This window comes from Xyrauchen texanus, chromosome 40 (assembly GCF_025860055.1).
Source record: "Xyrauchen texanus isolate HMW12.3.18 chromosome 40, RBS_HiC_50CHRs, whole genome shotgun sequence".
NCBI lineage: Eukaryota > Metazoa > Chordata > Actinopteri > Cypriniformes > Catostomidae > Xyrauchen > Xyrauchen texanus.
The window spans coordinates 13,187,827-13,476,184 of record NC_068315.1 but is presented as its reverse complement, the minus strand read 5'-3'; the positions used below and the strand labels follow the sequence as shown (position 1 = coordinate 13,476,184).

Here is a 288,358-nt window from a genome sequence, read left to right as displayed (position 1 = left end):
GTTTTGAGTTCTGTTTGTTCATTGGCCCCTTTGTCCATGTATTTAAACCCTGTCTGTTTGTTCTGTCGGTGTCTATCGTTGACTGTTGTTAGCCCGGTATGTGTTCCCTACCTGTTTTCCTCAGTCTTGTGTTTATTTCCCCATCGTGGGTTTTTAGTGTGGCTAATACCAAAAGTTATGTAAAGAGAGCACTTTGCAAATATGAGTTGACTGCTTTTCCGTCACACGGAATACTGGTTGGAATACAACAGAAATACTGTTGACACCACTATCACAGGGTTGTCAAGATAAAATAATCATATCATATGATACTATACCTGCTAAAGTATAATAATACCAAGTAGTATCACAATACCAGTTTGTCATAGCAAAGGTGGCTTTTAGAAACTAGCCATTCCGCTAGTTGCTGTGGTGAAAATAACCGATGGATGAACTGGGAGAAACCTCAAATGGACTAACTTGCTACCTAATATATTCTTAGTTTGATGTTAAAAAATAAAAATAAAAAGCAAAAAAATTTACTGAAATAACAAGCAGCTACTACAACCAATAATGACATGACCCCTGAGGCATCAAAACGGAGACTGCACACCTGGACATGTACGTGTTCTATGAGACAATTGGAACAGGGACAATGAAAAGACTGTATTATAGCACATTAGATGCTTTACTTGGAGATATGGACACAAGTTTCAGTGATCGCAACAGCAAGCTGGCAAAAACACTTGCGTCTTTGTATCCAGACAATTAAACTATCAGCACTCAAATGAATGAAGAGGGAAGAAAGAGGATAACCCAGAGACCCCTTTCAGCTTATGACAAAACTTTGAAGGTGATGTCTAGTAGTTAATTTGCACTAAAATGTGCTTTAACTTTCGGTGTCACTACGGTGATGTGTGAGAATTATTTTTCAAATTTAAACAATGTTTTTTCAGATCACCGAAGGGCGATGCTCCACACTCGCAAGGTTCAGTTGGTCCTGCTGGCCTTTGAAAAGGATTTAACTGAAAATTGCAGGCGAGAGGGTAAAGATGCAGTCCTCAAGAGGTTTAACAGCAGCATTCTGCACAATCAGTTGTTCTAATTGTGAGTACAGCAGTTTACTGTCTTTTGCTATGTTTTGTAGTGAGAACATGATCTTTTCTTGAACATTATTTAGTTTAATAAATGGATAAAATGTCATGCACTCCAACAAATAAAATTCATTAAAAAAATGCCATCAAATTGAATCGAGTAAGCTTTAACTTAATATGCTTTATTCATATAATTGTGTTAAAGATTAGGCTACTCAAGTGGATTTCATGGAAATTTGTTATGAAATTGAAATGCCTAAATCTTAAAGGGGTCATGACATGGTTTTTTTATTGTATTATTATGTTCCCTTAGGTGCAATTATAGTATTAATATATTTTTTTTTAAGAAAAACTTTTAAAATCTAGTGATTTATGACCTTTTCCCACCCTGTTTCTCATCCTCTGATTCAAACAGTCTGTTTTGGGGGCGTTTTCCATTTAAGACCTCAGTGTTAACGCCCACTGTTATGATTGGCTAACGTCAGTGCCTATGTATCAATTATTGACGCCCCCAGCCAGAACAATATGCAAGTAAACTAAGTAAAAACACTGTGATTATTCATAATGAATGAAATTGCGCTTTAAAAAGTAGTTTAAAGTTTAAAATAGATTACTTACAGTTTGCGTCGTCGTTGTTCCCAGAATAGTCGGCACGGACTTATCTTTGAGCAACAGTTTTCTGGCAAAGCCAGCATCATATTGAGATTTGTTCTCAAAACAGTCATCCTTAAAATGTACAGAACAAACGCTTAAGTTAACACTGCCGTGACTGGGACGTCCTCAAAAAATAAACTGCATCCATTTTTCCCTGACGTCTGGATCTTTCGGCAGCTTATTCAGAGGTTTTGTTTGACCACAGCCAGGAACAGCACATCTGTGTGGCATCGTAATTTTCCTGTGCACAAGTAGTCTCTGTCAGAGCTCGCTGTCCATCGACTGAACACTTGTGAGGCGCACGGCGATACGAAATCAGCGTAGTTGTCTTGCGCTTAAAGCGTAGTTATCTTGTGCTGGAGGCGGCCATATGCAAACGCTGTTACGTCACTTCTAACCGACACGTCACTTCTAACCATGAATCCAGAACGAGCTGTATTTTGAGCTTGATTAAATAAATGATTCGTTTAGAATGGTGAGGACGTCTTAAAATATTAAACTTGCAGGACGTTTTAATGATACAAAGACCTCTTATATACCAAAAGATCAAGGCAAATTTGGTTTCTCATGTCATGACCCCTTTAAAAATAGGATTTTTTTGGAGGGTGCGCCACAAAGGATAATTTGATTAGACAAGTATTAAATACAAAAAAAAAAATCATAATTATTTTATTGTGTGTGTGTGTGTGTGTGTGTGTGTGTGTGTGTGTGTGTGTGTGTGTGTGTGTGTGTGTGTGTGTGTGTGTGTGTGTGTGTGTGTGTGTGAAATATTTTACAGTGCTTTCATTGCTGATTTCAGACCAATGCATACAGGGAAGGGATGAAGAAGCATCTTGCTGCAGCCGTTGCTTGGCAACAGTAACTTAGGAAGCAAACATATAGAATGTGCTACCTATAGCATAGTGCCTGGTTGTTTAAGGTTTCGGTGTTTATTGTAGTGTGATTGGCAAGCCTCAATCCATTTTTTTTTTCTCTCAATGAAAAAGTTATTGTTCTCTCATTATTAACATTACTGTTTGTTTTTTAAATAACACTTGTAGTGTGTATGTTTTTAACTAATTAATTATTAGAAAAGTGAGAAAATGGCCATACAAGATATTGTAAACGTCAAAGTTTTTCATTTTAATAAATTTGATTGAATTCAAATGTTTGGTGATGTTTTAATTAGACATCTGACTTGCGCAGTCTTTCAGACTGCAACAAAGAAGTTGGGGGGTTGTTAGGGTAAAGTGACAAATCTGTGCCCCCTTCCAAATTCCAAATGCCCCCTCAGGTAATTCATCCTGGTGCCGACCCTGATGATCTAAATAGAAAAATATCTTGTAACAGGAAAGCAAGAAAAAAATGTAGAATACTATAATAAAATATTTGCGAGTTATGTTGATTGCAAACAATTTTAGTGATAAAGAAATCTTGAGCTTAAAATTTGGAATGTAGCTGTTGGATAATCAAATACATACTTTTAATTGCCTATGAATGGAGAAAGATATTAATTATTATTATTTTTGTTTTCCAGAATGGTGTAGCTACAGTATTAGCATGTACAAACTGTGCCATGCTAACCACCCAAACCCTGACCCCTTGTCTGAAACATCAAATTCATATCAATTGTTATAGCACCTGCTAGACTTTGCAGGCATATTTAGCTACATATAAGGATATGGTTTTGATGGTGCTATTTTTCTTTCAACTGCCTTATACTACAGAACTTACCAGCCCCCATCTGACCTTCCACGTCTAAGCCTACACCAAACAAACTGTGTGTAATGGCTTCCGTTTATATATATATATATATATATATATATATATATATATATATATATATATATATATATATATATATATATATATATATATATATATATATATATATATATATATATAGAGAGAGAGAGAGAGAGAGAGAGAGAGAGCGAGAGAGCGAGAGCGAGCATGTAGGGAAACTGACTCAGAATTCAGCAAGTTTAAAGTTGTAATATGCCCAGTCTGTATTCCCCCAGATGTTGGAAGCAGACCTTTGAATTTAGACCATGCCCTTACATCTAAACACAGTGGTGGCCATATATATTGGCACCCATGGTAAATATGAGCAAAGAAGTTTGTGAAAAAAATATGCATTGAGTATCCTTTTGATCATTCGTTCAAAACATTCCCAAAAGTCTAACTAATTGAAGTAAAACAATTGAAAGAGGGGAAATATCTCATTATTAAATAAATATTTTTCTCCAAAACATGTTGGCCACAATTATTGGCACCCCTAGAAATTCTTATGAGTAAAATATATCTGACGTATATTCACATTCATATTTACATTTTAGTAAAAAATCACCTGGGTGACTAGGAGCATGAAATTGTTCAGCCATGACTTCCTTTGAAATCCCAATGGGTTAGACTAATGAATATAGTTCTGATGTGCTGCAAAAGGTTGTTGAGCTTCACAAAATGGGGAGTGGCTATTGGAAATGCCCATTTCCATCATCCAGGTCAATAATTAACAAGTAAAGTTCCAATCTACTGGAGATCTTGAGAATCGGCCTGGAAAAGGACGTGTGTCATATTGTCTCCATGCACAGCAAGGACATTTTGCAGCAATTAGTTGGTTCTTGGGGTCAGAAAATCAAAACATTTAAAAAAATAAATAAATCTGACATCACCTATATCACAACAAGTTGTTTGGGAGAGTTTCAAGAAAAAAGCCTCTGCTCTCAACCAACAACAATCTCAAGCATCTTCAGTTTGCCAGACACTACTGGAAACCCCCATCTTATTCGTGTACATGACATCAAAGACTCAACAGATAACTCATAAAATACCAACAGATAAAAAAAATCAAAACCTGGTTGCCTCCGCCAGAAAGCTTACAATGAGCCCTGGTTGGATTTTCCAGCAGGACAATGATCCAAAACAAAAATCAAAATTTATCAAAACAAAATTGGTTCACTGACCACAAAATCAAGGTTCTGCCATGGCCATCCCTGACACCTGACCTGAACCCATAAAAAATGTGTGGGGTGAACTGAAGAGGAGAGTCCACCAACATGGACCTCTGAATTTGAAGGATCTGTAGAGATTCTGTATGGAGGATTTTCTCAGATCCCTTGTCAGGTGTTCTCCATTCTCATTAGGCATTATAAGAGAAGACTCAGAGCTATTATCTTGGCAAATGGAGGTTGCAAAAAGTATTGAATAAAAGGGTGCCAATGATTATGGCCAATGCGTTTTGGAGAAAAATATTAATTTAATAATTAGATATTTCCACTGTTTCAATTTTTTTACTTCAATTAAAGGTTAGATTGTTGTGATTTATTTTAATGAAACATCAAAAGGATAAGCAATGCAGTTTTTTTTTCAATATTCAATATTGAATATTTTTGTGTCAATATTATTGGCCACAAATGTAAGAGCCCCAATGGACCCAACACCCTCATACAATTGACAAAACACAGCACTAATTCACTCCCTCTATAATTTAAACCTGAACTGTTCCTTTTGCTCTCCTTAGTTTCCACCAGAATTGACACTATACTGTTTAATGTTTAATCTGTGAGGGGTTCTATTTTCCCATAATGAATTATATTACTGGCATAACAATTTCAGTAAAACATTAAATTGAAAAAGTTAACATGATCTTCAGACTTTCTTATGCACCCTTTTGCTTTAATAACAGCATGCACTTGAGGTGGAAATCTAACCTTTTGGAAAATGAGTTAACACATTTGTGACATAAGGTGTTTTTATTTGATCAGTGGCCTAGAATTATAACCATTCAGAACAGTCCTTTTTATTTAAAAAGTCATTTTATGTACAATGTATTTTTTTGTTGAAGTTTTTTGTTTTAGATCTTTCTGTTCATTTACTGAATTGGTATTGAAAAACAAGCCCCAGTTTACCCTTATTCATGCCGAGCCTATTACATATACATTAAAAGTCTAGTGTCAAGTCTAATGTGAAACACCATGGAAACATGTAGATTAGTTTCCATGGTGACACCATGACCTATTGTATAAACTGAGATTAATGGTGTTAAAATCAACAAAATTGTTATATAGTATCTAAATGATACAGAAGAAAATAACTGACAATGTAGTGGTAACAGAAGCTTACTCAGGTTGCTTGTGACATGTTTTTTTTAAGATTATTAAAGCTCATCTCTGTTAATTAGACTCTTACTGTCAAGTTTATTGGTTCATTGATCATGCTTTTGGGCCTTGCTCCAACACTGAAGAATTCTGTCAATAGCCTGCTTTTATATAAAAAATTACAACTTTTTATCAATTAATAAACCTTGCATCTGTGACTACAGGTGACAAAACATGCATGTTAACTAATGTGCACTTGTTAAATATATTACTTATGTTGGCTACACATTAAATCAGCCAATCCAACATTGTTTGCATTCTTTCAAAATAGAAATTGATCATTCAAAAGAAAGGCACATGACTGATACATTTAAAAATAATGAGTGAATATTTGCAGGTTCTTTGCCATTGCCACCACTGAATCAGCAACCTTTCCAACTTCTGTTATGAGTTACAAAGGACATTAACAATCTCTCTGCAGTGATTTATTGTTATTTACAACAACCTTTTTTGTCAACAATTAACCAGGTCTGGTAACATCTTGTGAATACAATTGCCACCCTAATAGGCAGTAAAATATGCATAGTAGGCCTACATTTGTTACTTGACAGACATTTAAAGGCTATGATAGATGTTTCATAGCCTTTAAAAGAAAGATGTTTCTTTTAAATGTCTTAATGCATCAGTTGTGAATTTTCTTACATCTGAGTCACAATGACCTCAATATTCAGCTCTAAGATTCACTGTGTCACATTCAGCCTTTACACTAATGGAAACAGTTAAATGGTTCAACTGAAGCCAAGTAGAGACATTTCATGTAATATAACTGGTTATAAATTGGACGCGGCCATATCCAAGTTTTGCTACACATGCTTTCTGGCACTCTCTCGTGTTAAAGACGTGAGATCTTGTATTGTGCAAAAGAGCTCCCAGTTTTGTTCATCGTTTGAGAATTCTTTGGATAAATATCAAATTTTACAGTAATTTCACCTCCCTGGTCTCCTGATCACCCACAAACTCCTCCCTGGCCACCGGATTGGCCGCCAATTCCTCTTGATCGTACTCCTGGATCCTCCCCTGTCACCTGTGTCCTCCTGCCCTCCTCCATATTTGGGTGCCAGGAAACGCCCTTTAAGGGGGTAATGTCACAGATCTACCTGACTCCCTCTCTCATGCCACACTCTGCTCCCTCTCCCTCACTCCACACAGTGCTCACTCTCCCCTAAGTTGATTACACACACCTGCACATCATCAGTACTCTAATCATGGACTGCATAAAACCCTTCTCTCACACTCAGCCACTTGTCTGTTCTCATCTATGTACACCCTAAAACTATGGATTCCTTGGCCACTTCAATACTTACCAGTTTGTTTACCTACCTAGTTCTTTGTTCCCATCATCTGAGTTTGGTGTATGATTCAACCTACATGTATTCCTCAAGCCATTTGATTCTCCCATTTTTTCATGATTCCTACAAGGTCCAAATTACTGTTGTGAGTTTTCTTATCATTTTCACTTTGTTAGTTACCTGTTCAGAGTTTACTCACCTGCTGGTCATGTCATACCTGTGTTTGGATTACCTCACCTGTTTGTTTCACCTCTCATCCCTTTTCTTGTCAATAAATCCTGTGACTGAGTCCATACCTCAGCCTCTGAGAGTTCACACTTTGACACACAAAGAGTTAAGAATAATGATAAATGCTATTGCTAAATGTGAATGTTGAAATCACCAAAGAGTAAAGCTCTATCCATGGTAACTACTAGATCTGACAGAAAATCATCAAATTCTCTAAGGAAATAAGAATAAGTTCCTGGTGGTCTATTGTTGCAAGAACAAAAGTCAACAGAGATTTTTTATTTTATTTATACCTGACAATGTCACATTAAGCATTATCAGTTCAAAAGAATCAAACTTATATTCTGACCAAATTCTGAGTAAAACCAAAAACATCACAGTAAATTGTAGCAACACCTCCTCCTCAAACTTTCAGATGAGGCTCATGTTTATAATAATATCCCGGGGGAGTAGACTCATTTAAACTACAACCCCAATTCCAAAAAGTTGGGACAATCAAATCAAATCAAATCACTTTACTGTCACACTACCATGTACACAAGTGCAACAGTAGGTGAAATTCTTGTGTGCAGTTCCGAGCAACATAGCAGTCATGACATTGACGAGACATACACCAATTACAGTAAACAACATACTTACACAACACAATTTACATATCAAATGTACACATACTTACACAACACAATAATTATATACAATGTACAGTAAACAATACACACAATATAGAATAGTATGAAAAATGCTGATTAAAAACAAAAAGTAGTGATTTGTAACTTATATTCACCCTTTGCTCAATTGAAAACACTACAAATACACAATATATGATGTTTGACATTTTGAATTTTATAGTTTTATTTTTATGTATCGTTATTTCAAATTAGATGATTGAAACACACTCCAAAAAAGTTGAGACAATTTAAACAATTTAAGACTAATAACAATTTGACGAGTTAAAATAACAAGGCAATGAGAAACAAGAGATGTTAAACAGGTGAGGTATTCATATCATAGTATATAAGGAGCCTCCAAGAACAGCCTAGTCCTTGAAAGCAAGGATCATTTGAGACTTGTTAATTTCCCAACAGATGCTTCTAAAAAAAAGTTAAAAGAGATTAAAAAAAAGTACTTTTTCACACCAAAAGCGATCATGTCACTTTAGAAGTCATTAACTTAACCGCTGGAGTCGTATCTATGACGTTTATGCTGATTGTCTGTGCTTTTTGGACCTTTAAAAGGGAAATCGCCATTCACTTGAATTTTAAGGACCCACTGAGCTAATACATTTTCTATTGTTCATCAAATATGTTCTGGTGAAGAAAGAAAGTCATACACACCTGGGATATCATGAGGGTGAGTAAATAATGAGAGAATTCTCATTTTTGGGTGAACTATCCTTTTAATGGGAGAGGTTTTAAACACAGCTTTTTCAGCTATTCTGATATCATTTAAAACCAAACAACTTCTTGTTGTAGAAGTTTTGCTTGAAATGTGTGCTTGTGCTGTCTTTTATATAAATGCTACTTGATTTGATCTTCTAATCTAATCTAATAGACATTTATACAATTTTAAGTGTCCAAATACAATTTAGGAAGACTGTATAACAAAAAGATAACATATTAAATAATCAATTGTAGCTATTTACACAATGCTTCCTCTAACTTTTATAATGTGTGTTTAGCATGCAAAGTTGACCAATAAACCAAAGTGCTTTGACATTTTTGGTTGTTTGTGTGAGACAACTGAGTTCAGTGCTTTATTCACAGGTTCTTGTCTGTTTATGTATTGAATTTACAGTCTCACACCTTTGATCTCAAAGGACCCCTCAAGTGGGTATGTTCCAGGACTTTTGTAGGAAAACATCATCTGGCAGTAAGTAGAACAAAGTGGCAACCGCTTTGAAAGAAATCTGAGCTCAACATCTCTGCCTGCTTCCATAGCCCTATTGTAAAGCAGTTATGTCACATCAAATGATACCTTTGTTCCACCATGAAGGTTTTAATGATAAATGTGTCACAGTTGATTTAAACAGTGAGCCCAACATTCAGCGTGGCATTCGTGACCATAATATTCACCTGTTACACTTTGTTATTGTAATAGCAGTATATTAAACAACATTGTGAATGGACAATTAGTCCTTTTGTAGACTAATAAAAAAAAATAAAAAAACATATGTTCTTGGAAAATCTCTCTACGTGAACTCTCATACAGATTAGAAGTGAGCAGTGAAGCTATTATCTGTATATCAAATCAAATCAAATCACTTTATTGTCACACTACCATGTACACAAGTGCAACAGTAGGTGAAATTCTAGTGTGCAGTTCCGAGCAACATAGCAGTCATGACAGTGACGAGACATATGCCAATTACAATAAACAACATATTTACACAACACAATTTACATATCAAATGTAGCCTACACACACTTACACAACACAATAATAATATACAATGCACATTAAACAATACAAACAATATAGAATACACATACAATAAAATAAAAAATAAAGAGTATATAAAAAATATATATACAGTAGTTGTATTGTGGAGAATATAATTATGACAGTCCAGTGTGAGATATAAGATTAATAAAGTGCAGTGCTGATGTATATTGATCGTGAGAGATCAAGTGTTCAAAAGTCTGACTGCTTTGGGGAAGAAGCTGTCATGTAGTCAGCTGGTGCGAGTCCTGATGCTGCGATACCACCTGTCTGATGGAAGCAGTGAGAGCAGCCCATGACCCGGGTGGCTGGAGCCTCCGAGCTGTTATATATGTCCTGGAGGGAGGGAAGCTCACCTCCGATGATGTGTCTGGCAGTTCGCACCACCCTTTGCAGGGCTTTGCGGTTGTGGGTGGTGCTATTGACGTACCAGGCAGTGATGCAACCAGTCAGGATGCTCTCTACAGTGCTGGTGTAGAACCGTGTGAGTATGTGGTGGTTCATTCCAAACTTCCTCAGCCGTCTCAGGAAGAAGAGGTGCTGGTGCGCCTTCTTCACAACGGCCTCAGTGTGGACGGACCATGTGAGATCCTCAGTAATGTGGACACTGAGGAACTTGAAGCTACTGACTCTCTCCACCAGTGCTCCATTAATGGTGATGGGGCTGTGTTCTCTGTCTTTATTCCTGAAGTCCACTTCAAGCTCCTTGGTTTTACTGACATTGAGGGAGAGGTTGTGCTCCTGACACTAGTGTGTCAGAGTGTCCACCTCCTCTCTGTAGGCTGTTTCATCATTGTCAGTGATCAGACCTACCACCGTTGTATCGTCAGCAAACTTAATGATGGCACTGGAGATATGTGTTGCCACACAGTCATGTGTATACAGGGAATACAGGAGTGGGCTGAGAACACAGCCCTGCGGGGCTCCAGTTTTGAGGGTCAGTGATGAGGAGATGTTGCTGCCCATTTTAATCACCTGACATCTGCCTGACAGAAAGTCCAGGATCCAGCTGCACAGCGAGCCGTTTAAGCCCAGTGCCCGGAGTTTCACATCAAGCTTGGAGGGCACTATGGTGTTGAATGCTGAGCTGTAGTCTACAAACAGTCCGCGCATTAAGTGCCGCGCGAACATCGAGTTAACCCATGGTTTCTGGTTGGGGTAGATCCGTATTGTTTTGGTCGGAACAACTATGCACTTCCTGATGAAACACGTTAGGCTATCAGCGTAGACCTCGATGTCGTCATCAGAGGCGGACCGGAACATCTCCCAGTCCACGTGATCAAAACAGTCATGTAGCATAGAGCTGTCACGGGCAATCAGAGAGGCAAAGCGCGCACACGCCCAGAGAATCCACAGTCACTTCCAGGACAGCGGTGACACGCGGCGCATGTGGCAGGGCATCCAGGCCATCACCAACTACAGGACAACATCAGTTGCCTGTGACAAAGATGCCTCCCTTCCAGATGCGCTGAACGACTTCTACGCTCGGTTTGAAGTGCAGAATGACGTGATGGCGAGGAAGTCCACCCCTCCTCCCAACGACCAGGTGCTCTGTCTTACCTCGGCAGATGTGAGGAAAACTCTACGTAGAGTCAACCCACGGAAGGCTGCTGGACCAGACAACATTCCTGGCAGAGTGCTCAGAGGATGTGCAGACCAGCTAGCAGATGTTCTTACCGACATCTTCAACATCTCTCTGAGCAGCGCCGTTGTTCCAACGTGCTTCAAGGCCACCACCATCATCCCCATGCCAAAGAAGTCTTCAGTGTCCTGCCTCAACGACTACCGTCCCGTCACACTTACACCCATCATCATGAAGTGCTTCGAGAGGCTCGTCATGAGGCAGATTAAGACCCAGCTGCCCCCTCACTAGACCCACTGCAGTTTGCGTATCGTTCAAACCGTTCAACGGACGATGCCATCACCACAACCCTCCATCTGGCCCTCACCCACCTAGACAATAAGGACTCATACGTTCGAATGCTGTTCATAGATTTCAGCTCAGCATTCAACACAATCATTCCCCAGCACCTGATTGGAAAGCTGAACCTGCTGGGCCTGGACACCTCCCTCTGCAACTGGATCCTGGACTTCCTGACTGGGAGACCTCAGTCAGTCCGGATCGGGAACAGCATCTCCACCACCACCACACTGAGCACTGGGGCCCCCAGGGCTGTGTGCTCAGTCCACTGCTGTTCACTCTGCTGACTCACGACTGTGCAGCAATGCACAGCTCGAATCACATCATCAAGTTCGCCGATGACACGACCGTGGTGGGTCTCATCAGCAAGAACAACGAGTCAGCATACAGAGAGGAGGTGCAGCGGCTGACGAACTGGTGTAGAGCCAACAACCTGTCCCTGAATGTCGACAAAACAAAAGAGATGGTTGTTGACTTTAGGAGAGCACAAGGTGAACACACTCCGCTGAACATCGACGGCTCCTCTGTGGAGATCGTCAAGAGCACCAAATTTCTTGGTGTTCACCTGTCGGAGAACCTCACCTGGTCCCTCAACACCAGCTCTATCACCAAGAAAGCCCAGCAGCATCTCTACTTTCTTCGAAGGCTGAGGAAAGCACATCTCCCAACCCCCATCCTCACTACATTCTATAGAGGGACTATTGAGAGCATCCTGAGCAGCTGCATCACTGCCTGGTTTGGGACTTGCACCGTTTCGGACCGCAAAGCCCTGCAGAGGATAGTGAGGACAGCTGAGAAGATCATTGGGGTCTCTCTTCCCTCCATCAAAGACATTTACAAAAAACACTGTATCCATAAAGCAACCAGCATTGTGGACGACCCCACACACCCCTCACACAAACTCTTTACCCTCCTCCCGTCTGGCAAGAGGTACCGAAGCATTCGGGCCCTCACGGCCAGACTGTGTAACAGCTTCTTCCCCAAGCCATCAGACTTCTCAATACTCAGAGACTGGTTTGACACACACGTGTCCTGAGTTGCACTTTAATAACTGTCACTTTATAACCGTCTGCTACCTCAATAACTGCTATGTGCATAGAACATTATCTCATAGTATGTTATGTTTACATTTTTAGAAACTGTCATCTTTTTGCACTACTGAGTACTGGTCGGCGCTGCACTGTCTATTGTCCTGTTCATTGTCAGTAATTTGTTGTACTGTCCCGTACTTTTTGCACATGTTTGCACGTGCACTTTATATAGGTAGTTTATATAGGTATTTTATTTCGTTGTGTAGTCTCATGTGGTCCTATGTTGGTCCTTTGTTGTTTTTATGTAGCACCATGGTCCTGGAGGAACGTTGTCTCGTTTTGCTGTGTACTGTACTAACTGTATATGGTTGAAACGACAATAAAAACCACTTGACTTGACTTCACTTGAGTCTGATTGGTCTGACCTGCACTGGATCGTTCTGTGGGTGGGTGCTTCCGGTTTCATTTTCTGCCTGTAAGCGGGCAGAAGCAGAACGTAAGAGTGGTCTGATTAGCCAAATGGTGGGCGGGGGAGGGATTTGTAGCCATACCGGAAAGGAGAATAGCAATGGTCCAAAACCCGGTCCCCTCGTGTGTTGAAGCTGATGTGTTGGTGGTATTTTGGTGCGACTGTTTTAAAATTGGCTTTGTTAAAGTCCCCGGTAACAATGAACGCAGCCTCAGGGTGCATGGTTTCCTGCTCACTGTATGCTCCGATACAGTTCCTTGAGTGCCCGATCTGTGTCAGCTTGTGGGAAGATGTAAACAGCTGTGATAATGGTTGTAATTTGTTACATTATTACATTTGTTGTAATTTTGTTTATTTGAAATGTCGATTTATCCTTGAGATCTTTGGATAATCAGTCATACATATTTTGTTGTTATTCAAATTAATCTATTAATCATTTTGAAGTCATTTTTTGTGCCATTCCGAATAAGGTATTTGGCTTTGGGCACATCCCTAGTACAGATGTAGGTAAGTTTGTACCAGCTCGCTAATAACTCTGCACACCAGTGTATTCATGCTGATAGATATAGCTCCATGTCACGCCTACTAATGATGAGGACCAATGGCAGTAAGAAGGTGTTCAGCAGCCTGTACGATGTTTTCCTAAAGTTTGAGCTAGCGAGCTGTAACGAACCACTGAAACAAACTAAAAAACATATTGTTTGTACCAGATGACATAACACCTGTTCATACACTGATTTCTTATAAATTGATGGATGGAAGGATGGATGAGTGGGTGTGTGGGTGGTTGGATGGATGGATGGAGGGGTGAATCTTATTTGATGTAAGAAATAATCCAAATTCTCACTCCACCAGAGGTCCTTTAGTCACAGACTGAATGAAGAAAATAACTATTTAAATTAAAGTCTCTAGTTAACATACCAATGTGGAAAAAATTACCATGGTATAAAAGTTCTGTAATGAGAGTCTGATTGAAGTGTTTACCTCCCTCGGTATCCAGTGTGAAAAGATTGCGTTTGATTCAAAGCAACATTAGCATTGACAAAATTGCATGCACAAAGCGTTAATAGGCTGGGTCAACTGCAATTTAATGCAGAGGTTATTCTTTGGTCATTGCACTGTATGCGTCCTATTATATATTTAATTTACTGTCAAGCGCAGCGATATAAACAAAGACAGCACATTCATAAGGAGTTTGTAGTGTAAATTAACTGTATGCAATGAATTAGAACAAAAGAAATATGGATGTACGTTCGTTTGTGCATTAACTGTGTCCTTGTTGAATGTAATGCATATTTCTATGACACGCTCCTTTAATTCCCATGGAAAACGTGATTCTCATCAGGGTTAAGATTTACACTACGTTAAATTATAGAGAATGTATCATATATTAATAATCATATAATTGAACATATAATGAGTTATACCTACCTTGGTATAACTATAACAGCATCAGGGAGTTTCAACATGGCAGTGAATGCACTAAAAGAAAAATCTCGAAGAGCCCTAAACGCAATTAAGATAATATTTTATAATCTCCAAATTCCAATTAAAATCTGGCTGAAAATATTTGATAGTGTCATCCAGCCTATTGAGCTGTATGGTAGTGAAGTATGGGGTCCACTCAGTCATCATAGCTATACATGTTGGGACAAAATTTTGAAGAATCATCATTGTGTAATTAGATAAAATACGATTGTTTATCATGTTTAAAAATAAGTAATTAAATAATAATTGTATTAATAACCCCAGTGAGCAAGCTGAAAGCGACTCATATTCCACATTCTAGTTGAATATGACACAGTGTGACTCCATATTTCCTGGGGTGGCATGCCTGAACTAGTTGATACAGGAAATCAGAAGCCTAACAAAGAGGTTGACTTGCACAAAGTATTTAAAGTATTTTGAAAATACACAAATATCAAACTTAAATGTATTTAAATTAGGGCTGCCGATTTAACGCGTTAATTCAGTGCAATTAATTTTCCAAAAAATAACGTGTTAAAAAAATGTACGCAATGAATTGCATGCCCCCGGACCATAATAAGGAAGATTCCTGAGAAATGCAAGCTTGTAGTACCACCTGTTTACTCCAGAGGGCAGTAAGTGAAATTTCAGCTGTGTGAGCATTGTTGCCAACTTAGCGACTTTGTCGCTATTTTTAGCGACTTTTCAGACCCCTTTAGCGACATTTTTTCAAAAAAGCGACTAGCGACAAATCTAGCGACTTTTTGGACAAACCTTAGCAACTTTCCAAATTCCAAATATCGCCAGTACTGCAAGCGTGAGGTCTTACTTCCCCGCTGCGTCTGCTCTGTTCAGTGAGCGGCTGAGAGGAGCAGCACATTCCGTTGACTGCACGCCAGCGGACATAGACATGAATGAGTTGCGCATGTGCACGCTGTGTTAGCAGGAACCAATCAGTGATCACATAGCAGCTGCCTTCTCCTTTGTTTTAATTCAAAACATTTAATTTGACAGTTTTTTCTTGGCATGCGCTTATATTCACTACTAATCAGAGTTTTAGTTCATTCCGGTTCGGTTTCTGAACTCTCCGACTTCAGATCGTATGTTTACAGACTGTATACATTTTACTTATCCAAACACAACAATAAACCTTCTTCAAACTCATAAACATGTAACGTTAGCTAAGTTCCGTTCCCTAACAGAAAATATGTAATTGAGAACCGTTTTACTGGACATTCGGCTATATACTTATATAAAAACAGTATGAGCACGGTTTAGGGGAGATAACCGTTATTATAAACTGAAGTAGGCTTCAGTACCGACAAATTAGGCAGAATGCAAATACGACGCGATGACGTCATTAATATGCTAATGACGCATGACGTCATCTGGCAACATTTAGCTACTTTTCGAGCAGGCGTTAGCTACTTTCCATTGAAAATAGTTGGCAACACTGTGTGTGAGCAACACGCAGTTTATACAGTGAAGAAAACACTTCAGCAGCAGCAACACAAACATGCGTTATGTTCTTGCGTTCAAAACACTCGGAGCGCAAATGTGAACTAAGGGATCTCAAGATGTGTTTAAAGATTGAGTATTAAACTATATTTAACTTGACACAGTGACCTAAACATTTTATGTTTATGACGCAACACACCCAAGACGCTACACAAGCACTCAGCCTCATAATAAATCTCGAACTGATTGACAAATTAACTTGTGAAATGGATTACTGTGAACTGTATCCCAACAATTGGATTATGATCAATAATATGGTAGTAAACAATAAATTGTATTCTAAAGCCGGTTTTTGATGGTCTTATCAATGATTAACTCTTCTGCTACAGGAATGCATTGTAATTATCTGAATATTTTTATATATATATAATTTTTAAATATTTAAAGATACCTATGTATAATTATATATTGATATAAATATATATAATCATTATATACTGAAAATTGTTATATGAGGGGCTTTCTCAGCAAATATTTGTATATGCGTTCAATCGTGATTAATTAATCGGGACACCATGTAATTAATTTGACTAAAACATTTTATACATAATTTTAAATCCCTAATTTAAATACAAATTACATTACATATTTTTAAAAGACTTTAAAATACAAAGTACAAAATAGTACTTTGTATTTGAAATACATGAATCTGAAATTCTGCCCACCCTGGCTGCATGAGACTCTAAAAGATCTGTATTGGCTATCTGTTAAGCATAGTGTTGGCTTTTGGATTCACAACAGGAGAGACAAAAGTTATGGAGACAAAGACTTTGAACTTTACATTTTTTTTAAAGTTGACTGGGTCAAACCAGGAGAAACATCTGTCAATGGGAAATCTTTTATTATTATTATTCACTTCTCACAAAGCATCTACTGAGTCTTTTATTCAACACCTTCCTTTCAGCCCTGAGACTAAAATACATACAAATATATATATATATATATATATATATATATATATATATATATATATATATATATATATATATATATATTATTTTTAAATACTGAAGTGCAACATTTAACAATATGCTTGATTAACTGAACCCCAAGAGTGAACAAATCGTATTCTGAAATATGAATGTGTTTTACAATGCTCTTAATTTGTGTTGCTGATGAAATGCAAAAAGAGTCTTAGAAGCATAGAATCAGCTAAATGTCCTTTCATCCAAACATTGCAGTAATTGAAGAAACTTTAGTGTAGTCACATAACTACAGTGCTAATTACCAGGACTGATAATGGCTAGATTGCTTAAGTAGCCAATTATACAAAATGTCCACAACCTTACCTGACATCAGCTCTCACCCATAATGGAGACTAATAATGCAGTGTAAGAACTAAGTGCAGTGTAATAAGTGCATGAATCAATGCATTATTAAATGAGGTTTGAAGAAAGATAACAGAGGGTCATTATCTAAGAACTTGTACAAATTCCCTTACCATGCATCCTATAAACATTTTCTTGAGAAAATCCCAAAGTCTGGATTATGCAGAGAACAAAAAATGCGTAAGGTTCCCAGTGTGGGAGCATTTTTCCAGAAAGTTAACTGCAGAAGCATGTTACAGTTTGCATTAACATGGTTTTAACAGAATATTTCTAAATTTCAGAAAGTACAGCTTGAACAGAAAACTGTGATTCCATTTAACACAGAACTGGCTTTAAAAATCCCCCTCCTGAAAGACTTACTGATCAGTCTATTTAACAAGAATAAGAAATGATAGAATCCTTGCAAGTTCAAGTATAGAGCATATGGACATGTCAAGAATAAAAGGCCAGATAATTATCTTCTAGACCAATTATTTTCTTTTCACTGAAATCAGTTAATCAACCCAATTGTACGCTGGAAAAAAGGCAGTTCATATTGTATCAATAGTTCATATTTTCTACATAGCTCCAAAATATATCACGATCTTGTAAACAATGGTATTTATATGTAAAGATGTAAGGGTGTGTTTGTTTTTTGTACACATGAATTCTGGAAAATCCAATAAAAGTACCTTGTAAGTGAAATAAATTCTCTCTTATGGAAATGCTTAAAGTCATAGTTCTCAACTGGGGTTTCACCAGTCACAAGACTAACCATATACAGTAATTTTGCTAAATAAATAAGCTTCTCTTAACCAAACATTTAAATAGGCTTAACTTAGCCTCATCTTTGAAAAGAAAGACTTCTCAAATCTGTTGTTGTTGAATTTAAAGTTTGTCCACTGTCCAGTCAAAACTGATAAACTATAGTGCTTTGCTGCAAAATTCATCTGTCAATTGGTAACACCTTGCCAAATTAGACAGATGCCATCATGGAAAGACTGCAGGACATGCCCTCATCCTAAAGGAAAATATTACCCAGTCTACCTTAAATACAGGTTTACTTGCAAAAACGATAAAAATAGCTTTTTCAAACCGCGGTTTGCTTTGTGCAGTGAAATAGTGGCTGCTATAAGGATAAAACTGTTCAAATTCAAGACAGATTTATATATCAATAATTTTGCATATTGTTTGGCCCATGCAATTCAAGGTAATATTAAGAAAGTTTTATTTATATGTTTATTTTAGTACAAGGAATACATTTGGTACTGTGTTGGGCCATCTCCACTTGATGTCCAGTGTAAAATCTGGCACCTGAAGCAAAATTTGAGAATCACTGCTTTGTGCTTAGAGATCGCACACACACACACACACACACACACACACACACACACACACACACACACACACACAAAATAGCAACACGTTTATAACACAGCTATGACACTGCAAATCTGTCTCGTTCTTTAGGTTACACAACAACAACAAAAAACATCAAACCGAGAACTTATAAAACATCATACCATGTGAGCCCATATGATGTTATCGCCAGAGTCCATTGCAACCACTGACGCAAACACCAGAAAGATGTTGAATCTTGTCAGTCTGTCACAGACAGGGGACAAGCGCTGAGCACTGAGCCAATACCATAAAAAATCACTAACAACAAGTCACATTGCTGCACAGCCTTGGATTTCAAATGAGAATCATCACAAATAATTCAGGACACTTGCATATTTCCACTCCTGTGTTTCTCAAATGCAAAACCAGGTAATGAAATGATCTGTTGCAACGATCAAATAATTCGCTTTAATTGCAATGGTGCTGAAAAAAGGATATTTGATGTGGCATTTCTGAACATTGATTGATTACATTGAAAGGTCAAATTCAGATAAAATTCATAGCTATTTAATTTAAATACATAAGTCATTACCATTCAAATGTAATTCATGTTTTGATTTGTATAGGTTGGGGCTCTAATTCCCTGGGATTGCTTTTACATTTATTATCATTACAAAGAGTTTCAAAGCAGACCGGTTTTCCAATTCTCTTGTGTCTTGGTGATAGCCCTTAAGGAGTGAACGATTACTGATATTTTATATATTCTTATAAAAAAAAAGTGGTCACTTACAATATAATATAGCATTTTAGCATAAGAAAAGGAGCCATTTTCTAGTATATTCTAGTTACAAAAAGGCACTATGAAAATTGTATAATGTTTTACACTCACTTGAGAGGTTTTTATAACTAATTCATAACTATAACTGGAATTATCTTCCAAATTCAGTGTTAAGAAAGATACAGTGGCTCAGGAAATTTCATGTATTTAAGTCTGAAGCATCTTCTGATATAAATATAGAGCAGAAATTACACAGTATTAACAAGACATATGTGTCTTTTCTCTTCCCTCTCCTGCCCTTTGTTCCAGCAGTACAGATTAACTTTAATTCATTTTAGATTGCATATGAAACTGAATGTACATTCACCATTCTTTCAGTGCCAGTCTACTCTATACTTCACACAAAAAATCTGGTCAATGAGGTAGATGAGCAGATAAGCCCATTTCTGAGAATTCCCCTTGATTTGGTCATCTTATTGGAAGTATGAAACCTTCATCTCATTATAAGCTTGGAAGGACATGCACACATTCTGTCTCTGCTTCCTTCCTCTCTCTCTCTCTCTCTCTCTCTCTCTCGCTTTCCGGCATAATGCCTCTGCTCACTCAGCCTCTGGGCTGATTCACATCATTTTGAGTAGCATCCCCCATTCCAACTCAACACAATACAATACAGAGCCATGTTAGAAAGATCAGCATTGCTGGTCACCAGCATATGTTGTGTTTTGGACAGGGACTAAAAGCTAAATGGTTTGAATTCGGTTCATTCGGAGCAGAAAATGTTTTTTAGCATTCCAGTTTGGGTGTTCCGCAACCTTTCCAAATTAACAGTTAATAATGTTATTTTTAAACTCACAGTACTCTTACAATACCAGTTGCAATATTGCCAGATCTCACAAGAGAAACTAGCGACTTGGTCACTTTTTCCTGTGTGGTGGACTTTCAAGCATAGAAATTGTAACAAGCATACAGTTAAGTATAATTTTAATTACAGATCTGCTTCTCAGTCAAAACCCCACAGCATCAAATGCGTATTAATGCATCATAGCTAACAATAATTCAGTGAAGACTTGGAAACAACTGGGAAACTTATACTGTACCTCTAATAATGTTTTCCTTGTCTCTGGATTAGCCGTTGCTGGATATGTAGTAATTATACAATGTTGTTAAAAAGGTCTTCATTCATAGAATGCTACATCCACAATGGGCAATTAGGCTAAGAAATGTGTGATGCAGTGTTTTTTAAAAATTAACCAGTTATGACCAGTTACCAGCATTTGATATAGCGTTTTCACTCTGGAACAATTGAAAATGACTTTGTTCCAGTTTCTAGTTACGTTCTGAAAAAAATTGTATTCAGTTTTCGTTTTTGTTTTCATTCCTTGAACCATTTGTAGTCCCTGATTTTGGATGCTGGTCCTAAGCTTAATATGCTGGTATACTGGTGTGCATTCTAAGATTTTTTTTTAACTACCTTCACCAACAACCCTCCCATTGTCAACCAGCCTTGTGTGGTTATGCTGATCCATCAGCTAGACCAGCACGAAATCAGCATAGACTTTCATGCTTTTTATACAGTCTTTCCAGCAGGGAGACACTTACACACAACAGAGCAAAAAAAAAAATACATGTGTTTCATAAGATTATTTATTTATTTGTGGAATGCTGTCTTTGCTAGCTCTTTGATGTAGTGAAGTAGAAGAGCAAAAGACTGTGTGGGGATTTTGTAGAGCTGGAGCTCAGTTCATTCTGTGTGAGACAGAATGAGGAAGTGCTCAGCAGTTATCCACCTATTATCAAAGACTTAAAGGATCCTCCATCCCTCAATTAAAGCTTATAGCATTTGAGCCCATGCAGAGAGTTCTGAGAGGTAAAGGAACAAAGAAAGGAAGTAAAATGTATTAAACACATTAGCTTGTAAATTACAAAATCCCCTATTGAAAAGACCCAGATTGATCTCTGTGAATTCGGCACCAGTAGGTTGAAAAGTCATGAGCTAAACTCGGTCAGTGCTTACCGAAATTCAGCTGCCCCCAGTGGCTGAAGCTGGAACTATTTTTGAATGTAAGATCATGTGAGAGCTCCAGTTTCTGAGTAAAATGTCCACAGAGTGGTGCCAAAAGTGAGTTGTTAAGCAAGTGTTTGTTAGTTGTAAATTTTGTAATACAGTGAAGAGGAATGCATATTTTAGATGGTTAGTTTTGAAGCGTGAAGTAGGCGCTATTCAAAATGCTTTTCTGTGCATGTACTGTTTTTCTATATACTGTTAACACATGCTGGATGGCCGTATTTGACTGTTGCATATAATCTCACTGTTTTTTCTTTCAGCGTCTCGTGCAAGATCGTCACATTTTCAGACACCATGTGAAGTAAAAAAAGAACAAACATTTTATAAAGGTATCACTAAATAACTGCATTGTTTCATTTGTTGTTCTGCGTTGTGCTGCTTTCTGAATAGAAGTTCAGGTTGCAAAGAGGACTTCATGTGTCTGTTAAACCAATATACATGATTCCAGGTTGTTTTTCACCAAGGAATGTTTCAGTGCTTGATTAATGGTAAGACGGTGCTTCCCCTTTTTCTCTGGTGTGCGTATTTTCATACAATAATTATGTTCAATGTCAATTGAGCGCCTCGAAAAGGCTATTTGACCACAGCAGTGTAACTCCACGCACATGAAAATACATGCGTTTGCTCCCTCACGGAAATGTGGCAGAGCTCATGTTCTGAGTAGTGTTTGATTATATTCCATTGCAATAAACATTCTTTATTCTTGAGTCTCAATGGAAAACTGATTAATCATTCATGGAACATTGCGGTTAACTGGATGTTAAAAATGGTAACCATGCACATTCCTAGTTGTGTTGAACGTTTCTGTAGTGTTCTTTGGTCTACCATTGTTCAGAATGCTCTCAAATAAATGGATATCCAATCTTGACTGTAGTTCAAGATGATGTTGCCCTTGTCTTTATAACATGAAGAAAATGACTATTGATTTATGGTGCACCGTGATAAATTACTTTCTTGAAAAATCCTGAACATGCTATGAACAAGATCAACAAAAATATGAGCTCTTGGGCATTGCTTTCACATAATATATTTGCACAGTATACCGAATATATACATATTATATTGTGTGATACAGACAATTTAATGCTGTTTTTTATGAAGAATGAGAGATCATTTAAAGAATATACAGCATTAATTAGGATTTAGACATGCCTCTGGGAGACACCTTAGTAATGCAGTAATCCTAATTGCTGCTGTCCAATAAGCAGACTTATTTGTTATAATATTACACAATAATCATTGGGTAATTATCTTAAAGCTGTGTGTAATTAACTGAACAAGCATACCAACTGTTGGATGAAGGCAGAGAGAGAAAGATAGAAAGTGAAAGAAAATGAGAACATAGTGCCCAGTATAAAGGGAAATCATTGTAATTGCTCGAGTAATGGATTTGTGTCCACACACTCTGTGAATGGGCTTAATGTTGCATGTCATTGCAAGTTAACACTTGGCTGATGAAGTTTGACATCAAGCTGTGTTGCTCTATCACTCTTTCTCTCTGTGCATATCTAAAATAACAATAGAGCTCTAAATTTTCCCTTCTTATATGAGGATAGAAAAAGATACGGATGATTTAATGCCAACTGCTGTAACCCGCACACACACACACAAGACGAGACAGTCACAATGTAAATCAAAACTGCTTTTTATTTTAAAGAGCAGGCGAAGGTACAGTGGGGAAAATCCAGAGGGAGAATGGTCGAGGTAAGAGTAGGGTCGAGAGCCAGGGAATCAGGATATAAGAATGACGAGACTAGTGGGAGCAAAAGACAGGGGAACAAGGGGAGCTGGCAAGCTAAGAGGAAGACAAGAGGAGTTCAAAACTAGACGAGACTAGCGGGGGGCAAAGACACGGGAAACTAAATACAATAACCAACAAGCGGGAGACGAATGTGCTGTGATATTTATAGAGACAAGTGCAGGTGTAAACAATGACAGGTGATAGGGACGAGTGCAGGTGTATACAATGAACAGGAGTGCAGATGACGCGAGTGCAGGTGTACATAATGTTCTGGCGATAGAAGTGGGCATGTGAGCCCGAGGGGGGGAGATAGTGTACGAGCATGTGAGCTCGTAGGAGTAAAATGAGCGTGCAAGCTCGAGCGAGCAAAACGAGCGTAGAAGCTCGAGGGGGCGGAGCGAGGGAGCGGGAAGCGAGCGAGTACGCTCGCGGAGTGCGTGTGTGTGCTCGGTGAAGCCGAGCGTGCGCGTGAGCTGGATCGAAGGGAGCGCGTGTGCGTGCTCGAGGAAGCGGGGATGGGGCAGAGGAGCGGGGTTCGTGACAGTACTCCCCCCTCTATAACGGACGGCTCCTGACGGCCGCGCTCGGTTGTGAGGAGCGCGACCTCTGGGAAGTGTTGCTGGACGATCCCAACAAACAAAAAACAACCCTGAACGGACAACCCACAAAACACATAAACAAAATTGAGGGCAGTCCAAGGGGCACAGAGGGAAATGAGACAGTCCATGGGGTCAATGGGCAGTTTCAAGGCAAGGTCAGGGGGAACATAGCGGACAGGCGGGTGGTTGGGAGATCTAGGGGGCATCCAAAGGGCAGAGACAGGGTCAGGGGGTCTGGAAGGTGACTGGAGGACAGGGACTGGGTCCGGGGGTCTGAAAGGTGACCACCGGACAGGAATAGGGTCCGGAGGCCAGGGAAGAGGCCACAGGACAGGGAGAGGGTCAGGAAGTCCGGGCTGAGCCGTGAAAGGCGGCACCGTAGGCGGCTCTGGAGGTGGGGTTCTGGAAGGCTCTGGAGGTGGAGCCGAAGGAGGCTTTAGGGGCGAAGGCCTGGAAGGCTCTGGAGGTGGAGCCGAAGGAGGTGGCATCGTGGGAGGTTTCCGAGGTGACGGCCTGGCAGGTTCTGTAGTCTCGGGGGGTAGAGCCGTAGGAGGCTCTGGAGGGAGAGTCGTAGGAGGCTCGGGAGGCGGAGCCCTAGAAAGCTCTGGAGTCTCTGGGAGCAGAGCCGTGGGAGGCTCGGGAGGTGGAGCCATAGGAGGCTCTGGAGGGGGAGCCGTAGGAGGCTCGGGAGGCTCTAGTGGCCGAGCCCTGGAAGGCTCGAGAGGCTTGAGGGGGGGAGCCATGAAAGACTTGAGAGACGAAGCCCTGAGAGGCTTGAGAGGAGGAGCCATGAAAGACTCGAGAGGCGAAACCCAGAGAGGCTTGTGGGGTGGAGCCATGAGAGGCTCGAGGGATGGAGCCCTGAGAGACTCGAGGGGAGGAGGAGCCCTGAAAGACTCGAGAGGAGAAGCCCTGGGAGGCTTGGAAGGAGGGGGAGCCCTGAAAGACTCGAGAGGAGAAGCCCTGAGAGGCTTTGGGGGAGGAGCCTGGGGGGGCTCGAGGGGTAGAGCTCTGGGAGGCTCGAGCAACGGAGCCCTGGGAGGCTCGAGAGAAGGAGCCCTGGGAGGCTCGAGAGACTTGAAAGGCAGAGCCCTGGGGAGCTTGGGAGGTAGAGCTCTGGGAGGCTCGAGAAATGGAGCCCTGGGAGGCTTGAGAGGAGGAGCCCTGGGAGGCTCGAGAGGAGGAGCCCTGGGAGGCTTGTGAGGCGGAGGCCACGAGGGCTCTGAGGGGCGAGCAGAGGCTGGCAGAGCCGTGGAAGACTCTGAGGGCGGAGCAGAACCCGGCAGAGCCGTGGAAGACTCTGAGGGCGGAGCAGAACCCGGCAGAGCCGTGGAAGACTCTGAGGGCAGAGCAGAGGTCAGTAGAGCCGTGGAAGACTCACAAGACGAGACTGGGGAGAAGGGGCCCTCTTCCTTCTCTTACATCTTCGGCCAACAGGGGACGTGGCCATGGGGACGGTCGAGGCTACAGGCGCTGGCTCTGGGGCGGTCGAGGCTACAGGCACTGGCTCGCTGACCGTGGCAGACATGGGCGCTGGCTCGCCGGCCATGGCGGGCATGGGCGCTGGCTCGTTGACCGTGGCGGGCATGGGTGCTGGCTCGTTGGCCGTGGCGGGCATGGGCGCTGGCTCGTCGTGGCGGCATGGCGCTGGCTCGCTGGCGTGGCATGGGCGCTGGCTCGCTGGCCGTGGCAGGCATGGGCGCTGGCTCGCTGGCCGTGGCAGGCTTCGGGACGGGGGCCGTGTCAGGCTTCGGGACTGGGGCCGTGTCAGGCTTCGGGACTGGGGCCGTGTAAGGCTTCGGGACTGGGGCCGTGACAGGCTTCGGGACTGGGGCCGTGACAGGCCTCGGGACTGGGGCCGTGTCAGGCTTCGGGGCTAGGGCCGTGTAAGGCTTCGGGGCTAGGGCCGTGGTAGGCTTCGAGACGGGGGCCATGGTAGGCTTCGAGACGGGGGCCGTGGTAGGCTTCGAGACGGGGGCCGTGGTGTGGAACGCTGGTTCAGTTTCTGCCTCCCCCACAGTAAACGAGGAACCAGCGTACAGTAGGGCGAGGTCAATAAACTGAGCCAGGTTGAGAGAGCAGCGACCACCAGGCATGAATGATGAGGCTGGCTCATTCAGTCCATATTGAAAAATGTCTTTCAGAGCCACCTCATCAAAATTCACCTGGTTAGCCAGGGCACAAAAATCCACAACATAAGCCTCCAAGGGTTGGCTCCCCTGGCGCAAAACCAAGAGTCGGGCTGCTGGCTCCATAATGTCAAGGGCGGGGTTATGAGTTACACAACCGCTGCCTTGTATGAAAAACCCTTGGCAAGCGCCCGAAGAGCCGTCAAACCTCTCAGGGGGTTGAAGGCTCACGGCGCTTAGAAATACACTGGAGGCATAAACGGGCTCAGGGGCAGACACAGGTGAAACAGGATGACATAAATCAGACAAAGAACATACCTGCTGCCCCTGGGCCGCGAGCGCTTGGTCCTGCCTCCAAACTGTAGCTCCTCGCACCGAATGTGACGTGCTTCTCCGCTCTAGTGAGCTGCGCGAATCCTCCGTGTGGCTCATTGCGACTGTCTACGGTGAGGTTGTTTATTTTGTAACCCGCACACACACACACAAGACGAGACAGTCACAATGTAAATCAAAACTGCTTTTTATTTTAAAGAGCAGGCGAAGGTACAGTGGGTAAAATCCAGAGGGAGAATGGTCGAGGTAAGCGTAGGGTCGAGAGCCGGGGAATCAGGATATAAGAATGACGAGACTAGTGGGAGCAAAAGACAGGGGAACAAGGGGAGCTGGCAAGCTAAGAGGAAGACAAGAGGAGTTCAAAACTAGACGAGACTAGCGGGGGGCAAAGACATGGGAAACTAAATACAATAACCAACAAGCGGGAGACGAATGTGCTGTGATATTTATAGAGACGAGTGCAGGTGTAAACAATGACAGGTGATAGGGACGAGTGCAGGTGTATACAATGAACAGGAGTGCAGATGACGCGAGTGCAGGTGTACATAATGTTCTGGCGATAGAAGTGGGCATGTGAGCCCGAGGGGGGGGAGATAGTGTACGAGCATGTGAGCTCGTAGGAGTAAAACGAGCGTGCAAGCTCGAGCGAGCAAAACGAGCGTAGAAGCTCGAGGGGGCGGAGCGAGGGAGCGGGAAGCGAGCGGGAAGCGAGCGAGTACGCTCGCGGAGTGCGTGTGTGTGCTCAGTGAAGCCGAGCATGCGCGTGAGCTGGACGAAGGGGAGCGCGTGTGCGTGCTCGAGGAAGCGGGGATGGGGCAGAGGAGCGGGGTTCGTGACAACTGCCACCTGTCAAATTGCTGTTTGGACAAATTATTTTAATCTAGAGGTGAATTTAATCATTTTAACGAATATTCTACTATATTCTATTGTGTCCATTCATCAGCAGTGCTTGTCATATCTGCAAAGTCAAAGTAATGAGCAATTGTGCATTTCAAGGACACATATATTTCTATCTGTCCAACCATATTTTTCAGTTTCAGTGCACTGTCTAATCACTGGTAAAACAGTCAATACATAATTAATAATTCAGATCAGAAAAGTGGACTCTGCATTCAGGTCTTAATAAATAATGATGTAAGGAAAGGAAAAACATATACTGTATTTTATATAATAATTGAAAGACAACAGAAATTCTCTATTGATATTTTTCATACTGGATACTGTTTTGGGTCAATAAGGCATCCAGAGATGCAAATGTATGGAAATTTAGAAATTAAAAGCACCAGAGGTGATGTTGCAATAAATTGTAATTTGAAGAGAATAACTGTTTTTGGAAAAGAAATTAATTCGTTACACACAGAGAGCAGCATTTGCAAATGCCATTCCCAAGGTGGTAGGCTACTTAAAGAACATGTGAGGTTGAAACACTTTGGATTTATCTATCAATCAATCTGAAAATACAACTTAGTAAAGAGACCTTGCAAACAAATTAATTGCATTATTTCATTTTTAAATTGAACTCTACATGCATGTTTAAGTAATGCAAGTGCTGTTTTATTTGTAGATAAAATAAATAATGCACTTGTCCTTGCTTACAGCAATGTTCATGAAAAGCTATACAAATTTGGTTCTGCTTTTGTATTGTGAAACAGCTGCACACTTATCATTGCTGTTATGTTAATAGTTTCACCATACCTATGTCAGGGAATGTTATGATGGCAGTCTTTTTTGGGTTTCTCATTTGAGGTTCAGAGCAGCTGTGAGTTATCAGCTATTTTATGCACGTCAATGTTTGGCATATCTGGCATTAGTGCTGTGAACTGTTAACTGACTTCTATCTCAACACCTGCAGAATTTCTACTGAAATCTATAAAGGGGTGGGAACATCTGCTTGGTGCATTGTGCTTCTTTGTACAGAAACCTTCTCATTTTGTATAAGTACTTAAGCATTGTATCAACTAAATGGAAGAGCCTCAGAAATGTATCTGAGGCAATTCCCTTGGTACCAGAAGCTGAATCTTGACTATTACTGGGGAGTGCTTTTTTAGGCAGTACTGGTGCTTCTGTTGAGTGATGGTTTCATTGAGTGAATAAGATTTTTCTTCTTTATTTAGAGGTTAACATTTTTTTGTTTACGCACAGAAACAACTATAAGTAAGCCACTTGTAAGTTGATTTCCCCATAAAATGTTAACACTCTGGCTCTGTGGCACATCAAAATATTGGTAATGGCTGGGTTTTTAAAGCACAGGAACATTAGCCATCCTTGAATGTCATCTTTATGGCGCACTTCCCAAAAGCATTGTTATCTAACAGTGCCGGAGTGGGATTTATGATCAGCCAGGGAATTTCATGTCCAAGTCAGCCCAAAGTGATTAACTGATTGAGATTGTGATACAACAGAAGAGGAGCTTTAACTACAAACAGTATTGAACTTGTGATGATCTGCTACCTGAAGCATGTTCATCCATTCAGCTAATAGTGTCAGGATCTCTGGTTGATCTGGTGGTGAGTCATTCTGTTTTGTCGTTCTTCCCGCTTTCCCCATGTGTCTTTGTTTGTTTGTTATCCCGTGCGTCAGCAGTTTGGTGGGCTCGTTATCCTGATCAGCCACACCTGTCATATAACTCCCTCGTGTTTGATGTCTTGTGCCAGATTGTATTGTGACTTACCAAGTCACTGATTGGTCTCTCGTCAGTCTGTTTCCTGCTGTTTTGTTTCCGTGCATTTTGTGTGCAGTCCTCAGTCATTCTTCATCTTCTTTGCCTTCCTTACCTGGTTCCAGCAGACTCACCCCGCTCACCTTCCAACACTGGTTCTCATGTATTCCTGTTGATGCAATCCTGCCCCTGCTCTGTGTTTAATGGCATAAAAGCCAGTGTTTCGTCTCTCACAGTCCACCAAATATGGCAGAGACTGTGTCCGTTATAACACAAAAAGCATTTCTGATCCTTTATATTGTATACCAGATATGGATGCATGACAACTATTATGCGACACATGACTTAAAGTTCATTAATCATTATGCAGACCTGCTGGATATGTAAGCGCAGCGTAGTTTTAGCTGGAAGACTAGCAGCTGTTCATCATCACACCATTAGCTGGGTAATTCCTAGCCAATCGCATGTAAGCCATTGCTTTTATAAGTCTGCTCACAATCTATCACATTGCTGTTTCAGTGAGCTAACACGGCAACCTCCACCACCCCACCACCACCAGTTGAGCCCTGTCCTGCACGGAGGAAGGCTCCTCGCCCCTGCCTCCTATCTCCGGCAGGATATGACGATTCCGAGTACAACTCCCTCGGACTGCCAGACGGGGCCTACGCCAAAGAGAGACATTACTTTTCTGTTTTACATTCATCAAATAAATGGCATCTTAAACCTCACTCATGTCTGCGTGTCTTCCCGATAGAACAATTTTTAAGCGGCCCACCTGGAATTCTGGAATTGAACAAACCATAAAGCTTAACATCACAAATTAACAACACAACGTAACACTTCAAGGACTGACAAAATAATGGGCAAAACTATAGGGTATTTATACACAAAGAACCAAATGAGGGAATTGAATACAAGTGAGGATGATGATGAGCAGGTGGGAATGATGAGTGTGAATTCTGGTAAATGTAGTGCAGGAGAAAACTTCAAATTAAGAGTCCTTGAAGAATATGAGGGAGACAGACTGTGACAGTGGCTCAGGGATGTGTCTCACCTGACTACATGTGATTGGATCACCCGAGGCGTTTTATCTGGATAATCTGGCCTCCGCAAAACAGTAGTTGAAGAGCCCTGGTATAGGAGATTTTTATTCTTTTCAACATGTAAATAATGCGAAAATACTGCCAAACATGGAAATTATTTATAATGTTGTTGAGGCACTGATACAATTTCACTCAGAATGCCCCGGATTCGAACTCGCGACTCTAGGGGTGATAGCCAGCGTTAATGCTCGCTGAGCTACCAAGGTCCCCCGAATATATCTGCTTTTTAATTTTACAGATCGTATGGTTATTTCCTTTTAAACCACTCTTAACCAGCAAAGTTTAAAATCTTGATATAACGCAGTGGTTGATTGACAGGCGAGGTGTGGTGCTTCGCTGCTGCCCGGACACATACAGGATGGGTTAGCATTTACACATCAAATGTGATGCATTCAGATGCATTTTTGAGTTTTTAGTGTTTTTTGTGATCTGATCACGAAACGTTTTAGACCCTGTTTAGACCTGTATTTAGCATTGACCACATGTGATCTGATTACTAAAAACACATAATACAAGGTGGAAATGTGGTATTTAGTTACACATATTTCTAAAATAATATTATGTAAAATGCATTTAAAACAAGAATTATGAAATTAAAACTGAACTAATAAAATGTCTCTTTGCATTTATCTGACATCTGAAGGGCTTGCTTCCTTACAACAGGTATTGTGTGTGTGTGTGTGTGTGTGTGTGTGTGTGTGTGTGTGTGTGTGTGTGTGTGTGTGTGTGTGTGTGTTTATGTGGTTTACTAGGACAATTTTTTTAGGTTACAAACTGTTAATTACAAGGGTATTACGCTATAAATGTGGTAAACATTTCTGTGAGGGTTAGGTTTAGGAGTTGTGTTAGTTTTAAGGGATACAATCTATAGTTTGTACAGTATAAAAATCATTATGTCTATGGAAAGTCCTCAAAGTGTGTGTGTGTGTGTGTGTGTGTGTGTGTGTGTGTGTGTGTGTGTGTGTGTGTGTGTGTGTGTGTGTGTGTGTGTGTGTGTATGTGTGAGCGTGTATTTATCACTTTGTGGGGACCAAATGTCCCCATAAGGATAGTAAAACCCGAAATGTTTGACCTTGTGGGGACATTTTGTCGGTCCCCATGAGGAAAACAGCTTATAAATCATACTAAATTATGTTTTTTGAAAATGTAAAAATGCAGAACGTTTTCTGTGAGGGTTAGGTTTAGGGGTAGGGTTAGGTTTAGGGGATAGAATATAAAGTTTGTACAGTATAAAAACCATTATGTCTATGGAAAGTCCCCATAAAACATGGAAACACAACATGTGTGTGTGTGTGTGTGTGTGTGTGTGAGAGAGAGAGAGAGAGAGTGTGAGAGAGAGAGAAAGAGTGGTGCTGAGTGCATGACTTGTGTGCAAATAAACAAAGAGGAAATTATTTTTAATTCGGTGTGAGTGGAAAGTGTTTAAAAAAAAAGTAGCTTTAAAGTAAAGTAATTAGTAAATGATCTGTAAAGTAGTCTGGTTATGATTTTAGAAAATAAATTTCCCACCAAAACATTTTTTTATATAAAAAATGTCAAAGCTAAAATCCTAATATCACAAAATATATTCCAGATATTCATCTCTTTTAACAAAACTCCATGGGAATCAGTCTATGGTAGATGCATAAGATACCTTGGGATGAGCTCTCCACATTTGCATCAATCAGTCAGAATATTGTCCTAAATTTGCACATTGTTTTTTCCTGATTACTGTAGATCTGAGTCAGTCATCCATGTCAGATGCATGAAAGCAGACACTGTCTGTAAGAGACATTAGTCACTTCCAGCATTACTACAATAATGCCGCAGACATATGTGCTGAGATAGGAATGATCCACCTTTTTTCCATTCAGCCAAACATGGTAAATATAGAAACTGCACATCAGTGTCACCAGTAAACAGTATGAAATATGCAATTATTCAACAGACTTTGGCGCACTGTCACAACATTTCACTACCCAGCACCAATCATCACACTGTCAAAGAAAATGGAACACTTGGCAGCCATCAGACAGATTTGGATGATCATTTTATTTCTAATTTTGTCTGATTTTTGTCTAATGAAGGGAAATTGTAACAAATGTGTGTTCATATATTTGTGTGCAGGTGATTCATCTCCATTGAGAAAAAATATCTATCTATCTATCTATCTATCTATCTATCTATCTATCTATCTATCTATCTATCTATCTATCTATCTATCTGTCTATCTGTCTGTCTGTCTGTCTGTCTGTCTGTCTGTCTGTCTGTCTGTCTGTCTGTCTGTCTCTCTCGCTCTCTCTATCTATCTATCTACAGTCTGTCTGTCTAATCTATCTATCTATCTATCTATCTATCTATCTATCTATCTATCTATCTACAGTCTGTCTATCTAATCTATATTCAAATTCAAATTCAAATTGCTTTATTGGCATGACTGTACATATTACAATATTGCCAAAGCTTGGAACACATAGAATAATTATTAAGACATCAAAATAATAAAGTATATAACTTAAATTTAAATGTACAAATTAAATTCATTGTACAACTTAACAGTGTAACAGATTACAATATCTGTGAACATTCGATACCACAGTGTTTTAACACATTTATATATACATACATACGCACACACATATACATTACTGAGGGTCACTGTGGTGGACAGTAGGGAAACACACTGAGGTCAGACACACACACACACACACACATACATTCACCTGCTGTCTCTCAGGCTGTGGCACACAGACACGTATCTGGCAGCCAGTGCTGCTGTCTGTCCCTCTCCTAGTAAGGTCTTTATCTGATCTATTTCAGTCATGGCTGTAAAGTCCTGTATTAAGTCAGTGAGTTTGTTGAAGTACAGTTCTCTGACTGAGCTGTATTTGTGACACTGAAGGAGGAAGTGTGTCTCTGTCTCGATCTCTCCTGTCCTACACTGAACACACACCCTTTGCTCTCGGGGTAACCAGCTCTTTCTGTGTCTGCCGGTCTCGATGGCTAGGCTGTGTTCACTCAGCCTGTACTTGCTCAGGATCTGTCTCTGCTTTGTGTCTCTCACACTCTGGAGATATTCTGCCAATTCATAATTTGATTTCAAAGTTCGATAGAATTGTAATTTACTTTGTGTTTTAGTTTCCTGATCCCAATGTTCCAGATATGTATTTTTAGACTGTTTGATAATTTGGTTTATTCTGATGTGTGTGTGAGAAGCAGTGCTGGTCTGAGACTGGTTAGCGTTAGTAGGGTTAGTGAGTCTCAGGACCAGCTGACTGAGGAGACTCTTTTCGGGGTTCAGTTCTTGGGTTTGTAGTGCTTTAAAATGTAGCGTTTCTGTGGGACTTGATTTTAGATGCATCCAGAATTTGAGGGATCTTTTTGCATATTAACAATCAATGGGAATCGGCCTAATTCTGCCCTACATGCATTATTGGGTGTTTTCCTTTGTAGTTTTAGAATCATTTTGCAGAACTCTGTGTGTAGGGCTTCTGTTGGATGTCTGTCCCATCTAGTGTCGCTCTGATCACTGAGTGGACCCCAAACCTCACTTCCATACAGCGCAATGGGCTGAATTACACTATCAAAGATTTTACACCAGATTGGGATCGGTAATTCAGTGTTTTGGAATTTCTTCTTAATTGCATATAGAGCTCTTCGAGCTTTATCTCTTAGAGCATTAACTGCCACACTGAAACTCCCCGATGCAGTGATGACCAGGCCGAGGTAAGTGTACTGCATCGTGTGCTCTAGGCCGGTGCTGCCTAGACTGAACTGGTATCTGTGTTCCTGACATCTGGGCTTTTTCTGAAAGACCATAATGTTGGTCTTTGTGAGGTTGACTGCCAGGGCCCAGTTCTGGCAGTAGTTCTGCAGCAGGTCCAGTGGGTTCTGCAGCAGGTCCAGTGGGTGTCTAGTCCCTGTGCAGTGGGTGACAGCAGCACCAGGTCGTCTGCGTACAGCAGGAACTTGATGCTCCTGTCCTGTAGAGTGAGTCCAGAGCCTGTAGACTGCTCCAACTGCACCGCTAGTTCATTAATGTAGATGTTGAACAGCGTTGGACTCAGGCTACAGCCCTGCCGCACTCCTCTTTTCTGGGTGAAGAATTCTGTATGTTTGTTGCCAATTCGTATTGCACATTTGTTGTTCGAATACATTGATTTTATAATGTCATAGACTTTACCCCCTACACCACTTTGTAAAAGTTTGTAATATAATCTGTTGTGCCAAATAGAATCAAATGCTTTTTTGAAATCGACAAAGCATGTTGCAAATATTTTTCCATTTTTGGTCTGTTTTACGTGTTTATCGATTAGGGTGTGTAGGGTGTAAATGTGGTCCGTAGTTCTGTGATTTGGAACGAAGCCAATCTGACTCTTGCTCAGGACATTGTGTTCGTTAAGGAAGCTTATAATTCTATTGTTTAAAATACTGCTAAATAACTTCCCCAGATTACTGCTCACACAAATGCCTCTGAAATTATTAGGGTCTAATTTATTTCCACTCTTATGAATTGGGGTAATAAGTCCTTGGCTCCAGATGTCAGGAAAACAGCCTGAACGAAGTACAATGTTGAACAGTTTGAGCACGGCCGCCTGCAGCTCCGGTGTGCTGTGTTTCAGCATCTCACTCAGAATGCTGTCAGGACCACAAGATTTATTACCTTTTAGCTTTTTGAGTTTGTTTGTCAATTCTTCATGTGTGATTTGGAAGTCAAGTGGATTTTGATTATTTTTAATTGTCTCTTCATAAGTTTGTAGATTTTGTTGGATCAGATTATAATTGTCATTGAGTTGTTTTGATGGGATTTCTTTATATAAGTTTTCAAAATGATTTGTCCAGATTTCTCCATCTTGTATTGTTAGGTCTTGTGGTTTTGCTGTGCTCAGATTATTCCACATATCCCAGAACTGATTTTGATTTATTGAATGTTCTAATTCTTGTATACTTTTGGTCAGATGGTGTTGCTTCTTCACTCTAATCGTGTCATTATATATTTTTAGTTTTGAAAAGTATTCAGTTCTTAAGTCAGTGTTGTTTGGTTCTTTATGTTTCAGATTTGATAATTTTCTAAGTTGTTTTCTTAATGTTTTGCAGTCTGAGTCAAACCATTTTTCATCTTTTGGAGTATTTTTAGTGTATTTTTTGCCTTTCTTTTTCAATTCACTTCTATGTGCTGCTTTTTTAAATATGTAATTGATTTCATTTGTGGCCAAATTAACACCATCTTTAGTTGTTTCAAATTTCTTATTAATAAATGTATTTATTAGATTTTTTAGTTCTTCAGAACTGAGGGCTTGGACAAATTTATCTGCGCTGTCCGGAGCCCATCTGTATCTCTGCTGGACCTGATACATTTGGCAGGTTTCCAGTCTGTTTTGTTCTGGTGTGTCATGTGTTTTGATATAGACGTTAGTTTGGTTATGGTCAGAAAGCGGAGTTTGCTGTTTGACAGTGAATGCATTGAAGGAGGATGGGTCCATGTCAGTGATGGCATAGTCAACTACACTAGCTCCAAGACCTGAACAACACGTGAACCTCCCTAAAGAGTCCCCTCTGATCCTGCCGTTCAGTATGTACAGGCCTGAGGCTCGGCAGAGCTGCACCAACTCTCTACCGGTTTTATTTACCGTCTGGTCAAGGTTGTTTCTCGGTGGAAGTTTTCTTGTGAGACTCGGGGGTTTCTGGCCAAAGACATATTCATTGCCCTTTGGATCTACGTCATCAGGTTCAGATCCAGTTCTTGCATTAAAGTCTCCACACAGCAGCACGTTTCCCTGGGCCTGGAAACGGCTGATTTCTGTGTGGATGTTGTTGAGATAATCCTCGTCATGGTAAGGGGAATCCGCTGGGGGAATGTAGATAGCACAGAGATATGTGTCTGTAGCAGAAATGCCAATTTGGTTTAGTTTTAACCAGCAATGAAATTTTCCAACTGAAATAGTAGAAATGTGTTTGGTCAGATCCTCCCTGTACCACACCAGAATTCCTCCCGAGTCTCGTCCACGATGAACTGTACTTATTTTAACTGAGGGTACAATTACTTCATAATAGCCTGAGGGACAGTAGGTAAGCGCATCATTTCGACACCAGGTTTCAGTGAGGATTAATATATCAACATCTTCGATATGTTTTAGAAATTCTGGGTCTGTGCTTTTATAACCAAATGTTGAAGAATTAAGACCCTGAATATTCCAGCAACTTATTTGAAATGAACGCATTCGTATTCTAAAAGATAAACCTATTTGGTGAGACAGAGAGAAAGTAACGTGAAGCTAGTGTACATGTGAAAACATACATGGCAAACAATTTACAATAGTGCACTTTTTTTTTTTTTTTTTTTGTCAGTAGAGCACTGTGTGTGTTCTTATCTGTTCAGGAGCAGGTTGCACAGTGTGTGTAGCATCTCTCTGATCTGGCTCAGTTCGCTGGCAGAGGTGGAGCTGGAGCTGGTGGGTGGAGCAGGAGGCCAGGCTAAAGCTTCAGCGCAGCTCGGTGCTCTCGGGTGGAGGGATTTATCTGGGTGTGGGGGATTTTTTGGTTTCTTCTTGCTAATGGGGGCTTGATGGCCAGCAGGTGGACGTGGAGTTGGTGACTGCAGGTTTACAGGTGTATAGTGAGCCATAGGTGGGTGTGGATGATGTGGGATGCTTGTCCAGCTGACGTCTCTCCTCGCCGGGGTCGGTGGGGTGGGTCTGGGCATGTAGGGGTGATTCGTCATCGGGGTCCGGGGGGTGTGTCTGGGCATGTAGGGGTGAATGGGCCGGTAGTGTTCTGGAGTCGGTAGCAGATGTCTCGGTGACGACGGGGTGCGGCCCAGCGCTGCGTCTTTAAGGGCCCTTGCAAAAATGCGCACTGCATCTCTGTGCAGGTGGAGCCCATCGTACAGGTGTTGGGGGCCGATGTGGTGGTGGTGGACCAGGTGCACGTTTGGAAGTGTAGAACATCTGCGGGAAATTTCAGTGTTAATGTTGTGGATGATGTGTGGTGGTGTGTCATGTCGTGGGAGAAGTGTGGAGATAACAATCCGGGATTCTGGGAACTTTTTGGTGATTTCTGCCATTTTTCTGACAGCATAAGCAGTGTTGTTGCGCAGCGAGTGAAGGTCATTGGTCCCAGTGTGGATTATGACACATGAGGGGTGTCCTGGGAAGTCTCTGATTATCTGGTGGGCGTGGCCAGTTGTGCTGCATCGTTTTGCAGAGACTTTCTGATGTGGGAAGAGTTTCTGTGGGTCCAAGAACTTTCCATTAGAGTCCATGAGGAGGAGAACATCTGGATCAGGTTCTGGAGGGTGGGCAGGGGGGGGTTGTGTTTCTGCAGGTGTCTGTGTGTTTGTGGCAGGCTCGCTGTCTGTGTTTGTGTAGTCTGTAGTAGGAGCTGTACTGTAGTGACGTGTGTTGTCTTCTGTGTTTTTCTGTAACTGCTCTCTCATTTCTTGCAGCTGTCTGGAGAAGCTCTCTTCTTTTCTCTCATTGTCCTCCTCTAGCTTGCACATCTGTATGCGGAGAGTTTGGTTTTCTCCTTGCAGTTCTCTGAGAGCTCTGTTGAGTTCAGTGATGGAGGAGTTGGTGTCTTTCTTCAGCTGTCTGAGCTCATCTTTGAGCTCTTGGATGTAAATGTTTGTGTTGCGTGTGTCTGAGAGTTTGACTTGAGTGTGTTCTCTGAATTCAGTGAAGTCCAGTTCCAGCAAAGCTAAACTGTCTCTCAGTCGCCGGTCTGATGGTGCAGGTGAAAGAATGGCTGGGCCGTCCTCCTCAGAGTCTGTGTTGTGTGCGTGAGGCTCGTCTCTCTCCTCCACTACTCTGGCCTTCAGCAGGGGGAAGATCTCCTCAAATGAGTTCAGGCTTGCCTCATTGCCTTGCAGAAGGAATGTGCCTTTAGTATAGTAGGTTATGGTGAGAATTGGGTTGTCTGTGTCCAGCATTTCATCTTTGCAAATAGTTAGTCTTCCACCTCGACCGAGTCCTTCTTTAAAAATGTACTTGTATTCCTCACAGATGGCTGATTTCCATGCAGTTATCAAAGTGGTGTAGAAAATAAGGTTGTTCTTGATTCTTCTCCCATTGAGTTGAATGTAGTCAGCATACAAAAGATCAGGGTTGTCTCTGAGAGTTTTCTCTTTGTGTTTTTTTCTGGCCTGTACACTTCTGCACTTCTCTGGGTAAAGCACCTCCCCCCGCACTCTGTCTGCGCCAGGGTTGCCATGGTGATCGGGCTGGGCACTGAGCCAAAACTGCAGCTAACTTAGCTTTTAGCTTGTAATAATGAGATTTTACCAGAATAAAGTCAAAATATACAGTTTTTGTTCAAGATTTTTGCCAGAAAAAGCTTATCTCTTTTTTTAGTAACTGAATATCAAAAATTGTGTGAATTATTTCAGCTGTAGTTCCTTTAAAAAAGCCTTTCACGTTTTGGAGGGAAAACTCCAGTTAGCTGATAGAGTGGTGAGCAGTAGCCAGATGCTATTCCACAGGTTCAAGTCTTCTTTCTTTTATTAAAATGTATTTTCTAGTAAAAAAAAATCAGTCTTTACCCGAATCCAGGTTGTTCTTCTGTTGTTTGTTCTTGTTTGTTGTCGTTTTTTCACTCTCTGTCTCACTTTTTGGCTCAATCTTTTATAATTTTTCAGGAGCTCATTTTAGAGTGGCTGAACATCTCAGCATCTCACTCATTGGCTGGCTATCTATCTATCTATCTATCTATCTATCTATCTATCTATCTATCTATCTATCTATCTATCTATCTATCTATCTATCTATCTATCTATCTATCTGTCTGTCTGTCTGTCTGTCTGTCTGTCTGTCTGTCTGTCTGTCTGTCTATCTATCTACAGTCTGTCTGTCTAATCTATCTACCTATCAATATATCTATCTGTCTGTCTGTCTGTCTGTCTCTCTCTCTCTATCTATCTATCTACAGTCTGTCTGTCTAATCTATCTATCTGTCTGTCTGTCTGTCTGTCTGTCTGTCTCTATCTCTCTCTATCTATCTATCTACAGTATGTCTGTTTGTCTAATCTATCTATCTATCTATCTATCTATCTATCTATCTATCTATCTATCTATCTATCTATCTATCTATCTATCTATCTATCTATCTATCTATCTATCTATCTATCTACAGTCTGTCTGCAGTAGGCAGTGTGCACCAGCAGGAACCACCAACAACACATGCAAATTTGTCAGGATTAAAACCAAGAATGGTAAAAAAAAAATAGACAGGCAAAAAACTAAACAAATAACTGTGGTGTCATACAGCAGCACTTAATAAACGTAATGAATCCACAGCGATAAGTGTCAGTATAAAGTCAAAGTCCAGGACAAATTTTTGCCAGCAAAACATAACCAAAACATTACTGAGTGCATATTTTAATAGGTAAAATTGAATATACACAAGTTAACTAACTAATTTAAATAAAAACGAACTTGATACTCAAACTTGACTAACCAAAACAACATTTTTCAGTAGTGTGACATTAGCTATCAGCTGTTTTCAAAATAGGGTAGCTTTTCCAGGCTATTACTTTTTCTTTTCCAGTGAGTAGCAGTGTAGCGTGACTAAAGCAGCACTGGTAAGTCAGAATCATTTCAGAAAAAAACAAACGTTTTATTACATGAACTGGTTCAAATAACGGTTCACTTATTAATTTGAGACCCTGCATAGAAGTCATTGTGCACCAAAAAAAAACTAAAAAAACCTACTGCTCTGATGGTTAAAATAAATTTCATTTCAAAGTTATATATTTAAACAGATATTGCTCCCTTAAATATCTCCTATGTAGATCTTCTCTGTTTCTGTAGCTTTTGCTAACCACTTTAAATGCAAACTTACCATGGCAAATTCTGAGAATTTAACAAACAGCCTGAATGTGTCTTGAAAGCATTAAAAAAATCACTTTGGGATGACCACTTGATCCTCAGATGTTGGTTGAGGCTGACAACAAGAGGAAGGTATGCACATAAAAGAACACAACATGTTGCCCTCTGTTCAACAAAGAAAAGTTAAGCTCTTCTCAACTTTGTCTTGTCGCACGACATGCCCACACCTTTTTGGTCATTCTTCTGCCTCAGTTTGTCTTATTTCTTCTAGATATCACTATCATTTGGGACTACCATTTCTATCACCACTGCCATTTCTATAAACACTTCCATTTCTATCACCTCTGCCAATGTGCAGTTAGGTTTGCCTGCACTTGCTTGTCTAGCTGAGAATCCCACAGGATTTTAGCCTTGTCATTTTACACAAATTTCTGTAGAACCAGAGACAGAATAAGGAGACTTGCTGAAAAAAATGAGAGAAAACGTGACACTCAACATTCTGTTGGAAAGGAAGTCTTACCTTTTCCATTAAAAGTGCCAATCACCTTTTTGGCAAAAGTTTTTGCTCTGAAATTAGCTGGACCAACCTGTTTTTTTTTTGTTTGTTTGTTTGTTTGTTTTGCCTGGTTGTCTGATCTTACCATTGTTTATTGCACCATTTCAGTGTGATTTGACCTACTGTATGTTATTGAAACAATAGCTGTAGATATTTTGGTCTTTCCTCATTCAAGGTAGTAGCCATGCATGATTTAAAAAAAATTGGGGTGTTACCAAGATGGCTTGCTCCAAAAAGGAAATCAATGTCTCTACTGATTTTTTGTTGAGTGCTTGTTTGTAACCTGTCATGATTAGTGCCTCAGTGCTTTCCCTCATTCCTTTTTTTTTTTTTTTCAAACACTGGTAGGATTTCTGAAATCTAAGAGCTCAGGCACTTCTGCTGTCTGTTCATGGTACATTTAATAGAGGAGCTTTCTAGCTATTATCTTCAAATTATCTGCTGCTCTATTTCCTCCTCATCGATTCTTCTGAAATGCTGCTATCTGATAACATGAATGATTAGGTTTTGCATCATCTTGTACAGCTCGTGCCAGCTTAAATACTGTACATGCTGTTGTTAAATCATACAAAATTCTGAAATTAAACTTTTTACTCAACTTGATATGTTGATAATATATTTTGTAATGAAATGATAACATTTTTCACAAGTGGTCTCAGACTTTTGAATCCCATTCTGGGGTTGGAAATACATATCTGGAATGGTAAATAAGAACTTTCTGAAGCTTCCAACGATTTCTTTGTTGTGAATTTCTAAATAAAGCAAACAGTATAACATGAGTACAGCACAGATGTGCAGAATAGCAAGAGGGTAACACAGAAGCTGAAGACCCAGCTCGAGATTGGAGGCACAAGTCCCACCTACCACAAATGATTAATTGTGACAAAGACCTATAATCTGGAGCTATGCAGCCCAATGTAAAGCAGCCTCCTCAATTTGGCAGTACTGCAAGTTGGTTTGCACCGGAGTTTTTGTGAAAACCATAAAAATGAGAATATTGAAACAAGCCAGTGAATATACAAACAAATAAATTAATTATCTATGAATGATACACGTGTTCTTACAAATGTGAGAGTCAGATGAGTTTAGAACATCATAGCGGGATAGTCCTTTGTGGTTTAAATGTGCCCTTACGTAACTGATATTACAGCAAAACAATGTCACTTAACAGCATTTTTCATATAAATTATTAAAAGGTTTTGACATAATGCTGAAATAAAAGCAGCACAACAGAATGCATTAAAAATGAATGGGATTACTAAAGGAATAAAAATATAAACAGAAAAAAACACAAGACGATGAATAAAATATTTAATAGTTTGCCAGTTCCATAAGGAATTCTGTTATCTACAATTGGCCAGAACATGCTACACTGAAAAAAAATCCTTAGAGATGATACTCAAAGACATTTCTTTTGTGTAAAGTTTAAAGTACACCAAAATGCAAAAACAAATAGGTGTGTCCAGTTTTATAATCAGAATGCTGTATCTAATTTTGTTTCTATATGTAGCCAAATGGAGAAATTTCAAGTAATTTCACTCTAGTCATAAATTGGACATGGCCCCTTTAATAACCAGAGTTTTACAACACCATTTTATTGCAAAACCTGCTTTCCATCACTATCTCGTGTTAACAAACATTGTGAAATAGAGCTCCCGGTTTTGTTCATTGGTTGATAATCCTTTTGGTAAATATCACATTTTACACAAAATGCTTATAAATTGCATTAAATATGTATTCAGAAGAGTTGTACAGTATGTTTAAATTTAGTGTTTGCAATGGATCAATTCTGAAGGATGCATATGGATTGCATGAGTGGAGTTTGACCTCTTTTGCTACACATGCGAGGAGTGGGTATATATGTTTTCCAATTAAGTGAACATGTGTAATGAGAATTGTATTGTTTTAAACTGGAAAACATTTCCTTAAAGCGTGGTTAAAATAAGTAAAATACTGTGAGTGATTTAAGCATGTGTTAAATGCATATAATACTGTGAATAATATGGGCATATATTGGGGTGATGTATGCTGAAGCATATGGACAGGCAAATGCCCTGTTTGTGTTTTCATTTTAAATTAGCCTCTACCATATTATATTTTGTTGTATTTGATTACCATATTTCATTTTTGCATCTTTATTTTCATTTTTTTTATACAGCCCCATCGACCGTTGTTTCTTATCTTTTATTTTTAATTAGAATAAATAATAAAAAAAAATTATCCTGTGTTGTTTCTTTACAACCACTGGCTACATTTAGATTGTATACAATACTGGTTTAAGTTACTGTATACAAGGCTTTCCATGATTGCTCAAGACCTCCTTCGCCAATATTCTACAAAGTCCTGAACTGCCTCTGCCTGTTGAAGCATTAAATAACTTTCAAAGAGATCCCTTTCCCCTAAAATGACCTGACGCCCATTCTCAGCTTCAAAGATCCAAGTACGGCCAGGCCACTGACCTACATGTGTGTACGTGCATGACATGCCTTACCAGGATACCTGATGATGAATCCCCATCTTTATCTCCCAGAAGAATAAAGGACAAATGTTCTTCATCAGCCTCTCACCATATTACCTTTACTAAAATGCCTGTCATTTGTATGCACAACCAAAAAGCAGCATTTAATTAAATGTTAACAACATTAATTCAGCTCCCGAGAAAGAAGGGAACAATCAGTGACCATCCTCTCAGAGGACATACGGCAACACTAATCTGAAGAGTAAACAATGAAAATGGCAGAACACCAGATAAAGACGTACAGGACAAACAGAGCCTCAAGTCTGCACAAATGAATAAGGAAAAGTAAGTGGAAAAAAAAACATAAATAGAAGCCTTTTTCAGGCATGACACTGTTATCAACTGATATGCTCTATAATTCAGCATTTTACATGTTTCCGGCTTCAGTTTTTCTTTGATAAATGTTGTCTTCTTTAATTTGGTTGGAATTCACTTAAATATTAAATATTATGTCAACAACAACAAAAAAAAATTAGTTTGTGTTCTGCAGAAGAAAGTCATACACATCTGCGATGGCCTAAGGGTGAGTAAATGATGAGAGTATTTTCATTTTTGGGTGAACTTTACCTTAACACAATTACTGTAGCTCAAAATTGGATGGTCTGTCCTAAAGAGTCATTAATCTAAAAATGTAAATTACATTATGTATATTTTATGTTGTTACAAACCGCATTACTTTCTTTCTTTTGTGATACAGAATTTGTGAGGGTAAATAATAATGACAGAATATAATGTTTTTTTTTTTTTGTGTGAACTATTCCTTTAAGTTAATGCATGAGTTTTGAAGGTGAAGTGAGGTAACATACGGCTAGGTCAGTGTGCTTTCAAAACAACCTTCGAAAGAAAATAACTATTGACAATGCAATAAAGTCAATGATTGGGTTCAATCTGTGTTTGTGAAATCAGTCCACTATTTAGAACACTTGAAAGTCATCTGTTAAAGCACTATTTCTCCTTAACTGCTCATCTTGTGAGGCACTCTGATAGATGGTTTTAGTAAGATGCACAAATCTGTCACATCCCTGTGCTGGGGAAGGAAGTGGGTGGACAAACTCATTTCTTCTGCTCTGCAACTCTGACTCTGGGCAGCCAGCCCGTCACCTTCCTCTCCTTTCACTGTGATGAAGGAGCGTCTAGGTTACGGATGTAACCTCCGTTCCCTGATGGAGGGAACGAGACGTTGTGTCGGAGAAGCGACACTAGGGGTCTCTCTTGAGCGCCGAATATGCCTCTGATCCATTGAAAAAAGGCCAATGAGAAGTTGGCAGTCAGTATTTGCACACCCTGCCCCCGGACATACGGGTATAAAGGCGAGGCAAATACTAGAGTTCATTCAGGATTTTTCTGAGGAGCCGGAAATGGTTCTGGCCACTACAGCGGTTCGGCTCAGCGGCGTGGCCAGGAAGACACAACGTCTCGTTCCCTCCGTCAGGGAACGGAGGTTACATCCGTAGCCTAGACGTTCCCCGTCTGTCGCTCTCTCCACGTTGTGTCGGAGAAGCGACACTAGGGGTCCAATTTAAATCCGCCATGCGCTGAGCCGTGTACGTGTTCTGCTGACACAGCAGCGGGCAGGTATTTGTTATGTGCCAAACGACCAGCTGTGCCAGGGCACGTACCCTTCCCCAATGCCCCAGAAAAGTCGTCGGGATCCTTCTGGTTACCCTAGGCAGGGGAACAAGGCGACGCTTGCCAACCTGGGAACGGGCCAAGCCTGGCTGGGCCTCATTTCTCTCTATGTTTCTCGCATAGAGCAATAGAGGGAAGGGGGTCTTACCCAATTTCCTATTCTTTCAGGGGGAAAAGACCCTGGGGAGACCACATCTACCCGGCGGGGAGCACCTATTCCAGTACAGGGTAGATTGAGTACACGCAGTGGATTGGGTCGGCAAGTTCCTCCGCTGAACAAAATAGCCCATGAGGGCTAGGGAGGAATCAATCAGGGATTTGAGGAGTGGAATCTCCTGGGAAAAAAAGACGCATAATTTTACCTCAACCGAGGGAAAGGGCGCTATATGCAAGCAATTCTGCTGGCCATCCCATCAGAGTGTTACCGAGTTCTACTGGCTCGGACCTGAGAAAACACAGGATGAAACTGACTCAACTCTGAGATTATAATATCTCGTAAAGGTGTTGGGTGTCTCCCAACCCACTGCTCTACAAATGTCTGCCAGGGAGGAACCCCTGGCCAGTGCCCACGAGGACACACCACTCATTGTCAAGTGAGCTCGGACCCGCGGGGGGGGGGGGGGGATTGCCTGGGTGTGATAAGCCAACGAAATGGCATCTACAACCCAGTGGGAAAGCCTCTGTTTGGAGACAGCGTTTCCTTTCCGCTGTCCCCCAAAGCGTACAAAGAGCTGCTCAGAGCGTCTAAAGCTCTGCGTGCGGTCCAGGTAGGTACGCAAAGCACATACCGGACACAGCAATGAAGGGGCTGGGTCTGCCTCCTCCCGGGGCAGCGCTTGCAGGTTCACTACCTGGTCTCTGAAGGGCGTGGTAGGAACCTTGGGCACATAGCCCGGTCGCGGTCTTAGGATCACATGAGTGTCTGCCAGTCCGAACTCCAGGCAAGTGTCGCTAACAGAGAACGCTTGCAGGTCCCCGACCCTCTTGATGGAGGCGAGCGTGATCAGCAGGGCGGTCTTAAGAGAGAGAGCCCTGAGTCCAACTGATTCTAGCGGCTCGAAGGGAGGTCTCTGGAGGCCCACGAGGACTACCGAGAGGTCCCAGGAGGGGAACAGGCTTGGCCGGGAGGGATTTAACCTCCGGGCGCCTCTTAGGAACCTGATGATTAAGTCGTGCTTACCAAGGGACTTGCCGTCTACTGCGTTGTGGTGAGCCGCGATAGCAGTGACATACACCTTTAGGGTGGAGGGGGACAGCCTCCCCTCCAGCCTCTCTTGCAGGAATAAGAGCACCGACCTAACTGCGCACCTCTGTGGGTCTTCCGCCCTGGAAGAACACCAATCTGCGAACAAGCGCCACTTTTGGGCGTAAAGCTGCCTGGTAGAAGGGGCTCTGGCCTGGTTGATCGTGTCTACGACGGTAGGTGGTAGACCAGCTAGATCTTCCGCGTCCCATCCAGGGACCAGACGTGGAGTTTCCAGAGGTCTGGATGCGGATGCCAGAGCGTGCCCTGCCCCTGAGAAAGTAGGTCCTTCCTCAGGGGAATTCGCCAAGGAGGGGCTGTCGCGAGAAGTACGAGGTCCGAGAACCAGGCCCGGTTGGGCCAGTAGGGAGCCACTAATGTGACTTGTTCCTCGTCCTCCCTGACCTTGCACAGCACCTGTGCAAGAAGGCTCACTGGGGGAAATGCATACTTGCGTAGCCCCGCGGGCCAGCTGTACGCCAGCGCGTCTGTCCCAAGGGGAGCCTCTGTTCGGCCGTACCAGAGCGGGCAGTGGGAGGTCTCTCGGGAGGCAAGCAGGTCTACCTGGGCTCTGCCGAACCATTCCCAACACAGCTGGACCATCTGGGGGTGGAGCCTCCACTCTCCGCTGGGTAAGCTTTGTCGTGACAGTGCGTCCGCTACCACATTGAGCTTGCCGGGAATGTGAGTGGCACGCAGCGACCTGAATCTGGCTCCAAAGGAGGAGACGACGGGCAAGTCGTGACATGTGGCGGGAGCGTACGCTGCCTTGGCGATTTATGTACGCTACCACAGTGGTGCTGTCTGACCTGATTAGGACGTGTTTGTCTCGAATTAACGGGAGAAGCCGCCGCAGGGCAAAGAAAACAGTCAACAACTCTAGGCAACTGATATGCCAGCGCAGCGGGGCCCCTCTCCAGCGGCCCGCGGCTGCGTGCCCTTTGCACACGGCGCCCCAACCCAATCTGGAGGCGTCGGTAGTGACCAGGACGCGTCGGGACACCTGCTGCATGGGCACTCCTGCCCGTAGAAAGCAGAGGTCTGTCCAGGGTTTTAGTGTTTTTCGGCAGGCAGGGGTGATTGTCACACGTTGCATGCCGTGGCGCCATGCTCGTCTCGGGACTCAAGTCTGAAGCGAGTGCTGAATCGGTCTCATATGCAACAACCCCAGCGGCGTGGTCGCGGCGGAGGATGCTATATGCCCCAGGAGCCTATGGAAGAGTTTTAGAGGGACCGTCGTGCCTGGCCTGAATTTGGCAAGGCATTTCAGCACCAACTGCGCACGCTCGTTGGTGAGTTGTGCGGACATTGAGACTGAGTCTAACTCCATACTGAGAAAGGAGATGCTCTGGACCGGGGTGAGCTTGCTCTTTTCTCGGTTGACCTGAAGCTCCAAGCAGCTGAGGTGCCTGAGCACCTGGTCTCTGTGAGCGCATAGTAACTCTCGGGAGTGGGCCAGTATGAGCCAGTCATCGAGGTAATTGAGTATGCGGATGCCGGCTTCTCGGAGCGGGGCAAGAGCTGCCTCTGCGACTTTAGTGAAGACGCGAGGGGACAGAGACATGCCGAGGGGGAGGACTTTGTACTGGAACGCCTGGCCGTCGAACGCGAACCGTAGAAAGGGTCGATGTCGCAGCAAAATTGAGACGTGGAAGTACGCGTCCTTCAAGTCTACCGCTGCAAACCAATCTAGGTGCTGGACGCTTGTCAAGATACATTTGTGCGTGAGCATTTTGAACGGGAGTTTGAGCAGTGCTCGGTTGAAAACTCGCAGGTCCAAGATTGGTCATAGGCCGCCGCTTTTCCTGGGTACAATGAAGTAAGGGCTGTAGAAACCCTTCTTCATTTCGGTTGGAGGGACAGTCTCTATCGCGTCCTTGAGTAAAAGAGTAGCGATCTCCGTGCGCAGGAGTTTAGCATGTTGGCCGTGCACTGCGGTAATGCGGACGCCCGCGAAGGGGGGCGGGGGCCTGGCAAACTCAATTGCGTAACCGAGTCGGATGGTCCGGGCCAGCCAGCGAGACGGGTTGGGAAGTGAAAGCCACGCATCCAATCTCCGTGCTAGGGGCACCAAAGGGACGGTTAACTTTGACGTACCCGGTGGGGTTTCGCAGCGGGTGGAGCAGGTAGTTCGCCGTCGGGAGGCGCGGACGCATCCCGAGGCTCTGGTGCTGAGAAAAACTCAAAGCACTTACCTTGCTCCGCACATCCAGCAGAGGGCGGGTTGGTGACTGAGGAGGAGGTCCTGTAGTGGCGTCCTCTAGACTCGTCAGAACCGGCCAGCCGGGGAACAGTCGTGGGGCTGAAGGCGGATCTGGGGCCGCGTTCGGCGTGCCGGGACTGTTGAGGCATTTGCGGGTCAGGTGACCCAGAGAAAAAAAAGGAAATAGCTCTATTATTGAGAATGTGAGTACCGCAGCCCCCGTTAGGGGGTGTGGCAAATTAAATTAATTCAACAAAAGATTCTCCTCCTGGCCCCCCACCGGGGAACGGAGTGGTCTTACCAGCTCCGGAGCTAACATATCAGTCTCTGGGTTGGTCATCTCAGGAGCGCCTGGGAGCCTTCCGGGTCCTCGAGGGGCTGAGAGCTGGGCCCATGTTTGCTGAGGCAGAGCACTGCTTTTCTTTCTTTCTTGAAAGCCGCAGGAGGACGCCCTCGGCGAGCAGACAGGGCATGGCCCCTGGCGACAAGTTTGCGGCAGGGCAGGATGTGTGAAATAGCCTCCATCTGTTTCTTCACCACTGAGGGCTGCTGGGTAGAGTCGTCAGGTGGTGTCGCCGAATGGATGGAGCTGGGAGACGGGAGCGTTTGAGAAAGTGTGCTTTGTCTACCTCCTCTACTGCGACCAGGTCCAGTCCATGTGTTGCGTTTCCGGACCACAAGGGGGCCATCGCCTGTTCGAGTGCAGTTCCTGCAGCACGTCAAGAACAGGACTACCCAAGTGCACATTTTTGGAGCCTTGGCCCGGTGGACTGCAGAAGGGGGCCATGGCGTGCAGGGGGGAGTGGTCTGGTACCGCTCTACCACCAAGGGTAGTGAGAGCGGAGGAGCGAGGAAGCTTGGCTTGCTCAGCTCGTCATGCACATCCGGGAAGAAAGGAACCGGGGGTGGGGCGTGGCTGTGAGCGGCGCACATGCCCGTGGAACCAAACAAGTAGCCGTGAGGGGGAGGGGGACGGGATTTTCCGGTCCAACCTCGCGCTCGCGGTACCCGGGGAAGCATATCGGACCTCTGTGCATCAGGCTCAGACTGGGCGCGCAGACCCGAAGGTGGCGCTGTAACGCTCTCTGATGCAGCGGTGATTATCGTCATCCAATCCCGGGAGCTCAAGGGACCGTGAATCGGGCCGCACTCATCCCGAGCAGATGGGAGCAAGCAAGCGTGCTGGGGAGGCGGGTGGTTCGTGGGGATTTACCCAGCGAACACAGTCCGTCTTTATCCCCAAATCACCTTCATCGCCCGTGGGGCCTGCCCCAATCCCGTGGGAAAGAGGCGAGGCGCGGGGGGAGGCTGAAGTGGCTTTCTCTCATGACAAAAGAAAGCCTACGACCGCAATGCTGCAACAGCTATGTTCTCGCACTGAGAACATAACCTTATTGGAGAGAAACCGCTCATCCCGAGCTCGGACGGAAGCCAGCAAGCGTACCGGGGAGGCGGGAGGCTCGCGGGGGTTTACCCAGCGAAAACAGCCCGTCTTTATCCCCAAATCACCTTCATCGCCCGCGGCGCCTGCCCCAATCCCGTGGGAAATAGGCGAGGCGCGGGGGGCGGCTGAAGTGGCTTTCTCTCATGACAAAAGAAAGCCTATGACCGCAATGCTGTCATGGCTATGTTCTCGCACTGAAAACATAGACCATTCATAAAAATGCTGCCTGCATGTAATCGCAACCCAGCTACGCAGGCAGTTTTTATGACCGTAGGAGGTGGGGAGAAATCGACCGCATCCAGAAACTACACAGAGGCGGAAACACGTCTTTAAAAAGACGCGTCCTGAAAAGGACGTTCAAGGCCACTGTACTGCTCTTTTAGAGAAAATCACTCTCTTAAACAACTCTCTTAGAGTTGGGTTTCTGCACTGTCGAAGCGCCCAGGGACAATTGCACTGCCGTGCAAGAAGGAGAAATCGCCGCTGTAATGCGCCCTCAATCCAACAGCATGCAGAGCGTCAGAGGAATACAGGAACTGGTGTGATCTCTTGTGAGCATGCACAACCATCGGCTCCGAAGAAAATTTCTGAATGAACTCTAGTATTTGCCTCGCATTTATACCCATATGTCCGGGGGCGGGGTATGCAAATACTGACTGCCAACATCTCATTGGCCTTTTTTCAATGGATCAGAGGCATATCCGGCACTCAAGAGAGACCCCTAGTGTCGCTTCTCCGACACAACGTGGAGAGAGCAACAGACGGTGAAACTCAGTTAGGGCCACCCTATCTACTTGTGCTTTCAACATCCATATGTGCTCTTTTAGAGAAACTCAGTTCCCTCCCTAACTCATAAAAAGGAAGGAGAAAGGCTCACTGTCTGTGCCCTGATTATTCCTACCATTAACCACTGCACTGTTGACTTTAACAGTCTGGAAATGGTGTGTCCATAAAAACATCACATCTGCTGCAGAACTCTGCGTAGATCGTTAAACAGACACTGGGTAGCTTCCAAAGGTGTTGCGGTTTGGCCGATGGATGAGAGACATGAGTGTGACTAATTACCAATAATTTTCATTTAAAAGCATATTTATGGGCCACTTTTATGTCATATTTGCCATGATATCTTATGGTGAAGACATTTATTTCACTGCCAAATAGAGGCTTGCTGTCCACTGTGTGTGATTCAACATTTGAAATCTTTATAGGTCGGAGAATCAGTTCAAAACCATTACTAATACAACTCCTTTGCCATTACTTTGGAACAGCCTCTGGCAAGCTATGCACACATTTGGGAGAATTTTCAGGCAGACAGATGAAATTCTGGTGTACATGTGTTAGGCCAGATGTCTTGACACAAGGGATAGCTCACCCCATAAAAACACTTAAAGGATTAAACACCCCATACATACAGAACCATAACAGGCAAAACACACATACTGAATGCTCCGCACTAACCTGAGATAAAAGAGAAGAATTTCTTGCTGCTTAAATAAATAAAAATAAACAGCTGCTAAGTAACTATTCTTAGTTGCATTTAAAAGATAAAGAAGAAGCATCAGCAGTCCCAAGTAATCAAAATGAGAGGAGATTAATGAGCTTTAGCTTTGAACTGGTGTGTTTCAACAACACCTCCCTCTGTGCTAGACGCTGTCAGTTGCAAAAGGGAAATGAGGCGAGATGACTTTCACTGCCTGCCTCTATTTCAATCAATCACAGTATGCAAGGTCTATCAACACTTATCAAAGTGGAGGTCTGTTCAAAGCACAGCTGTGTGCATTCTCCATCAATCCATTCACATTGTTTGAAACAAACATTGTTGCTCTTCCCTTGGATGCGAGTCACTGGAGGAAAGATTGCGTATAAACACTGATATGAGTCAAGAGTGTCAGCTACCACACATTATCTGTAAAAAGCGGTGCTATTCCTACTTCATATTATCCTTAAAAATGACTTTTGTTGGTGTAACCTAATGTAGACTGGTTGATTTTCTAACATTACATAATATTTTTTGACATTAAACCAGTTCATGTACTGTATACGTAAACACATTATACACATTTTTAGATGATCTAATAAAAAATAAATCCCTGTAAAATAAATAGAAACTGTTGTGAAGATAATTGTTGTTCCCCATCTGTCGCTCTCTCCACGTTGTGTCGGAGAAGCGACACTAGGGGTCTCTGTTGAGCGCCGAATATGCCTCTGATCCATTGAAAAAAGGCCAATGAGAAGTTGGCAGTCAGTATTTGCATACCCCGCCCCTGGACATACGGGTATAAAGGCGAGGCAAATACTAGAATTCATTCAGAAATTTTCTTCGGAGCCGATGGTTGTACATGCTGTTCGCAGTGAAACACACCCGTTCCTGTATTCCTCTGACGCTACTGCATGCTGTTGGATTGAGGGCGCATTACAGCGGCGATTCTTCTCCTTGCACGGTAGCGCATATTGCCCCTGGGCGCTTCGGCAGCGCAGTATAAAAAACTCAGACGACTTTTAAAAGAGTGATTTTCTTTAAAAGAGTGATTTTCTTTAAAAGAGTAATTTTCTCTAAAAGAGCAAAATACACAGCGGCGTTGAACGTCCTTTTCAGGAGGCGTCTTTTTAAAGATGACTTTCCGCCCCTGTGTAGTTCCTGGATGCGGTAGAGTGCTCTCCGCTTCAGACGGCCACAGGCGCTGTCTCGTGTGTCTGGGTAGCGATCACACCGAGGCTGCGTTTGTGGATGGTTCATGTTCTCACTGCGAGAACATGACCATGACAACGTTGCGGTCGCGGCTCGCTTTCAACCGGAAGCAAGCCACTCCAGCCGCACCTCGCATTGCTCCTTCTTCCCACAGGATTGAGGACGGTGCGAGTGGCGCTGGAAGCGATTTGGGGATGGCAGCGGGCGCGGCTCCGTCGGGTACCCCCCTCAGACCACCCGTCCCCCAGCACGCTCGTTGACTCCCGTCCGTGCTCGAGGCAACAGCAGCTCGCCTCACAGCCAGCTTGCCTATCCTCTAGAGCTAGAAGTGGATGAGCTCGCCGCTGCATCGGAGAGCGCGGCGTCTGATGCGGATGACTCCCTTGGGCTGCCGCCTTCGGGCCAGCATGCCCAAGCCGAGGCTGACGCTCAGATGTCCGACATGCTTTCCTGGGCCGCCGCCAGCGTGGGTTTGGACTGGCACCCCCCGTCCTCCCCACAGCCATCGCAGTTGGACGACAGGTTCCTAGGGTCCGGGCGCCGCTCACAGCCGCGCCCCCCCGGTTCCGTTTTTCCCAGAAGTGCACAATGAGCTGACGTCGCTGTGGAGGGCACCATTCACAACACGACATCACAAAGCCACACGCTCATCCGCTCTCGCTACCCTCGACGGCGGAGCGGCCCACGGGTACACGGCGATCCCCCCAGTGGATAGGGCTGTTGCGCTCCATCTATGCCCCGGAAACCCTACCACCTGGCGCGGTCGCCCTGTACTCCCTTCCAAGGCCTGTAGGACAACATCCTCGCTGACAGAGAAGGCCTACAGCGCCGCTGGAACTGCCGCTTCCGCCCTGCACGCCATGGCCCTCCTGCAAGTCCACCAGGCCAAGGCGCTCAAAGAACTGCACGTGGGTAGCCCTGATCCCGACGTGCTGCAGGAAATGCACTCAGCGACTGACCTCGCCCTCAGAGCCACGAAGGTCACGGCGCAGTCACTCGGGCAGGCGATGGCCACCCTCGTGGTCCAGGAACGACACCAATGGCTGAACCTGGTCGAGATGCGTGAGACCGACAAGCTTTACTTTCTCGACGCCCCAGTCTCCCAGTTCGGTCTCTTTGGCGACACCGTTGAGGACTTCACCCAGCAGTTCTCCGCGGTGAAGAAACAGACGGAGGCGATATCACATATCCTGCCCCGCCGCAAACCTGCCGCCCCAGGCCCTGCCCCGTCTGCTCGCCGAGGGCGTCCCCCTGTGAGGAAACGACAAGCTGCTCCGCCTCAACCCGGGCCCAGCTCTCAGCCCACGCGTCGAGCACCCCGCAGGAAGCAGACGCCCCCCGTCTCACGGACCCCCTCGAGGACCCGGAAGGCTCCCAGGCGCTCCTGAGACGGATGACCCAGAGCCCAAGATGTTAGCTCCGGAGGTGGTAAGACCACTCCGTCCCCCGGTGGAGGGCCGGGAGGAGAATTTTCCTTTAAAAACTTTTCTTTTGCCACTCCCCTTAACCGGGGCAGCGGTACCCAAATTCTCAATAAAAGAGCTATTTCCTTTGTCTCTGGGTCATCTGGCCCGCAAATGCCGTTCTCACGGCACTCTGCCCCCAGCCTCAAGCCTGCCTCCAGCCCCACGACTGTCCCCGGGCCGGCCGGTTCTGACGAGTCCAGAGGACGCCACTATAGGACCTCCTCCTCAGTCACCAACCCGCCCCCTGCCGGATGTGCACAGCAAGGTAAGTGCTTTGAGTTTTTTCTCAGCACCAGAGCCTCGGGACGCGGCCGCGCCTCCCGACGGCGTATTACCTGCTCCACCCCGCTGCGAAGCCCCGTCGGGTACGTCAAAAATAACCGTCCCCTTGGTGCCCCTAGCACGGAGATTGGATGCGTGGCTTTCACTTCCCAACCCGTCTCGCTGGCTGGCCCGGACCATCTGACTCGGTTATGCAATTGAGTTTGCCAGGCCCCCGCCCCCCTTCACGGGCGTCCGCTTTACCGCAGTGCACGGCCAACATGCCAAATTCCTGCGCCGGAGATCGCTACTCTTCTACTCAAAGACGCGATAGAGCCTGTCCCTCCAACCGAAATGAAGAAGGGTTTCTACAGCCCTTACTTCATTGTACCCAAGAAAGGCGGTGGCTTACGACCAATCTTGGACCTGCGAGTTTTCAATCGAGTGCTGCTCAAACTCCCATTCAAAATGCTCACGCACAAATGCATCTTGACAAACGTCCAACACCTAGATTGGTTCGCAGCGGTAGACCTGAAGGACGCGTACTTCCACGTCTCAATCTTGCCGCGACACCGACCTTTTCTACGGTTCGCGTTCGACGGCCAGGCGTTCCAGTACAAAGTCCTCCCCTTCGGCATGTCTCTGTCCCCTTGCGTCTTCACGAAAGTCGCAGAGGCAGCTCTTGCCCCGCTCCGAGAAGCCGGCATCCGCATACTCAACTACCTCGATGACTGGCTCATATTAGCCCAATCCCGAGAGTTACTATGCGCTCACAGAGACCAGGTGCTCAGGCACCTCAGCCACTTGGGGCTTCAGGTCAACCGAGAAAAGAGCAAGCTCACCCCGGTCCAGAGCATCTCCTTTCTCGGCATGGAGTTAGACTCAGTCTCAATGTCCGCACGTCTCACCAACGAGCGTGCGCAGTCGGTGCTGAAATGCCTTGCCAAATTCAGGCCAGGCACAACGGTCCCTTTAAAACTCTTCCAGAGGCTCCTGGGGCATATAGCATCCTCCGCCGCGACCACACCGCTGGGGTTGATGCATATGAGACCGATTCAGCACTGGCTTCAGACTCGAGTCCCGAGACGAGCATGGCGCCACGGCACGCACCGTGTGACGATCACCCACGCCTGCCGAAAAACACTACAACCCTGGACAGACCTCTGCTTTCTACGGGCAGGAGTGCCCCTGCAGCAGGTGTCCCGACACTTCCTGGTCACTACCGACGCCTCCAGATTGGGTTGGGGCGCCGTGTGCAAGGGGCACGCAGCCGCGGGCCGTTGGAGAGGGGCCCCGCTGTGCTGGCATATCAATTGCCTAGAGTTGTTGACTGTCTTCTTTGCCCTGCGGCGGTTTCTCCCGTTAATTCGAGACAAACACGTCCTAATCAGGTCAGACAGCACCACCGCGGTAGCGTACATAAATCGCCAAGGCGGCGTACGCTCCCGCCACATGTCACCACTCGCCCGTCGTCTCCTCCTTTGGAGCCAGCAGCGACTCCCGTCGTAGACCCGATCAACCAAGCCAGAGCCCCTTCTACCAGGCAGCTTTACGCCCAGAAGTGGCGCCTGTTCGCAGATTGGTGTTCTTCCAGGGCCGAAGACCCACAGAGGTGCGCAGTTAGGTCAGTGCTCTTATTCCTGCAGGAGAGGCTGGAGGGGAGGCTGTCCCCTTCCACCCTAAAGGTGTATGTCGCTGCTATCGCGGCTCACCACAACGCAGTAGACGGTAAGTCTCTTGGTAAGCACGACTTAATCATCAGGTTCCTAAGAGGCGCCCGGAGGTTAAATCCCTCCCGGCCAAGCCTTTTCCCCTCCTGGGACCTCTCGGTAGTCCTCGTGGGCCTCCAGAGACCTCCCTTTGAGCCGCTAGAATCAGTTGGACTCAGGGCCCTCTCCCTTAAGACGGCCCTGCTGATCGCGCTCGCTTCCATCAAGAGGGTCGGGGACCTGCAAGCGTTCTCTGTCAGCGACACTTGCCTGGAGTTTGGTCCGGCAGACACTCATGTGATGCAGGTAGTGAACCTGCAAGCGTTGCCCCGGGAGTAGGCAGACCCAGCCCCTTCGTTGCTGTGTCCGGTACCTGCTTTGCGTACCTACCTGGACCACACGCAGAGCTTCAGATGCTCTGAGCAGCTCTTTGTATGCTTTGGGGGACAGCGGAAAGGAAATGCTGTCTCCAAACAGAGGCTCTCCCACTGGGTTGTAGATGCCATTTCATTGGCTTATCACACCCAGGCCGTGCCCCCACCCTTGCAGGTCCGAGCTCACTTGACAAGGAGTGTTGCGTCCTCGTGGGCACTGGCTAAGGGTACCTCCCTGGCAGACATTTGTAGAGCAGCGGGTTGGGCGACACCCAACACATTTGCGAGATACTACAATCTCAGGGTTGATCCAGTTTCATCCCGTGTTTTCTCAGGTCCGAGCCAGTAGAACTCGGTAACACGCTGATGGGCTGGCTGGGTGAATCGCTTGCGTATACGCCCTTTCCCTCGCTTGAGGTAAAACAGTGCGTCTTTTTTCCCAGGAGACTCCACTCAACGTGAATCCCTGGTTGATTCCTCCCTAGCCCTCATGGGTCCGCAGTTCGGCGGAGGAACTTGCCGACCCAAGCCACTGCGGGTACCCTGATGGCTACCCTCTACTGGTATAGGTGCTCCACAGAGTAAGGGCCTCCTACGCGGACTCCCCCTGTGTGTATTTTCCGCGATACGGTCCCCTTACGAGCAGACCCGCGTTTTCCTTGGGTAATTTCCGGCTGTCCCCCGGTCGCCGTGTGTAGCAACTCCACCCTCACTGAGGCTGGATCTGCCACTGCGCCACTTCCACGTGTCGTCTAAGAACACATGTGACGTATTCACCACCATACCTCCCCAGTTGGGCAGGGGTGGTCTCCGCGGGTCTTCCCCCCCTGAAAATAGGGGAAACTGGGTAAGACCCCCTTCCCTCAGTGCGTGTAAGGGCCCCAGCTGTCTATTGCTCTATGCAAGAAACATAGAGAGAAAAGAGGCCCAGCCAGGCTTGGCCCGTTCCCAGGTTGGCAAGCGTCGCCTTGTTCCCCTGCCTAGGGTAACCAAAAGGATCCCGACGACTTTCTGGGGCATTGGGGAAGGGTACGTGCCCTGGCACAGCTGGTCGTTTGGCACGTAACAAATACCTGCCCGCTCCTGTGTCAGCAGAACCCGTACACGGCTCAGCGCATGGCGGATTTAAATTGGACCCCTAGTGTCGCTTCTCCGACACAACGCGGAGAGAGCGATAGACGGGGAACGTCTAGGTTACGGATGTAACCTCCGTTCCCTGATGGAGGGAACGAGACGTTGTGTCTTCCCGGCCACGTCGCTGAGCCAAACCGCTGTAGTGGCCAGAACCATTTCCGGCTCCTCAGAAAAATCCTGAATGAACTCTAGTATTTGCCTCGCCTTTATACCCGTATGTCCGGGTGGCGGGGTATGCAAATACTGACTGCCAACTTCTCATTGGCCTTTTTTCAATGGATCAGAGGCATATTCGGCGCTCAAGAGAGACCCCTAGTGTCGCTTCTCCGACACAACGTCTCGTTCCCTCCATCAAGGAACGGAGGTTACATCCGTAACATAGACGTTCATCACAACCTTAAAATTTTAAAGGTTTAAGACCAATTGCCAGATTTATTGTTTCTTAAAGGGATAGTTCACCCAAAAATGAAAATGATCTCATAATTTACTCACCTTCAAGATATCCCAGGTGTGCATGACTTTCTTTCTTCAGCAGAATACATTTGAAGAAAAATTTAAAGATGTCTTCACTAAGCAGGTCCTTAAAATGCAAGTGGATGGTGATCCAACTTTTGAAGCTACAAAAAGAACAGGCAGTCAGCATAAACATCATCCCATGACTCCAAATAACTCCAGCAGTTAAATGAACGTCTAATAAAGAGAAACGATCGCCTATGGTGCGAAAATGATCAATATTTTAGTACTTTTTAAATATAAATCTGTCAGCAACAGTATATGTGTGTGAGAAATAATCGCAAGAATGCCAAGTTTACGTGGTCTCTCGTGTGACGAATTTGAGTTGGCATGTTATGAACGTAATCTCGTGTTTTTCTCTCGGTTGAGTCATCCAGGATAAGAACACAAATGCACCATTGTGAGTAAAGAAACAGATACAAATGCAAATCTAAACCAAAAAAGGCAAAGCTTCTGTAATACTCGAGTTTGTAGGTCTGGATAAATCTGCGCTTACCGAGTATTATGCGTGGGTTCTTGGCTATTTTCCTTGTTTGTTATGGCCACTGAATAGAGGAGTCGGACCAAGACTTCTGTGCTCAAAACTCAGGGTTTATTTCAACATTTCTGTAACATTCACTCCGCCTCGTTCCATCCGATTACATCGTGCATTCTCACCTCTTCCTCCAACTCTCTTCCTCTTCTCCGTTTCCCTACGCTCGCGATATCTACCGTACAATCTAACATTATTTATACCTTTTAATTTCAGTTCTTACACTTCTATAAAGTTTTCCTCCTGCTAAGTTGTAAAATGCGTAGGTCAGTACATGCGTCAGTTTTTGCGTGAACATGCCAATACAATTACGTCACACGTGCATTCTGTTGCTAATGGATGCAATACAATATAGTTAAATATTGAACTTTTGCGCTCCAAAAGTGACCGTTTCTCTTTATAAGACATTCATTTCACCACTGGACTCATCGAGAGAATGTACATTTTTGGGTGAACTAACCCTCAAGTGATTTTGGTGAAACTTTTCTAGCACCACCACACAGAATTTACAAAAATAATGGTTGTTTTCCAATAGTTTTCCTAAATACTCTACCATTTACCATTGGATGAACAAACAGAAAGTCCCACCCCAAAATCACGCTATTGGTTGGGTCAGTGTTGCTGTGTCTAGCTGGTAAGTATACTCAAAGAAACAGAGCAATATTTGTATTGTGCAACATAGACAGTGTTTAAAGTTTTTAAGGGTTAAATGACTGAATGAATGAATTAATGAATGACTTAGCTGTTTCTGCATAATAAGCTGGGATAGCAAAAAGTATTTTGACATCGAAAAAGTTACACTTAAAATGTGCATGTAAAGTGACAAGGTTGGCAAAAGAACCATGTTAAATATCTATCAATCTTGTGGAATTAAATCTCTTAGAAATCTTGAAATATTAATACATTTACGCATTTGGAAGACACTTTTATCCAAAGTGACTTACAGTGCAATTATTACAGGGACAATCCCCCCGGAGCAACGTGCCTTGCTCAAGGACACAATGGTGGTGGCCGTGGGGTTCGAACCAGTGACCTTGCTGATTAACAGACCTGTGCTTTAGCCACTACACCACCACCACTAAAATAGAAATGTCCACTATAAAAGATAGATGTGTCATCTAAAACATATTCTCTACAAGAAACCCTTCAAATTTAATTTATCAAGTCCCTCTAAAGCATCACATATCACATTGTATTTTGCATAAGTGCTCATGACAGCTCAAATGATAGGTGAGAGCTGTCTAGCTTTGCGCAGTAGCATTGCCTTTAAATTGTTTAACTTGGATCAAATGTTTTGGGTTGCCTTCCACAAGCTTCTCACAAAAAGTTGCTGGAATTTTGGCCCATTCTAATAGATTGAACTGGAGTAACTAAGTCAGATTTGTAGGCCTCCTTGCTCACACACGCTTGCACACAAAGTTCTCAGCAGTTCACGTAACAAGGTCCAGTGTCGTGGTGTTATTGGATAGGGACCCTAGTGTCACTACATCGACACAACTTAGAGAGAGTGACAGAAGGGAAACGTCTAGGTTACTGTCATAACCACTGTTCCCTGAAGAAATGAGACGTTATGTCCCTCTTGCCACAACATCGTACCAACCGCTGTAACGGCCGAACCTTATTCTTGGCTCCTCACTGCAAAACCTGACTAAACAGATGCATGATTCCCTCCTTTTATACCCGTATGTCCGGGGGAGGGACATGCAAATTTTGTTCGCCAATTCTCATTGGCCTTTTCTCAAAGTTCAGAGGTGACCGAGGCTCTCAAGTGAGACCCCTAGTGTCACTACATCGACACAACTTCGAGTGAGTGACAGAAGGGGAACACACAGTCAGTGCTGTCAATCATGTCCAAAGTCTTAGCTAAGATGCATATACAGTCTGACATATATGATAGTTGATGTCTCACAGTATTGGGTTTCACCTACGTTATCACTACGATCCTACCAGACAACCTGACGAGCAAAACTCTTAAAGGGCAGTAAAAAGTGTGCACCGGGTTTAAGTGATTTTAGGGGCTAAGAATGATGGGTTGCCACTCAAAATGCAGAATGAGTGTGGTATATGAATGGTGCTCACCTCAAAAGAATACATTGAAGAGACTCTTGGTTGGTGACTGTGTTCTAATGACTATTCAGCTGAGCAAAAGTTAGACTGAAAGGAAAATTGACAATAGTTTTGTGAAACGGCTTTATGAGGACGCTCTCTCGATTGCTCTCTTATTCACTCTTTTTTATTTCTTCAAATCATTCAAAGTTTTCAAAAATGATTGAAAAACATTGCTCAGGGTCTCTCACTGCAGCAATCTATAGGGAAATTAGTCCAGCCATTCAAGCATAAAACAGCCTTTTTATTTTCCGTTTCTGTGCCATGGCTTTCTAAAGAACATTGTATTTTTTGACAAAACAGGCTTGTGACTTTTTGCCCATTATTTCAAATTCAGCGCACAATCTTTCGCATACAGAAATACTTACACTGCATGACCAATTATTAGGCTAGTGAGTATTCTGATCTTACAATTATTTCAATGCACATTTTCCAACTACAAACCATATAAACTTGATTGCTTATTGGAATCATTTTCAGGTGGTATGTAATTGTGTAATGAGGGAGGGTGTTGCGAAAGTGACTAAAACCTTTTATCAAAGTGTGCATAATTATTAGGCAGCTTCATTACTTCAGGTAAAATGGGCCAAAAAAGAGATTTAACTGTCACTGAAAAGTCAAATATTGTAAAATGCCTTTCAGATGGATGCAACACTCTTGAAATTGCTAAATTATTGAGGCATGACCACCGGACAATCAAACTTTTTGTTGTGAATAGTCAACTGGGGCACAAAAAACACATGGAGAAGAAAAGGCGAAAATGTACTGCAAAAGACTTGAGAAGAATTAAACGTGAAGCTACCAGGAACACATAATCCTCCAATGCTACCATATTCCAGAACTGCAACCTACCTGGTGTGTCCAGAAGTACAAGGTGTCAAGTGCTCAGAGACATGGCCAAGGTCAAAAAGATTTTTCAAATGTTTTATGGATAGATGAAATGAGAGTGACTCTTGACCAGATGGATGGGCCCGTGGCTGTATCACTAAAGGACACAGGGCACAACTTCGAGTCAGGCGCCAGCAAGGTGGAGGAGGGGTACTGGTATGCACTGCTATAAGGATGAGGTAGTTGGACCTTTTTGAGTTGCTGATGGACTGAAACTCAACTCCCAAACCTACCGCCAGTTTCTGGAAAGTACTTTCTTCAAGCAGTGGTACAGGCAGGGACGGATTAACGACCGGGCCAATACCCAGGTGACCTTGACTACCAGGGGGCACTTGACTGTCCGGGGGTGCCCTGGGCTTTAAGGCTGCGCAAACTAGTTTGGTGATCCCCCCTGCTTGAAAAACCTTTTGGGCATGAACAATGAAGGGAGGCTGTGGTTGCTGCTTCAGCAGCAATATATATGTTATATAATTGTCATTTTGTATTACTTATGAATAACAATTCAGTTGGGAGAACTTCTTTTTGTAATTTTGTTACTAATAATTGTGCACACATATATTCCCCTGAGGTAGACAAACATTTTTTTTCTTAAACATTCAGGTTTGCGGTTCAGTAACATTTTGGATTGACTGAGAGCATTGTGTTTGTTCAACAATAAAATGAATCCTAAGGAATACAAATTGCCTAATAATTTGGCACACAGTGTATGTTTCCTGATGAAATTTTAATGTGTGCCTGGCATAAGATGCTGTTGGCCCCATCTTGCAAGATAGCTGAGACCAGAAAGAAAATGTTTGCTTTCATATGTGTAATGTTGGGGTAGGCTGAAGAGGATGAAGACAAGACGATGAGGATGTGAAGAACCCAAGTGCAGTTTAATACAAATGTGAAATCCAAAAAACAGTAAATCCAAACGTGAACAAAACATATACATGAACTTGGCTAGACTTGACTTGACTTGACATGAAACAACATTCACCAAAAATGTTACATTAACAATACCTGACAAGAGAATTGGTTTGTGAGTATCTCACCAAGTTCTTTTTAACTTGACATGGTGTTTAAACAGCGCCGGTCCTGCATGTGACGCTGAAGAAAAAGCAAGACGAGGTGCAAATGTCAAAGACATTTGTCCAGAAAATGCTTAAACAATGGGAAAACAAAACAGACTTGCGCAAAAGCACATTCAGTGTGAACAGCCCTTAACTCGTCCTTTGACGTGTGTCAGTGATTGAGAGCACGTGCACAAAACAAGATCGGTAGGCCTGTTTATTTTTCATTAATTACAAACCTGAACCCTACCCAAAACCTGTTGGGTTCTCAGGTTTCATTGGGCCCGGGTCGGGTTGCAGACCTCTGAATCTGCCTAATACCCAGTTTTTGGCACAATATTCTCATAAACAGAATGGAAAATATTGTTACATGTGCTGGTATGAAGAGTGACATTGTAATGCATATTTATCAGAATTTGTTTTTAAGAAAATGTTTTCAATTACACTGTAATTTAATTAAAAACAGTGGAAACTGTGAATCAAAATCAAGGCAGACGATTGTTACAGTCACTTGAAAAGAGAAAAACCTCACTTAATAGCGATTACAAGGAGCAAACATAGATGTCTTTGCCGATGTTACATGTTCATTTGGGAATGAGAGTTGACACAATTTAGTACATTTTTGAGCTTAATGACCTTTTAAAAATAGAGACAGTGAGATTTGAGATAAGAAATCATAGAAAGAATAATAGTGGGGGTCCTGGGTTTGGAAAACATCACAAGTCGGATTTGAACACAGATCACCTGCACATTGTATGTGCTAAATGTTGGAACACATGTACTACCCTTCAGGCCAGGTCTTTCACATTACATTTTAATTTAGCTGTAGCTGGTGGTATTTACACCAGGGTGCAAATAGTAACTCAGAAAACATGTGATCAGAACCCAGTTATAATTCACTGGGATCAGGCAAAAATCACAGGTTGACTTAGGATAATTGTGTGTGATATTCAGGCCCTCTTTAGCATTGTCATACAAATGTTATTAAACAATTGCAAATGTAAGCAAAAATTTGGTTGCTCAGTGATTTTCTTAAAATTGGGCCGTGTTTTGCATGACTTTAGAATGTTAAACAACACAAAGTTTTCAAAACTTCCACAAAACCGCTCTGCTGGAGAAAGCAACTGCAACTTTCCAGCCCATGTAAATGTTGTTTTCTTTGCCCTTTAACTCAGCAGAGATTTTTAATTAATCAATCACTGAGGAATTTTGGTCATCCCTCCACATTTGACAAATGTACATGCCAGATCTCAAGTGGTTGCAAATATGCCACGTCAGTTAGAACTAAGCAATTACAGTATATTCAGAAAAAGGAATAATAAGTGACATCTGACAAATGAGCAATGATTAGTTCCTACCAGCTGCTCATATCAACTGATCTGTGTATGAATGCTGGATAAAGCACAGTCATTATTTACTCACCCTCATGTTGTTCCAAACAATGTATCTCAATCAACGTTCACTTCCGTTACAACTTTTCCATGCAAGGAAAGTGAGTGGTGACTGAGGCTGTCATTCAGTCTATCTTCTGTGTTCCATGGAATAATAAAACAAGTGTTTTTATTTTTCAGAAAAAAAAAGAAAAAAAATAGTTAAAAAACAAGATTTGCTTGAGAAGCAAAATTATGTACATTTTCAGTTTTCACTATTTTTCATAGAATATTGCACATTTGGAAATTGTTTTTCTTGTTTTAAGAGATTTACACTTGAAACTAACAGATATATATATATATATTTGTATATTACAGTATATTCACTTAATACATATTAGCATATTGTAATATATCTGTAATATAGTCATACTTCAATTACTTTCGCAAATCCTTAAATACCTGTAGCAGTATTTGTTTAGTTGTGAAGTCTTGATTCCAAATTGTTAAGGTGACACCTTTTGATTAAAGTGAGTAGTTTTTTTTTAATAAGCTAGCAGCTCCAGTTTAAAGGGGTTAAAGGCATAAAAGTTATATTACTGGTTCTCGGTATCAATATTGGCCACAATGAACTGTAAATGTTCAGTTATCGTTATCGGCCCAGAAGTGATAGTACTGTATACTGTTTTTATTTATCATTTGTTACTAAATGTATATTGCAAATAAAGCAAAATGCATTATTCAAGATGTTGGAACCAGTTTGTGCTTGAATCAAACACCACATTTATCCTTCCTTGTGCCTCTTCTGTCCAACTCTCTTTGGGGGCATCATTATTCCACCAAATCACAGGCTGGCTGTGGCTTCTAAGCAAGTCCCTTACTCTCACCAACCACTCAATCTTTTTGATAAAGGAGTAGAGTATTATGGCAGACACAGCTTGGTCCCTGTAGTCAGAACTACAAATTAATGACTCACAAATCCAACTCCCTATGATCAAAAGGACGTGTAAATAAGGTCACAGAGGGGGGCTGTCTCTATCAACAAGTACCAAAAGCACAAAGGTGTATCTCACAATTGAATGTGGAGCATCAGTGCTGCAATAACAGGACTGACTATGATCCACTGACAGCAGAAAAAGACTCTCAAAAATCAAGTGGCAGCCAGACGGTTCATTTTGTTCACAATTTAAAGTGTCAAGCAAGGGTTTTTGCTTGGGGTGTGAAATTGCCTTAGAACATCACAATTTTGTTTAAAGTTCAAACCATCATTTCCTGTCACATGGAGTGATTACATACAAAGTGTTTAAAGCTGAAGTGTAATTTTTAAAATGTTAAAACAGTTTCTCATTCTAACTAAATATTTAGAGACAACTCTAAATGTACCATTTGTTGGTTAATTACTCCAATAGTAAAAACACTGTGGCTTCCCGACCAGCACAGCGGCCGACTCAACCTGAGTTCTCAAGCATGAGTTTTGGGCGGGACTATCAGTTTGTCTAACCAATGGATATGGGGGGAGTGTTCAGGAACCTGTTTGAAATCAATAAATATTTTTGCAGTTCCATTATTGGTGCTAAAATTAGGTACATCAGTTCTTAACCTGGTTACTCAGGTATGTGGATTAATAATGAATCGATTTGTGACCCATGTATGAGGCTGACAAACAAATGACATTTTGAAATGCAAGCAACAAACAAAATGCCGCTTTGAATGTTCAATTTATTACATGTTCATGAAACTGAATATGGTTGGGTTAACGTTACAATTAATATTACAGAAGTAAGCTTTCCCTCATCCAAAAACAATTCACTGTACATTTATCACAGAGACAGTTCTCTGGGGCAAACTCAGGGCTAGTTCCCTTCCGAGGGGAACGCGAGCCTGACCGTGCTCATCAAAGCACGCCAACCGGGAGCGCAGCACTCTCATGGGTAGTGCTTCACAACTTTCACAGGCAGATCCCTCGAGAGCTGCCAGTGCAGTGCTACGCTCCCAAACAGTTCACACATAAAGCGTGCGTGTCCCTACACGTAATGAAACGAGGGCAGGGGTGCACGCACTTCTTGAACTGTTCGGTGGCCATAATATTTTTAAATCAGACAAACAACACCAAATAAGACAAACAATTTCAACATAGAGCTTGCTGAAGAGCTAAAGCTAATGTGTGTGTGTACCGGCGTCACTTTTATGCATCCGGTTATGCCGTCACATGTTACGTCATGACGCAACACCAATCAAGATTGGAATAGTTTCATTCATAATTCAGAGGCGCACGCTAAGGAGCGTTCCCCAAAGAGGCGTTTTCAACGACGCAGTGTCTCGTTCCCTTCTCAGGGAACAAGGGTTATAGTCATAACCCGAGACGTTTTCCAGTTTATGAATCACCCTTTCTATGGTTGGAACCAGTAACATTTGAAATGCTTGCCCTGATGTTTAACCATTAATCCAGCAGCACCATGACACATTGTTCCACTCGTAGAATGCTAAAATAAAAAATACAAAATACAAATGTTTTACATCCCTATAGCCTTTAAGGACTTGTTGCCTGCAGAACCAATACATCACCCTTTGTCAGTATTATAAATATCAATCTGATGCTGTACTCAACTCAATTTATGAATGGAATGAATTCAAAATTCTATAATCATTTACTCGTTGCTTTTATAATTGAATTTTTATTTTGTTTGCTGTAGAACACAAAGGGAGTTTTCAGAAGTTACTGTAAATGTTTCTGCCTTTTTCATGTTTTACATAGTTAAAAAAATTGTTTGTTTTAAGGTTAAGGGTTGGATTAGGGAACCTAAAATATCAATATGATAATACAATGTCACTAAACTAATACATTTATAAGTATAATAAAGAATATTTCGGTTAAACGTGCTAATTCAAAATATTACAGAGCCTATGACGGAATGCTCCGGGAAAGCTGAGGTGAGAAAGGAATGTGAGAACGGAACTGTGACGTTTTCATGGTGCAGGCAAAAAGTCACTGTAGTGATGCCTCATTTATGAGACCGCCCTGGATAAACTTATAAAGTACAGAATCTGAAGTTTATTTCCTGGAAAAAACTCTCCCAACTGAATGAAAGTTTAAAGGATGAGACATTAACATTGCCAATTACGGTGTCAGACAATCTTTTATCAGAAATAATTTATTTACAGTAATTCAAAGCTGCAAATGAGGAGGTAAGGCTACATATAAATGAGGATAAATTAACCTTTTGACAATAATTAATGAAGAAATATGTGAATGTGTGGGTGGATGGGAGAGGTACAAATTAAGTGAAAGACAATTCAGGACAATGATGATAATTTTGTGCTGATTAAAACAATCAGAGGCGTCATGCCCACTCAAACAGAGGCAAGTGCACATGTCTAAATTTCAGTCACACCTCCAACAGATCATTTGCTTACACTGTCATCATCTACCCACCATTGTGGCAATCCAAAATATTTACTTGGTGGGACCCAAAAAGAGTTATTACCAAAATGTCAAAGCTGATCTTTTCCATACATCGGAAAAGAATGGTCATCATTGGCTGTCAAGTTACGTTGTCTTTTTGGTCAGGATTAGGTCCCTGGTCATGTCTTATCTCGCCTAGGCAACCAAGTGAGCCAGTAGGCCTACTGCAGTGATACCCCTAAAAATAGCATTTTACTTCTTCCAAAGTGTCCAGACAGTGTGCAATCAGTTTACCTTTTCTAATATATGAAATGAAAAGTCATTGCATTTGTATTCTCATCATGCATTCTTATCGGAATCCAGTTGAGAAGCCCTTTTAGAAGTATAATTGCCTAATTTGTGTACATGATTTCCCTGTGCAGGGGATTTCAAAGATCAAAGAGTCTCACAAAGGTGAAAACGTGAAATGAATCTTTGATGTGGACTGGAACAGAAATGGTAATGAATTTCCCACCAGAGCGCATTTCACAGATGTAGATGCAAGCAGCACAAATATATTTCTCAGAGCAGCCTTCCATAATGTCCAAATCCAAGATTTATAGATTATTTATAGAACATTATTTATATACCAGATCCGCCATGCTACTCATGATATAGCTTTACATATTTCTAAGATTTCACTACTTATCAAATTCAGTAATATAAAAAGTTTTGTACAGAAAATTAACTCAAAAAATATTTAAGTAGTATATATAACTAGTCACTCTTTATTTTATACAGTAGCTGAATGGGCCACTCAAACAAACAGTGGAAAGTTTTGATAGTGCCAAAGGCACAGTGTTACTTATAAAACAGCTTACTTATAGTTTCCTCTGTACATTAAGCTGGAATACAAGAATTCATATTAACATTAAAAAAATTAAGTGTTACCATTCTTCATTAACAAATCATATAACATAAATGAATGAATGCAACAGTGTTCTGTGTTCTGATAAGTGCTTATTTAGTAGTTGCTATGGGAGAAAAAGTCAAGGGTGAATGTTTTAAGCTGCTGAGACAGGATGTGATTAAAGCCCACATACGACATCCCCCATGAGCGCTCTATGGAAACTAATGACAATGATGGCATAATTGTCGGTACATTGAGAAAAAAGGCACTCAAACGTCACAGCTGATGTTATCGGCTTACTACACCACTCCTGCTTGTTCTGCAGGGTACACATCACATGGGATTTCAAAACAAACTTGGTGAGTGTGAATATCCATATAGCACATTTCAGTTCTGGCTGTAACAGCTCTAACAAGGAATTGTCTGTACAGATATTGTTCCAAAAGAGTCTTGATAACTACATTGGGGCAATCAGCTGATTGTTGTGCTCTTACTTTACATAACATTTTAAAATAAGCACCACACTTCGACTCTAGAAACATTTCATTTAATCACGCTTTTAGAGGCTCACTATTTCTATCAGCAGCAAGAGTGCTTGTGCTCCATGCTCTTATTTTTGTTTGCAGTAATTGCACAGGCAGCAGGCATCTGAGAAGCAATCACTTTTGCAGACAATCAATGAACAATCCTTTAAAAAAAAATAATAAACACACACACACATATATATATATATATAGACAGTTCAATGAACAAGTAAATGTAAAAAAAAAAGCATTTGTGCATGGAACTACTTTATTATGAGGCAGATCAGAATCTTCCGTTGCTGGTTCAAATCAAATGATGCGTCCAAGCCTTTGTTAGTAATTCAAAAAGTTCACTTTAGAAATAGTATCACGGCTTGTGCTGTTTCTAACAAGTTATTGGATAAACAAGACTGGATGGATGGATGGATGTGTGTGTTTGTGTGTGTGTGTGTGTGTGTGTGAGAGAGAGAGAGAGAGAGAGAGAGAGAGAGAGAGAGAGAGAGAGAGACATGGAGGGTGTTTGATCACCTGTTGCCAGACCCAAGCAGAGATGCTGTCAGCTTTCTGAAGATCAGTTTTCTCAGTAGAAATATAGCGGTCCAAGTGGGTGTATTTATCCCTATTTCGTGGTAGCCGGTGTGCAAGAGTCATTCACTAAAGAAACCGCAAAGTCCTCTGCCATTTTAAACAGTGTGTACAGTCCAATGTTGAAAGTCCGATAAGAGGTAAGCTCCTTCAGTCTGTGTAATTAATCAATCTGTTGTGTCTCTCAGCTGTGATGAGCTGTAATGTTGAAGTTGTTCGTTTAAAGCCGTTTAAAGCTATTTCCTAGCTTTAGTAGTAGTAATACATGCGATCACGAAGAGCTGTTGTATGTAAACAGCTGAAGCGGCTTCACTTCATGTCACCTAACTGGCTCATATTCAACCACCTGCTGGCTAACATATGTAATGTAAAAACAATACATGTAAAAAATTAAAAAAAGACAAACCATAGCTCTTAACAGATCTGCACTGCTCCTACATTTTAGTTTAGAATGGCAGGAACTCAAGTGGAGTGATACACACACAGTGAAGCATACGAGTGCTGATAGTTAAGCCCATCAGTGCTCATGGAATGTCTCTCGTCCAATCAGATTCGAGGACTGGAACTAACTGTTGTACTGTATATAAATATATATATATGTAACCAGGGAAGTGAAAAACAATTCTGTTAAATTATGACGCTGGCCCTTTAAAACTTTGGTTGCTGAGCTCTCGTCGGGGAGTCAGTATCGCGGGAGTTAGTGTCGAAGCTGCACGGGTAGCAGAGTGTGAGCAGTGTGATCAGCAGAGTATATGTTGCTTTATCCATGTGTTGAGATATACAAGTGATAACTCGATAAAAAACCAAAAGGGTGAAAGATATCCACTTGTATTAGCTCGATATTGAATCAGTGGGAAGTAAACTGAGGTGATGACGATGCAATATGTGACGATTGATGACAACTGATCGTGAGCCATGTGAAGTGTTTCTCTTTGTGTCCAAAAATACTGTTCATTGATCTATCGAAGAGTGTAAGTTTGTTATATTACTTACCTGTTCTGTAATGAGTGATATTATGTGTATAATTGTTTGTTATGTAACAGTTAAGTGATATATTTCTTGTTAAATGCAGAGGGGAGAAATAGTGCTGAACAGGCCCTCTGTGAGACCCAGATTGTGTTCGTCAATACAGAGTGAGTTTATTTCTTTGATATGGAAGTTTTCTATACATTTCATGCAAGTATTGTGAATTTTATGTAACTTTGACGTGCATGTTGAATTACTGTGTATTGTTTGTATTTACAGAAAGAGTGTAAAGGCCACTGCCATTGTCTTTTGGGTGTTATAGTTACAGAAAAGCCACATTTAGGTTTTGTTTTGTACTTTCGTAAATTCCTGGATTTTATGTTTCCTAAAACATTTTCAACCCTGAAAAGCCAAAGCTATTTTTTTTTTAATGCTGTGCCTCTACGGTCACAGTCAGAAATAAAAGACCCTAAGTTAAGTTTGCCTGTGTTTTGGACCTTTCATTCCTCTGACAGCAAGCTGTTAGCCCGGCAACACTTTTTTGGTACCAGAAGTGGGGTCTCCTTGCTAGCATTTGGGGTTTTTAGTTGGGTTTGTGGCATACTAATATACAACGGTAGTGGTGAAGAGGAGTTCAGAGCCATCATCCAGAGTGTCTACAACGAGTGGCGTGGCGTGACTGGAGAGACGTTGAGGGAGCAAGACATTGGTGTTCTGAAGCAGCAGAGTGCTCACGCTGTCGTAGAGGGTGAAGGGGACCACGCTAGGCAGATAACGTCAAGTGAACTTGTGTGCAAACTTTTACTGTTGTGTGACAGTGGTGTGTTCTGAGCCAGAGACTGCATCGGAACATGGACCAGGACCAGGACCCAAGTGAGCTTGACGCTCAAGCTGGACCTAGCCACAATGTGGACGGGGCAGAGGCTGTGGACTATGGTGATAGAGGTAACCCGGTGGCACAGCTCCAGTCACAAATTTTGGAGTTGGGGCAAAAACATGACCAAGTACTGTCTGCTCTTGCCAACATGAGTAATGCTAATACCAGATCTTATGTAAACATTCCATGAGAGCGTCAAATTGTTCCTTTCAGTGGTGATTGTTGTAAGGATAACCAAGCTGTAGATGAGTTTATTGATGAAATTGAACGAGTCATTCGAGTCCGGGGTTTAAACAGTCAGGATCAAGTAGATTTTATTCTTTCTCATTTGAGAGATTCAGCCTTGGATGAGATGAAGCTGTGTATGGGGGGAGAGATAAAACAACCTCAGGAGCTGTTTTCTTATTTAAGGGGAGCTTTTAGAGAAAAACGCACAACACCACAGCTGTTACATGCATTTTATGCACGCAGACTATCAGATGGGGAAGATCTTCGCGACTTTTCCCATGCTTTGTCTCAGCTTTTAAATGCTGCTCTCCAACAGTCCTCTCATGTTGTGTCTGACCCACAGCTAGCTCTCAGAGACCAGTTCATTGAAGGGGTGCGAGACTCTACCCTTCGCCGGGAACTGCGCAGGTTTGTGAGAGAGCGGCCACACTGTACGTTGTTTGACGTCCGTGATGAGGCTATGATGTGGTGCGTGGAAGACAAACCTCGCAATGCCAATGTTGCTCGAAGTAGAAAAATTATGAGTGCAGGGCCGGTTGAGATATCAGAGCAGCCTGACTCGGGCGTTAACGTGCCCACGGAGCTAGCTGCAACTCTGCAGGAAGTGGTTAAAGTTATCACTCAGCAAGGCAAAGCTATTGGTGAGCTTACCAGTGCAGTACGTGAACTTACCATGCAGAGAGCCAATGTTCCAGACAAGAACACAAAGCCCAAATTCAGTCCAAGGTATACCGACAATGGTCAGCCAATCTGCCTAAGATGTGAAGGAATAGTACATTTAGCTCGAAACTGCAGTGCACCACATGGCTCAAAAACGGCGTCCAGTGCTGCCTCGGTACCGGGAAACGGGGTCCCTCCATTGCAGTGAGCCGAGCAATGCGAGGCAAGCCTGAAGGCTCAAACAGTAGCCCATTGACTAAAGAAAGGTTTCTTAAGCGTGCAGTAGGCACATGTCCAGAGGTAGATATCTACATTGGTGGCGAGCCTGCTCGTTGTTTATTGGACACAGGAAGTAATGTGAGCACACTGACTGAGAGTTTTTTTATAGAGCATCTCCATGGGGATGATCAAGACATTCATTGTACAGCTAAGTGGCTCAAGATAACTGCCGCCAACAAGCTACCGTTACCGTGGATATGTGGAATTAGACATCCAAGTTATGGGACTAACCATACCGAACTGTGGATTCCTAATAGTCAGGGATGAGGGTGTTCAAGAGCCAGACTCGAATCCACCTGGCATAATTGGAATGAATATAGCTCAAATGTGCAGACAGCTTGTTCTTTCTGAGTTTGATAACACTCTAGGAGGTCATTTGGACTCTGTGTGGGGGGAAGCTTTCCAGCGAGTACAGGAGGTGGAGCTCATTGAAAAGGTGTCAATGGCCAGAGTAAGTGGCAAACGCCAAGCATATATACCCGCAGCCTCTGTTGCCACGGTCTATGTTAGAGTCCACAAGAGACCAGTGGACAGTGATGCTTGGGCATTGTTAGAGCCAGGAAACAGACCCTTGCCTGGTGAGTTGGTCCCTGTTCCGACCTTAGTGCCCTCTCATAGACATGTGTTTCCAGTCCAGGTGGTAAATTTTTCATCGGATGATGTTTGGTTGCCTCTTAAGACTCCGGTGGGTGTACTTAGCCATTGTCAATGTGTCGAGAGTAACCCCTGTGAAGTGAGGTTTCAACGCATGTCTGCTGATCAAGAAGTAATCAATGTTGATCAAGAAGTTAGACAAGAGCCTGACAGTGACATGAGACACTTGCTAGATAGATTACGGATAGGAGGTACGTCAGAGCAACAGACAGAGCTGGGTGTACTGTTGGAGAAATATGCTGATGTATTTGCAGTCTGTGAGGAGGACCTTGGGTACACGGACAGGGTGAAGCATGAGATCCCTTTGGTAGATGATGCTCCAGTTACCCAACCGTACCGACGCATACCTCCGAACCAGTTTGAAGAAGTCAGGAAACATATTTCCAAGTTGCTCAGGAAAGGTGTCATACATGAGAGTTCCAGTTCTTATGCCTCACCGATAGTGCTGGTGCGCAAGACTGATGGGAGTCTCAGACTTTGTGTAGACTATAGGAAATTAAACTCTAAGACCAGACGTGATGCTTTCCCATTACCACACATATATGAGAGTATGGATTCCTTGGGAGGAGCAGAGATTTTTTCGACAATAGACCTTGCCAGTGGCTATCATCAAGTTGCCGTACATGAGAAAGACCGCCACAAGACCGCATTTATAACTCCGTTCGGGTTATATGAGTATTACCGTATGCCTTTCGGGCTTTGCAATGCACCCGCAACATTTCAGCGCCTCATGCAGTCTATCATGAGTGACCTGGTGTTTCACATTGCCCTAGTTTACCTAGACGACTTGCTAGTGTACTCGTCTACTTTCTCCGATCATCTGGCGAGATTGGAAACGGTGTTCAAAAGGCTGAGAGATACTGGGCTGAAGGTCAAGGTAGAGAAATGTAATTTCCTGCAGTCTGAGGTCAGGTTTCTTGGACATCAAGTTTCAGCTCAGGGAGTCAGCACGGACCCTGACAAAGTAAGTGCAGTTAAGCAGTGGCCAACACCTAGTACCCTTAAGGATCTCAAATCATTCCTGGGCTTCTGCAGTTATTATCGAAGATTTATAGAGGGGTTTTCCCAGGTGGCTGGTCCGCTGCATGACGTAGTCAATGCCTGCCTCCGAGGGAATAGTGCTGGTAGGACAGATAAATTGTTTAAGGACTCTTGGTCTCCCCTTTGTCAGTCGGCCTTTGTGCAGCTCAAAGAGAAGTTGACTAGTGCGCCAACATTGGGATATGCTGATTTTTCCCTCCCGTTTGTTTTGGAGACGGACGCTAGCAAGCTTGGGTTGGGTGCCATTTTATATCAGCATCATAAAGGGAAAAGGAGTGTGATAGCATATGCGAGCAGGAGGCTACACGGGGCGGAATGGAATGATCGTAATTATAGCAGTATGAAGTTGGAGCTGTTGGCTCTCAAGTGGGCGGTGACAGAAAAATTCCGGAGTTACCTGTTGGGATCCCGGTTCACCATCATCACTGACAACAATCCCCTCTGTCACCTTACAACGGCCAAGTTAGGGGCCATTGGGCAGCTCAACTTGCTGTTTTCGATTTCGATGTGAAGTACCGTCCTGGGCGATGCAACACAGCGGCGGATGCACTCTCTAGGAGACCAGGATTGGATGAGGTGGAGCCTGAAAGTGAGGATATGGATTATGATGGCTGTGTCGCTATCTGCAATTCCCTTAGAACCGGAACACCCTTAGGGCCTGATCTGGTGGCCGCAGGGATTGAGTGTGGTAGAGTTTGGCAGATGCAAGCGTCCATTGCAGATGAGGACGGTGTTGGTTGCGAGAATACACCTACCTTGCCTGATACTCAAAGGCAGATCTCCACCAGTTTCAGGAGACCGATCCAACTCTCTGTGTCTTCAGGAAGTTCCTGAGCAGAAAAAAAGCCAACATACCAGGAGAGAAAAGAGTTGTCCAAATCTGTGCGGTCCCTATTGAAACAGTGGAAGAAAATAAGGGAGAAAGAAGGACTTCTGTATCGTGTAGTGGAAGATGTTCACAATGGGGAGTGCCACCAGATACTGTTACCTACATGCCTGACTGAGCAGGTTCTGAAAAGCGTCCATGATCAATTGGGGCATCAAGGCATAGAACGAACCCTGAGCTTGTTAAAGCAAAGGTGCTTTTGGGGAGGTATGTAAGAGGATGTGGAGAAATGGGTGAAAAGTTGTCAGCGGTGTGTGTTGGCAAAGATGCCGCACCCTAAAATCCAAGCACCCTGGACACCATTTCTAGCTTCCCGACCACTGGAAGTTGTTGCAGTAGATTTTACCACTCTAGAGCCAGCTACAGATGGCCGTGAAAATGTCCTTGTGGTGACGGACATATTCACCAAATTTAGTCAGGCATTTCCAACCCGTGATCAAAAGGCAGAGACTATGGCTAAGATCATCCTAAAAGAATGGTTTTTGAAGTATGGAGTGCCACAACGCCTACATTCCGACCAAATGGCCAGATGCACCTAGCAGAGCTTGTGTATGCCTATAATGTGACGCCACATTCCTCCACAGGCTATTCACCATATCATTTGCTGTTTGGCATTCAACCCCATCTTCCGATCGATGCCTTGCTGGGCCAAGAACCAGATGCTGTCTTGGGGCAAGACTGGCTGAATGCACACAAGGAAAGGCTCCTGGATGCACATGTCCGAGCAAAAGAGTATGCAGAGAGAAAAGCGGCAGACAGAGTGGCACAGCAAGAGGAGAAAGTGTATTGCCCAGCAGTGGAGGTTGGACAGTGTGTGTACCTGCGCCATCGACCTCCCGGGAGGAACAAAATCCAAGACGCATGGTCATCTACTGTGTATAAAGTAATAGAGGTCCAAGGATCAACGTATGTGGTAGAGCCTATGGAAGGTGGACCGATAAGTAGGGTACACCGATCCAATCTCAGACCTTACATGAATAAGGTTCCAGTGCCAGCACCAAGGATTCGGAAGCCACCTGTTAAGGACATACATACCCCAGTTTTGGAGATGGAGATGCCATCACTGGATGTAGAGTGTGTGTTGGTGGAAGATGTCCGATGTCCAAGGAAGGAACCAAGGCTTAAACCAACACTGGAAGTACAAGAACCACAAGTTATTGAAACTAGTAGTAGGACTAGAGATCAGGAGGAGGAAATTAATGAGGTTCCTCATGAAACTCTGGAAGCAGAGCTTGAGCCTGTTGGATTAGAGTCAGAAGATATTGACTTACCTGTTGAAGCGTCGGTGTTGGAGCCTGTACCCGCACCTAGAAGGAAAAAAGAAAGTAGAGCTCAGTTAAAGACACCATGTCCTGAGCCGCGTAAGACACAGAGATCAACAGCTGGGGTACACATTAATCTAAATAGATTACCTAAGTCGGCATGTAATTCAATGACTTTGAGCCCTGATCTGCATTCCCACGTGTTGGCAGGTATGGTCCTTTACACTTCAGGGGGACTCCAGGGGGGGCTTGAGGAATAAACAAAAGTTAGTAGTCACCGAGGACGTTGACTGTCAGCAGGGGAGAGTGTAACCAGGGGAAGTGAAAAACAATTCTGTTAAATTATGACGCTGGCCCTTTAAAACTTTGGTTGCTGAGCTCTCGTCGGGGAGTCAGTATCGCGGGAGTTAGTGTCGAAGCTGCACGGGTAGCAGAGTGTGAGCAGTGTGATCAGCAGAGTATATGTTGCTTTATCCATGTGTTGAGATATACAAGTGATAACTCGATAAAAAACCAAAAGGGTGAAAGATATCCACTTGTATTAGCTCGATATTGAATCAGTGGGAAGTAAACTGAGGTGATGACGATGCAATATGTGACGATTGATGACAACTGATCGTGAGCCATGTGAAGTGTTTCTCTTTGTGTCCAAAAATACTGTTCATTGATCTATCGAAGACCGTAAGTTTGTTATATTACTTACCTGTTCTGTAATGAGTGATATTATGTGTATAGTTGTTTGTTATGTAACAGTTAAGTGATATATTTCTTGTTAAATGCAGAGGGGAGAAATAGTGCTGAATAGGCCCTCTGTGAGACCCAGATTGTGTTCGTCAATACAGAGTGAGTTTATTTCTTTGATATGGAAGTTTTCTATACATTTCATGCAAGTATTGTGAATTTTATGTAACTTTGACGTGCATGTTGAATTACTGTGTATTGTTTGTATTTACAGAAAGAGTGTAAAGGCCACTGCCGTTGTCTTTTGGGTGTTATAGTTACAGAAAAGCCACATTTAGGTTTTGTTTTGCACTTTTGTAAATTCCTGGATTTTATGTTTCCTAAAACATTTTTAACCCCGAAAAGCCAAAGCTATTTTTTTTTTAATGCTGTGCCTCTACGGTCACAGTCGGAAATAAAAGACCCTAAGTTAAGTTTGCCTGTGTTTTGGACCTGTCATTCCTCTGAAAACAAGCTGTTAGCCCGGCAACATATATATATATATATATATATATATGGGGGCACCAGGGTCAACAAAACCCAACCCATTTATGCAAAGTTCATATTGCTGCAACAAGCAGTATAAATCACAGAAAACTGTATAAAACAGTTTTAAACAGTAATTGTATCAGTAATGGTTGCATTTTATTGCATTTTTACATCTTCAGACAGTTTTAAATCGCTTTCTTTTGCTCTTGTCACTTCTTTTTGCACATATTTTCCATACACGACATAAGAGGTTAAGGTGAACGTGTAGCCTTCCCCTGAATGAGGTGATTATTGTAAATGTAGTTTTCCATGTTTAGTGATTTATAGATAATAAAACTAACTAAATGAACTTACTTAAACTAAATTAACTAAATAAATGGTTTGTATTTTGTGTCTTATATTTCTCTTTCAATCATCCATGCAAACTCACTAGATTTGAAATAGGTGTCATGGCTGGGGGGCTTGGTTGACACTTAATAATACTCTAAAGTAATAAGAGTTATTTTTAACATGTATCTATTACATTATATTCTATTTTATAAAAATTAAATAAAAACTTTTTCAAGAAAAAATTTCATAATCACATTCCTGCAGGATTTAATTTCAGGGTACGCACAACAACCTAACCAAGAAAAGATGTGTACCCTGATTGTCAAGGGGGGTCCGGGTATGTTCCCTAGGTTGAATTTTTAAATTTTCTTAAGTAAATATGTATCTATTGGCTAAAGCATTTCTAAAAGAGGCTGTTCGTTCCAAAGTGATATATATTAACCTTTCAATTAAGGGGCAATATTTGACCCCTGGAGTTGTTTTTCATGGGCATTTTTTACCTTTTAACATTTAACATTCTAATTCATGTTTCACCTTTGTGGTTTTAATAAACTATAATTGTCACATACAACAGTGCATCACGAGTTATTAGGATTTATAATGAATATATTAATTAATTACATTTCAACAACACAATGGCTAGGGATGTGTAAAACGGCATAATTTCAAAATCGACTAGTCGGTGGGTTATGTCATGATTAGTCAAATAATGCAAACAAAAATGCTAAATAAGCAGGATCAATTGGCACGTCATGTCCTGCACAATAGAGGTAGAGCAGTCATGGGAAAAGTTGTTTGGTACAGGGGCTACATCACGCTTAAAAAGGAATAGTTCACCCAAAAATGAAAATTCTCTCATCGTTTACTCCTGGATGTGTATGACTGACTTTCTTCTGCAGAACACAAATTAAGATTTTTAGAAGAATATCTCAGCACTTGTGGTCCATACAATGAAAGTGAATTGGTGCTAAAATATTGAAGCTCCACAAATCACATAAATCAGCATAAAGGTATTCTAATCCATGTGCCTCCAGTGATTTAATCCATGTCTTCAGAAGAAATATGATAGATGTGGTGAGAAACAGATCAATATTGAATTCCTTTTTTACTAATTCTCCCTGCTCAGTCAATCTCCACTTCAACTTTCACTTTATTCTTCTTTTGTTTTTGGTGATTCAAATTTTTCATGCATACCTATTGGGCAGAGAGAAGAATTTCTATAAAAAATGGAAATAGATATTGATCTGTTTCTCACCCACACATATCATAATACTTCAGAGGTCATGGATTAAACAACTGTAATTGTATGTATTATTTCATGCTGCTTTTATGTGCTTTTTGGACCGTCAAATTTTTGGCACCCCTTCACTTACAATGAATGGACCTACAGAGGTGAAATATTCTTCTAAAATCTTAATTTGTGTTCTGAAGAAAGTCATAGACAGATGGCATGAGGTGAGTAAATTATGAGAATTTTAATTTTTGTGTGAATTATTACTTTAATTAGCACATGTGGGCCTCTTCATTAAGGCAAGGCATATTATAAATGTTTTTATCATCTCTTCCTGGTAATTTATTATACCAATTAACACACTCTCTACATCAAGGGTCAATAGTATTAAAAAACGAACAATATTTTCAAAAAATATTATTATAAACAATATCACTGTTTTATTCTATTACATTAATACTTTTAAAGCTACTAAAGTTATTCAACCAAACGTAGTGAGTGGTTTTCTCGTTTCCTTGTGATTGTTGTTTGATTAATAGCCTTAATATGACATATCCTACTAGACAGTGCACAATTCACATAGGGGCCTACATGTACACTTCAAGTCCGACATTTTGATGCAAATACGCATTTTGACCCACTGTTTAAATTCGCTTTAGATATAAACGACTGTGTTTACAATACATCATCATCAAAACGGGCTTTGGCGGAATTATAAAGTGCATTTGATCATTTAGGTGCGTAACCACATTAGCGCTCAAACATTAGCCACCTGTCAATCAAACAACACGCAGCTAAAAACATCAGGAAATAGAAAGTCAATCTTATATATTTTATCCAGCTAAACCAAGCAGTGGTGCTCTTTCTATTACAATTGATGTAATGAACACCCCTATACTAGATGTAAAACATAGGCTAAATATAGAAAACTACTCAAAAGTTAGGACATCTCACTTTTTTCTGATAAGCATCTAGATCATTTCAATGCCCAGCCCTATTTATAACATTGCATTAATCTCTCACATCAACCCAATACTCTCAGTGATAGATAAATTACAGGATACATTATAGACACAGAATCTAGTAAGCAGAAATATGAAATTTACCTCGATATGTTTCTTCAAATTAAAGGCAGGATTAATGCTGATATCTGGCTTGAGCAAGTTCTCACATGACACAATCAAGCATTTGGCCTTTTTCACTGTGAAAATCCCTTCCAGGTGTGGCCGAGAAGTTCAGCTGTAAACTATGCTTGAGGCATTCTCCACATCCTTAACAGATGGCGCCAAATCTGCAGCTGCCATTCAAATTTTTTACGTGTGTTTTGATTTGACCGGAGTCACACACTCTCAAATCATGCTGATAGATAAAAATACAATCAGGACTGGGAAGTAGCAAGCACAGACGTTCGAAAATAGCGCAATAAAAGTACAGTTACAGCACTTAAAATACAACTAAAAGTAAAAGTATACCATTTTTAAACTACTTAAAGTACAATTCTTGGGAATTGTAGTTAATTACAGTAACATGAGTATTTTTTAATTTGTTACTTAACACCCCTGAAATGAATTAAAAGCAATAGAACAAATAAAAACAACTAGAATGCCTATAACAGCGTGTGGGTAGTAACATTACACATATCTGCTCATAAATTCATTGTGATATATGCATTTAGGTGTATTAATTAAGTACAAAACAAGAAATAAGAGAGCACTAATAACACTAAAAATCAATAGATATGGTGTAATACTACATTTACAAAGGCGTGAAATAATGTAATGTTATTTAATGAGGCGCAAATTTAGCCTACCCCATTTCATAAATGTAATGGGGTAGTTCTCTAATTTAAACTACAGAGTATTTAAACCTACACTTACAAACTATCACCTTTAGAACAATCAAACCAAACATTAATTTACAAAAGGTAGCCTAACTTACTCTTAGATGATAGTCTGAGTGTAAATTCCAGGTTGAATGTCAGTGTTTCAAAATACTATGAAAATAAATTAGTGTCTCATATGTTGACTATAAAAACAATTATAATAATCTGTCGATGCATTTAAAATAAATAAAGAACTGAACAGGGCATCGAATTTTAAACATAGGCTTCACCACATTAAAATGAAAAAATTTTTAAATGCCAGCTTTCTGCAGATAGATTTGATTTTTTATGAGAGAATCAAAAAGAAAATAACATGGTTCCACCCAAAAATGCTCACAGTAAATAATACAATTATTCTTGATTTTTCACAGAAAATTTGCAAAGAAATGATGCAAGGAAAGGGAACGAGGAGAAGAACCCATAGATGAGAGAGTCGCCACACCATTTACAATAATTGGACAAATACTGTGGAAATGTTGCCAAGCAAACCATATCTGTTTGTCTTTCGTCTTCTGAAACATGCCAAGAAAACATGGAATACTGTCTCTTCATCACGCCAGTTATCACAATTGCCATCACTGTTTGACACATTACAATTTTAGATATTTTAGATACAAAATCTGCTGCTACAGAGGAAGCATGTAAAACTGCCTTTCATTACTTAAAAAAAAAAACTAACAGCTTTTATAATGACTGGAAAGGAGACTGCTGCTTTCCAGTTAACCAGTCAAATGCATTTCAGCACCAAAGAAAATGAACAGCGACAGATCAAGCAAAAATATTGACAATCTCTATTAGACTATGAAAAAAAAAAAAAAGATTGACAGTTCCACTGAGACAGACACAGTTAGGAAAGGTTAACTGTACATACATTGATTTATTTAATTAGCTTAACATCGTGCTTTCCCATATGTATTCAACCTTCCCCGTGAGCGCAATCCAAGGCAGCCACGGGACGTCGCCTTTAGCCAAATATGTGACTCAATTGGACTGACAAAAAAATTACATTTACATTTTTATCAAAAACATACATGTTGGATCATAATTTCTTTTTTTTCTAGTAAGACCTTATCATATTTTTGATAATAATTTTTTTATTGTTTTCCTGTAAAAATATCTAAAAATCCTTAAAACAAGATAATTTAGATTAAAATTGTTTTAGAAACAACACTGAATAAGATATTTAGGTTTTTCAGAGAATGTATTTTTAATATGTGTAATTTGTCTTGCTGTACTGACTTTTTATAGTCAAAACAAGTGAAAACATCTACCAGTGCTGAAGAAGTAATCCAAAGTATTTTGAATACATTACAACAACTTACATTTATATAGCACTTTTCTCAAACTCAAAGCACTTTACATAGTATAGGGGGACTCTCCTCAACCACAACAGCAGCCATAGTGTGCCAGAACGCCCACCACACACCACACACACCCCACACACCACACACACCACACACACCCCACACACCACACACACCCCACACACACACCACACCCCCCACACACCCCACACACACCCCACACACACCACACACACACACACCACACACACACCACACACACACCCCACACACCACACACACACCACACACACACACCACACACACACCACACACACACCAGCTATTGGTGGAGAGGAGATGGTAGAGTGATATAGCCAATTCAGGGATGGAGATTATTAGGAGGCCATGATAGATAGGGGCCAATGGGGGAATTTGGCCAGGACACCAGGGTTAAACCCCTACTCTTTACGAGAAAGTGCCCTAGGGATTTTAATTTAATTTAATTAATTTATATATATATATATATATATATATATATATATATATATATATATATATATACACACACACTGGTGGACAAAAGTTTGGAATAATGCACAGATTTTGCTGTTTCGGAAGGAAATTGGTACTTTAAATCACCAAAGTAGCATTCAACTGATCAAAAAGTATAGTCAGGACATTACTAATGTAAAAAACAGCACCATCACTAATTGAAAAAAGTCATTATTTTATAAAATCTAGACAGGCCCCATTTCCAGCAGCCATCACTCCAAAACTTATCCTTGAGTACTCATGCTAAATTGCTAATTTGGTACTAGAAAATCACTTGCCATTATATCAAACTCAGATGAAAGCGAGTTCTTTAAATGAAGCTTATCATTGTCTTTGTGTTTGTTTTTGAGTTCCCATATTATGCAACAGATTGGCATGTCTTAAGGTCAACATTCGGTAAAAAACAGCAAAAAAGAAACAGTTTTTTCTACAAACTCATCAGTCAATCATTGTTTTGAGAAATGAAGGCAATAAAAGGCATGAAATTGCCAAAAACTGAAGAATTCATACAAAGGTGTCCACTACAGTCTTCAAAGACAAAGGACAACCGGCTCTAACAAGGACAGAAAGAAATGTGGAAGGCCAGATGTACAAATAAACAAGAGGATAAGTACATCAGAGACTCTAGTTTGAGAAATAGACGCCTCACATGTCCTCAGCTGATAGCTTCATTGAATTCTACCTGCTAAACACCAGTTTAATGTAAAACAGTAAAGAGAAGACTCGGGGGTGCAGGCCTTATGGGAAGAAATACAAAGAAAAAGGCACTTTTGAAACAGAAAAACAAAAAGAAAAGGTTAGAGTGGGCAACAAAACACAGACATTGGACAACAGATAATTGGAAAAGAGTGTTATGGATCTTAACCCCATTGAGCTTTTGTGGGATCAGCTAGACTGTAAGGTGCATAAGAAGTGCTCAACAAGACAGCCACATCTATGGCAAGTGCTACAGGAAGTGTGGGGTGAAATGTCACCTGAGTACTGACAGCTAGAATGCCAAGGATCTGCAAATCTGTCATTGCTGCACATGGAGGATTTTTGATGAGAACTCTGTGAAGTAGTATAAGAAGTTCTGAACAGTTTTCTTTTTTTTTTTAATTGGAATTTTTCACGTTTTTAATGTCCTGATTATACATTGTGATCAGTTGAATGCCACTTTGGTAAATAAAAGTACCAATTCCTTTCCATAGAGCAAAATCTGTCTATTATTCCAAACTTTTGGAATAATATACATAACAAAATGATCAGTTTCTCTGGATTTACTATTTATAGGTATGTGTTTCAGTAAAATGAAAATTTTAGTTTTATTTTATTAAGTACTGATAACATATCTCCCAAATTCCAAATAAAGATATTGTCATTTAGAGCATTTACTTGCAGAAAATATCAACTGGTCAAAACAACAAAAAAGATGCAGTGTTTTCAGACCTCTAATAATGCAAAGAAAAAAGTTAATTTTACTTTTTAAACAACACAATAGTAATGTTTTAACTTAGGAAGATTTCAGTAATCAATAGTTGGTGGAATTGCCCTGATTTTCAATCACAGCTTTCATGTGTCTTGGCATGCACTCAGTCTTTCACATTGCTATTGGGTGACTTTATGCCACTCCTGGCACAAAAATTCAAGCAGAACGGTTTTGTCTGATGGCTTGTAGCCATCCATTTTCCTCTTGATCACATTTCAGAGGTTTTCAATGGGGTTCAGGTCTGAAGATTGGGCTGGCCATGACAGGGTCTTGATCCGGTGGTCCTCCATTCACACCTTGATTTACCTGGCTGTGTGGCATGGAGCATTTCTGTGTGCACTCAAGTAACTTTATTTCTGTTTGAGGTGAATTCAAACCTCTGCAAAAACACATTGTAGAAAACTACAATAAAATAAATCAAAATTAACATTAAAACTTTACAATAAGGTTGTATTCGTTAACATCTGCTAACACAATAGTTAAGATGAACTAATATTGAACAATGCTTTTCCAGCATTTACAGTATTAATCTCGGTTCATGTCAATTTCTCTGTTTATTAACATATTTTTACAATATAAAAGCTAAAATGCATTATGAACATAAACAAATAATGACCAATAGTGTTTTTATAAATTAACCAAGATTAAGAAATGCTGTGAAACAACATTATTTATTGTTAGTTCATGATTCCTAATGCTTCTAGTGTTAACTAGAAGCATTAGACTGTTAAATGGACAGTTCTTTTTTTTGCTAAGTAACAGAACCTTATTGTAATAGAACCTTATGTAGAAATGTACAAGTTTAACATTTATTTATTTATCTACAATGTGTTTTTTTACTGGGGTCGAGTAGAAATAAAATAAGTGGAAGGTGTGAAATTCCATCAGAGAGTTGAAAATTAATTGTACTTATTAATATTAACGTTTTATATCTGAAGTCTCAGAGACCCCAAACAAAGATAATGTAACATTTTTCATGGAGGATGTGTGATCAATGTTATCTTTGGTACTTTGCTAAATAAAATTTAGAAAAGTACCAACCTGATTCAGTACTTCAGTTGTATGTTTTTGAGCTGTTAAAATGGCCCTAAACAGATCATAAGGACAAAACCAACAAAGAGTGAAAGAAAAACAAAACATGAATAACATTTGCAGTGAACAAGTAGGAGAGAGAGAAAGAGAGAGAGAGATACTGGCATAAAGGCATAAGCATCAGAGCAGCTTTTCATCAGCAAAGGAAACTATCTTGTCATTAATTGTAACACTAATTTTCTATTCTACAGCATGAACACTATTTATAGGGCAATTGTTTTATATGATCAGTATTAACAGATATACAACAAGTGAATCATTACACTGTTGATTAAAGCCTGTGGATGTATGTTGTCTATCATGTGAGATTGAAAGAGCATTTCTAACACTTGAGGGTGCATTTAGCAAATTGGTGTTGAGTGCTCTTCAAAGAATTATTACATCGGGATGAACTTGCAATCTTGACAGGAAGCTGAAGTGCACAGCAGGAATTAAAAACAGATCAAGAAATGAAACACAAACCGTAAACCAGTGATTTTTTTTTAGCAGAACATATCCAAAAACAGGAACAAAGTGTTTTTAATTTGTTCCGGAGTGAAAAAGTTTTTTTTTTTTTTTTATGCTGACAACCGGTTATAACTGGTCAATTTTCACTCAGATAATTTTTTCATGAAAGTAAAGGCCAAAGGGATTATCACAGTCAATTTGTAGAACTACAGCACTTCATGTTACCCCAAAAAATGAAGGAAACATCACACATTTATTTACCTAAATGCCCACTGTGGATGTTACATTCTGTGAATACTATCAATCATTTCTACATATACATGCACGGCTAATCCACGTACAACATTATTAGAGGTAAAAAGTACATTGATTCCAAGTCTTCACTGAATTATTGTTATATCTGATGCAGATTTGACATTGACAGGTTTTGAAGGAGAAGCAGATATATAATTACACTTACACTTAACTTTTAATTAACTGCTTGTTATGATTCTATGCCGATAAATCCACCACACACGAAAACATGCAATGGCTTATTTTCTCTTATTTTGGTGAGGCATGTAGTATATTTTGGGCTTGTTATTTCAGACCAGGATGCTTGTTTCTCTTGTGAGATCTGGCAACACTGCAATTGGTATTTCACCCACCCCTTAGCACGTGTACTGTCATTTTATAAAGAATGTTATTAACCGTTCCTTTTTTTGTTCTACCAGTAACTTTTGAAAAGAAGACTGTGGAACTCCCGAACCAGAACGAAAAAATTAAGTTTTTGCTTAGAACAAACCGAAAATGAAAAGCATTTTGTTTTTATTCCCTGGTGCGCAGTTTGCTTATCTAACTACAAACTGCATGAAGATTGTTTGTTTAAAGGCATTTCTGTGCATTGATATTTGATCTTTGAGAGATGTTTTTACTATTTTCATTTAACATTGTAGATGCTGATAGAGGTATACAAATGCAATATTTAAAAGAATAGTTCAGCCAAAATAAAACTGTATTAATTACTCACCCTATTGTCACTCCAAACCCATATGACTTTCTTTCGTCTGTGGAAAACAAGGATTTTTTTCACACATCTTTTTAACATAGTGAATAGAAGTTACGGTTTACAAAAAAAAAACGTTAGGTGGTGGCATTTCCGGGATGATTTGGCACACTAGAAAAGAACCCCTGCCAATGAATGCTTCGCTCAAATTGAGTGATTTGTGTTTGTGGAGTTGAAACACAACAATAAAAAGGATTATTGGAGATTTGGGCTTCTTTTAATTTCCATCAGATGGGTTCAGTTTATCAGGACAAACTCAGTAATAAGACCCATGTTCCTCACAGCTGCTGGTGGTGGATTTTAACTTTTCACAAAGAATCGCACAAACTCTGCATGCAAACGGCTGTTTTTCATTTCCAAATGCAATCGCTGCAACTGGTTTGAGGCCAAATATGATTGAAAATTATCTTATACCGCTATGAAAGATCTAACAGGACAAGACTCCACCACCGCAGAACTTACAGTAGACTACTGTTTGTGAAAGAATAAGCTAATAAAAATAATGCAATACTTCTAAACTATGCATTGATTTTTAATGCATAACCTGTAGTAACCAGTTCACTCAAAACAGCTGTTATTAAATTTGAATATTATAAAATTGAAGTCAAATATTATTATTTACTGTACATTTAATGTCGATTATATGTTTATTAAAATTGTTCATTAATGCTTAAAAAAATTATAAACATTTGTAGATGATATGTTTATTAAAATCGTTCATTAATGCTTAAAAAAATTATAAACATTTGTAGATGATATGTTTATTAAAATCGTTCATTAATACTTAAAAAAAAATGATAAACCTGCACTGCTGACTATTTCCACCACAAAAAGCTGCAACTCAAAAGAACTGAAGTGTGGTTGCTTGTGGTGTGACATCACCATAAGTTAATCTATAATGACTACAGGTTGAAAAAAACCCCACTTCAACAGCTTTATACACTGCCGAAATAAAACATAAACGTGAGTAAATAATGCATTTTTTTATTTAATTTTCTTTAGGTGAATTATTCCTTTCAGTGGGTGAGTGGTGCAAACACTTCACAAAACAAGTTTTATGTTTCTCAGGTTGCATTATGACAGTAGACCCTGATGGCCCTTGTCAACACATCAATATGTAAAACTTATGATGATACTGCTCTGCATATTAACTATATGGAAATTTTATGGGCTCTTTGAAATCACTTCCAGCCAATTTATTTAGTAATTGCCCTGGAGCCATGTCTGTTGTGATATGGCCCTTATTAATTATTGCAAGGCTCCTTGCAGCTTTTAAACTATGAGTAAATGAACGCACTCTACCTGCAGGGACGCACACTTATGTACACACAAATCTCCAAAATGAAGTCATAACGCTTCTTCTCAGTAGCAGGAAATGAGCTAAACACATTTCAGACTTGTGCTTTGCTCTACATCTATCATGAAGCTACCAAAACAGTGGTATTATGCCTAAAACACTTTTGTGGGCGCACTATAATATCAGAATCTTACTAGCACTGGTATTTGAAAGTCTAGAAACAGCTTTATAACGTAGTTTGACTACAGTTATAATTCTAATAGTTATAATAGCAATAACTAATTTCAAGGCATAGGAACAGCCAAAGGTTAAGCATAAGCTACAGTGTATTCTGTCATGGGTGGCACTGAATAGTTCACAAAAGTTTGTCCTCATTTAGCTTTGGACTAAATGTGCAGTCATCACTGTAATTAGGTTAAGTAGACACTGTAGAAACTGTGTGCTACTCACAATGTGCTAATGTGGAGGAGCTAATGTGTATTGCTGAAAAGATACAATATTTTGATAGCTGATCTGTTTTTCATTTTTACATAAGAATACAAAGTGACTTTTTTTATGTCAAATACAACGCCTCAAAAAGTATTTGGACACGTAAGTCACACATTTTTACATTAAAGGATTGGGCACTGAGAGCTGTTTATTACTCAGAAGAGATATAAGAAGAGGCTTGTAGAGTATTCCTGGATGGTTGTTGATATGACAATGTGTAGTTAAAAACAAACATTTTAAGTTTTGTTGTAATCAGTGGTATTTTATATATATATATATATATATACACACACTCACCTAAAGGATTATTAGAAACACCTGTTCAATTTCTCATTAATGCAATTATCTAATCAACCAATCACATGGCAGTTGCTTCAATGCATTTAGGGGTGTGGTCCTGGTCAAGACAATCTCCTGAACTCCAAACTGAATGTCAGAATGGGAAAGAAAGGTGATTTAAGCAATTTGGAGCGTGGCATGGTTGTTGGTGCCAGACGGGCCGGTCTGAGTATTTCACAATCTGCTCAGTTACTGGGATTTTCACGCACAACCATTTCTAGGGTTTACAAAGAATGGTGTGAAAAGGGAAAAACATCCAGTATGCGGCAGTCCTGTGGGTGAAAATGCCTTGTTGATGCTAGAGGTCAGAGGAGAATGGGCCGACTGATTCAAGCTGATAGAAGAGCAACTTTGCCTGAAATAACCACTAGTTACAACCGAGGTATGCAGCAAAGCATTTGTGAAGCCACAACATGCACAACCTTGAGGCGGATGGGCTACAACAGCAGAAGACCCCACCAGGTACCACTCATCTCCACTACAAATATGCAAAAGAGGCTACAATTTGCAAGAGCTCACCAAAATTGTTGCCTGGTCTGATGAGTCTCGATTTCTGTTGAGACATTCAGATGGTAGAGTCAGAATATGGCGTAAACAGAATGAGAATATGGATCCATCATGCCTTGTTACCACTGTGCAGGCTGGTGGTGGTGGTGTAATGGTGTGGGGGATGTTTTCTTGGCACACTTTAGGCCCCTTAGTGCCAACTGGGCATCGTTTAAATGCCACGGCCTAACTGAGCATTGTTTCTGACCATGTCCATCCCTTTATGGCCACCATGTACCCATCCTCTGATGGCTACTTCCAGCAGGATAATGCACCATGTCACAAAGCTCAAATCATTTCAAATTGGTTTCTTGAACATGACAATGAGTTCACTGTACTAAAATGGCCCCCACAGTCACCAGATCTCAACCCAATAGAGCATCTTTGGGATGTGGTGGAGCGGGAGCTTCGTGCCCTGGATGTGCATCCCACAAATCTCCATCAACTGCAAGATGCTATCCTATCAATATGGGCCAACATTTCTAAAGAATGCTTTCAGCACCTTGTTGAATCAATGCCATGTAGAATTAAGGCAGTTCTGAAGGCGAAAGGGGGTCAAACACAGTATTAGTATGGTGTTCCTAATAATCCTTTAGGTGAGTGTATATATATATGTTAATTAAAAAGTCTGTGTAAACACATATTTTGCAAGCATCTGTTCTGTTAATTATTAAATGACCTCGAAATTTGGTAACAGGTTGCAGGAAGCAGTAACTCCAATTTCCAAATATTTCATTCTCAAGAGAAAATAGAGCCATTAGTGGAAACATTAAGAAGCCAGAACCGATAAATTCCTAATGATTTCTATCAATTTTTATTCAATAGTTACTGTGTATTGTACAAAATGAAGACAAATAGTATTTGTACACTTTTTGATTGTTAAACGTTGTGGAAGATGTCCATAGTTAATGTGAATTACATCTGTGTTACTCAGCTAGGACATATATTTAAACTTGATGGGAACAGACTTCATACAGCCAATACAAATTATCTTGGGACAGCTGGTTAAAATCTTTAAAAAGGTTCAAAGTTAGATTTGTGAAAACATTTGCACCATTTTGTTTCCAGGTGCCACTTAGTCTGATTTTATTTCTAACGTGATGACACTCATTTGAAGTGTGACTTAAGTGTCCAAATATTTTGGGCTGTCACTGTAAGTAGGACTACATTTTTTAAAGGTAACCCGTTCAATTTAAAGTTCAGAGATTAGTCAATTGTGACTGCTATTCCTCTTGCAGTGAAAACATAAAGTTATTCAAACAGTCTAACTTCTGCATTTTTGCGAAGCTTTGTGATGACAACAATCCTCAATGTTTTGAACCTTGCAAAAAAAATAATATTTCAAAGAGATCCTTGAGTGTCTGTTCAGAGTCAGGAGTGACCTCAGTTGTAAAAAAAAAAACATTCTCTCATCTGGTATCTCCCACTCAACCCCTCCAGGGCTCAATCATGCATCAATTAAAAAAGAGGATTTCATGAGTCACATCAAAAAGCATGAACCGAAATGACTCTGTGAAAAATTGAGAGCATTCAAATGCAAAAAAGATACTCTGCAAAAGGTACCTGAGGATACATGGAGATTATAACAAGAAGCTAGCAGAAGTAGAGGTCAAATTCACAGAGGTCCAAGAGATGCTTAAAGCAAAAGATCGCAGATGAAACCCCCCAAAAATATACTGTAGATTAAAAATGTATAAAGATTCTGTCCTTGGTTTCTCCTTAGGCACATCATTAGGTTTGGTGTTCATTATGCAGGAACAGAACAGAATTCAGTGAGAAACTTTTAAATTGATTTTTTCTTATGTTTTAATGATTTCTGTGGAGACCTTGTTAAGACATCATCCTATTCTCATGATAAATGCCCCATTATTTCTGATTTCACATCTGTTAAACAGAAAATGTAAGTTCCTGGCATATTCATGATTGATAGTTGCAAGGGAAAAGACTTTCAGCCAGCCCTCAATTTCTCCTATTCACATATTAAAACATGATAATGAGATCAACATTTTTTCTAATACAGATAAATACTGCATCTTGTGATTTCTACAGGCAGAGATGAATGGATCAATTGAACCAATGCATTTGCAAGGTCAGCTGCCAACACCTAATCAAAAAGCAGAATTGATTTGCTTAATAGGCAAGATTCAAAGCAAACATTATCTCTGTGACCGTAAACCCAACACGTTGACCGTGAATGCCTATAGGAATACATGTGGTTAAAGGAGCACACATTATACCTGACAGTGCGGAGTATGTGTCTAATGCAGAAAGTATTGCATTATATTTATATATATATTGCATTGTATTGCAGCCAGCTATGACTCGTGCACATGGCACATGATGCAAATGTATTGTTGTGCAGCCCAAAACCATGTGTACCGTTGAGTGTTGTCTGCAATTGTGTCTGGAATTGACTGTCCTAAAGATACTGTATGATAAAGCAGTCAGAGCGCATGTGTTAAACGATTTCATATAGAAAATTAAAACGATGTTATAATTAACTCCCCATTATGTTATTAAAACCCATATCACTTTGTTTCCTTCTTGGAACATAAAAGTAGATGTTAAGCAGAATGCTATGAAAGTGCATAATACAATAAATGTGCATTACAACAAAAGTAATTTTGGCTTGAACATTGTTTTGGGTAAACTGTCCCTTTAATTCAGTGATAGGTCTGACTGAAGTCAAAATAAATCCAAATAAATCTAAATAAGAAAATTATTAAAATGGCTAATATTGCATACAACACCTTTAACATTAAAGAAATAAGTCCATTTGAACTCAACTGAGCATAAAAATTATACAAAACATATCTCTTTTCAATTTTCTCAGAGTTTTTATTAATTGAAAATTACAGAAGCATGAATGCATCAGAGCATCAAATAGCAAGACAAGTCACAGCAGGGAAGCAGATAGGATAATTGAAAGAGAGCTGGAATGAACAAGATTTTACATTGTTCTTGGTAGAAATCTTTACAAAAGAAATTCAAAAATGATGTACTGCATAGTCCAGCATGTAAACAAAGTTAATTTTGCTTCAAGTAGCCATGTATTAACATGCAAATGCATTCTCACTTAAATCTATACATACACAGTATACTGTAAATTGCAGCCAAAGAAAACATATTAAGGCCAGTTAAGAATTGAAATCACCACCAGAGTAGATGTCAAATTAATCTGACATGTAACTAAACAACAACCTTGAAATGTTTCTGTACTTGTGAGGCTTGTCACAAGTTGGTATAATAGACTTGCTATAGGCCTGTTTGGTATACCAGTATTTTTGCGAAATGGTTTAACGAGGCTTGTTACCGTATCACTGCATTTTCCTGGTGAAATTAACATAAGTGGCACCACAAAAACAATTACTTTTAATCCCTTTTACACAAAACATGTGTAAAATGCAAGATTTTGAGGTTAAAAACATGTATTTTCACCCTGTTCCTCACACTATGCTATCTTATGACATCAAAATACCTTTACTATAGTGCATGACATAAGACGATACATTCTGTCAATTGCAAAACATAACTAACAACATTTACAAGCTTGTTCAAGCATGATCAAATTGAACGGCTCAAATAAAAGAAAGTGGCATTGCAATGCAAATGGCCTTGGTACAAGTCCTGAAGATCACTCAATTCAACATATTAACCGAAAGTGTCATAGAAGCACCACAAAATGATGTGGTTGCCTCAGCACAAAATGTCACATTTGCTTTCTATGACACTATCGGTTAGACTTGGGGTAGGGAGGTCAATTTTGTTGATTTAAAACTTGATAGAGCATTAACCTTCTAAAACCTCATCTGTTTTTCATCACAAATGTGCTTTTTTATGAGACTATCGGTTAGGATTCGGTTTAAGGTAGGGATGTCGTTTTTTAGTATTTAAACTGTATAGAGCAGCATGATTTTTTTTGAAAAATGTCACCACAAGCACATCATTTTTAAGAGATCAGGCTGGATTTTCTTCTTAAAGCAGAAGATTTGGAAAAATAATGACTGTATTCAAGCAGGTTTCCTGAACACTCTGCAAATCTGCCATTGGTAGAACAACTCGAACGTTGCACCCCAAACTCATGGCATTGGCTGAACCAATGTTAATTATAGTTGTCTCTGCAAATTAAACAGGGATTAAAGTATTTTAACATAAAAAAATTACATAATTCAGCTATAAAATACGATGAAAAAAAATCACTTTAGCACAATGATCTGTGTTCATACAAGTCACAGCTGTCCCTTCACCAAAGCTGTTCTCTATGCAGGACAGCACCTTGGACAACTACCCAATAATACACCAGAGAACAATTCTTTCCCCAACAGGCAAAAACAACAGGATATCTTATGAAAAGAAGCCAATACAAAACACCAGGAATTGAACTTAAATGCACAAACAACTCCCTGCGCCTGGAGTACCTGAATTGGCCCACCTGCCTGTGAGTTCCTCTTCAGCAGCTTTCAGAAAACATCAGTATTCAACTCCCACAGTTGTTACAATTCTAGCATGCCAATCATCTGCTCTCAGTTTCAAATACCAAGGGCTTTCAATTCTGTGCATATAACATACATACTGAAACACCATCATCTGGTTCATGTGGTGCTGCCAATCATTCATATGCCAGGATCTACCAGGATCAATGAAGATCAATGACATTTCCATTCAAAGATATAAAGCACGGTTATATTGCATTTACATTTTATGCATTTGGCAGACGCTTTTATCCAAAGCGACTTACAGAGACCTATTGCAAAAGAAGCATAGGGAACACTTTCATATATAATCACTAACCTTTGCTATTTACCACATAGCCTTAAGAGTCATTTTCCAATATATGATCACTTTATATAGTCATAGTGAAATTTACTTATATAGCACTTTAAAAACAAATATTGACCAAACTGCTGCACAGCCATTTTAAAATATCATAATACAAGGAGACAACCAAGAATGATGGAAATCCAATCTTAACCACAGCAGAAACAAAAACACCTGAAAATCATGGGGGAAATACTGAAACTGTGATGCATCAGTCTGTGCACTGCGAAAATTAAATGAAACAATATCTCTTGATACCAACAAGAAAGTTCAGATAACGTACCATTAAGATCTAAATTACGAATACAAATGCATTTGCAAATGATAATAAATGCACAGTCATGCTTGCTGCTTGCTTCGTAGGAAAATCATAAAACAAACCTTTTTAAATTAGGAAGATTGTAGCATTATCATCAAGATCTGAAAAATCTACCTTGAATGTAATGCAATTCACTCTGGATAAAATGAATAAATATTCAACGTTAAACAGGAAGCAAACTTGATTTCAAATTAGGTAGATTATAGCCATATCTTCAAGATCACAAATGGGTGACCTTTGCCAAAAAACTAAAAAAATCTGAAACAAAGACTAATTTATTAAGATTTATGTCCCCAAATTGTTCTTGTTGACCATGGTGTGAGGCAAAATATGGATGTAGATTGAATACAAGTCATTTACATTAAAACAGTTAATAAACAATACAAATCAAAGATTCAAATTGAATCTTCATTCTTTAATCACAAATATGACTTTGTTAAATAGCACTTTACCAACAATGAAATGCATATACAGTATGAACATTATGTGCAAACACTTTACAATAAAGTTCTGTTTGTTAACAATTAATAATGCATCTTATCATTAACTATAATTGGACAATGAACAATTAATTTTACAAAGTTTTTTAATCTTGGTAAAAGTTAATTTATCAAAATACTTCAATTGAATTGCTGGCCCAAATTAGCTCATGTTCATTTATGTTAACACAAATTCTAATGCATTAAAATAAATGTATATTTAGACATTAACATTAACCAAGATGCAAAAATCATAGGTTAGATCATGTTAACTAATATTTAACTAATGTTAACGAATGCAACCTTATTGTAAAGTGTTTCTGTTTCTTTATAAATAAGCATTCAGGACGTTTATGAACATTAAATATAGGTAGCTACTGTTCCTAAATCGTATAGCCTCGAATACGTAATAAAACAGCTGATTAGTGATGCCTTTACGTTACAACGCAAATGCAAGGGAGAATAAACCAATCAGAATTATTTACAAGGTTCATGAGAACAATGTAGATCTGTGGAAATGAGCCAATGTAAAAAGCACCGTGGTAATTGGGTTGCTGGTATTTGTCGCACACAAAAGCAGAGGGGGAATAGTGGTTTCTAAATATATTATTCAAACCACAAGTAAACATTTTCACACATTCAATGACAATATAGATTCGATTTTACACCATTCGAAACCTGCTCAGACAGTGAGTAAACAAATGAATAAAATGAATGAATTAATTAAATACAAAATAAAAAAATCTATTGAATATGACTTTAACGCGTATAAAAAAAAATAAACTATTTATTAATTTCAATATATAAAAAATATTTGCCAGATTTTTGTTCCCTCAGTTTTTCAGGGCTATTCGACGTTTCGCAGATTAAATATAATTTAATTATTGGCTATTAAGCACTTTATGTTGCTGTGGTGTTTGGACACAACTTTCTTTGAAATATTTTGTGGAGAAAAGGCAAGTGCAGAGCATCGGTTTGACGTCAGGCACTACGGACACAGTAGCTACACGCTCTCAGACACATTTGACAAATATCAAAACAGTGTCTGGGGTCTCGCGCACCTGGCGTGAAGTTACCGCGCGCGCAGAGCTTTACATTCACCGGGAGAGCAATGAATTTCAACAAGTCGGGCGATTTCAACGGTCCGTCCCGTAACAGCAACTCCGGTTCCGTGGACGAGCTTGTGATAACGTTGACATTCGGGACATTGCTGTCGGTGGTTTACATCGTCGGAGTTTCGGGGAATGTCTATACCCTGGTAGTCATGTGTCATTCCATACGGCTCGCCACATCGATGTACATCTCCATCATTAACCTGGCGCTCGCGGATCTCCTCTACCTCTCTACCATCCCGTTCGTGGTGTGCACGTACTTTCTGAAGGACTGGTTCTTCGGGGATGTGGGCTGCAAGATATTGTTAAGTCTGGACCTGTTAACTATGCACGCGAGTATCTTTACTCTTACGGTGATGTGCATGGAGCGCTACCTGGCAGTGACTAAACCATTAGATACTGTGAAACGCTCCAAGAGCTACCGAAAAGCCATGGCGTGCTGCGTCTGGATTTTATCTCTCCTATTAACTCTTCCCATGACCGTCATGGTTAATCAGACTACTAAAAAAGCCGCATACGGAGGGGTGAAAAGGATGTGCGCGCCCACCTGGGCACCACAGGCGTATAAAATTTACCTGACCGTCCTGTTTTGCACGAGCATAATGGCGCCAGGGCTGGTCATTGGTTACCTGTACACCAGATTAGCCAGGACTTACCTGGAGTCCCAAAGGACATCCATTAATAAAGGCAGCAAGCGCTCGCCAAAGCAAAAAGTTCTCATTATGATTTTCACCATCGTGCTTGTGTTCTGGGCGTGCTTTCTACCCTTCTGGATATGGCAACTCGTGCCGCTGTATCACAAGCCCTTCCGTCTCGCGTCGCACACGCACACGAGCATCAATTACCTTGTGTCCAGTCTGACCTACACCAACAGCTGCATCAACCCTTTACTGTACACACTCCTCACCAAGAACTATCGGGAGTATCTTAAAAACCGTCACAAGAGTTTTTACCGCTACACGTCATCTTTTAAAAAGCGTCCACCGAGTTTGTACTCTTGGGGAAAGTCTGCGTCATCCAGTAATCAGTTTGAGTTCAACTCGGAGACGCTTGTCATGGCGCAGTTAAAGGTGTAGTGATGTGGTGGGGAAAGCCTCAACCCGTTCATGTTAAGGTAAATGTTTGAATGGAACATCCACGACCCAGCCATATTCTCCACTCCATTCACAAACAACCCACTCATTCACATAGGCTATTTTGCAAAGTTGCTTTAATTTGTATATGTATACACATGTAGGCTACCATTGTAATAATGTAATGTCCTTAAGGTGACTTTGAAGATATCTTAAATGAAAAAAAAAAAAAAAGCTTCTGGCATACAAGGAATAGTATAGGACTGACAAATGTATCAATGTAATGTTGCCTTTACAGGGTAATACAATATTTATCAGCTTTTTTTGGCTGACTGAGAGAAGATATTTATAAACATGCTGTTAAAGGCCTTAGAGTGCTTACAGTGGAAAAATAAGTGGATGTCAATGGTTGTATTAAATAACTTGAGAATTATTAGAAATCATTGCATTGCATTTCACAATGTTGCTTCAAGGTAAGAAAAGATGACAGCAATCTGGTTTGAGGTTGCTTTTAATATTAAAATAATGATAATAAAGTAAATACCAGAAAATGCAGCTACACTTAAATCTATCATGTGGTTTGTTTGGTCTATAACAGGGTTTTTCAAACTTTTTGTTGCCAAGGACCCCAAAAATTATGATCCCCTTGTGAAAGACCCCCTCCCTAAAATATAAAAATGAAGCAATATAATCATTTGTGGCATTATGTTAATAACCAATAAAACAAATAAATAAAAACAATTGAACCACTCCTGATCTTAAAAACAAAGCAAAAATCTAGGTTATGAGGCACTTACAATGGAAGTAAATGGGGCCAAATTTTGGATGGTTTGATCTCCTGAGACCTGAGTGCGACTGCTTTGTGTATTTCCCTTTTTGATTTGTAAGTGGTAGCCCATAATAAACATCCCATTTTTTTGAAGAGCAAATCGCTTTCCTAAAAATTGTTGTCCTCATATGAGGACAGCGGGACTAAGTTCTAAATCTTTAAATAATATGAAGCTAAAGTCTTTTTTTATATCAGATTGTTTATTATGTTTCCAGGAGTGTTGGATATTCATGTTTTTAGACATTACAGACATTACAGCTGATTTTCTGTGAAGCTGCTTTATAACAGTGTGTATTGGGAAAAGCTCAAATGAAAATAACACCTGTGGTGGTGGTGTAGTGGCTAAAGCACATGGCTGTTAATCAGATGGTTGCTGGTTCTAACCCCACGGCCACCACCATTGTGTCCTTGAGCAAGGCACTTAACTCCAGGTTGCTCCGGGGGGATTGTCCCTGTAATAATTGCACTGTAAGTCGCTTTGGATAAAAGCGTCTGCTAAATGTAAAATAAAAATTATTTGAATTGATTTGACATTTGTCACAATGTTTTTTCTACTTTGGCAACAAAATCTCAATGGTCTCTCTTTGAACAGTCAAACAAACAAGTGATAGCCAGTGCTGATGCATATTGGCAATCAGAAATTAGTATAATTAATTCTGATACAAGTAATGGCCAGCCTTGTCTAATCACTGTCAACAATATTAAAATAAAATATAGCATTATAATTCTGAATCTATGTACTGATTACCATTGTCCCATGTCTGCCAAACATCTTGAGCTGTCCAAACATCATCTGCAGCCTGAAGCTGAATTTTTGGCCAGATGTTAGGAGTGAATTAACTGTAGGCTAAGTTGTAAGGAAAGCTATAGGATGCTCCTTTGCTTCCTATTTATTTAATGACTTAACCTCCAATTTGCGGTCGGTCTGCACTGGTCTCAGAACAGTTTGAAATGCACCTTATTTTCATCCTAACTCTATATACAGCCTCTGAAAGCAACAGTTGTAAGCTTTTGAATGCACTCATTGATTCTCAATGTGATAATGCACAGTGAATATTGGATTTCTAAGGGGAAAATAGCCCTATAGTCCTCATCTGTGGTCATTGTGTTTAACAGCGTGCCATTTCATGTAAAATCGATGACATTTAAAAAAAAAGTGTGACATTTAAAGAGTGTCCTGAACTGAGATCAGTCGGTTTAAATGACATTAAATCATGCATCGCGTAAAGCAAAGTCAAAACAACATACACGCATGAGGACATGAGGTCGCACAAGTTTAAAGGCAGAGATGTAAAGTTTATAAAAGCATTTACATGATTTATTCTGATATTACATATATTATTTGAGCCATAAAGTTGTTTAAATAGACATTTTTACAGTAGTTTAAGGGTTTACGGCATAACATCATCATGTCAACAAAGTTGTAAAATTGGATATAACTTTACAGAGAAAGGGTTAGTAAGCAATATGATTCAACTTTGATTATGTTAACATGCGTATAATGTCTTGTGGCTATACTTTTGAAACAGTATTTTAAAGTTTACGGATTGGCCCCATTCACTTCCATTGTAAGTGCCTCAATGTAACAGATTTAAGCCGACTTGATTGGTTGAAATTATTTATTTACTTTCTGGTAGCATTATGCCACTAATTCTGTCGATTGAGCTAAAAGGGATAGTTCACCCTTTCCACAAAATGAAAATTCTCTCATCATTTACTCATCCACATGCCCTCACAGATGTGTATGACTTTCTTTATTCAGCAGAACACAGACTTTTAGAAGAATATCCAAGCACTGTTTGTCCATACTACGCACATGAATGGTGAGCAGACCCTTGTAACTCCAAAAATCACATAAAGGAAACAGAATCCATTTGACTCCAGACTTTAAATCCACATCTTCAGAAGCAATATAATAGGTGTGGTTGAGAAACAGGTCAACATTCAAGTCCTTTTTTTACTCGAAATCTCCACATTTACATCTGAAAGTCACATGTAGTGCACTTTCACATCTGAAAGTAAAAGTGTATATTTAGAGTAAAAAGGGACTTAAATATTGTTGTTTCTCACCCACATCTTTTATATTGCTTCTGAAGATTTGGATTTAAACGTTGTATCGTATGGATTACTTTTGTTTCCTTTATGTGATTTTTCGAGCTACAAAGGTCTGATCACTATTCACATTGTGAGGACCTAAAGAATCTTAATTTGTGTTCTGCTGAAGAAAGAAAGTCATACACATCTGGGATGGCTTGAGGGTGAGTAAATGATGAGAGAATTTTCATTTTTGGATGAAAATGAAAATTTGTGTCCCTTTAACTTGTATTGAACCCGGAACATTCCTTTAAGACCATTTATAAAAATAGAAAGTATGATATTATAAATGCAACATAAGTGCAAAACTAAATACTTGGCTGTTATACTGTTATTGTACTAAAGCCAAAATAAATTATTACAATATTATTGGGAAATCATTTACTTCTAACCAACATTAATGCAATAGTACATGTATAAACTTTTTTAAAATGAAAAACCTTCTCATTTTTGTTATATTTAGAAATCAGTAATGAAACAGTAATAATGCCAAATTTGTCAATACTTTTTTGCCTTTTGTTTAAGATGTTTGTTTTCTGATATTTCCTGCGGACCTCCTAGCACCTTCTTGCAGCCCCCTGTGGGTCTCCAGACTCTGAAAACCCCTGTTCTATAATGTTCCAACATTTAGGCCAATGACAAGGACACCGGCTAGTTTCACCTAGCCAGTCTGTAGGGAGCAACTCTCATCTGTAGTCCATTTAGCCGCTTGTCTGCTAAAGCATCAATAACTGAATCTTGGACGTGTATTCCCAGATTCTCTGAGCTGAAATCCCTTCCAAGCTCACGATCATGTAAACGATCCATATTGTGACATTTGTTGGATAGGGCTAAACTCAAATAGTGCTCCTATGCATATTCATGTATTTGAACTCTGTTCCTCAATGTGTTGTACTTTGTCAATGAGTCAGGCACATTCCTGGAAACCATCACAACAGAAAAGTGTAGCAGGTGGCTACGATGATGTTTCAAGCTCAAAATCCTTAGCACAAAGTACAGTGCACTGTGCCTTGCATGTGAATAAGATTATCTCTAATAAACCATGAGCGATTAGACTTCTCAGCAGGCAATAAGAAAAATGACTACAAAAGTCCTACTGACAATCTGCATTTTCATATTTGTATTTATTGAAAGGAAATAAAAAAAAATGTCATTCTAGATCAGTAATATCAAATAGAATAAACTATACAACAAACCAATTAATCAGATTATCTGTATGGATGCAAAGAGAACAAACACCTGTAGTGTTCTACTTTGTTTCTTAGTGTCAGTATGGACTCAAAGGTCTTTCAGATTTGTAAAATGGAAAAAAACCTATGCTCACTCACTCAATCTAACTCTGAGCACAGAGAATGTGGAAGGATATAATTAATTCTTACAGTCTACATTTTTCTAGAGAGAAAAGAACAGAAGCCACACAACTGGGGCCTGACGTTTCCATGCAGTCATCACACTAAAGAGTGGGCTGAAGCCCAAACCAGGGTCAAAGCTGTTATGTGAATTTTTAAGCAGCTCTCAGTGCTTAACTCATCAACTGGCAAACACTCGCATGCAGCATTTATTATGGAAGGGTTAGATCAAAAGTGGAAAATTTTAGTCATATGTGAAGATAGAGTGTATTACATTACCTAATGGACCTGTAGAGAAAGCACTAAACCAAGACACATTTAAAAATATACTGCACAACCCCAGATTGAAGGCGCCAGTCAAATGTTGCACATTTTCTTTCATATTTATCAGTCTCCTGAAGAAATTAAATAATTCACAATCTCACTCTGTGTTATTATTGGGCTCTGCAAATGGGTAGTCATAAGAAATTACTCCAAAATCCATTACTTCAGCGTAAACAGTGCGGAATGCTGTATCACCAGCGGGGAGCTTGCGTTACATCAATCTAGACATTCTTGTGATTTGATGGGAGGGGAGTCTTGTGGTTAAGTTGCAGGCTTGAATGTTTCCATAATTTGTTTTCTGGTATTGTTTAATTAGCATCATCTGTCCATCAAATCAACAGCACACACTGGCAAACCTCCTTTGCCATAAGCTGCGTTTATCTGCTGTACAATTACATTCATGTTTGAAAATGAATCAGCCAATACACTGACAAATGTAATCTTCAATACTATATAACACAAAATTTTTTTTTAAGATTAAGAAAGATCGTAAAAAGATTAAAAAGCTTTAAAAAGGATCACAAAACCATAGTTGGCCAGTGGACTCATAAATATCAAACAGTTCTACTTCAGTGTTATCGTGAGTCATTTCACCATTTAATCATGTGCTGGATAGGAACTATAGAGTACAACAACTTAACTTTCACCAGTTAAATGGTTATTTTTGATAACAACAATGCAATTACTAGAGTGAAAATACCCATTCTTCATTTTAAAAATGGAATTTCAATTAGTAAAAACAACAATGTGTCATTCACTCCTGTTCAAAACACACTTTTTAAATACACATATCAACTGCTTCTTAATAGTAAAATTATTTTTTTAAATCAATAATTACATTGTTACTAGTGCATTCCCGATAACAACTGAATTGTAACTAGAACAATTGATAATTCTTGATATCTGTATATTAATTTAAACATGATAAATTCAGTATTTCATTCAGATTTCATTCAATTGAAGAGTAAAAAATATCCTAATATCTTACATTATGTTAAAAGGCTTTCTTACTAGATACAATCACATAGATATCTGAAATTATCATAACACTAATGAAAACAAAATTCCAAATATAAAAAATGAGTTTTTACTATTGTAATTTAATTGTTCAAATCAGGAATTATCATTTACAGGTTATGGCTTTTACTAGTTGAAATTCAATTTTTAATTTCAAGAATGGGTATTTCCTAAAGTAAGGGCATGTACATGGTTTCTGGACAAACAGCCATTCAAATACATTGCCATTGGGCGCATACATGGTGCAAGGGATCATATCGTAATTACATAATTTATGATAAGGAATTAAAGGTTTTTAGTGAAAACCTTATTATCAATAGCACAAATTGTCATTCGTGTATAACTCCATTGCTGATACGAAGAATGAGCATTTTTAGATATCTACTGTAAGTTATATCCTGCATGAAAAAACACAAACAGGGCATGCGTGACACCCATGTAAATGTAACATTTTCAACATAAATGTCATCTTATTACTTATTTCACAAGTGTGTATTCTCCACAATTTTCAAAACAAACATCTATAAAAATTATGCACAGGCAACATATTCAACCCTATTATCTCAACCAAATTAATTTAATCACAGTTAAATAAGCAACGGATGGATTATATATCAGTGTATTGTATCCAGTGAAAATAAATCAATGGTTAAGCCCTGCTTGTTTTGCATAAACCCAAAATGGTGAATTTAGCAACAGTCTTTGCACTAGTTTATATTCATTCTTACAGTAAAGCATTAACAAATAAGCAACTGAAAAAAGGAACACTGCTGGCCAAGAGAGATTTCTAATTAGGCTGTTGCAGCACAAAACAGGAAGAGCTAATTAAATATCAGCCAAAATTCTGGCCATGAATCATCACTCATCAGCAGACATAGAAAAGAGATGTAAACAGTGTCTTTGTGCTATTATTATAATATTAAAGCATGTAGTTGAAAAACAGGCTGCATATGTAGAAACAGAATTTGCCTAAAAAGCCAAGAAAAGCATGTTTACCTTTTTGTCACCCCCTACAATTCACCACTGTGACAGGTTTTGACAGATATGTTCCACAAGGCCTAAAAAAAAAAACATACTATGAAGAATTCAACGGTAACCTCCATTTTATCTCTCTTCTACATGGGAGAAGTAACACCCTTCTATTTTGAATCTACCATCAACTCACACAACGAAGGTAAGAGCATTTAGATTTGGGTCATGCTTGTAAACAGAGAAGCCAATTAGCTGTTACATCTCAAAATAATTTGTCAAAAAAGTGAGTTGTTCTGACATGCTGAGTTTCACTTATACCACTTAATGAGTTTCCAAGCCTAAAGAGCAATTGTGTTTCCAAAAGCTCATGAGATCCTCAAAACAACTTTTGTACTTGGCATTGAAATGTTAAAACACATAATCATCTGGCCCTTGTGGTCCGTCTTCTGGAAATATAAAAGAGCTGCTATTTGATATTGATCAAACGCCATGTGAATATTGTAATTACAGCCTTTCAGCAAAGATACAAAAAAGGTAAAGTTTTCTAGAAAGACGGTAAAATATTTTTCCTCTTTAAAAAGCAAGTAAAAAGACATGATTGAAGAAAGCAATTTTTCGTTCTTGTTAGTTATCAGATGCCTTGACATTTCATTGTTGAAAGAACGTTTTGCAGGTAGAGACACAAGTAGAGATATTTGATAGCCTGTTTTTCCAATCCCTTCTTTTCATTACATACACCTGTTCTGTCATCCCACTTGTGCCGTCTGTCTAGACAGTGATTTAAGTATAATAATATATAAGGTTTTAAAGAGTGAAATACAGCCAGACAAGAGAGAATGCAATTTTAAAGAAGTACCTTCTGATTCACAATCAAAACCACACAATGCACATCTGCAAAATGATGGCAACTCCAGTAAATCCCCTCAAAATACAAAACACTTCTCAAAAAAATCCAATGCAATATAGCACATCCACCTAAAAAAATTCAAACAAGTCCAAGAAAGCTTTTCTTGCCATAAACAGAACTGTTGAAAGTGCCAGATGAGTGCATTTCAAAAATGTTCTGTTTGTTCTAGGGTTCCTGTCACTTATTGATCTCCTGGAGCCAGGTAGATTCTACGGCAGGGAGGGGTTATCAATGGCATAATCAGGGTCACATGTGTAGGACACCGTAATGGCATATCGTGTACCCCATGCAACCTTCTCCACACGGTGAAGGTTCTCAGAACCAGATGAGAAGAACGATACCCGTCCTGAAGGAGATGAAAAGAAAGGGATGATGAAAGAGAGAAACAGAAGAGTTCACAAATGGTTGAAAACTGCATATGAAATAGGTTAGCATCAGGCTAAAAATAGTTTTTGTAAATACGTTTTTCATTATAAGATTTAAATGCAGATTTAGTCATCTGAAATTAAAGGGGTAATTCACCCAAATACGAGAATTCTGTGATCAGTAACTCACCCTCATCTTGATCCAAACTTTTATGCTCTCTCTCCTCCATTGAATACTAAAGTAGTATGATAGTCTCATCTAGTCACAGCATTCACTTTCATTGAATCTATTTATTTTCCCCATACAAAGAAACTGAATGGTTACTGAGGCTGTTGTTCAGCATACATCTCCATTTGTGTTTCATGGTGAGACAATTATAATTTTTGAGTTAACTATCCCTTTAAATGATTGTTTTTAATAATTATTGTATTTCATGGTAGCCAGGAATTACCTCCATTATATCTGCCTGGTGCTGACCTTTGTACACCATTCTTTATCATGAAAGTTGTATTGAATCTCATTAAATGTTAATGTTTGTCCGAAAAGCCAACTTTTAAAAAGTGGATATGTATGTGCAAAATTCTCTGAATAAATCAGCGAAGAGCAAATGTCTTTTTCAGTGTATCGTTACAATAACGGGTCCATTTGGAACCTATAATATATGGTATAGATCAAAAGCCAAGCAAATATGCATTATAAATAGGCCTGAAGATAATGAACTATAGCTAAAAAAAATCAAGCAAGAACCCAAAGGTTTTCATGTCATTTTCACTTGTATGTCAGTGTCGTTATCATACTATGAAATGGTGGTAGGAAAAAAATTATAATTTGAGCTTTTTGACATTAAAGATTAAACCCATTTGTTCATTATTTTTAATGCAATATATGTTCAAAGCAATAAAGAAATCAATCAATTGCTAAAAGTTCAATGGCAAGCTAATAGCAGATAAAGTAATACCTAAATCAGGTGTTGATTTTCTTTATTTTTGTGCAGCATAAAAATGATGTAAAATAAGATCAAGTTTGCATATACTGATCAGAGCAGACAATGATATGGGGGGATGGAAAGATTGTGGCATCAAAAGTATTTATGCCTCTGGTAAATAATAATAAATGATAGGAAAATATACCCATTCTGTCAACATGATAAACACAGATTACCATAAATTACAACACCCCCATTCTATTTTATTGTTGATTTTCATAAATAAAAATAATTTTGTTCCATAACAACTGACTGAGTAGATTTTAAGCAGGAGGAAAAAAGGAATGTGGCAATATATTTTATGGAGGACTATTTGTGTTTAAACTTTTACAGTGATTTACAGTGACCCATATGGTTAAAGCTTGAAGGGCATTATTAATATGACAATGCAACATCAATACTTATTAATAAACAAGTCTAAAATTTTGCACTTAAACTGAGGATACAAAAGGAGGCATTTGCTATACAGTGCATTTATTTAAATTACCTCTAATGTCAGCTTCATTTTGACCCTTGTAGACCATTCTTATGCCAAATTAAAATTAACACAAGTATGAAAAGCTCAGAGAAGAGCACAGGGATAATCAGCAAATTATAACTTGGTTCACTGGGAAATAATAAAATGGTAATGATTTTAAAGTTTCTAATGTTGCAACTGTTTCCATGGTGATTAAACATTTTATTTTTAGAGGAAAAAATTATATGGGAAATATTTCAATAAAAGGGGAAAAAACTGCACACGAATTAATCTATGAATCAATGTGCTGACAAAACTTGGATTGTGGGAATCAATGCAGATTTTGGGTATGCTTAGGTCTATAATCTCAGGGTTCTTCCTGGGTCAAACATTTTCTCTGGTGGTGGCTGACGTACACGGTCAACTTGATCAAAGTTGATTTATAACATCATTGCTAATAAGTAATAAATTACTAATAGTTGCATTTCATGTTTTTACTGGATATTAGGTATGTGTGTTAATCTATCTGGTACATTTGGAATACAACAGATTGTTTTTTACTTCAAGGAGATGTGGGAAATTAAACTAAACTAACAACATTTTATTTCTATAGTTATGACATTTATATTTATAAAATCATCCAGTTTATTTCTAGTTATAATATTTTGTCTTTTGTAGTTTCCTAACCCCTAACCGAAATTATACCCCTAACCCTATTGTACCGGATGAGTAAATCACAGCATTTTCACTTTGGGGTGAACGCTTTAAAAGAGATTGCACTCACAAAGACCCATTTCAAGCTGATTAAATATTTTATAGCTGAATGGGACAAGAAAAATTTATTTTCACTATAGAAGTCTCAATAGGTGCGTCCCAAACCACACACTTCTGCACTATTCGATGCAATTTTGTAATGTAAGTAGTTTGAGTAGCATATTAACTGAAAATGCAGCAAAAAGAAGTGTATTTGATGCACTTTTTCAACCATCAAGACAGAGTGTGGACTGTTCAACACTTCATGCACTCAGCACACAAGGCTTGCCGTACATAGTGAATGGTGCAGATTTACCTGGCTTGCACTGCTGGTCTGACAAAACAGTTGCAAACAATGAAGAATGTAGCAGCTAGCCAAACTTCAGTGTATTTAGCATCTTACAAATGTGAGTTGAATGCTTTTCTATCACCCCACACTGTGTGAATATGTACATTGTTTAAGATACAAGTGTTTAAATGAGGTTGGCTAACACGCACTGAAAACGTCACTTCCGACAGCCGTTTAACGGCGAATGCTTACGGGTTGTAAAAAAACTTAGTAAAGTGTTCCATTTGGGACGATACTACACTTTGAAAATGCATACACTACATGGCTGAGTGCATAGTATATTTTGTAAGTGAATAGTATAGTATGTCATTTGGGACAGTAATTTACTTTTGCCTGGAAAAATAACAATTAAAAAATTCCCTGATATTTCCAAGGTTTCCATGACTGTGGGATCCCTGAACAGTTTAAACGCATGGTTACCATCTGTATCTCACCAAGTTCTTTTGTTTTAAAAACCATCCCTGCATTTGCACATCAAATCCTAAGCCAGATTCTTTGAACTGCATCCATTGTTTTTCGTCTACCACATCTCTTAGACATGTGACAAAAAAAATGCACCTGTCACCTCCTTGAAATCCTCAGCAGGTGCAAACTGTATGAGGTGCTCAGTGGGGCAGAAGCACATTGCTCCTCTGTGACTCTAAAATCAGGAGAAGCAGCTGTGATCCCACAGGATACATCCAGTGCCAGGTCTCAATTTTCCCAGTGTGACAAACCTGATGTGCCTCTTTCCCAGCATATGTCTCCCAATCTCATTGTCTAACGTGACGTCAGCGTTCACACTCATATCTCGGGATCGCTCTACACCTTTGCCCTCCTCCCTTCTGTTTAGAACTCTGTCTCTCAACAGGCCAATATCTGACTCTCCACTTCTCATCCTTCTTGAAAGAGGGAGGTTGATTGTCAGTCACACTCTAGATATAATTAGAGTTATCCATCAGGGTAATAATACCTTAGTGAAGATCAGGGGCTCATCAGCAACACCTGATGGATAATCAACGCACAGACAAAACACATTGCTTCTGCCACTCAGTGAACAGGAATCCTTTCCAGCTTCTGTAGCCAACTGTATCCTAATTCGTTTAAAACTGGAGGCAGCCATTCAAAACTCATCACCCTAGCTGGAGATGGGGCACGCAGGAGGGGGAGAGATCCAGCGCTGAAAACATTGGGGTCTGATGAATAATTCATTTGGGTATTTTAATCCTAGCAGTTGACATTAGCGCTGAAAATCACACCAAATCCATTTTCTATTTGTTACATTATATATGCCACACTTGGGTTTATATACTGTAGGTACCCATGTATAGTGGGGTTAAGTAGCGAATATGCTTCTATTTTGAATTTATTCACATTTCAGCATACCCTTTTGAGTGAGAATTATAATTGAAAAAATAACATGAATATCAAAATTAGTATTAGTATTCGGTAAGCCCTCACTCTTCCAGCTTCAAGGACAGCATGCACTTGAGCTGGAATGGACTTCACAGGTTTGTGGAAAGCCTGATGATCCATGTTATCCCAGCATGATCTGAAAATGTTCCAAAATGTCATCCTGTGTGCTTCAGTGGAAGCAAGCAAATTTGACCTTTCGTATAAAGGAGCAGGAATGTCCCAACTTTATTTTCCTACATTAGAGACCTAGAAATAGTGAGAAAACTTATTTTCTTCAAAATATTTATATATATTTTTGTTTATTTCCAGGTTTAAATGTCATTTTAGACCCCAGAATTTCAATGTGGACTCGACTTTACAATCAGGGAAGGGGGTGGACAGAAAACTGTTTAAATCGATACCAGTAGAAATGGTATAGAACAGATTCTCCGCTAAGAATCACTCTAGTTACTTTAGCTGATGCGTCAAGCTTTCCTCCTTTCTTTCTCACAGAGTAAACTATCTCAGGAATTATTATTTATCACTCTTATCAACCATGCATGTACAGTACATCTAACAAAATTATCTTTTCGAAGGCTAAATCCAAAACAAACACATGATGGAGGGGTTTGCTTTAAAAGCAAAACAAATGCTTATGTTCAACTAAAAAGAGCCTGATTTAGCTAGGATTGGAAAATGATGCCAAGTAGATCACTTTCCATAATAATGTGTATTTTGTGATATTTATAGTTAAACTTAAAACGACAAGAATACTGAAATATATATTTTTGCTTATATTGACAACCCCTGATTCAGAGAAAAGATGCAAAATCATATCTGCTTATCTGCACCACCACTTGCATTCACCTGCCTTCAATTTTCAATGATTTCAGAGAGCACTGAGTGATCAAATGTCACCCTATGTGACAAAACGCCTCTCACCAGCCCAGCAGGGAAGCGGAGGAAAAAAGATTGTAAAGAAGCCTGACAATTTCTATCTCCATTGTATGACTCCAATTTATCCCAGTTCACCTTACCAGAGTTGAAAAATATTCTAATAAAGAGCTGAAAGGTAAATGAATTCACATACGTGAGTCAAAATATCAGCTTCTCCGTGTAGACCAAATAATCAGCCTGCTATTCATGGATCATGTCATCATGGCGACGTTATCAAAACGCCAGGCGTAGAAAACAAAACAATGAGTCCATGCAGCAGGTATGTAATATAAGTCAAAAAGAGTGCTGGCCACAGGGATGTAATCAGCACGACACTTAAGGATGGCATAAATATGAGAAAGTGATAATTATAGCTAATTACTCTGCACATCAATGCAACTGCAGGGTCACTTATATGATTAAGTAAATGAACTCCAGTGTGCAAAAGAATCTCAGAAGTGCTAATTAACAACCTCATGCACTAACTGCACAGTATCTGTACATTGTACAAACAGTATTTCTGCACATTGTATATTTTTCATTACATTGTACATTTTATGTATAGGGAAAAGGTTGTAAGATGCATCAGCGTAAGCCATAACACCCGCTTCATCTAGGAAACCATGCACAATTTTTGACACATCACCTCATATTTAGAAAGGGCCCATCATATAGTCTGTGAATGTACATGTGAAAAGTGGTAAGCAAAATCTTTAAGCTAAAAACATTTTTTGCATGTCAAAGTACATTTTCTACATGGCAGATAAGATGTGATTTATGTAAAAGAAAACCTATCCAGGTCTAAAATTATATATAATACACTTTGGTGAATTGTCATTTTACAAAACAACAAAGGTTTTGGCTAAGGATTTGCCAAGAAGCATTTTTCTCGAAATGATAGATGTGGAGTTAAAACTTGAAGTGGGTTTTTTCGATTTAAGAATCAGAAGATGCTCTTTCAAAGAAAACCCCATCATTCAAAGAAAAGGATCAAGGACTTTCCTCACAAAGGTACAGTATATACTGAAAAAGCATCCTCAGCCTCACAAAGTTTGGGTAACTGCAAGAAGAGGACATTACTTTATATGTGTCTGCAACCTTGGTTAGGATGTGGAATAAAATGTCTTAATTTGTTCAGTTCAATACAAGATCTTTTTGTAACTTTCTTTTACTTTTATTTTGAGAATTCAATATGTAAAACTGAAATGTTGGATATTCCTGGTGCAGGTCTGTCTTTGTTTAAATGAGAGTAGTGCAACAAAATAAATTCTATGTAATGAGATAGTACATTCTTAATTTTGTATTTATTTAATTGTTTTGAATAAACAGCTTGCTCTATGAATAAAGGTGACAGCTCTACTCAAGAGCTGAAGTATTCTGACAATTTAGACAAGTACTGAAAACCTGATCTGAACCATACGCATTGCAATCTATTAATGCTTTTGTACAAATGTGTGTGTTGAAGTTGGTATTTACCAGTAAGTGGCTCCACTGTTCTGTTGGTATTGGGGTCCATGAAAACAAACCGTCCACCACCAAACTCCAGACCATAATCAGACAAGTATAGTAACGATGTGTAATCAAAGGATCCATAGGTCTCCTGTCAAAAAATACACACATTCTAAACATCACATTTAATTATTTTCCATACAATCTTGAACAAACCTCAGCATGAGCCTAAAATACTAATCAGGAGGTTTTAATTATTAATCTAAGCCTAGTTAGTGCAATTAAAATTTTCACTTTGAAAGGGAGAAACTGAATTAAACTAAATCTCCTGAGTTATTGGATTTTTGGATGTCTCAAAAACAAAAGAGCAAATCTCTGTTGAATGGATTTATTCATGCATTCTTTATTCATCAATTCATTCATTTTTAATTGCTGTGATTTCTGTAATATAGAACAGAAAAGTCCACTCTAAAAAAAAAAAAAAAAGCACAGCCCTTGAGTAACGACTAAGATTTCCCGGCTTTGCAAAAAGCAGTGGGTTGAATATAAAAGTGTCCATGGGATTATAAATGTTCTGCTTTATAAGGGGAACCTCTTTAGTGAGCCCAAACCACACAGGCGTCACTTCTCTGCATGTCAGTTCAAAATTTAACTATGGCAATCAAAGCTTGTGTTAAGAACGCCGTTCTTCTGGACACAGCATGTCCTTTCCAATGCTTTTTCCAAGATGGAATAATTAAGAATATTCCACATACCTACCGCAGAGGGAGTACACTCGGCATTAGAGGTGCTTATTAGGGGGCCATGCAGCAAAGCTGCTGGAACCCTATAGTAATTGTACTGATTTATCTTCTTTTTCTTATTCTTCTTTTTCTGCCCTAAAATGATCTGGTATTAGAGACCGTGGTCGTGGAGACACTTAACTTGCAGGATGATCCCAAATCCCCCCACTACTCAGGTGCACAAACACACACCCATATGACCCTAGGTAGCACTATAATAAACACTTAAGTTTTGACCCATATCTCTGCAACCGTAAGGGCTAGAATCAAAAACCTACTTTTTCAAACTCCTAGACTGTTAGACCGATCAGCATGCAATTTGGTATACATAATAAACAGACCCCCCTGACAAAAAGTTATCCAAAAAATGTTCATATGTCAAATCATTCAGAAGATATTAATGATACAATTCCTTTGGTTTAACAAAATTTGAGGAATTAATCAATATCTACTCAACACAAACCCCAAATATATCCAAACTTGGCACACATAGTCAACAGGACGTTTAGAAGATGTCAGCAAAATTTCGTACAAATCCACCCCTAGGGGACGCTACAAAAATCGATTTGACAAATTAACAAAACATGGCCACCAACGGCCAATCAAATTTCAGCATCTTATAACTCCTATTGTGAATGACCGAGGGTTATGGAAATGACTATACACAAGCAGGGTGTCAACTCGAAGCAGCATTTAAAATTGTGAGACAATCGGCCACAAGGTAGTGGTATAATTAGCCAATTTGTGCTTTTGCTCATAACCCTGGAACCGTATAGTCTACAATAAAAATGTGTAGCTTATCTGAATCCATCAGTGCTCCACAATGATATGGACACTTGAATTTCCATTTCCGCAGAAATTGTTTTTACAACTTCTATTTATTCGAAAAACCTAATTTTTCAAAGGCCGTTTGCCCGATTCTCACAAACTTGGTATATATCATCTACAGACCCTCCTGACAAAATGTAATCAAAATAATTTTGATGGATCGAATCGTTCTAAAGATATAAGCAAATAACTAGCCTGTACTTGTGAGTGTAATTTTCAAACTTAACACAATTTGTACACATACAGTAGACAAGAGAACACTCTAAACACTACAAGTAACATGTAGAGTTTCATAAAAAAAATTCATGCAAGGGGTGCTATAACTAATGAAAATCCTATTTTTGCAACCGTGCTCAAAGCAGGTGAAATTTCACAAATTTATGTAGTTCAAAATGATTTTCTGTCAAATTAGATATTTTGTTCAACTTATAGCATACATAACTTAGCATATGTGCTTGGTCCCCGAAAATAGTTGCTTGTGGCTATATTTTGTTTTTATTACTCTGTCAACGCCAAAGCATCAGTCCACATCCCGTATGGATGTATGCACAGCACAATATCAAAGTAGTGTAATGTGTTTCTCTCTTATCATAAAGTGATTCAAGTAATTAGGGGTTCAAGCCCGATGGGCTAGAAACCCTATTGCTTGTGTCAGGATTTTTATTATTATTTTTCTGCCATAAAACTGAACATGCAGACCATGCCGTAAGGCCTAGACTCTTGAAACGTTCCGGGATGGTAGTACTCCGGCTGGCTAGCCATCTGCATGAAATCAGCACGATCGGCCCATAGGTGACGCTAAAATGTACCTAAATCGCATCTTGAACCGTAAGGGCTAGGAACAAAAAATGTTTCCAGTGATTGTCATGTTGAATATTTTAAGCTCCGAATGTTGAAATATTTTACAGTAGAATTGTAAAAAAAAAAATAAAAATATATTATATATATATTTATTTTGGCCCCTCATGCACAAAAAAACCCTAAATAAATCCAAAACACAAAAGCAATTTTCTTCAATATGAGCAGTTTATCCCTCTGATAAGTTACAACCAAGCATGAAAAGTTGGCCAGCAAAGTGAAGGGATCTCTTGATTAAATCACCCTAGCTACATTCATACGTGTACAACAAACTCAGAGATCAAAGCTCCATTTCTAAAAGGCCAGGCGTAAATTAGCTTGATCCCTCTAGACCTCAGTTCAAAAGTGATGTAGGAGTATTATGCTTTCAAAAATAATGTATTTTAAAGGCAATGTCATTGTGATACAGTATTACATCCAGCCAAATAAATAGTTCAGATCCTAACCTTTCTGATCCAATCATTAATGTTTTGATGCAAATACTGCAGTGTGTATTACTCTATATTGCATTAGATATCAATTACAAATTGAACATAGTGCCTCTTAATTTCCTCTATGTAATAATTAGCTGATGTGTGTGGTTACATCAGGAATTTAATATTTATCTAGTTCCATTTCTCATATCCAAATCCCTTTGCTTATTCTTTTAAGATTTGCCTCCCTAGACAAGTATTAAAATGTCTGCTTTATTTGAAATCACTGAACTAATATTATATGAAACATAATTTATTTATAAATGTCAACTTGTTGCAATGATTATGGCCCTATTAAAGCTAGCTCAAAACAACTGTGCCCAAGTGCATTATTTTTGGTCCCTGTTTTGAGAGAACCAACATGATTGGCAGTTTCAGAGCACAGATCATAGAGTAAACACTGCATTTCAGGAATTCTTCAACAGATATGAGAAAAATGTTTGAGGCCTGTTTCACACCACATAAAAGCAGAATGTATGAATTCTGGCATCTATATTAACATGTTACATCACTCACACAGTCCACATAAGTAGGGCGTTGCTGCTTAAAAGGAGTGTAGGTGCAAGTAGATTTTTGGCACATAGTGTGCTGAAATCAGCAGAAAACATGTTAAGAATACACAAAAGAAATGCAATACAAGCTTTATGTAGTGACATAAAATCCAAATGCTGGAGTAAAATAAAGTATTCTGAAGGCACAAAATCAGCATTTTCCATTCAATAAATCTAACAAAATTCAGACAATCTAAACAGTTTATAGTCTTCACTTAAGGGTTTGGGTTCGATGAGATTCGGTGTAGATTACTTAACATTTGCATGTAAATGTGTGCATCCGATGTGAAACAGGCATTATTTGTTAAAAGTGTTTGTGTGTGTTTTACCTTATCGATATGTGGGTGCCAGTACTCATCGTGAGTGGTTTTGGCAGATGTGCTGTTGATCCGTGAGAAGAAGGTAGGTTTGGTGAGATACATTTGTGTGGAGTCCAGACCGAATATTTCGGCTATTGCATTTTGAATTCGGCCACGGATATCCCTGGTTTACAGCAGGGTACATAACACTTCTTAATATAGTATATATGCTAGAAGTCAACAAATAATGGATTTTGCCAAAACTAATAACTGAAGGCGCTGACACACATATCATCTTACGGCGAAATACCATGGGTGAAGATGGCGTGGGCAAATGTTGAGCAAGTTTGAAACCAGCAAAAATATAATTGTCAAACAGCCTTTTAATGCTGCACTTTATTATCCGTGAGACTTAAGTTAATAAGAGTGCAGTTAAAAACTCACCACTAAAATGATATCCTTGTCCATTGTGAATTTTCAGTGTAGCTGTTAACAAAGCACCGTCCACCCAGAGGTTACTGCCAAATAAAGCAACTTCCTATTGGTCAGCGCGGTGAATTCACCTGTCAAAGTTCACCAAACTTGAGGCGAAATCAGTTTGAAGGAAATTCATCGGCAACGGAAGTTCAAAATTTACGATTGCGCAGATTCCCATTGAGATGACTGTATTTCGCAATGCTAAGTATGTGTGACCGCGCCTTTTTTATTTCTGTTAATAGGCCGATAGTTTTTCAAATGTATATTTTGAATGAAAAAAATAGCACTAAAAACAACATGCTGTTTTTAAACAAAAAAAGTACTTAAAACGAATAATTATTGGATACATTTTTTAACAAAACATATACAACCAAACTGAAACAAACTTTTTCTTTTTATAAAACTACAAATTATCACTGTTCATTTTGGCTTCTGTCTGATAGTTTCAAAAGCTGTAAACAGCACTGATTAAACAGCAAAACCAATAGATACACCTATATGTATCTGCTAGTGTTTTTTTCATCAATATCCATAAATATTTCTTCCAATATTGAGAAAACAGATTTTATTTATACACTCTATACCCTGAGTCAGTGTGTATTTTTATTCAAAGAAATGCTTCAAACAACTGGCTATTTTTGCATGTCACTCACCTATACAGCTCAAAATCTTCTTCAGTGAAAACATCTCTTATATCATCCTTAAAATATCTGGGAAACAAAAAGAGCAAATTGATTCAAATTAAACACAAACATGAAAACCAATATCAAGCACTCAGCCAAAATCAAATGTAGGATGACAGCTATCAAATTCTGGAATACTGACACAACATCAACATGCAAAGCAGTGAAACAGAAGATCTACACAGAAAACAATCAAGTGTCACCACAAGCCTGCTGCCAACACATGCCAGCAATACATTTTAACGACTGAACACAGTCCCAGTCTTTGTGTCGGCACATAGATGTAAAGCCCTTGAAAAGACTTGAGGAAAGATTACTGGTGTTAGGGATGAAAGGCAAGATCTTCAGCAACAGAAAATGGAAAGTCATTGTGTCATTGAAGCTATTGATTTCTGCTCTGTTCTCCAGACCCAGGGGTATACTTTGATGTGCACATGAAATGCACCTCAAAAAACACAGATAAAGCTGTGATTCTGATGGATAAAGTGGACACTGACGTTGTTGCAATGAATGAAACGTTTAACATCATGAGACCAGAGCGTGACTGCGTTGTGCATTTTCCATTTCCCTTTTTGATTTGTAACTAGTAGCACCTAATAAACATAAAGAAAAAAAACAAAATTCTAGAAGAAATAGTTTTCCTAAAAATGTATGGCAAACTATGTGGAGAGCGGGACCAATTTGTGAAATTTTAAATAATACCAAGCTATAGAAAGTCAGGGTTTTTTTATCAAATTGTTCATTATGTTTCCAGAAGTGTTGGTTATTCATGTTTTTGAGATGTTACAGATATTAAATCAGAAATTAGTATAATTAATTCTGATTCTAAGTAATGGCCAATATCTAAATACCGTCAACCATGTTAAAATGAAATTCTACACCATAAATTCTGAATCTATGTACTGATTACCATTGTCCCATGTCTGCCAAACATGTTGAATAGTGCAAACATCATCAGCCTAAAATAGAACTTTTGGTCAGATTTTTAGAGTGAATGCACTTAGCTGCATAGCAAAGCTATAGCATCCTCCCTTGCTCCCTATTTAATGAATGACTTAACCTCCAGTGTGCTGTCTTTTTGTACTTGTCTCAGAACAACTCAAAACGCACAATATTTTCATCCTAAATCCATATAAAGCCTCTGTTAGCTAATTTTTTCATCTTTTGGAAGAACCTACTGATTCTTAAAGTGATAATGCACAGTAAATAAAGGCTTTCTAAGGGAAAAATTGTCATAATAGTTTCATAATAGATTCATAATAGATTCATAAAGTTTCATAATAGATTCGCTAAAATGAAGAAATGGCATATTGAATGATATTACAGACTCTAATCTTCTGACTTAAATTGGTTTCAATATAAAAACTTAATGAGGTTTCTTACCAGATGTAGTTTTGTTGCCATTTCCCCCAAAGACAAACTCAGATGCGATCGGCGCCATGTTGTTTTGTCACATGACTCCGTCCGTCTAAAGTTGAACCATTTACTCACAGCCCAGAGTCTTTTGAACTGAGACCAGTTGGTTTAAATTAATTAAAGTGATGCGTTACATATAGCGACGACAAAACACAATGTCCACGCAGAAGGATGCAGGGTCGCACGAGGATAAAGACAAACTCTGATACCATACTCACCTGTATACATTCACAAACTGCTTCCCCATTGACAGTGCCCCGGAGTGAAGATCAAGGATGGAGGCCTGTACAAATAAAAAGGATATAAAGAATACAAACTTTCAAAAGAGGAAATAGTCAATATTGGACAAACAAAATATAAAAAATCGCCCCTAGTGTCTGTGGTCTGATTAAATACAAAAGAACATCTACTGAGAACATCCAAACTGGTGTAAATTAAGACAAGGGTCAACAAAATTATAAACGCAGAATGGTTTAAATGTGTTCTTAGGACCAAGGTATTTTTCATTAAAGTCAGTTCAAGGCACGTTGTCATGCATTTTAAATTAAATGTATATAATTTATCGATTAAAATACTTACTGACTGATGTTTTACATGTTTGCTTTACCATTTTTCTTGTTTCATGAATCGTTTCATGCCTCATAATTGTTTTACATTTAGCTGAAAAGCCTGTAATAGGCTGTTTAATGCAGGAGTCAATTTAAGAGGTGTAGAATTTGTTTGTTGGTTGTGATAGGGGGGTTATCAATTATCGGTCAGTGTGAGCATTCTTTTCCATATCTGATAGTTCCCAAAACTGCTGACAGAGCGGGGGTTGGGTTGGGGTCAATATCTGACAAAAAGGCAAAGCTTGAATGTATAAATAATTTTCAAAAGAACAACCCCTGAGGGCTTGTAGCTACCCCAAGCTTAAGACCGTATTGCTTATGTGAGCAGAAACTGTAGGAAAGCTGCTCCGCTTAGGTTGTTGCTATTCGGGCTGCATCACAGTGACAACAGATGGATTCAGTGCTGGTTTTCCTTGCCCTCGGTCTCCAGACACTTCATGAATCATCATGATGGTGCTAATCTGCTCTTAAAAACCAGACCAGGACCCCTCTATTACACTCTCTGTCAGTATAGAGGCCACACTTTATAAAATACCTCTTTGCCTGGTAAGATCACAGACTTGGATTCAACCTTAAAAAGTTCATTTTATGTAACATTATACAGGTAACACCTTTCATATTTTCCACATCATGCAATGCAGGTTAAAAAAAAAAAGACAAAGTGAACACATGCTAAAAGTAATCCAAGGTCCTTATAAACAGTGGGGAATTGAAAAAGCATCTCTTTTACAACTTTATACGTAATGCCAAATATTTCGCTACAAATTATATAAGCAATTTTATCAGATTCAGTAACAATTCAGTTGATAAGCTGAAATAAAAAATGTCATATGATTGTCAAAGTATTTGTTATGTTCCCCATTTGCTTTAATTACAGCAGTTGAGCTAGCTTGGACTCCACACGTTTAAGATGGCTAATGTCTAATGTCAAATGGCTAATGTCACAAATTTGCTCACATTTGATTAGTGACCATGAAATAGTGCTGAATCTTGAGTATTAATCTTATTTATTTTACATTATAACTTTGATTGTTTTACATTTCTCAAAATCCTAAAACTTTCTGATAGTTTCCAGATTTTAATAAAAAAAATTATCCCATATTTTTTATGTAGTTTCAGACTTCTGAACCCCACTGTACAGTACAAGTAAATAAAAGATATAAGTTAAATGCTGCTTCAACTCTCTATGCCATAAACAATTTATTGAAGGAAAAAACTACATTATTGCTCATTAAAAGATGCGTTAAGAAGAGTGGTTGTGAAATTAGTAATACTGGACCTTAGCCTCAGTTTAGATTGTATGGCATACCGTTTTACATCACGGTTTAGGCCTCTGCACCACACGTACAATCCTAATATCATTTTCAGTCTTTTCCAGAAATGTTCTGGTTCAGCTATAAAATTGTGAGTTGAGCTTATATGGCAAAATGTAATTTTTACATCTCCTGATGATGTTGCACTATGTTCCCAATCAAACTCTCAACAGTCAATTCCACAATCTTCCACACTTCAAAATGAGAATTTTGAGTAATTTTATTCTTTTTTTGTTCCATAAAAACCTGCCTTAATAAAGGTGTTTTCTGACAGAAACTCAATCACTCAAAACAATATGGTGCCAACAGTCCATCTAAGAAGCATTATAGAAAATAATAGTTTAAAAAATAATAGATGTGCTCCTCTAAATCCAGCTAGTAAAAAACAGTGTATACCGCCCTCTTGTGTTCCTAAAGCAGCCACTGCCATTGTAGACCATTATACTATTTATAAATGCAAATGCATTCATATGACCTGAATTCTACTTACACCTCCATCTGAGCCAGCAAGTGATAACCCCCGTTCAGCTAGCCTGTGAAATAGGAGAACAAACGTATTTATGCAGATTATATAGAGTTTCAATGTGGTTGTCTGTGTGAGAGTGTCTGCATGTTTGTACCTCCTAAGCCTTTGTGCCTCCTCCAAAGTCACGACATTGTCTGAAATAGCTCTGCCGCATTTTGTTGGGGTGCAACCTGAAGACAGAATTCATCATCCTTTATTATTAATTATTTAGACCTCTGCCAAATTCCCACTTCAAACTAAACTGCATTCTCCATAATGCATTCAGCAAGCCAGCTTGCCCTGCAAAAATGTCTGCATAATGACTTTGGAGTTTGTTCCAGAAACATTTCAGAGAGTGATGCTTTCGGTAAAGTAACATCTGCAGTGGGATGCTCATTTGGCAACAAGAAAAAGAAGAAAGAGCTACAAGTGAATGAGATGCCCTTGGGAGGAGAAAGAGCCAGGAGGGAAAATGCAACATTTATCTAAAGACAAAGGCTTAGATTTCTGACTTTTTATACAATCCAATTCCTTGATCATCTCTAGCTTTAGGAAGTCGGGCTGCACAGGTCTTTATCAGTCCGCCGGAAAACAAACTCATGTTTACAAGATTTCCAACTGACAAAATATGCATTTCTGAGTAAAAACTAGTCACTGGATTTGCTCAAGTTTTTCCGGCGAGTGGCATCAATTATTTTAAAGATAATCAGAGTTGTATTTGAGGCACTCAATAACATAGCAAGTAAACTAGATTTTAATGGGAAGGCCTTTATATTCTGCTTTGTTTTCTGAGTTCTGTCTGTGAAATAATTGGTGCTAATTCAATTAAACATGAAATAATTGGTGCAATGCTCGCAGTAGAACACAAATATTCCTACAACCACAAATCTTCAGGACAATACATTTTCCCTCTTTTCATCCCTTCTACCAGATCTGATTTACAGCTGGTGTAAAGAGTGTGGGATGACCTAGAGCCAAGGGAGTGCTTGTTAATCCCAGCACTTGTTTTGTTCCTGGTGCCTACAGGTGCCTTTTGAAGCTGGTGTGAGGTTTGGTAATGAGTCCCGTGTGGGAGAATCCAGATTGTCAATCACAGTTCTGGCCTCCCACCAATGATCTAACTTAATGATTTACCCCGATGGAATCCACAGATGTTGACTTTATCCAAACAAAGCTTTGTACTCACCCCCTATACCCCCCTCTGATTTATCACACAGAACTTTTGAAACAAAGAACCTAAAATAAATAGCTAATTTTCACATTGTTTCTGACATACGCAAGCCACAATATCATCGCTCACAGAAGTCAACAGACACCTAAAGTGTATTGTTTTGAATATTTTGTAAACAGCATCCACAAGGATTGCACCAAAAAAAACAGTTTAGAGCATGATGTTTTTTGGTTTAAATGGTCTTTGTTTGCATTTATTTAAGAAGACATATCATATTCCTATTCACTTGACAGTTACTGTTTACAACACCAATAAAATTCCTAATTTTCTCTTTGCATACAAACCAAGAAGTTGATTGGTCAAAGAGCCTCATAAATTAGCCTACCTGTTATGAATATTTCATTTAAAGACCCAGTGCAGTTAATACACTTAAAGGAATATTCCAGGTACAGTACAAATTTAGTTCAATAAATAGAATTTGTGGCATTAATGTTGATTACCACAAAAAAATTATTTGTAATCTTGTCCCCTTTTTCTTTAAAAAAACAAAATATAAATCGAGGTAACAGTAGAATGTGAAGCTTATACTTTTATAAAAGCACTTGCATGAATTCTTCTATTAAAACTCATAGCTGTAAAAGTTTCTTAAATTGTCATTTTTACAGTAATTTTAGGGTTTGTTGATATCACATCATCATGGCAATGAAGTTGTAAAATTCGCAATAACTTTACACAGAGCAGGTCAGTAAGCAATTATATCACACTAAAATCATGTTGTACGCATATCATTTATGTCTTGTGGCTATACTTTTGAAACAGTGAGTATTTCAGTGTTCAAAAACTTGCCCCCATTCACTTCTATTGTAAATGCCTCACTCAACACACAGTGTCTTACATGACTAGAAAAGAAACGCCCTCATGTTGTGAGGAACACAAAAGGAGATGCTAGGCATGGATTGACAGCCTCCGTCACCATTCACTATCATTGTATGGAAAAAGATGCAGTGAAAGTGAATGGTGACTGACTAACAAACTACCTTACATATATTATGTCCTTTGGAAGAAAGAGGTTAGAAAACGTATTTAAAAAAGGAACATTTTATTACCTTAAGAAAAAGTGATTAAAAATTTAGATTTCAGACAGCAAGGGTGTTTATCAACTGCATACCTGGAAAGTGCTTGTACTTTTTGTAGTCCTCTGAGCAGTCAACCATGAAAACTCTTGGCTGAGTGAGGATCTCCCCTCTTGAAACCAAGGTGTGTGTAAAGTCATCAGTCCACGTGAAATACATCCAGCTCACTAGTCCAGTAACTGTTATCAGCAGAAGCAGCAGCAGCAGCATGGCCGCCTTACTTCTACCAGATGAAGCCTGTCTCTGAGCATTTCCCCTGCATTGACACACACATTTAGGTTCACACCAGTTACAACATACATAAATACAGCCTACAGCCTGATGCGTTGGACTGTCAGGTGATTATTGTTTTCTACCATTCATTTGGAAAGAATTATAGATTGATGCCCCCTTTTCTCTCCCGTTCTAGAACTTTATTTATGGCGTATGCTTGTAGACAGGGATTTTAAATTGCACCACTGATCCTGACAACATAAATAATAGCAGTCACCAAGGCAAAGTCAATGTGGGCTTACAGTGTCAGAAATAGAAAATCATTACCTCTTAATTTTTTTCTCAATGGCGCTATTTTCTGGGTTTTTAATGATTCCTCGTCGCTGCATAGTCATTTTAATGAATAAATATGTCTGTGTGCATCAACATAACACGTGTATGTTTTCGTTTCACTCCATTCCAGTTTAACGAACTGACGTACAGGATTCAGCGTGAAGACGTCTGCAAGAACGTCGCTCAACACTCAAGTGTCAAAATAAAAGTCTCTCAATCCATGGAGACAAACATATCAGTTAATCTTGACGCTACCCTTCGCAGTGTAAAACAATTCAACAATTTAAGGGAATTCACAAATCCATATTCAACGACTCCTAAAGATGCAAACAACTTGATTAAAACAAGTTTACCACCCCACCATTATTCACACTTTGTGTTTTCTAACTGTAGTTCTAAAAACAGATACATATAGAAATGCATCAAAGGAAACTGTAATATTCACAGCCGTTACTTTAACTAGTTAATATACAGTTATATAGTTGGCGTTTTATTTTTTTTTATTGCTAATGGCATTTTTATTAAAGAATATGGAATATTATATACCAAAAAAAGATCACAGGCTGTGTTCTCAGAATTGTGAGAGGGACTTATTACATATCTTGTTATAAATGTGTCATTTTATTTATATAAAGAAAAAAATCTTTATAACAAGATATTAACTTTTATCTGAACTTAAAAAGTTAGTTACTCAACTGAATTTATTTGAACCCATCTGAAAATTAGATAAATTATGTGGTGGTTGTTTTTTCTACATAACCCGGTTGTACATGTTATACTGTTTCAACTACAACAAACACAATATTTTTGTTTTGGGATTTTTTTTTTATCAATGAGTGTGGTTATACATTGGATAAGGATGACAAATCAGAATATTAATCAGGAAAAAAATTGCACCATGCTATCTAGATATGCATTTAAAAAAATATTTTTTCAGTTCTGTGAACAATTGTTAGTACTCCTTTTCAACTCTGACTATCATGCTTTTTAAGGCTCTGACTGAGAAGTCAATGAGTGACTTTTGAATTTGAGCTTGGGGTGGAGGAACATTGGTGGGCATCCACTTTTTGATTTTAGGCACAAAACCCTTACTTTTCAAAAGTATTTAATCTCCCACTAAATTGTTGATTAATTCTAGACTGGCACTTCATATCAATCACAAACTCATGCAGAAAGTTCTCAAATCAACACTGAGGTTCAAGAACTCAAACACCCCATTTTCCCACCTAAATTAATTATTTCAATACTTATAATTGCACACTAAACAGAATAAATGAAAAGGACATAAATTAACTTTCCAAAGGACAAATGAATGTATACATGTTTGGGAAAGCAATGAGATCAAGTAAAAAAAAAAAAAAACATGCACAAAACATTGAATTTAAAAATTCTCTTCAATAACAAAAAAAAAACTACAATGTTGAGGGTATTGAACGGATACAGTAAGATGTTGTATTGCTGCCAAACTAGAAAGAGTGTTTACGTTGAGATACTAATCTGAGAAGCATCAGAAAAACAATGAACAAGCTAAATTATGAACAAAGAATAAACTTTAGTGCAGAAAAAAATGTGTTTTGGGAAAGCTGTATTTTTTCCAAAGAGGACTAAAACCTTTGTGGTATTGGGGCCTTTTATTATAACCACCCTACTTGGCAAAGAGTAAACCGTATATACAAAACTGTAAAGACAGTGTACTGCAAAAGTAAACGGCAAACAATACTTATGATCAAATGAACTTATAATGCGTGATATGATTGGCAACTGTTTATTATAGAGCCTTCCACAAATCCTATCAAACCATTACTGCCAAGAACCATTGAATCTCTCATCCACAGTAATCAGATAGAACTTGCATACATAAAATCAGAAAAGGGGAATAAAAGATATGTGCTGCTGCAAACAACCGATGAACCGCAGATAACTGAAACCCAAGAGTCTGTATCACAAAGTTGATGTAATTAAAAAACTTTAAATGTAGAAGAGCTATACATTTCTATATGACATTTTAGGATTGTATTGTAGTTGTACAACATTCCCTGATGGCCTGTCTTGGCCTGGTGAGAGATACAGAGGAGATCAAATTCAGAAGATCATATAGATGATATTGTCCATTTGAAAGAAAAGAAACGTTAAAAACTCTCAAGTGGGGAACAAAGTAGATCCTGTTGCATTTTGTGAGTGTTGCTCAATGTTGTCCCTTTTTGCTGCGAGAAAAAGTTCCACATGTTGACCACACACACATTCACACACACAGGCAAACTCACACACACACACACACACACACACACACACACACACACACACACACACACACACACACACACACACACACACACACACACACACACACACACCCACACACACACACCCACACACACACACCCACACACACACACCCACACACACACCCATTTCACACACCATTTCACACAGCAGCAGCTTCTGACATTTATTCTGTGAGAGAAAAAAAAAAACATTTGAAACAGGTTTATGAATTATCTTAGACACATATTTAACAAATTTTCAGAAACAGACATAGGCTTAAGATGCTTAAAGGACAAACTTTACAATTCATACAGACTTTAAAATAATTGTCAATGTGTGCATTACATGATTTACAGTTTCTCACCTATGTTAATTTCTTAGCCTTGTTGTACAACGAATCCACAACTTTGCTCATGTTCTGTATGGTTTCAAGGGCTGCTTCATAAGTCTTGTCCACAGGGGGCTCCTCAAATATGATCAGCACTCCTTCACCTTGGTCAAGAATACCTACAATAGCAGACAAACGCATACCACATATTTGGAGTGACTTCAACCTCTTATCATTTTAGTTAAGTGGTGAAGAAAGACTTAATTTGGGGAGAGATTTACTTTTTATTTTCTCTTGGTCTTTTTGCTACATTTTTAATTATAAATCTTTAAAAAAAACGATTACAAGCTTCTTTAATATGAAATAACGAGGTCAACGCTGTGTTGTGTCACAGTTAAAACTGTAATGCTCAACAATAAAAAGATTAAACTAATATTTTACTTGAATATAAAATAATTACAAATTAGACTTACCATGAAACTTTTTGTCCAGGATCATTTGTGACAATTTCCTCTCAACATCACCCTGTGGGTCACAATAAAAAGCCAGACAGAGCTTTTTATGTCTAGTGTGCTTATATGAATCTTCATATATCAATTGAAAAAATGTAGGACATTTATAATATTCAACTTATTTCATATCTTATAATTTTGGTTTATGGTGCTCAGACTGCAAGCTGCAATACACATCAAGCTACAAACAAATAGAATGTTATTCATTTAAATTCACTGTACCAAACTGGTGAGGGAGGTGGAGCGTTACCAGTTGGATCTGGTGGGGCTTACTTCAACGCACAATTTTGACTCTGGATCCGTACTCCTGGATAGGGGATGGACTCTATTCTTCTCTGGAGTTTCCCAGGGTGTGAGGCGACGGGCGGATGTGGGGATACTCACGAGCCCCCGGCTGAGCGCCGCTACATTGGAGTTCACCCCGGTGGATGAGAGGGTCGCTCGCCTACGGGTTGTGGTGGGGAAACTCTGACTGTTGTCTGTGCATATCCGAACAGCAGTTCAGAGTATTCCGCCTTCTTGGAGACCCTGAATGGAGTCCTGAATAGGGCCCCAGTAGGGGACTCCATAGTGAAGCTGGTTGACATCAACGCACACGTGGGAAATGACAGGGACACCTGGAAAGGCGTGATTGGGAGGAACGGCCTCCCCGATCTGAACTCAAGTGGATGTTTGTTATTAGACTTCTGTGCTAGTCATGGATTATCTATAACAAACACCATGTTCGAACATAAGGATGCTCATAAGTGTACGTGGTACCAGAGCACCCTAGGCCGAAGGTCGATGACCGATTTTGTAATCGTGTCATCGGATCTGAGGCCATATGTTTTGGACACTCGGGTGAAAAGAGGGGCAGAGCTGTCAACCGATCACCATCTGGTGGAGAGTTGGCTCAGGGGGTGGGGAAAGACTCTGGACAGACCTGGGAAGCCCAAGCGAGTAGTGTGGGTGAACTGGGAACATTTGGAGGAGGTCCCTGTCCGCGAGATCTTCAACTCACACCTCCAGCAGAGCTTTTCAGGCATCCCTGCAGAGATTGGGGACATTGAACCGGAGTGGGCAATGTTCAAAGCTACCATTGCCGAAGCCGCAGTGGAGAGCTGCGGCCTCAAGGTTTTAAGTACCGCAAGGGGTGGTAACCCTCGAACACCATGGTGGACACTGGTGGTCAGGGAAGCCATCCGACTGAAGAAAGAGGCCTTCCGGGATTTGTTGTCCCCGAGGTCTACGGAGGCAGTTGCAAGGTACAGACAGGCCCGAAGGGCTGCAGCCTCGCCTGTGAGGGAGGCAAAGCAGTGGGTGTGGGAAAAGTTAGGAGAAGTCATGGAGAAGGACTTTCGGTTCGCACCAAAGGGCTTCTGGAAAACCGTCCGCCACCTTAGGAGGGGGAAACAGGGAACCATCCAAGCTGTATACAGCAAAGATGGGACGCTGTTGACCTCAACCGAGGAGGTTATTGGTTGGTGGAAGGAACACTTTGAAGAACTCCTAAATCCCAACACACCCTCTATGCTAGAGGCAGAGCCGGAGGCTGATGGGGGAATCAGATTCTATTTCCCTGGGGGAGGTCACTGAGGTAGTCAAACAACTCTGCAGTGGCAAATCCCCGGGGATTGATGAGATCTGACCAGAAATGCTGAAAGCTTTGGATGTGGAAGGGGTGTCATGGATGACATGCCTCTTCAACATTGTGTGGAAATCTGGGACAGTGCCTAAGGAGTGACAGAACGGGGTGGTGGTTCCCCTCTTCAAAAAGGGGGGATCAGAGAGTGTGTGCCAACTACAGGGGTATTGCACTTCTCAGCCTCCCTGGTAAAGTTTACTCCAAGGTGCTGGAGAGGAGGGTTCGGCCGATTGTCGGACCTCGGATTGAAGAGGAACAATGCGGTTTACGTCCTGGCCGTGGAACGACGGACTACATCTTTACACTCGCAAGGATCCTGGAAGGGGCCTGGGAGTATGCCTATCCGGTCTACATTTGTTTTGTGGATCTGGAGAAGGCGTATGACCGGGTCCCCCGGGAGAGACTGTGGGAGGTGCTGCGGGAGTACGGGGTCTTCTTAGGGTGATCCAATCCCTGTACGTCCAAAGCGAGAGCTGTGTCCGGCTCCTCGGCACGAAGTCGAGTTCATTCCATGTGGGGAGGATGCGCTTTGTCACCAATCCTGTTTGTGATATTCATGGACAGGATATCGAGGCGTAGTCGGGGTGGGGAAGGTGTGCGGTTCGGTGGGCTGGGGATCTCATCGCTGCTTTTTGCAGATGTTGTCTTCATGTCATCATCGGTCCGTGACCTTCAGCTCTCACTGGATCGCTTGGCAGTCGAGTGTGAAGCGGCTGGGATGAGGATTAGCACCTCTAAATCTGAGGCCATGGTTCTCAGCAGGAAACCAGTGGAGTGCGTACTCCAGGTAGGGAAGGAGGTATTGCCCCAAGTGAAGGAGTTCAAGTACCTCGGGGTCCTGTTCACGAGTGAGGGGACAATGGAGCGGGAGGTTGGCCGGAGAATCTGCGCAGCGGGGGCGGTATTACATTCGCTGTCGCACCGTTGTCACGAAAAGAGAGCTGAGCCGGAAGACAAAGCTCTCGATCTACCGGTCAATTTTTGTTCCTACCCTCACCTATGGTCATGAAGGCTGGGTCATGTCCGAAAGAACTAGGTCGCGAGTACAAGCGTCCGAAATGGGCTTCCTCAGAAGGGTGGCGGGCTTCTCCATTAGAGATAGGATGAGGAGCTCAGTCATCCGTGAGGAGCTCGGAGTAGAGCTGTGGTTAAACTCACACGAGCAATGAGGTGAAAATTCTCTTCGCATTGTATGTGAAAGCACCATTAGAAGACGTACATTTTGCATACCCTCAAAATTTGCATTCATTTATGTCATGAACTGGATATTTATATATGGATTATTACAACATTTATTAATCATTAATTGCCTTAATGTGTTTTACTGTTTTTGGAACACTTAAGTATAAAGGTATATCCAATTCCTTGTATGTATGATTGCTAGTATTAATTAGGCATGATTAACAAGATATTTATCAAGAATTAAAAATCATTAAGAAACCTCATACATACATACATATATATATATATATATATATATATATATATATAGGGCCCTATTTTAAGAGTGCTAGAGTTAAGTGCAGCGCTATGCCATAAGTCATAGGCAAAGTCAGTGGGCATGGCCATGAACGTTTGGCACTTTCATGCAAGCATGTGCAAATTGGCTGGATTAGGTGTAATTGAATTCTGATGTTCTTCTCAGGGATTTTCACTGTCTGCATCCTATTAAATAGTCCATACCCTGTCAAGCAGCAGTGATAAAAACAGACAGCACATTCATAGTTTGTAGTGTAAATGGACTGTATGCAATGAATTAGAATAGAAAATCTGCATTAACTGCGTCCTTGATGAATGCCAGGCATATTTCTATGACAGTGAAACACTCCTTTTAAGTGTATAGAAACTGATTCTGTTCTGAATTTGGATGTACGCTCTTGTTAAATGACAGAGAACATAAGTATTATTAATCATTTTCATCTACTGACAAATCATGGCTAGTATTAACTGTGACTGTATCAGCACGCACTTCACTTCTACCGGTTGATTTGGTTAAAAAAAAACACATTTATAAAAATTGTATTCAAACATCTCAACAACAGGTGGAAAATTACTAGTAGGCTACAAATTAAATCATAAATACAATTGTAATAGACAATAATACAAACATAAAAATAAAAGTAATAATAAAAATAAAAATAAATAATTGCCTCAATCAAGTAATAAAAATCTCAAGCGATTACCCCCAAAAAATTACGATTGTCAGGGACATTATTTGATGTTCTGCACTTTCAGAATATGGACATGAACTTTATTACCACCTGTTGGAGGAATCTCCAAATGCAAATACAGGAACTGAATTTGAACTTTGTACGGAGTCAAGAGGTGGCATAAAACGTCTTCGAACAATGACCTATTGCTCAGGAAATAGCAAATTGCAAATTGTTTTGCGGCACTTCATTTACATACAATAAACCCACAGTTTGCACGCCTACACCCACAATAGCGTAAACACTCCCACCCACGGCATTTTGCACTGGCACGAAAATTGCACTTAGAATTAGTGCGTTCACAAAAATTGGATAAGACGCTGCGCACTGTCGTAGCGCTTTGCGCACTCACGAACATTTTGTCCAGAAATGTATTAAACAAATGACAATAAAATGTTTGCTACAGTGAATATAAACTAATAACAAACTATCTGTATGTAGCTTATAAACAATATAGGAAAAAGAATTGCTAAATTATAAATTAACTATAAACTAATGCTTTACAAATGCTTTATATAGTTTGTTACAAATATGGTGTGGTTACAAAAACCATAGTAATTAAGTGTAACCATTTATTTAACTGGCACCAACATTAGAAAAGAACAGCTCGTACCTTTGAGAGTTTGATGAGACCTGCTATATGTGTTATCTAGAAAAGAGAGAAAAGATGAAAGAGATGTAAGAAATTGGTTCGACAACTAAGTTATATCTCTCAAGAGTTATGTGGACTCCTTGTATTATTAACATAAATGTCAACGCTTGTCCAGTTGCATAGAGAAGCACTGCTAGTATGATGGGAAGAAAAGAACACAAGTGAAAGTCCAGTTGAAATGTTTGAGGCAATACGGAAACATCAGCTCAGATAAAGTGTAAAAACAGACAAAACACACACACACACACACACACACACACACACACACACACACACACACACACACACACACACACACACACACACACACACACACACACACACACACACACACACACACACACACACACACACACACACACACACACACACACACACACACACACACACACACACACACACACACACACTACCTGTACTCTCGAGAAAGGCTCAATGACCCGAATTATGTTCTGTTCCAGCAAATTGTCATAAAGTTTGGCCAAGTGCGTTTTGATGATGGGGTCATCCCTCAGTTCTTTTGTGTACTCTGTCAGGGCCTTCATGTGTAAAAAAAAAAAGCAAGCATACACAAAGTTGAACATGACACATCTATGTATATCTTCAATTGCAGACAATAAAAAACAAAAATCTCACCTTTTCAAAATCTGCTAATGATCGGTTCTTGCTGGCTTGTGCTATACATTTCAGTGCATCGGTCTGATGGAGGAAACAGCACAAGGCACAACTATAAGACTGCACGTCATAGACAAAAATGCACACATTTCAATTGATTACTACACTTACAGCGTTTTAAAGAGAGACACTGTTTTTTAGTTCTTACCTGTCTTCCTGCATATCGTAGAGCCAGTTTACCACTGGTCAAGGACTGTACCTCCTCTGGCCTGAAAGACAAAGTATAGCAAAATATCAGTAACTACAGTAATTAACAGGAAAAACATCAATAATATACTAATAGATCAATATCTTTTCTATTTCCTTATTTTTATTAATACATATAACTTGTTTTAGTCTAAGCAACACATGAGTCATTAAGTTTGGGCAATGCATTATGGAGATTCATTTTACTGAAAAGAAATGAAAGCCCAAGTATAACTCGGTAAGGCAGCGTTACATAATAAATCACCATTTACAATGAGCGTTGTATTATCATGTGGCTTCCCACACAGCAACAGTGATAAACTGAAAGCACTTCTCACTTACAAGCTGAGCATGATCTTGCAGAGGAGCATGTATTTGAGTGCAGTGACAGCCCTAGGGCTGTCAATGGAGTCGTAGCCCTCAAAAGCCTCGAAGTAGTAAGAATAGGCTGTTTTAAAATCTTTTTCCTCAGCAGCATGGATAATACCTGGAGTGAAAACATACAAATGGTCAAACATCACGCTTCCAATCTCAAAAAGAACTTGAAGATCAATTAACAGACTTGCCTGACTGCATATCAAGTGCTGCCTGGAGTTTTGGGGGACAGTAAATGGCATTGGCAGTAGTCCTGGCTGAGGTAAGTGCAGCCCTGGCTTTCGGAAGGTTGCTGAGGGCATGGTAGGTTTTACTCTCCAGCAGCTGAACCTCCACCAGCAGAGCTTTATCATCCATCTTCTTTAGCTCTTGCAGCAACTGGGTGCCTGAGGAGACAGAATATAGCTTGTTATCTTAGTCCAAGACAATAAGTCATATATAAACATTTGATTTATACAATCATTTTACCAAGCTGTAGTGCTTCCTGGTATCTCTTGGTGTCGAAATACAGTGAAATAAGTCGAGCCTGAAGAAGAAAAAAAAAAAAAAAAGCATATTGAGAAAAGGAACATCTATAATTTATTATATTGTTATAAACTGCTAGAGAAATCATAAAAAAATCTATTAAACAGACACAAGTAAATAAACCATTTACAGATGGTTAAAGGTAAAATTATGCAACACTTACTTACATTTAAGGGGCTTTCCAAGATTTAAGATGTGTTATTCGGCAATGCAAAGTCATGGTAAATTCACTCAAACACTTCAGTGTACGGAGGGTGGAATGACCAAAAGCTTATATTATAGTTTGCGCAATTTGATATGACGTGTATACATCACAATAGATATTTTTGCTGGTAATTCACATTAAAACAAAATAATTCCCATAAAAATTAGTAACACTGTAAACACTGGAAGCATATGTCAGTAAATGTTTTCGGAGTAGGCTATAGCTTTCTGTTTGCTGTTAAAAAATTAAAAGAAATTCTAGTTGTTGACACATTTCTATCATTGCACAGTATATACTGTCATACAGCCCAGAACTTATAAAGTGGCTTAAGGCTTTTATAAAACAGTAGCAACAGCAGTTTGATAAAGACACCAATTTTCAATCAATAATAAATAATCAATCTCAAAATTCAAGCTCAAACATTTCTCCCAAATTAAACAGTTCATAAGCAGAATTATGAATTGTGTACCATTTTAACGGTTTCTTGTATCATTTTGCATTAATATAGAATTCAAATAGTGTGCGTCACGGGTGTGTGTCTCCGTTATTTTACAACAACGAATTCTGAACATGACTTTTCCAAGCAGATTTCAAAGCTGGAACAATCCGTTTATAAAAAGCATTGGACCATGTAATAGCTCTGATTGTACAGACAGATCAAGGCCGATGCTCAACCATTTTTCTTCATGGTTACCTCTAGGGCCTGCCTGAGGAAGGTTCTCTTCTCAGCTTTAGCCCACTCGATGCATTCCAGACACAGCTCGACCTCCTTGCCTGTGGCTGCCTCCATGTCCAAGAATAGATCCAGGAGTGAGCGCACCAACCGTGCTGCCTTTGCCTTGCTTATGGAGATCAGGAACGGCCTCACAAACTTCAGCAGGCCTCCAAGCTCTTAAAAAAACATGAGAATGATAATGTCACAAAAAGATAAAGCATTCCAAAAGACGACAGGGCTTCCTCACTGGATAATGATTCCCACCTGCAGCTTGTCCCGTTATAGCCAGGAGAGAGCCCAACTCCAGGATGCTCTGCTCCTTGACACGTACCGCTTCTTCATCGTCCTGCTGAACATCTCGTCTCACTTAAAAAGCCAAAATGAGAACAGAGTTAGGCAGTAACTAAGACCAGGGTTTTTCAGCATTGATTATTTTTTGCCCACCAAAAGATAATTTTGGGCCACCGATGCAAATTCAACGACATTCATCTTGCATTCAATGCTGCATAAGTGCTATAGGTTTCTGAAGCACGCATCTGCGTGGTGCAATTGAAGACTAATTTTGTGTTGTGTGAACCTTCGCAGAAACCCTCCAATTATCTGCTCTGTAGTACCTCTTTAGGAAGGTGCGCAGATGTCAACCAGGCTTCTCTCGATATATGTGCGGCAGAGACAGTACAGCACAGAGCGGATCACTTGCACAACTTAGTCTGGGCTTTACTTGATATTGCTGCACAGACCACAAAACTTCTGTGACCCATTTGAATTCTACTGAGATGTTTTTACTTTAAAGCGCTACAGAGGAAGTCAAACCTATCAAACGGCTGGACAACCAAGACATTCTAACCACCGCTGATGAAGAGCAAAAAAAAAAAAAAAAAGTTACAACAATGTGCCATGCACCAACATAAATTACAAGGCTTTTTGAACTACACTTCATCACCCTTACTAAACTTTCACAGTAAACTAACAAAAATTGCATAATAAATGATACAACGAGATACAAACCAGTGGTTATGACATTGCATTCTCACAATGGAAATATGGTAAACATAAGGGCAAGTAGAATGGAGAATAAAGAGCTTTAAAAGTTGAATTCAAAATGCTCCAGTTGCTTAGATGATCAAACATTACTTGTTCATCCAAACATGTAAACATAATGTGTAATAGGGGTGCACCAATAGATCTGCCACTCTTCATTTTAAATCTGTGATCAAAATCGAACCCAGAATTACATGCGTATAACTTGTCAGGTGCCCATTTTCAAGAGACAATACTGTTGTAGGCAGGGCCGAAGCAAAGTAATCTGGGCCCCCTGACTGTATTTGCTCTGGGCCCCTTTCCTATTAAAACATACAGTTTAGAATTTGTTTTAGGGCCACCTGGACCGTTGGGCCCCTCGAATCGTTACCACCTTTCACCCCACTAGCTACAGCCCTCATAGAAGGCAAATTCTGACTCGCTGTACAGTTAGAGCTTGGGGAGGACAAAGATATTGTCATCATATGTAAAAAGAATGAAACAATAAATAAACATGCAAATACAAATTATATAACATGAGGCCGCCTGCATCTCTCTCTCTCTCTCCCTCTCTCGAACCGCCGTATCTGGCTGCCCTTTATCTCGCTCTCCTGCTGATTAGCCGATTCAGCGCCAGCCATGCTCCATCACGGCCAGGCAACGCCCTCCTCCTCATCACACTCTTATTTTTTTACGTATCTCTGCTGTGTGATGCTCTCATGGTGTTTACTGGTTGCCACTGCATCACAATGATCTTTGATAGAGACAACAGAACTATTCATGCCCATTTTCAATTTAAGCAAATCACTGTATTAAAATAATATTGATCGGCAGTGCCCTCAAATTATGTGATCGGTATACCACTAATATATATCTACATAACTAATAAATTTTTTTAATACATTAACTGCAACTATGCAATAAACCAACTTAACGTGTGTAGATGACCGTGTACGTCAGCCACTACCGAAAACTATTTTTAACTCAGGAAAAGCCCATGACCAACCATCCATGGATTTATGAGAGCTGACCTGAAGGTTAAAGAAAGTCACGGAAAGACGAAAGAGAGAGAGAGCGAGAGAGAGAGAGAGAGAAACTGGATATAAACATTTTAATTGACTTACTAGTTACTTACAACAAAATAACAAATACCAAACAACGAAAGTCATTTAATACCTAAACTAATGTCATAGTAAAAAGCCATTGAAAACCTTTGCAAGCAACACTTCCTTGAAACATTTCTATATTAATGCAAACAAAATCCAGTCATTTACAAAAGTAATAATACTTTCAAGGATAGTGAGACATACTTTCCGTTAGTTACTTGCAAAATATATATTTAAGACTAGACAAAGAAATGTTCCGGGTTAAGCTTAATCAATAGCATTCGTAGCATAATGTCGGTTACCGCGGGGAATTATTATTTTTTTTTAATCATTCATGTTTTTCTTTTTATAAAAAGAAGCAAAAATCGAGGTTACAGTGAGGCACTCACAATGGAAGTGAATGGGGACCAATTTTTGAACGTTGAAATAGTCACAGTTTCAAAAGTATAGCAACAAGATAAAACAATATGCGTGTAAACATGATTTGTGAGATAAAATCCCTTACTAACCTTTTCTGTGTAAAGATACAGCCAATTTTACAACTTAATTTCCACGACAATGTAATATCAACAAACCCTAAAACTACTGTAAAAATTACTATATAAACAACTTTTCAGCTCAAATAATACAAAAGTTTTAAAAGAAAAATTAATGTAAGTGGGTTTTTTTATTTTTATTTTAAGCTTCACGTTTCTGTGTTTAATCCCTCCAAAAATTGGCCCCATTCACTTCCATTGTAAGTGCCTCACCGTAGCCTCGATTTTTCCTTTTCTTTTTTTTTTTTTAAGAAAAGATGGAACAAGCATAAAGACATTTTTGTGGTAATCAACATTATACCACTTGTACTGAACCCAGAACATTCCTTTAAAGATCAAGTAACAGCAAACAGATATTTATATCAAAATAATCAGAGCTGAAACCAATAAACAACCTATCAACATGATTCAAACAGATCAAAAATAAATAAATATATTAATAAAACATTTCAGAGGCTAATAAGGTTGATGCCATGATAGAAACTCAACAGGTCATTTAGTCAACAAATATTAACAGCTGGTCCACACAAGCTGTCATTAAAAGCAGGGCTCACATGACAGATCTAAGCTAAATTCTCACTTTACTCTCCTATCAAACTACTTAAATTTAGATCACATGATCTAATTAGAGAGTATCAATCTATATTTCTATATGATCCAAATGAATAATGTTTTTTTAAAGATGTTTGTGCAGCCAAACAAACAAACAAACAAAAACTTCAGCCAATGTTACGCCAGCCAAAGCAGAAACGTCAACGCTTGTTTTGGTGTGGTTGTGAAACATAAAACTAAAATTACACAATTTTCAATAAAATGCCACAGGCCAAGTTATATTGGAAATGTAACTGAAGTAACAGTTATTTGGGAGTTGGGCCTTGGCCTGGATGAGTGGCTAAAATCGCAAGCTAACTGTCCACACACACTGGCCGGGTCACAAAACCAAGAGAGCTGCCTGCTAAGACCGTATTAATAGAATCATAGGCGCCTTCTAACGCTCGATTTGTAATTTCAAACATGCTTATGACACTCAAAAATGCAGTATTGGTTCGAAGTTCGATGCTAACGCTTTGACACCTAAAAACGCTGTCTCGGTAGGCACCTCACAAGATTTAGAGACGCACGCACAGTGCCGTGAGTCAGCACCGGCTCATGGTTTCCCAGCTTTCAAACAATACTAAAACCCGTCAGAGCAGACATGCAGAGTAAGAAGTAAAGCTTTAGAAAAGGCTTTGAAGAGGTTTTACCTATTGAATGTAAAATGTCGATAGAAGCGTTTCTGTCTGTGCTGATAAGAGACTGAGCTCTCTGAAACTCCACCACTGCCGCAGCTGCCATCTTCCCTTTTCAAACATCTCATTGCCCACAAGCACTTGCGAACCCAACCGGAAGTGCGTGTAGACGTACGTATTCGCGTGCGGTGGTAGCATGGGTTTTGTCGTCTTTATTCACTATTTATTTTCTTTTTTTTTTTATCTAAGGAAGGAAAGTGGGCTAAACTCCAGAATTTAAATGGATTGTTCACCCCAAAATGAAAAATCTGTCATAATTTACTCACCCTCCTGTTGTTCCAATCCCAAATTACTTTAATTGTGTTCTGTTCCATACACAACTATCATACGGCTTTGGAAGACATGAAATAAAGTGCATGAGTCCATACTCCATGCGTATGGAGTTCTTTAATGATAGGATTTTTTTCTCTCTCTTTTTTCCCTTTTTGACAGCCCCGGATCCCCATTGACTTCAATTGTATGGAAAAGAGCATCTTAGACATTCTACTAAATGTCTCCTTCTGTGTTCCCACAGACAATAACAATAATTATAATAATATTTTTATTTTATTTCAGTATTACATTCATTGTATTTTATTTGAGAATCAGATCATAATTTATTTAGCACCTAGGTTACCATGCTGTGTATTGAGAATTCATTTGTAAAGAAATTATCTTATATGGCCAGAAGGTGGTGATGGGGAGACACCAATGCAGAAAACCTCCGTAAAAATTCTGCTGTTATATGCGGTCGCCTATAGAGAGTAGGGCCATGGTTGTCCTTCAACCCAATGTCATTGCCTCAGAGTGACGCATCATGTTAATCATCTGTTCTTGGGAATGTTTAGATATGCAAACCAGGGAAGAGTTATTCTCCACGTCCATGAAGCACTCAGAGTGACTCCAACATAGCATACTTTTTTCTGTTCACGGGTGAAACCTATTCCCTTCAGCTGATACTAAACATATATTAAGATTTAGTAGGCCTATACAGAATGATTCTTTTGAATTTCTCTAGTAATTTTCTATGCAGTTAATGATATAGCTGTTGTATTAAATATATAACAATTGGATCATAATTCATGGTTGGGCAGAGGATTAAGACTAGGCCTACATAAATTGCACAGTAGCCTATAAATTATTTTCACGTATAGGGCCTATAACAAATGTATGTTATTTCTTTGTACTTGTAATACACAATTGTTTGTTGTTATACAAAATAAAAAATGTAATCATATAGGGACAGATTAACCACCGGGCAGATTTGGCCTTTGCCCAGGGGCCTCTAAACCCAAAGGGCCCCAAGATAAAAAAAAATCTATTATTTATTTTGAGATACCTAAATCCATGCAATTGTTAGCCTTATGTGAAATACAATTTGTTCGACCGAATGCGTGCTGAAAGACAGTAGCGTGAGCACAAGCACTCCAGTGCGCGCTCAGGGAATCTGCGTCTCACAAGTGCAGCGCCTTAATTTGAAAGACTACAGAGAACAGCGTCTGATTCAGAAAACACTTCCAAAAACAAAGATAATGTGCACTTTACCCTGGCTGTGTTCAAAGCTGATGGTTTAAATTCATATGGATTTGCCCCTTCGGCAAATCGTGGCACCGTTTTGTGCCCATTCGGCCCGTTTCGCAGGCGGCCCACCACCTGCCCAGTTCTGCCGAAGGCCAGCCTGCCCCTAATCAGCTCCAAAGTGCGTCGGCCCAATGCAGGTTACCAATCCAGCCCTGCAAATAACTAAGAGTTTCAACAGAAAATAACAGCAGTGTGTATAAAATCGTCAAACAGTAAATATACAGTGATTATATGTACATATATGTACAGTGATTTGCATAATGCATTCACAAAGCATTGTTGGGTACTTGAGTAGGCCTACGTTATATAATATTAGACACAGATCTCACACCTTGTGAGACCTTGTGTACTGCTAACGCCAGACAGAAGCACAGAATTAAGTTATGAAAAACAATACTTTGTTGCTATTTGTGTCTTTTTGGCTGACTTTATGTAAAGGATAGCAGAAACATCACTTGTCAAATCATTAGGGCTTTTTATGTTTTGTCAAGAATAATCTGTGAAAGAAATTCAGACACTGATTAACTCACACAGAGTGAAATTATAAGCAATTATACTGAAAATAACCAAACTATACTATGCAAATATCTGCTTTTTGATATGTTTATAATTTATATATATTTATATATTTTTTTTAATTTATATTCTTTGAGGTGTTGCGTTTATATCTACAGTAATTGTATTTTACATGTATACTTGCAGGGCACCTAGGATACACACTTTCCCCTCATACATTAATGTACATTTTAACCTAACATTTTCATGTTGGGAAAACATATTGGACATTTGTCATCTACCAAATTATTAATTATTTTGTCAGTGGTTTCTCTTAAATCAACCCATAAACGTTTGCATTGGTTCTATGGATGTTTTAAAGTTATGACAGTTTTCACACTGAGGACCATTTTCATGATTTCGCCTGTAGGGTCCCACAATCCCACGGGTCGGCCCTGAACAGTCACAAAGAGTCCTCTTTGCAACCAGCGCTTCCTCAGAATGTCGATTTGATGCAGTGCTGGTGTCTCGAGATGTGTCACCTGCATAAATATTAAAATGAGTTTTAAGTTAACGGTAGGCCCCTATCTAAAAAAGCGACGGCCCTGCGCTGTACGCTGAAAAAAGTGAGTTGTGCACGTCCGTCCGGTGCGTGCAGACGCGCGTGTGAACAGCCCGTAACTCGCCACTTGAAAAACTGACCCGAACCTTGCCCAAAACCTTATTTGTAGGGTTCCGTCGTATCAGATATGTTTGAAGACCTCTAACACATGCAGAATAACCGAATAGTGATTTGTAATTTAAATACAGGCGCCATGTAGGCTACATCCCTAGAAATAGCCTAACGCGTGCTTTAGGATCGGTTCATAATTAGTACATAGGATACAATTGGCCGTGTAAGATATTGCTCCAAACTTTTCTTTGAAAAATCCAACCAAATCTGCCAAGCGTCCTGTAGGGCATAAAGGTGATTGTAGTCACATCATGGGGGGCCGCACGGTATTCCGGCCCATGGGCCTCTCAGTCCTTTATCCCTCTTTGATTATACTCAATTGAATTACTTTGTATTTATTTATTTGCTTTTTTATTTGAATTCATTATTTTTAAATATTATGTAACTGTTTTATAATTGTATCATTTTGTTGCATATTAGGGGTGCTTCATGCATTATTAATAATAATGTTCAAAACATTTATATTGTATCATATTTCATGTTCATTTTATGTGCATTTTTATTTTAAATAGATACTAACATTTATTTATTTATTTATTTGTATGCTTTTTTGTAAATTTTTGTAAAATATTTATCTAAACCTATAGACTTGATGACTGTCAAAAAGGCTGTTATGATTGCCCAGTGCACGAAGGTGGGGCAGTGAAAAACAGCATCAGGGACAAAGGGGGGCGCTCTAACACAGGTTTTCTAAAAGAGGTGACTCCACAACATCAACCTAAATCCAGTATCTGCTGTTGTGGACCAATAGCACAGCTTCACAGTTCTCAGCATCACCAACCAAAGGAGATATCCAGTATCCACAGACCTCTGGAGTGGCTACTGAGACCTCTGATAAGGCGTGAAGATTTGTGCTTTGATCAAAGGCTTTTATTTGATTGGAATTTAGGCTAGCTGACCATCTTTATCTTAAGTCCATTCCTCAGTTTGGATGACCTCGCATCTCATAAATGCGCAGTTTATCAAGGATAAACCAAGACAGCCATTACTCTTGTTTTTCCAAAGCATCGTGAAGGAGATCAGATTCCTGTGAGTAAGCTACATTTCTTCGATGCTTTTCTCTATTCTCTAAATTTGGTTGATTGTTGGCCATATTTTCTACGTATTACATTATTCTGAGGGGCATTGTAGGTTGCTTGGTTTACATTTGTTTTGTTGGTTTGCCTTTCATTCTTTCTTTCTTTCTTTCTTTCTTTCTTTCTTTCTTTCTTTCTTTCTTTCTTTCTTTCTTCTCAGGTATTTCATTTTGTTGATGTGTTGATTATCTCTTACTCGTGTAAATACCGCTGTAAAGCGCGCACATTTTCAGAACCTTGGACAGTAGCCGATGTTTTTCAGGCACGCAAATGCATTTAGGGGCGAAACGAAGGTTTCCAGTATTTTTTATTTGTAAAAACATATACTGGAATGCACGATATTTTAAAATGTGTCATTTAATCCAACCTAGAATGCACATGTACATAGACACCAATAATAAATACAATAGTTTAATATTGCACCATAGCTATCTGGAAATACTTTTGGCCTGACCTGATCTGATCATTAATTTTCTAATCACCTTAGACTGAATAAATCATTCTGGGTAATTTTAATGCAAAAAGCAGGCCTAACTGCTAAGCGAACACCTATATTGTTAGTGGACACTACTACTGGAACCCACACTGTAAGAAAGTGGTAACCTGCAATTGTTACCTTGAGGAGCTATTTCTATGTGATCCCCTACAATGAGTTTTGTTGGTGTAGCCTAATGTATTGAGGTTGATTCAATGATGTTAAATAATATTTATGATTTTAATTAAACCAGTTAATTTGAGATGTTACCACATAAAGCACATTTTTATTAGGTTTGCATCTAAATAATCCAAAGAAGGCCTAATATTGTGAACAATATTATACAGTCTATTCTGAAGTATATAAAACTACCAGTTCACAAGTCTTTAGTGCTAAAGTGCTATGTAAAGAAATGGAAGTATGGTTACTCTCTCAATGGTTAGATAGTGTTCAACATTATAGGGAGTTATACTGTATGAGGAACATGCCAGAAAATTATCTCTTTTGAACAATGCTGAAATATGCTTTTCCTCTTATAGGCTTTTCAGTGAAAGAGCCCTCGTCCATCCCAACATCATTCTTCATTAAATAGAGCACCAACCTAAATTTGGATGTCTAACACAGATTAAACAAATCTCAGGAAGCAGTGGGGCAAGTCCTCAGCTTTGGAACTTGGCAACTTCTTTAGTTGACCCCTGACTTTTGAGGTTCTGATCATCCACATCTGGCACCATGGGAACTGTGCTATCACTGTCTCCCAGCTACCGGAAGGCTGCCTTGTTTGAGGATGGTCCGGCAACCGTGGGCCAATACACGGCAGTTCAGAACAGCAAGAACGCCAAAGACAAGAATCTAAAACGCCACCCGCTCATCAACGTATTCCCATGGAAACGGATAGTGGCTGTCTCGGCTAAGAAAAAGGGTTCTAAGAAGGTACAGCCTAATACCACCTACCAAAACAATGTTTCTCACCTCAACAATGAGAACCTCAAGAAGTCGCAGTCTTGTGCGAATCTCGCCTCTATTACCCAGGACCAGACAAGTCCATCAAACCAAGGCTCTAAAAATTCCAACAATACAACTTCATCTGTCAAGAAGGCACCTCTTTCCAACTCCAAAGTGGTCCCTGGAACACCCAAGAGGGTGATTGTTCAAGCCTCCACTAGTGAGCTGCTGCGTTGTCTTGGGGAGTTCCTGTGCCGAAGATGCTATCGGCTCAAGCATCTCTCCCCCACTGACCCGGTGCTATGGCTTCGGAGTGTGGATCGTTCTCTACTGCTCCAGGGCTGGCAGGACCAGGGCTTCATCACCCCAGCCAATGTGGTTTTTGTCTACATGCTCTGCCGTGACGTGGTTTCCTCTGAGGTGGCCACAGAGCATGAGCTACAAGCCGTGCTCCTCACCTGCCTCTACCTGTCTTACTCTTACATGGGCAATGAAATCTCATACCCTCTCAAGCCATTCCTGGTGGAGACCTCCAAGGAGACTTTCTGGGACCGTTGCTTGTCCATCATAAACTTGATGAGTGCCAAGATGCTGCAGATCAACTCGGATCCTCACTATTTCACCCAAGTCTTTGCAGACCTCAAGAACGAATGCCAGAAGGAAGAAGAGAGGAGTCGTCTCCTCATCGGCCTGGACCGGTGAACAGTTCTGAAGAAGTCATTGTTGGCACTCTTGTCTGGCATTTTCAAACTGTTCGTAAAGGAATATTCCAAGTTAAATGCAAGCCAAGCTCAATCGACAGCTTTTGTAGTATAATATTGATAACCACAAGATTTTATTTTGACTTCTTTTATTGGGTTATAATCTGGGTTACATTGAGGCACTTACAATGGAAGAGAAAGGGGTCAGTCCATAATAGTTAAAATACTCACTGTTTTAAAAGTATAGCTACAAGATATATGTAATATAAATGTTTTTTTGTGTGTTTTTTTGTCATTTTAGAGGATAAAATCACTTACCAACCTTTTATGTGTAAAGTTATATCCAATTTTACAATATTGTTGCCATGACAACGTAATGCCGTAACCCCTAAAACAACCATAAAAATGACCATTTAAACAACTTTCCAGCTCAAATAATATACAAGTTTTAAGAGAAGAATGAATATTAGTGGTTTTATAAGATTATAGCCATCCCATTGTATGTGTCTCACCATAATCTAGATTTTTGCTTTTATAAATAAAAGGAGGAACAAGTTGAACATTTTTTTTTTTGGTAATCAACATTATGCCATAAATGCTGTTTATTGAGCATCACTTGTATTTAACCCAGAATATTACTTTAAATGAGTTGAGTAATTAATGGGCTTATATTTAGTAGATAATGCTCACTAATTATGAGATTGTTGTCTATGTCTTTTAAATTCACATTCAAACATTCAATTTTATATAAAGCCACTGGCAATGCTTCAATTAAGGAGTTAGAGGCCATATGTTTGGCTTAATATTACAATATTTTAGTGAGGTTTACATTACCTTTAGCCATGGTAATTGCAACATTTTGCATTTTAATAATAATAATAATAAAAATGCCAGACTTCAGTGGACCCAAGAGCTGTAATGTAGTGAATATTTAAAAGCATTGATGAGAACTTCAAAAGAGGCAACAAGATAAAAATAATAACACAAACAGCTATGAATGTGGAGCTGCAGAACCACTGACATCTGGACATGTGCACTTTGTGGTAAGAACTTTGCCAGACTGATCCATCAGCAACAGACATGTGTTCTCCTGCTTTGTGTCCATGAAACTGGACACTTGCTGGTTGATTAATACGGCAATGTTGCAAAGTCTGCAATGAAGTGCAAGTGAAATTATTTGCGTGTTTATGTCTGGTGGTATTGAACATAGGCCACAAAAAAGGAATATTGGATAAAATTACATTGAGAATGGGCCATCATTGCACAGTGGCTGTTGATATACATACTAGTGATGGGAGAGGTCATCGGCACATATATAAAAAGACCTAGTTTATTTTCATCCATACAGAGTTGAGCAAATCTGTTGTGGTTTACATCTCTGAAGCTTTACAGATTGTTTTACTGTTGCCATGTTTTCATTTTATTTAATAACTGTATTCAAGTGAATGCAAACACAATCTGGACGGCAAAAGAAACTTTACATTTTTAAAGCCAACTGCATTTGTGTTTTGGGAATGAAACAAGAAAAATGTACAAATAGTTTATTTAGCTAAATCTGATGAGCCATTGTTTTGTCTTTTTGTTTTAATCTATTACACAGTCTAGTTTCAACAGGGGGCTGTGTACAGGTAAACCTATTGTAAACGAATCAAAAACAGTGCCATAACTTTGATGAAAATCTTGTTTGTTCTAAAAATACACACCAAAGGCTGGCACAATTTGGAATGGTGGGATTGTCATTAACAATGAGTCTCTATTGCAGTCGTAATTTATTGTTATTTATTACTTATTTTCACACATTTCTCTCTTGCAATTTGAGATTTTAGTAATGTGTTGTAAAAAAAAAAAAGAAGGTAAATCTGTTACATTCAAGTAATGCATTTAGTCTGGTGGCTACCTTTTGGTGGAAATGAAGATTGTGGTTGATGCAAATTTGCATTAGAATGTATTATTTAAGGCTATAGCATCTAAAAGCTTAGTTTCAAACCATTTGCAAATCTGAGAAACACCATGGGTAATTCATCATAGCAACAGATGATCGGTTTCAATCTCAGTAAAAATACCTGAAACCAATTTCTCTGTGAAGTACTGTTGAGATGTTCTGCATATCAGCACAGCAAAAACTAATCGTGAGTGATTACTATTTGAAAACACAAGACAAACACTGGAGATAACAAGCTCCCTGGCATTAAACTGGATTAGATGTGGTCTATTTCTGGAGATTAGCAGAATTTATATTAGAAAAAAGAAAGCCATGTGGACCATCAGGGCATAATACACTACAGTAAAGCAGCCAACATGCTTCTAATGACATTTACATAGGGGTATTAGTTTTTTAAACACTTGTCATTGCCCCTGATAGCTGCTTTAAAGGAATAGTTCAACCATAATAATAATTATTATTATTATCATAATTTTGTCAAAAACAACAGGACCAGGGTTGTGGTCACCATTGACTTTCATTGTATGGAAACAAGAAGCTTGGACATCCTGTTTGATAACTCCTTTGGTGTTAAGTAGAAGCAAGAAAGTCATATGGGTTTGGATCAACATAATGGGTGAGTAAATGATGATTGTCCATTTGAGGGTGAACTATCCCTTTAAAACTGTGGGCCAAACTGTACAACTGAATATAACATTTGCAGCTACATTTGTGACATGTACTGTAAATGAACCTGGACCATGGTCATAGGGGGATTCTGCATTATAAATTATATATTTACCCATTTTAAAACATCTCAACAGTGCTAAATTGTGCATGCTTTCTTTCAGTAGTGATGTCTTAATTTTCTTTAAAGAGTAAAAAATAGAAAAAAAAGTGACAGTCTTTTACGCAAACATTGTCTCTGTTAACTCATGCAAAAGCCTGTTCTTCTCATGATACGAAAGATGTTTCTGAGCAGTGAGATAGATTGCATTGCTTTATTATGTGACAGACTGTGTATATGAATGAGAAGATGGTTGAGGAAACCAATAATTCACTTAGTAATGTGCCAGAAGAGGTTTAGACATGACTACTGATTCAGCAATGGGGACTTGCACTTTTCTGTGAGATTGTGTGAGTTTGCCGTGGCAGGGCTGAAGTTGGTGAGCCCTGCTTTGCTGCTTGCCTGCTTTCACTTGCCCCAGCTCACAACAATGTGCCATTTCTTCACTTACATCACAGAGTCGTCCTTTGGAAAAAGTAAAACACTTAAGAGACAAGCAAAAGATTAAAACGCCTGTCAAACTCTGTTACTTGTTGCATAATTCTTTGAAGAACTAAAACGACAGTGTTACAAAAACAAGGACTGCATGAGTGTGTGAGAGTGTGAATTTATTTGTACAGACGAATGTGTTGTGTGCAAGTTGATTTTCTAGGAACAGAGCATGGCCATGCTTTTTAGAGGGTAATACTCTATAGTATCGGGCTTGAGTTTGACAGGCAGGTGGGAAGGGGTGTATCGATCTGTTACCATATTGTTCTTTTAAAAAAGACAAAAATCTGTTGCTGTAATTTAAATATTTCATTTTGTTTCTGCTTATTTTTATTTATTTTTGTACTGTGATGAGAAATAAAATGCACTGATCATTAAAGATCCACAACAGTGTGGTTGTTTTAGAAAGTATAGTTATTTGCAAGAGTTTTGCAGCTTATAATGTCAAAACAACACGAATTCTGGCCTACAAATGTTCTAATTGTAATGAGTCACATATTGGCACAGAGGTATTACATAACTATAGCTTATCAACATGAAAATTGCTGGTTTACCAACAAATTCTCCTTTCTCAATAACGTGGTCTCACAGATAGGAATATAGCTTCCTAAACAGTAAAATTGTCTGAGTTATGTTACATAATTGTCTGTTTTGTCTAGCTTTAAAAACAATGGCTCTACCAGTTGTACTTGTGTGCTATTTAGCAGAATCATAAGGCAATACAACCATAAACTATATGTTGACTAAAGTGTCCCTCAGGGTATATTAGTGTTTTAAAGCAGTTGTTCACCTACAAATTAACATTCTGTCATCACTCACCTCATGTTGTTCCAAACCTGTATGATTTTAGGTAGAATGATAGCTTCAGTCACCATTCTCTTTCATTACATATTTTTTCCATACAATGGACATGAACGGTAACTGAGGCTAACATTCTGCCTTTTTGTGTTCTAAAGAAAAAAAGTCCTATGGGTTTGGAAAAACATGAGGGTGAGCAAATTACTGAATTGAAATTTTTGGGTAAACTACCCCATTAATGTGTTCTGTAGTTTAATCCAGAACCATGCAGTAAATGAGTAAGTATCACTCATATTGCAGCTAAATTTCCATTATGAAATCGAGAATCATCATTGTAATGCCTATATGTGAATGTGAAGACTCATACTGTGCAAAACAAAATAAATACAGTCACAGTGTGAACCACACAGACATGCAGCACATTTTCGGTCACCACTCTTAAGACTGAGAAAATGTACAAGTTAAAATGTCAATAACAGATTCCCAGTGGCAAACAGTTGCTCTCAATGGATTTAAAGCCATTTTACCTTGGGGGGGGATCTGTGAAATAATGACAATATATTAGTGCGAAGGAACAAAAGCCTCAGAGCAAGACACTTCAAGGGCATGTTTATTTCAGTAGATATCTGGTACAGATTTTATATGATTAACAAAATTGTAAATCAGTAATAAGTAAGTTTTCAATGCAGTACAATGTTACTGTGAAATGAGAAAATTTTGCTATATGAGTATTACTGAACAAATGCACAAATTACAGATTATTGCATTAACACACATACGAAAAAGCTGTTTTAACAAACACGCTGTATAAACAGAATTCCCTTTTTGATTTGGTCCAAGCATGTGTAGCGTCTTTTAAAATGAATATATGACTTAAATAAGAGAAGTATAAAAGTAGGCACATGGACTGTTCATATTAAATCTCCAGAATTCTAATATTAACCACGATGAACATGTGTAATTACACAAATTTGAACAAATAACATAAAACACAAATTATTAAATTATTCGGCACTTAAACTGCATCAGTGGGGTTCACGACAAGAACAAAAAGAAGATTATCTAAAATGACTATCAATGACAAAACAAACTGCACTGCCCACAGGAAGAGGATTAAAATAGGATTTTATACACAAACAATCACTTAAGCCCTATTTTCAACATACCATGGAGCATTCCCTTATTGTCAATATGCCTCTATTGAGAGACAAAACTAATTTCAGGTATTGATACCATTGGCAATCAGAGATAAAGTGTTAGATTCAAGAAAAACATCCTGTTATAACTGTAAATAAAAGTGCATTTACTGGTTTAGAACTTCATCTTCCTGGCAGCGAGTTCTAAGAGATCCGTGAGTAATTCCTGAATAGTGAGGAACCTGTAACTTGGGTATCTGTTGTCTTTGGGCCAGAGCTGGAGAGAAAAGGTGGTAGAGAGTCTGACTTTTTCTTCCAAGCGGCACTTGGGGTACTGTGTGTTTCTGCTGACACACTTTACAAATCCAGGCTAATCGTCAAGAGGGAGTGTTCTGGGACTGCGAGGAAGAGGATGAGAGAGTTTAATGAGAGAAAAAGAGAGAGAGATAAGCAAGATGGGGAAGAGGAGAGGCTAGCACTGGCTTTGTAATTGGACATGATTATTACTTCATGTAAAAGTGTAAAAATAATTTTAAAAAAATGTGTCTAGTTTTTCAGTTATGTAAACATACAAACATGGTTTCCAGTGAACATAATTTATAATTTTTTGCCATTGGCATTTTTTTTTTCTTGTTGTATGCATAAACCTCACAATATTTGTTAAGATTTATGCTTAAAAGAGAAAAAGCTGTACAACTTTACAATAAGGTTCCATTTGTTAACATTAGTAAATGCATTAGGTATCATGAACAAACAATAAACAATATATCTGTTACATTATTTATTCATCTTTGTTAATGTTAGTTAATAAAAATACAATTGTTCATTGATAGTTCAAAATGCATTAACTAAAATATTTAGTAGTTGAAATTAACATTAGCTAAGATTAATAAATGCTCAATATGTATTGATCAATGTTAGTTCTTGTTAACTAATTCTGTTAACATGCTGTTATGTTAACAAATGGAACATTAACGTAAATTGTTACGGAAAAAGCTATTTGCAAATTAAGAAACATAACGTAAGTTTTATCTCGTTTTAAGAATAGTTAGAAACTTGGACTACTGCAAAACAAGACAAAAATACTGAGCAGGAACTCAAAAGTATTTTTGTGCAAAATTGTGATAGAAATCAGGCCTGCATAAGTGTTTCCATTTAACCTGAGGCTATTTCAAAACCGCAACAACTGTTCTGATTGCAAGCATTGCTGATCACTTGGTAAAAGTGATAGTCCGACTGGCCTGGATCATTTGTTGTAGGCCACAGCTCACTATCTGATCCATTATTCCACATTTAAATCATATCACAAGCCTTGGTATTTCACAGCCAGGACAGATGCTGCAGATGGGAGCTTAGCGATATTTTTGGCCATAAGGAACAATCCTAATTAACTAATAAAACGATCATACTTCCTTAGCTAACAGCCACAGACTTTACAGTGAAACTATTATTGAAAAAGAGATTTATGAAACCACCTGCTTAGAAATGATCAAAATGGCACTATTTCTGTCAGTACCGGAAGCTTTAAAATAGGGCAGGCTTTGATATTTTTAATATGAATCAATACTGCTCTTTCTTTATTTCACACATACAGTGGCTTTAAAATGTATATGGGCACTTAAGCTACATTAACATCAACTGTATGAATGTAATGGCATTAGATACAACATATTAGAAGAAGTGAAATCTGCAAACAAATGGTACCAGAGAATTTCTTAAAACTGAGCCATATTTGCAAATACTTTTAACAGACTGTTACCAAGGTGATTTTTATTCGAAGTATGATGTCAGCTTTACTCAGGGTCATACAGGTGTCCTAGCAGAGTAACCACAAGAGTAGTTCATCGCAGTGGACATGTTCCACTAAAGTTTGACAACCAGAGAGTTTCCAAATACTTTTGGTCTTCATTTTAAAGACTAGATCTATGGGGTTAGCATGTCAAACCTAAAAAACAAAATGTGTTAAAGATTTTTGATTGAAAATTGTGCTTGCGCTATCTTGCATCAAAATAAATGGCATTTGCTTTGACATTCTGTTATTTAATTCAATGGCATTCATACATTTATATGAAGGACTTAAGTGTCTAAATGCATTTTGGGGCCAATGCAGATGTGCAAAGTTTGCAAATATTACAGCTTACTAATCTGAACACATTAAAAAAAAATATGAAAGTAATGAAAGTGAAAAAGCACCATAACGGAACAACTGGTTACCTGTTCTTCAAATATTGTCACTTGTGGTTGGAGGATTTTAATTTTCTTTTTTCGTATTTTTTTTTTGGTGACAAAATGTTTTTTTGTTCTTTTTGGCTCATATAAATGATGGATACTGCCGCCTTTGTGCTATTTTGAATTCAGTTACAGAAGAAAGAATGTACTGAAATTATCCTTTTCTCATGGGACCACAATTGGTGACAAGGCCAATTAAAATGGCAATAGAAAATAATATGTCCTGATGCAATCACCACCTCCCCTGTGCTGTCTCTGATTCTACTCCAAGATAAAGAAATATGTGAATAAATGACAATTCTCTCCTACCTATGTTATGTATACTGTATACTGTATACAGTACAATATTTAAGCCACAATGCCATAATCAATATGAAAGTTTCTGTGTACAATATTTGCCTGTGCTTTAGATTACCAGAAATATGCAGAAAATAATAACAGTTTAAATTATGAGAGAGTTGTAACACTACTCTCTGAGCAGTTAATGAGTTTAAGGATATGATCAACATATCCTGCTCAACAGGCCTTGATAAACAAAATTCAGCAGTAACTCAAAAACTGCTTATGATCTGTGCGAAACTTCGGGGCAAAGCTATTCTTTATCCCGCAGAAACCATTGATCAAAAACCAACATATTCCCTTTGAAGAAAAAGACTTGAGTATTTCAAAACATGAGTTAGATATTTTTAAACCCCTTGTGTATCCTGTTCCTCAAAAATATTACATTTACGATTACCCTTCATTTGATTGTAAAATTTGATAAATACTTGGACCAGTGCCTGCTAAATCTTCTTTGAGGATGTACTGTATCTCGTTACCTCCTCTTTGTCATCTTGTATATAATCTGAGCCAAAGTTTGGAATTTAGGGGCAAAGTTTTCTATTTGTTCACTCCCAGAAAAAAAAAAAGATTCTTCCTTGCCTGTCTCCAGGCAAATTTGGTATGGCTTCATTTATGAGGTTTTACTCAAAAGTGATATATAGTATAAAGCTGGTGATATACGGTGGTTATTGTCAGTCAAGAGGGGCTGTTTGGCCCCTGGACCTCTAGTTGCCTGGCACTGAGAGAATGTATCCTGATCTGCTCTTGGTGAAGTCTGGTTGTGATTGGTTGATCTTGGTTTCCACGATGACAGTGCACTTCCTCCCATTCATACTGCATTGAATGGGGCTGACAATGTTCACCTGTAGCTTCCTCTTCTCACTAGAATGAGAGAGAGAGAGAGAGAGAGAGAGAGAGATGTCATTGAACATTTCATTCAATTCACGATTTGAATTGTCCCCACTAAAATATTCCATATGCTCTTGTTTTTGTTTTGGTCCACAGAGGATTGACTTTTAGCTCTGTGTACTTGTGAATACTTGTTGGTTGTTTTTGGGAGGATGGGTATTTTACACCATGCTCTCAATGAAGGGGATCGATGAAGCACTAGAGTAATTGGCTGAGTGATAACAGCTGTGCTTTCAGAGAGGGGAGAATGGAAAAGTAAAAGTTGAACTGAATCTCACACACTCTACATTTAGCTCTGCAATCAGAAAGTTGTGCTTTCAACAGTTCATGTTGCAGTCAATAGATCCAACCCCTAAAAGCCTTGCTTCGACTAGTAAACCTATTAGCTCCATGGATATGTCCTCATAATCTATGGGAAAGCAGCGTTTCAATACAGTCAACCTATTTTTAACATGAAATTGAACTTAATATCCCTTTAAGAAGAATCCTTTAACAGTGTCTCGACAAAACCCATTTACAGCCGCCAGTCTACAGAAAATTCAATATTACAGAACACTGCAAAATCAAATTTGAATTTTCTTTTTGTATTCAAGTTAAACACCTAAACATCCTTAGAACAAGCTTAAGAAGCAAAATTGTGCACGATTATAAGACTTCTGTCAGAAAATATACCTTAAAAAGTATATTCCGGGTTCAATACATGTTAAGCTCATGATTTGAGCTGTAAATTAGTTTAAATGGTCATTTTAGGGTTTGTTGACATTATACCGGCATGGCAAGATGTAAAATTGTCTACACAGAAAAGTTTGTAAGTGATATTATCACACTAAAATCATGTTTACACACATATTGTTTGTCTTGTGGCTACACTTTTGAAACAATGAGTATTTTAACATTGAAAACTTTGCCACATTCTCTTCCATTGTAAATGCCTCACTGTAAGCCAGAGTTTTTTTTTTTTTTTTTAAAGAAATCTTTACAAATTTTGGTAATCAATATTATGCCACAATTGCTGTTGATTGAGCTTAATTTTTATTGAACCCAGAATATTCCTTTAAATTAAGCTTTTTTTCTTGCCCCATTGGAAAACCATTTTTTCTATAATTATTATTTTAAGCATAAACCTCACTACATTTTGTTAGATGTATGCTTAAGTAAAGAAACTATGCCAATAGTAAAAAAATAAATAAACCTAATTCAAGATTCTCTGAAAACAACTTATCTTATACAATTTTGTAAATGTATCTCAAATAAATTTATCTGTTTTGAGCTTAGAAGGAAAACAAGGCAAAAAAAATTGTTTTGGTTTTATGAGAGTGTACATTTACAGCAGAACAAAACAACTCAATTATCTCCTAAATTGGGAGTCTGATTCAGAAGAGTGACCTTCACAAGGCAGCTTATGTAAGAAATTCTGCAGATGATAAAACTCTCCTTTATAAAGCCGCCAGCTCACAGACACAGCTCTGTCTCCATAAGTTACTGGACCAGCAGGCTGCTGCGCCAGACGTTTCTATGGCAACCCAATGAACCCCATCATGTGGTAGGGCTGCTATAGTCAGCCAACAGACTGTCTGGACCAGCATCAATCTCTGCTATCTCTCACAATCATTGTTCCTCTATATTGGGCCCAGCTACATGGCTGGAAGACTGGATCTAGACATCAAAAGCAACCACATGTTTATAAAGTAGTAGGCACTTTCCATTAAAAGGGCAGAAAGTAGGGCCTGAAACACTTAAAATTAATTGCTAATTATTATTGGTACTTAACCTTGAAAAAGTGTTAATCTCAAGAGGTCTAATTAAAATATTACATGAGCTGATTTATTTTTATTCATTTTCAATGAGCTCTATAATTTCATACTTTCATTTGGGACATCTAATAGGAGTTTTACATTTGTGTGATTTTGTTATTTTATTCAAATGAAATTAGGTAAATTAAAATTAAATAGACCAAATGTAATACATTTTTTTAAACTAGCTAATCAAAAGTAAATTTCATGCATGTTAGATAACTGTCGGTCTAACAGTTATCACAAAAAACATGGGATTTTTGCCTCTATTCCTTTTAAAAAGCCATGGGATGCCAAAGCGTACCATATTCATAGAAAGTGCTAGTATCTGGGGTATCTAATCGACTGCAAACACTTAGCGAGTCGTTACAGTACCTTATTTATTTACAGTTGGCGGCATTGACAAGTGACCTTATTATAGATTTTCAACCCTCAGTGTACTTTATCATCATCAACATCCTGTCAATGGAGGCAATGATGAAAGGTTAGTGTGTGATTTGCTCCAGGTGGGGCTCAGAGTGAAGCTGAGGTTTGATTTTAGCAGCAGGGCAGGACAACTGTAGAGTTCCCAAAACTAAGTGCCTCCCTCTGTGCCAGACTCTCAAACAGAGGGCTAGGGAGCAGACAACTCTGCATGGCCCACTGGAAATCAATTATTTCCAGCCCTCCTCTCCCCCGTGCCTGTGCTCTTCACACCAACTGACTCACCACTTTTGAGACCTGCTTTGCTACCGAGAATAGAAGGAGTATTAAGGGAAGGTTGCGGGGGAGGAGGAAGGGAGCCCTCGGGGGATGCAAAACTGGTAAATGCCACTCAAGTCAAATTGTCTTGAGCAAGTTATTAGTTATTCACATAGGAATTTGATAGCTCGCCATATTATAACACAATTAATATTTAAAAATACATTATAAAAAATGAAAGCTGACCACAAAAAAAATTATTATAATATATGTATATTTTTTACACAAACGGTTGGCTCTGTGCATCAAGAGGAAAAGGATCAAGAGGAGGGTTTTATCTGCTGGAGCCTCTTTAAATGTATGAGCCCCCACTGACTTGTCAAAGCTCTGCCCTTGCATTCCTCTTTTCCTGCCAAACTAGCCGATGCTGCGGAGGATTAGAAAGGTGGTAAAAGAGAAACCTCTTCTGATCACTACCTCAGTGTGTGAGTGCATCTGCATTTATCTGCACCACAAACAGATTTTTGGTCTTGCGGATTTAGAGGGTCAAAGAAAGAGAGAGAAAAGGGGTGGGGAGAAAGAATAAATATATGTCTGCAAAAAAGTCACGCCCCACCTCTGGAAATAGCACATTTGCCCTTGGGCTAATCAGTCTTCACATCCCCAGAAAGAGCTAAAAATATAATGCTTGCTGTGCACTTCAGAGAGGAGAGGCAACATCCCAGAATCCTTCACTTCATAACACCCTCCCCAAACTACAGCCCCTTCCTCACATTGTGTTATCACACACCTCACGCAAGTCTCCCTCCAAAATGTAGTAGGCTGCCTCGCTGTCTCCTGCCTACATACAGTGAGGAAAATAAGTATTTGAACACCCTGCTATTTTGCAAGTTCTCCCACTTAGAAATCATGGAGGGGTCTGAAATTGTCATCGTAGGTGCATGTCCACTGTGAGAGACATAATCTAAAAAAAAAAAATCCAGAAATCACAATGTATGATTTTTTTAACTATTTATTTGTATGATACAGCTGCAAATAAGTATTTGAACACCTGAGAAAATCAATGTTAATATTTGGTACAGTAGCCTTTGTTTGCAATTACAGAGGTCAAACGTTTCCTGTAATTTTTCACCAGGTTTGCACACAGATCTTCTCTAGATCAGTCAGGTTTCTGGGCTGTCGCTGAGAAACACGGAGTTTGAGCTCCCTCCAAACATTCTCTATTGGGTTTAGGTCTGGAGACTGGCTAGGCCACGCCAGAACCTTGATATGCTTCTTACAGAGCCACTCCTTGGTTATCCTGGCTGTGTGCTTCGGGTCATTGTCATGTTGGAAGACCCAGCCTCGACCCATCTTCAATGCTCTAACTGAGGGAAGGAGGTTGTTCCCTAAAATCTCGCAATACATGGCCGCGGTCATCCTCTCCTTAATACAGTGCAGTCGCCCTGTCCCATGTGCAGAAAAACACCCCCAAAGCATGATGCTACCACCCCCATGCTTCACAGTAGGGATGGTGTTCTTGGGATGGTACTCATGATTCTTCTTCCTCCAAACACGGTTAGTGGAATTATGACCAAAAAGTTCTATTTTGGTCTCATCTGACCACATGACTTTCTCCCATGACTTCTCTGGATCATCCAAATGGTCATTGGCAAACTTAAGACGGGCCTTGACACGTGCTGGTTTAAGCAGGGGAACCCTCCGTGCCATGCATGATTTCAAACCATGACGTCTTAGTGTATTACCAACAGTAACCTTGGAAACGGTGGTCCCAGCTCTTTTCAGGTCATTGACCAGCTCCTCCCGTGTAGTTCTGGGCTGATTTCTCACCTTTCTTAGGATCATTGAGACCCCACGAGGTGAGATCTTGCATGGAGCCCCAGTCCGAGGGAGATTGACAGTCATGTTTAGCTTCTTCCATTTTCTAATGATTGCTCCAACAGTGGACCTTTTTTCACCAAGCTGCTTGGCAATTTCCCGTAGCCCTTTCCAGCCTTGTGGAGGTGTACAATTTTGTCTCTAGTGTTTTTGGACAGCTCTTTGGTCCTGGCCATGTTAGTAGTTGGATTCTTACTGATTGTATGGGGTGGACAGGTGTCTTTATGCAGCTAACGACCTCAAACAGGTGCATCTAATTTAGGATAATAAATGGAGTGGAGGTGGACATTTTAAAGGCAGACTAACAGGTCTTTGAGGGTCAGAATTCTAGCTGATAGACAGGTGTTCAAATACTTATTTGCAGCTGTATCATACAAATAAATAGTTAAAAAATCATATATTGTGATTTCTGGATTTTTTTTTTAGATTATGTCTCTCACAGTGGACATGCACCTACGATGACAATTTCAGACCCCTCCATGATTTCCAAGTGGTAGAACTTGCAAAATAACAGGGTGTTCAAATACTTATTTTCCTCACTGTAGGTAGCTGTCTTCTATAGCATCATCCTTACTGAAATGTTGCCTCATAAGACAGCGATTTGAAACACTTTACATATGCGGCAGCTCCGTGCAGCATTCAAATAGGGCGCCTCAAGTGCAATGCACAGGACACTCGACTTCATCACAGACTGATTTGAACACAGGTGACGCGAGAGAACAAAGCGATAATCAAATGAGTCTAAATATGCAAGGCACACACACATTTGGGGTAAACTAGTTGGTTTTGTGTCATAGTAAACTTATTTATTGATAATTTTCAGTATTGAATGGATTAGAAGTATATTTATAATCTAAACCACTCTCCCTTCATCCACCTTCTTGGATTAATTTTTCTGCCGAGCTCAACATGGTGCATTCTGGGATAGCGTACCCAGGGAAGGATACATACGATGCTACCTTAGAATTTGGCCAAAACGAGATATCGTACGAGGCAGCATAATTAAGATACCTACCTTTTGGCACAGCCTTCGCGTTGGGAGCACACCTATGGTGCCTTAAAATGCTGCCTCTGAAGGTTGCTCACTTTGATTGGAACGGACCCTGTGTGTCTGTACAATATCTACAAGCCGCCAAACATTCGACAGTGGTCTACTGCATTCAAAGAATCGACAGCGGTTCTTTTATTTTCACACACGGTCAAAAATCGCCATTTCCATAACTGGCTGTTTGTTGTTAATCCCGCCCATTTTAGAGCTCGACCAAACAACATATAGAGAAGCCGGCGTGACAAAAAAGCCCAACGTCCAACACACTTTTGAATAGATCCAATGTAAATAGTGCTCATGAAGCTTCCATAGACTTAAGGAAAGCATAGCATCCAGGCTGGACCCAAAATTACGTGTTTAGATATTCTTGTCCAATACACGTTAATCTTTACTCCACTTAAAATTGGTAGGTAAGTAACAAGACATTCTTAATATATTTAATTTTGTGTTCTGCAGGAAAAATAAATTCTTATGGGGTTGGAACAAAAAAAGGGAGAGTAAATAATGTTTTGGGGTAAAAATGTAATCCTTTTAAAATCTCTTTTATAATCATTAAAATAAATGATTCCTCCGCCAAATAGCATACTCCTAACCCAATTGTAACTGTAGGCTGTTTATAGTCACCAAGAAATGTAGCAATTTGCCGCATTAATATTGAAATGTATTTACAGTCATTTTACATTCAGTTTCGAACGTGGCTTATTCAATTAGAATTTTGAGTTGAAACTATGGGTTTTACAAAACAAAAGTGAAATTATACACTATTGATTCATTAATGAACAATTAAGCTTTTCACGTTTGGCTTTTAATTGCATTTATTTCATTGTCAAAGTGTGAAATCTGCCAAAAGAGCATGCCGTTCATCGAAGCACCAAAGCTGATAATGTATAAGCCAAGTAGACTGATTACTGGAGAAAACATAATTATTCAGCTTCCTAAAACCAGTCTGTGCAGTAAATCCAATCGTCTAGAACAACTATTTATCAAGCACAAGCAAAGGCTTTAGCTTCTAATATACAGTATATCATATGCCAGGCTTCTCTGCCTCGTTTTCTGTTTCATAATTTTAAAAAGAACTCATAAGGAGGAGATTACAAAGTAGGTAATTTAGAGGCACAGGGAGAAAAGGCTTAGTAAGGAGAAATATTGATCAGAGCTGGGCTCTTCTCTGAGAACAGCAGGCATGAGAGAGAATACAAAAGAGGGAAAGGAGGGAAGGGGAAGATAGATACAGGAATGAGCAAGTCAGTGAAAATGAGAGAGAGTAAAAGATAGGAAGGAAATAATAGAAGAGACAGAAAGAGAGGGGCCAGACATGCAGGGAAACCATGCACTGTAAAAAATGCTTTGTCAGGTAACCTAATAAATGTGCTTCATGTGGTAACATTTAAATTAACTAGTTTCATTCAAGTCAAAAACATTATTTAGTCCTATCTTTTATAAAAAAAAAAACAAGAATATCATCATTCCCAATCTTATGTTTTTTATTTAAAAATGATGTTAGAGTTACACATCTGTCCACGCAATAAAACATAGTAGTGGGTTAATTGATTCATCGCCACTTTTGTCAGCCATTTGGAATATATGTGTTCATAAATATAAAACACACTGACATGTTAAGATGACATATAGGTGAGGGTCAAACATAATCATCCCTCAGTGGTGTAGATGTGACATCACACCTTGAAGGTTAAAAATGGCTATTGTAAAAAGTTTGTAATTTGTGTGCCATTAGCATCACCAAACAGAATTGCAAATAATGATTGACTGGATTCAAATAGGCTTCCCGAATGCTACCCCCATCTGCAATTGACTGGACAAACAACAGATAGGCCCACCCCAATCTCACACCATTGCTTGAGCCAACATTGTTGTGTCTGGCTGGCCAGGATGCTCAAACAAATACAGCAACATTTTGATAGCAAAACAGAGCCACAGCATTTACATTTATAGGGGGAATCAACCTAAAAATGGCTTACTTAGTGTTCTATGCATATTAGGTTAGTATAATAGAAAGTATATTAATATACATTTACACCATTCACGCTTTAAAGATCTGTAGTGGATGTTTGGCAACAAAGGGTTAATAAAAAGTCCTGGGCATACTTCTGGATTGGATCGCACCTGGTCGACTATGTTGCCTTTCTGAGTATACTCTTCTGACCATGAGCAAATGTGTCTGAAGTGAATACAAACGCGTGCCCACTACTGCTTTGTGATCCTCTTTTAGAACGGTCAATGACCAGCACATGCGGAAACGATGCGCACAGACAAGGACCGCATCCGGGGTCGAGAAAAACAGGCGGACTATGCTGATGACTAAATTTGCGTCACGCATACTGTACATGGAGCGATCAGCAACGAGGACAACCAAAGTATACTCAGGCCTTAACTGAATCAACCCGGCCATATTCGGTTATACCAGCAAAAGCCATTTTTAGATTAATTTAGAAAACCAGATCAGGTAGACAGCTGCTCATCAACGAATGCAAATAAACTTTTTTTATGGTGCATATGCAGTAAGCCACAAATTACTAGATCAAAGCAGGAAGCTGGCAATACTTCCTAAAAAATATTTGGATGATTTCAAGCTTCAGAGAGACCAGCACAGACCTGCCCCTGGAGAAAAAAACAACCCAATGTTTTCCTCTCTCTATTTATCAAGAACTGAAATTACTGCTTCCTGTTGAGGTTTCACACAGATCAAAGCAAACCTGACTCAGAGATAACCTGTGCTGAAGGTTTCGAAATAATTGTAACTAATATAATTGTATCTGGTGGAGTGAGCAGTTGTGTATGGTGCAGCCTGTATTATGGAGCTCATCCTTTAAACCACTTCCAGATTTACCTCTCGGTCTCTATGAGGGGTGAGGAAACTATTGACTGATTCAAACCAGACAATCTGTTCTTTGGTGTTCACAATACAATGGGACAGATGCCCCCATAAACAGCACACTTTATACATCCGCCATCTATTGTTATCTGCCCTGTTGGCTACAGAGGACAGATTGCCACTTCCTGAAAGAATTCTCAAGGGAGATGAACATCATAATGACATTTTTGGGGGCAATAAACTAACGTCCCTAGAAAAGTCAATTTCTGTTCACTTAAATTAATAAAAAAAAAATCTACTTTTCTGTTAAGTTCTCTTTAATGAGAGACACTTTAAAAAATGATGCGCTGATATCCATCGCATTAATGCGTAATAAGAAGTAATCAATAATAGTTAATGCAGATTTATAGAGCGTGGCAAGAAGCAAGGACGGCTTATATTAGCTTGTCATTCACAGCAAGATGCTGTTGCAAGCATGACTCCCATCAGAAAAGGTTTTTACACCAATAAAGCTTCTTACTGTCATTCGTCTATGTCTGAACAATAGAGCAGAGTGTATCATTGCAGGGTGGTCAGGCTAGCCGACAATTGAAAGAGTATGCATGACATTCTTTCTTCTGCAGAACACAAAATAAAATTTTTAGAAAAATATCTCAAGCTCTGTAGGTCCATACAATGCAAGTGGATGTTGGCCAGAATTTCAAAACTTCAAAAAGCACATAGAGGCAGCATGATAATAATCCACATGACTCCAGTGGTTAAATCTATGTCTTCAGAAGCAATATGATTGGTGTGGGTGAGAAACAGATCAATATTTAAGTCCTTTTTTACTTCAAAACTCCACCTGTGACCAGCACCGACCAGTAGGATGCAATATGCATGAAGAATGCAAAAGATCAAAGACCTAAAGAAAAATAATGTGGAAGTGAAAGTGGAGATTTATAACAAAAAAGGATTTAATCATTTATCTTTTTCTCACCCACGCCTATTATAATCGCTTCTTGAGGCATGGTTTTAACCATTAGAGACATGGTTTTAACCATTAGAGTCGCCTGGGTTCCTTTTATGCTGCCTTTATATGCTTTTTGGAGCTTCAAATTTCTGGCCACCATTCACTTGTATAGGCCTATAGAGCTGATATATTCTTTTAAATTTCTTAATGTTTGTTCTGCAGAAGAAAGAAAGTCATAAACATCTGGATGGCATGAGGGTGAGTAAATGATAAGATCATTTTCATTTTATGTGAACTATTCTTTTAATGAAAGGAAGACAATGTAAGTAAACAGAGGAGAAACTGGGGATATCAAAAGAAACACAGAGGTTGATTGAGGATGAAGGGTGTCTGGGGTGAAAGTAAAAGCGGAATAGAGATGAATGCATGCTGAGCGAGAGGATTAAATGTGCTGCAATCGATCAGGAAATTGTTAGTTTTCTAATTTAAAGATAAAGGTAGCCATACAGGCTGTGATACTTAAATAACCATTTGGTCCGAAACATACTCTATGCAAGAATGCAAACGCAGGCACTTCTAGCTATAACCTTGATTGTGCGCATTGTTGCATTATGTTTCAAGCCATGTCCACATTAATTTGTTTGGGTTTGGAAACTGTTAACATCATCATTTTCCAAAACATGTGGTTATGAAGAGTTTGAAACTATCGGTTTGCAGAGAAGAAAAACACCATTTCAGTTTGGATGAGAGGAATACTGTAAACATAACAAAATCAATAAGTTTTAAAATGAAAACATAACAGTGTGTTGTGGACTTAACCATCAATTCATAAAGAAATGCAAGTACATATAATGTGCATTCTCAGTGTTGCCACAAGGAGTGCTATAGCACAAAAGCAGGCATTAGCATAAAATGTGTTAATCTACAATAGCCAACTTTCTCTTTCAGAACAACTAATTTCATGGAGGAGTGACAGCTTAATGACAATTTTCGTGGGCAAATTGGTTAAAGTAATGTTTCTCTTCAATATCGTGATAAAAACAACAAAAATACAAAAAATTATAACTGTGATATTGAGTAATAGTAGCTGTTAGCAGAAAAAATAGCAATCCTAACATTAAATGTAAAAGAATAATTTAAAATATATTGTCATAGTAATACAAATGTATTTTTCAGGCCAACACAGATTCTATAGAATTTATTTAATTTATTTGCATTTCAGTGCTAATTGTATTAGATATGATAGTGCTGGTAGAAACAGCAAGTTACAACACAAGCATAAATGTATAAAAGCATTTGATTATGCTTTTATGTTTAATTAGTGATGAGAGAAGAAATTAGATGAAGGTAAAGGAACAGGGTGTGTGGAGACTTTAAATGCAGAGCAGGTACCCATGAGTCACACAGATGGAGGGGATGGAGGTTGTACATGAGCCAATGAAGTGTTCTACCATCATTGCATCTCTAGGCTGGTTGCAATGCAGTGAGTGAAAAAATGTAAGAGACAAGGGCAGTGGGGGTGGAGCACAGAGAGAGAGAGAGAGAGATAGAGAGAGATTGAGAGAGAGAGAAGAGACACAGCAATGCAGAGCTAGCAAGAGAGAAAGTAGGTCAGATTTAGTCACTCAAACACACACAAACACAATATTATACCCATCCACCTACATTCTGACAGTGATATAAATCCCCCCCACCCTCATGCCTCTTCTTCAGCTAAGCCTTTCTCATCATCAGTTCAAGGTGGCTAAACACACCATTAGATGAAAAATTCATAGCAAAACAACTATTTACATGGCTGGTGTGTTCAACTTGTTATTTTTTACCTCACAATACTATATTGACATCCTTATGCCAAGAATCAATATTTTTGGTTACATTTTTCACATTGATATTTTTTTGGGAAAAAGGAAATGGCCACCCTTCATAGAAAGAATGTGAATAGGTGAAATAAGTCAGTGTAAACTGGACATAGCTAAGAGTATATGTCAATATCTTTTTCAGCTGTAAGGATCTCCACCCGTACTGTATAGTGTGGACTGCATAAGTTTGCACATGACAAACAAGCTGGAACTGTGTATCATGGCCTAGAGAATGTATCAATATAATATTGTATTGGCAAATCCCTTCTGATTCTCACTCCTAGTGTGCATATGAGTGTATGCACTCTGAAGATTATGAATTCCGGAGTGTGTGAGAAAAAAAAAGAGAGAGATGGGGTGAAACGAGTTTTTCTTCTGAAGAATACTGTGGGAGACTCATTTACATAAGGATTTCAGTATAATCACAGCAATTGGCAATTCAGAGCAGCCTTTACCTTGACAGGGCAGGCAAATGAAAGCTATTTAGAGAAACATCTCTCTCTCTTTCACTCATTAGTATTCTAAACTGGCAGGCCAACTAATGGACTAAATATGAGACAGACATGGATCGTCTAGTTGCTATGGAAACTGCATCTGTAGCACTGACAGTGAGGAGAGGTGAGAAAGAGCAGAAGAGAGGGACATATTGAGAAAAAGAGGTAGTGGAGGCTCAGAAGAAAAATGGCGGAGGAGGAAAGTTATTGTTAAATTATTGTCTTAAACAGTATTTTTGTCAGGTATGATGTCTAAACACCCTTAAAACAAGAAAGGCTGCATTTACTTGAGAAGCAAAATTGCATAAGATAAGGTTTAAAGACTTGTTTTCAGAGAATGTATCTTTTATTTTAAGCATTCTGTCAATTAACTTTTTAATTTAGTGATGTTTATGCTTAAAACAAGGAGAAAAAAATTCTAATGAATGAGGTAAGAAAAATAAACTGAATTTAATATATATATTCTGAAAACAAGACTAAATATCTTACACAATTTTGCTTTTCATTTGAGTTTATCTTGTTTTAAGGATGGACAATCTAACAGGAAAAAAATTGTTGTGCAGGAAAGTGAAAAATGTAAGCAGACAGAATGAATGAGCAGTGTAAGTGAGAGAACCATTAACTTGACCACTTGGAGTGTGAAAAAGGTGTTCAGTTTTAGGGTGTGTTCACACTTCGCAGGTTTGGTTCGATTAAAACGAACTCTAATGTGATTGCTCTATTAGTGCGGTGCATTTAAACAAGTGTGAACGTCACCCGAACCTTGGTGCACACCAAAAAAGTGGACCGAGACCACCTGAAAAGTGGGTCTCGGTCCGCTTCCAAATGAACTTTGGTGCGGTTCGATTGATATATGAAGGCAACATGGACCAAAGATGTCTATACGGACCAAAAACATGTAGTAATTTGCCTAAATGCTGACCTCAAGCATACCTGGTTCTTCTCATCATAGGAGCTATGTTGCCCATTATAGTTCGGTCAAGGCGTCAGAACCGTCCTTGCAGCATATCTTCATTTGTGTGTGTAACGGAGGAATTCCTGGCACTGTTTTGACTCCTTTACACATTTTATTAGCTCTTCGTTTGTTCTCAGCTGGTAAAAATACCACCATATATAAACATATAAATATAACAAGAGCATTTCGCCCAGCAGCTAGCATTGTTTTGGATGATCGGCAATTCCGTCAGAAAATATAAGTCATAAAAGCTGTCCAAGCAGGTTGTGACTTTTTCCCGATGCCTTTGGTTTTGTATCGTTAGGTTCGGTGTTAAAAAATGCCAGTGTGAACGCCAAGTGAACCAGGACTAATTGTATCATTTTCTTTTTTGGTCCGGACCAAGAGAACCGAAGTACAAGATCACACCCTTAAGGATGACCTTGCTGAATGGCACAATGATTGTGGCCAGCACATCAGCACACAGTTGCTGGTTAACAGACTAATGAGGCTTGTGAAATGTTCCCATTATTCTTTGCATAATACAGCACATTAGGAACAGAGAAGCATCCTTCCCCAACTCTATGCCTCTCATTAAATTGTTGCTATAACACACTTAAGTTATCAAGTGTCTGAGGATATAGAAATTTAATTTCATCAATGGAGGATATTTACTGATAAGTGTCTGCTCTGAAACTCACAAATTCATGATTAACAAAGAATGGACTCTACTGATGCATTCATTTCTGTGTACGTACGCACGCATCTGATCACAATGTATAGTTGGGACATTAATAATGTGAAAAATGACTATTACAATTTGAAAAAAATGTCATGACTTCTTAAACTACTTCAAAGAGTCCTCATCAAACCATCCTCCATGTGCAGCAATGACAGCTTCTTCAGATCCTTGGCATGCAAGATGTTAATTTGTCCAGATACTCAGGTGACATTTCACCCCACACTTCCTGTAGTACTTGCCATAGATGTGGCTGTTTTATCTGTCACTTTTTTCTCGTGCACCTTACAGTCTAGCGGATCCCACAAAAGCTCAATGGGGTTAAGATCCATAACACTCTTCTCCAATTATCTGTTGTCCAATGTCTGTTTTTCTTTGCCCACACTAACCTTTTCTTTTTTTTTTTTCTGTTTCAAAAGTGGCTTTTTCTTTGCAATTCTTCCCATAAGGCCTGCACCCCTGAGTCTTCTCTTTACTGTTGTAAATGAAACTGGTGTTTAGCAGGTAGAATTCAATGAAACGGACAGCTGAGGACATGTGAGACGTCGATTTCTCAAACTAGAGTCTCTGATGTACTTATCCTCTTGTTTATTTGTACATCTGGCCTTCCACATTTCTTTCTGTCCTTGTTAGAGCCAGTTGCCTTTTGGCAGTTTCAAGCATTGTTTGGTTTTCATTCCTCAAAACAATGATTGACTGATGATTTTATTTTTTGCCATTTTTTACCTAACATTGACCTTAAGACATGCCAGACTTTTGCATACTGTAGTAGCAACTCAAAAAGACAATGTTAAGCTTAATTTAATGAACCAAATCGCTTTCAGCTGTGTTTGATATAAATGGCAAGTTATTTTCTAGTACCAAATTAGCAATTTAGCATGATTACTCAAGGATAATGTATATGTGTGTTTACACACACACACACACACACACACACACACACACACACACACACACACACAGCCGTGGAAAAAATATTGTCAGTGACATAAATGTTCTGCTTCATTTCTTGTGGTGTTGATTCACATTGTTTCTAGATTATTGTGCAGAGTCATCAGATGCATTTTAAATAATTGCAAAAAGCTTCATTGGCCCAAAAAATTAACTTTATCAAAAAAAAAACAAATTTCACAGTTTTTTTAGCCGTATCATATCAGCAGTACCTGGGAACGTGTGAATGAGGTGGTGAAATCACTCTATCATTCTGATTGGATTATAAGAGCAGACTGATTGCTATAAAAGGAGGGAAGAAAATCTTTCAATCATTGTGTTGTTGTTCACAATGGTTACCTCTAAAAAAGACGTGCAGCCATCCTCGCTTTGCATCAAAATGGCCTCACATAAGGAAATTGCTGCAAAGAATATTGCACCTGAAAGAACCATTTACCGGATCATCAAGAACTTCAAGGAGAGAGGTTCAACTGAAGTGAAGGCTTCAGGACATCCCAGATTGTCCAACAGGCGCCAGGACTGTCTCCTCCTGAGGAGTCAGCTACGGAATCGTGTCACCACCAGTGCAGAGCTTGTTCAATATTGGCAGCAGGTTGGTGTGAGTGCATCTGCATGCATAGTGAGGCGAAGACTTTTAGACAATGGCCTGGTGTCAAGAAGTGCAGCAAAGAAGCCACTTCTCTCCAAGAAAAACATCAAGGACAGACAGAAATTCTGCAGGAAGTACAAGGATTTAGTAAGCAGAAGACTGGTGCAAAGTTATTTTCTCTGATGAAGCCCCATTCCGACTGTTTGGGAACGCTACCATGAGTCCTGTGTCGTGCCAACAGTGAAGCATCCTGAGACCATCAGTGTGGGGTTGCTTTTCATCCAAGAGAGTTGGCTCTCTCACAATTCTGCCCAAAAACACTGCCATGAATAAAGAATGGTATCAAAACATCCTGCAAGAGCAACTTCTCCCAACGACCCAGGAGCAATTTGATGATGATCCGTGCATTTTCCAGCATGATGGAGCACCATGTCACAAGGCAAGAGTAATAATGAAGTGCGTCGGACATCATTACATTGAAATTTTGGATCCATGGCCAGTGCGTCGGACATCATTACGTTGAAGTTTTGGATCCGTGGCCAGGCAACTCCCCGAATCTTAATCCTATAGTGAACCTATGGTCAATCCTCAAAAGGCGAGTGGACAAGCAGAAGCCCACAAATTGTGATCAACTCAGAGCACTAATAAGGCTAGAATGGATCGCCATCAGTCAGAAGCTGATATCCAGCATGCCAGAGCGAATTGCAGAGGTTATGAAGAACAAGGGCCAACATGGTAAATATTGACTCTTTGCATATATTGAGTGTTTTTTGCCAATAAAAGCCTTTAAAACTTATGAAATGCTTATTGTTTTCCAGTAAACCATAGAAACGTGAAAAAATTATCTACAAATACTGAAGCAGCAAACTTTGCAAAACACAAAATGTATGTCACTGCCAATACGTTTGTCCATGGCTGTACACACACACAATATATATACAAACACAATTTAGGTAATATGCTATATGGATATGGAGATGCCAAAGCCCTCCACTTGCTTTCTGACAGCCTGAGGCACCAGGCTAATTACGAATTCTTTAATGATGTCAGAAGTTTAGAAACGACACTCACATCCAAAATCTTAGTTACTCTTTCAGGAGCTTTGAAAAGGTATTTGAGACCAAAAGACACTATTCATTCCTGCTCACTTTCCACAAAAAACTGTTAAAAAGAAGACAGACATGAATACATTTCTGTAGAGAACACTTTCTTTTAATGTCACAGGCCCTTTTAATTCAAGCCAGGGTGATCAATAGAGACAAGGATTCTCATTGAGTATGATTTTCCTCTTTTGAAAGAGTTACACAGGAAATAATGGAGACTGAGGATGTCTCTTGTTGCAACAAAGAAGCCAGTGAACCCCTTAAGACTCTAAATAGCCTAGATTTTACCAGCTAATCCTTGACCCTGGTCTTCACAGTTCTTATTTAGTGCATGAGTGAAATGTTTCTTGATAACAGGGACAGAATGAATGACAGCTAAAAAGATGCAGACAGAAATGTGTGTATGTACAAGTCTACCAAAATATGTGTGGGTGTGTATCTGTCTGTCTGTCTGTAGTTTGGAACTCTTTGAATAATGCTTAAAGGCAGTAGTGATGGGAGAAGAGATCAGGTATTCCCTCTGCAGAGAGCAATCAGATAGAAAGAGGTGCAGTGCTTCCAGTGTGCTGTACATGTCAATGATGGAGCACCAAGTTAAATATAGAGCTGGAGCCACACAACCTTAAATATTTCATCTCCTACATCTCATCTCTGTGAAGCTAGGTATATATATATATATATATATATATACACACACACACAGAGAGAGAGAGAGAGAGAGAGAGAGAGAGGGAGAGGTGAGCAAAGTCAAGTAGGATGAGGGAAGGATAAAAGAAATGGGTGAGAAAGAAAGAAAGAAATATTGAGTGATGGATTAACCAACACAGGCAGACACCTAGGTCTGCAGTGTTCTCTGGAGTGGCATGAGGCGATGTCCCTGCATACAGCTATTAGATGTGCAGATCCACAACTCTTTCATACATTCGTGCCAGTTTCAAGGAATTTCTCCTGGTCTAAATTCAGCCTGTCCCTCTCATTGAAAATGAATTGCATCTAACTTTACTGAGCAGCTCTGTGTGCTTCCCTTCTTCCTCCAGCCCCTCCTACTTCTTCTGTTTTCTGTCTGCCCAAGAAAAAAGCATCCTTAACTGCTAGAGCCAGTAATAATGTTTTAATAGCACCATGCAGGGCATAAAATAAATTAAAACGAATCGGTTACCTAACGTAACCTCGGTTCTCTCTAGATGAGGGAACGAGTATTGCGTAAGCTAACTTACGCTACGGGAAAGATTCATCTTTTCTGAGATATTGAAGCCAAAAAATTATCCTTAATTTTGTATCCATTGTCAACGCAGTGCAGCAGCTGCATACCTTGAGCGGGCTAGCTAGCGAGCTCATTGGTTGCTCTGCGGCAACTGCTGCAGCCTATAGACGAACTTGAGTGAACTCGCGTCCAATGAGAGGCGCCCGCGCCGTCACTGTATCAAAGCCCGCCAGAATGGGCGTGGCTAGAGTGCATATAAGCATAAGTTCATAGGCTGGAACCCTGGTTTTCATTGAATGAAGCGAAAGTCGCACGTGGCGCGAGCACGGCCGGCTACGCAATACTCGTTAACTCATCTAGAGAGACCGAGGTTACGTTAGGTAACTGATTCGTTCTCTTACGAGAGGTTCTCTCGTATTGCGTAAGCTAGCTTACGCTATGGGAACCCATTGTCAACGCCGTGCGCGCCAAGCATCCACTGCATGAGCCCCGGGGGTGGGGGACCCGGGGAGCCCTTGTGAGTGGGGAATAATATTTGGCCGGCAAGAGTGCGGGCCAGTGTGTGTGTAATACATAAGCACATAGTGGGAAGGGAAAGACAGAGCGGCGGTGCCGGTCTGTGTGGAATGTGTCCCGTCAGTGCAGCTCACCAGGGGAGCTTTAGCGTATTAAACCGCTAGTAGTTTTGCCTGCAGGGCGGGCACTTCCAGATTGTAAAATCTGACAAAGGTGGAGGGGGAAGCCCAGCCCGCTGCCACACATTATGTCGTGAATGGAAATCCCGCTGGACCATGCCCACGAGGAGGCCATGCCTCTAGTGGAGTGAGCCCTAATGCCTAACGGGCATGGTAGGTCTTTTGACGCGTACGCAGCAGCAACAGCGTCCACTATCCATCTAGACAGTGTCTGTTTCGAGGCAGCGAAACCTTTGGTGCGCCCTCCGAACGAAACAAAAAGCTGCTCAGAGCGTCTGAAAGAGGCGGAGCGCGCAGTACACAATCTCAGTGCTCTGACTGGGCAAAGGAGATTGGCGTCGCGTTCGCTATCGGATGCTGGCAGCGCCGATAGGGAAATGATTTGTGCTCTGAAAGGAGTACCGATCACCTTGGGGACATAGGCGTGTCTAGGCTTTAAAATGACCTTGGAGTCACTTGGTCCAAACTCAAGACACGCAGCGCTGACAGACAGTGCGTGAAGGTCTCCCACACGTTTAACTGATGACAGGGCAGTTAGAAAAACGGTTTTGAGTGAAAGGTATTTCAAATCCACGGATTGAAGCGGTTCGAAAGGGGGCTTTCATAGCTTCGAGAACTACAGAAAGATCCCAGATAGGAACCGATGGGGGGCGCGGGGGGTTCATCCTTCTAGCTCCCCTGAGGAAGCGGATGACCAGCTCGTTTTTCCCAGTGACTGGCCATGCAGGGGTTCAGCGAACGCCGCGACGGCCGCCACGCATACACTTTGAGCGTGGATGGGGATCTGCCCTTATCCAGCAGCTCTTGTAAAAACACGAGCAGCGACGACACCCCACATGTCCGTGGGTCCAGGTCTCTGTCGGTGCACCATTTTGAAAACACAAACCATTTGGATGCATAGAGTCTTCTCGTGGAAGGGGCTCTAGCGTGTATGATAGTGTTTATTACTCCTTCTGGCAAAGCGACGGGTAGTCGTTGATCACCCACGCTGCAGCGCCCAGCTCTGGGTGGGGATGCCAGATCGTGCCGCGAGCTTGAGAGAGGAGATCTGCTCTCACTGGAATGGGCCACGGGGCTGTCAGTGACAGCTGCGTAAGCTCCGGGAACCATGTCTGATTCTCCCAGCGCGGGGCTATGAGGAGCACCGAGTGACGCGTTTCCCTGATCCTCTGCATTACCTGTGGCAATAGCGAGACGGGAGGGAAGGCGTAAAGCGGGTGGTTGGGCCAGCGTGTCCTCGCTTTTTGAGAAAAATACTGGGCAGTGAGAGTTCTCTTCTGACGCAAAGAGGTCTATCTCTGCTCTGCCGAATATGCTCCATAACTTCTGGACTGTTTGAGCGTGCAGGGACCATTCCCCTGGGAAATATTGTCTCTGGACAGTCTGTCTGGGCCGTCGTTCAGGTGGCCTGGCACGTGCGTCGCCCTCAGCGAGCGCAGGTGGCACTGGGACCAACTCAGTATGCGTTTTGTCAGATGGAAGAGGTTCCTGGATCTGACACCACCCTGACGGTTTAAATAGAATACCACAGATCTGTTGTCCGAACAGACCAGGACGTGGTGACCCTGAATGACCGGGAGGAAGCGCACGAGCGCGTACTCGACCGCTATCATTTCCAGACAATTTATGTGAAGGAGCTTTTCCTGAACTGACCATAGGCCAAAAACCGGAGAGCCCTCGCAGACCGCACCCCAACCCGTGTTGGACGCGTCTGTCGAGATGACTTTTCGGCGAGATACAGCTCCCATCGCACTCCCCGCTGATACTATTCGGCCACTGCCCAGGGCTGCAGAGCTGAGATACAGGTCTGAGTCACTCTGATCGGCTGGCGGCCCGTGGCCCAAGCCCGGCGAGACGCGCGGGTGTTTAGCCAATGCTGAAGCGGGCGCATGTACAGTAAACCCAGCTGAAGTACTGCTGCGGCTGAGGCCATGTAACCTAGCATTCTCTGAATTTTTTCAGAGGCGTGAGGCTGTTCATCTGAAAGGACGCGGCTAGTCGCTGAACACGGCGCGCGCTGTGTAGATAAGCGAGCCGTCATCGCCATGGAGTCTAGTTCTATTCCAAGGAAGGAAATTGCCTGACTGGGCTGTAGTGAGCTCTTGGTCCAATTGACTGCGAGACCCAAACTGTTCAGATGACTGAGGAGAACTGTCCTGTGAGACAGAAGCTCCGTATGTGATTGTGCCAAAATCAGCCAATCGTCCAAATAGTTCAGAATTCGCAAGCCCTGACTCCGCAGGGGTGCGAGCGCCGCATCCATGCACTTCGTGAAAGTACGGGGTGCTAAAGACAGGCCGAACGGAAGGATGGTGTATTGATAAACCTGGCCGTCGAAGGCGAATCTCAAGAATGGCCTGTGATGGGGATTTATCTGAATCTGAAAGTAGGCATCTTTCAGATCGAGAGAAATAAACCAGTCCCCCTGGCGCACATGCACGAGGAGTTTCCTGATTGTAAGCATTTTGAACGGTCTTTTTGCGAGCACCTTGTTCAAAACCCTGAGATCTAATATTGGTCCGAGGCCGCCGTCTTTCTTGGGGACAAGAAAATAACGGCTGTAAAACCTCGACTCGCTCAGAGAAGGTGGCACTCTCTCTATGGCCCTTTTGCACAGAAGGTTTGCTATTTCTGAACGAAGCATGCAGGCTGCTTCCGTGTTCACAGTAGTTTCGAGCCAGCTCTGAAGCGGGAGGGCGGCGATCGAACTGTAGCAAATAGCCCTGTTTTATTGTGCTTAACACCCATTTGGATATCCCTGGGATAGCTTTCCATGCTTTGAAGCGTAACGCTAGAGGGTGAATGGCCAAGTCGCCCTGATTGCCGCACACAGCGAGCTGAACAGAATGTGTGAGCGCGCTTACTGTGCTTATGCATGACTGCTCGCAGACAGCAGGGACAGGCTGTTCTGTGAGTGACTTCCCGATTGAGGTGAATGGGGAATGCGTCACATCTGTTAAGTGATGCGCGAGCATAGTCACGGCATGGGACTTACATACAGAGAGGTGTTTGCTGGCCGTGTGACAGAGCGGGCAGAGAAGGGGCGCGTTTATTGACTAACACTCGAGCTGGCTGTGCCCGCTTTATGTGAGTGGGCTCTGATAGGGACACGGGAAGTGTAATGCTTGTGTGTAGGGGTGAACACTGGATTGTGGGCACATTTTCTACACATAAGGCATGTTTGCTTTTTACAAGATTTCTTTGGGTCGCCGTGAAAACGGCATTTGAGTGCAGGCAAGCGGGCAGTATCACTGGCTTGTTGGCTGCTGAATCCACCACTGCAGTAGCCTGAGAGAAGGGGACTGACAGGGGGCGAAGCTTTGACGGTGGTCCGGCCGCGGCGGGACTGAGCCGTCTTTCCTCAACAAAGCTAGGAGGACTTCGGTTGCTCAGGTTTCAGCGCAATCTTAGGCCGAGGCCCGCGGGGGGGGCAGCGGTCTGCGGCGGCTGTCTGAGCGCGATCTAGGCGGCCGCCCTGTCGACGCTGAGAAGTCTGGCTTTGCTGAGCTGGGCGCTGTGAAGAGGCTCGTGCAGGAGGCTGGTCACGTGGGCGGCCTGCAGAGGAGCTAGCGCGACGAGGCAGGAAGAGATTCATGACTTGGGTGGCTTTCTGGACTTCCGAGAAACGGTCAACAATGCCACTCACCGCGGAACCGAAGAGACCGGACGGAGAGAGCGGCGCATTGAGGAACGTGGAGCGTTCAGCTTCTCCCATGTCGGCTAGCGTTAGCCATAGGTGTCTCTCGGTCACAGTCAGCGCGGCCATGCACTTCCCTAGGGCTTGAGTTGCAGCTTTGGTGGCGCGAAGGGCGAGATCCGTCGCACTCCTTAGATCTGAAACAGCCTCTGGGTGCCTGCCTTTCTCATCCCACTCTCGAAGAAGGTCCGCTTGGAGGATCTGTAAGACGGCCATGGAATGCAGAGCAGATGCGGCTTGGCCGGCGGCGGCATAGGCGCGGCCAACACAGGGGGAAGTAGTTCTGCAGGCCTTAGACGGGAGCACTGGCTTAGACTGCCATCTCGCGGAGGGCGGGCAAAGGTGTGCTGCTACCGAACCCTCGACCGGGGAGATGGAAGAGTAGCCCCTCTCGGTGGCGCCATCCACCGAAGCGAGAGAGGTGGAGACATGGGATCGGTTCCTGGCCGAGAGAGGCGCGTTCCACGATTTAGAGAGCTCGGCGTGGAGTTCCGGTAGGAAGGGAGCGGCCCGGGCCGTGGGCGCCGCATGGCGACAGCTCTGAAGAAAGCAGCCGTCGAGTCTGTTGGGAGCCTGCTCAGAGAGCGGTGACCACTCGAGCCCGAGGCGGTCGACGGCCTGTGTGAGGAGGCGCGTTAGTCCTTCTTCGACTCTGGCGCGGGTCCTGCTGGATTCCTGGGCCGAGGAGGCGGCTTGGGAGCCTGACCACTCCTCACTGTCCGAAGCCATGATGGAACAGCAGCCCTTATCCTCCGCCTCGTCATCCGAGATGGCAACAGTGCGGCCGCTCGGCGGCAACTGCGCGTCCTGGGGGGGGGCGGGGAAGGTGAAAGCGAGGCTCGAGGGAGAGGCTCCGGCGAGGTAGTCGCTTCTAACACCGGTTCCGGCAGCCTTTGGGAGCGGCGCTTCTTTCTGCGCGGCGAAACGAAAGGCGGCAGTGCTTCGAGTCAAGCCCGCAGGGTCGACATCGGAAGCTCCTCGCAGAAGTCGCATCCGCCGTCAGCGAGGGCGAGCTCTGCATGTTCCAGTCCCAGGCAGAGAGCGCAGATGAGGTGGCGGTCTCCGGCGCTGAGAGGGGCGCGGCATGAGGCGCAGGTGGTGCGAGGCATCTTTAAAAAGACGCTCGTTGCTCTTTTTGTGAATTTCGCTGAGGAACTAGCTTGCTCTAAAAAGGATACGTCGCCGAATGGCGTAGCTCGCAGGATGGCTGAAGGTGGCGAAGACGGCCGGCTTCTTCGAGCGCTGTCCAAGCTTGCTAGATGCCCCTCGAACGGCGACGCGGCTTCTGCAGTTCAGAGATGCGAAGAGCTTCGCTGAATAGATGAAAATCAGGGTTCCAGGCTACAAACTTACGCTTATATGCACTCTAGCCACGCCCATTCTGGCGGGCTTTGATACAGTGACGGCGCGGGCGCCTCTCATTGGACGCGAGTTCACTCAAGTTCGTCTATAGGCTGCAGCAGTTGCCGCAGAGCAACCAATGAGCTCACTAGCTAGCCCACTCAAGGTATGCAGCTGCTGCACTGCGTTGACAATGGATACAAAATTAAGGATAATATTTTGGCTTCAATATCTCAGAAAAGATTAATCTTTCCCGTAGCGTAAGCTAGCTTACGCAATACGAGAGAACCTCTCGTAAGAGAACCAAATAGTTGCAAAAAGTTTAGTAAAAAATACACTTATGTTAAATCGGGGCTTGAACATAGGGCTTTTAGCATTTAATATTACAGCACAATACCAATCATAAATTAAACCTCCCCGGGTTTCACAAGCAAGAACTGATGTTTCATGTTATTGACGTGTCGCCACATTTGCTTTGTGAGCCGTTTAGTGATGTCTGATTCTTCAAAAGATCGTTCTTTTAAAATGATTTACAGCAAGTAACCGGTCGAGCAGGTTCACAAAATCTAAATGAATCGAACTTTAGTTCCAGGGTGATGATGCAAGATGCACAGCTGAAGTATATGTACTGCCTACGCAGCATGTCGAACTGTCCGACTCAAATAGAACAGAATGAGCTGTCCCCACGTTCTGTTGAAGTTTGCAGAGGATTACCGAGGACTTGCTATGTGACGAGATGTCAATGGTAGAAGCCGAATAAAACATTTATAAACCTACAGATGTTTATGTATTATTTTTAAAATATTTTAATAAATATTTGCAAATGAAGGTCTAGAGAAGTAGCCATTTTTCACGAAAGAACTGGTTCGTGAAAATTAAACAGACTTCCCATCACTAGCGCTGTTTACAAGAGTTGATAAATTATTTTATTTCATTTAAGAGCGAATAATAACTCGTTTTTTTCTCATCATTGCACAAAGTGATTGTGTGGCTTCATAACAATTTAAGTAGCATGGACTACAGAACGTCTATGGTGGTTTTTGGCCTTAATGGAGCTTGACCACCCGGAGTCAAAAATCACTATGAAATGTGTATGCATCTTTGAATTTAATTAAATTCTTAATTGAACACACATTGCATTTTATTTTATGCTGTTATGTCTGATCTCACCTAAGGCTCTAAAGAGTGATGTGGATAAATACAAAACCACAGAGAAATACAAATAATTAGATGCAATCAAGGAAGAATGTCGGAGACAGAAATATAATCCTTTTTATTACTTTTTTTATGTAAAGCCAAATCAGTTCTCAAATAGTATGGAGACAACACTCTTTGGCATTACTTCAGATAAGAGGGTTACGATCTTACTCGCATATGGCACAGATTTGCCAATCTGACTGATTTTTAATACATGGGATGTTCTTCCATTCTATTTATAGCACAAGACAACCAGTTATGTCTGCAGTTTTCCCGTAAAGCCACTCTGGCAGAAAAGTCAAATGAGTTCAGTGTCAAACTCAGCTTAATGTGCTGAGATATTTATGTCTACTGAATATAACATCCACTTTGGGCATGTGATATAGTTCAGCATAATTTTAATTGATTTAAACAGACTAGGGTTACTGCATTACTAACTCTCTAAAGCTGCTATACATGCAGTTCTGTGGATGTCACTTTTAAAAATGACAGTAGGAAGTGGAATGAGAATGGAAGGAGCAGCCCCAATGTGGTGTCTAGTGCTCAGGCAGCAAAGGAGAGATAAAGGTTAAGTACACATCTACAGGGGTTGAAACGCAGCAGCCTCAGAGGCTGGCTTTTAGTTGGATGGATGGATCTCTCTGATGGATGGAACCAGGGAGAGCTTACGGTTGCAGGTCATTAGCAAAGAAACGTTAATAAGCAAGGTGTTTTCTAAGAAAATACTCAATGCTGGGGATATACAGGGGCTTTAATTACAGAAAAAGCACTCGATATAGCTAAACCAGTTTGATCACCTTGAATACAGAGACTAAAGTGGAAGTAGACATGTTTGAAATGGCTAAATGCAGTATTAAAGGTGCCATCAGAAATTATTTCCTCATAAAAAATAAAAAAGAGTTACTTTTGACAAATATGTTTAATTATCTACACTCACATGAGACTAGTCATATCAGTAGTCTTATATCAGTAGCCGTTTTATTTGACATGGAGCTGAGTTGCCTCTTGGGGGCCGACATGATGAGATCACATGACCAGCTCGATACTACTCATTTTATCTCGGTAACCCACTATTATTGGAAGTTTCTGCTTAATCATGGCTGACTGTGAATAGCATTAGTAACTGAAAACCATTGCAAAATGACTTTCCATATCGGTCAATAGAACATAAAACAAAAATCCCTAAATGTACCTTTAAATTGATCATCAGTTTGTTGAATTACTGTGCATGTTTTTAAAGGTTGTAGCCTCAATGCATATTTTTTTTTTAAAAGTGCTGGCAGTTTAAAAAAAAAAAACTATGAGTAATGCTGCATTTCCAAGGCACTGTATTTCTAGGGACAGTGTGAGTGACTTAAATTATGGTGTGTGTTTTTGAATGATAATCTGCCCTGCCAGTCTGGCTAAATATAATTTTTCTAAAACACACACAGACACACACTTTGAGATTGCCCTCAGTTTATATCTCTTAGATTTCCTTTTAATCTCAGTGCATACTATATGTACACACATAAAAACACACAATTAAAAAAAAATAAAGATATACAAGTTTGGAACAACATGAGGGTGAGTAAATAATGAAAAAAATTTAATTTTGAGTGAACTTTTCCTTTAAACTGATTTTCACGGATTTGTGAATACATTTTAACTCCTGCTTCATAAAGAGCCATAGGCGGTGCCAGGATGACAGGGCTAAGCTGACCACTGTGTCCTTGAATGCCCTGGCAGTAGAGACTGAAAAAGGTGGGTGACTTATTGCTCTTAGCCTTATGTGCTCTGTCCCTATCCCCAGAGCCCTACTATCTCTCCCAATTCCCTCTCAAGAGAGCCCCCAGTTGGTGTCACCTTTTGAAGTGGCTGAGCAGGGTCCCCACCAGCTCTCCAATGCGGCTGTCCCCTGCTGGCACCATACCCTGCAAGCACACGATTAGGTCCCGGTTGTCTTTGGCGTGGAAGACAACCAGCTGGTCTTTCCCAGGGGACACACTCACTCCAGTCACCTGGGACAAGAAGAAAGTGTGACGTGAGTTAATACAGAGCTCATTCAATTGCAGCAGATCAGCGTTCACTAATGAGCCCAGCCATAATTTAATTCTCACTTTCCTGAACCATGATTACGGGCAATGGGTTCTGGAGGTGCAGCTGGGGGAACTATTACACATTTGTTGGTACATCAAGGTCTAGGAGAAAATCATTCTACTGAGCTTTTGCAATAAACAAGGTGATAATGATATAATTCTAGAGCAGATGCTTACTATCAAATCAATAATTAAATATGCGGTTGCTGATAACTTGTGTAACTATTATTATGTGATGTATGAGTGTGGCAATTTTTTGTGATGTATGGCTGTGGTGGACTATTCTTTGAGAACTTGATGAACCAGGTGTCAGAACGGACAGTAAATTCAAAAGCAAATCATGCAATCCTCCTACTTTTAAAATGGTAAAATTGTCTTTGTTTTCATTACGTTTCAAAATTATTTACAATGATACATCACAAGGGTGTGATAATGTTGATAACATATAATTTATTTACATTTCATTCTTTTTTTTGGTATGAAACACAAAATGAGATATTAGGCAGACTGGACTAGCTTCTGTTTTCCATACTTTGAAAGTGAATGGTGATTTATACTGTCAAGTATAAAGTTCCATAAAAAATGGCTCCTTTACACATGTTGTGTTAGGTTATTGATGCCTAATGCGATTGGTTCTCACATGACCAAAAGTTTGAAAATGTGACAGCAAATGAAAGTTGTGCGCTAAGGCGGAGTGGAAGATTATCAGAGAATAATGACTTAAATTTCAGTCTTTTCCTCACACAAAGCTATTGCATAGTTTCACAAGACTTGGAATTACAGTCGTATTAACTAAATTTTTGATGCTTTTATGGTGATTCTTGTCATTTTTTGGAGCTTAAAAGTATAAATTGATATATATATAAATATTTATTTATATTTTTTTAATTATAGTGTGATTTATACTTTTAAGCTCCAAAAAATGACAAGAATCACCATAATATATATATATATATATATTGTATATCAGTGGCGATTTCTCAGGCAAAGCCTTCTGTGCTGATGTAATATGCCTACTAAATATTTTTTCATCCTTTCATTGTCATTGACCTTTTTGCCTAAGTATTTTCAATTGCTTTCCACTCCTAATTAATCTAAAAAACTAATAGCAAAAAAAACATTAAAAAAAAACAATTTCCAATCGGAATTTATTCCTCAATGCTTACAAGCAATGTGTGACAATTGTTTCACAAATCGCATGCTGAGCTCCTTAACTGAAGCAGCGTGTGAGTCTGAGCTCCACTCCGTCAGGCCTTTAGAATTTTCACAGAATCCCTCAACAGTTTAAGTGAATAGGCCTCTAAAGTCAGATTGCCAGATTCATCAGTAAATCAGATTGATTTATTCATTCTTGGTGGGTGTGGTCTTTAGGATATGTCCCAGTTCAGACCAAAATTTGACGTAATTTGAAAGTGAAGAGCGCAAGATCTTGCTGACGAGACGTCTGTCATCAGTGCCTCATCACCATCGAGAAAACCTGAGATATTCTGCATGATTGTGCGATTGATTAATTAAACAGAGGAATGATCTTCACTTCAAGTAAATTAGTAAGTGCTTTTTGCAATGTTATAGCAACATCAGGAGTTTGCTAAGTGTAAATTAGTCTGCAGGAGCATTAAGTGTCAGAACAAGTTTTGAAAAGTATCCATGTGCCCTGATGAATCAATTTATTGCAAGCAAAATTTAAAATCACAAATATTATTAGAGAGCTTTCTCTTGGTATTAGACCTCCTTGGTTCTGGCTTTCATGCGTGGACGTGTTTTTAAAATGTCAATTGGCATTATTAGTTAATTAGACTGCCACGTAATGGATAGGCATACGATGTCTTATTCATTGTGAAACTGTGTTTCTTATTGGCATGAATTGCACTGAAGTCCTGGACTTAAAATGCACGGGCCGTGGCTGCTGTGTGTGTATATATATATATATATATATATATATATATATATATATATATATATATATATATATATATATGCACACCCAGGGTTTGAAATGAATGCCCGCCAACCCACCAAATGCAGGTAAAAATTGGCAGTGGCTGGTAACCCCCCCATCACTCTTACTAGCCACTTTGGCGGGTGATGTTTTCAGGGTTTTTCAGGCAACTTGGAGCCATGCTACAGTAAAACTTATTGGTAACTTGTACAGATTAATATTAAATTCATTAGTGCAATACTATTCGTCTTTGTTTTAATTACAGCAGTGAAAGTTGTGGTTACAGGTTTCTAAATGTGTTTAGGCTATTAGTATTTTCATAACAAAAACTATAGTTTTTAGAGAAGACTATCAACATTAACCAAATGACAATAAAGTGGAACAATTATAAATACCACAGTTAAACCATGCAAGAACAATGGTACATTTAATAAAGTGGTTAAAACTTCCATGAATTAAGGACAAATTATTGACCTGTTCTATCATACTCATGTTCTGTTCATGTTTGACTTAAATCATTAGGCTTGTTTCCTGAATTCTCGTTCAAATAAAATGTCCAAATACATGCATGCAGTTACAGTCTCCAGTTAACTTCATCACTTTTTGCAAAGTGGGAGAATATATTAGTATATGTTGAGTGGCTAGTGGCTCGTGGCCTAGGAAACTACTAGCCACAATGACTGGTGAGACAAAAAGTTAATTTCAAACCCTGCAGTTTTGTTTCACTAGTTACACTAAACAGTTAAACAGCCACTTTTGCGCTTGGTATTTCAGTGAAAACAATTCTGCGTCTTACTCACTAACCACTCATAATCTATTTTAGCAGGCACAGTAAGCACTGAAATTGTGCTGCATCTTGAGTATTTAAATGAATGGAGAAGACTGTTATAGCCTGGCATATACAGTATCCAGAAGCGCGGTGTAGTCAAACACACTTTCGGCATGTTTAAGAGATGATTTAGGTGTCTAGATAACAGGGATGATGTACAGTCCCAGCAGGGTGTCAAATACAGTGGTCTGGGCATTCCTCCACTATATAGCGCTCAGTATCAGAATGCAAAATTGGTATTGCATGTGCAAATTTCATAATGCACACTTTTTGTGTTTGCGCTGTTGGCTAATCTATATCATTATTTTTGTGAAGGGGTGCTAAACCAGAGCAAAGAGAGTGTGCTAATAAACCCCTAAGTCTCTTTGTTTCATCCTCTTTCTCTCTCTGTTATCCACACTCGCTCTTTCTTTTTACCCAACAGTGGGGCCAAGGTTCGATGAATGCAGCCCAGGCTATTGTGAAAAACAGTCAGGGGGAGATTGTGTGCACTAACTCCTCTGTGGAATAGCATCCTTGGGCAAAAATCACAATCTGAATCCTAGAACTCTCCACCACACCATTTATCTCGTCTTTCTAAATTGAGATGAAGTTTGACTGTATAAGAACCAAGAGAGCTATCTCTAGCATGCCTATGATCTGGCTTTGTGACGGTCTCAGAGATAAGATGCAACCATGCAGGAGGGCGACAGCTGGTATGATCAAAAAGAACCAAATTAATATACAGTCATGATGGGACACCGGACATTTGCCGGATATGAGCAATTTCTCACTTATGATTAACAATTAAATGCAGCACTCATGACCAGAAAAGGTCCTCATATCCTGATCTCCCACACCTTCTGATCAATGAATTATTATGACTTTTCTATTGTTTACATTATTTTGTTTGTGTTTAAATAAAATTAGAGATTGTTATTATTATTTTTTACATTGATTTTTATATGGATACATAATGTTTTTATGGCCAATGGTGGTAAATGTAACTAGATAGCCAATGCAATGCCTATGATACAGGATAATGCAATTGAAATATAGCAAGATATACGATTAACCTTTTTTTTGTTAAAACAACATTGATTTACAATTCACAATAAATATTTTGAAAACATAAACTGTGCATTATTCATTGACAAACTACACTAGGATGAGCTTCTGTAATCACCTAGGTCTATATAGTTATCGGCCAATGACCATTTGTTAAAATGGCCAAATATTGGTAAATGTATCGATCTGGCTGATGTATACCACTATTATTGACTATAGAAATTTCCATGACTTTTCCATTAAATCTTATGATTTTATTGACTTCCATGAGTTCACCAGGCCTAAAAAGCAAAAATTCCCTGATATTTCCAGGAGAAATATAAAGAGAAATATAATATCCCACTGTTTTAGAGATTCATTATATAACCATCACATAGTGTGAGATTTCTGCACTCTAGGGTATAACTTATTTTTTCTCCTATTGTTACAAGAGCTTTTTTCCTCATCATCATCTACAAACCATATGGCTTGTTGGCTTAAATCTGCAGAGATAAATGAACAAAAAAGCACAGAATCCAGTAAAATACACACAATCTAAAGAGGTTTATAAAGAGGTAAACAAAACCCACAACAGGGTGGAGAATGTGAAAACAAAGACACACTACGGATTCGTGAAGATACATCCAAGCCTGAGCAGAAGGAACACACCGAGGAGGCAAATTTGTGCACATGCCGGAACGGTACTAGACATCAGCTGATCTCCCCTCCTGCTCCATCACCATGACAACCCCATCCCCTGGGATGTTGGCATGACAACAGTGGAGAAGGAGATGGATGAAGGAGGAGAAGCATAGCAGAGTTGCAGAGTGGACTGTTTGGGGGGAGGAGATTAACAAGGTATTATTTTCTTCTTTTTGGGGGGGATAATATCACCCTAACATTTTCTATGGCATGGTTCAAGCCCAAGCATTTAAAACCACAATAAGTGCGCTTGATATCCTTTTGTCTTTGAGGCCTTAGCTGTCTTATAAATCATTTTACCCATTTCCCTGACCTTGTTCTTTTTGTCTCACAGGAGCACTAAATAAATGTAAGGGGCAAGAAAGGTTCAGCTAGGCAGTGACCTCTCCCTAATCATGATATGTTAACTGCTCTTTTCCTCCATCCAAAAAGCAATTACAGATTTGCTTGCATTGGGCAATTTCTTATCCAACCCATTTCACATATTGTAAATCAATAAAAAAAACGATCTCCCTTTGATGTCTGCGTCAGGATGAAGAAAACAGGCTACAGGTTGATTTTAATTTAATTTCACAGTTCTCAACACTTTCCCAGCTCGCTTCTCCCACTTTAAATCGCAGAGAAATGGCTGATTGGGTCTGACTGGTGACTGTTTTAGATTTTTAAAAGGACTAAAAATTCACCAGGTCTAAACCTGTTTAAAGCTGGCTAATCCATGAGACTGACAAAGGGCTCGACCTGAGTAGTGCTTCAAACACAATGGGTAATTCATGTAAATCTATGTTAGGTAACCTGAGACTGGTATTCCACCAGTTTTAGCACAGGATGTAATATTTTAGAGCATAATATTTTAGATGTGTTTGGGTTTACAGATTGCTACAGTATTACAACAACCTTTATCAATCCTGGAAGGATATAAAGGGCATCCAAATATCTGACATATAATCATAGACTACAAAAATTCAAATGATTGCATTATAGTACTATAATCTGAACTTTATTTTTAAAAAAGGTACATATTTACATTATAGAGTGGGGTAGTCTTCATGGGCTTGTACTGCTTGACTGGATCCATTTTGTAAAGATGGCGATCAGTGATGAGCAATGTTCGGTCCTCTGCCTTATTGAAGCGATTGATCTGTTGAGGTAACATTATATAGACATCAAACAAAAGCACGCAGTGGACACTGAAGCAATGATACACACCAATTTTAATGTAAACAAGCTCTTTAAATCAGGGAAGTCTCAATAGCATAAAATAAAGGACATACTTTGCGGACATTGCAGGAGAAGAGAACCCTCATAAACTTGTCTTTCCTCTGCAATTCACTGGACACCAAAGTAAAGGAAGATGCTGTCCCAGGACTGTCCCTTTTCTAAATAAATGTAAACAAAATATATAATTTATATATTCAATTCAATTCAAAGGGGCTTTATTGGCATGAATGTAAACAATACAATATTGCCTAAGCAGAACTACATCTTAATCTATACATTTAGTTTAACAAATTTAACACATATAAAAATAAATAATAAAAATAAATACAAAACAGGTTCAGAACTGCTGAAGACCACAGTGTTTAAATAACTGAAGAGAACTGACATATACTGACACATAAATGAATATACACACATACACTGAGGGTCACTGTGATGAACATTGGGGTGACACACGGGGGTAAAAAAAAAAAATATATATATACACATACATACATACATACATACATACATACATACATACACACACACACACACACACACATACTCAAACATGCACTTATAGTTATGTGATTTCAAACACCAACCAGGTAGTTGCCCTCCCAGACTCTCTGCAATCCAAGATCTGCTCTCTGCCCCTTCAGACACTCTAATGTGGCAACTTTAGCCCTGATCTGCAGTGCTTCCTCAGGAGACAGGTCTTTAATGAGTGTCCAGGCCCACCATCTACAACATAGTATCCAATGAATGAATGTTACATTTATATAGCACTTTTCTAACTCTAGACTCAGTGCTTTACACTGTAAACCGGGGACTCTACCCAACCACCACCAGTGCGCAGCATCCACCCGTAAAATGCGAAGGCAGCCATAGTGCGCAATTATGCTCACCACATAATTGCGCACTATGGGAGGAGGTAGTAGAGTGATACAGCCAATTCATGGATGGAAATTATTAGGAGACCATGATTGATGATTGATAAGGGCCAATGGGGAGAATTTGGCCAGGAAACCAGGTTACACTCCTACACTAGACTACAGAGAGTCAGGACCTCAGTTTAACATCTCATCCGAAGGACGGATCCAACACAAAAGTCAGCAACACATACTGTACATCACCCACAACATTCATTGCAATTCTTTTTTACACTGTAGCTAATTAAAGTGTTAACATAAACCAAGTCCATACATTGGGTTACAAAAGTCTGAGACCAAATTGAAACCCTGATATTCAAAGTACAGCATAAGTTATTTTAGAAAATAAATAGGATTTAGAAAAATGTTTAACAGAAATTTGTATGACATATGTTGTCAAATAAATAAAGCATTTAAGATTCAGCATTATTCTAGGTCACTAATTAAATAAGCAAATTTGTTACATTGACCATGTTGACTCCTTTGTACTTAAGTCCAGATTTCCTTCTTTCCATTGCAGCACACAAAATGCTCTTTGGAACATCCTCAAATCATGTGGAGATAACATGGATAATCAGGTTTTGGATAAACTTACGGTCCATGCCAGCTTGAGTGCATGCTATCATGAAAGCAAAACGGGAACAAATACTAAGAAATTCTTAATTTATGTTAATTTTCTAAATAATTCTAAAACATTTTACTCACATTGTTATAATTTGTAAAGACAAAAACATTTTTTTTGAGAAATTCCACAGAGAAGAATTTTCACTAGTGGTCTCAGGCTTTTGGTTTTTATGACCACAAATGCAAACTTCAAGATTATATTTTGCCTTTCCTCTCCATTGTTCTTAAGGTCAAAGCTGTGTGTTAAGGCTTCTGTGAGTAGATCTCAAACAAGGCTTTGATCCAAAAATCAATGTGTGCTCCAGGCACAACAGCCCTGTTCAACGCAAGAGAGCCTTTCCTTACATAAAGACCTTAGAAATCTACAAGCTCCTAGCAAAAAATAACACTTCCTAGAAAAACAACGATAAAGAATGAAAGCCCAGGAGTGAGTCACTGATATCACATTGTGTGGTAACATTACGCCAGACCTATGGAGGAAAAACCTGATGTATTCCCCATCACAGGCTGCCCAATAGGGATGCTGATGCTCGTGCAGCATTGGAGTGAGATAGGGGGAGTCATACATTACAACCCCATTAATCATGACTCCCATTCAGAGCACCAGTGAGCTTGTCCACTTTCTGTCCATGCTAACTCTGACCTGTTATAGATGATCCTTAGTGCCTCTTCAAACTTGCGTAAGACCTTGGGCGGCATGGGCCATTTCACATGTTTGCCGTGATCCTTCATAGTGCGGACATGTCTGAAGCGGGAGTTGACCTCACAGATGTACGATTTCACCTTGTATCGTCTGTATGCGCGGATGATGATGACGGCGGCACGCATGCGGCGGTATCGCATTCTAGCCAGTGTCCCACGCCACACCTGGGTGAAAATGAGACACAGAAACTTTAAAGGTGGTGTAATGTTTTCAATGTGAAAATCCTTTTTCCATCCCAGCTTAATATGCAGAGACAACTAAAAGTAAACCATTCTCACTGTAGGCTGATTCCCCTGTAAAGTGTAAATACTGTAGTGTTTTCAAAACATTGCCCTGTTTATTTGAGCATTCTGACCAGGCTGAAATGGCAACATTAGCTCAACCAATGGCTTGAGTTTGAAGAGGGACTATCTGTCCAAACAATGGTAGAAGGTGGAAGTGTTTAGAAAACCTGTTTGGAAACAATCATTAATTTATTCAATTCCATTTGGTGATACTAGTAGCACAGAAATGTTCACCTTTATATAGCAAGATTTACTTGTTTTACTAGGTAAAAAATTCAAATAAAACACTTGATAGAGATATACCGTGGTGCCATCTATAAGATATCTGCTCTTCTATGAGATATATTGGGACTCTTTAATTATACATATAATCTGATCTGTGGGACCCAAAGTGCATGTCAGAGGGTGTAAGCCCCATCTTAGACATGAATAATAGACAATAATGGAACTCTGGGGAGCTGTTTGAGGGGCTCAGTAAAAATCTGCACCGTATGTTCAATTCACTTCACGTTGGAGAGAAGCAAAAATAGCCTAAGTCTGGCAAATATGGCACCATAAACATGTGGTTAAACCTGATCATGTAGTCCAAGCACAGCACATGTCGCTTAGAGACAATTCCAATGTCCTTTCCATTTTCCATCATCTTGTTCAAAATATTATGATGATGCTACCTTTGACGTAAGGGACCTGGGTTGGCCCCTATTAACTGAAGTCTTAAGTATGCATTAAAGGGAGAGTTCACCCAAAAATGTAATCAAATCAACCATCTAATCAACCTTGTTACATTAAAGTATAGATTTTTTCTGTTGTGGAACGCACATTTTATTTTCTGGCTATCAAGCTTCAGAAAGGGCAAATAAGACCAAAAAAGTACCATTAAAGTAGACCATATGACTTGTATCCTATATTCGAAATCTTCTGAGATCATACGATATATTTAGCTTTTTGGGTGGACTGCCCCTTTAGTAAAACCTTAGTGCAGCAGTGTTTGTAAGGATTGCTGTTATAAATTCAGTGCAGTAGTGCGGGAGAGTATCCCTAGATGGCCTTTGCCTCTGTACCAGCACTGATTTAGAAGAAGAACTTGCTTTGAGGTTTGGTGTTTCTGTGACCGAGCTCATTATATAACTTCATGGTTTGACTTGCAGAGGAGTGCAATACTTCACATTCAATACTTGCAAATCTGCAACAGGAGCTTCAACATCATTACATCTGATGTGACGTACACGTCTCATTTCTAAACAAATTCTAATCAATCAGTTCGAAAGACATCTAGTGCAATCCAAAAAATTGCTTTTATTTTTAACCCTTTTTCTCCCAATTTGGAATGCCCAATGCCCAATTCCTAATACTTAGTAGGTCCTCGTGGTGGCGCGGTTACTCACCTCAATCTGTGTGGCGGAGGACAATTCTCAGGTGCCTCTGCTTCTGAGACAGTCAATCCGCGCATCTTATCACGTGGCTCACTGTGCATGACACAGGTGAGGACTCACAGCATGTGGAGGCTCATGCTACTCTCCGCGATCCACGCACAACTTACCACGCACCCATTGAGAGCGAAAACCCCTAATCGGGACCACGAGGAGATTACACCCCATGTGACTCTACCCTCCCTAGCAACCAGGCCAATTTGGTTGCTTAGGAAACCTGGCTGGAGTCACGGCCTGGATTCAGACTTGAGACTCCAGGGGTGGTAGTCAGCATCAATACTCGCATAGCTTATTGATATTCTTTGCTAATTAGAGGCTGAAGGGTCACTTTCTATTCTTTACTGTTTCATCCTTTTATTTAAGTTTTGTTCCAATGCTGCAAACTGTCCAAAATGTGGATTCTGCTCATATTTTATTTGGTTAAATTTGCTTTAATTACACGTTTTTCCTTCTAAACTACGACTGGAAATGAACTTAGATGATTTGAAATTTTAATGCTATAAAGTATTGACATATTACATAATAAGTTACATAAACCAATTGATTTTCTTTGAGTGAAGGCTGTTTCTGTTCAAGAGGACGAGCACCGTTTGTTAATTTTTGTTGCTCACACAGTGAGTTGCATTCACTGAAGCTCAGAAAAACTGACCACTCTAAAAAACTTACAAGTAGTATGATTCAACACACACACACAAATATCTCATGTTTTATTGAAACATCTGTTGTTGTATTTCAAATTTCCGTTTCATACATCAAAAAGTCATCTATCCCATCAACTTATGTTAACAAAATCATATAAGCAAGACAACAAATGCAAACATTCTATAAATGTTCAGAAAAACTTGCTTAATCTCAACTGGAAACACTGGAGCACAATGCCCAATTAGAAGCTCTCTTACAAAGGAATGCTCATATTGTGTTTATGGTCACTTAGGGAGGTGAGGCAGACTGCATATTCACACTGGCAATGTTGATGACTTTGGAGATGGTTAAACAGTGGAGCGAACAGACGGTCTGTGTTTGTTTTTAGAGAGGGAGGCAGAAGCAGACGACACCCAGGGGAATGTGGGCAAATCAGACCAATAACAGCACCTCACTTGCCCCGCCCCCTCCAGTTATCTTGTCTGATCAGCTTTTAACAAACCCAGCACAATACTGCCTCTCCACACGAGATTTACACACTCATCAAAACCAAACCGGAGAACCCCAAGACAAAGAGACAGACATTCTAAAGACTCTGCAATAAATAATTAAAGAAATAAATCTTTCAATCAAACCCCATTGTTTGGTGCTTTGTGTTTTAAATTCTCTTGGCAGGGCTGAAGAAAAATTTTGATTAAAAATGGCTGCGACAGGATAAGATCTACACGTTTTAATGGCAGCAACTGCTGTGCAAACAACTTCTTTATTGAGGTGAAATGGAACATGAATAAAAAGACGCTGTGTGAATATCTCCTCTCGTAGAAAGCAGGAAAAAGAAATTCAAGCAGAATCTATTCAGATGTGCAATCAGGTGTCAAAAGGCAATTATAGATGACTGACAGAATGTGAGGTGACTTATTATTAATCAGAGAGGCAGGCAGGAAAATCCCACAATCCCTTAACTCACACACAATTTCACACACTGGCAGGACAGAATCATGGTTAGAGTATGTGACAGTGTTAAACACAAACAAAAAGATCCTAACCACAGATGACCCCCAGAGACAATGAGGGAGGAGGACAGAAGGGAGCTATATTCATAAGTCAATAAAGACAGATTGCTTGACTAGTGTGTGTGTGCGCGGGTGTGTGCTAAATGTTGGGGTGCTGTCACTTTCTTAGCCAAATAACAGTATGACTCCCGTTGCAGCTGTCACTGCCTTCATAAACACCTTACTAGTGTTCACCATTAGTCTTGCATGCACTGTCTTTCTTTGTTACCCTTGTTTGTGCTTCATCTAATCTTTCTCTCTGCCTCTAACAAAGTTAATTGTAATAATTAAACAAGATTTTTAAATTTTCTGGAAATGCGAGTGGTGCTTACCTACAACAAAAATCTGTCATGATGCCAGGGCATTGCTATATGGTTGTGAGGCGTTCCAGGTTGTTTTTAAGCACAAATTGCTTCAGTATGTGGTTGTCTAGGTGTTCTGGGTGGTTGCTGATTGGCTACTTACAGGCTAAAGTCGAAAGAGCCAACCCACAAGTATCTATTATGATCCCTCCTTTAATTTAAGTCTAGGAATTTTCTAACCTATTTGAGTGTCCACTAGGAAAACATAAGTCTGATGTGTATCAGATGTGTATGACTTTCTATCTTCTTTCTATTTCTATTCTTTTTCAAAGAATATTTCAGCTCTGTAGGTCCATAAATGCAAGTGAAAGGATGCCAAAATGTTGACGCTTTAAAAAGCACATAAAGGAATCATAAATGTAATCCATATTTTAAAAAGTGATATAATAGGTGTGGGTGAGAAACAGATCACCGTTTACATCCTTTTTTGCTAGACATACTTCTCCCTGCCCAGTAGGGGGCGATATGCATGCAGAATGCAAATCACCAAAAACACAAGAAGAATGTGAAAGTTTACAGTATAGATTAACTGAATACCACTTCTGTAGACATTGATTTTAACACTGGAGTCTTATGGATTTTCTGACTTATGTGATATTTGGAGCTTCAAAAATTTGGCACCCATTCACTTGCATTGTATGGAGCAGATCAATTCTTCTAAAAAACCTTTATTTGTGTTCTGCAGAAGAAAGAAAGCCATTCACATCTGAGAGACATAAGGGTGAGTAAATGATGAGAGAATTTACATTTTTGGTGTATGGTGCAATCATTGTTGCATACTTTATCAAACACCACTAATTTCAATGTCTTAGCAAGTCATTTCTGAGCAAACTATTCCTTTATAATGGCAAAATGCTAACAAATATGGAGGTCAAACTAAAAAGAAAACAGTAAGGATATTTTGATACTGAATCTCTAACCTATTTGCCTATCCTAAGACATTAAGCACTTCTGAATTGAATATTTTCAAGGACAGAATGGTGAAGTACCTACATTAGATGCAGTACATTTCCATTTCCCTCTTTGCCAGTGATGCTGTGTCCTCATTAACTGTTGTCTAGTGAGCTGCCAAGAATGGGATACCGCAATCGCACATCACAACACCAGGCGCACATTTCACAAAAACCCTATAGTTTGACATCATGTGTAAAAAATAAAATAATAATAATAATAATAATTTCTGTGGAAAAAGATTCCTTGGTTTCCAATAAAGTGACGTTTACCTTGTGCTGCAATTTGTTACAGCAAAAAGGAGAAGACGTTGTAGAAAGCAAACAATACTTACAGGAAACTTAAGGAATTTATGAAAAATATATAAGAGATTTATAAGTGCTCTTATAAGGAGCCTAAAATCTGTGCATTGAGTGTTTGTCGGCCACAGTAAACATAATAAAATTCACATTATGTTTGGCAAGTAAAGTCTTAAATCTGTTCATCACTTCCTAATCTAGTGGTATGGGAATGAACTCAGTTGATAAAATAAACAAAGAGAGCTTCTCTTGCAGTAGAATCCACAACTAACACAGTCAATGTTGTGGATGGCGGGACTTGAGTTTATGAAATATTAATTAAATGGGAGGAAATTCATGAATAATGAAAACTATCTAGGTTTGTGTTTCATACTAGCTGATCCGAATGACTTCAAATTGCATCCGTTCAAAGCCACATGTCTTTTCAAGCACACATCCTGATGAACTGATCTTAAGAGTGGTTTAGTTCTCAGCCAGCTAGAGTATAAGAACATCTCACTTCTGCCCAAAGGAGCTCACTGGCAAAACAGAGGACTCTGGGTATTTTTATCACCTACGGGAGAAGCGCTAAAGCATAACGGCTTTGGAATGGCAGTGGAGAGGGGGTGGAGGGAGGCAATGACACAGAAAAGTGGAAGGATATGCATGAACAGGGTTGAGAATCGAGAAATAGTTCATATTTAGAACTGGTTTTGGTTTTCCATTTTATTTTTTTATTTTTTATTTTTTTAAGTACAGAACAAATTATTTCTACAACGTTCGGTTATGTTAACAGTTCTTAAATGTCTGCATTCTTTTGAAAGGAACACCATAGTAAAATACTCAGTGACAACAATAAAAAGACAACACTTTTTCATTGTGTTAAAATCCACACAGGCTATAGTATATTCTGATATTTTTAGTGAATCATTAAAAAATAAATAAAAAGTTAGGAATCTAGTAATCTGAATTGGAATTAGAATTGCTAAATTTCATACGATTCCCATTCTTATACTAAGTGGTGGTGTGAGACAGACAGTGAACAAGAAGGGAAATCAGTGTGTGAGGAGGAAAGGAGGTGAAGAATAACTGAGCATTGATTGGGGATGTTTTTTTTTTATTTAGGAGCTTAAAAAAGATGAAAGATAAATGCAACCCCAAGAGCTATGCCGAGAGACAGAGACCCACAGAGAGAGACAAAGAAAAGTAAGAGCGGTCGCAAGATTTGAAGGCATATGGATAGTGGATTCAGATGTTTTCACTGGGTTCATTGAGGGTTGGGAGCCCTGGAACAAAATAAGGAACCTCTGGCAAAAGTGGCAGACTTGGCAAAGTCAAACCTGTCTGCCAGATGCTGATAAAAGGATTGCGTGGTAGGGAAGACAATCAAAAGCTGAAAACAATACGTAAGGGACCAGAATAAACACAAATGGATGGTTTCAGTGTTTAAGGCCAATCGTAAGCTGTTTTTATGCAGAATAACACGTTAGCTCCAATCACTCAAGGGAAAACGACACATCTGAAATCAGCTCCGCTGAGATGCACTGATATTGCCTGGAGGTAAGCAATGTGATTAATAGAGTGACAACATACCTACAAATACCGTTTTTTCCCTCAGGGAACACAAGGTGAACATGTCTCAGGATAACACATCCATTTAAAGGAACCATTAAATGGTCTGCATCGATACAAAAAGGTCAAACGATTAATCTCCAATACAGGAAGAGCATAGATTTAACATGTTGATATCTGCCTCTGCTCAGGAATGTGCTAGCTAGAAATACCAGTAATGGGCCTTGAACTGAGAGCTGGATATTGGTATAGCTCTGTGAAAAAACTATGTCAGTTTGTGTTCAAAAGCACACTGTTAAAGGGAGGCCCCCTGAAAAAACAGCAGTAGTGGTAAAAAGACTCAATACGCAGACAGGAGCTGACAGAATACATACTTTGATCTCTAATAACTGTCAGTCACTGAAGACAGTAAAGAGGGAGTGGGGAATATACAGAAGCTGGCTATGACGTTGCAATAATTTTGTTTGACAGTAAAATGACACTGGAAGTCAACTAATCTGCCATTCAGAATTTTCTTAGCCTCCTGATGAAATTTAAAGGTAGAAAGGTCCCAATAATAATAAAAAATGGGTATTGGAAGTATTGTTTGATTTGTATTTACAGAGACACAATAGAGAGAAAGCCAGAGGGCTTTGCATGCCATATACAGTACATATTTTAACGTTGTTATTCTTTTGTCTGCTGAACGAGAATGAGCCCTTTTGTATGGAGATGACATGGTCAATGTCACAAATGTGCTTATTAACTTAAGTGACCTAGAATCAGTGCAGAATCTTAAATATTTGTATGCATTTTATAATAATAATAATTCCTTACATTTATATAGCGCTTTTCTAGGCAATCAAAGTGCTTTACATAATATAGGGGGAACCTCCTCAACCAGTGCAGCATCCACCTGGATGATGCAACGGCAGCCATAGTGTGCCAGAACAATTACCACACACTAGCTATAGGTGGAGAGTGATGTAGCCAATTTAGGAATGGAGATTATTAGGAGGCCATGATAGATAAGGGCCAATGGTGGCCAGGACACCAGGGTTTTACCCCTACTCTTTACAAGAAGTGCCCTGGGATTTTTATGACCACAGAGTGTCAGGACTTTGTTTTAACATCTCATCAGAAAGACCATGCTTTTTTACAGTATAGTGTCCCCATCACTATACTAGGGCATTAGGACCCACACAGACTGCAGGGTGAGCACCCCCTGCTGGCCTTCCTAATACCACTTCCAGCAGCAACCTTGGTTTTCCCCATGAGGTCTCCCATCCAGGTACTGGCCAGGCTCAAACCTGCTTAGCTTTAAATGGGCAACCAGGCAAGAGCTGCAGGGAGATATGTCATATATTTAATTTAAGTTTTTTTTACTTTTTTTTTTTTATTCAAATTCTTTGTTTATTGAACTCCCAATTTCCAATGTGGTCTGAGTCTTTTGCATTCTACTGAATATGATTAAATTATCACATAGAGAAATATTTTTATGTTAGATGAAGTTCTCGAACCTTCTGCATAAAGAGGACGATCCTCTTCACCATCTCTGTCCTCTGCTCCTCCAGGCTGAAGATGGTTCGGGGAGTGCGTATGAACACTTTGGTCTTGCCGTAGGCCACATCGTGTTCGAACCCACAACCCTGCAGCAGACGTTTCACTGCCTCCTTGTCCGACGGCAGGTCGTGGTTGGGCCAGGTAAACTCTGAGATCATCTTATATCTGAAGAAGAGAGAAGTCAAGTTCCTGATTTCTTCTATTTTTGTGTACATTTCATATTAAATTGTTTTAGATCTTTAAACGAGATTGTAACAGGTAAAGGATGGGCATGGAGGAGGCAGGAACTGGCAGAACACTCAACGTAAACTTTAATGACAGAAATCAACTTAAAACAACATAAAACACAAAGACGCACACAAACACACACACAGCGGCCTCTCTCCGAACTGGCACCTTCAGCTGGTTTTATCCCCGTCCCAGCTGATTAGCCCAATTCAGGACCAGGTGCATGTTCTCACTGCCCCAGCTACCTTTTCGTCACAGAGATATAACATAAAACAAAGGCAACCTGAGTAAAAACAAAATACAGCTTTAAATTATCCTTTTTTTTTTATTATTGAAGCAAAAAAGTTATCCAACCCCTATATCACCCATGTGAAAATCGAACTGCCCCCTTAAACTTAATAGCTGGTTGTGCCACCTATAGCGACAACAACTGCAACAAAATGCTTCCGATAAATGGAGATCATTCTTTCACAACACTGTGGGGGAAAGGCCAACTCTTTGCAGAACTGCTTTAGTTCAGACACATTGGAGGGTTTGAGCATGAACTGCCCGTTTAAAGTTCTGTTACAGCATCTCAATAAAATTTTGGATCATTGTCTTACTGCATAATCCAGTTACGCTTGAGCTTCAACTCACGGACTAATGACCGGAAGTTCTCCTTTACGATTAGAGAGCAGAATTAATGTTTCCCTCAATTATTGCAAGTCGTCCAGGCAATGAAGCAGCAAAGCATCCCCACACCATCACACTACCACCACAATGCTTGTCCGTAGGTATGATGTTCTTTTTGTGGAAATCTGTGTTTGATTTACGCCAGACTGATTTGCGGAGACCTAGCATGTTTGGAGGCTTCGTGCTATTCTCTGTGGCATCCACGCACAACTCACCATGCAACCCACCAAGAGTAAGAACCACTAGAATAGTGACCACGAGGAGGTTAACCCAATGTGACTCTACCCACCCTAGCAACCGGGCCAATTGGTTGCTTAGGAAGCCTGACTGGAGTCACTCAGCACACCTTGGATTCGAACTTCTGACTCCAGGTGTGGTAGTCAGTGTCTTTACTTGCTGAGCTACCCAGGCCCCCTTTCCTCATCATTTCTGAAATTTCTTTCGACCTTGCTACTGGGTGTGACCTTTTTGCCAAATTTATGCTGGTGAAAAAGTTATATTTAAGTGTTGATTTGATTGAACAAGGCTGGCAGTAATCAGGACTTGGTGTGTCTAGTCCAGCTGAACCTTATTATGAATGCAGTTTCATAGATTTGGGGATTTAGTAACTAAGGGGGCAAATACATTATCACACATGCTCAGTTGGATAAAAAAGAATTATCATTTAAAATCTGTATTTTGTGTTTGATGATATGATATATACACGAAAACAGAAGAAGTCAGGATGGGGACAAATAATTTTCACAGCACTGTAAAATAATAGTTAATCTAAAAATGAAAATTGTCTTATAATTTACTCAACCTCAAGGCATCCAACATGAGTATGACTTTTGTTTCTTCTGCAGAACACAAAAGAAGATTTTAAGAAGAATTTTTCAGCTGTTGGACCTCAGAATGCAAGTGAATGGTGATTAAAGTAATCCATATGACACCAGTGGTTTAATCAATTTCTTCTGAAGCAATCCAATGGATTTTGTGTGAGAACAAACCAAAATATAACTCCTTTTTATCTGTACACCTTGTCATTGCATACTCTTGGCACAATCATGATTTCAAGCTTGATTACAAGCTTGAAATCACGATCACCCAGGAGACTGCTCTCAAGATTTAGAATGAAAAAGGAACTGATCGTATTGCTTCAGAAGACATTGAGGATGTTTACATGCACATTCTTTCTGAGATTATGCTTAATTGGCCGAAAACACATGCAGTCATGTAAACGCAATAAACCATGATCCTTTATCGGAGTAGTAAACGGCTTATGAATAACCCCATCAACATGGGTAGATTTTTGCCCATTTCGCATGGCATGTAAACACCTTAACCTTTTGTCCAGTCTTGATTCACAGAGACACAATATACTTCTAAGAGGGCTGTGAACACTGGATTCTCAATTAGATGTTATTTAGATGAAATTTCTCTCAGTGACAAAAATGTTGAGAAACCCAGGTGTTGACTCAGAATCAACTCAGAATTTAGGCAAGTGTTTCAAAGTGTTTAGAGCAATTGTTCTCAACTGGCTGTGCTACAGAATCCAGATTTTACATAAGACATCAGGATGCCACCAAACAGTGCAAAAACATAAAACAATGAAATGTAGTAATATTGCCATACACTGCATAGGCTCAACAATACCCATCATTATGTTTATCAAGGATGAGGGCATGTCATGCAATCTGTTTATCTTGGCATCTCCCTAATTTGGCTAGTTTCTACCTAGAGGACTACCTACCGACAGTGTTGGGGAGTAACAGAACACATATAGTGGGATTACATATTTAAAATGCAAAATATAAGTAACTGTATTCCACTACAGTTCCAATTTAAATAATTGGTAATTAGAATACAGTTACATTCAAAATGTATTTTGATTATTGAAGAGATTACTTTGCATTTTATTGTCATTAGTTTCATTTAATATTTAGTCCTTTCAGATGGAAATATTTATAAATATATATGATGTGATCTAAAGTGCATTAGAACAGCAGTGAAACACTTTCTTATGATGTACTTATATTTATCTATATATATATATATATATATATATATATATATATATATATAGAGAGATGAGAGAGAGAGAGAGAGAGAGAGAGAGAGAGAGAGAGAGAGATACATACATATATATACACACACACACACACATATACACATAAGAGAGAGAGAGAGAGAATTCTTGTATATTCAGTGAAAAGATGCTTACATGTTAGTAGTACATTGTATGCTATCTTTATGACTAACCCTCTTGGATCTGGTCAAGGCTTTTGACAAAAATTGGCTTGCACGTAATTGTTACATAAAACCCTTCAGCAAAGCATGACACTTGGTGAAGATGGTACTACAGGATGACAGCTTTCAAATCAACAAGTTGCATAAGACCTTCATAATATGATTGATCTATCTGCATAATTTCAGATGTCCCTAACAACCAAAGACTCTACACTTTCTCACACAAGCTGTCACAAGAGCATTGACGGTTGGCAAAGACTGGCAATCCATGAGTTCCATTCGCAAATAAAATTACATTAAAAAAAACTCACTCACTAACTAATTGGATATCACTATAGGTAGGGAGCAAGCATTATTTTAAACAGAGCAATATCTTGTAGATACAATAGACAAATTAATACATGCTATGGAAATGACCATGACTTTAAAATAGGGCTGTCGATTTAACGCATTAATAACGTGCGATTCATTTTATAAAAAATAACGCGTTAAAAAATTAGCGCAATTCATCGCAATGCCTGTTTGCACATGACGTCACGTCACTGCGTTGCTGTGGCGCGAAATGCAGATGGAGGGCAGGCAGTGATTTTCTACATTATTTAGCATATTTATTAGCATACAAGCACTATCACAAACTCAAAATGCCTATTTTGCATAGTTTACGGCTGCTCAAATCGACCAAACCGAGAAATCACAAGGAGCTTTTTATCGTGTACAAAATGTTGTTGTTCATAAGGGGGAAAATGCAAGAAATTGACTGAAAAACGCTGGACAACCTGCGTCTGCGGTTTAGAGGAGCAGAGTGCAGTGAGCACTTCCTCAAAGGTAAGTTAATACAACTTATGTGGCTATGTTTATGTAACGTTAGCTGCTTCCGTACTTTGTAAAGTTAAAAGAAATAGTTTTTTCTTTTCTTTGTTTGTTTGAGTTTGTACCCCTGTAACTGAACAAAAATACGTAACGATAGCAAAGCGAATTACAAAGCCTTTACAGGCGAACGTAAATAACTTACCCTGCCATGCGATTGCAATGACTTCTCCGTCTTGTTTCGCGATGATCCATGTCTTTAGTGGCGTTTCGGCGGACCTTTGAGAGTGGTTAACCTAATCACGTAAACAACCGCAACGCTAACATCGAGAGGCGCCTCAGTGTTTAATGTTTGTTGCTAGGTTAATCCACAGGACAAAAAAGTTGTATGCCTCCATACTTTTGTATGCTTTAATTTGTGTTCTGGAGTAGAAGGATGTCTGGAGGACAAGGTAGTTGCTTATATCTAATGCCTCAATGGCAGGCAAGTATTCAGTTGAAAAATCGCTCCTTTTCAAAACATAAGGATCAAGTCACACATATGTTGTGATTTTCTGTTTATTCCTTTCTCTCGTAATATCGTCCAAACTAGTAAAGTATGGACTTTCCTCCATCTCGTCCAACGTGCTTTTCACTTCCTGCCCACCATCTGAATTTCGCACGTCATATGAATCACGTGACTGCAAACAAGCTAAGTAGTAAACTATATTTAACTTTACACAGTGACCTAAACATTTTATGTTTATGACGCAACACACCCGAGACGCTACACAAGCATGTCTGACGCAGGTGTACATTGACGGGTCCTTAAACAAGCCCTCATAATTATTCTCAGACTGATTGACAAATTCAGTTGTGAAATGGATTGCTGTGAACTGTGTGCCAATGATTGGCTTATGTTCAATAATATGGTAGTAAACAATACATTGTATTCTATAGTCGCTTTTTGTATTGTCTTATCAATGATTAAATCTTCTGCCACAAGAATGTAATGCATTTTAATGATCTGAATATTTTTTCATATAACATATATATATGTTTTAATATTTAAAGATAACTGTATAATTATATATTGAATTATTGTTATATGAGGGGCCTACTCAGCAAATATTTGTATATGCGATTTAAATGCGATTAATTAATCGGGACACCATGTAATTCATTTGATTAAAATTTTTAATCGATTGACAGCCCTACTTTAAAAAAAAAATTATTACCAGGACTTCTCCAGGCCTGAAATTTTATTTTTAAAAATCCCTGATATTTTTTGGTTTCAATGACCATGGGAACCCTGTAAAGAATGCTTTGCAATGGACACATGTTGGCAAAAGAAACTGATTTATCTTGGAGGACAAGTGACAAGTGAAGGATGTTCACCTCTGAAGGAATCGTGGATAGGTCTGTCGGTTAGCAAAGCCAGCTCGTCGCACCCGGACGTTCTCCAGGAGGCCCAGGTACTCCACTTGGTGCTTACACCGCTCATGTTCAAACAGCAGCGGAGACTTCACGTCATTTGGCTTTATGCAACGGACATAGTATGGCTCCTATTTGCACCAACAGAAAACGATAGTGAGTAAATACACAGTTATGGATTATGCACACTTACTGTAATTCATGGTTCTCTGGGAAACTTGATTTTGGTCAAGTGGGCCCCACCCACCCACACACACATATGACTTTTAACAGACACACATATCCTCTTTACCTTGCAGGCCAAGATCTCCACCAGAGAGATCATGGAATTTTTGAAAAGTGTGGCAGCAGTAAGGGGTCGCTTGGTGACCTCTGTGATCCTCAGCTTGCCCTCTGGCCACATGACCTTCAGCACAGGGTTTGAGCTGTGCAACACAGGGAGGAAGAAAGACAGATATAAGTCACGAATGTCAAGTGACACCCGGAAGGTGTGTAAATGCATGCAAGATTGGATGTATGGTTATACTGACCTGTTGTAAAGTAGCCTCTTGAAATCCTGAAACAAGGTGTCCTTGTTCTTGTCAATGAAGCCCACAACAGAGTAACTGAAAATTAAAATAAATGGAGAAACAGCAGCAAAAATAAAACACACAAAAGAGTTTGCAGATGAAAAATAGTCTGAGACTTAAAACTTAAAGCTTAAGTGTAATTTCTGTGTCTCTAGTAGTAACACTAAATGGCATTGCAAAATAATGCTAATTTTCAAACAGGTTTCTCGAACACACCCTTCGCTTCCATTGGTTGGCCAAACAGTTAGTAAGAACCAAAATATTAAAACTGTGACACAGTGAGAGTTCTATAGTTATAGCTCCTAACTGGGAATATAGTTTTAGATATCCTTCCCCCTTCTCTCTCACACACAGGAACCTGAACATCAACAAGGGTTTTCAACATGGTGTCACAACACACATACACACACAGAACTTTAGGAAATAACAGACATCCTGAAATCTGGAAACAGAAGTGAAAATATGAAATTGCTCATAAAACATGAAATAAATGCATAAATACTTCACAATGTAACTAACATTTTTGTTGCATTACACTAATGAGAACAAGAGAATATGCTTAATTCCCATGAAAAGAATATCACCATGAAAAAAAAAATGAAAACTTAAAACATTTTTGCAAAAATATAATTTAGCATTCTTTCTCTCTGGAAAGTGTTCTTGACAGGCTCTGTGAGATTCATATTTTTCAACCAGATCTGTGCCCAAGGGAAAGTGCCTAACAGTGCCTGTTAATTACAGAATTCAGGGTTTATGGTCTTAAATAGCAAAGAGTCCACTTATGCCTCTTCCAAGACTACTTACACCACATCTCCTGCATAATGGCGAATGCGGAAGTCTCGGTCAAACTCCAGATTTTTATCAGTGGTGGAAAGCTGTGGAGAAGAATACAGAAAATGAGATGAAAAAGTCTAACATTGGAAAGCAGATCCACTCTTTCCAGAGATTAAGTTTGAAGACGGAATCACTGTAAACAAGACTGTAAAAGTGCAGCAGTTTCATGTTCATATGTTCATAATGTCTTGTAAAAGGTTATTTTATTTTATATTGTATATTGTTATTATATTTTTTATTTTATTTTATTCATTACCTGGCACCTTATTTTAATTCTATTTTTATAGTTATTTGTTACTGTTTTATATTTATTATTTGTTTTGTCATTAACTGTTTTGTGTATTAATGCTTAGGCAATAATGTAAACACAATCATGCTAATAAAGTACTTTAAATTAAAATTAATTGAGAGAGAGAGAGAGAGAGAGAGAGAGAAAGAGAGAGAGAGAGCTCAAAGGCTGGAAGGGGCATCTTAGTAAATTTGTGCATAAAAGATAGATGAGATGCACTTCTCTATCCAGCATTAAACATAACTAGGCAGTTCAGTGAGAGAGAGGAAAAGGAGACAGTGAAATAGAGTATTCTTCTGTATTCATTTAAATACAGAACTCAGTGACAGTGAGTTAGAAGGATTTGAGTGGTAAGTGTCCCTACCTAAATTGTAGTTTGTGAGTGTCCGAGTGCACACACAAGTGAATGAGAGATGCAAAGCCATTATCTCCTTTAATTCAAAGCAATGATTGGTTAGTTTCCATAAGACACACTGAGTGTATATTTTTCAATCTGCACATGTTGGATTACACTTGACTAGCTGACTGTACATTATTCTTCAGATACGTATAAACTATTTTTACATGTGAATACAAATTTAACACCATTACATTATTGTGTATAAACATGACTCTCAAAGTCCCTGTTATAGAGGCCACATCCCTGTTCTCCTTGAGGAGCCTTTGTTGCTGGATGAGTGCAGCTAGTGCAGTTATATAAGACTCTTGTCATTCATAAAATACAGCAGTGACATCAAAGGCAATCAGTCTCAGTTCTCATTAAGATACAGAGCCTTTCTGATCCACTGTGTAAACAGAGATGCCCGTTTCTGTGGATTAAATCCAAGCAGAACAATGACACTCCAAACCCCTTCAGCCACAAGCCATCGTGTACTCACACACTGGATTAATTCAAAATCTATGACCATAGTTGTGAAGCCAACCAATAGTATTACGACATACAGAGCAACACTAACCACAAGCAACCAACAGTACAGACACATGACGAACTCCAGTGATGAACTTGTTGTCAGTGTGAATGGGGTGTCAGGGAATGGTTAAGAAGCCACTAACTTTACCAGAGAAAACACACCAAAAAACACTTCAGCCACAGTGGAAAATAAATCAGAATAAACTTATATGGATGTTTGGTGGTGTTGAAAAAACCTCAAGCGTTGTCAGTGAAGGATGGATATTCTTATTTGATGTGGGACATCTGAAAGGCAGAGGAAGATTGTATTTCCCTCCATTTAAACACATTTGCCACCAAAACTCAAGAGCATTACGTTCTTTATAGGCAGTACTTCAAAACCACCATCTCTTTAAAACTACCACAATTAGTCTTGCCCAGCAATGTGTAAATAGTTATATCTGTCAGTGTAATCATTGAATATATGGAGCCAAAATGAGGATAAGTCACAACAGGAGCTGAAAAATCATCTGAACAAACAGAGCAACGAAAAAAGACTCACACCTCTAAATATAGGACACTCTCCAAAAGAAAAAATTCCAAGCTACCTGAAAAAAATCAGCCATGCTTTTCAGATGAAATAGAGTTAAAATGGGAAAAGATGAGAAAACGGAATAGGGAAATGCAAGGTGGTTTCAAACTATGTAATCTGCATGAGCACCATGACTTATACATGTCGCGGTGCATGTGCAAACCAAAAGCCCAAAGGAAACTGCACTGGATGTGAATGATCCAAGATGGTGGTGTGGTAGCACGCAGCGGCCACTCCGGATTCAAAATGGTGCTATTTTTGTTACTTACCCCGACTTTTGTGGCACATGGACATCGGAGCAACCGGTGTTCATGTTTCCCATCGCCAGACACTGCTCAAATATAAGACTCATGCAACAACCAAGCTGTATGATGATCTGCAGGAGAACCTCTGCTTGCTGTGGAGACCAGGCTCTTCCAGTCCTCAGCGTCGCCTGATGCCGAAGGCTGGGGGAGAGGACGTCGTAAGCGGTGTGCGTGGAAGTGGAAGCGCAGCAAGAGTGCGGGGGTCCATGCTAGGCTAAAAACAAACACTAGCTGGCCGGCTCTTCCGTCTATCCTGTTTTCAAATGTTTGCTCCCTGGATAATAAACTGGACTACATCCAAGTCCAGCAGACTACGCAGCGTGAGTTTAGAGACTGAGTTCCGGATGCCGCCATTCAGCTAGACGGGCTCGCCTCGTTACGTGCCGACAGAAATCTCTGTGCGGTAAGACTCATGGTGGTGGCTTGTGTGTTTACATCAACACGGATTGGTGCAAAAACTCTATGCTAGTCTCTAGGTACTGCTCATCACTGGTGGAGCTTGTGACTGTTAGATGCAGACCTTTTTATTTACCACGGGATTTCACCACTGTCATTATAACCAGAGTTTACATTCCCCCCAGCGCTAATGTTAAGGAAGCGCTCTATGAACTGTATGGGTCTATTAGCAAACTGCCGAACGCTCACCCTGACGGACTGTTTATTGTCGCCGGAGATTTAAACCATGCGAATCTCAAGACAGTGCTCCCTAAATTCAATCAGAACATGGAATTTGCGTGGACGAGACGGGCGAACACGCTTGATCTTGCTTACACAAACATCCCAGGCGTGTACCGGACGGAGCTCATTCCTCTCTCATTCTCTCTGGGGAGCCTCCAGCCTGACGTACACCCCCCCTCTTTCCCTGGGGGAGGGCGTGCTTTAAGCCTGGTCTGCCGGCAGGTCATCCCTGTTACAGTGTAGTACCCCCCCAAAAAAACACTACAATTTAAACAAGAGGGAAAAGGCCAATGCAGAGCGGCAGTGAGAGAGAGATTTAAAAAAAAAACAAACAAACAAAAAAAAACCTACTTGCTTGTTCTACGACACACCGTCGCATGGTCCTCTTCTCCACCCTCTCAGGTGGATGACAGCCACTTCTCCCAGGGCGGACCGGAGTCAGACTCACGAACCCAGGCAGTCAGAATGCCCCTCCGCATTCTCAGCGACTCGTGGGGACACTCCTCCGCACCTGGCAGCAGCCCTACCGCTCCAGGCGGTCAGGGAACACTTCCCTCCTCCCCTCGCAGAAGGCGGTCTTCCTCTGACCCCTCCGGGTTTCTGGGGGATGGCAGGGCTCTCCTCCGCCACCTGGCAGCGGCTCCATCGTTACAGGCGGTCGGGGAGTCCAGTCCCCACTCACCTCGTGGATGGCGGCCATTCACTGCGTCTGGGCGGTCGGACAACTATCTCTCTCTCGTCGCACCACCATCTGCCATTGGCATTTATCCCTCTCGGAGGCTTAATTAGCCAGATAAGGGTCCGGGTGTGTATAATCACGACCCGGCCCTGCCCTCCGCCCTGCCACACACAGCATCAGTGATCAGCTATATCAGCAAGTGCATCGATGATGTCACTTTCTCCAAGACCATCACCACACGCTCCAACCAGAAGCCGTGGATGACTGTGGAGGTGCGTGCGCTGCGGAGGACCCGAGACTCCACCTTCAGAGAAGACTACAAGGCATCCATAAGAACAGCATGGGCCAAACTGTCTCGGGCCATCAGAGAGGCAAAGTGCACACACGCCCAGAGAATCCACAGTCACTTCCAGGACAGTGGCAACACGGGGTGCAAGTGGCAGGGCATCCAGGTCATCACCATCTACAGGACAACATCAGTTGCCTGTGACAAGATGCCTCCCTCTCTCCGAGCAGCGCCGTCATTCCAACGTGCTTCAAGACCACCACCATCGTCCCCATGCCAAAGAAGTCTTCAGTGCCCTGCCTTAACGACTACCGTCCCATCGCACTCACACCCATCATCATAAAGTGCTCCGAGAGGCTCATCATGAGGCACATTAAGACCCAGCTGCCCCCTCACTAGACCCACTGCAGTTTGTGTATCGTCCCAACCGTTCAACAGAGGACGCCATCGCCACCACCCTCCATCTGGCCCTCACCCACCAAGATAAAAAGGACCCATACGTTAGAATGCTATTCATAGACTTCAGCTCAGCATTCAATACAATCATTGCTCAGCACCTGATTGGAAAGCTGAACCTACTGGGCCTGGACACCTCCCTCTGCAACTGGATCCTGGACTTCCTGACTGGGAGACCTCAGTCAGTCTGGATCGGGAACAGCATAACCACCACCACACTGAGCACTGGGGCCCCCCAGGGCTGTGTGCTCAGTCCACTGCTGTTCACTCTGCTGGCACATTCTGCTGACTCTTGAGTCAGCAGAGTGTGCAGCAATGTACAGCTCGAGCCACATCATCAAGTTCGCCGATGACACGACTGTGGTGGATCTCATCAGCAAGAATGAAGAGTCAGCATACAGAGAGGAGGTGCAGCGGCTAACAGACTTGTGTAGAGCCAACAACCTGTCTAAAACAAAAGAGATGGTTGTTGACTTTAGGAGAGCACAGAGTGACCACCCTCCGCTGAACATCGATGGCTCCTCTGTGGAGATCGTCAAGAGCACCAAATTCCTTGGTGTTCACCTTGCGGAGAACCTTACCTGGTCCCTCAACACCAGCTCTATTATCAAGAAAGCCCAGCAGTGTCTCTACTTTCTTCAAAGGATGAGAAAAGCACCCCCCATCCTCACTACAATATATAGAGGGACTATTGAGAGCATCCTGAGCAGCTGCATCACTGCCTGGTTTGGGACTTGCACCGTTTCGGACCGCAAAGCCTTGCAGAGGATAGTGAGGACAGCTGAGAAGACCTTTGGGGTCTCTCTTCCGTCCATCAAAGACATTTACCCAAAACGCGACATCCGCAAAGCAACCAGCATTGTGGATGACCCCACACACCCCTCACACAAACTCTTCACCCTCCTGCCATCTGGCAAGAGGTACTGAAGCATTCGGGCCCTCACGGCAAGACTGTTAACAGCTTCGTCCCCCAAGCCATCAGATTCCTCAATACTCAGAGACTGGAATGACACACACCCCTGTACACCATCCAACTTCTGCACATGTCCAGAGTTGCACTTGAATTCATAGTCACTTATAACTGGCTGCTACCTCAATAACTGCTATGTCCATAGAACACCATTTCATAGTATGTTATGTTTACATTTGTCATTTTTAGAAAGAGTCTTTTTGCACTGTTCAGATTACAAATGTGTACTGGTCGGTGCTGCACTGTCTCTTACTGTGCCTATTGTCCTGTTCCTTTTAGTAATTTATTGTACTGTCCCGTAATTTGTTGTACATGTTTGCACATGCACTTTATGTAGAAATGTTATTTAGTCTGTGTACTCTCATGTGGTTCTGTGTTTGTCCTATGTTGTTTTAATGTAGCACAATGGTCCTTGAGGAACGTTGTCTCGTTTCGCTGGGAACTGTACTAACAGTATATGGTTGAACGACAATAAAAACCACTTGACTTGACTGAATGACTTAAAAAAAAAACATCAAATGTAACATTTTCATAGGTCAAAAGATTAGTTAAGGACATGCAGGGTTTAAAAAAAAAAAACTATTATTTTCACCTGCTCTGTTAAATGGTTAGTTCACCCAAAAATTATCCCATAATTTACTCACCCTCAAGCCATCCAGGGTGTATATGAATTTCTACTTTCAGCCAAACACACTCAGAGTTATATCCTGGCTCTACAAAGCTTTATAATGGGAGTGAATGGTACCTTAGATTTTGAAGCCCAAAAAAGCGCATCCATCCATCAAAAAAATAATCCACACGGCTACAGCAGGTTAATAAAAACCTTCTGAAGCGAAATTATGCATTTTTGTGAAGAAAAATATCCATATTTATAACTTTATAAACTATAATCACTGGCATCCAGTAACAGCTGTACTCTTGTTCATGAGAGAGTCGAGTTCCAGCATATGACGTAGGTGTAGCGTATGCTGCGGTGAGAAGTGACGAAAGGTTAATAAAGTAAACCCACTAAATTAACAGATAATTCTGCTGGAAATGTTGCATTTGTGCTTAGATAAAAATTCAGATACATCTGGAAGAACAGTTTACATTTTTTTTCGTGCTTTCTTTGTCTTTTCTGACTTCATTGTGCTTTAATGTCATGCAGTAACACACTGATATAGTATTTGATGCATGTTGTCACCTCCCTTCGAAATGTGAACAGGAGACACATTTCAGCGACCAGGTGTAAACAGTGATGTGTTCCTAACACATGTTAATGAATCACCCCGGACTAATCTTAAATATCAGGTGTAAACAGGGTCTTTATTGTTGAGCCCTGATAGCATGGACCCTAAATACATTCACTCCAGTACTATTAAATTCAATTCAATTTAAAAGTACTTTATTGGCATGATTGTGTTTACATACAATATTGCCAAAGCATTAACACACAAAACAGATAATGACAAGACAAATAATAATGATAAGATAGAATTAAAATAAGGTGCTAGGTAATGAATCAAATAAAAAACTATAATAACAATATACACTATACAATATAAAATAAAATATGCATTTAACACGACATTATGAACATTAGAAAATAATAGTACTGTGAATGAAGTACATTAAGGCAGTAATTGGTTTCTGAGGGTGTGCAGCTCAAAAATGAATTTAGCTGCAACTGATGCATGATGGTCCTCCTCCAGTAACACCAGCATCTGATCGGTTTCTGCCAAACTGGAAAACTGTGGCATGAGGTTTGAGAGTTTGTGGAGGTATCTCTCTCTCACCTCTGTAAATTTCTCACAGTGAAGGAGAAAGTGTGTCTCTGTCTCGACCTCACCCGTGTCACAGTGTGCACAGACTAGTTCTTCCTTTGGAAGCCATGTTTGTCTGTGTCTGCCTTTATCTATGGGTAGACTGTGATCACAGAGTCTGTATTTGGTGAGGATCCGTCTCTGTTTTGGATCTCTTACAGTGTGCAGATATTCTGCCAGATTATATTTTCTGTTTAGGGCCTGATAACATTCCAGTTTGCTTTGGTTTTTACTTTCATTTTCCCAATGGTCCAAATATGAATTTTTGCTTTCTTTTATGATTTGGTTTATTCTGATTTGGTTTTGTTCAGCAGTGCTGGTCTGAAACTGGTGTTTGTTAGTTGTAAGTGGGTTTGTGAGTTTCAGTGTATCCAAAATATGAGGGATTGTTTTTCAATATGTATCACATTTCAAATATATAAGGGGTATCCCCTTATTATTGGGAACTGATTAGATTATGAAATGTGGGCATTTCAAGCAAGAATGGACTAGTACTGCTAGCTGGAGGTGTTTGGAGGTAATGGGTTAAAAACAAGATGGCTTGATGATGTCAGCAATAAAGAAAAGTGGTTTCAGAGAAGGAACCAGTTATTATATTTTATATTTTCATGAAATATTGTGATGTCATGCAGAGATTAATATATCTCTGATATATATCCCCTATCTGTTCCTTATTCACAGGACAGGTTTTCTAAAAGTGTTTGATTGTGCAGACAGGTTTAATCCTGAATCCTGCAGTTTGTACAGATGCCTGCTCGCTCTGCTCCCCCAAGCTGTGTTCACACCACCTAGGAACAGACCATCCTGTCCAACACCAATGATTCTCACTACAGTGTGTTGGTTAAACCAACCAGACAAATACAGGCTGCAGCAATGGCACCTGCCACCAGAGCCCCAAAACTGCCATTCGCAAAACACTGCTGCCAACAGCAGGTAGGCATCCAGACCACGGTGATTGCTCAGGACATCTACAATTAAACAAATAGGGTAAATTTCTAATCTGAGAGCATAAATACAATTCAGGAAGGAATGAATGAATGCTAGGTTCAACTATAACATTTTAAAGTCAAAATTAAATTGTTCACAGGCCATTTTACTTCAGTGAAGTGGCCTATTTTTGAGTGAAAAAGAACATTCATTGGGAACTGATTAGATTATGAAATGTGGGCATTTCAAGCAAGAATGGACTAGTACTGCTAGCTGGAGGTGTTTGGAGGTAATGGGTTAAAAACAAGATGGCTTGATGATGTAAACAATAAAGAAAAGTGGTTTCAGAGAAGGAACCAGTTATTATATTTTCATGAAAGATTGTGATGTCATGCAGAGATTAATCATTCAAAATAAGAACAGTGATTAATTTAAATACTGTCCATTTAATTTGATCATATTTCAATTTTAATATCCTTAAAGAACCCCATTTTTAATGTTCCATGATGGCCCTTTCACATTACTCGAATCACAGCTTCAACACACTGTTGTTTTAACCTCCACAGAAAAAGCACTGCAGATAGCATAATTGAAGGGCGATTTTACAAGGGTGCCAGGTAGGAAGAGGAACACTGTGAACACAGAAATGTACACCGTAAACAGTGAAAACATGTATTTGAACATTACTTATGTACTGTAAAGCAATCAATGGAAAGGAGGAGGCGAGAACCAGCTTGACAATATAAATAATAGTTTAATTTCAAACTCAAACAAAAGACAAACACACACATGACGGACATGTCCATAAACTATCTCTCTCTCGTCGCACCACTATATGTCATCGGCCTTTATCCCTCTCTGAGGCTTAATTAGCCTGATAAGGGACCGGGTGTGTATGATCACGACCCGGCCCCGCCCTCCGCCCTGCCACATGTACATAACAGGAGAAAAAAGTAATCATGGGTTCATATGGGTTCATGTAACTTTTTGTCTCTGGATTCTCTTGAATTATATTAGTTCAAGAACTGAGGTACCATGACTATAACAAAATGAAGATCTCTTATTAAAGTTTACAAATTTTAAGAATTTCTTGCTAAATTATTTTCTAAATTTAAGTGGCAAAAAATCATTGGAGAAAATGACAAACATGGGTGCAATGTTGGATTTGTCATTACAAAGACAGACACCGCATACGTTAAGTGAACTAGTTCAATTGGTCAATCAATATTGATGCGAGTCATCCTGAAAAAAGAACCCATCTAACGCTAAAGCTCGAAATGTTGTGCCTCTCAAAACTAAATCCAATGACGTATGAACATATGTTGCACTGGGTTTTCATCAGCAATTATCCAGTAACATATGTGTTAAATGTGTGTCAGTGATTCACCCATCATCACAAAAACATCGCAATTACTTCCACTAAGATGCAAACAAGTCATGATCTCTTCCTAATTAAATGTTCCGTGTAAGACAGGGTCAAAGAGGCCACTAGAGCTCTTCTCCAAGAACTGAAATAAGCTGCTAATTGGCTAGCTGCTGCGGCCTACTGAGTCCCCTGCACTGAGAGCAGGAAAGCATGATCAGATACTGAGCCTGCCCTCGCCTTAACACAACCTGGCATCCATGTGCACCCATGACACCTGCACTCAGCACGTGAGGAAGACGGAGTGCAGGAAGAGGGGGAGAAAGTGGGATCAAAGAAAAAACAGGAGGGAGGAATGAAGCACCTGATGCATAACGTCAGACTACCGACATGAACGGCTGTGTCAGCAAATAACAGTAATTAAAAGCTGATGGGGAAAAGGCATTTTTATAACACATCTGAAAGGATCAAAGCAGTTATAAGGGTGCGATGAGAATATTGGAAGCACTGAGAACACAGTGTGCCTGGGAGGCACATGGAGGAAGAGGTAAACAAAGCGATAAAGCAAAATGAACCGGTGAAAGTGGCGGTAAATGAAGCACCTTATTGAGATGGATATGGCAGCTCTAGCTTGGATCTGTCATCATGCTGAATGTTTTTATCTTAGATTAAGCATACAGCATGGGAACAGAATGAGGTTAACTAAAAGCTGACATACTGAAACTTATTCAAGCATATGAAGCATATGAAAGTGGGTTTTCCTCAAATAAAATACTGTTCTACAACTTAAGTTATTTTTTTATTATTCTTCTTGTTAACGATTAAGTAAGCATCATCAAATGCAGTACATACTGTACTCTGAATTTTAGCATGGTAAAAATGCTGTTTTGACCACTTAGCAGGTTTGAGCAGAAACGGTATACTTGTGTATATGTAATGTGTATAAGTTATGTGTAATCAGGATATAAAAAAAAATGTGCAACTAATCGGTTACAGTTGCATAAATGCACAACATAATCAGATTACAGTTTCATTTAGTAAAAATTAGGATTATTAGCAGGATTCAAATTTATTTTTGTAACAAAATAACAAGATATTCCTGACATACAATGATTGTTGCTCGCTTTAGAATGGTACAGATTCTCAAATGTGTGCTCGACATCTCTTCAGGTTCTCTCGCATGACTCGTAGGTCAGGAGCGCCACTCACATCTCACATCAACACTGTGCTCTCGGGACAAGCAAGGCCAAGTCATTTAAAAGGGCTGTTTTATTGTGACGGCCACTGAAGAAAATGCATTATTTTGGTGGAAATTTCAACTCCTCAAAGCAAAAAAGGGAAACAACATCTGCTACAGTTCAGTGCAATTTATGACTTCCAGCTGTGAAGATGCTGTAATTTTTCCAAGGACCTGACATATAATTTAGAGAAACATTTGTAGTTAAGAAACAGAGAACCATAGCTAAAATTAGTTAAGGTCTCCCTGTTAGTTTCAACGTCTGACTGTCAACTAATAATTTAGCAGGTTCTGCTAGTACTGTTACATGAATTGCGCATCACTGACGTTACAGCAGAAAAGAACATGTTCCATATTAAAGCGACCCAAATGACTCCTCCAGCGAACATCCCTGTGATACATAATTGTACATACCAAAATAAGTTCTTAGGGAAAAGGAGCAATTAACAATTTTTCTAATTTTGATACTTATTTTAAATTTCTCTATGTGAGGGAAAATTCTGGCAAATGTAACATTTCAAAACCCATAGAAATTAGTTTTTGGAATCTTTTTTGCTTGTTTGTTTTTTTTATTAAAATGCTCTTTAAACATAAACATAGAATCACCCAAAAATGTCAGCTGGTGATGTTGGACAGTGGATTATGAGAAAGCAGAAGAAAGACACTGGAGGCATTGCATTAATAATTAAATTCAATTACAACATTGAATACAGTTGGAAGTTAATGAATGCTGCCGATTACTGTAGTCTACACGTTAACTGCAATACACGACAGAATTAAACTTTGCAGCGTTTTTTAATCTGAGGTATATCCTGTCAGATTTGGTCAACTGCTAACCAAAGCACAAATCAGTACTTCTGTTCTAACTATATTTGATTGATGAAAAAATAAGCAATATTCTTTTTCTATAGCAGATAGAAGATGCATACTATTTGCTTAAACACAGTGAGCATGAACATTTGAACATTTTCTGTTTTCCTATTAAAAGGAATATTCAGAGTTCAACACAAAAATTAATTTAGACTTGCCCCTCCTAAAAAGCAAAATCGACGTTACAGTGAGGCACTTACAATGGAAGTGGTTACATTTTTAAATGCTAAACTCCACACTTTTTCAAAAGTAGGCAATAGCCACAAGACAATAGCCACACCCTAAAACCTTAAAATGACTATCTAAAAAATGCACATTACAGCTAAAAAAAAATACACAACTTTTAACAAAATAATTAAAGGGGCAATATTTAACAATTTTCATGTAATATTCAGCTTTTTTTTTGCCAATGTGTGATTGGCTTTTAACACAATTTAAAAAATGTGCCCTTCTCGGACTTCCTAGGTTGCCTATTAAAGCCTGTAGGCTGATTTACATCCGAAGGGACCGGGTTGGTTTTGCCGGGAAAATCCAAAGGATGCAAATTTTATGCGTGCTCCCGAGAGCCTCAGTAACAGCTTCTCTTCCACTATTCAACAGCGACAACAAACTGCAATACTAGGTAACATTATCTTAAGAGATGGAATCCAGCAAACGTCCGGCTCCCAGCACAACACAGACTTCTACACAAACTCAGAGTAAGCCAAACATACATTTATCTACTGAATCCAGTCTGGCTAAGCGGGAACGTGATCGTGGTCGAGCGAAAACTAGAGTGAACATCTGATTCCTTCGTTCGGTTTTGGGGATCAAAACCAACCCTGAATTGGCATTCTTCTTATTGGACTGGTAAGCTTACATAACTGCAAAGCATGTGAAATAGAGTGCCATAAGGATTGATCTGTGTACTTTTAGCTAACTTGATCTTGCCTGCTAAAGTTGACAAATTGCAAGCTACCTTGCTTCGTAACATTCAAATAAATTCAACGATTTTCTCTTTAAACTAAAAGTCAGGTATAAAGGATAAATTGAAGCAAATGTGCTGGTTTCTTGATCGTAGTACAAAATATGACATACAAAACATACAAAAATGCAAAATAACAATGCAGTGCAACAGCAAACTGTCTAGTATAGTTATGTAGTATGTAGCTGTATGTGTGTATCAGTATGCTATGTTAGCTGATAAGTAGTTTAGTTTAGTAATGGAGTCATTTTAAATCTACTACCTCATCTGTCAGCATGATGCCGGTGAATCACGTTCAGCCTCTTTGTACGTTACATCATTGTTTTGGCCGATGCTCACTCGCTCGCTCACATCCCTATGGAATGTGTGCACGAGCGTGAGCATGAGCAACAGGTAGCTGGCTGCAGTTCACTTAACGACCACAGATGTCATTAATAACAAGGGTTTCTGAAGCTTACTGCACCTTTAATTTAAGTGCTTTAATAAAATTATAAGCTTTAAAAGAGTGTCTATAAGCCCCTTAAAAATTTGGTCACATTTAGTTCCATTGTAAGTGTTTCAAGGTGCAATTTTTTAAGAAATGGAGGGATACATTTATAATCAACATGATGCCACAAATGCTGTCAAATGAGCTAAATTTATATTTAACCTTATTTAAACGTGTTCTTTGCATCCAGTTGGTATATTTAAACGTTTTTGTGATCATATTGCTTTTCCCTTGAATTTATTCACATTTATGATGTAATCCAAAAGTTATAAGTAATCTGATTACATTCAGCCCCTGGCTGTCTGACATCCTTCGTGAACATCGGACTGATCTCAGGGCAGCTGAGAGGAGATGGCGGAAATCTAAAGATCCAGCCGATCTAGGTAAATATCAGCTTCTGCTTGCAACTTTTTTAGATAACGTTAAAGCTGCAAAAACTTCATATTACCAGACCAAGATCAACAGCACCACAGACACTCGTAGCTTGTTTAGAACATTCAACACACTTCTCTGCCCTCCCCCTCCACCACCTGACACATCACTGACAGCAGATATCTTCGCCACATTTTTTACTAATAAGGTTATAGCCATCAGCAATACATTCACTGCACCACACCCTGTCAAACACCCACCTCCTGTATGCAACTCTCCTTTCTCTATGTTATCTCCTTTAACTGACACTGAGGTCTCTAAACTCCTCCTCTCCAACCACCCCACAACCTGTTCCCTTGACCCCATTCCATCACACCTTCTCCAGGCCATCTCTCCGTCCATCCTACCTGCACTTACACACATAATTAACACATCTCTTCTTGCAGGCACTTTTCCCACTACATTTAAGCAGGCTCGAGTAACCCCACTGCTGAAAAAACCTTAACCCCACACAGATAGAACACTACAGACCAGTCTCTCTCATCCCATTCATGGCAAAAACACTTGAAAGGGCAGTTTTCAATCAGATCTCTGCCTATCTCTCACAGAACAAACTGATGGATGACAATCAGTCAGGCTTCAAAAGTGGACACTCCACTGAGACTGCCCTGCTGTCTGTCGCGGAGTCGCTGAGACAGCCGAAAGCTGAAAACAGATCATCCATTCTGATTCTGCTGGAAATTTCTGCTGCTTTTGACACAGTCAACCATCAGATCCCACTCTCCACCCTCTCTAAACTGGGCATCACCGGAACTGTGCTTGGCTGGTTCAACTCCTATCTCTCAGAAAGGTCCTTTGAGGTAGCCTGGAGAGGGGAGGTATCCAAACCACATCAGTTACTTACTGGGGTACCTCAGGGATCAGTGCTTGGGCCACTTCTCTTCTCCATATACACAACATCACTGGGACCCATCATCCAGTCACATGGTTTCTCTTACCACTGCTACGCTGATGACACGCAACTCTACTTGTCTTTCCAGCCCAACGACACCACAGTGACCGCTCGAATCGCTGCATGTCTGGCAGATATCTCAGCCTGGATGAAGGAACACCACCTGCAACTCAACCCAGCCAAGACCGAACTCCTTGTATTTCCAGCCAACCCTGCTGTTGAACACATTGATGATGAGCTACATTTCACAGACCACATCTCAAAGACTGCAAGATCATGTAGATTTACACTCTACAACATCAGGAAGATAAGACCTTTCCTCTCTGTACATGCCACACAACTGCTCGTTCAGTCGCTTGTCATAACTAGACTGGACTACTGTAACTCTCTCATTGCAGGCCTTCCTGCATGTGCTATTAGACCTCTCCAAATGATCCAGAATGCAGCAGCACGTCTGGTCTTTAATGAACCTAAGAGAGCAAATGTTACACCACTCTTTGTCTCTCTCCACTGGCTGCCGGTTCATGCACGTACTAAATTCAAGGCCCTGATGCTGTCATACAAAACAGACACTGGGTCTGCTCCAGCATACCTAAAAACATTTATGCAAAGCTATGTTCCCATTAGAAGCCTGCGGTCGGCTAAGGAACGTCGCCTTGTCGTACCAAAACAAAGAGGCACCAAAACACTTTCCCGGACTTTCAGTTTCATCATACCACGTTGGTGGAATGACCTTCCCAACTCCATCCATGAAGCTGACTCACTCTCCATCTTCAAAAAACGGCTAAAAACATATCTTTTCCAAAAGCACTTAACCAGTCACAAAAAAAAAATAACAAAAAAAATATATAATAATTTACAATTCTTGTTGCACTTAAATTTGTTTTGTATACTATGATGATAGTGAAACTTTGTAGTATGGCACTTTTCGTACCACTGTCTCCTTAAGATGATTCGCTTATATTTTCCTCTTTTGTAAGTCACTTTGGATAAAAGCGTCTGCCAAATTAATAAATGTAAAAGTATGTAAATGTACATTACTTTCTTATTGTGGTAATTGGATTTGTTTTTTTTTTTTACCATTCATTACGGAATACATTTTTAAAGTAACCCTCCCAATCCTGCCAACCAGCATCAATCATAATCTATATTATCTAAATTGATTATTCAATTTCAGTTTATGGATGAGCAACATCCATGTTTTCAGTCAGGCCCAAGTTAGAAGAAATACACTCTAGAGGAAGAACAGCAAAAAGTTATCCGGTTCACAAAACTTAGACAAATCAACCAAGGGTAAAACATTCCCGCTTAAACAGAAATGGCAGTGAAGAAGCGAAGAGAAAAGTGGGAATTCCCCACTAAGGAATTCGCTGGAGACTTGGCCACAGATTTTTAACAAGGTACCATTAATTATGCTGCGAAAGTGGCTTGCACATTTCAAGTCTCCCAGAGAGGATGTCTACCACCACAAATGAGGCTGAATACATCTGAGAGGTGGCTGTGAAAGATAGAAGTGTCACAGTTGAAGTGATCTGGTTATGCGAGACAGACACATTCCTGAGACACACAACACTGAATTTCTAAGAGAGCTTTCCTTGTCATTTATAGTCACCAGCTGACCTGTACATTTCTCTCTCATGCGCACTTCATTGGCTCTCCTGAACTGTGCTTACACTGCATGCATACAGTAAGCAGCACCCAAGCAGTACTGCAGCGTAATGTTTCTGTGTAATCGATCTGCAATTTTATACAGGAATTAAAGTAATTTACTAAGGTTACAACATTGAGTATTTCCTTGGTTATCTGGTAATTTGGGGTCGACCATTATTACTACAGTAACTTGATCGTCATATAGTCTAATATACCAAGATTTAATAATTAATAATATATATTATTAACTATTAAATTGTATTAATCTACTTAATTTTATTAATCTAGTAATCTAATCCTAAAATGGAAACCAAAACCCCAAAGTGTAGTTATAAAATACTCATCAGTCAGACTTACTGAATAGAAAGTGCTGTATGTGTGCCTACATCAAGCCAGACAGATGTCAGTAGTTCGCTCCAGTATTTTATGTTGCTTCACAAAAGCTTACATTGCAAAAGATTGTGTTGATAAATGGGTATACATAGCTATTTCTTTGTATTTTCTGCTGAGCTCTGCGCAAGACACGCAGCAAAAATAGAACTGTAAAAGCACGCTTCTGCAATTTACACAGTTAATCTGAATTCATTGAATGGAAAAATTATGCAATGAAAGCGAATGGTGACTGAGGATAACACTCTGCTTAACATCTGCCTTTTGTGTTCTATGGAAGTCCGTCATACTGGTTTGGAACAACATGAGGCTGAGTAAATGACAGAATTTTCATTTTATTAGTGTTCTGTCCCTTTAAAATGGGAGGCGAAATAAATACACGCTGTTTATGTTTGCAGTGTGAAACAGGCCTAACGAGAGTGGCCTATACATGGATTAACCATGTCTCAAACATAAGGTAGTTAGAGATAATATGAAACGGATACACATATACATATTTGCACATGTTTGTGTTCACACACAGCAAGAGGATGGACATCATCTATCATTGCTGAGCTAACAGGCCTAAGATGCCTCCACATTGAGGAGTAATTCTCTGCATAACAAATGAGCTCCAAAGGACACTTATTATTCCTGCATCCAGGGAGGCTTTTGATTATTCAAACATCCTGACATGGGGGAATTATCGGGGGCAGTTTACGCCTGCTCTCTTTCTCTCTTTGCCTCCCTCCCTTCCTTCACTCTGAATGCGGCATGTGTGAGCCGAGGGATGATTATGAGCCTAGTGTGAATAAGTTGTACCTAATCACCCTCAGCTGGGTCTGTGCCCACAACACTGCATGTTCAACCAATCAGTGTCAAGAGATCAGGTTTGTCTTAAGCATGTGCCTCTGCTTTTGGAAGGTGGGATGTGTTTACAAGGCTTTTCCCCTTTATTTTGTTTTGTTTACTGCCTTTTCTATCTTTTTCTCGCTCCGTCTCTTATCCATCCATCACTCTCTTTCTCTCCCACTCCATTTTCCCCTTCTTACACTTTGCCAGGCCTGTGAGACATCAGTCTTACCAGCTTCCATTGGTTGCCAGTGACATCACTAAAGCCTCCTCAGTAGCGAGAAATACTGGAGGATTTACTTTTTTTCACACAAGCTATTATTGCCCTCTTGTGTTGATTCAGGGCAATGCATAACAGGATGTTCAATTAAAGGAAAGTTGAATAATTTACTGATTGCATAATTTACTCAGCCTCACACCATCCCAGATGTGTATTACATTCTTTATTCTGCAGAACACAAATTAAGATATTTAGAAAAATATTTCAGCTCTAGGTCCATACAATGCAAGTGAATGGTGACCAAAATTTTGAAGCTACAAAAAGCAAAGGCAGCATAAAATGTATACATAAGACTCCACTGGCTTAAACCAAGTCATCTGAAGCAATCTAATTGCTTTGGGTGAGAACAGAGCGAAATGTAACTGCTTTTTTTCCTTGTTTGGATACATTTTTGCTGCCTTAATGTGCTTTATGGAGTTTCAAATTTTTGGTCGCCGTTCACTACAGAGGACCTACAGAGCTGAGAAATTCTTCTAAAATATGTTGTTCGTGTTCTGCAGAAGAAAGAAAATCATACACATCTGGGATGGCATGAGGATGAGTAAATTATGAGAGAAGTTTTACATTTTTGGGTGATCAAATCCTTTACGTTATTTCGGACCCTATATGTAAAAATCACTCCTATCTGTCAGATGTCACTGAAATAGGTGTCCTAAAAATGATAACTCTAAACAGCCTACTGCACCTACGAGTAAAGATTTTGACTTTCCAAGATGGTTGCTCCATTTCTTAGTGCTAGGTGATGTAAGCGTAGTCTACTGAAGTGTTTTAAAACTTACACAGGTTCACTCTAATAACTTTTTTTCACCTCTAATAAATATAGTTAAACTGAATGTAAACTGCATGTGTCATTTTCAGTACCTTGCGGCTGGTGTAGTGAGCATGCTTCACCAGTTTGCCGTTGAGCGCCTGCAGAAACATTTCATCTGTCACTTTCCCCACATTCATGCATGCCTCATCCAGAACCGCAAAAATGCCCTTATGCTGTTGTTCCACCAGATCCACTATGATCTGATTGTTAAAGTACTCGATCTGTTTCCAAAAACACACAAGACAAAAACAAAACAATTGTATTTAAGAAAAGTGAGGTACAGTAGAACCGGATGGATGGATGGATGGATGGATGGATGGATGGATGGATGGATGGATGGATGGATGGATGGATGGATGGATGGATGGATGGATGGATGGATGGATGGATGGATGGATGGATGGATGGATGGATGGATGGATGGATGGATGGATGGATGGATGGATGGATGGATGGATGGATGGATGGATGGATGGATGGATGGATGGATGGATGGATGGATGGATGGATGGATGGATGGATGGATGGATGGATGGATGGATGGATGGATATAAAATAGTAGTAGAAAAAAGTTGTGAAATGTTTGTGGGACTAACCATCAAACCAAAATAAAACAATCAAATCAAACCCACATGTTTCCAGGGAATCCCCTCTCGCTGATATTCCTCCTGTTCCTGTTTCAACACCAGCTGAATAAAGAGCTGCTGCAGTTTTTCATTGCAGTAGTTAATACAGAACTGCTCGAAACTAGACAAAACAAGGAAAATAGGGGGTAATTGGAGTATAGAGCAGAATAATTTGCTCTATGAAAGTGCCTCATGTCTTTAATATTGTATGTACTCTCACCTGTTGTTCTGAAAAATTTCAAAGCCATAAATGTCCAGTACTCCAATCACTGTGTTCTTCCCATGGACCCTTGCATCATAGATTTTCACCTCAATTATGTCATTGATTCTTCCCACAATCCAACAGAAAAGACGCTCATAAATGGCCTGTAAATGGCAATAAACGTTTACTGGTGAGTGAAGAAACAGAGTAGATGTGAAAAGCTTAGTCATTCAATTCTTAGTCATTCAAGTTAGTCTCTCTTTGAGTGAGAGTGTGCCTGTGACATTATTATGGATCAAAACATTCAAATATCATATTTAAGGCCAGTAGAAGCTTTTATTCAAACCTTGGCACAAGTTCCCTGGCATCCCTACGCGTATGCAAATTTGTGGTCAAACAGCTTTATTTACAGCTGGGAAAACACTCATTTTGTTCGAGCCTATTCATACCTTGGCCAAGGCATCACGGCCATAACTGGCCTCTTTATCAGTGTGCTGTTTGTCAATGACGTCACGGCCAGTGGCCACAGTGCGATAGAGTAGGGCCTTCTCTACATTCTCCTCTTTGGTAGACAGCAAATCCCCCAGCACTGATACAAGCTTAGAGTTCTCAATGAGAGTCACATCTCCATCACTTCCAAACTTTAGATTCCCCTGAACACGGAAACACATTCTACATTATCATAATGATTCAATGAGTTTGGGTATGGAAATACAGGTTAAGAGCAATATTAGCTCTAGTAGGTAAGACTTTTCCACTGGCCACAGCCCTACTGGAAAAAAACAGCTTGAACCAGTCTGGTTTTCTTGTCTTAGCTTGTCTCTCTTCATTGTCAGGCTGCCCTGCTTATTGGTTTTAGAGGAGTTTGGGGCACTTGTTAGCTGTTCAGGCTGGGAGACCACCTAGCCAACAAGCTAAACACCAGTTTGGCTAGGCAGGGAGACCAGTTAGTCCATCTTAAACCTGTCAAGACCTGCAAACCATTTTAGGCTGGTTAAGATGTTTATTTCAGCAAATATTGAAGCAAAGAAGAATTTTTAACCAAATGCAAGATGGTAGCCAGGATCTTGTAGACCGTCTGAACCTCCTCTGCAGTGAAGCCAATCACCTTCATGGCATCAGTGACAGTTTTAAAATCAGCACTGTCATTTATAGAGGACTGCAAGATTGAAAAACAATTTGAGTAAGTTACTATCACATAAACAAAAGCATCCTGTTATGTTAAGCAACTAAAACCATGTATTCCACTGATATAAATAGTTATATTTTATATTTATATATATTTAATAACAAATTTAAAATAAATTCTTCATATAAATTTGGCTTTAGGGAAAATATCCCATTTGGCCTTTCCCCAATAATAGACTGGCTAAAAGCCCTTCATTTAGTTGATGTAAATCAATGCTTTTGTCTTTTTGATGAGGTTATTAAATCTACAATTACTCTCACGTCAAATTATAGCTAAGCAATTGAAAATTGCTGATGCAGCAGCTAAATACACTGACTCCCTAAAACTATGAGAGCAGCACTCATGTTGCTAATTATTCTGACATGCAGGTGGCTAACAGTTCCTGCAGAGTAACACTGATTTCATCCAATAGGCCCATTTTGCAACCGCAGTGCTGTAGGATGAAGTGTGAAGTTTTGCCAGCATGTACACAAATAAAAGACTGGGGAACTGGAATTAAATGTTTGAACTAGGCTGTTTGCTTCAAAGCTTTGTAAGCTTAACAATCCAGTCTGTTCCATGACGACACCTTGTTTGTTGCTATAAAATTGTTTTTGCTCCCTCTCATTAAACTCCCTGCAGAGGCAATGGAACAACACTCTGATTTGCCTCCTGACTCAACGGGCTAACGATATGAGATAATTACACTCCGAGTCACAGATTTTCAATATGCAGTAATGACTAGTGTACCTACTGTATAGTTAGAACACACATCTGCACCTGGGACAACTATAATCAAATTCCCTGCACAAGTGGCCAATGCTTCCATGTGTGATTGCATCTGCAATGTTTTTTCTTGTCCTGAGATCCCAATGGAGGCCTTGAGACTGTTTATGACATCTATAAATACCGAAAACATTTTCTATATAACATTACAACCATAATAGATTATTTTATTTTGTACTTAAAGCAATACCTTAATCTGGCCTCCAACTTTAATGTAGCTGTATGCTGTGGGATCTCTCTGAATATGAAGGGTCCGCAGCTGAGCATCTGGTGCTCCCTTGACCAGCTGACAAATACATTGAAAAATAAATTTCACATGAAAAATATTCCCCTTATTTTCTCTGCGGACATGGAGAAGAACGTACATTTTAGACTTGAGAATAACAGTTTGCAAGCAGACAAAAGTGTACAACATGGACATTATTTTTTGTGGGCAATAAAAGTTCTGAACAAGAACACTCTGACACTGAAGTCATAACCACATTTATCTGGTAAGAGTCATTGTATGCTTTAGCATAAAAACAGAAATGCTGGCAAAACAAGACAAAAACAGCATCTTCAATTTGGACACAAACCTTTCACTCACCTGGTAGAAAGAGTGGAAACTTCTCTCTTCTTCCTGCTGAAAGATGACTCGAGACTAAGGAAGAAATGAAAAAGCACAGCTAAAGATAAATTATAGTTTAAATTTAAAACAACATAGTAACAGTGTGCATAGTCCTTTTAGGATAAATGCAACATTTTCAAAATGTTTGCAGCACACATAAAATAAGAGCAAATTCAAACAGAATATCAAAACATTTTTACATTTTCTGAAGAAAATGTAAGTGATTGGTGCTTGCCAGGGCAAAACTTGCTGTCATGATGCTAGGGATTTGTGGGTGGTTGCCAGGCCTTCCAATGTAGTTGCTAGGGTGTTCTGGTTGGTTTCTAGGGTTTTGCTATATGGTCGCTTACCATTACCAGTCAAAAAAGCCCACCCTCTAAGTGCAATTCTATGATATTCTCATTCCTAGATATGGCTTGGATCACTCCTCCTTCCCAAGGTGAAAATCGTACGTTTGATCTCTTTGAGAAAAGTAATATCACACCTCTCCTTAACAAAAAGCATGATTTGATGCATTATTCATGTTCATAGTTCAAATTGCATGCCACAGTTTAATAATTGGTTAATAAGTAATGCTTGCCTTAGCAAACTCCACTAATAAACATTTAGAAATGCTACAATTCTGAGATTGAGAGAAACGTTTTAAGTTTCGTCTTGGTCTCCTCTTTTGTGCCCCCTACCTTCTCAAGCAGGTAGTTGCTGATATGGCCGCCAATGGGGTCTCCCTTAAAATCAAAGTTGATATCCATGTACTTGCCGAACCGGCTGGAGTTATCATTGCGGTTGGTCTTGGCATTCCCGAAAGCCTCCAGGACACAGTTGGATTTCAGCAGCATGTTTTTCACCCTGTATAAACACACTTTTCATTTCTACAACTTTTGTTAGCCAATTGTGCATTGGCTCACCACTGCAGCTGAACCAGTGTCTATTTGTGAGGCTGAATGATCTGATTGCTGGTGAGACTTGGCATAAAAGTAAATACACAAATCTGTCTGTATGAAGCCTTTACGAGCCTGTATACATGTAGTATGCAGTATACAGTATCAACATGTGGTATACAGCACACTGGTTGGAAGTGTTGCAATGGAAGATTTATTGGGCCTGCTGAATGGGTAAGACCACAGAATTCTCCATCGATAGAGAAACATTTATGATCCAGAAACATTTATGATCCAAACATCTGCAACATCCTTTAAATGTCTTGCTGGACAGATACAGATCATTTTGTCATATGAACAGATACAGATGCAAATACAGATAATAGCTTCGCTGCACACCCCTAGACAGCACTATTTTAAGAAGCCCAATAGAGTCACCAGAATACCAGCATCCAATGCTGTGATTCAGAATTCACAACAATGCTGGATTTGCAACAAAGGTTGCCTTTTGCATTAGACCCATAGGTTACAAAAGCTATATTTAAATAAATTAGGGAAATCCTTCTTTTTGGACTGACTTTGGATGTATTTCCTTGAAAACATTTTGACCAATGCCCAGATTCCACAGAGCCATAGCTTTAGCAGAGAGAGAAAATATCCATATCTATCCAATATCCATATTAAATACACACACACACACACACACACACACACACACACACACACACACACACACACACACTGCAGTAGCTCATTAAAAAGCCTTTTGTTTTACAATCCAATTGCTGCAGTCATGGTCGAAACAAAAGAAGGTATATCTATGTTATGGCAGGGCGGAGGGCGAGACCGGGTGTGTATGATCACAACCTGGCCCCACCCTCCGCCCTGCCACATATGTTATGTTGCAAAAATGTAAATGGTCCATCAAGGTTTAAATGCTCCATAGAGTATTCATCTGTTAGGAATATTTCTCCTTTTTATAAAACAAAGAAACTGAAACATGCTCCATCTTTTTTTCTTCTTCTTTAAACTGTGCAACCTCTAGGTGCTATATAAATGTAACAATATTATTATTAATTAACTAAATAATGGCATCTTATCATAAAAATTCCTGATAGATTTATGGGACTTTCACCTGTTTGTAGGCTATATTGATTTTATTTTCATTTATTTTAATGTTTGAATTTGTATTTATTATTCATAGCAATATGTGTGCTTGACATTTCACATTTTCTTGACACCTCCTGCCTTCAGAATAATGTTGTTATACATGAACAGACAAATTAAAATTCTGTTTTATGCAGATATTAATATCTGAAATACCAGGAGAAACAAAAGTTAAAAACATATTCCACAGTTAATGTAGCCTACAAATTCAGCTTCATCTGGTAAATAAGAAAATAAATAATAATATATATATATTTTTTTAAATAATAGTTGTACAATAATAATAATAATTATTATTATTATTATTATTAGGCTATCATTATGAAAAAGGCATTTACAAGACATATTTTATTAATAGCAACTATAAATGTAACTATAAAAGAGTAACATTTAAAAATGGGCATTTCATTTATTTTCGACACACTTCAGGTTTAAGCCCTGCCCACACCCGGTTCTATCCGAATACAGAGACAGATACAGATCATTTTGTCATATGAACAGATACAGATGCAAATACAGATAATAGCTTCGCTGCACACCCCTAGACAGCACTATTTTAATCTCTGCCCCATATTTCAGTTATATCACTATATTTCCCTTTGAGGCCAACTCCAATATATTATTTATGCACACCCTACTATGAGAAACTTCACTTTTACAATTCTCTAGCAGTGATTTGTATGATTATGTACATCTAGATAAACAACATAGAATATGTATATATTAAACGTATGGTTCTGGATTGCTCAGCAGTTGTTCATTATAATGTTTCAGAATCAGAATTTGCTTTTTTGCCTAGTGTTCTTATGTACACAATGAATTTTTGGGGATGATAGGAGAAACCAGTGCACACAGAACATTACAGTGAAACAGAATACAAAACAAGGTAAGAGTATAAATAGACATACAAATAATAGGATATATAACAGAATACTGTATGTACATGTGCAAGTGGAGGCAAGCATGAAATTCTACACAGAATGGTGCTAATATGACTCATCACTGCTGCAGCGAGGAGAGAGGAACAGAACGGCTTTTGTTGTACATACCTCTCCACCTCTGCTCTTTGGCTGGGATTGGTGATAGCAGCGATATATTGCATAATGTATTTACTAGCCTCCGTTTTTCCAGCTCCACTCTCCCCTGCAAAGTAAACAAACATCAACAAATGCTTAATAGATATGAAAATATCATAATATACATACAGTGGGGATCAAAATTATGAGAACACACATTTTATTTTAGGATTTTAGGATATTAAAAACTGTAAAAGAAATATGTGAAATGAACAAGAACTATTTAAGATTCTACACTATTTCTAGGACACTAATCAAATATAAGCACACTTGTGGCAGTGACTAACTATTGTGCAAAACATCATATATCCCAAGACACATTGATTAAGACCCTTAACGTACTTGTCACATAATAGTGAGTAACCATAAAATAGGCCTCATGAAACATATTCTGTGTAACGTGTTGGCAGGCAGAAGAGTGAGAAGTGAGAACCCAAGTGCAGTTTTATTTTAGAAAGTGCCATAAATTCAAAAATGTCAATAAAAAACAAACATAAACTACTTGACAACATTACACCAACAATATACAAAGGACTAGAGAACATGATGGTTATAAATGCACAGACAATGACAATGAAACATGAACCAATAAAAAGACTAAAATAATAACAAGACTACTAAAATAGGAACCACTGAAAAGACAAGAATGATAACATTAAGTTATCAGTCTTGACTGTTAACAAGACAATAAACCAATGAGAACAAGACACATGAACAAGAGAGAAACAGGATAATCATATGACTAGACAATGAACTGAACTAATTTCAAAATAAAATATCTGAAAACATGAACAAAAACACATAAACATGACACTCTGTATGAGATGCTCATATTGCAGGCTCATTCTACTTAAAGGGGTCATGACATGGTTTTTTTTTATTGTATTATTATGTTCCCTTAGGTGCAATTATAGTATTAATATATTTTTTTTTAAGAAAAACTTTTAAAATCTAGTGATTTATGACCTTTTCCCACCCTGTTTCTCATCCTCTGATTCAAACAGTCTGTTTTGGGGGCGTTTTCCATTTAAGACTTCAGTGTTAACGCCCACTGTTATGATTGGCTAACGTCAGTGCCTATGTATCAATTATTGACGCCCCCAGCCAGAACAATATGCAAGTAAACTAAGTAAAAACACTGTGATTATTCATAATGAATGAAATTGCGCTTTAAAAAGTAGTTTAAAGTTTAAAATAGATTACTTACAGTTTGCGTCGTTGTTGTTCCCAGAATAGTCGGCACGGACTTATCTTTGAGCAACAGTTTTCTGGCAAAGCCAGCATCATATTGAGATTTGTTCTCAAAACAGTCATCCTTAAAATGTACAGAACAAACGCTTAAGTTAACACTGCCGTGACTGGAACGTCCGCAAAAAATAAACTGCATCCATTTTTCCCTGACGTCTGGATCTTTCGGCAGCTTATTCAGAGGTTTTGTTTGACCACAGCCAGGAACAGCACATCTGTGTGGCATCGTAATTTTCCTGTGCACAAGTAGTCTCTGTCAGAGCTCGCTGTCCATCGACTGAACACTTGTGAGGCGCACGGCGATACGAAATGAGCGTAGTTGTCTTGCGCTTAAATCGTAGTTATCTTGTGCTGGAGGCGGTCATATGCAAACGCTGTTACGTCACTTCTAACCGACACGTCACTTCTAACCATGAATCCAGAACGAGCTGTATTTTGAGCTTGATTAAATAAATGATTCGTTTAGAATGGGGAGGAAGTCTTAAAATATTAAACTTGCAGGACGTTTTAATGATACAAAGACCTCTTATATACCAAAAGATCAAGGCAAATTTGGTTTCTCATGTCATGACCCCTTTAATACTTAAATAAATGGCAGGTTCCATGGTTTGCCACAAGATGGCACTATATATGCCAAATATTTTTGCTGTGTAGTCACAACCTGTGGTCACCTTCTGGATAAAAATCAATGTTTGATGAATCAACATTACTTCGCTTTTCAACCTTGAGTTGTCTCACATTATTCCCCTATGTGTGTGTCCCACCTCAACTTATTTTCACAGTGTCCCAGACAGAAAACAAACAATCACAACAAGGCATTTTTGGATGAAATTGTAAAACAACAATATTTTTGTTAATCTTATTCACACAATGGGGTTGTGGAGATCATGTCTTGAGAAAGCAATTTGCTCATGCACTAAATATATTGTGGACAATCTCTGCTCAAACAGTCCACTGTGACTGGGAGACCACAGACTACATTCTCATCTGACCACAGATCTAATCACATCATTCCAGTCATACTGCAGCCTTTCAAGAACACACAAAAGCCAGAATTCCAGTAATGCCTGTTTATTTACTGAAATGGACAGAAAGAAGACAAAAGGAGGATTTTAAAGAATCCTAAAATACAAATGTATTTGTTTATAGTGACCATGGATATTAAGCTTCAAAAATTACAACAATAAAGCATCATATAAATAGTCCATACAACTTCTTGTGCTTCATTCCAAGTCTTCTGAAGATATACAACAGCTTTTGCGTGAGGAACAGATCCACATTTGAGTCATTGTTCACTAATAATGGCCCCCTTCTGAATGAATCTTTCTTTGAGCCAGTTATTTTTAATGAACTTGTTGAGCTGGTTCACAAAACAGAATAAATGATTCGTTCACAAATCAGACTGATCTGGTACTCGAGATAAGCTTGCGGACACAATGACCCAGTTGCAGTGGGAAACAGCTCACTACAGGGGGACATTATATGACTTTAGCGCACAATCATATGGTCTTATTTTATATAGCTTTTATGGTGTTTTTATATGTTTGGAGTTTTACAGCCATGGTCACTTATTTAACTGAAAAGACCTTCATGAATATATATCTAAACATCCAATTTTTTTTAACATTATATTCCAGCATAGTCTACCTGAGATAACAATGCACGTGTCTTTGTTCCTCCTCTTCATGGCTTTGTATGCAGCATCAGCAATGGCAAATAGATGAGGCGGTCGTTCGTACAACTCTCGGCCTTTGTACTGTTCGATGGTGTCCCGCCCATAAATGTTCATGGCGCGGTAAGGGTTAACCGACACCACCACTTCTCCAATGTAGCTGTAGATACGACCCTTTTCAAACCTGCACCAGAAAGAGACAACAGATCATTGATTTGCTGTTTTCACATTCATGCATATTTGTTCACCGTGACTCTTTAATAATTTAACTTTTTAAATGTTTGTTTTGTGGCCAGTGTGGTTTGTATAATCATATTGCAGAGTCTTACGCAAAGGGCAGCTTAATTAATTATATCTTTCAGAAATATTAAGCAAATAAAACATGAGAGAGCAGGATAGTCAAGGTCATGTTTTATGAGATGTGTAATCTGTTTGCGAAAAAATAAATGCTTCTTTAACTTTTCATAGACTCCCAAGTACAAGAGGACATAATGAACATCTAAAAACAGCTCTGAGAAACACACCATTCCAAAACATACAACTAGTAGGAAGGGGACGTCCCAGTACTTTCAAGTGACAGAACAATACCACAAAGAACCAGAGAGAAGAATTGCATCTCCACCCTTTAATGCAAACTCCTGGCTCACATAAAGCCAGTAGATGAAGTTAACTCTGCCTTGCAAAAGCAAGCTGTTTTGAGCATGATTCTCTGGGGAGCTTATATCTCACTTTCCTGTTCTTCTCGGCAGACCTGGGTCATGCCGAGAATAAGGCATCCTTTCTTCTCAACCTGCGGGTTTGCCAAGCCTCCCTAAGCTCCATCCTGCCCCAGTCAGTGCGCTTAGAAGTTTAAGGCATGACCTCATAGATTTATACTGAATCACTGGCACTATATTACTATTCAGAACTGAAGCTGAGCTCTATAGATATTTCTGTTTCAAAGAAAAATCACAAATGATATTTCTTTAATATTTCATTTGTTCCTCTGAGATAGCAATGAGATTTGATAAACACATCTCAACTCAACGTGGATGAAAAGATTCAGTGGAGATCAAATGTAGTCTCCTGTAATCTCAAATGTCTCTAAAGTTTCAGAAGAGATCTCAAAAATGTCTTGAACTGTGCAAAATCTGCAATCAGAAGTCAAAGATTTCAATAGGAACAAATATTTCAACAATGAGAAGAACTGGTACGAAGCCTTTGGAGAGTAGCCTACCTTACTTACACCCCGCAAAACTGAAATGTACCAAACATTCACATGAAACAGCACTTCATTCACTCAGGTCTTCTCATAAATACATCAGGGATTCATGAAATGAACAACGATCCTTCAAACTTGAATAAATCACCATGTGCACTTCCCGGAACTTATTTAAATCTGCTTCAATTCAAGTGTGGATTACTTGAAACTTACTTAGTAAAAGTTTTATGAAAAGTTTTAGATCAGCTAGACTGAGGTAAACTCAGTTAAATTCAGCACTCTGTGCATGCATCAGTACTATATCATGGATGTCAAGGGTTGAATGGCAAGCAGGGTGGCATGGCAGTGGTGCTTGTGCCATTGGTGGCAGCAGCCTGTCAGGCCAGCCCTGCAGTAATGTGGATGAAAAGGCTCTTTTGTGGCAGCCTGTGGGTACGATGCTGCGGTATACCCTCTCCATTGTTCTTGTCAATGTGAAGTCTGTGTGTAAGGAGTACAGGCCAGTCCTTGACACCACAACACAGCAGCCTGGCTCTACTCACCCACATCAGCCTTGCAGGGAGCACAACGTCAGCTAATGACAATGATAGCGGGATCACCATCGTTTTAATAAATAATGGTATTATATCTCATTTTTTTAAATAAAATATTATGTCCTAATATAAAAATACTTTCTCGTATCCCGGTTTAATATGCAGAGTCAATTATAAGTTAGTCAGCTGGTTGAATCCCTTGAAAAGTATAAACACTGTGGCGCTATCAAAACATTTCTGTGTTTGTTTGAGAATTCTGACCAGTATGAAACTGCAATATTGGCTCAACAAATGTTTGGGACAGGCTTTCTTGTTTGTCTGACCAATGGTCAAAAAGCACTATACAAATAGATTGAAGTGTTCCTGAAACCTATTTGAAAACAGAAAAGAAAAACACTACACTAAGGCAAGTGTAGTAATTTCCTTTTGTTTTATTTAATTATTTTGATCAATTTTATTTTTATTTTATATTTTATTTTTGGTAATGCGACTAATAAAGTCTAAATGCCAAAATATCTCAAATGTGAATGCAGACGCTTCCAGCGTCAAAACAAAGTTGCGTTCCAAAAAGTTGTGTCAGGCCACAATTCATAAGACAACACGAGGATGCATTGCATTGTGAATGTTGCTGCAAGGGCCACTATAGCCAACATTTGTGTGAACCGTCCACTTCTACGGTGAGTTTTCTCTTTCAAATCAACTACTGTCATTTTGAAGCAACTGTTTAAAGAGAATATTGCTGAGAAAGTCAAGTCAAGTCAACATATTTATAGCAACTTATCTAAATAATACAATCCTGTTTTTGCAAAGGCTTTAGAATTTAACTATCGCTCCCTTGAGTAATGAGTTTGTTTACTGCCATAGTAACGCATGTTTTTGATCAACTGGACCACACATTGGTCAAGTGCTTGCATCTGTAAAATATGTTTTTGGCCAAAAAAAAAGTGCTATGCAAATAAAATGCCTTTTATTATTTATTATTATTACCATCATCATGTATGAAACTGCAGCAAAACTGAATTTCTTCTCTCAATGTCAAGAAGAACGAGACAAAACTAAGCTCATTTAAGCAGAAAATCTGAATGACATTTTGACTTGCGGTGTGAACATAGCCATAACAACCCATGATACTCTACATATTTTTTCACTTTCCCCCTACACTGAACTTAAACTCAGTGGCTCTTGAAGCTCTGCAATGTAACTGGGAATAATGCAACCATGAGGCGAATCAGGTTGAAATCTCTTGATTTTGTTTGCCTTTTGGTCCCATCCTCACACACAAACACTAGTTTGGGCACACACACACGCACACGCGCACGTCATTCATTCCAGCATAGAAATTGGTAATTAGATAAAATAAATAATTTCAATTGCTGTCACGGCCCTTCATTAAGCCCACTGTCACACTCATAGTCAAAGCATATTGTTGCGATTGCAATAACTGTCATAGAAGTTAAAGTGATTGATGCATCACACTGATAAAAATGCACAAGCCACTGAATCCACCATCTGTTGTCTCATCACAACCCAGCCAGTGGTAAATCCACTGTGATGATGAGAACATGGCTGTAAATCCTGCTGACTCCACGTGTTTCACTATCTTCAGGGTTTAAGAATAGAAACATGACAAACGTCCAACCCTTTAAGTTCTTCCTGTCCACAGAGGACAACTGCCTAAAGAAATCGACTGTGCATGTAACAGAATCCCAGAATATATTGGTGTGCATGTGCGAAAGCAAAGCAACAGATTCCAAGTCAACATTAAAGTAATCCATAAGACTCCAGTCTTCAGAACCAAAAAAGGACTAATAAATATTTATCTGTTTCTCACCCACATCTATCATATCACTTCTGAAGCTATGGATTAAAACACTGGTGTTGTGTGGGTTACTTTTATGATGCCTTTATGTGCTTTTTGCAGCGTAAATTTTGGCATCAAAAAGTGTGGACCTACAGAACAGTGATATCCTTCTAAAAATCATAATTTGTGTTCTGAAGAAAAAAGAAAGACATACACATCTGGGATGGAATGAGGGCGAGTAAATGATGAGAGAGTTTTCATTTTTGGGTGAACTATCCCTTTAACTGTGATTAATTTTGATTCAGTTTCCTGAAAGTAGTCACAATAAAACTGTGGGTACCCAAGTGTATATGCCTAAAAACCTGTGTGCAACTGTTTAACGCACAAATCATAATTTATAAATGGCATTGTACAAACTGCAGCTAAATACAGTTGTCAGTTCACCTTTTAGTGCTTAATCCCATTTTGTACAGAAACGGTTCAGTAATTTACGGGAGTGAAAACCACATTCTACTTCTGAATTAACTCCCAAAAAAACAGTGACAACCGCATTTTTAAAAATTCCACATAGTGTGTATGGAACTGAACAAATAATGATGTGATCAAAAGAGTGTGAGATGTGTCCGTCTTCACCTGTTGCAAATAACACAAAAAAAATAGCAAATGCAAAACGGGTTAAGTGGGTGGAATTCATATTTCTTGTTTACAGGTGCGAGATGCTAAAGCATTGCTATGATTTTCACTTGTCAATCGTCGCAATTGCAGGAAACAGTCCTGTATTCCGTACATACGTGAAATGAAAATGTAGGGGATTCACTACCACATTTAAATGTTGTTGTCACTCCCAAAACTTTGTAGTGTGTACGTGGCCAATAAGTTCGCATTTACATTTTGGCAAAATTTCAAATAAAATTTAGAACCAACTCAAACCACATGGATGCAAAATCAAAAAAATTTAAACATTGGATGTGTTAATCACAAATGTTTTTTTTTATTAAACATACTGTATTATTCTTAGAAACTGAATAGCTAATTGACCCTCAGAGTAAATAGAACTAGTGTGCCATAGCTCTCTGAGATAGGTTAAGCAAAAAAATGCATCCAGTGTGGTTGTGGAGAGCTGGCTAATGAGAGGTCCAAAACACAATCACATGTAGACCTATTTCTTGTGCATGGTCTTAGGTAAGAGCACTTCTTTAGAGAGCAAAAGGCTACATTTTCTGAGAATGAGGAATGTCTGTACAAGTGAGGTTATGCAGAGATCCCTTAAATAAAGATGGTTTGGGCAAGTATTATGCTAATTACTAACTATAGGTATCCTAAAACAGGTAAGCATTCCCACCTTTAGAAAAATCTGAATTCATCAACATTAAAACAAGGGTCTTTATGCAGGATGTGTATGCACCTGTATGCAGATTTTATGTGCACATAAGTGCACTTATATGCTATTATTAGTGAATGGGATCCAAAGTGCTTAAGGAAGAGGCACTGTTTTTTTTGTCAGTTTCCCAATAGGCGTGGGAGGGGTTGCATCGAGATTAAGGACGTGGGTCAGGAAGCAACAGGCCACTTTCTCTAACAGCTGGATCTGGAACTGCTCCACAGGTTGAAGCCTCAACACTCTTACTATGAGTACACTATCGTCTTTATAGCTGTTGTACAAATTGACTATCAAAAAATAAATATATATTTTTATTCTTTATACAGGGTTCCTACGCCTTTTGACGAATTAATTGCCATGACCTTTTCAGACACTCATGATTATTGGACAAGGATTTTTTAAAAGGTTGGTTCATAAATGAAAATTCTGTGATTGTTTACTGACATCCATTCTTCTGTTTACCACAAAAGGAGATGCTAGGCAAAATGTTAGCCTCAGTCAATAATTTTTTAATTGTATGGACAAAAGATGCAATTAAAGTGATGAAAGAGCCAAGTCTACACCCTTGGCCATGTATGAATGTCCTTTAAAACACTTTAGAGACAGTAAGAGCCTGATGCCTAAATTTTCAAATGGGATCATAGGCCAGGCATGTTTGTGTGGGTCTCTTGTGGTTGTTTGTCTGTGGTTGACCAGGGAGGGGCACGCAGCATGTAACATTCCATTCACACAAATAGCAAGTAACAGTAAAAAGTGAGCGGAGTGAAAATTAACCGAACTGGACAACAGTACAGGGTGAGAAAGCAAAGGATGGAGTATTAGAGACAAAAAAAGAGACGAAAAGTTGAAGATATAAGAAAGGCAAAACACAACTTGTCTTTTCTTTTTCTCCCCAATTTGGAATACCCAATTCCAATGCGCTGCAAGTCCTCATGGTGACGTAATGACGCACCTCAATCTGGGTGGCGGAGGACGAATCTCAGTTGCCTCCGCGTCTGAGACAGTCAATTTGCGCATCTTATCACGTGGCTTGTTGAGCATGTTACCACGGAAACATAGAGCGTGTGGAGGCTTCAAGCTATTCTCTGCTGCATCCACGCAACTCACCACGCGCCCCATCGAGAACGAGAACCACATTATAGCGACCACGAGGAGGTTACCCCATGTGACTCTACCCTCCCTAGCAACCGGGCCAATTTGGTTGCTTGGGAGACCTGGCTGGAATCACTCATCACACCCTGGATTCAAACTCATGACTCAAGGGGTGGTAATCAGTGTCTATACTTGCTGAGCTACCCAGGCCCAAACACAAGTTGTCTTAAACAAACGACAAAGTCTTGCAATTGAAATAATGGCCGTGTTACAAGGTCTAGAGGCAAGTTCAGGGTTCAAATCCAGCGTACGTGCCACTGCTCTCATAGTACTCAAAAATGGACATGGACGTCAAGATTTTTAATTGAATTGAATTAAAAATGACTTCAATTTCGGGTTGTTTCTCACAAAGCTTTATCGCATACTTTGATAAGACTTAAGCTATGACACAAGGGCCCCATGCTACTTCAAAGACACTTTTGGATCTTTTTTTAGCTTTAAAAGTTAGGCACAATTCACGGCCACTGTATTGAAGAGATGGCCTATGATATTTTTTAAAACATCACATTTTTTGTTCCATATATGAAAGAAAGTGTCCCCACAGTAAATGGCACAGCACCTTAAATTTAAGGCAGTCCAGGCCTGCACATTAAAGTGTAGAAATATGGGATGGTCCATCCCCTAAATAGCACATCAAAGCCTATGCATTCACAACCCCAGCAATGAGAGGATAACCTGTCCCTGATCCATGTTTATCCCCTGCACACAATTTACCAAGCAAACAGTGTCACTCAGTCCACAGATTAACATGGAGCATGCTGGGTATGACCTGATAGTGAATCAGCCTCTGGACTTTTTTTAATCAACTGATGTGTGTCAGATTTATCGCTTCACCCCTACAAGAAAATGGAACGGCTAAGAGATTGCTGTTTCACAGAGGTTTATTGGACATCTGTTATTCAGTACTTCATAGATGTTTCTAATTTAATTTCTTGGGAGGAATAAAATGATTACAAAATGAGCTATAAAATTAATGAAGTGGAGCATAGCTCAGATAATTTGGTCTTGAAAGAATTTGATGAGAAACTTTTGAGTGCATACATAACTTTGGTATCTTGGCAAATCTGAGAACAGTGTGACATTGTTTTCTTGATCACTTCTGAAACTCTAGAGGAGACATATGTGAGACTACCCTGGTCTTTTTCACTGGAGAAAAATATGAGAAATATGATACTTAAAATAATGTCCAAGGTTAATTTACAGGGTTTAACTGTCATGTTGTCATGACAACTGTAAATTTGGATCCATATTTACAGTACACAGATAAGGTTAGTAAGCTATTTCATCACACTAACCCCGTCTAAAATCTAAAATCATGTTAAAGTACAGAATGGGCTCTATTTTCATGAGTGTGCAAAGTGCTGTGCTACATGCAACAATAGTATACTAAGTCTTATCCAATTTTTAAGAGTGGCCTCTCTCTATGTGTAATTTCTGTGCAGAAGTGGGCATGTTTGGGAGTGTTAGCACTATCTGTGGATGCATGTGCACAAACTGTGGGTGTATTGTATGTTAATGAAATGGTTCAGATGTTTTAATACCACCTCTGTTTTCAGTGCAAAGTCCAAACTCAATTCCTATATTTGCAGTTTGGAGATTCCCCCAGTTCATGTCCAAAATATAGTAAAACCTCAAATCATGTCCCTGACGATCAGAGTTGTATAGCGGTTTTATTAAACAAAAATGTATGAGATTTGTCATGAATTATTTTCCATTATAATTATTTATATTTACAATTGCATTTATTATCTAATTTATTTATTTTTTTACCACATGTTGGCAAAGACTAAAGTCTAAACTAAATGTATATCAGGGTAAGTTTCTTGCTGGCATGGTAGAGTACACTTCTAAGAAAGGTTCCTTTTATTAGGCTACTATGAAAATTGTTAATACATTAATATTACCCTAACTAATAAACAAATTCATAATACGCAATAAACTGTTAAGCATTGTAGCTAACATGAGTGTTGTAATGTTCACGTTTACACGTTATCTTGTATTACCATATATAGCCTACATAAAAATGTATGGTTTGTTTTATTATTTGTGTACTATTATGTGCTTTTCTGTGTATAGATACATTGTTTTCCTACTTTTATAGAAAAAGAGAATTTGGACAGGTCTTTGTGCATGCATCTCTTGAGCCCTGCTGAAGCAGTTACAGCCAGGAGTCAGGGCATTCAAAAAGAGGAACTTGCATACTAAATTCCACTCTCTGCATCTCCCTTTCTTTCTTAAATTTTTCATCCAATTACCTCATTATGTGTTTCAACTCTTCTCTTTTGGTTCTTCCGTCTGTTTTTGAGATTTTCCCTCCCTGCCTCTTTTTACCCTGATGGGCTGGTTTGAGTATTTCTGTAACTGCTGGTCTCCTGGGATTTTCACACACACAACAGTGTTTAGAGTTTATTCAGAATTGTGCCAAAAACAAAAAACATCCAGTGAGTGGCATTTCTGTGGATGGAAACGCCTTATTATTGAGAGGTCAACAGAGAATGGCCAGACTGGTTAGAACTGACAAAGTCTACGATAACTGATAACCTTACTGTCCAATTGTGGTGAGAAGAAATACATCCAAGAATGCTATTAGGAGATTGCGGGTTGGCAATGTATTGGTGGCACGATGTATTGTGGACCTACACAATATTAGGCAGGTGGTTCTAATGTTGTGGCTGATTGGTGTATATACAATTCACTCAATGATGCAGCAGCATCGTGCTGATAGATTGAAAAAGTTCTGGGTCAAATGACTACTCATTGTTCTGCTGACCATACGTATCATCACTTATTTCAGGTGGGCATAAGCAAATCCTAAGAAAAATAGGAGGGCATACGCCTGCATATTCCCTAGACTACACTACTGGTAGCGAAACAATCACTGTTAATACTATATGATGTGTGTCAGTATAGTATTACTGTTATACAAGTGCATGGCAGGCAATGGACTTTCTAATAGGATGCAAATGCTGTAACAACCGGAGAAAAACCTCTAAATTAAATTGCACTTGACCCAGCACATTAGCGTGTTGCGCACATGATTTCGACAAACCCATTTGCGCCTAGACTAAATATCATGGCCATTGACTTGCTCCTATGGCATAGTGCTGTGCTTAACGCTAGGGTGTTTAAAATAGGTCCTGTTTCTGTCTAGTGACTACACTTTTAAAACTGCATTTTAATGTTTATGGACTGGCCCCATTCACTGCAATAAGTGTTTTCTTTAAATCACAGTTTTTTGCTTTTTTTTTTTCCACAATTCTTTCTCTAAAGAACCTCAATTCTTTCTCTAAAGAACCTCATTCACACTGGGCTTTGATCCCAGGAGATTGCTGTAGACAATGGTATTAAATATTGAGGCATTAATGATGCCAGAAAATTTGGTCCTGGGATCAGACCCTAGTAACATTGCTGGGAACAACCCTGCAACGTGTCTGTGTGAACAAAAGGCAGAGCCGATACTGGGAATGGTGTGTGTCATAGTGATGACGTATTTATTTTGAGAAGGATAAAGTCTGTATGCAGAAAAGCGTTTTAACAGTTTAAGGTGTACTGCTATTAAAAAAAATAAAATAATGTTTTATATGTTATACATTGCCATTTTCTCATCCACAGCATTGTGTAAATATAAAGTCAGTTTTTTTTTTAAAGTCTGGAATTTTTTCCCCAAATTAAATTAAAGGAAATAATGTTGTATTGTAAATATCTGTTCAAAGAAACAATCAGCTACAATTACAGTATCACAAACCTGCCATGATCAAATAAATTCCTTTGTCATTCAAAACACTGCACACCCAATGTCGGAGCGGCACGGTGCAGTAAAAGTCTGCGATGAATGAATACTATGGATATGTAAAATGTTGATGTTGGTAACCTAAATTGTGTTGAAACAAGAGTTGTCTCATGCGGGATACTCCAAACCTGAAGTACAATCTCCATGAGCATTATCCCAAGGAATTTGCAAAGATGAATATTACTGTAAATACATTTAAAGGCTAATAAATTAAAGACCCCCATGAATAAGATACACAATAATATACAGTAGCCTACATTCGAAAGATGTAATAATTCAAAAGCTATAACTCGCTGCAGCGCTTGCAACCTTATGACAGGTCAACTGTTTGTTCAAACATGTATTTATTTTTTTAACCATAAAAGGGTAAGAATATAACAATAAAGAAAATATTTTTTTTTTATACATGAGATCTCCAAAAAAAGTTTGGCATAATGTACAGATTATGCAATTATGGAAAGAAATTGGTACTTTTATTCAGCTGATCACAATGTATAGTCAGGACATTAATAATATGAAAAATTACAATTAAAAAATAATTTTCAGAACTTCTTAAACTACTTCAAAGAGTTCTCATCCAAAAATCCTCCATGTGCAGCAATGACATCTTTGCAGATTCTTGGCATTCTAGCGGTCAGATTGTCCAGATACTCAGGTGACATTTCACCCCACACTTCCTGTAGCACTTGCCATAGATGTGATTGTCTTTTCGGGCACTTCTCACGCACCTTACAGTCTAGCTGATCCCACAAATGCTTAATGGGGTTAAGATCCATAACACTCTTTTCCAATTATCTGTTGTCCAATGTCTGTGTTTTTTTTGCCCACTCTAACCTTTTCTTTTTGTTTTTATGTTTCAAAAGTGGCTTTTTCTTTGCAATTCTTCCCATAAGGCCTGCACCCCGAGTCTTCTCTTTACTGTTGTAAATTAAACTGGTGTTGAGTGGGTAGAATTCAATGAAGCTGTCAGCTGAGAACATGTGAGGCATCTATTTCTCAAACTAGAGACACCGATGTACTTGTTAGAGCCAGTTGTCCTTTGTCTTTGAAGACTGTAGTGGACACCTTTGTATCAAATCTTCAGATTTTTGGCAATTTCAAGCATTGTATAGCCTTCATTCCTCAAAACAATGATTGACTGACAAGTTTCTAGAGAAAGCCTCAAAAACTAAAATAGTGATGGTGCTGTTTTTTACATCAGTAATGTCCTGACTATTCTTTGTGATCAGTTGAATGCCACTTTGGTGAATCAAAGTAACAATTTCTTCCGAAATCAACTAAATCTGTACATTATTCCAAACTTTTGGCCACCAGTGTACCTTCTCTTTTTTTTCAGCTTGTAGAATCATATCATGAATACAATACCTTGACATTTGCCTCGATGCTTCTAAATGCAAGAGCAGCGGAAGAGTTAGCCTATGTTTTATTAGTAAAATAGTCTACTTTTTGAAAAATATTTTAAAAAGTGCTTTAGGCAAACAGAAAAAATTGACAGTGCTAGTGCAAAATAGAATAAGCACCAACAAATTAATCCCAAATGAATAATCAGTTTTGATTGTAAGAAATGTCTGAATAAAAAAAGCATAGTTTACCTTGTCTATGAATTTAATTTTCTTTATTTTTAGGAAGGTTGGACGGTTAAGAATTTAAACTAAATTACAAAAGCAATTACTGAATCAAATACACATCCTAACTATTGCAGCATAGTATGAAAATTATTATTTAATATTAATAATATGCACTGTGACACACTTATATATATATATATACATATATATATATATATATATACACTCACCTAAAGGATTATTAGGAACACCATACTAATACTGTGTTTGACCCCTTTCGCCTTCAGAACTGCCTTAATTCTACGTGGCATTGATTCAACAAGGTGCTGAAAGCATTCTTTAGAAATGTTGGCCCATATTGATAGGATAGCATCTTGCAGTTGATGGAGATTTGTGGGATGCACATCCAGGGCACGAAGCTCCCGTTCCACCACATCCCAAAAATGCTCTATTGGGTTGAGATCTGGTGACTGTGGGGGCCATTTTAGTACAGCGAACTCATTGTCATGTTCAAGAAACCAATTTGAAATGATTCGAGCTTTGTGACATGGTGCATTATCCGGCTGGAAGTAGCCATCTTGGTGGCCACAAAGGGATGGACATGGTCAGAAAAAATGCTCAGGTAGGCCGTGGCATTTAAACAATGCCCAATTGGCACTAAGGGGCCTAAAGTGTGCCAAGAAAACAACCCCCACACCATTACACCACCACCAACAGCCTGCACAGTGGTAACAAGGCATGATGGATCCATGTTCTCATTCTGTTTACGCCAAATTCTGACTCTACCATCTGAATGTCTCAACAGAAATCGAGACTCATCAGACCAGGGAACATTTTTCCAGTCTTCAACTGTCCAATTTTGGTGAGCTCTTGCAAATTGTAGCCTCTTTTTCCTATTTGTAGTGGAGATGAGTGGTACCCGGTGGGGTCTTCTGCTGTTGTAGCCCATCCGCCTCAAGGTTGTGCATGTTGTGGCTTCACAAATGCTTTGCTGCATACCTCGGTTGTAACGAGTGGTTATATCAGGCAAAGTTGCTCTTCTATCAGCTTGAATCAGTCGGCCCATTCTCCTCTGACCTCTAGCATCAACAAGGCATTTTCGCCCACAGGACTGCCGCATACTGGATGTTTTTCCCTTTTCACACCATTCTTTGTAAACCCTAGAAATGGTTGTGCGTGAAAATCCCAGTAATTGAGCAGATTGTGAAATACTCAGAACGGCCCGTCTGGCACCAACAACCATGCCACGCTCAAAATTGCTTAAATCACCTTTCTTTCCCATTCTGACATTCAGTTTGGAGTTCAGGAGATTGTCTTGACCAGGACCACACCCCTAAATGCATTGAAGCAACTGCCATGTGATTGGTTGATTAGACAATTGCATTAATGAGAAATTGAACAGGTGTTCCTAATAATCCTTTAGGTGAGTGTATATATATATCTCCTTTTTTTTGACTGGTTTCACTTTCAATCTTTATTGGCCTAAAACAATTTACATAGAACAATATAAAAATGATCTTATTAGCTATTTATAAAACTAGTCTTAACTGAATAAAAGCAATGAAATTGGCTGTCATGAAAATCTCACACCTGGACCACCAGCACAGACGATGAAATTAAACTTTTTCATCACTTTTGTCCGGATTTTATCCGGGATGTGTGTGAATGCAAGCACAGATAATGGGACAGGTCGTGCAGTGTGAATGAGCAAAATGTTGCAGTCCCAGAACAGATCAAGAGATGACTTTTCCGGGATCTATGTGTGAAAGGGGCTAAGGAGAAACAACTAAGTTATTAAAGAGATGTCATTTATGATTTTTCTTTCCAATGGTTCCACATACAGTATTTAATACTGATTTTGTATCAATCATTAACCATCAAAAATGGCATGGTAATCCTGGATGCATTAATGCAACAAATATAACTTAGTGTGTGACAAAAAATCATTTCAATTAATTTTCAAATTGATGATAATTATAATATAAGATTCATGCAGTTCATTATCTTAAAGTTCATTCAGTACATGTCCCTGCAAAGGAGTTTCTCTGCAATTTTACATTAAGTTTACTGTTAAACACCAGCTGTTATTGTACTGACGACAATCCTTTAAAGCTTAACACACTCATCGTTCAACAGAAAAATCAATCTTTCTGCAAAGATAAACTTCACAAACACTGGACTCAATTTGACTTCTTGCCCCTCAAGCTAACCTTTTTTACAAACATACTACTGTGTAGATGAAGCCTGAATGGAGAAAATGTGTGTTCCACTTGGCAGCATTTTAAGCCTTTTCTCAAAAGCGCAGCTTTCACATTAACTTTCATTAGCTTTGCACAGACTACTCAGGAAATGAAAGCCAGGCGTAAATGTAAGATCAAGCCAGCAAGCTGAATAATTTTTTTTTTCTTTATGTTGGCCCACTCCCTTCATTGTCTCCATGAGATCAGAGGCACTTTTGTTGGATGAGGGGAAAAAGAATGAGGGGGGAAAAAAAGGCATGTTTCATAGAGTTTCAGAGGTCAATAGTTAAGTGACAAAAGGGGTTTCTGGTGCTGGAAATGGCCCTGAGCCCATCTCTAACTCATCACAGCTTTTAACACATGATTCCTGTCCCAATATGATGTCACTAAGCAGTAGCGGATGAGATGACGGCCAACGTTTGAAAGAAAACACAGACAAAAAGACAAGACCAGCCAAATAGAGTCAGACATTACTCAGCAAGCTATTTCAAGAAGCGATCACCATCAGGGTAAAAACACTGTAACTACACCGAAACTGAGAAAAATGGCTTTGAAAACTTTTGATTATGCAGCCAAATGTGGTTTATCACATTTTTATTCTTGTTTTTTGAGCATAGTTGAGCCAAACTAGTGCTGCACGATTAATCATATCACAATCGCAATGTCACCCTGTGCGATTATATGATGGCAAATGCTGCGATTTTATTAAATAAATAAGTGCATGTGTGGACGTGACAGCCCATTCTCTCGGAGAGATGTTTGCCCATTTTCTACACCGCTAATAAAAAGATGACCAGTCTGTCTCAGTTTAGGGAGTGGCACGTGTGGTCATGTGAGTTTCCGGTGTTCAGCGTGGAAATCAGGTGAAGACCGACACTGAACTGGTGGCCAGAACAAATAACACAGAAACACAGATCACAACTTGGCGATATATCTTTATTTCATCAATAATTAAAGTTAATATAATACGGGAGCGTGCCCTGTAGATAAGCACAAACTCCAAAACTGTCATTTTCTGTGCAGTCAGAGCTGCTTCAACCAGTCGCGGAAGTGACCCAATCTGAGCGGGAGTCGAGATTTGCCGCCGGCTGATGCGCACACTAACACGGAGACGCTCGTCTTATGAAATCATCATAAGATAAATCTTATATGAAAAATAACATTAAAATTACAACAACAATAAAATGTGTGTGTGTATTATATATATATATATATATAAATAAATAAATAAATACACACACACACACACACACACACACACACACACCAACAACAACAGTTTTAGTGGTTTGATTGAGTGAACCACACTTTTGTATCCAGTTTCCTTTTCAAAAGAGTTTATACAAAGTACATGTTACATCCTGCTTAAATGTCCCTCCCCTGTTTGTTTGGACAATCTTATTTTCATGAACATTTCTATGTTCTTATTTATTGTTTATTTTATTTAGGTGAAATATTGAAATATTGAGAAAATAACAAGTTTGCAGTAATGCAAAGATATTATTTAATTTTGTAAAAATATTTTAATTTGAAAACACTGCATTTATAGTTGTTGTTGTTGCTAGTTTGTATGTTTGAGTTGAAAAATACACATTTCAGCATTGTCAGTAATCTATTTGTGCATTTTCCTTGATAACCAAGCAAGTTGACTCATGATACTATTTGTTTATTATATCCCAATCGCATATCGCAATATTAACCTCAGTAATCGCAATATGACATTTTCCCCAAATCGTGCAGCCCTAAGCCAAACCCAGCTGTATCAGGACAGATCATAAGAGACCAGTTATCTGACTTAACTCAATATTTTGACAAATTAAATTGTTGCCTTCACAAGACAAAACTACAGACTGCCATAAACATGAGAGAAAGGGGTTACAAAGAGGGTGTGAGATCGGCAGGGACTGTAAAATGCTGTATATCCAGGCAATAAACAGGGAAACTGACATGCTTAGCGGTCTCAGTGCCCGCCTGCCAAGGCACACAGTCCACAAATGAGACATCTGTGAAGCTTATTCTGGGGGAGAAAAGGGCCAAAATAGCACAGCATTGTTTATGTAAGGCTGGTGATATGTTTCAGATTATAGGGGGTTGTATGGAAATTCCTGAGGGCAGACAGGCCCTTTTCTTTGCTGGAGAGTAGAGAAAGAGGCTTGTTTTTTTTTTGTTTTTTTTAAGTAATCAAACTACACTGCAGCCTTTTGGGGGGGGGGGGGGGCATACTTTACCATTAGGCATTCATCTTTCTTTTTAATCTGAAGTATGTAGAGCAAGTTACTGAGAAGCAAGAGGGAATTTAAATGAAGAGATGGGATAACATCTCTGAAGATGCTCTGAAAGAACAGGGAAAAATAGTCCTCTACAACAACAGGGATAAAGATTATCAGTATATTCATTCTGATATTTTTTAGGAATTGTGAGCTTCATGAATTCAAAGCCACTGAAAAGGCAGAAAGATATGGAGGAATTTAATGAAAACAGTATCTACCACCATTCACCAATTGAGTATTTTAAAGAATGGAGACCTTTAACAGACAACAGCACACAGGAACAAAAAAGCAACAGAGCCAGAGGAGGAGACTTGTAGAAAATTGGGAGAAATCATGCAATAGGCTGGCTATGGAATTGAAAGTTAAAAAAGCCAATCACCTTATTGATAGAGGCATCTTCTTAGCCAATATTGTTGTGTCTGGCTGATAGGGATAGCCCTACAAATGGTTACATGATTGTTGTCTCTGCATAATAAGCTGGTATACGAGTTAACATTGAATAAATTACACATTTCTTTAATGGGATTTTGAAAGCAAGCAGGTAAAATCCCATAACCTTAGTCTAGGGAGGAGCGCTAGTCTGTGTTCTCTCAGTGTATTTTATAAGCAGAAAAATAGACAGGAACTATGGAAGATTTGACCACACAAGAATTCATTGCTGTGAGCAAGCATGGCAATGTTATGCGCTCAATGGCCTTAATGGAACTCAAAGCAGTAGAGGTATTTTGTCTTTATTTATATAGCATCATAGAATAAATCCTGAGCTTCTTACATTTTATGGAAAACATTTATAAAGAAAAACCTTTCAACAATGAGGACCTTTAATAATAACAATAAATGCCAGTCAGTTTATCTTAATATATTAATACACTCTCACAGCAAAATCGTAAGGATTTGTATGACTTTTCTAAATTTAGCTAATTCGTATGATATCATATGATTGCACTTGTATGAATTCGAACGACCTTCACTTGCATCCAATGACATCACTGGATATCGTTTTATCTAATACGCAACAATTACATCTTTCAAAAACATCTTTCCTGTCATGTTTACAAACTCTACTGATCAGTTAGGTTTAGATAAGTGGTTTGGGAAAGGGCATAATATTGATAAGCATATCCTTAAAGCCTTGTGCGTGGATTTCATGCTTACTTCCGCATTACACATCCAGGCATTTGCACGTGATGAAATAATACAAACAAAATCGCCAGAAATCATACGAAACAGCCAAATCATAAAATATGAATGAATTTTAATAAGATAGAGTTGTATATTAAATGCACTGATCAAAGTAAGACTCTGTAAATTCATAATCGGTTCTTATAGGCCTAAAAGATTTAGCTCTGTTGCTCCATCTATCTTTACAGGATAGGGAAACCTTTGACCTCATGTCTAGTTCTGCGCAGTGCACCTGAGCTCTGAGAAGACTTTGATCCTTCTGTTTGCTTTGCAGGATGGAAATTAAGTTGCCATCCTCACAGCTGGACTCCACATTGCCCTGCTGTTAAGGCAACAAGTGAGCATTTACACCCTTTGAGAGGCTTCATGCTTCTTTGCCCTGCAATATCACAGAACTGAAATACTACACAATTCCAATTTGTCCCATGAGGACATATGAAATGTTAATTTCCTAAAAATACACACACAGACACCTAAATAAATTGGTGTGCTTAAGGGTATGTTTACATGACAACAATGTACTAAAAACAGAAAAAAAGTTCCTTTGCATTTTTTAAAAGATTCAAATAGAGACGCAAACGTTGTCAAAATGATCCACGTTCACACGGATCCGCAAAATGACTAAAAACACTGTATTATGCATGCCAGGCCAGTAGTTGGCGATGTCACTTTGTAAAGAAACACTACTTGCCTGCACACATAAGCATTCTTCCATAGAGCGGTGAATTCAAACAATGAAGATGGCGAAAGCATCAAGCAATTTTGTCTGGACGGACGATGAGGTTGCTTTATTACTACAATTGACCCTGGACTCTAAAGCACGCCACCTTCACAAGGACTCCAACTGGTGATCTCATTTTGGTATGTTCGTCTTGGAGGTAAGGACAAAGTTCTCGAAGTTCATGCCTATAGACTGAACACATAATACGCGTATGCATGCGTCATCGTTTTCACAAATTCACGTTTTTGTATGTGAAATTTTGGGAGTATTTTGAAAATGTTGTGTAAACCATCCCTAAGTTTGTATTTGTCTCCAGTTTTTATTTGTCAAGAGCAAGAATAAATATGGGGAAAATAATAGGTATACATTATGGTCTACGTTTTCACTAATTCTCTTTAATCCTAACCTTAGACCCCCGCTTTTTTTATCGTATGGCTGATTTTGCTAAACACAGATAAAAAGCAGTGAGTAAACAGCACAGATTTACAATTGTCTGCTTTTAAAAGATTCCTTCACCATAACACAACACAGCATGTCATTTAAAGCAATACAAAATGTATACCTAAAAAGTAACTATTCTTAAGACAAGGAAAAGATGCACTTCTGTACCTATAAACCCGAAAAAGACGATTAACAAGATATACTAAAATAAATTTCTCATCTGTGGGAAATTATGCTTAATAATTTACAGTGTATGCAGTGGTTACAATTCAGATGCAATTCAGACTGTGTGCACAATACAAACAATCAAACCAAAGTTAATTCATTTTATTTTCTGCTTTTAGGCCTAATTCTTAAAACAACGACAAAGTATTGGAAAAATAATCAAGCTCATTATGCAAGCTATAGGACTGCTGGTGAGGGTCAAAGGAGACATCTTCAGTGTAGGAAAATGCCAATAGCAAGATGATTAAGGCCTCACAGGTTGCAATAATTTTTTTCATAACCCCTTTCTTCCTGTAATTTCCAGCCAACAAACCTGCGGTGCAAAAAGTGAAAATGTCCCATATCAAGGACATTTTCAACCATATACTGTGGGGTCCAAAACCCTAAGACCACGCAGCAAGGTTTAAGATTTTGACAAATTTATAAAGAAATGTTTTGATATGAAATGAAGAAGAAATATTCTAAACTATTTCAACATTATCCACAGGAAGTCAGCATGTTGTTTCCAAGAGTTCAGGTACCCTCAGCCACAATACAGTATGCCGACTCAAGAGGGTCACACACCGGACGCATCTGACGGACGACATGGTTCATTCTAAAATTCAAAACTAGTGTTTTCAATGAAGATACAGGCAGTACCTAGCTACAACACCGGAGGCTGCTCAAATGTCTGCCACACCACGGAGCGCAAAATTTGCCTTGCATATCAATATATAGGTCTTGCACATTTTCCATTAAATACGACCCAAATCATTATCGAAGGACATAGATTATTTACTCTTCCGCTGTTCATTCTTGAAGAAGGGTAAAATCTAGGTAACTTTTGTGTGTGCTGTCTGCCACCTGAACCACATCAAAGTTCCCTGTGTTTGATACCTGTGCTGTGTCCTTAGTCGCAACGTGGTGTGGTGCTTCTCGCCCGGAGTGCGACCGCCTTCACAGACAAGCACTATGTCCTAGAAGACTGTGTGCATTACATTGAAAAAAATCACTTTCACTAGACGTCTCAAACTTTTTGACTTTTTTATGAAAATGGTTGAGTTGCTGGAGATGTTTAAGGATTGAATTTATTCTGAATGACTCAGGATGTAACTGAGACTAAGAAAACAGAGTTTGGTTGCAGTATACAAGCAACTGAAAGGCTCAATGGTATAGTGGTAAGCAACTATTTAATCTGCTGTATCACAGACAGCATTAGGAAAATTTTCAAAAATGTCTCAGGCAGCACTTGTAATTGTTTTTAGAAATGTGCAGACGACTGTCAAAAAATTCCTCATGATCCAACGGGCAGACAAAACAACACTGCCATATAAAGTCATGCCCTGAGCACAAATCAATTAAGCAAATTTTGGTGAGTGGGTATACATACACAAACTACTGTTCGAAATGGGAGCATTGTATAAACACACTCATGGGCAGAGCTCAGATCATGCTACAATGTACAGTATATGTCAGCACTTCTGACACTTGTTTAAATTTGACACCCCACTGTAAGAAGCACTTACAGCTAAGCAGCAGGTTTATGAATTTGCTTTAAATCTCTAGGCAAAACATTCTGTCATACAGTTTTGCTTTAAAAGGCAAAATTCCAACTTTGCACTATTTTAGATCCTTTTTGGTGGTCCTAGACCAATTGATCAAACACAGTGTAAACACAGCTGAAACATATAGAGAAATCTACATTATTAAGTCAAGAATGTTCAATCAATTCAGAAGTTATAATTTGTCATCGTACTGTATGGTCTTTTTTAAATCAAATCATAACGCCTTTAAAAAGCATCACATATACTCCAGAGTGCTCAGGATGTGATCTGGCATCACATAGCTGCTGCAGTTCAAGCTGAAGTCCCAGACACAGATGTGGAGCCTTAAGAAGCAGGTTGCTCGCCTGATCACAGCCTCTGCAAATAACAAACTGCACATGCCATCTCCAAGCTAGCAAGAAATTTCAGACCATGGCTGAGAAGTGGGAAAAAAATAAAACAACTTGTGCTGTTATTCACAAGAAAGCATCTTCTGCTGCTAATAAATAAATATGCAAGTTGTTTTTTCAGACCCTTCTGAATTATGTGTATGGTGATTGAAGAAATGAATTCATTATGACAACAGTATAACTCAGATGAATAGTTTAAATACATTTATGCATTTGGCAGACGCTTTTATCCAAAGCGACTTACAGTGCACTTATTACAGGGACAATCCCCCCGGAGCAACCTAGCGTTAAGTGCCTTGCTCAAGGACACATGGTGGTGGCTGTGGGGTTCAGGGACTGAGTAACACTTTAGTGAAGTCCCTTACTACAAGATCAAATAATCAGAATCACAAAAACTTAGGGACTTTGTTCCACAGACAAGAGAGAAAAGAACACAAAAGCAAACGCAACGATTTCAAAATATTACATCCTGAAGCAAAGACATTTGAAGTACATGTCTATTTGATCCAAACTTTAAAACACCCCTCAATTCACTGAGAAGCCCGACCTTTATATCACCAAAATTAAAAAAGGTGCATTACTTTAAAAATGTTCTATACTAGCATTGAAATGAATGAATAAATAAATATGAAAGTCAAAAATTATTATAGCAAATTTAGCACAATGTCAAATTAGTAGAAATTTCTATATGTAGATTACTAGATAGTAGTAGTAGTTGTGGCATGAAATGAAGGCAAAAAAAATAAAATTCAAATTTTATAGCACTGTTATATTAAACAAACCAAAAAAATAAGCTACACTCCTCAACCACATGCTCAATCTTATCAAAGCCATCAAGTAATTTATTGACATTGTGTTGATGAGGAAAAATGATCTCCCTACCAAAAATACAATGACAGGATTTCCACTCCAAACTTGCTTGAACAATAAGTCTAATCAGAGGAGGGTGTTACTAGGGCCATCATACCTCAGAGGCAGTCACACAGCACTGTAGCTCACCAGGTACAGTGAGCTGTTTGATGCCAATAAATACAACATACACAACAATGCCCGTTGATTTAGATGTCAGGTGTGTAAAGCATCACTGTTAGCTTTACCTTTAAAAATGTCTTAGAAGTTAGTTTGTTCCAGATGCATATATTGAGTATCTGAAATAGGAATCAATGAATTTATGACATGTCTTTTGATAATAAAGCGAAATTGTTATGAGTAAAAAAAGTTGATGGAACGCTACGCAATGACAGTGATTTAGATTAATTCTACTATTAGTGACCTGTTCAGTATCTTTTTCTCTCTTATAGGCCACATTCAACAAAATACTGTTTGGAAGATGTATATTTTCATTAACTTGCACTGATAGAATTATCCTATTCAACAGCTATATAGGCCTACTGTATATCACCCATTGATTTGACAACTAGAAAATATGATAAATTCCCAATGTCAGAATCAGCATCACACTTTTTCCTTTTCTTATAAATGCATTCAAAAAATACTACTGTTTTATACAAAATGAGAGGTAAGAGAAAATAAATAAAAGTCTAAACTCCTAAAGTGTAAAACCCCCATTCATTAAGGAAGGATTTGAAATCCAAAACACAGCTTTTGACAAATAACAAGTATGTGTATCGGTACCTCCTGTACTGTACTAAACCGCATTGTGCGGCTCTTATGGATGGCAAAAGGTAGGTGGACTCTCTTACCTGAGCTTGAGGTTGGCCATGAACTCTTCCAAAGACACATTGTCCAGCAGCACAAAGTCCGCCTTTCCGAATTCCAAACTTTCGTGTTCTGCCATTATAACGCGTTAGCAAAAAATAAAAAAAAAATAAAAAATAGCCTAATTGTGTGACAATTGCATAAAGTTAACTGTCGAATATTCCACAAATGGTCAAATCGAGAGCGCCAATCAGACACGACAATGCATCTTCGTCCTAAAGTTGTTTACTATTTGCCTAGACCACAATTCGTCGTGTTCTTTTCATGTTACTAATAAAAGAAAATATAGACACGCACTGCCTGTTGAGTACAAAGTATTTCCTTCCCAATAACTGTTAAGTCTCCCAGCTTCACGCTCCTCGTTCGCTTTGAAACGCAACTTTAAGAGGCCCCAAGTGTTTGAGGAGTGATCGTCCGCAACATCGACAGTCGCTCCTCTCATCCCTGTTTCAGCGAGCTTCACTCGTCTGGTCTACCATACGGCGACTCCGGTAACTAACGACGAATAGTATCTTAGCCGTCTAGCGGATGCCCCTCCTCCTTCGGTGCACGCGCCAAACCGTTCGGCAGAGAGGTTACCTTTGAGCTCTAAAATGAATGACACAGTTACACAGGTAGGTACATTTGACGTCGACGTCTAAATTAGCAGTACTTTGAGTGGGGAAAGTCACATTTGAGTTGTTAAAATGATCTACAAACATTAACATTTGTCATAATCATCATCATGCTCAGTGCAGAAATATCCTTGGAATGTCCGTCTGTTCTTTGTCCATATAAGGCGATGGATAAAAACTAGATTTGGGTGAACTACCTTTACATGAAACTTTCAACAAATCTGACAACAGCATTAACATAAGCCCAAGATAAACAATTTTACACGAGCTCACGGGTGTATACGTTGATGGCTGAACCATTTTCTTGTCTGTTGAAACATGAGTGAAACAAACTTTTTTGTGAAGCTCCTTCATTGTGCACGGGCACGTGCAGTCAACGTTTCTGTAGTAACCCTAAGACACAGGGACGTATTTAAGTTTAATGAAGTTTAATGACTGCAGATGGGGCTTCAGGTTGCTCTGATCTTTAGCTATGGTGATACTCCTCCCTGATTAAACACAATGAGATGACTCTGCTGCCCCCACATGTGTCTCCAGAAGACTATGACAATATGAGTATATCACTATTCTGATTCCAAGCCATTTAATTTACTATAATAGTTCTCTTTACTATTTAATACTTTATATGATAATACAAATTATCATTGTTATTTGAAAGAATATTATATATTTTATATATATAAACATAACAATAATAAATACTAAAACAATTGCAGATGAAAGTATGACTCCTGTACCAAAGCTTTATAATTTACCAATACAGTTCTCTTTACTATTTAATTATAAAAATAATAATAATAATTTAATAGAATTAATGTTTAAAAAATTACAGTCATATATGTATATATACAGCCATGGCCAAAAGTATTGGCAGTGACATACATTTTGTGTTTCGCAAAGATTTCTGCTTCAGTTAATGTTGGTGTTGATTCACATTGTTTCTAGATTATTGTTCAGAGTCATCAGAAGCATTTTAAATAATTGCAAAAAGCTTCATTGGCCAAAAAAATTAACTTTATCACAAAAACCCAAATTTCACAGTTTTTTGGCCCTGGCACAAAATGACCAGCTAACATCATTTCACTAATCATATCAGCAGCACCTGGGAAAGTGTGTTCGAGTACTAGTCAGGTGAAATCACTCTATCATTCTGATTGGTTTATAAGAGCAGACTGTTTGCTATAAAAGGAGGGAAGAAGTGCTTCCAATTGTTGTGTTCTTTTTAGCAATGGTTACCTCTAAAGAAAGATGTGTAGCCATCATCGCTTTGCATCAAAAAGCCTCACATGCAAGGAAATTGCTGCAAAGAATATTGCACCTGAAAGAACCATTTACCGGTTCAAGAACTTCAAGGAGAGAGGTTCAACTGCAGTGAAGAAGGCTTCATGACGTCCCAGAGTGTCCAGCAAGTGCAGGACCGTCTCTTCCTGAGGAGTCTGCTATGGAATCGTGTCACCACCATTGCAGCAGGTTGGTGTGAGTGCATCTGCACACACAGTGAGGACAAGACCTTTGGACAATGGCCTGGTGTCAAGAAGGGCAGCAAAAAACCACTTCTCTCAAGAAAAATATCAAGGACAGACTGAAATAATGCAGGAAGTATAAGGATTGGACAGCAGAAGACTGGTGCAAAGATATTTTCTCTGCAGCCCCCTTCCGACTGTTCGGTACATCTGGAAAGTCTGGAGAAGAAAATGTGAATGCCACCATGAGTCCTGTGTCGTGCCAACAGTGAAGCATCCTGAGACCATCCATATGTGGGGCTGCAAGAATGGATCGCCATCAGTCAGGATTTGGCCCAGAAGCTGATATCCAGCATGCCAATTGCAGAGGTTATGAAGAAAAGGGCCAAAACCATAAATATTGACTCCGCATAAATTGAGTGTTTTTGCCAATAAAAGCCTTTGAAACACATGAAACGCTTATCATTGTTTTTCAGTATAGAAATATGTGAAAAAATAATTTACAAATACTGAAGCAGCAAACTTTGCAAAACTCAAAATTTATGTCACTGCCAATACTTTTGGCCACGGCTGTATATGTATAAAAATAAGTCTCAGTTTAATGGCACAGAGCAGGTCTACTGGGGATTGTAAGGCCATATTTTCAGTAACAGCATTGCTTTAAATAAATCTTTATGCAGAACGCGTCCATCATTACAACCTAGTAGAATTAGTAGAACATGATATACTGCAATTATAACATTTGAAGTCAGAGCTGTAGTATGCTGCCAGAGTAGTTGTACTACTAAAGTGGCCACCTCAACTATAAATGTTCATACCACTGCTCAATTTTATATTTACATTTTATTTGATTTGTCTCACCATAAGTAATGATCACCCAAAAATCATTGTGTTAGATGAAGCGCTAGCCCAAGAGCGACCATGGTTATGGGTCACATAAACAATTAGCACTCTTGTGCAGAGTCGTCATGTATGTTGATAGATTCCCAAGTGATTTTGGGCCCTGAACTTTGCTATGGGACATAGCTACCCAGTAACCGTTTACAACAAGCCACAGGTTCATTACCCCACTACTTCCAGTCTGTGTGGAGAAGGACTGGTAGACACCTGAAACTGGAGCTCTGACTATCCCGGTGTGACTGTTGAAAGCCCTGCCTTGATTCACATAGACTTTCCTGTACACAATCTTATTCACTTTTTCGGAGATGTGGGCTGTTTTAAGGATTGAAGAATTTACAATAAATGGTTAGTTCACAGTCCTATTTACTTACCTTCATGTCATTCCATATGACGGCATGACTTTCATTCTTCCATGAGGAGATTTACTTACAAGAGGAGAGATTTGGAGAATGTTACTCTGCTCTTTTTTCCAAACAATGAAAGTGAATGGTGACTAAGGCTGACAGTCTCTATCATTCTGTCTAACATCTCCTGTTGTGTTCCTTGAAAGCAAGAAAGTCAAAAGGTTTGGAACACAAGAGGGTGAGTAAATAATTTTCTTTTTTAAATAGTTTTTTTTTTGTGAACTATCCCTTTATGGACTAAATGTAAATTTACATTTTTCATATAGAAAAATGAATCGCCTCTCATTTTGTTTTTCTTACACATCCAGGTGATTTTGTCTAAATTATTTTGCATTTTCCACACACAAGTGTGTTAATGTCTGAAAAGATGGGTTGACGACAGTTAATATGTGCACCCAGCAACAAATTACAACTACAAAATATCTAGAATTTTGCTGAAAGCCTTGCACCATTTCTTACCTGCACAGTATGCCAAATCACATGCTACTGGCTTGACATGAGGGTCAGGACCTGTCTTCCTCTCCAGAGCCTTCATCATCTCCATCCTGGTTTAGAGTATACAGCAGATGTCTGCTACATATCAAAGCAAAAGCTGAACGCTCCAATGTAGGTGTCAGATGTCATTCATTCATTCATGCCCTCACATTTGTAATCATTTAATTATTAATTCATTTCAAAATTAAATTAACAATGCACCATTTAAAACTATGTCAGTTTTAAAGTGGCCCCTAAAGCATTTAGACATTTAAACCACGTTTAAAAATAGATAGATAAAATAAAAAAAAATATGAAACCAAGTGGCATTTGCAAACAAATGATGTTGGATTATTATTTTATTAGTAGTAATATATATACTTTTTTTTTTTTTTCAGAACCAACCTTAATTTTCATAGCCATATTTTGTATTACTTTTAGGTCCAAAGATCATTTTGGTAGATGGATGAAATCCATTTACTGTGGACATGTTTCACTAAATCTAACAACCAGAATATGAATGTGTCTTAATTTCAAAACAGTAGGCATATCTATTGTTAGAATTAGTTAAACTTACTGACCTCTGTGGTTATGAAGTCCTTTGAGCGCCTTGTGCTTTCACACCTCAAAGACATCACTGACCCCCTCCTGGACCCCCTGCAGTTTGCATACAGAGCCAACAGGTCTGTAGACAATGCAGTCAGCTTGGCCCTCCACTACATCCTCCAGCACCTGGACTCCGCAGGAACCAATGCCAGGAGCTGTTTGTGGATTTCAGCTCTGCCTTTAACACCATCATCCAGGCTCTGCTCCAGGAGAAGCTCTCCCAGCTAAGTGTGCCTGACTCCACCAGCAGGTGGATCACTGACTTCCTGTCTGACAGGAAGCAGCATGTGAAGCTGGGGAAACACGTCTCCGACTCACAGACTATTAACACTGGATCCCCCCAGGGCTGCGTTCTATCTCCTCTGCTCTTCTCCCTGTACTCTAATAGCTGCACCTCCAGTCACCAGTCCGTCAAGCTTCTGAAGTTCGCGGACGACACCTCCCTCATCGGACTCATCTCTGATGGTGACTAGTCCACCTACAGGTGGGAGGCTGACCATCTGGTGACCTGGTGTAATCCAACCAACGCTGCTACTACTGTCAAGGACAAGGGCAAGTCCTTGGCTACTACTGCCAAGGACTACTACTGCAGCGTGTCATCCGGTCTGCAGAGAAGGTGATTGGCTGCAATCTGCCACCGCTCCAGGACCTGTACGCCTCCAGGACCCTGAAGCATGCTGGAAAGATTGTGGCTGATCTCTCCCACCCCGGCCACAATCTCTTTGAGACACTCCCCTCTGGCAGGAGGCTGAGGTCCATTAGGACAAAATCCTCACGCCATAAGAACAGTTTCTTCCCATCCGCCACTTGCCTTATCAACAAGGACCGGTACCCACCCTGACACTCTCCACACTCCACCTCTGGCTCTACATGCCACTGTACTTACTCTGCTGCTCTTTTATTTTTATTCTTACTTTTAATATATACTGTGTGGACATATTTATATTTCTATTGCTTATATTTTAATACTTGTTTTTTTATATTTAGAGAATGTGTGACACGCCTACAACACCTAAACAAATTCCTTGTATGCTTAAAAAAACATACTTGGCAATAAAGTTTTTTATGATTGGTTTATCATACATAAACTTATTTTTCTGAATGTATTTTTTTTTTTTTTTAAAGTGCATGCAATTTGGTTTGATATTTAGTTTTCTAATATAATGACATTCATGCATTTTAAGTGTGGCTTAAGTGTCCAAATGTTGGTGGCCCCTGTAGATTCATATATATATATATATTAGTATTTTTTTCAAGACCATAAAGAAATCACAATAAAATGACCACTTTCTAGTGATGTCCAATTCATCTCCATATCTGTATCAACAGGCATCTGTGAAAAGTGCTGCAATACAATAAAACAAGCATATGAAAATATTATTAAAAATTTAAAAAAAAAAAAAAAAAAACAGTATGCCACAAAGTTTTACCATAAGCTTGAAACCTTTAATGTATCAAACAGGGCCAGGTGGGTCTGATTAGTAAAAACTGTTATTGTACACAGAATTTTAGAGAGCTCTAATGTTTCCTAATGTTTGATTCATTAATTATTGTTCATGTTTTAAGTTTTCCATCTCCTAATTAAACACACAGAGAAAGAAACAGAATGCTCACTCCACTATTAGAAATCTAAATGTGTAAAATATGGGAGCATATTAATTTTATATTACCTTATACACAATAGCAAGCTGTTCCTGCAAGGCAAAAATGTGTTTAAAATTACCTGGTGTGAGAAATATGGATATTCGTGAAGATTTAAAACATACATTATGGTCTGTAGAAAATAGTTTCATGTAAAATGTACACAGTGCAAAATGTCTTGAAATAATGTATGGCCTTCAAAAAAGTATCTGCAGTAACAAATCGCAACCACAAGGTGGCGACCTCCAACCCATTTCACAAAACTGGGCCAGGACCAGTGCCGGTCATACCCCATTTTGCTCCCTAGGCGAGACTCTCCAGTAACCCCTCCAACCACTAAAATTATTAGAGAGCTATGTATTACTTTTTACACAAAAAAGTACAAATTAACACATAATACATCCTAATGTGTGTAAACCCAAACTAGCAAAACATTAATTATAACAATGTTATGAAGAAGTATGCAAGTGCATGTTATGGCTTCTTAAGTAGGCATCATAAATGGGTATTACTGTATATAGGAATAACTTTAATGTAAAGTGCACGTAAACCAAGTCAAGTGGTATAACTGGTTTAAAAAAAAAAAAAGCACACTTCCCTAAAGAACTATTCACATTGTACAGTATATTTCACAGCAGGCACATTTATAGGCTTTCATCATTACTGGGGAGCCTGGGGCCCTTCAAAAACACAATCTATTGTACTATGATGTTGTAGGGGGGTTTAAAAATATTTATTCGTTTTGCAAAAACAGCACCAAAGCATTCATTTCTGGTGATTTTAGGAGCATAATTTTCTTTTGTAGCCTATATATAGAGTAGCCTATATAGTATATTGTGTAGCATTAATTTCACATTATACAGCACAAGATGGTTTATCAAAGTTACCTTACTCAAAAGTCTGCTGTAGCAGAATCATGGTACAGTATGTTCAAACCTTACTACATAATACAATAGGCCTATATCATGCTATTTATATGGAAGTTTACTCCAAAGAACATGTCCAAAAAACATGCTATTGGTTTGATTTTGTTACTTTTAAGCGCTTTCATGTAATGTTTTTTGATACACTTTTATTTAGTAAGTATCTTTACATGCAGTAGACAATCATTCACAGGCTGCACACGCACATGATCTTCATCACTGGCTAACATTTGAAGGTTTTGTTTCAATTCATTGTAAGTAAATAGTCACTACATTCAGCATTGTTTTTTCTCTCTCTGGGGCACAATGCATCAGTGGAACACAGCGCACATTTTGTTTGACACAGGTTTTAAACTACTTATTGGCTCGGCAGATTGGTGCCCCCGAAGCGATGCTGCCTTAGGCGCTCACCTATGTCACCTAATGGGTTGGCCGGCCCTGGCTAGGACAAATAAAACACAGAAAATACAGAACATACACAAAAAAACATGGCAGAGATAATACCAATATGCACTTTGATGTAGTATTCAAAAACATTCAGATGAATGTTTTAATGTTATGGAAAGGAATTTGTACTTTTATTCCACAAAGTGGCATTCAACTGATCACAATGTATAGTCAGGACATTAATAACATGAACAATTACTATTATAATTTGAAAAAAAAATTCTTCTTCAAAGTGTTCTCATCAAAAAATCATCCACGTGCAGCAATGACATCTTTGCAGATTCTTGGCATTCTAGCGGTCAGATTGTCCAGATACTCAGGTGACATTTCACCCACGCTTCCTGTAGCACTTGCCATAGATGTGGCTGTTTTATCGGTCACTTCTCACACACCTTACAGTCTAGCTGATCCCACAAAAGCTCAATGGGCTTAAGATCCATAACACTCTTTTCCAATTATCTGTTGTCCAAGTGTTTCTTTGCCTTTTGTTTTTCTGTTTCAAAAGTGGATTTTTCTTTGCATTCCTTCCAATAAAGCTCGCACCCCTGAGACTTTTCTTTACTGTTGTAAATTAAACTGGTGTTTAGTGGGTAGAATTCAATGAAGATGAGGACATGTGAAGCGTGTATTTCTCAAACTAGAGACTCTGATGTACTTCTCCTCTTGTTTAATTGTACATCTGGTCTTCCACATTTCTTTCTGTCCTCTGTCCAATTGTCCTTTGTCTTTGAAGACTGCAATGTACACCTTTGTATGAATTCTTCATATATTTTGTTTTTTGGCAATTTCAAGCATTGTATAACATTCGTTCCTCAAAACAATGATTGACTGATGAGTTTCTGTAGAAAGAGGTTTCTTTTTTGCAATTTTTGACCTAATATTGACCTTAAGACATGCCAGTCTATTGCATACTGTAGCAACTCAAAAACAAAGACAATGTTAAGCTTCATTTAACAAACCAAATAGCTTTCAACTGTGGTTGATATAATGGCAAGTGAATTTCTAGGACCAAATTAGCAATTTAGCATGATTACTCAAGGATAAGGTGTTGGAGTGATGGTTGCTGGAAATGGGGCTAGATTTTATAAAATAAAAAATAACTAAAATGGTGATGGTGCTGTTTTTACATCAGTAATGCCCTGACCATACTTTGAAGTCATTTGAATTCCTTTTTGTTGAGTTAAAGCACCAATATCCTTCCAAAACAGTAAAATCTGTACATTAATCCAAACTTTTGGCCACCAGTGTGTGTGTGTGTGTGTGTGTGTGTGTGTGTGTGTGTGTATACAGTATATACATCATACACATATCACAGCCAATGCATATTCACAAGAGATTTGCATCCTTCGTGCATATCGCCACCTACTGGTCAGCAAGGATTAAGTTGGGATTTCGGAGGTGGGGGATCCCTAAAATCGGGTGATGTCGTAATCATGCCACCCACCCATGTATTTTATTTACTTTTTATAAAAGACATGGGTGTCTCACCGAACATCTCACTGAACGTGTCATTAAACGCATTATTTGCGTCTCACTGAATGTGTAATTTGCATCTCACTAAAAACATCCTTTGCATCTCACTGTACGTCTCACTGAATGTGTCTTTTGCGTCTCACTGAACGTGTTGTTTGCATCTCACTCATCGTCTCACTGAACATGTCATTTGCATCTCACTGATCATTTTACTGAACGTGTCGTTTGCGTCTCACTGAACATGTTGTTTGTATCTCACTGAATGTCTCATTTGCATCTTTCTGAACATCTAATTGAACGTGTCATTTGCGTCTCACTGAACATCTCACTGAACGTTTCTTACTGAACATGTAGTTTGCATATCACTGCGTCTCACTGAATGTGTCTGTAAAAGAACCTTCACAGCAGAAGGACACAGGAGAGTGGATTCTTCACAAGCTCTCACCGTGCTCACTGGAATTAGAGACAGGCGTTAAACATTATTTAGCTCAGGTGTAAATACCCTTAACGCTTTCTCTCTCTCCAGCCTGTCTTGTCAATTTGGGGACACAGCTGCCCGTGGCCCAAGTGGAACCCCAGATACCATACCTCCACCTGCCCAATCGTGCAATTCTTAGGATTTTCTGTGTGCCCCGCCCATCGCAGCAACCTCAGAACAACCCTCAGATGCTGCATATTCTGCTGCCAATCATTGCTATAAATGATGATGTCATCCAAATAGGCAGCGGCATAAGCCGAATGTGGTCTGAGTCACACAGGACCGTACAGACCTGTCGCTCTTAGGAACTAGAACAACCGGGCTGGACCAATCGCTGTGGTATTCCTGAATTAATTTTTTTATATTCGGGCAATCGGTAGGGACAGCTACGTACCACCACCTCCGGCTCGATCTCAGTGTGGTGCTGGATGAGGTTTGTGCAACCCAATAGAGGGGAAAACACATCTGCAAATTCTTGTTGTAGTTTGGCAACCTCTGCGAGTTGGTACGGTGAGAGGTAGTCTCCTCAAGTGACCGGGGTAACGTGATTGTGTTTTGTATTTACCTCCAGCCCAAGATTCGCCCTCTCCGGAACTACAATAGCCAACTTCACAGGGGCTGCCTCCCTCCACAATTTCAGGAGGTTGAGGTGACAAAATTGATGTGCGCCCCCTCTATCGATTTGCTTTACCTCATAAAGTTCCCCTACTTTTCGTGTGCCCTCAAAGGGTCCTAGCCACTTGGCGAGTAATTTGGAGCTCGATTTGGGGAGTAATATGAGTACCTTATCTGCCGGTGTAAATTCCTGCAGCCGAGTTCCCCTGTTATACAGTCGGCTCTGTTGTTCTTGAACTTGGAGCAAATTCTCCTGTGTTAGTTGCCCCAAGATTAAGAACATATTGAATTTAGTTTTTACGGGCTGAAGGTCCCTCCTCCCAAGCTTCGCCTATGCCATCAAGCACGCCGCATGGGCGCCACCCATACAGCAGCTTGAATGGGGAAAACCCAGTGGAGGCTTGCGGGACCTCTCATACTGCGAATAACAGGGGATCAAGCTATTTGTCCCAATTTCTAGCATCCTCGTATACAAACTTACGAATCATGTTTTTACAGGTTTTATTAAATCGCTCCACTAGGCCATCTGTTTGTGGATGGTAAACGCTGATGCGAATTGACTTATTGCCCAATAATTCGTAAAGCTTGCACAGTGTCCGTGACATAATTGTTGTGCCCTGGTCAGTGAGTATTTCTTTCAGAACCCCACCCGGGAGATTATTTTGAAGAGTGCCTCCGCAACACTACATGCTGAGATGCTGCGTAGAGGCACTGCTTCCGGATATCGCGTTACATAGTCTAATAGGACCAATAAAAAGTGATGTATGCGTGCTGACCATTTTAATGGCCCGACGAGGTCCATGCCAATTCCCTCAAAGGGGACCTCGATCAGCTGAAGGGGCGCAATGGCACGTTTGGGGTGGCCTGTGGGTTCATCAGCTGACTTTCACAGCAAGCCGCACACCACCTGCAATCATCGTCACCAATGCCCGGCCAATAAAAATGGGCTATTAGTCGGTTCAGTGATTTTCTTTCCCCTAGATGACCCGCCATGGGATACTAATGAGCCTCCTGGAACACCATTTTCTGCCGGCTCCGCAGTATTAAGAGCTGGGTTGTATCTTACTTTGTTTGAGAATCCTGTGTCACTCTATACAACCGCTTGTTTATAATTGTGAAATCAGGATATTAAAGTGCAACATTCGGCTGGAGTTTTCGACCATCGATCACTCTCACTTGGTCGAAGGCATGCTTGAGGGTTTCGTCTCACGACTGCTCCAATGGCAAATTCCCTTCGGAAAATCCCCTGAGGATGGGAGGGGCTGCAGCCTGTCCCCCACTCACGTCATCCTGACGTGGAGCTGATGAAGACGAACCGCCTCCGCCTCCCCTGCCAGAGTATTGCACATTTCACATCTCGTCGCTTTCATGCAGGACCCATCTGCGCACATTCCCTTTAATACATTTCTGAATTCAGGCCAATTAGTTCCCAAAATCAGCGGATGGGTGAGGTGGGAACTAACCATGGCCTCCACTCAATGCTTTGTTCCCTGAAATTTAATAACGAGGTCACAAAAGGGTAGTTGTGAAAATCCCCATGTACACACTACACCCTTTTAGTTGTGCCCAAAGGCTCGTATTGAACCAAGCATTGGTGAATAGTTGTTTGATTACAACCCAATTGCCGAAAGAACAAAGCTTTCTAAGGTCTCGCTGAATGTGTCGCTGAACATGTCGTTTGCGTCACACTTAATGTGTCATTTGCATCTCACTGAATCTGTCACTGAGTGTGTCATTTGCATCTCACTGAACGTGTCACTGAATGTGTCATTTGCATCTCAATGAATGTGTCACTGAATGTGTAGTTTGCATCTCTCTGAATGTGTTGTTTTGTCTCACTGAATGTCTCACTGAACATCTCTCTGAACATGTCATTTGTGTGCCACTGAACGTCTCACTGAACGTGTCGTGTGCGTCTCACTGAATGTGGTCATGTGTCAATCTGTGGGAAAGGGAGAGCGTTAAGAATTATAACCCAGGTGACGATCCTTACCGCTCGTGTGTCCTCTCCGATTTTTTTCGTTTACCTCGTGTATTATTAATATTATGATTAGAAATATTGCCTAAATGAACATTCTATTCGTGATAATAAATTAGAATATCTGTTTATGTATGCATTTCAAAGCTGAAATTTATCTTGAAATATTCAGTATTCTGTTTTTATGAAGTTCATGCATTCTACCACAAACCTTATGGGAAAAAAGATTACTGAGAAGAAATGGAGGAAAAGGAAAAGAGGCTAATTATGTCTCCTGTCAGGTTTTTCTCTTACTATTGAACCATCTACGTCCTGTTATATATTTAATTTACTGTCAAGCGCCAGTGATATAAACATAGACATAACATTTAGAAGTTGGTAGTGTAAATGGATTGTATGCAATATTCAGAAGAATAGAAATATGGCCTTACTGACTATTCCAGTGAGTTTTTCCAGTTTGTTCTGTGTGTGTGTTTTCCCCCTTCCTTGTGTGCGTGTTCAGGTGTTGCTCGGTGAGCATGATCAGCGTTTCTACGCGCAGCTCCTAGATTATCATCGCACCCCCCCTTCATACTCTCTTCCTATTATACCCTATCTTTTGTGTTGTTTGTTGCCATTCATTGTGTGTGTTTGTGAGTTACACTCACCTCCCAACTGCTTACCTCAGTTGGTGTTTGTGTGTTTGCTGTCAGTTTGTTCCTCTTGTCTCCACTTGGGTTTCTTGTGTTTGGAAGTGCTCCGGAGTTCACCTCCTCCATTGCTCTCTGCCTAGGTGTCCCTCAGCTGGATTGAGGTCGTCATCTCCCCATTGCAGTCTGAACTGTGCCGTTCTCTGCATCATCCCCAAGTTTTTGGATATTTACTCTGTTGCATTTAATACGAAAATAGAGCCCTATATCTCTGTGGCAGCGGGGGCGTGGTCAAGCGCCCGTCCGGGAGAGAAAAGCGGTAAGGGCCCTCACACCTGAGCTAAATTATGTCTAACACCTGTTTCTAATTGCAGTAGCTTGAGGAGAGCGGCATAAAAAAGCAGCAACAACAGAGCCCAGGGAGAGCCCGACACGAAGGCCAAGAAGCTACTGTGTTATATTAGTGTGTTATATTAGTGTGTGAGAATTAAAAACAACCTTACCTGAACCCTGTTGCTGTTTCCGTCCCTTCCTCACTGGAAACTTGTTACAATCTCCTTTTGTGATCCATTTAAGAAAGTCATACAGGTTTGGAACTACACAGGGTATTTTAGTGTATTACACTACACTATATGTTTTGGCTGAATTATCCCATTACCTATAAAAAATACCATGCCACACATGGAAAACCGATGGAGTGCGTACTCCAGGTAGGGAAGGAGGTATTGCCCAAGTGAAGGAGTTCAAGTACCTTGGGGTCTTGTTCACGAGTGAGGGGACAATGGAGCGGGAGGTTGGCCGGAGAATCGGGGCAGCAGGGGCGGTATTGCACTCGCTGTATCGCACCATTGTCATTAAAAGAGAGCTGAGCCGAAAGGCAAAGCTCTCGATCTACCGGTCAATTTTTGAACCTACCCTCACCTATGGTCATGAAGGCTGGGTCATGACCGAAAGGACTAGGTCGCGAGTACAAGCGGCTGAAATGGGCTTCCTCAGAAGGGTGGCGGGCTTCTCCCTTAGAGATAGGGTGAGGAGCTCAGTCATCCGTGAGGAGCTCGGAGTAGAGCCTCTGCTCCTTTGCGTCGAAAGGAGTCAGTTGAGGTGGTTTGGGCATCTGGTAAGGATGCCCCCTGGCCGCCTCCCTAGGGAGGTATTTCAGGCACGTCCAGCTGGGAGGAGGCCTCGGGGAAGACCCAGGATTAGGTGGAGAGATTACATCTCCACACTGGCCTGGGAACGCCTCGGGGTCCCCCAGTCAGAGCTGGTTAATGTGGCTCGGGATAGGGAAGTTTGGGGCCCCCTGCTAGAGCAGCTGCCCCTGCGGTTGAAGATGGATGGATGGACACATGGTTTTAATGTGTTGAGGAACTTGGCAGCAACCTCAGCCCTGTCAATAGAGCAATGAGCAGTCGATTGCATGATTAGATAAGACTATTTTATATGGTAAATGGTAAAAGGTCTGCACTTATATAGCGCCTTTTTAACCTTATTCAAAGCGCTTTACACTGTTGACTCATTCACTCATTCACCCATTCACACACACACATTCATACACAATTGTCCAATATAAGGGCAATAGTTCACAAATGTTCTTGTTTTGATGTGTACCAGCTTTTTTACATAAGCAGAAGAGTTCAACAGCCCTGACAAACAGATTAACGCCTGTTTTGGGTTGAGAGCAGTGCTCAAATTGGTGGGGGGGACTTTTATTATCATGGTCCCTGGAACTGGCCCCATATGGTTTGTCATTGCTATACTCACACTTCACTGTAGTTTCTAGCACATGAGAGGCTCTGCACACAGAGGCCTTTAACAGCTGCGTAGAATAGCTCTCTGACAGAAGGAAGCTATGCTTCTGTCTTTTTTACTGAAAAATATTCAGTCTTCAACATACACACGTGTGAGTAAAGTATCAGTGGGCTGAAACACAGTGGCCCCAAAAAGTGTTTGGACACTTTAGAGGCACTTAAAGTGTATACATTTCTTTGTTTAAAATATTAAGCTATATTAAGTAACTTCAGGTACTGCAGGACAGGCTTGATAGTTTTGTGGTTCATTATAGAGTCAGATTTCAGTAATTGTTCTATTGTTTTTTTTTTTCTCATTCATGCCTCTTATTGTAGCCCAATAATTTGTCACTTTCCATGTCTCCTGTAACCTTTAACAGGATGTTGTTTACCATGAAATGTAACCTTTCACTTACTGGGCAAAGGATCAGCACATAGTAACTCAATCAACACCTGTCAATATTATCATCTTAGATCTCTACTATACAGCCTGATAGTAAATAACCACCATTAGCCAAGCATAAAGGTTTAGGTTCAGTTTAGAATACTTATCTAATAACTGAACTCACTCCAGTGTAAAAATCACACCAAAATATTTGTTTATTTCAATTCTATATACATAAATGTATTTAGATGTAAAACTTAAAAAATATATAATTTGAGATATTCAGGCCAAGCATGTTTCAGACAAAAACAAATCAGACAATAAATACATAAAAAATGGTCCTTACAAGTTGACTGGTGCAAGTTCAAAGCAGATTTAAAGGGACAGTTCACCAAAGAACGAAAATTCTCTCATCATTTACTCACCCTTATGCCATCCTTGATATGTATGACATTCTTTCTTCTGCTGAAAAATATCAAATCTCTGTAGGTCCACACTATGCAAGTAAATAGTGACCAACATTTTGAAGCTCAAAAAAGTACATTAAGGCAGCATAAATTTAATCAATACTACTCAAGTGGTTAAATCCATTTCTTCAAAGCAACATGATAATTGTTGGTGAGAAACAATTTTTCAATAATCAATATTTAAAGTCATTTTTACTATAAATTCTTCTCCCTGTCCAGTAGGTGGCGATTAGCATGAAGAATGTCAATCGGCAAAAACAAAAGAACTAGGAGAATTAGGAGAGAACAGCATTTTAGAGGGCTGATTAAAGAGATTTACAGTAAAAAGGACCTAAATATTGATCTGTTTCGTACCCACACCTATCATATCACTTCTGAAGACATGGACTCAACCACTGCAGTCGTATGGATTACTTTTAAGATGCCTTTATCGGCTTTTTGAAGCATCAAAGTTTTGGACCTTATTGAAATTCATTGTTTGGACCTACAGAGCAAAAGAGTTCAGAGTTCAGCAAAAGAAAGTCATACACATCTAGGTTGGCATGAGGCTGAGTAAATTATGAGAATTTTCATTTTTGGGTGGGCTTTTCCTTTAATACATCAGGCATGCTCCCAAAAAAAGATGGCAAACTATTTCAAAAGCTCTAATTCATTGTACCTACACTTAGTTTAATATTTGCCGAGAGCAAGAACTACCACATAGTGGACCAAAGCCCACAAAACTGAAAGGCAACTGCTGAGCAAAGGTCTTTGAGTAAACTTCACTCAGTGAGGTATCTAAAATGCTTTAGGATGTTTAACAATAAACATGCACAAAACACAGTACGAAAATGCTCGGCACGTAAGAGGTATAAGTGCAATACATTCTTACTGGTTATAAACCTTTAAATCCATGATCTCTTTTTAACACCTTGCACATTAAAAGTAAAGTGTAATACAAAACCAGGGATGACATTGACTTGTTTGGCAACACACTGACATACCAAGTACAATGGCATCACAGTTATGGCCTTTTTCTCAGCTTTTGGCTATTCTGAGTAAGAATACTTTTATAGTACCAAACAAAGTAGGTAATAAATTAGGTAGGAAATTGATTTAGATTGATCCTGATGTTAATGCTGTTTAAACATCAAGGCCTTATAATACACATTATGATCCATCATAGGTTGCATATTGATGTTGATCTTAATCTCCGATCTAGAAGAACTATTTTAAGTTCCTGTTGTTACATGCTGGTTCCTATATCTAACCAAAAAGATCATGCCCCTTTCCACCAAAACAGTATACAGAAATGCCATAGAATGTCCTCCTGGCCCACTACTCCACATCTGGAGCTTCCTCATCACAATTTTTCAAAGAAGGAAGTGTGGTTCAATGCAGATTAATTTGGCACTTTAGTAGCCATCACACTCTACATGGGTTGGTATGGTCTCTAGGTAACACTTTGAAAACGCCTACTTTCTCAACCCAAAAAAAGCAGATGATATAGTCATGGTACAGAGGAAAACAATTGCATGCGCCAACTACGGTGTTGCAGAGAGTCTATGCTTCTTCACAGTGAGTGCAGAGTTGGGTCCAGGCCATGTGGACACCATTCTGTCCCACCATGTTGAACCCCCTTCAATAATGTGGTCATGGAAGTGTCCAATATCCCTCCTGGAGGCTTCAAACTGGTGCGTTCCTTTTCACTTTGCCAGCCGGAAGACAGCCAGGTCCAGCGGCTCTCTGCTTGGGACACACCAATCATCTGCCCCCTGGCTGACTTTATAGTTCTGCCGAGCAGTCTTATTAAACACTGGAAGCCTCTCCACTGAGTCAGTGGATAATGCCTGATGAAAAAAAAACACAAGATGTAATCTTTCATGGCACAAAGCAAAACGCTTACAAAGACTTCCTGATGGAAATGGCAGCAACTGCAAGGCAGCAAAAGAACAGTGTTAAATGGGGACAGACTATGGCATTATAGGTAGGCTTAGGTTTGTGTAAATTAAATATTGCATCAGCATTTGTATGGAGTCTATACATTAAGCAGTTCTGGCTGAATTAATTGCATAGGAAAAATACATATTGTTAGGGATTTAAAAGAGACCTCTACCAGAATGTAGGAATTACAGCACACCCACACTTCCCAAATTCCCCAACTTTCTTTACCTTCAGATGAATAACTGCATCAGTGCCATGGCCCTCCATAGAGTAGAGATGGAGATCACCCTGGAAGTACTTGGCATAGAGCCGGGATATGGGTAACCCATAACCAAACCCAGCCTGCAGAGACAAAAAGTGGCTAATATTATAAAGGGGAACTTTCAGCCTGGTGATCCTATTTGTTTTTATTTGCAGTTCGTATACTTAAAAAATCATTAAGTATTTAAAGATGAAAGTATGTCTCACCAATGGAGCCCTTTGCTTCTTGTCCATCTGGGGAGTTGGTGCTGTAGAGTACATGTAACTGAAAAGATTATCTATCTTCCTGATAGGAACTCCTCCACCTCTGTCACTCATCTACAAAGACAATAAAGACATCAAAGACATAAAAACTGCTGGAAAGGAAAAAGGATGTATTTACAATTTGTAACTTTATGCATTGTACTAATCATATAGCTATCTGGTCATAAAAAGACCAAGTGTAAATGCCCTCCAACACACATTTGAGATTGATCGTAATCTCAGGAGGTGGTTTGATTTTTCTCACCTTTTTCTCCCCAATTTGGATTGCCCAATTCCCAATGCGCTCTAAGTCCTCGTGGTGGCGTAGTGACTTACAAAAATCTGGATGGCGGAGGAAGAATGCTCACGCACAACTCACCACGTGCCCCGCCAAGAGCGAGAACCACATTATAGCGACCATGAGGATGTTACCCCATGTGACTCTACCCTCCCTTGCAACCAGGCCAATTTGCTTAGGAGACCTGGCTGGAGTCACAGGAGGTGGTTTTATTAAAGACACAACTTGGTCAAATATAAATGCATCTAGTTGTTTAGGCTACAAAAATCAATGTTACTCCTTCCAACTATGTCAGCATATGGAAGTTTTGGAGCCCACATGGTTGGAGCAAACACGAAACTCAAACAGTCAAATATATGCCATATGGGGCAAAGAGAATGCCAGTGTAAATGGATTGTGCAAACTGTACCTAATCGGATAACAGTCCGATTAAGACACAAGATGTGACCAAGTGTATCAAAAACAGAAAAACATTGGATTAGAGCAGTGTTTCTCAAACTTTTTATAGAATAAGCAAAAGCAACAATTTCAGCTATTTTAGTGATTCAAGTTTACAACTGTGCAGAATTAGCTGCAAAATAAACAGTATTTTAGTGAAGCTTGCTTCTGTTTAACAAATTTGTTACATTTTATTAACTAATTAGTTCAGTGACCCCTTCTGGAAATGTCACAAGGTGGTGACAAATGAGCGTCTTATGTGCCATGAGTGAGTCAGTGAATCATTTTAAGTTAGTCATGACCGAAATCTACCAAGAGACTTTATATTGTTTAAACATTAAAAGAGCAAAGCAGATCTATACTCTTCCTTCAGTCTGAGCATTATTATTCATCCAAAAAACAACAATAATTGTGTGTCAAGAAAGTCCTCACCTTCTCCTTTATTAAATCTTGCATGGCTACAAACCTACAAACTTCAGTATAAGAATTATAAACACAAAGCAGATCTATGGTATCATTTTCTTACAGTAGCCTATTTAAACTGCTGAGCATGGCTTTTATCAGAAAAGACCACAATAATAGACAAATAATAATAAATATAGCTGCGAGCAGCGATGGCGGGCCCAAGCCGGTGGCACCGCCACCCCCTGTGCCTTTAGGGTTGCTGTGCACGATGGGCAATAACGTAACCTCGCTTTGACTGTCGAGAAGATGTGTGCTGTAGAGCTTGCACTGCAAAAGTGCGCATTGAGGGCACATATCGACCACAAAGTATGCGTGAGCACCCTTCCGATACCTAAAATGAAAAATGAGACACCCTACGGTCTCATGGAGTTAATGGACACATGAAATAAGTACACAAGACTGAAAATTCATATGAAGTGTGCCATTTGGGACAGGGCCTATGACCGTGAACCACAATAGTCACATCTATGAGATAATTCAAATGAAGAATAATTTTTTATGTCATAGGATGTCATAGGTATCTTTTGCAGCACTTAAATGTGTTAATCCAGAAGGCCAGTATTTATCTGGAGGTCTTTGTACAGGTTTATCAATGTAATTATAATTTACGCTTATGTGTTCCTATGATATGCAATGGAAGTACATTTTTATGTTTAACATGGGTGTATTCACAATACATAGCATACGATATAATATCTTAAGGTTATTTATCACTATGTTAAGTACATCACACAAATTTGACTGTATTCACCTGTAATGTCTCCAATAAGTACAGTATATATTGGCCTGTATGGCCATGATATATTCCCTTAGCTACACTTTAGCTAACTTATTACATTTTGGCTAATTAGCTGTATAGTTGAGAGAACCGGCTTAATACTATAAACAACATTTAATTAAATAAAAAAACAAACACAAAGGATGGACAACTGCCCATAAACGCTCTCTCTGTCGCTCCACTGTCTGCAGTCGGCCTTTATCCCTCTCGGAGGCTTGATTAGCCTGATAAGGGGCGGGTGTGTAAAATCACGACCCGGCCCGCCCTCTGCCCTGTCTCACACGTATTTGGAAGAGAGAAAAAAAAAAGTCTGCAGTTGCTTTGATAGCGGAAAGTATTAAAAGGTCTTTAAGAGTTTTTTTGGTGAATTTAAATTAGTTCAATAACTGGGGTCTCTGATTATCCTAAAACTGATTATCCTAATTAAAAGAATTTATGAGACATTCAATGTCTCTTCACAAATTTTGACAGTTTTTAAATATTTCTTGTTGCTTAGTACTCTCAAAGACATTATTTGTCACTTCATAGACTTCAATGTATTCTGCAGCGTTGACGCGAGACATGTGAAAGACCATTAATGCGTATAAATATTAGTCACTAGTGCACATTATACATTGCTCTTCACAATCACAATAGTGACCATTTATGGTTTCAAAACGGCAAATTTCTCTGAAAGGTGAAGAGTTTGGATCCCTGAAATCATTATTTTTTTCATGCATTTTTTTTTTTTTTTTGTGGAATTTGATAATTTTCCACGGCACAACTGACAATATTTCACAGCACACACAGTGGTTGGGAAACACTGAATTAGGGCACAAGGGGTAGGCAGAAACAAAAAAACTGTTACTGGGCTAACAGTGAGAGGGCATGATGCCAGGCAGGCATTGCCATGACTTTGACCTCTGATCATGATAGGTTGGCATAAATACATTGCTCAAATCAGCATATTGTCAAGGTGACCAAACAACAAGTCCAGTCAGCACTCATCTATTGTGATATGCAACAGCAGGTGTGCTGATCTGTACAGTGTCAGGGTGGGAAAATGCCCTGAAGGCTCCAGTTACATCAAAACTGGGTTATGCAATCAATAAAGTCAGTAAAGGTACACACAACATTAGCGTTTACTGGGTTTAACGATCTGATCGAGAAATTACGTAAAATAAATGTGTTTACATTATACAATTGCTTAAGTTCAAATCACCTTGATAGTAAGGTCCTCTCCTCCTATGGCCACCATAACTTGGATAAGAGGAAGATTGCTGTCTTCTTTATGGTTTTCAATGGTTGCTCTCATAGCATTCTGAAGAAGGAGCCAAATTGTCATGACAAAATTCAGCTTTCTTTATGCAAACAGCATTGTTTCAGAACAGAATATGAGATGGGCTCCAGCTCACCTTGAACAGTTCGAACAGTATATGGTAGAGATGAGAAGGCACATACACTATGTTAATAGGCCGGTTCCTGTTGTTAGCTGTAAAACAATACAGAATACATGAATACAGAAAGTCAACCAATAGAAGACAGGGGGAGTGTTTGGGAAAACTTTTTGAAAATGAATTCTATTTTTGCAGTTCTGTTTGGTGACAATGGTGGTGAAGAAATAACACATTTCCCCTTTAAGAAAGTCTACCGCTGTTAAACATCTATTATCATGCGGTGAGCTCCGAACAATTATGCAAACAGAACCAAAATGAAATAAACAAATGAAATGAACTTCATCTCAGTAGCATACTCACTCAGCCTTTATCTTGTGATTTTGCAATTAGCTATTTAATATGAACATTGTTCTTACTGTTGAGTTCCTGAAGTACCAGGTCAGGAGAGCTGAGGTAGTACTGATCACACAGCATCTTGGCACTTTCATATGCATCTACATGAAAAATTAGATACATGTGAAACATACAAGAGTACAATGTGCTGACAATGCAAATGGGTCACTGATTTTGAGGTAAATGTTTGCTATAAAAACACCCACTCTAAATCTAAATTGGTTTGAGGTTTCACCGAAAGTACATATTTTTGCATACTTTACCTTTAACAACTTCTGAAACCTGACAATCAGGGTCTATACTGCCAATGGTATTGGGGTGAACTGGATTTGTGGCACCATCAAAGACAAGAGCTAAAACCAGTGAATAAAAGGTCAGCAAAACAATGTAAAAGCACAATACTCAAGAGGTATTATTTGTGTTGAATATTGTGCTTACTGTGCTGGTTGATAAGCATTCTGATGGATATCCGGCTTATGTAGAACCGGTCCAGGAAATACTGAATATTCTGATTTGTGACTGGATCTTGACCAAAAACTTCTTTATATTCAATCACACCTTGGGCCATAGTGGGTACGACATCATTGTGTCTGTTTCTGATGTTGACCAGAGTATCCACAAACCTAAGTAGAATGTCAAGAAGGTTAGATAAAGCAGTGACAAAACAGAAACAAAGATTTTTAGAAGAATATCTCAGCTCTGTAGGTCCATACAATGCAAGAAAATGGTGACCAAAACTTTGAAGGACCAAAAAGCATATAAAGGCAGCACAAAAGTAATCCACACGACTCAGTTTAATTAATGTCTTCTAAAGTGATCTAATTGGTTTTTGGGTGAGAATAGACCAAAATATAACTTCTTTTCACTATAAATCTTGACATCAGCAGTCTCCAAATCATAATTTCAAGCTTGATTACATGCTCTATGGAAGCACTAGGAAGTGAAATCATGATTGTGCCTAGAGACTGCAGTCTCTGAAAAAGGAGTTACATTTTGGTCACCATTCACTTGCATTGTATTGGCATAGAGAGTTCAAATTTTCTTCTAAAAATATTTGTTTGTGTTAGAAAGAAAGTCAAACACATCTGGGATGGCATGAGGGTGAGTAAATGGTGAGAGAACTATTCCTTTAATTAATACTCTTCTAACTTACTCTTCTAATACTCTGTGGTCATCTGGACTTTTCTCCAAGAATTCCAAGATCTCCATCAAACTCTGAATATACCTAAGCACACAAACAAAAACAGGAGGGTTTTAATTTGTATTTAGAACTTAATAAGAAAGAATAAAATGTCATGTGAGCATTGTATTCATCAGGGAAGCAAGTTTGTCTATAGTTTTTAAACAGACACTTTTATTGACAACACTTTGTAGTATAATGTCATGTAAATAAATGTATTTTGAACAGCTCAAAATATATCCTTTCCATAAGATACAAGTTATGTTGGGAAATGTATATATATATATATATATATAAGTACACACACACAGCATATATTAAACTAGTAAAGGGATGCTTGTAAAAATTAAACTTCGACCTAAATCCACGAAAAACAACAGTTATAATGACATACAACCCTGAGTCCCCTGCATAGTCAAAGAAAGTTTAAGTTTCCACTCTTCCTAAAAGGCACACAAACAAGGGGAAACGTGACGCGTCAAGGCACGAGGTAGTGAAAGCAGGAGACCCTCCTGGAAGTATGCAGTATTCGCTATGTGCACAAGTGACGCGACGAACGTTCGAAATCTGCGTGGTGGGCGAGGGGACTTCCGGTTTAGGTTACTACCGGTATTTCCGATGTAGATGTTGTGGAAGAGTGAGTGGCAAGCTATCAGTGAGTACCGTATGTAAAATGTTAACAGTAAATAAGAAACGTCTTACATATCAGTATCAAATTGGCAACTCTAAATTACATTGTAGTGTTCCTCGATGTGCCGTTTCATCGAGGTATAATTCTGAAGTTTTCATCGTTTTCGCATCAACCTGAGGTACGAGCTCAGTGGCTAGTCAAGATAAGAAGCGAGAACTTCACTCCTACCGATAACACCCGGGTATGCAGTCGACATTTTAAGCTAGAAGATTTCATCATAACCACAGGACGCTGAAAACTTGTTCAAGGAGCTGTGCCATGTCTTTTGAGTGGAACAATTTTTGTTTACCAGCGCCAAGGACTGTATTTTTCTCTATGAGCTTCCATATACTGCTTATATATTTTGTAATTTACTATGCTGTTTGTTTTTTGTATCTTGTGATATACCTTTCAGAAAATTGTCTTAAATATTGACAATGTTTACATGTCATTTATTGTCTTTTACACTGCCAGGAGGAACACATATACATGAGTTAATTCAGACATTTATTATACAAAGACACAAGCTGTCATACTACACTCAACAATAACATGGCTCCTATAATTGTAACATTGTGATGCAACGTTTGACATTTTGTATGAGTTATGAGTTTGTAGATAACTAGTCCACATAACTGCACATAATACAGTACTCAACAGTACTTTAATGCTTCTTTGCACTTCTGGTTGGATGTCAACTGCATTTCATTGGCTCTGCACCTGTACTCTGCTAAATGACAATAAAATTTAATGTAATCTAATAACTACTAACACTGAATTCATAATAACAAAAGGTACCTTGTATAGGTTTGTTGTTTATGTACATACATGTGCATTTCTTAAAGAGAACTATTTACATTGATTTTCACACAAACGCATGTTTTGTACAGTCTGATACAGTAATGCAACATTATGATTAAGGCTCTGCCAGCCACACAGGAGCGCTCAACCTCATAGAGCTGAACAGGAGTGGAGTCTTCTAGGACAATCTTTTAAAAAACAAAAAAGTGTGTTATAATCAGCAGAGATCACAAACTGATCATATCTCAAAGTCAAAAGTGCATTTTGCATTATTTTTCAAGTTAGCTACTATGAGTTAGAGAATGAAGTTACTTTCTTACTAACCCTAAAGTAAGTAAGTTAAACACAACACAATATAAACAGCAAAGCAACTGTCTCAACAACCAGCTTCTGGGGTTTCATATAGGAATGGTAGGTCTACTAGAACACTAATAGGGCAGGCACGTGTCATCATAGTGTTACCTACTTCAAACGTTTGGCTAGCTAGATAGTTGTCTAAGATGTTTAACTTGTTTAGGTAATTATACATTTGTTTGCCAGTTTAACCCATCATTGCCAAATTGAAGCCCCAGAACAGAACTGGTTGGATCAGACGAACAACTGAACTGTCTTTCATCCTACTCTGATGGTGTGAGGTTTCTCATGTTTCCTCAAAGATCTATGACAGGTAGCACGGATGCTGACTCTCCCTGTCTGTACTTGATACTGGGGATAACCAAATACTGTCAATACATGTAACTGAACAACACAAGTCATTAGTATATGGGTGATTCTTAGACTATGGGCACTTTTATGTACTTTGTAACCAAAAATGTCATTTTTTAAAAATATGACCAAAGTACAATTGATATGGATTGCAAGAGTAGATTTGTGTAATACTTTTTATATTATAATACATTACAATACTTTTTATATTTAGATTATAATATTATTTTTATTTCTAAATTATACTTTTATATTAATTGATTTCATTTAGATGAATGAAAATTCAATTTTGTTGCATCATTTATTGCTTATATTTTTGCCTTGCCATAAGTTGTGTCAGTTATTTACACGCACTGTAACCGTTCATCTGTGAGACAAATCAGTTGTATACATTAAACTCAGCACTACACTAAAAACAGTTGTGGTTATGTTTAATGGCTTTGTGAATTGAGTTTACTGAGTGTGATGAGTTTAATTGTTTTTCTAATAAACATCTCCACTGTTTCTCTACATTCACGTTAATTCATTGTAATTTCCATCACCACCCACATTTTTAAAAAATATTTAAAAAGTTCTCATCACACATTAAAAATGTATCCACAATTTACGAGATCATGCTCTACTTAATATAAAAATGCAAGTCATTTATTTTCTAATAAGCTCTTGCCCAAACCAGTATTACATTTCAGAGTGTGACAGGTGTACTGTTCACCGTTTGGTCCTTAGGGCAGTTAATTTATCTCATTGACAAATGTATAATTATTGTACATTGTGGAAAAACTGATAAAACTAGTTACAAAAATGATCATAGACAATTCTTGACTGACATAAGTGTGGCAGCGGGGGCGTGGTCAAGCGCCCGTCCGGGAGAGAAAAGCGGTAAGGGCGCTCACACCTGAGCTAAATTATGTCTAACACCTGTCTCTAATTTCAGTAGAGCGAGGAGAGCGGATAAAGAGCCAGCAGCCACAGAGCAGAGGGAGACGGACGTACAGCCACTCAGCGTTTCTGTGCTTACGTGTGTGTGTGTGCACGTTATAAAAAAACAATTAAAAAGACTTACCTTGTGCCAGACCCCCTGTGTTCCTGTCCTCCTTGAGAAAGTCACTACACTGGTGCCGAAACCGGGACAAATTGATGATGGAACAGAGTCAGCCCCATAGAGTCCTCCCAGCTGACGGAAGTCCTCCAGTCCCTCGCTACACTCCATCAGAGCCACCAACAATCCCTGCTTGAGCTCCGGCAAGACCAGGATCGTCGGTTCTTCGAGATCATGCGGGCTCAAGCAGAGGACCGGCACGCCATCCGGAGCCTCCTCAGCCAGGAGGCCGCTCCAGCCGCAGCCGCGACCCCGGACACCCGCGCCACATTGCCCCCACCCGCGTTACAGAAGATGGGGCCGGCAGATGATCCAGAGGCATTCATCGATCTGTTCGAACAATCGGCGTAAATTTGGGGGTGGCCCCAAGACCAATGGGCAGCCCGTCTAGTCCCTCTGTTGTCCGGGGAAGCACAGCTCGCGGCGCAACAGCTGCCGGCAACAAGCCTCCTGGCTTATCCTGATCTGAGGAGAGCCATCTTGCAACGGGTTGGTCGGAGTCCCGAAGAAAGTCGCCAGCTCTTCCGGGCCTTGAAGCTCGATAAATCCGACCGCCCGTTTGCGTTCGCCCAGCGGCTCCGTGATGCCTGTCGGAGGTGGCTGCTCGCGCGGGACCGCGACGTCGAGGAGCTAGTCGATCAGGTGGTACTGGAGCAGTTTGTCCAGCGTTTGCCCCGGAAGACGGCGGAGTGGGTCCAGTGCCACCGCCCGGCGTCGCTGGAGGAAGCCGTCCGACTCGCGGAGGACCACATGGCGGCGATTCCCAGGGCGGATGAGCCCTCTCTCTCTGTCTCCCCTTCCCCTGTGTCTTCCCCTGTTTTTTTTCCCTCCCCTCTTCCCTCTCGCTCTGCTCTCTCCCCAGGGTCCGTTCCTGCCCCCCGCAGGCGAGGAGCGTTTGTGAGACCAGCTTCCCGGCCTTGGGAACACCCGCCTAGCCCTTCACCGTCCTTCAGCCGCTCTCCTCCTCAGGTGGGGGCACCCGCCAGCACGGGTGCGGCCGCGGCGCCTGGGCCGATCTGCTGGAGGTGCGGAGACCCGGACCACTTCCGGGATCAGTGTCCGCTGATGGAAATAGGGGCAGTGGTGCGGGTCTCCGATGTTCAGCAGGCTGCCCCGATCGGGCTGGAGCGCATGCAGATTCGGTAAGAATCCAGGGGGTACATACCAAGCTTTGTTGGATACCGGCTGTAACCAGACCACCATCCACCAACGCTTGGTTCAACCCGGGCTCTGGGCTCAGCTAAACTGGTGAGGGTGAGGTGTGTGCATGGGGATATTCACAAGTATCCCGTGGTGACTCTGGCGATCAAATTCGGGGAGAAAGACATAGTGTGGAGGCAGCGGTTAGTTCCCGCCTCACCCATCCGCTAATCTTGGGTACTGATTGGCCGAATTTTAGAAAATTATTGGAGGGGTTTGTGCGGATGGGTCCTGCATGGAAGTAAAGGGATGTGTGATGTGCGATGCTTTGGCGGGGAGGCGGAGCCGGGCCGCCCTCGGCTGCTCCGAATGGCGTGGGAAGGGCGAGGTTGTCGCTCCTCCTCTCGGGAATTCCCGGAGGGGACTTCCCTTGGAGCAGTCGCGAGATGAAACCCTTAAGCACGCTTTTGACCAAGTGAGAGTAATCGATGGTCAACAACTCCGGCCGGGTGTCGCCGTTTCATATCCGTATTTTTCAGCTTATTAAAGATCGCTTATACAGGGTGGCGCAGGACGCCCAAACAAAGGAGGAAGTAACGCAATTATTGATTCCACGGAGCCGCCGGAAATGGTTTTCCAGGCGGCTCACTATAATCCCATGGCCGGTCACCTAGGGGAACGGAAAACACTTCTCCGTCTAATAGCCCGTTTCTATTGGCCGGGCATTGGCGGTGACGTCCGCAGGTGGTGTGCGGCGTGCCGTGAATGTCAGCTGGTAAACCCACCGGCCACCCCAAAAGCGCCATTGCGCCCTCTACCGTTAATCGAGGTCCCCTTCGAAAGAACTGGGATGGACCTCGTCGGGCCATTAGAACGGTCAGCACGCGGACATCGCTCGTGTTAGTCCTAGTGGATTACGCGACGCGATATCCGGAAGCAGTGCCTCTGAGCAACATCTCCGCGCGTAGTGTTGCAGGGGCACTCTTCAAGATAATCTCCGGGTGGGGATTCGAAAGAAATCCTCACCGATCAAGGCACGACTTTTATGTCACGAACACTTCGCGAACTTTACGAGCTCTTGAGCGTCAAATCGATTCGCACTAGCGTTTACCATCCTCAGACAGATGGCCTAGTGGAACGATTTAATAAAACGCTCAAGAACATGATTCAGTAAATTGCGTACACGATGACGCTAGGAATTGGGATAAGTGGCTAGACCCCTGTTGTTTGCAGTACGAGAGGTCCCGCAAGCCTCCACCGGGTTCTCCCGTTTGAGCTGCTGTACGGGCGACGCCCGCGGTGTCCTTGACGTCATCCGCTGGCGTGGGAGGAGGGACCTTCTAACAGTAAAAATGAAATTCAGTTCGTTCTCGATCTTAGAGCAAAACTCCACACACTGGGGCAACTAACACAGGAGAATTTGCTCCAAGCTCAAGAACGCCAACGCCGGCTGTATGACAGGGGGCTCGGCTACGGGAATTTGCACCGGGAGATAAGGTACTCGTATTACTCCCAACATCGAGCTCTAAATTACTCGCCAAGTGGCAAGGACCCTTTGAGGTCACACGACGAGTGGGGATCTCGATTATGAGGTTAAACGTACCGATAGAGGGGTGCGCGCCAAATTTATCACCTCAACCTCCTGAAATTATGGAGGGAGGAGGCGGCCTCTGTGACGCTGGCCACGGTAGTTCGGAGAGGGCGGAGCTCGGACCGGAGATAAACAAAAACTACAATCTCAACACTCCGGTTCCTTGTGGAGACCAACTCTCACCGCGGCAGCTCACAGAGGTTTCTGAATTACAAAAAGAATTTGCGGACGTGTTTTCCCTCTACCGGGCCGCACAAACATCATACAGCACCACATCGAGACCGAGCCGGGCGCGGTGGTGCGTTGCCGCTCTATCGCTTACCCGAACATAAAAAGAAAATAGTACGGGAAGAATTAGATGCGATGCTTGATATGGGCGTAATAGAGGAATCCCACAGTGATTGGTCCAGCCCGGTTGTTCTTGTTCCCAACAGTGATGGGTCTGTTCGATTCTGTGTGGATTACAGAAAAGTCAACGCGGTGTCTAAATTTGACGCGTACCCAATGCCCCGTGTTGATGAACTGCTCGATCGGTTAGGTACTGCTCGATTTTATTCGACCTTGGATTTAACGAAGGGTTATTGGCAGATCCCCTTGACACCAATGTCCTGTGAGAAAACAGCCTTCACTACGCCGTTTGGATTACACCAATTTGTGACGCTTCCTTTCGGTTTGTTTGGGGCACCAGCCACGTTTCAGCGACTCATGGATCGGATCCTCAGACCGCACACCGCGTACGCCGCTGCCTATTTAGATGATATTATCATTTACAGCAATGATTGGCAGCGGCACATGCAACATCTGAGGGCCGTCCTGAGATCGCTGCGGCGGCGGGGCTCACCGCAAACCCCAAGAAGTGCGTGGTTGGGCGTGTGGAGGTACGGTATCTGGGGTTCCACTTGGGTCATGGCCAGGTGCGTCCCCAAATTGATAAGACCGCGGCGATTGTGACTTGCCCTAGACCTAAGACCAAAAAGGGTGTGAGGCAGTTCCTGGGGCTGGCTGGCTATTACAGAAGATTTGTACCCAATTATTCGGACGTCACCAGCCCGCTGACTGACCTCACTAAAAGGGGGCTCCAGATCCGGTCCAATGGTCAGAGCAGTGCCAACAGGCATTTACGCAGGTTAAAGCTGCACTTTGTGGGGGCCGCTTTTGCATGCACCTGACTTCTCTCTCCCCTTTGTATTGCAGACGGACGCTTCAGACAGAGGGCTGGGGGCCGTACTCTGCAGGTGGTGGAGGGAGAGGAGCCCGGTGCTGTACATTAGCCGGAAGCTCTCCTTAAGGGAGACTAAGTACAGCACCATAGAGAAGGAGTGTCTGGCCATCAAGTGGGCGGTCCTCACCCTCCGATACTACCTGCTGGGGCGGGCCTTCACCCTCTGCTCGGATCATGCCCCACTGCAGTGGCTCCACCGCATGAAAGATACTAACGCCCGGATCACCCGTTGGTATCTGGCCCTCCAGCCTTTTAAGTTCAAGGTGCTCCACAGACCGGGGTGCAGATGGCTGCCGCTGACTTCCTCTCCAGAAATGGGGGAGTGGTAGGCAGGCGGATGACGCCCGGCCTGAGTCGGGCGGTGGGGGTATGTGGCAGCGGGCGTGGTCAAGCGCCCGTCCGGGAGAGAAAGCGGTAAGGGCTCACACCTGAGCTAAATTATGTCTAACACCTGTCTCTAATTTCAGTAGAGCGAGGAGAGCGGATAAAGAGCCAGCAGCCACAGAGCAGAGGGAGACGGACGTACAGCCACTCAGCGTTTCTGTGCTTACGTGTGTGTGTGTGCACATTATAAAAAAACAATTAAAAAGACTTACCTTGTGCCAGACCCCCTGTGTTCCTGTCCTCCTTGAGAAAGTCACTACAATAAGTTATTCTGTTTTTAAATAACAGCATTGAGATGTGGTGGAAATGACATTTCACTGCTGTTATCTAAAAACAGAATAACTCATAACTAACACAGTCTCATAACTTCTCTTGTAATCTAAGTTTGTCCTCTTACAGACCTTAAAACTAGACAAATAATTTAAACTTATGAGACGGTGTTACGTGACTTTTGAACAAGTTTTTTTATTCAACTTCACAAGCCTAAAAGTGCCCCTTGTTGAAGAAACGCCCATACATTTATTCAATGTCAGATAGTAAAATGAACATATAATAAACCACATGTGACCAACAACTAAAATTAATCGTTTAATAAGTATTTTGTAAAGGTTACTTTCTAGCCTAACGTCACCTAGCTTCATCGCTAACGTTAGGGCTACAGCTAGCTAAAGACATAGCATAACTTACCTTCATAATTGTCAATGAATGAAGAGACGTATATCTTGAAACCCTTTTCCCTCTTGCTCTTGGGAGCCGATGATGACGCTTGAATTATTCGGTGTACGTCATTTATCGTTATCCTTGGCAGATGTTTAAGGGATCTGGTGTAGAAAGCCATGTTTATCTGGTCCAAGTCTTACCTGACAGCTACCGGCGTCGTCGATGAACCTAACGTAGCGTTAAACCGGAAATACCATCGCCCACCAGTGACGTCTGACAATCATGGAACGTTCGTAAAATCAACTAGCCAATAGCGCCCACCCTGGCAGACTGAATGCTGGTCAAAGTTCACACGCTCTACGTCATCAAAATTCAAAGTTTGGCACAGTCTCAAGTAGACCACGGTGTTTATGCAGTACGCAATAAATATCCAGCTTGCCATCAACATGTCATCTCCTTTTAACGCAAAAATGTGTTGTTGCTAAAACAATGCTAGCCAAGATATATTAGTTTATACATGCAATAGCATATGCTGTATAACTCACCAGCTTTGAACCATTTGAACAGATGGAGTGGTAAGTAGTCTTTTGGGGAGCAAGTTGATTTCTTTCATGATGTTTGACAGACGTACTGGTAACTCTTGTCTCAGGAAAACAAATGAAGTTTTCTCACATGCGTTGGTAGAACCTGGACGGAAATGGCGTTAAAATAATTATATTTAAAAAGAAAGAACATATGTATGCCATGCTGCCAACATAACACACGTGTTAAAATATAAAGGAACGATAGGCTCACGACTGAAATGCATGCACAGTCTTAATGCTTAATGCAATTAAATAGTCCATACAGACATATGGACATCACTACAGTGTCCCATAACAAATACGCCTGCTACTACATGATGCAACACTCAGCCAGTATTAGCTGAACAGCAGCACCAGTACAATGTCTGAACACAAGCAGACTGACCTAAAGAACACATGCAACTCAGTATCCATGTATAAAAACGTTCACATGATAGATTGCATAATAATAATATGGACTGGAGAGCATAATAATAAAATGTGTCTATTCTCCATCTCAACCGATTGCACACAATTCTTGACTATTGACAGAATTTATACACATTTAACATAAATACACACACACACACACACATATATGAACAAATAACATAAGAGGAAGAGCACTCACCAAAATCGAGAAATTGTTTCATAGATAGTGGAGAAGGAGAAAATTTAGAAAAGTGTTCAATATGTTGAGGCACGTTGGCCAAAGCAGCATTCTTCATAATAAACCTGACGAACTTCATTTCGGTGACTGAGTTGAAACTGAGAGATAACAGATATAGCAAAACTCCAGATGCAAAGAATGGTCAATTGGCTAGCTAAGCTATGTTGTTTATAATTCATGTACTGCGATGTAAATGATGGTTTGGGAACCATCTGTTCCCGAGAACACGCAATAACCAATCAGATCACGAGATTCCTATTACTAATCCAGATTCGTCCAATAACATGTGGAGGCGGAGCAATTTACTGTTTTGTAGCCTATATAATTACTTATTTAGGGAAATAAACACGTGTATAACCCCTTGAATACTGTGTGGTTTGCGTCATCAAGAATGCATATGTTCTTTACATCACAAATTGTGACTATGACTATTGACTGTGAACACTGACTATTATTTAAATCATTAAAGAAAAAGAAAGATAAAAATAGAAGACATGGTACTGTGCATAAAGGCCATATTATATTTGATAATGCCATTATTACAGCCAGTAGACCATTTCCTTTTAATGATTTCTCTAGTTTCAAAAAATGCATTTATTTGATTTCCATTTATTTAGCATTGCAATTTTTTCAATGTCTATATAGGCCTATCATGACAATAAATGTAAAACACATATAGCCTCTATATGTGCATGTATGGTTTCATTTATATAAAAAAGTCACAGGGCCTATTTGTACAAGTGATATATGCAACATATTTCTAATATTCTATAAAAATGAAAATGTTCTTATATGTAACATTATATCTTATATGTAATCTTATATGGGGCAGTGGTGGCTCAGTGGTTGAGGCTCAGGGTTACTGACCAGAAGGTTGGGGGTTCAAGCCCCAGCACCACCAAGATGCCACTGTTGGGCCCTTGAGCAAGGCACTTAACTCCAGGTTGCTCCGGGGGGATTGTCCCTGTAATAAGTGCACTGTAAGTCGCTTTGGATAAAAGCGTCTGCCAAATGCATAAATGTAAATGTAAATGTAACATATATTTTCTAAAACCATAGTGTAATTTAAATATGGTTATATATGCCTAAATATCTGAACATTGCTGTAAACTGTATATGACTACATATTGCATTTATGTGTGGGTTGACATGAATTCAGTTAAGCCTCTATTTAAATGCATATATCCCCAAACATTTTCAGGACAAGTGGGGCAAATTCATAATGTGCACATGCATCATTTTCCATGCCAAGTTTTTGTTTTGAATGGTATATGCATGGTTGAGGGCATTATGTATCATCCAACAGTAAAAGGCCAAATCCATTCTTGCATAACCAGGACAGTCTCAATAAAAAGCAAGTCAGTCATGCATATTTCACTCTCTCCTTCCAGCCAGCAGTTAGCCTAGAAAGTTAGAGATATATCCATATTTATGGGCTTTTTTGTGAGCATAGATGTTTGAAAAATTACCGTCTTTAAAAATGAATAAGCCAATGGAAATGACATAGCAGATTGCCAGATGCATTCAATGTAATAAGTCTGTTTGGTTTAATCTTATAACATTTTTATAAAAAAAAATTTACAATAGAGGCCTAGATAAATCAACATATAGTGGCCCATTCCATAATTAAATCATTGCAAATAACGTTTCCTATATGTTCAAAGAATATATCAACTGTGTAAACTCAACTACACCACTTTGTGGTCAATCTAGGAATATTTGTTTTTTCTTAATCTTTCACCACAATTGATGTAAGGCTACACGTTATTTGGCATCAGTGCTTATACTTATAGAACATATGTAGAGTAGCCAAAATTTTTACTCAAGTAAAAGTACAAATACTTAAAAAAAAACATTACTGAAGTAGAAGTAAAATTAATAATGTAAAAAATTCCTTGAGTAAGAGTAAGAAAGTATCCAATAAAATGATTACTCAAGTAGTGAGTAACTAGCTATTTTCACAAATAACATAATGGTTGTTTACTCTTCTATATTCCAGTACATGATACACATTTAACATGCAATGCAGAATGATTGATAATAATAATATTATTATTAATATTATTGTAAATACTGGAAATTGTCATCATTCACCACCATGTTGTTCCAAACCCATACAACTTCTATTCCATGCATCAAATTAAAGGGATAGTTCACCAAAACATTTAAATGCCCTCATTTTCTCACCCTCATGCCATCCCAGATGTGTATGACTTTCTTTATTCTGCAGAACACAAATGAAGATTTTTAGAAGAATATCTCAGCTCTGTTGGTCCATACAATGCAAGTGAATGGTGACCAGAACTTTGAAGCTTCAAAAAGCAAATAGATGCAGCATACAATTAATTCATACGACTCTAGTGATTTTCAGAAGCAATATGATAGGTGTGGGTGAGATGGGATAGAATAATGATGCGAGAATTTTCAATTTTGGGAAAATTATTCCTATAAGGAGATGCTAACCATAATCATAATTTTCACCAAAAAAATATTTCCCTAGGGGTCTCACTTGAGCGCCGAATAGACCTCTGATCTATGAAAAAAAGCCAATAAGAAGTTGGCGGACAGAATTTGCATGTCCCGCCCCCGGACATATGGGTACAAAGGCGGGGAAATGCGTCTGTTTCATTCAGGATTTTTCTGAGGAGCCGGAAATGGTCCGGCCACAACAGTGGCTCGGCTCAGCAACGTGGCCGAGAGGACACAACATCTCGTTCCCTCCATCAGGGAATGGAGGTTACATCTGTAACCTAGACGTTCCCCATCTGTCGCTCACTTCGACGTTGTGTCGAAGAAGCGCCAATAGGGATCCAATTTAAATCACGCCATGTGCTGAGCCGTGTACGTATACTGCTGAGACAGGAGCGGGCAGGTACTTGACGTGCCAAAAACGACCAGCTGTATCAGACTGCACGTACCCTTCCCCAATGCCCCATAACGTTGTCAGAACCCTTATAGTTATCCTAGACAGGGGAACAAGGCGACGATTGCCAACCTGGGAACGGGCAGAGCCTAGCCGGGCCTCTTTTCTCTCTATGTTTCTCGCATAGAGCAAAACAGTTGGGGCCCTTACATGCATCGTGGGAAGGGGGTCTTACCCAGTTTCCTATTCTTTCAGGGAGAAAAGACCCTGCGGAGACCACACCCGTCCAGAGAGGGGGAGGTAAAAGTGGCGAAATACACCACATGGGCTTTTAGGTCACATGTGGGAAGTGTCACGGTGGTAGATCCTGCCTCTTCAGAGGGATGAGTTGCTACAGACACGGCGACCGGGGGGCAGCGGGAACTGCCCAAGGGAGACGCGGGTCCACTTGTAAGGAGACCGTACCACGGAAAATACACACAGGAGGAACATCCATGTAGGTGTCCTTACCTGTAGAGCACCTATTCCAGTACAGGGTAGATTTGAGTACCCACAGTGGATTGGGACGGCGAATTCCTCTGCAGAATTGTGGACCCACAGGGCTAGGGAGGAGTCATCCAGGGAGCTGAGTGAGTGGGCTTTCCTGGGAGAAAAAGCACACAGTATTACCTCAGCCGAGGGAAAGGGCACTAGGTGCAAGCGATGCACCCGGTCAATCCGTCAGCGTGTTACCGAGTTCTACCGGCTCGGACCTGAGAAAACACGGGACGAGACTGACTCTACCCTGAGATTGTAGAATCTTGCAAAGGTATTAGGTGTTGCCCAACCCGCTGCTCTGCATATGTCAGCCAGGGAGATGCCTCTGGCCAGTGCCCATGAGGACGCAACACTCCTTGTTGAATGTGCTTGGACCTGCAAGGTGGGGGGCATGGTCTAGGTGCGATACGCCAATGAAATGGTGTCCACCACCCAACGGGAGAGCCTCTGTTTGGAGACCGCGTTCCCTTTCCGCTGTCCACCGAAGCAGACAAAGAGCTGCTCAGAGCGTCTAAAGCTCTGCGAGCAGTCCAAGTAGGTACGCAAAGCACGTACCGGACACAGCAATGAAGGGGCCGGGTCTGCCTCCTTCCGGGGCAGAGCTTGCAAGTTCACTACCTGGTCTCTGAAGTGCGTGCTTGGAACCTGGGGCACGTAGCCCGGCCGCGGTCTTAGGATCACATGTGTGTCTGCCGGACCGAACTCCAGGCAAGTGTTGCTGAGAGAGAACGCTTGCAGGTCCCCCACCCTCTTGATGGAGGCGAGCGCGATCAGCAGGGCCATTTTTAAGGGGAGGGCCCTGAGTCCAACTGATTCTAGTGGCTCGAAGGGGGGTCTCTGAAGGCCCGAGAGGATCACTGAGAGATCCCAGGAGGAGAACAGGCTTGACCGGGAGGGATTTAACCTCCGGGCCCTCTTAGGAACCTGATAATCAAGTCGTGCTTGCCATCTACTGCGTCGCGGTGGGCTGCGATAGCAGCTACATACACCTTCAAGGTGGATGGGGACAGCCTCCCCTCCAACCTCTCCTGCAGAAATGAGAGCACTGACTTGACTGTGCTCCTTCTTTCTCGCCCCGAGAAGAACACCAATTCGCGAACAAGCGCCACTTTAGGGCGTAAAGTTGCCTGGTAGAAGGGGTTCTGGCTTGGTTGGCTCGGTCGTAAGCCACCGCCTTTCTTGGGTATGATGAAGTAAGGGCTGTAGAGACCCTTCTTCATCTCGGTTGGAGGGACAGGCTCTATCGCATCTTTGAGCAAAAGGGTCGCGATTTCCGTGCGCAGGGACTTGGCATGTTCAGAAGTCAGCGAGCGTGCCGGGGGGCGGGAGGTTCGCGGGGACGTGCCCAGCGAAACCGCACCCTCTGCCATCGCCTCCATCGCCAGCCACGTCATCCTCAAACCGAGGGAAGAAGGAGCAACGCGTGGGCGGCTGGAGTGGCGTTCCTTCGGTTGAAGGAAAACCGCAACCGCAACATTGCCATGGTCATGTTCTCGCATTGTGATCGCAGCCCAGACACACGAGACAGCGCCTGTGACCGTCTGAAGCGGAGAGCACTTTACCGCATCCAGGAACTACACAGGGGCGGAAGGGCATCTTTATAAAGACGCGTCCTGAAAAGGACGTTCAACGCCGCTGTGTATTGCTCTTTTAGAGGAAAATACTCTTTTAGAGAAAATCACTCTTAACTCTTTTAAGATTGCACTGTCGAAGCGATCAGGGGCAAACTGCACTGCCGTGCAGAGAAGGAGAATGCCGCTGATGTGCGCCGTAGATCCAACAGCAGATCAACCAGAGGTAAGAGGAACAGATGTGTGTGTGTGACTCGCAGCGCTGCATACAGGACCATCAGCTCCGAAGAAAATTTCTGAATGAAACAGACGCATTTCCCCGCCTTTGTACCGGTATGTCCGGGGGCGGGACATGCAAATTCTGTCCGTCATCTTCTCATTGGCCTTTTTTCATAGATCAAAGGTATATTAGGCACTCAAAAGAGACCCGTAGTGTCGCTTCTTCGACACAACTTCGAAGTGAGCGACAGACGGGGAATGTATTTTACGGTCTGACACTGGCAATTGGTGTCCTTTTGCACTCTTTGCTATTGGAGCAGCTTAGGCCTACAAATCGATTCTACTCAATATAAAGGCAAAATGCCACGCTCACTCTCAGGTCATTCCGCCTCAGCTAATAAGTATTATCTGAAAACAGAATTTGCAATGTATTGCCAAATCCATATGAAATTTACTTTTAAATTCAGATTTGTATTCCAAAATCAACATCTAATAAACATTTTAAGTTATACATTTCAGTTCCATTTTATGTCACAGAAGATTTATATAAAGCAGATGCCTCTTGGAGAAGAATCATATTCCCATTTTTTGCAAATTTTTTCAAACCACACAATGATGACTTAGACATTACAGCTTTATGTTTCTGTTATAGCACAATTTCCTTCTGTTCAGAAAGGTGCTATACAAATGAAAATGACTTGATTTGACTGACCCTTATGTTCTGTGTGAGGTCTGAAAGACCTTAAATACTTATCAATAGCTTTCATTTTTAGAACTTATTTCTAAATACGATTTACAACATGTTTAAAAAAAAAATCATGAAGTTACCGT

At 39.9% G+C, this 288,358-nt stretch overlaps 6 protein-coding genes across 7 annotated transcripts; 2 read left to right on the top strand and 4 right to left on the bottom strand.

The window, feature by feature from the left end:
* Positions 1 to 95,016: 95,016 nt before the first annotated feature.
* LOC127633217 (urotensin-2 receptor-like) lies at positions 95,017 to 97,194 on the top strand. Its single transcript, XM_052112143.1, has one exon. The coding sequence runs from the start codon at positions 95,965 to 95,967 to the stop codon at positions 97,039 to 97,041; it is 1,077 nt and encodes a 358-aa protein (XP_051968103.1). The 5' UTR covers positions 95,017 to 95,964; the 3' UTR covers positions 97,042 to 97,194.
* Positions 97,195 to 101,095: 3,901 nt separating this feature from the next.
* On the bottom strand, positions 101,096 to 122,972 carry uts2r2 (urotensin-2 receptor 2). The gene is made up of 9 exons (XM_052112144.1): positions 122,837 to 122,972; positions 122,332 to 122,552; positions 120,108 to 120,183; positions 119,978 to 120,020; positions 117,785 to 117,849; positions 116,121 to 116,177; positions 115,021 to 115,174; positions 111,227 to 111,350; positions 101,096 to 104,876 (listed from the first exon to the last, which is right to left on the bottom strand). The coding sequence occupies exons 1-9, from the start codon at positions 122,902 to 122,904 to the stop codon at positions 104,740 to 104,742; spliced, it is 945 nt and encodes a 314-aa protein (XP_051968104.1). The 5' UTR covers positions 122,905 to 122,972; the 3' UTR covers positions 101,096 to 104,739.
* A 682-nt stretch (positions 122,973 to 123,654) lies between these two features.
* LOC127633215 (26S proteasome non-ATPase regulatory subunit 11B) lies at positions 123,655 to 137,169 on the bottom strand. The gene is made up of 14 exons (XM_052112142.1): positions 137,021 to 137,169; positions 133,379 to 133,480; positions 133,094 to 133,290; positions 132,138 to 132,195; positions 131,861 to 132,055; positions 131,637 to 131,781; positions 131,257 to 131,317; positions 131,070 to 131,132; positions 130,847 to 130,972; positions 130,395 to 130,430; positions 125,909 to 125,960; positions 125,472 to 125,614; positions 125,262 to 125,296; positions 123,655 to 125,117 (listed from the first exon to the last, which is right to left on the bottom strand). Exons 1-12 carry the CDS (start codon positions 137,109 to 137,111, stop codon positions 125,472 to 125,474), a joined length of 1,269 nt encoding a protein of 422 aa, XP_051968102.1. The 5' UTR covers positions 137,112 to 137,169; the 3' UTR covers positions 123,655 to 125,117; positions 125,262 to 125,296.
* Positions 137,170 to 140,629: 3,460 nt separating this feature from the next.
* LOC127633219 (cyclin-dependent kinase 5 activator 1-like) lies at positions 140,630 to 146,619 on the top strand. The gene is made up of 2 exons (XM_052112145.1): positions 140,630 to 140,882; positions 141,944 to 146,619. The coding sequence occupies exon 2, from the start codon at positions 142,137 to 142,139 to the stop codon at positions 143,049 to 143,051; it is 915 nt and encodes a 304-aa protein (XP_051968105.1). The 5' UTR covers positions 140,630 to 140,882; positions 141,944 to 142,136; the 3' UTR covers positions 143,052 to 146,619.
* Positions 146,620 to 147,640: 1,021 nt separating this feature from the next.
* Positions 147,641 to 250,684, bottom strand: LOC127633214 (unconventional myosin-Id-like). Of its 2 annotated transcripts, XM_052112141.1 has the most exons (23): positions 250,178 to 250,684; positions 228,012 to 228,220; positions 225,090 to 225,183; positions 222,676 to 222,841; positions 221,975 to 222,028; positions 221,579 to 221,674; positions 220,477 to 220,593; positions 219,884 to 220,087; positions 219,453 to 219,598; positions 219,239 to 219,353; positions 218,657 to 218,827; positions 200,497 to 200,567; positions 199,654 to 199,728; positions 199,416 to 199,548; positions 199,088 to 199,254; positions 193,732 to 193,939; positions 185,602 to 185,825; positions 184,008 to 184,146; positions 183,474 to 183,578; positions 183,227 to 183,340; positions 177,474 to 177,628; positions 151,595 to 151,613; positions 147,641 to 148,579 (listed from the first exon to the last, which is right to left on the bottom strand). In XM_052112141.1, the coding sequence occupies exons 1-23, from the start codon at positions 250,270 to 250,272 to the stop codon at positions 148,559 to 148,561; spliced, it is 2,898 nt and encodes a 965-aa protein (XP_051968101.1). In that variant the 5' UTR covers positions 250,273 to 250,684; the 3' UTR covers positions 147,641 to 148,558. The 2 variants fall into 2 exon arrangements, with proteins under 2 accessions (XP_051968101.1, XP_051968100.1); XM_052112140.1 differs by having other exon boundaries at positions 147,641 to 151,613.
* Positions 250,685 to 265,301: 14,617 nt separating this feature from the next.
* Positions 265,302 to 282,519, bottom strand: LOC127633478 (pyruvate dehydrogenase (acetyl-transferring) kinase isozyme 2, mitochondrial-like). The gene is made up of 11 exons (XM_052112623.1): positions 282,299 to 282,519; positions 281,650 to 281,791; positions 272,806 to 272,877; positions 272,091 to 272,275; positions 271,916 to 272,005; positions 271,676 to 271,753; positions 271,278 to 271,354; positions 271,085 to 271,183; positions 267,869 to 267,979; positions 267,629 to 267,742; positions 265,302 to 267,306 (listed from the first exon to the last, which is right to left on the bottom strand). Exons 1-11 carry the CDS (start codon positions 282,414 to 282,416, stop codon positions 267,163 to 267,165), a joined length of 1,230 nt encoding a protein of 409 aa, XP_051968583.1. The 5' UTR covers positions 282,417 to 282,519; the 3' UTR covers positions 265,302 to 267,162.
* Positions 282,520 to 288,358: the final 5,839 nt, after the last annotated feature.

Coding starts and splice junctions, on each gene's coding strand:
- LOC127633219 (XM_052112145.1), top strand. CDS start 142,137: ATGGGAACTGTGCTATCACTGTCTCCCAGCTACCGGAAGGCTGCCTTG.
- LOC127633217 (XM_052112143.1), top strand. CDS start 95,965: ATGAATTTCAACAAGTCGGGCGATTTCAACGGTCCGTCCCGTAACAGC.
- LOC127633478 (XM_052112623.1), bottom strand. CDS start 282,416: ATGAAGTTCGTCAGGTTTATTATGAAGAATGCTGCTTTGGCCAACGTG. Junction 281,792..282,298: donor GAAACAATTTCTCGATTTTG/GTGAGTGCTCTT, acceptor ATTTCCGTCCAG/GTTCTACCAACGCATGTGAG. Junction 267,980..271,084: donor GAGAGGACCTTACTATCAAG/GTGATTTGAACT, acceptor TTGTCTTTGTAG/ATGAGTGACAGAGGTGGAGG.
- LOC127633214 (XM_052112140.1), bottom strand. CDS start 250,272: ATGGCAGAACACGAAAGTTTGGAATTCGGAAAGGCGGACTTTGTGCTG. Junction 220,594..221,578: donor AAGTTGGAGGCCAGATTAAG/GTATTGCTTTAA, acceptor TCAATCTTGCAG/TCCTCTATAAATGACAGTGC. Junction 184,147..185,601: donor CTAAGGATCATCTATAACAG/GTCAGAGTTAGC, acceptor ACTATGTTGTAG/ATGGTGGGCCTGGACACTCA.
- uts2r2 (XM_052112144.1), bottom strand. CDS start 122,904: ATGACTATGCAGCGACGAGGAATCATTAAAAACCCAGAAAATAGCGCC. Junction 122,553..122,836: donor ATTGAGAAAAAAATTAAGAG/GTAATGATTTTC, acceptor GTGTCAATGCAG/GGGAAATGCTCAGAGACAGG. Junction 120,021..120,107: donor GAGGCACAAAGGCTTAGGAG/GTACAAACATGC, acceptor CCTATTTCACAG/GCTAGCTGAACGGGGGTTAT.
- LOC127633215 (XM_052112142.1), bottom strand. CDS start 137,111: ATGGCAGCTGCGGCAGTGGTGGAGTTTCAGAGAGCTCAGTCTCTTATC. Junction 132,056..132,137: donor CCAGGAAGCACTACAGCTTG/GTAAAATGATTG, acceptor CTGTCTCCTCAG/GCACCCAGTTGCTGCAAGAG. Junction 130,973..131,069: donor CATTAGCAGATTTTGAAAAG/GTGAGATTTTTG, acceptor TTACACATGAAG/GCCCTGACAGAGTACACAAA.